Genomic DNA, 288,358 nt, shown 5'->3' on the forward strand with positions numbered 1-288,358 from the left:
CCATGTCTAACCGAAACATTGAAGAGAGTGCAAAAACATTGCTTTGCAATTATCAAGATGACCTAGAAGAATTAGGCTACTGCTTGAAGAGATGATTCATTTTTCTGCACTGCTAAAACAACTCCATTTTAACATTGCAGATGACAACTCCATTTTAACGATGTAGGATAGAAATTCAAATGTTTAGATTTATTAATGAAAATGAGTTGATGTATGCATTTCCTAACGGAAGCCTATCTGTTGTAGCCTACTAAGAATGTATCTTTGTCTGATGATTTCTAATTGCTGAGGTGCTGAGCGCTCATTTTCAGTGCTTAAAAGAGTAAAGAATCAACTGCGTTCATCCATGGGCCAAGAAAGGTTGCATTCCAGAGTTGGTAATAACTTCATCGGTGTATATTTTTTTCCAAAACTTTGTTTTCAATGCAGAGTAGAGCTAAGGAATGTAGGCTAAAGCTCTTTGCTTTGTCTAAATCCAGAAAACATGTCCTTTGAATGTGTTTAATAAGTAAATACTGTAGTTCGGGTATAATTTTTGTTATTTCATTTTAATTGTGATAGGTACAATGAAGGGAATGAAATATAGGCCTCAGATTACCATATAGCCCCAGGTTCATCAAAACCTTAATCCGGCCCTGGTTGTAGCGAAGCATTCAGTTCAATTTCTTTGTATCAAAATTTTTCGATCAGAATATCACGTGTCGAGTCACATGACTGAAATCAGCTGAATCGCGAGTACGCTTTTCGACGAGTGGGTAATGTTAAAGTGCCTACCGTTTTAAAACGAGGCTTGCCAGGTCGGTAACGCCTAGAACATCACACAACTAAGGCGAAAGAGCTATGTCCATTGAGTCCTGTCTTTGTCATGAGTTACCAACAGGGATGGGAGTCGATAGTGAAAAAGTAAAGAATATTCCGATATTCGATAGTGCCAAAAAAAGTAAAGAATTAACCGATTTCGATACTAGAAAATAAAGTAAAGAATAAAGAATGTAGTAGCCTAATCGATATTGTGAAAAAAAAACAATTATTCCACCACTTTTTCTGAATGCTCAAGGCAGTAACAAATTGAAAATAATTCAAAGAAGTAAATAATACTTCCCACTCAAAGGACTAGGAGTAACAAAACATAATTTTAGATGCAGTCATGCAATAATAATCCTTCTGAGAAGAGTCACAAACACAGTTTAAATCGACCAAGCAGGGTTTCCCCGCAAAAAAAATTTGCTTCTCCTTTCAATAGAATTTCAAACTCTGCCTAATAAAATTGTGAAATTCGGTTAATATTTTACGTTGTTTATTTGTAAACTTTACAGAAAACTACCGAATATCGGATTCAACACACAAAAAAGTAAAGAATAGCAGCTAATCGATACTTATTTGAAAAAGAAAAGAAAACACGGATTCGATAGTGACAAAGTAAAGAATAACGCTATCGAATATCGATTCGTAATCGATAGTCCCAACCCTGGTTACCAAGGGGGGTGGGGGGACTTATATACCAGACCCAGGTATACAAGTCCTCTCATTTTCGCAAACCATCATCTTTTCTCGATTAGTTTTCTTTTTTCAATTTCTCTTTCGCCTGAGTTGTGTGGTGTTCTAGGTTTTTCCTGCCAGGTTGGCATTTTTAATGCCAAATTACACAAATTTGGCATTTTTTTATGTTGTTTGGCATGAAAAAATCCTGTTTGGCATTTTTTTCAAAATTTGGCCGTTTTTTGGCCTTTTTTGTTGTTCTTTTGCGGGAAAAATTTTGTTTGGCATTTCTTAATTTGGCCTTTTAAACGTTGTGATTGGCAATTTCAATAAAACCATGGACATTTTTATTTCCCTCCGTTGTCTTCACAAAGTTTTGCGTTAGTGACGTCATACATCCTCGCCAAGTCTTCTTCTCTCGTATTGTCGCTATATGTCAGGGCATCCGTTGGTTAGCCACTGTCTGGTGTCGTCATCGATGGAAATTAGGCCTTCCATACCATGGGGTGGTCTATATAGCCGGCAATCCTTGATAATGTAAGCTTGCCGGCTATATAGACCACCCCATGGTATGGAAGGCTTAATTTCCATCGATGAAGTAATGTAATGAAGATAGCTATGTTGTGCAGTGTGCACTAGCAGTACGTATAGGCTGAGTTTTTTTGTAGTTTTTTCCATTTTTCATCAAATCCATTACTCCTTAATGAAAAAACTTTCGATTTTGCAGCGGTTTGCCTATTTGGCATTTTTTAGGTCAGTTGGCATTTTTTGACCAGTTGTTTGGCATTTTTTCCACAAGTGGACTTGGCAACCCTGTTTAAAACTGGCGTCTGAAAACAGTGCTTCCACTTCTGACAATTGATAAATCCTCTTCAGTTTCCTTTTTTGTCCTGAAAAATCCCTTTTTTCTCAGTCGGAAGTCCTTCAAAATTTCTTTTATAGTCGAGGTTATTTTTGACGTTATTTAAGTTAAAAAAGGTGCTTATACAACTTTAAAGTTATTATAATCTCAATTAAAGCTATTTTAATCTCGATTTTTTTCAGTACAGTAGCACCAGTAGGCTATGTCAAGCAACGTTGTTTTATTAGAACAGTAGGCTGCACAAAAGCAGCACATATTTTACAATAACATGGTTTACTTCCTTTGTTCACTGTCCAGCCAAAAAACTGCTTGTCAGTTGGTCGGTTCTGGTATAGGCTATTTACCACCTGGAGTCCTGGACATCATTTATCAATTACCACTCTCATCTTTCCTACCCGGACTCCTAACCTATCCCTAACACCGAAAATGAACAGGTGGTAAATATCCAGTAACGAATTATTCATTCATTAACAAATTTATTTTTGTGTTTAGTTCAGTTTTCCTTGATGCGCTAACTAATCACAATAGGCTAGGCTATCTATTTTTTCTCTTTGTCAGTAACGTCTTCATAATCATCAGAGAATGAAAAACTTCAGGATACTAGGCCTATTCATGATACTGACTCAGTCTGACTGTGTACACTATGTTGTATTTACATACACATTCTAGCTAGCTCTATTATTATGACACCTTAATAGGTTAGCATAGGCTTTAACTAACTTTTCTAAACCGGAAGGATACCACTAGCCCAAGCTTACCATACCTAACTGTACATCGAAGCTCAGTGAACTTTGTCATTGCTACTCAAGTTCAGCTGTAAATCAACGGATTACCTGATTTTAACTATTGAGAACTAACTCACTCAGTGCACTCACGTCCAATTCCCCAAATGGCGAGAATAGTAATCAAGCGACAGAAAGGCGAGAGTGGGAAAGAGAATGAGAGGGGCTCCGGATGGTGGGTGATGACGGAAACCAGCTGATCACCGTTATTCCAGTCGTTTTTAGAACTTTTGAAAGGGAATATTAATAAAATTTTCTTTAAAATTGCTAAAAACAACAATTCCCTTTTTAAGACAAAATTTCCTTGTAAAATTCCTAAAAATCCTTAAGAAATCCTTCTTATCTTCATTTCCTTTTTTTATCCTTCAAAGCGTTGAAAAATCCCGATTTCGGGATAAAATCCTTCAAAGTGGAAGCACTGTCTGAAAAATACACACATTTTACAATTTACGAATCAGAAGGAAGCAAGGTTTGCAAGCTATGAGTTAGCGTGTGTTAGGTCTGATTTATTATTTAGTGCTATTTTAAGGTTGGTTTGTGTATGTTGCTGATTGTAGACTTAAACTTTTGCGCAAAGGCAATCGTAAGTGGATTCCTAGCATGCTAGCCTGTCTTCATAGAAAAATATTTGCTGGATAAATGTTTTGAAGGTTATTCAATGTTCAACATTGGCATGCTACTTTGCCCAAGCAAGACATGTAAATGATGATAACCTATGCTAGAAGGTGAGTTTGAAAGTTACCGGTACTTTGCAGTGACACAACTGACAGGGCTTACACAAACCTTCTTCGGAATGTAAAAACTAACCCTTCCCTTTTATTCTTGTATTCTGCAACGTAGATATGCTATTTGCAACAAAAGTTATCTGGAAACTAATTTTAATGTTTGCTTTCTGGTCCAACTTTTTGCTATGCTGGCGGTAGGCTAGCCTACTTGTGTTTGTTTTCTAATTCTAGAATAAGTCTTTGTTATCAAATGAGCAGCTGATTCAATGTTTTATAATTTTCCATATCAATCTTTTGAAACTACGCTACAGCAGCTTCTTGTAGCAGTGGCATATTCAATTAGCCTACAATTGCCTAAAGGCTATATTTTTACAAAAGCGACATTTTAACAAGCTAAGTTTTTAGGGAGAATGGATGGTCATTGTATTTTCGTTTGGATGCGAAACGCCGAAAGGTACATAAAACAAAAATGACTAGAATATCGACTAAAAGGGTCCACAAAATCAAAAAAGGTTGTGAACCACTGCTCTAACACAAAGAAACTTTAACATTAAGAAACCATTTTTTCTTTATATGTTTGTTGTGAAAATGTAGCCTTTAGGCAATTGTAGGCTAATTGAATGTGCCACTGCTACAAGAAGCTGCGGTAGCGTAGTTTCAAAAGATTGATATGTAAAATTATAAAACACTGAATCAGGAAAAAATGTTTTACATTACAAGTTTGAGCACTATAATATCTTGATGACATGAAAAACAATTCCTCGCCTAGCATATACTTTGTTTGACTTTTGTTATGACATCACATATGCTTTGTTGACTCTTTTCCTTACCTATTGATACTCTGTGTGAAAACATGTTAATTCAAAAATGATTTTAACACGCATTAAATATTTAGTCTACGCCAACTTACTAGGCTTAAAAAGCTTTACAATCCCAAAACCAAATTCCCTCCTGGTAAGGAACCCCTATGTTAGAGTGAAGGTGGCTTTTTTTGTAGTGTTCAATAGTTTGGCTTACTATGCAGTTAGAATAACTTGTATTTGTTTTTTATTTGCTTCAAAAGATTTGAAATTTATAGTGCTGAAGCAGTCGGCTAGGTTATTAATTTATTCACACTCATGTAAGATAGGCTAATGACTTACTGCATAGTGCATAAAGTAGCTACATTTTAAAGATGGTAGGCTAATTGCAGCTTGCTTCAATGTAACTGAACATTTTAAGTTGACAAAGCAAAGAACCATATGATTTATAATAATATCTGCCTTGAATTTTTTGGCCCTATGCACCAAACAGGTCTGTTTTCTATACAGTTATAACCATCTCAATCGTTTTGCCAAGTTAGCATTTCTTACTACCAGTACTTCATAAATAAATGCATTGGTGTATTGCATTTCATTACACATAGCCTACCTGTATGCCACAGTAGGCTATCTATTTTCTTAACAACGTACTTGGTCAGTATAGATTATATGCAGTTCAGTTATATTTTTTCATCATTTCAGATTATTCTTAAAGCTTACTATCATCAGTTTCTTTTTGGTTTCTAGCTTATTATGGCAAAAATGCATTAAATTTAAGTCTGCCAAAAGGAAAACATTCGTTAGAAGACAAATTTAGCTTCTAAATATATTTTGAAAACTATTTGTTTGAAAACGTGTGGAGATTCTGTCAATCTGTCACTACAAGCGTTATTACATTGTCACAAAAATGTCGAGGATTGGAAACAGGTCACATAGAAACAGCATGCTTGGGTAAGTAATCTTGATTTGTAGGCTATTTGCCGTTACCATATATCATTGCCATATCTTAAAACCCAGATAATTTTAGCAGAAGTTTTATGACTACAAAGGAGGTCAGCTACATACAGAAATTTTTTCATTGATCAACTAAAAGATTTAATATCATGTTCCTTGTCAAACTCAATAATGTCACATCTTCCATTGTATGATATTCCAGACACTATACCTCAATTAGATGTTCATAGTGATTAGGGAAAAAAGAAACAGAAAAATACAAGTGCTTAACATAATGTTTTGTTCAGTTAATTTGTAGTTACCTTTTGTTTGCATGAAGAGATTGTAAGTGATGATGTGTGATTCTTCCTTATCCTAGTGACTGCATTTTTTTTATTCTGTTTTTGTTACATTATTGTTGAAATGTTTGATGTTAAATGGCACTGAAAAGATCGAAATAACTTTTTAAAAATATACTACACAAGCTACAGGTTGTGTGATGGTGTATTTAAAGTATTGTTTTTTAGTATCGAGGCCTAGCCTACATCATGTAGTTTGAGATAATTATATTTAATTCATTAACCCATGCAGTCGAACAGTGGTAAACGTTTTTGTTGACACTTGAAAACGTTTTGAGCGGGGATGTAGTGAGCTGGGGATATGAAGTCACGTGACCTCGCGAGAGCACTTCTGCGCACAGTAGTGTCACTGTTTGGCAAGTATTCAAAGTTTAAACAGGGCTGTTGGTGATTGGGTTGCACGTTGAAGACTAGTTAGTAATGAAGTTTAGTTGTGCAATAGGGACAGAAAGGCTAATGAACGTCTTTTGCATGCTGGTTTTCTGTAGGCTATCTGCAAATACACATCTAAGTACTTTACAAGTGGATTTAGACTAGGTTTATAAAACATTACGGTATTTTGTATTGTCCATTGAAGCAAATTTGTGTGATTAGTGTTGTTTTTTGTGCAAAGTGGAATATATATAAGAAACAAAACAGGCAGACTTTCTGAGATTATTAAGGTTTCTTTTTTGTATTAAAAACATGACTGAGGTCTGAAGATACTTTTTATACAAATGATTAGTTTGTGAGCCTACATTGGATATGTAGCCTTGCCATTGTAGTGAAAGCTTTCAAGAGTTAAATTGTCAGAACAAGAGCTAGTAGTAAGAGTATGGGTTAATTTCAATACATCACACCACCAATACACTGACTAGTATCATTGACTAATTCAATGTAGCTTTGTGCATATTAAATTGTGTTAGGCCATAGGCAGGTGAAGCAGTTGTCCCTCTGTCATCAACAAAGTCATTAATTTAGGCAAAAATGTATGTAATTAAGCAATGTTTAGGAAACTACAAAACTAGCACAATCTGATAAAGTAGACTATGTTAATTTGTTGTTTGTAGGCTATAACTCCATGACAGGATAGCAATATTTGTACCCACAGACATGAAATCATTTGTTAACCTTTGTGCATCTGCCCAAAATAAAAATTGCAAAAAAGCTTTAAACATACTGAATACACTTTTTGCTACTTCAAGTCCACCTGAAAAATTGTTTATTTGATTAAAAATATTAAAAACTTTTAATCAATCCTTTATGAAACAGAAACATTTCTTCAGTTTAGGAATAAGAAATACATATATATACTATATTATGGAAAGACCTGGTTTGAGAGAAAACTGACATGCAGTTCTGCTCATCAGTTTTGAATATATAGTTTGTTAGCTTTATACTAGCTAATACAATATGATACTTTGTTAATATCATACTAACCATAGTTATATTTTTTTATTCTAAAAGGAGGCTTTTTACGAAAGTCTTAGTGGTCTACTGCATAACAGACAGAGTGAACGTAAAGTGCAGAGTTGGCCAGTTTCGCATTAGCCGTAGTTGTAATATTCGCTAGGCCTATATGTTCTTAAACTCAGTCGATGGCTGTTTTGGTATTTGGACACTTTCATTAAAATTGCACACAATTTTCCCCCCTAAAATGGTTCTGTACGGTTATAGCTGTAGGGCTGTAGGCCTAGGCTATAATATGAAGTAAATCAATATATCGCCGCTTGAATTCAAAACTGACTTAAGTCCATTTTTAGCGTTTTGAGATAATTGCAAATAACTGCATTTGCCTGTACAACTGAACAAATTTCTTTGACATGGATGTGCACACAGAGACTTACTATTTACCAGTGATAGGCAATATGTTGGTCCACAAAAATCACCGAAGAATTTGCCACTAGGTGGTACCATCATTTTTTTTTTGTATGTTGTTGGACTTAAGTCTTTCTTGCTCCGAAATATTTTTGATTAATTTTTATGTAAATGGACATAAGTCTTATTTATCCTTAAGGTTAAGATACCTACATGCTGAAAAACACGAATGAATTGTTTAATACCAGTGCAGCATCATTCATTTTCATTTGATGAATCACTTTTAGAGGTAAAGTATCATAGCATACAGCAAAATAACATAATTTTTACTCAAACTTTCATGTTCAAAATTTCTTTATCACAAATTTAATTATTCAATCACACTGACACAAACTCTTCCAAAAAACTCTTCTTCTTCTTCTTAGCAAACTCTCACACTAACTGTGAATTTGCAACATTTTCCCAAAAGAGAGTAAAACTGCTGTGTAGTTGACTAGTTGTGCTGAATTATCTTTCTCTGTTCAATTAACATGTTGCCATTTCATACAGACTACAGTTAGTGCAATTCAACCTGTAGTCACTGTAATTGAATTTAATGTACCGTACTTAAACAACTACCACTGTTAACTCAACTATTGCACATAGTAACTACTGCACTTAATTTGTTTATTAAATCCACTGCACTTCATTAATTACCACTATTGCCAACTCATTACAATTCACCAGCACAATCTCCTTATTAAATTTCCTCAATTTTTTTCATATTTGCTAAATTCAATGCGCTTTCATTCACTTCACTTATTAACTGGCACAACTTATATATACCACCATACTGCATAATGACATTGACAAGTTCACTGGACATAACAGAATGATGCGTTATCAATATGCATAACTTTATGCATAACTTCTTTAATCATCAATATGCATAAAGTCTTTAAATCAAAAGTGTCTGCAAAGAAGCGCTATCACTTATTTCTGAGCCTAGTTTATGAAATTATACTTCAATACTGGCTTTGTTGGGAGTGACCGGAAGATTTCGAAAGAAGTCGTGATGTTGAATTGGAATTAAGCCTCTGAGGCAGAGTTTTTTCAAATCATTCTTCTTATCCATTGAAGTGCCAGGAAAAGATTTATATAACCTTGGCATAGTGGTAGTGCTCAGCTTCGTCTTTCTGGATTTTCGAACAATTAAGTCTAGTTTTCTGAATGTGCTTTCACTGTAGCTGTATTTTATAAAAAATGTTGTTGGCTCTGCTTTGGTGATTTTTAGTTGCATAATTTTGGACCAGTAGATTCTTTCTCCATTGCCATCATTGACATTGGCTTTCATCATTTTCGAAAACTGAGTGAAATCCTTGCTTTTGAAATCAATCACATCACTATGTTGCAGACATTCAACAATTGGTTGATGCTTTTTGAAGGCAGTCATAATCAAAGTTTCCCATTGTGCAGTAATGTAAATGGTCATTTTGCTTGCAGCACGTTCTATGATTGAATGGGCTGTATCATTTTCGTTTTGGCTATGCCCAGATACCAAAAAGTTCAAGGTGATTTCATCAAAGCCATAAATCTCGAGAGCAATAGCCAGCATGATATGAACCATACGGTTACTGTTCTGGCCACAGCATCGATCACAAAACAAGTGAATTTTCTTTGCACCATTGGTGTTTGCTTTTGATAAAAAACTTAGAAGACATGATGCTACTTCACAAGAACCTTTTCTTGCATGACATTCGTTCCACAAAAAGCAAGTAGTTTGCATAGAGTTCAAATTAGTCACAGTAAAGTTGTAATTTTTCAACCTTAAACTGTAATAAAATGAAGATGCTTTTCCATGAGGTGAAAGCAATGTTTTCTGGAAATTGAATCCTGCAGTAAGAACAGATGCATCGTTAGAAGCTTCCTTCTTCATTTTTTCTTTATGCTCTCTTGCAAGTTGCTTTTCAGCAAGGTGTTTTTGTTGATCAGCCTTCATTTGATCGGTAACAAGATGTTCTGGAGTATTATCAAAAGTAACACAGCTATCACATTGATCCTTCTTCGGTTTGTGAAATTTCAGATTGAATTGTTGGGTTAATACTTGGTAATACGTGGAATAGTTTTCTGGTTGAAACTTACGTTCACTGCACCATTCAACATACATTCTATGCATCTCTGCAATATTTAAGTGTTCTGGCAAGTATTCACAATTTGATTCTTTTCTGATGTAATGGGATTCAACAGTTTTGAACATCAGAATATGCTGCTTTATAGTGTTGATTCTGCTTTCTTCTATCTTGTTGTGATCTGATGTTTGACCACGCAAGTCTCCTTCAATAGCTCCACTCTTTGATGTTTTCTGGATAACTGTTCTCACCATCTTTTCTGAAATATCAAGTGTATTAAGAAAGAAACTTTGACATACTGGTACTGATGTACTTGTGCCTGAGCTGTTGGGTTTAATCAAGGAGTAGGTTCTTGTGAACTGTCGGTTACGTCTCTTTCCTTTCGGGTTCTTACGCTTCCTTTCTCTCTTCTTTTTTGACACATTAATTAATTTACTTAAAAATGTGCGTTTTATGCCTATATTAGATAATTCCCAAAATTCGTCATGGATTAGCTTTCTTTCTTCTTCTGTAATGTTTTCTGCACATTTCTTTTTACAGATTCCAGAGCATGGTTGCTTTACTGCTCTAACAGATTTCACGAAATCTTGACCACATTTTGATTTATAAGTGTATTGCTCTCCTGCTTGTCTCTTCTTTTTTAAAACGTTCTTCTCCGACTCTGCTTCATTCCGTTTGCGCTTTCTTTTCTCAACTCCATACTTCAAATCACCCTTTGAAACAGCACTTTCATTCCAAAGTATTGCACTTCCCTTGCAGTGTACATCTTCATCAAAACATTCCCACAAATATGCATCACTTAGCACTTCTGTAATAAAATATCGCCTTTCAAAAGACTGAACTTGTACGCCGTGAACTGTACCACAATCTCTTTCATCTATCATAGCTTTAAATAAATGTTGTCCACTTTCACAAAGAAACACTTCCTCTTCTTCTGTGTTGACATTGGCAGTAACTTCCACATCAGTAACAGCATGATTATGGGGCTTTGAAGGTGGCACAAAAGCAGGATCCATATCTGAATCATCATCAATATCGCTTGTTTTTGGAAGAATAAATTTTTGTTGTTGATCACCAAGTCTTTGTTCTGTTATAGCATTTTCTTTGTTGATGGATGTAACATCATTATCTATCAGAAATTTTACCCTCAGTGTGTTACTATATACACTCAACACAATTCCTTTGAGGAGAGACTTTTCTTTGTACATTAAGCCATCTGTATACTTTGGTCCTACATCACTTTTGTTGAATAAATCAGCTTGAACAAATATGCAATCATTCGCTTTTATTTTATCTGTGCTTGACATCCAACTTCTCGTACCTGCACCTTTTGAGCTTTCTGCTATTTCCATTTTCACTGCCCTAAGTTATTATCTTACCATACTCTAAAATACTACAACCTATTTAAAAACAACACATTATTATATTTGCAATCATCAACATAATTCAGGTATAGGCTGCTGTAAATACCATGACCATAGGTAGGGGTAGGTTATAAGTAGAAATGATTGTCAAAAAATGTTAAAGATGTTACAAACAAATGACTGATTCATTCATGTATCATACTGTCATGAAAGAACGTTTTCCCTGCTAGGAGGTATAGCCAACAACCTTTTCTGATGCTGTATTGGTATAAAATATCTATTACCTAAGAGATCATGGCAAGACTGTGTGGTTTCTGTTCGTATGTTACGTACAGGTGTACAATCTGAAAGTTACTTAAATCCCCGAACGCATAGATACAATGTGCATACGACTGTTCAATTAAACCGTACTTGCCATGCTGCCAGTTGAAGTGCAGGCCAACTGCTGTAGTTTTGTTGCAAGGAAAAGTGATTGTTATTATGATGTTGATACAATGCAAGCTTAACTAGTTGCCAGTAATTGGTAATGGACTTACAACCAAAATTACACTGATAGTTTTTGGACATAAGTCCACAAAAATATCTTAAGTCCAAATGTTTTATAAAAAAATTTATCTTATGTCCATGCATGGACATAAGTCTATAAATTATTAAAACTTGGAAAAATGTGTGGACATAAGCCTACAGTATCTCTGGTTTTAAGGCAGGTACAGCTTAGCAAATTGCTCATAACATGGGCTTATGTCCAATTAGCAAAAAAATGCAAAAAAGTCAAAATCATGAAAAGTGGACTTAAGTCAGTCTTGAATTAAAGCGGCGATATATAGGCTAATCAAAGGGCTAGCTTGTTAGTAATCCAGAAAGTTATTTATAAACAAAAGTATCGTATACTACATAGGTTAAATTTTGGTAGCAATCCAAGGTTTTAAACTGATCTTTCATTTATGTTTTATTGTGATAAACTCAGTGCTTTAATAATCTATATTTGTGAAATGGGGTTTGTGTGTTGTGTAAGAAGCTGTAAAAGTGGGTACAAGTCTTGCAAGACTGTAGTGAAAGTACCAATGTTTTGAGTTCCGAAAGATGAAGAAATGAAAAAAAGATGCTGCTTGTTTCATAAATTTAATTGCAAATGTGTGGAAAATCATGTCTGTTACAACACCTACAAAAGGTAAGAATAAGATCAAAAGAATGGCTTTAGTTTGGTTGTTAAATTTATTTAATTAGGTTAAAATTGTGTAGAGTGACAACAGTACTTATTACGGCCCAGCAAATAAGTTTTTGCTCATTTATTCACCGTCTTCTGACTTTGATTTGAGGCAAAAAAGGTTCGTTCTGGCGAGGATAGTAGGTCTAAATTGTATGTTGTGTACCAATGAGTGTGTACTGTGTAGGTACTACACTACTCAGAAATTGCTAGTGTGCACTGCATTTTTTCAGCTTTTCGAAAAAGAGATGAGATGTGTTCTCCAATTGAAGCTGATGGAATCAAACAACAACCGAGTTTGACCTTCTTGGGAAAAGCTAGAGATCTATTTATACTTTGGAAAAAAAGAAACCTTTCTGGGTTAACTTCACAGACATTTACTGCATGCACTCAGACCATGGGTGCGGTTCCAGAGTTGGCGCAACATTGATAACCAACCATCATTTCATCTATGTTCTTACTGGAAAATTTTTGTCCAATTCAACAGAAGGATGGTTTGGGTGGTATCGGCAAGCCAATGGTGGTAATTTTTTCATGTTTGTAAAACAAGTTCTGAAAGCTGAAAAAAAATTCGCACTCTTAGTTTGTTGCAGCAACATGATTTTCTTGTAGTAGCTAACCTCACAACCCTTGATGCTTTTCCACTCGGTATTGACGTTACGATGTCAATTGTTCCGTCTACAGAAGATGTTTGATGGTTTACTTTTTTTTCTGCGGTTAGTGTGAATGCTCTCCGATGCTGATGCTTATGTGACGTATTTTGTGAGCGGATACATTGGCCGCAGTATCTCTCGACGTAGAAAGTGCAGTGCTTGTAAGATGTTATTGGTAGAAAATGTTGATTGGCCGCAGTATCTCTCGTAGTAGAAAGTGCAGTGCTTGTAAGATGTTATTGGTAGAAAATGTTGATGGGCCGAGTCTCCTTAAGTCCGTACCACATTATCGTGCACATCTTTTTGAAATGGCTGACCGTGGTGGTTTATCCGCTCCCACAGAATACTGCTTTGCAGGGACAGCGCTGGCTGTTCAATATTACACTGCTATATTGTATGGCAGGAAAACTTATATGTTGAAATAATGGATCGCTCCAACTCTCATAAACACCTTAACAGTTTTTTCAAGTTTGCTTGGTATTGTAGCCTACTGTAATGTTTATTGTATGCTTACTTCGCATTTATTTACTACCAATCGTATGAAGTGAGCATTGGTGAAGTTGCTGTTGTATTCTTATTGAATAAGATCAAACGTTCATTGATTAGCAATACCTAAGGTAGATTGTTTAGATTGTGTTAAGGTAGATTTTTTATCAGTGTGTTGTGATTTGACTACATACATAATCTCCTGGTCATTCCGGACTATTTTTGATGGCCATCTCAAAGAAAAATTAGCTTTTTTTTTTAACATGTAATATATTTATTAAATACAAGTCATCTTTACGAAGCAGGCACAAAATGCTGACTTTAATAAGTAATCACTTTTCGTAGATAGCTGTTTGCATGATTAACTGTCTTAGTCTTTTATATTTACGTCTACTTGTCTATATTACAAAACATAGTGTAATCTAAATGGCGATATAAAGTAGACAATAAACATTTACACTATAGAATATTTGACTTGCGTAAATTTGATCAAAGTGTTGGAAGCATTAATTATGTTGTTCAAATTGCTTGTATCATCAATCTTATCATTTAATTGCTTCCTGGATTGTCAAAATTGCATGGTATTTTGCTCTGTCATGTTACACCATCTGATGTATCTTCTTTAAGTAGTCCATTGTATTGATTGACAAAACGTACGAAAATGGATGTTATCGTTTTCATGACTGTGTAGCTGTTAATAGTGTTAGGTAACATGCGTAACTATAATGTGTCAATGACAGTAGTCTATGTACGTGCTTTAGTGCATTCAATGTTGTGCTGGTGCGTGTATAGCCAGAGGTAATGAATACCGTATAATATATGTTTACAAACCTGCAATAAATTTATGTTTTTAACTACAATAGTCATGTATGCTGTTTGCGCATTAAAATGCAGTGGAACGGTTACGAGCAACCTATTTGTGCAAAAATAGTTGTTTGCTACAATCGCTCTTTTCCCAAGAACGCCTGAAATCGCCTTCGCGTCCCCTTACTCACTATGTCCCCGGTTTTGAGCTATGTTTACTTTAATATTGTAAGATGTGAAAACTGCACTCACTACTTAAAGGATTTACAACTTTTTTGTGAACTTGTTAAGGTCGAAAACCGGTCGTGCAATGAGTACATTTGGGAGTCAAAGTCGTGTTGGCAGACGAAGTGTCCTCGGCGCATCACTGAGCAAGCGAAGCATGGGAATGAGCGAGATGCGCTTTGCAGATGGCAAGACCGTTGCAGGGTTACGTCTGGGATTTACGGTAAGCGCACTTATAATCTGTAGGTCGCTGCAGCAGATGAAATGTTTTGACCGATAAACACTTTGAATATAGGACAGTTTTCCTAAGAACCGGTTGACTGCCGTTATTATCATTGTGACCCTTCTAGCACTCTGCCAGAGAGCTGGTTCTTGCTTTGAACTTTGTTTGGTAGCCTAATTAAAGAAGAAAAAGGAGTAATGGCAAGGGTGGGAATGGAACCCACCTAGTCGAAATGACTATCTCCCTAACTCTAAACCGCTAGGCCGCGCTGTCGACGGCGAAACGTTCACTTTAGTTAGTTTCTATCAGAAACATTTCGAGAAGAACGTTCGCAATATCTCGTGCGTGTAACCTAACACTTTATCTGCTGCACCGACATACAGGTTACAAATACGCTAAAACTGGGGTCTGCTACTATTCGGCGAGTCCGATTCGGCGAGAGCCCTTTTTGGCGAGTTCCCTATTCGGCGATTTTTTTGAATTTTTTTTTTAAATTATCGGGTACCGTAGCCTAATTATCATTGCCGTTTTTACATCGTTTTAACGTCGCTAAACGTTGAAATAAGACCCTAACCCCAAACCCTAAAACGGCAATGATAATTAGGCTACGGTACCCGATAATTTAAAAAAAAAATTCAAAAAATCGTTGAATAGGGAACTCGCCGAAAAGGGCTCTCGCCGAATAGGGCACTCGCCGAAACGGGCCATTCCGCTAAAACTAAACAGTGAAACCATTTTTGTAGACCACATTATAGTAATTCTCTGTCAAGTAGGTTAGATGTTGCTTGTTCAAAAAGAAACAAGTTTTTCAATTTCCACTATTCTTTTGTATTCGTGTAAGTTTGTGTTACTATCTCATTAAGTAGCTTAGAAAGAAGGTGAAATGAGCATCGATACCTTGATGGCGGCTTTAGATATACAATACAGAATATAGCAAAGACAATTTTTAACTTTAGTAAGCCACTGGAAATCAGTTGTTCTGTTAAGCAAATTAGGCAATTTTGTATTTTTGAGCTTTCAACTAACTTGAAAAGTTTGCATGCACCCATGCTTATTGTAATAAACCTTTGCAAGGAAAGGCAAAGCAAAATGTGTTACATATTGATTAGTGAAGAAGGTTTAAATAAAATAAGAAGTGTAGGCCTAAAGACGCAAAGTAAACCATACGGTTTGTTACAAATAACGAAAAGAAGGACTTTCAGGCATTTTGGTCTACATGACCTAAGTTAGTATATACCGGTACTCTTTGTCATTTTCTTATTCGTACAGGTATTTGATGAAGACGGATGTGACGTGACACCTAAGCCACTGTGTACTCTTGAGGCGGTGAATCTTAAAAGTCAAATGCTTGGCGGTGAACAGCCAGGTGTTGCTACACCAATGTACGGCACATCACTCACTTCCTTGTACCCGAACCCAACCCCCAGTTACGCTCAGCCGTTTACCAGGTCTCAGCCTTCAGATACAGATTATTTATAACTTTCTTTACCTGAATGTCGCAGAGCAGGCAACTTAATTTTCTGCAGTTGTTTGCAGCTGAAGTTGTGTATGAATTATAACAAAGCTTTAGTAGTCTTGAGAATTCAAAGCCAAAATTTTTGAAATCTGCTGTTTTAAAAGTTCTGAAAAAAGCTGTTCAAGATTAATCTGAAACGACTCCCAATCATCTCATGAATTCGACCTTATTACGTGAAAAGAAATGATAAAACTATCAACTGCTCTATTGGCACTTGACAAATGGTAGCCTATATCTGTCGATGTAGACTTTTGTATTTTTCTAACTTTTCCTGATGCCCAGCGCTTCATGCAATGTTTGATTAAAGTGTATTTTTATGGTGATAGACTTTGTATGTGAATCTACAATGCCCATTACGTGGATAAGTTGAAATAAGTTACACTTGCATGGTTTTGTAAATATATATACGAGCAAGCTTTAGGCGGCCTGTACTTCAATGTACCATTAGCGCAATTCCTTGCAGCCTGCATAAGCAAGACAGACATTGTGTTAGGAATCGAAGGTAGATTGGCCTAACTAAGCGGTGGTATAATGTGTTAACCGGGATTTAGTCGTGAGAAATCTCCATTCCAAGTCACTTGATGAATAATTTAGCCCGTAAATTCAGTTTGCCATATTCGTAAATCTAAGCTAACCAACGGGAAAATTTATTGTCAAAATGAATTTCTTACAGATCTGTTTTCGGCAGCATCTCCACCCGGTCTGTCAAGTCGAGGAAATCATCTATCGAGTCCGCTGTTGACATCACTGACTCAGGGGTAGACGTTATAACTGGATTTGCAGGTAGACTAATAAGCCATTGAATTTATTACTACGTTTTTACGGTTGCATTGCCTACCGAGGCAGAATCAACTCCAAATTTATGGTTTTTAACTTTAAAAACGTAGCCTACTCCATAAACAACACCCATAAAGCACGCGATTACTCATCATACGTTATTTGCAACACTTAGGCTATAACAGCAAAACAAGCGTTTTATAAGTAATGCTATCAGGACTACTTCTACGAATCCCTAAATTCTATAACAAAATAGATTTCATGTGTTGCCAGTTTATTGTTATGTTCACAAGCGCATTGGCATTTCTCGATCCGGTATATATCTTGGGTCGATCGGAAGTAACCAACTACTACTAGATGGGAGGCTTTGAATCCCACCTCTTTGAGACATTATTATTGAATCAATTATTGTGACCTCACTCGTCTTACAAGAGGTTTGTAGTTTACAGCTTCCTTGAAAGGCGGACATCATACTTTGAGAGTAATGCGCTCTCGCTACAAATTGCCAAAAGAGCGGCGTTATTTGAGTCCATGAAAACGAATTTTTCATCACGTTTCACGTTCACGTTTTCACGTTTCACGTTTTCACGTTCACGTTTTCACGTTTCACGTTTCAGTACCACATTCGTTTACGCTGCCATTTTAGCGTGGTTATGGAAAACAAGTTCTAGGTTAAGTGAAACTTTACTTTTATTTAAATTTATGCTACTACTTTTTATTTACTATTTGTACTTTCTACTTTAAATTTGAAAGTAGCGGGTAGCGGAAGTACGACTGATTCAAATGTAGTGCCTCTCCACTACCGCTACATCGAAAAAAAGTAGCGCGCTACTACCCACCTCTGGGTCTCTCGCGTATTATAAAATGCAAATGACCATAATGTTCAGATGTTATTACTGTGAGAAAGGACGAAATTGAAGATCTAACAGAAGATGACCTCAATAGTGTGGTGAACATCGTTTTGGAGGAGACTGAAACTTTGTGGATGTATGAACTTAAAGGAACAACCATTGCGCGCGAGACCGAAGAAGCGAAGATTGTTAAGTAAGTGAAAATAAAAATATCAGTAACCCCTCAAGAACATGTAGCTCCACAAAAAGTGAAAGTTGCATAACTTTAAAGCTCTTTTTATTTTTTCAAAGAAAAGGCCTAAAAAGGCGTGATCATTAATATTTGTTATCATTAGATTTGATGTTTAGTTCAGCAGGCCATAGCCTTAAGAAGGGCCGTAGGGCGTAGGCGTGTCTCCCTGAGCAGCGTACTGTTCATACGTGAGAGAAATCAAGGACTATAGACGAAAGGCGCCACTCCGCAATCGACATTTATTATAATTATATGTTATTATTATTTTTTTACTTTGTAAGTTGTTTTTTTTTGGAAAGATTTTTGTCTAACGGATAGACTACATTCTTAGAAGAAAAAAATCTGTTTGTAGGCTACCCTTTTTAAAACCTGTATAGTTGCATCCCGATTTTGAATAGCTGCTGCATGCACGCAAACAGCTCGAAACAAGTTTTACCAGATTAGGACGTGTTTTGTAGCTAACGGTGTGCACCAATTTAAAGTGCTCCATTGGAGGATTCGGCAAATCGTTATTAGATACAAACAGCTCCTGCTATTGCTATCAATGCATGATTTGTTTTAGACAACTGCATGTCAATTAATTGTAACCCAGACAGCGAAATCCGTCATTTTTACATTGATTCAACGTCTGAAGACGTTGAATCAATGTACGTCTGAAGACGTTAAATCAATGTAAAAATGACGGATTTTGCTGTCTTGGAAAGCATAAAAGAATCAACGTTTTGTATAGGCATAGCGAACCCTTCTCCTCACTTTGTGTATAGAGAGAAGAACAATTTGTACGAGGAATTGTGCAAATCGAGGGAGGGCAATGATAGATTTGCTGAACGAGGAATGCAGACGTTCAATGACGCCCACAAACACAAGGACGTCCAAGCTGAGAAGGTAGTAGATAAACTAATATCCAGATAAACAAATGGAAATGTTGACCAGATCCGCACTGGTAGTACCGTAGTTGGCACCTCATGTCGGTGTTGTGAGATTTTTTTGTTATTGATAAACAAATGCGTTAAGAAAACGTTTTGCATGAGTTGAAGAAATAAAATTAAACATTTCGTGCTTTTTTGCACGCAGTAATGTAAAAAAAAATTACGAATTGCGCAATCCAAACAAGCGTTCATCAAAATGGCCAAAATACTGAAATCTAACTCAATCTCTCTAAACACCAGAATAAAATTTTACATGTGTACATTTGGTCAGTCTTGCTATATGGCTGTGAATCCTGGACTGTGTGCCCGAAGATAGAGAAGAAGATCAACAGTGCTGAAATTTGGTTCATTCGAAGAATGATGGGAATTAACTGGATGGATAAGATCACTAACGAAGAAGTGTGGAGACGCTCTGGGTGCACCCCTGGCGTCCTCATCACAACGATCAAAAAAAGGCAAATGACATTTATAGGGCATGTCTACCGCAAACGCGGAATTGAACACTCGGCAATGATGGGGCGACTTCCTGGTCAGAGGCACCGAGGGCGTTCACGTTTGGAAATCTTCAAAAATCTTACAACATGGACAAACCAAACTTTTGAAAACCTAATTAGAACTATGGACAATCGATCGTTGTGGAGACTCACGGTAGCTGACGTCTTATTCAGGCATGGCCGATGATGATGATGATGAAATGTAAGCGAACACTCTGTTCGACAGTGTAATAAAAATTTAAATGATTCTTCTGTAACTGAACAACGCAACTCAATACTATCTGTATCTCGATTTTCCCATGAGGGGTTCACTAAACCCTTAAAACGCTGGGTTGTTTCTTTGTATTGATTAATTTTATGTTTGAAGTAAAAAATTGTTATATCCTCTAGTACAGGGGTTTTCAATCTTTTTTCCATCGCGACCCCCTCAGAGCAATCAACGTAGCCTTGCAAGTTGCCACCCCCAATAAAAGTATTCAACAAGAGCATATAATGCAAAATTTAACTAAATATGATTCATGTTGACATCCAGTTGTGTTTAGTGTGGCTGTTCCAATGTAAACTTCTAAAACCAAAAACGTCTTTTGCGATGTTATTACGGCTTTTATCACATTTTTTCTAGTACTTCTACTTTTTTCTAGAACTCTGCTGTGTTTGGCACATATTGTTTTTCATTGTGATGGTCAGAAATAAAAACAAACTAAACTGAATAACCCAAGTCGAGGAATGGCCAATTGCAAAAAAACATAGTTTTTAATGTTTTCCGTCAAAAAAGAATTGAAAACAATAGGCTACACTGGATTTTCAGACGCCTCGCGATCCTCCGAAAAACGGTTCAAGGTTGAAAATCCCTTGTGTAGTAGTATGCTAACTTCGTTTTATATAATTACAATACAAAAAAGTAAACTTCACCAAGCGCTATACAAGTAACTCCCCACAACGCAGGTGGGCCTGGTTGATGTTGGTGCTAATGTGACGTCATGGGAGATGTATGACACCTTTGCCAGTGCTCAGGCTCCCGTGGTGACGGCTGGCAGTGACGAATCCTTGGTTGGCAAAGGAAGCTACAGCAGCGGCTCAGGACAAATCGACAGCGAGGAGAGCATGACAACTTCATACTTTGCAGGTCAGTTCAAGCTCCGTCAGGTCACGTGGCATGATTTAATCCGAAGTTAATAAGACGATTTTTGGAGTGATTTGATTCGAATAGTTTTTGCATTTCTGGTTCGACTCCTGCCTTAAGTTGGTTTGTTGATAAACACCGCTCACCTCTACCCAGAGTGTGATAAGTTAGGTTGGCGTGGTTACTGAAGGAGGCCGGAGAATGAAACTGGTCGCTCTATTTTCGTTACTACCGAACCTTATCGTATAATAAAAACTTATCTTATCCCCCGAAGCTTGGATCAAGTATAGGACCACCTTGTTACCGTTATAGACAAAATTGCAGTAAGTAAAGTTGCCTTCGCTTGACATAATAAGCAACTATGCAATGACCTTATTGTCGTCAATAGCGAACGCTACAGTGACCATCAAATCAACACTTCTCAATGCGAATTCCAGCTTGAATATGTGAGGTGATTAGAGAAAAGGTCCATGAAATTTTTGAGATGTATCGAAATATTGATACAGTGTTCTTTTTGCTGTAATCACTTGTTGAAAACACTGCTCAACTCTACCTAGGTCCTAGGGTGTAATAAATCGGATGGGCATAATTGCTGAAGGAAATGCGGCCGAGAGAAAGGAACTGGCCACCCTACTCTTCTAGTGCCGACGGCTTAGTACAGTGAGAACCTTATCTAATTATCTTCTCATACCCGACACTTGACTCAAGTATGGGACCACCTTTACCTTTTTTTTGTAAGCACAAGCTAAAATCTTTAACTAGAGCTCAACCGTAACATAACAGCATTGCCTTATGAGTGGAGCTGTCAAGATAAGAGTGCACAACTGCACATTACAGTATAAATTTTACTGACAAATTACCGTTTGCAAAAATGATGAAACAACTTTACAAATTGGTTAATTAGCAGCTACGTTTTGCATGTTATTCAATCTTTGGCTTTCAATTATTTTGAATACGTGCTAGCCAGTACAACTGCCACGAAGGCGTTGTGATGGAACGCTTGAATTCAATTATTCAAAAATGGAACGCCAGCTACAACTTAACTGAAAAGGCTCAGTCGCTCATGTCAGGCATCAAATCATTTCAACTCCAATGTACGTACCGTGGGTGAGTAACTACCGGTACTTCCAGATATAAACTCACAAACAACCGCCATCTTTGTTAATTAGACAACCACCAAATAAACAAAATTAAAGTGACATTAAGAGCTGTTGGAGTACAACTAAAACTACATCCACTACATAGTGTCGCAAAGGCAATGCATGAGCGATTTTGAGAGACAAAAATCAGTTTCAAAGTGACAATTGTGTTATTTTTGCAGACACTGGCAAGATTTAGAAAAGATAAATATTTTTCCACGACACATTTTTTAGTTTTGCTGGAGTGAGATATTGTAACTGCTTTCTCCGTCATATTTACTGACAAAGGATATAAACATGTTGTGATGGGCGATAAAAATAGTGATTGAATATCTTTTAACACGAAGTGATTGTTGCTCAGCGATTCAGTACTTTTCATTTTTTCTTGGAAAATTAGACCGTTTATGTTACAAGAACCCACAAACATTGGACAGCACATACATTACAATGCCTTTTACACGAGATAACTGCTTGAAAAATAATGTGTTTGCACATTGTACCCAGCTAGCTAAATCCAACCTATTTTAATTGATTAAATGTCTGCACTCTGCAGGCGTTGAATCAATGTAAAAAAGACAGATTTTGCTAGCTTGGTTTTGATTCACTAGCAACATTAGAACTACGTTGAAGACCTAAACGTGCAACGCGTATAAAAGTGAATAGATTAGCAACAATTATTGTGCATGCATGGGATTAGAGCCGCAAGTGGTTTCTATATTTTCGGTGCGCAACTTGTAATGCTGTTCCCTAAATGAACCAAATGTGTAACAGCAACAGACAAATTGACGTTTATGAAGAACCTCGATATCACGGGATTTAAATTAAACTTATTGTTATCAGATTTAACAGCTTAATTTTAAGCAAAGCCTTCTTCTCATGCTTGCACTCTTGTGATCGAAAGCATCAATTGGTCGGAATGGGCTGATACGACCGTTTCGGCGCGAATGTTCTCTAGCACATGGCCACTAACAATTAACAGAGGTTCTGGAACGGTTTGAGATACTTCTGAAAACCAGCACCAACACACTTACCTTGAAAGTGGAAAATAGTAGAAATTTCTCAGTTATATACAAAATAGTTGAACTTAATGAGAAATGAAGGGTTCTTTTTGTTTCTAGTGTTTTATACGTGATGGTGAACAACAGTAGCTATAAGCAATCCGAGCATATAACATGCAGATGTTAGACACTGATGTGCACATTGACTTCACCAAGGTTGGGTGTTGTAAGAATACAGAAATTGCAGGTGGTGACCGTTCTGCTTTGTTGCCATTAAATATCTCGGTACCAACTATAGTTGGGGCAAGATATGTTATTGAACGACTTATCTCCCTCTTTGTACCGTATGACCCAGTTAGTTACATTGATTGACGGATTACGGATTTTGACAATTGAAATGACGGATTTTGCTGTCTGGGGAACTAAAGAACTCTGAATGGCAGTAAGACATGTAAATAGCAAGCGTGACTTAGAAATACAAAGCATACTGTAAGTTCAATTAGTTTTAAAATGGTGTTACGGACAATATCTGTACTAATCAAACGTCACATAAAACCGTTCAGGTCTACTGAATCTTGGCGTCTGACGTAATGGAATATTACTAAAAAATGAGCAGATTTTACCATCGTTTGAAACACCTGTGAAATATTTCATCATTTTGAATCTTGAATTACGACATGTTGCGTAAGCCAAATTTACCTGATGCTGGATTTGCTTCATAATGCATGTCACAATTACGTCACAGTATGAAAGTTATGTGGTTTGAAATATCGCAATCAATTCGTTATTTTAGAATTGTCGTTTAGAAAAGTTGGTCGAATATTTAACTGTTTGCTTGTGCTTACCATCTAGACGAAATTTCCATCTTTTATCCAAGTAAATCTGTATTGTGGTGACAAGTTTTAGTGGCGTACCGTGTTGCGTCGAAATTTTGACAGCCTGTTGGTTATTTTTGCTGAAATACAATTCTTGAAAAAAGACGTTTCCAGAAGAGTATTTTTTCGGTGTTATCACATGCAGACAAAAAGATCCGGGAAATTTATGTTACAACTTTCCCACGAAGATATTATGGTTTACCGCTGTGACCAAATGGGAATGCATGCAATTAAAGCATGCATATTATTATTAATGAGTGTAAGCCTGACGATCTTTGCATGTCATCCTGCTAGAATAAATTTAAGCATAGCCCATGCTGAAATAAATAGTGCTGATGATCTACGGTTAGGGGTGCACTGTGAAGATATCGTGCACTGTTGGGGATGCATCGTTAGGGGTGCACTGTTGATTCTGTCAAGTAAACAACACCAGTGGAAGAGAAACAATACTTCAAATTAATTGATCTACTTATAAAATATACAACACGCCGCAAGATGCTGCGGCTCTGTTCAAGGTTGTGCTTCGTAGTTACCACACACAAACAATTCAATCTGTCGAAGGCTTCTAGTTATTGAATCACGATTGTACTTGAATCCCTTGAATGTACTTGAATTGTATCCAAACCCGCTCCACAAAAAGCCCTTTGCACGGCTGGAATTAATTAACTACGTACGTTCCTATCAATGCGATGTGATCTGAAGTCATGTTGCGGTCCAGCTGGTGACGTACAGGGTCGACATCTTCTGGCTTGCCTTGGGAATTAGGTTCAAAAAGCAGGGTCGCTCGTGCTATCATTCGTACGTTCTTTATGTGTTTGTTGGAGTGCAGCTGGACGTCTAACTTTGACCGTGATAAAGGAAGTCGTCTTTTCTCCTCGTAAATTTTATCAGTCGGCCACGGCGTAAATGATCCGATGTTGCGTTTATCTGTTATGACTTTTGTTGATTTTGGAGAAGAGACCACCAGCTGAGTAGAGAGGGATTCTACCAAGTCATATTTTTCCAATTGTGCTTGGAATTTTTCTTCGTCGTCGTCAAATCGGTTTAAATCTCCAACGACAACAGTGGCAACAGGCGGAATCATTTTGCTATTTCTCTCGTTAATGGTGAAAAGTGCGTTTTGTTGATAGGTTTTTAAATCGCCGAACGGAAAGACGTGGGAATTTAAGACGCAGACCTAGAAAACAAGGAAATATAAAGCACAATGACCCTGCAACGAAGCAGTAACCAACCACAGATGCTGTTCTGTGCCGTGGTAATAAAATACACATATCAACCAAAGCGAAGCATAATTTGAATTAGCCCATTCACAATTACAAAAATTGAAAAGCTACTAATGCATAGTGTATAGTATACCGACGCAGCATAAAATAATTTAGACAAATACTTCGCAAAAGTGAACATTAAAATATTTACAGCTATCATGCCTAGTGTTCAGGTTCAATCTAGCTGGCACAACATAACGACTGTTCGGTAAACGTTTCATGTACAATTCATAAACAACTTCATCTAGTAAAAACTGCTAATTTCAATTCATCACTGTAATTCCGGTTTCTGGTATTTGAACAGCAATCCAATGTTCAACATAAATCTCGGCCTAAGAATTGAATTCGTTATAGTGATAGCATATTTAGCTTATTCAAATAAAAATATTTTTCAGTTAAGCTTTCTACTTCATACCTGTCTATTCGAGCTCTTATGTTTGAGGTACGCGACTGCAGCACATCTCCCGTAGGGATCTCCTTCTATCACACAATGAGATTCTTTCAACTTATCCTTTGCTACCCAAAGGTGCTCCCACCGTTCTAGTGCCCACTAGAAATAATTATATATACAGTATAAGCTTTGGTGTGGTGCTGGGGTTGAGTCAATTTTGGTCTGGCAGGTGGCAGCTCATCTGTAGTCAAATCAAGTATGAGAGTTCCATGACCTTACTTGCCTGACAGATTCCTCGCAAGCCTGCACACGACCACAACGTGTCATCAATGATGGTCACTGTTGCTTCAGATGCTCATAGCACTAAATTCGACCAAAACTGTCAGCAGTGTGCGTTGGTCACAACGCAGTAACCCATCAATGTCACATTGCATCAAGAGCTTGGTGGGTCAACTGTCAATTGAACACAACACTCTTCCATAAGGTTATAGGTGAATTGTTCGTAAATAGTTGTTGGTAAAGTTAATTCTTCGTAAAACAATTCTTCGTAAGTCATTTCTTCGTTTACATCAATTGTTCGTATAGTAAATTGTTCGTAAACAGGTGATAGGTCAATTGTTTGTGAACAAGTTTTCAGTTGTTACTCAGGGGCGCCGGAAGCGGGGGGCATCATGGAGGGACAGGGGGCAATGGTGCCCTTTTAAAGTCATGTAAGCTACTGCACATTTTGCAATATAACAATTTCTGCTATTCGCTTTAAGCCTAATTATAACACAGGCCAACAAAAACTTTTGGCACAAATAAAGGTGACAGTCATTTTAAAGTATTTTAAGGCCTTTGATTCCGAAAATGCACTTAGTTTTTTCGAATTGGCTTTAGTTTTCGAGATATTCGACAATGAAAATATTTTTGAAATCGTTAATCAAAAGCTTAAAATAATATTCAGAGCACAAATTCTGCAACACAGTAGGCATGATGTCCTTCTTTGTATACCGGACACTTGTATCATTACTCGATAGTGAGCTGATAGATGAGCATTATCGCTATATCTTATCTTAAAAGTTTTAAAAAAATTAGCCTTTCAGCAACAAAAGTGCCCTTTTTCATAATCCTGCCCCCCCAGTCAAAAATTGTTTCGGCGCCCCTGTTGCTACTCGTACGGAACATTTCCTTTGAAAATGCTCAAATTTCCAATAAGTAGTGTCTTGCCCTTGTGCGTTAACCGTTAAGTGCACTATAATCTTGGTAATAAAGCTGGCCACCATACAAAAGTTTTGCTTTCCTTTTTCGCTGCCATTCTGAATCAGGGATCTACACTCTGTCTGCTCGTCTACAGCACGTCACATCTCTAGCATATACGCTACCCTAATTAATTGTTCGTAAAGAATTGTAACTGTTTTAAGAACAATTAGTATTACGGTCAATTGCATGCACGAAGAAATGCTTTACGAAGAATTTATTTTACGAACAATTGTTTTACGAACAACTGTTTACGAAAAAACGTCGGACACCCTTCCATAATGTTCTATTGAACGCAAAGGCAATTTATTGCTGGGATGAAATGACAAAATCATGACACAAAATTTAAAATTTAGTGACCGACCATCTAGGACCCTAATGACCAATCTTTTTAGCTATGACGACTAAGTATTTAACTTAAACATATTATAACAGGCAAACGTTGCGAATTCAACAGCTAGAACTCTTCTACACTATGCGCTCTGTACTGATGAGTAACTAGCATCTCAGAAGCAGTTAGATACATTTTAAAAAATTAGCATTGGTTGAGGTTCATGAAACCTGTTGCATGCTGCGGATTTTCACCAAAATAGTGAAGGGTTGCCGTACCGGCCTCCGCATAAGGTCGTTTGAAGCACAATAGTTTGTTCATTGAGAAGTCTAAACAGTTGAGTTGCATGTCTTCGTGTCTTGTGATTCCGATTCTCAGAAGTTCAACTGATTTTTAGTTGCAAAATACAGCTGATCTAGCTAAAGAAAGCTAAAGCACCCCTAAAAAGTTACTGATAAAGTAATACGTAGTTTGCTCTTTTTCGTGAAAGATGCTTTTAATTTCTTACCTGAGATGTTTTATGTATCGCTAGTATGTTGTTAAATGACATCGCATCAGTATTATTGGCGAACGCTTTTGTATTATATCCCTTCTTCTCTAACTGAGTCAAAGTATTTTTAATATTTTCTGCATACCGTATCTGAAAAATAGAACATTATGCGAAATATTATTTTAAACCAAAAAATGTTACATATCACTTGATTAATTTCGAATACTGGAAGTGAAAAAAACATTGTACACTTGGTTCTTGCCTTTATAACTTTCTACAGTGATTAAGAAAATTACTTTCATGAGCTGAAATTACATACTGATTTTACATTTGCACTTAAAAAATGTAAAGTGATCATTTTAACCCAATCAATTCCACATATGACATCAATCGATGGTGAAGTGGGAATGTTTTGTGAATTAACATCAGGGAGATAGTCTGTTGCGCAGACCGTATGCGTGACGAACGTTGGCATTGCCGTTGGCAAGACACTTGTTTCAAGATGGACACAAAGATTGGCTTCCTTGCCTTCCTGTTTACTGACTGTAAATCGTTACCCAGTGGGCTTAAGCCTGGATACGACAATATAGAACGAGAATCAAGATATCTTGACGCGAAGCGATTCCCACAGCTAACTCGTCGCAAGAACATTTCGCCTGCGTCAAGACGTCGTGTACCAGTAGAATTATGATTCAACGACTTGTCTGAAAGGAGAGCAACACGCGTCAAAAAATTGTTTGATATAACTTGATAGCTAAAACCTCAATTGCTAAGGTAACAGGGATCAGTAGTCAGTAGATGTAACAGAAAATATATTTCGCACTTGCTAGTGCATCGTCAGTTCTGATCTAAGAAATCTAGGGGTCAATACATCTACTTACGGTACTACTGATCTCTGTTACCTTAGCAATTGAGGTTTTAGCTTTCGAGATATGGAACAGGGATCGTGTCAGAACAAGACTAGGTCAGAAAGCGAGGCAGACTCCGACTCAGCAGCAGCCTAGAGCAGTTAGCTACATATAACTTGATAGCATAGAATAACGTTTAACAAACGATTACAATAAAGCATGTTTCACCAAGTGAAAATCAAATAGTTTAGATTTTCACAGAATGTTTAAAATACTTTACGGCAATTCTAAAAGCAGTATAATTAAACCATCCCATATATGCGGGCATCCGTTTATACTATACTTACCTCATTAAAAGCCACTACATCATAAGGATCTTTCTCTGAGAGTGCGTTTATAAGTGCTGTAATTCTGTTAGGAAAATTGAAGGCTTCCCCCATCCCTGGTATATCCACGAGCTTTTGACTATGCATGTCGCAACTGACATTTTGTGAATATACTGTAATTGCATCTCCCATCTTCATCTGGTTTGGTTACGTAAAGAAATCTATTTACATATTGACAAAAATTAACCTGAAACAGATTCATATGTAAAATGGGTTTTTGTTTAATTTAAACTCGATAGGTTTACGTTTGAACGAACTCCAATCCGATTTTGTATTCTACTTTGCCATATTAGTACCGCAATTCTACAGTAGGGTTTCTCGGCAGTATGCAACTATACATGTGCTCAGGTTAACAATAACATGCTAACCATCTGCCCCCCAAGACTAAAACCATACTTAAAAAATGTTATTGTATGGTTTGATTTATCCAGAAAATTTAGCTTCAAGATTACATCGGCCTTATAAAATGACCTTACTCTAGTCAAGTCTGGGCCACAAAATAATTGTCACGTTTCCAACTCTGTTTCGATTAATTCATCTTCGAAAAAATGTGTTTTCAAAGTTAATGGTTGTTATAATTTTTTTTCAATTATACCCACTTCCCCTGGACCCCTCCTATTACATATGCACTAGTTCATGACTCATGCCACAGCTCCGATGGTGTGGCCCCTGATGTTCCTTAAATGCAACTGAAATGCTTCTTGTAAACCGAGCATACTTTTTTGCATTTAGAAAGCCGTGCAAGTGTTATGACAATGGCAGATCAGGATGGAGAAACCAATGCAATGGCGATCGGCCAAGATGCATTGATAGGCGAATGTGGTAAGATTGGTACGTTATAATTTGAGTTAGTTTTGGAAAGGTTTTGATTTTACAAAGTCTATTGTATTTTGGTCAGGAGAAAACCCACACTGGGAAGCAATCAGCAAAGAGAACAGTATCAGGCAACATCTGGTAGTGATGGAACGAGTAATAACGGAGAACATATACCAACCAAAGCAAGCAGCGTACAGAGGGATGGAAGTTTTGATTGGTAAGACTATGCTCAACAACTCTAATTAGGCAACTTGGTAAAAAATATGAAATATCTCGGTGTGAATCAGGGATGTGCGGAGTCAGGTTTTCTGGGCTCCTGCTCCACTCCGAAGTCTGCGATTCCACTCCTGCTCCAAATACTTTGGAAATGTTGACTTCAAACTCCAATAGGACAGCAAGCGCAACACATGAACTACAAGTACAATCCAGATTTTTATAGCCTACTATGTATAACACTTGTACTTTTCCTATTCCCTGTCATGCAAAGAAAAGCATGCGAAAAAACCAGACTTCGGTTCCAATCCGGCTCCCGTTCCGTTCAGACTCACTCCGGCTCCACTCTGACCGCAAACCGGGACTCCGGCTTATGTACATTGTACAGTGCACCTCTGGTGTGAATGCGTACTTTATTCATGACATGAAAAAAAACTAGGGTTACAGTTCCTCACCTTATCTTCAGTGCGTGCTCGATAGTCGTAAGCAAGTTGTACACTTCACTTGTGAGTTGTGAATATAATATTTTGCACAGGAACGTGTTTAAAAGTTAGGCCAAATGTTTTATTCGTCAAATAGCTACACATTCGTAATAAAACAACCTTCCCACCCATCCATCTGTACGATTTAACGTCTCTTCACTCTTGTTCCCCGTATTACAAATGTTTGACGTTGAACTTTACAAGTAGAAATCTTTTTTTTTGCAGATCCAGATAAGCACACACCGGAGGCTGGGGAAGAAACGGAAGAGACACCAGTGGCCGCCTTAGCGACACCGATGGGCCCTACTTTAGACCGACTCTGGTCTTACAGTTGCGGCCTAACCAAAGTAAGTATACCTCACTGATTAAACGGGAGAATCGTTGAAAAGATGCAACGTTTTATAAAGCTATGATGAATTAATATAATACATCATCATCATAATACATCCGATTAGCCTGGTCTCAGTGTAGAAATTCAGAAAATACGCCCAGTATGTTTGAATTTACACGAGTGTAATTATTTGACATCAAACACGCAATGGTGTCGCTATCCAATTCACAAAGGCACTTGGTATCAAATATTATAAGCAGCTTGCCAAATCCTAACCACTGGTGTACCGTAAAACGTTATCACTTTATTTCACATACCGTAGTTCAGGGGTCACCAACCTTTTTTGGATGCGGGCCACTTTGGCATTAAGGAGAGCTGTGGCGGGCCGCACTGATAAAATTTTAGGTAGGTTGACTCTTATGTTAGAAAAGAACGCATTTCGTACCCAGTATCCAGCGTTACATGTTGTTCATATGTATGTTAGAATATCGCAGCAACAAAATTAATCGAACAACGCTACTGCCAGGCCAAGCTCCTTTTACAACACTTTTGACTTTTTTAACAATGCCTAATAAACGAGGCCACTTGTTTTGCGCACTTATAGCGAGGCGAGCGGTTTCATCAGCATATGCATCGCCAAGCAAGAGTGGTGTTGTCACTTCGCTTCACAAAAGATATCTTGCAATTAACAATTTCAGTAAACAAGGAAATGTTTTGACACATCGCAATAGAGGCAACAATAGTGACCTGCAAACATATCAGCGAAAAATAGGCTCCAATAACAGGGAGTTATTCACAAAAATAACTCCAATAACACAGCCCTGGGTTCGATTCCAGGTCGGGTCATATCAAAGACTTTAAAAAGCGTACCGATTGTGTTCTTTCTTGCATAACGCAGTGAGGATAAATCGGGTAATAATCTGGTGATATATCACCCTCTTCCAATCTGCCTTGAGCCAGCATGGAAGCAGTACGGCTCATAAAATCACATGGAACCCTGTCAAGTAACCCATGTTGATGCGCAATCTGCTGCAAGCGGAGATAGCGAATGATTATTAACAGGGAGAAAGAAACCAGGCACCATGAAACAAACGCTTGTGGAAATCACCGAAAAATCGTAATTCTATCGTAATTCATGAACAGTCTTCCGTCTAAAAAAGCAATGAGTTGGTTTTTCATACTTTTTGTGAGAGTCTATAAAACCGTCTTTCTTTTATTATAGACAACTGTCACTTGCGGTGCTTATCAGCGTGGTAAGAATTTGTTGATTAACAACATTTTGCAGTACTTGCTTCGGCAGTAGGCTACACGTACTAAAATTGGAACGATACAGAGAAGATTAGCATGGTCCCTGCGCAAGGATGACACGCAAAATCGTGAAGCGTTCCATATTTAAAAAAAAAAAAAAACTTTTTGCAGTACTATGCTAAATATTTTCATAATACAATCAAAAAAAGTTTTTCAAATTATATATAATATTTTGCCGATTTGTTATAAATTGAGTTGGCACACAAACCTATTTGCCAACAAAAACTTGCATAAAGAGAGCACTGCTCGTGTAACACAATAACGGTGAAACGCACACTAATGTTTACATGACATTTACAAACTTAAAATAAACAACCCTATGCTCACAGAAAATCGAAAACAGACGTTTTAATCAACCACTGGGACAGAGTGGCTGGACATCGCATTGGAATAACTTTAAGCAACCCCCACCTATAACTATAATCTGATTGGTCGGTCGGTGGAATCGTATGCAAAGCGAAAATATGCTTCCTTGAAAGTATTTTTTGCCTTCGTGCTCTTTAACTCCTCAAGAAAAGTATTTTTGGATATACTTGTACGCTGATACCTTCCGCGGGCCGCAGCGATATAGCGTGGCGGGCCGCATGCGGCCCGCGGGCCGCCAGTTGGTGACCCCTGCCGTAGTTGAAGATCGACGAATACCAACATAGTTAAACATACAGCCTGAGGTGAGAGTAAGCGATTTAGGCAACGCACTCGTGGAATAGTCATCAACGATTGTGCTGAATTATACATTTCAGGGTAGAAACGTTTCGAGTATGGCTTGGAATAAGCTAAACACAGACCTTCTTGCGGTGGGATACGGGCAGTTTGGATTTAATGAGCAAAGTCGACCCAAGGGTGGTTTGGCCTGTTGCTGGAACTTTAAGAATCCTGAGGTATTTCAGATACAGATACACTTTATAAGCACTTTTAGACGAATGCAATTACTGTAACTATACCCTTTGAAAAAAAAAAACAACCTAAAAAGATGCTTCGGATAAAATCCCTCTCGCTCTGGTAAATAATCTTCCGGTACAATATTGATCGGGCAGATTTATTTGGTGGGGTTGATTAACGACATAACGAGGGTAGATATTTTGTGGGGAGTACCGATTACCTTTTAGATGGACTTGTGGTATAATGATTCTAAATATAAATAAGTACTTAAAGACAGGAGGGATAAGTGCCCTGCAAGATGACCACTGACCAGTCAAGTTGAAAACTCTATTGTGTTTTATAGCATTAATTCTTAAGTAACATTTGACCATGCAATAGATAATATGCTATGGCGATCACTCAGCGTTGTACCAGGACTCCTGGAGCTGTCACGGAACTAGTAGGAACGTCGAGCTACTAGGAACGTTACTTAGTTTTCATGACTACTACTACACCCGTAGTTTGTTTTTATGTAGCCTATAAAGTTGGACCTATAATTGGAAAAAGCAGCGTAGGCCGTGACAACCACCATGAAACTGCTTCTTTTTTTCTTCAGTATCCAGAAAGAGTCTTCCAATGCAAGGCAGGTGTCACTGCAATCGACTTTAGTGCAGCAAACCCAAATCTTCTTGCAGTTGGTCAGTTTGATGGGACTGTTTCCATCTATAACGTCAGAAACACAGGAAATTCCCCTGTGGTCGATAGCTTGTAAGTGATAAACCTTTGAAGTTTTACAATTATTTTTCTGATCAAAAAGTGAGAAAGCAAAATGTAGAAACTAAACTCATGCTCGGAAAAACGTTTTCGTCGTAAGCCCTAGAAATTATCGGAATTCCAAAAACGAGCCAATGAGAGTTCTCGTAAGTAAGCAAACTGACTGTATGGGCAAGGCTACGCTTGATATAATTTAAAGCGATCCGTTGATTGAGGCCAATGCTTCGAACTAAGACGTTTCAACTGCGATATTTCAAGACCCATAGCAAGTCACAATCATTTTTCAGTGATTGTTCTGGAAAACACTGCAGTCCGGTGTGGCAGGTGTGTTGGATTGAGAGGGAGAAGGGAGTAGGCGACGAACGGGGAGAAAGTCTGATATCTATTTCAGCTGATGGTCGTATTGTGCAGTGGTCAATTCGTAAAGGATTTGAATGTACCGGTAAGTGATAGACTGCAGCAAATATTGACCGATGGTGGGTCTAGTGCACACACATTTTGAGTATCATTCTTACAGTTACCATGACCTTATCACTCTTGAAATATTAAAGCTTACAAAAACAAGGGATAACTGTCAAAATTAGACTGCTGCAATCAACTATGATGCTTAGCAAAACTCTGCAATTGTTAAGATTTAATGAAGCTGAAACGGACAACAGGAAGTAAAAATTCCCAAAAGAAGAAGGAAAAAGCGGAGGCATTTATATCCCGGCAAGCTCCCGGCATGTGTTTCGATTTCCATCAAAAAGTGAGAATTATTAGTGAATATCTGTTTCACACTGAAAAAGGCTCTTCTGACTTGACAATCCGCTAGTTTGTTTGCTTCTTCAGAGATGTTGACGCAGGCCGGTTGTCATTGAGGTTAACCGCGTGACATTTCAGCTTGTTGAAAGATGTTTCCAGTGCAGCACACTTCATTTTTACAACGTGTCACTGAATGGATGGCTTTGGAGGGTGCTGGTCAACTGCACACGTCTTAAATCGAACCATCGTTGATTTCTCTGATCCTCTCATCAAGATACAGTTCAGTTGTAACTGGTTTGATTTTTTCACACCGAAACGCACGTTTTTTTAGGAAAAAAAAATCTTGAAATTAATATTAGCGGGACAATTAAACTTCTTCAACAATTTGCAGGAAACCAACATGTATGTGGTAGGCACCGAAGAGGGCCTCATTCATAAATGTTCTTGCTCCTACAATGAACAATTCCTAGACACGTTTTCAGGCCATACTGGTCCAATCTACAAAGTGAAATGGTCACCATATGCATCAGACATCTTCCTATCCTGCAGTGCGGATTGGAGCATCAGGTAAAAGACTTCAATCGCTTCTATACCAAATCAGACCTCTTGTAATCATGTACAATAAAAAATCATGATTCCATCGTTTTGGAGAAAAGCAACCACTTCCAGCTAAATATCAATCTTTCTATACATTGATTTAATGTCTTCTGATATTGAATCAATGTAAAAAGGGGCTTAGCCTTATGGTATTAAAGTGATCCTAAACCGAAAGATGCGATGACGTATTCCAGCGTTTCATTTCATTGAATTGGTCGATTGTGACTGAATCTATTGTTACTGATTCCGTCGATTGATGAAAAACTACCATTCATTACAAGAAATGCCGTGTCAGAGCTGCATCATGTTCCCTCCGTTATCATACTACGGGCTACAGTTTCGCTTTCACGCAGATTGTGGATACAAACGCAGTTGAAGCCAGTGCTAAATTTCTTTTCAACTACAAAAGTTGTTCATGACATTTGCTGGTCGCCGTACTCCCCGTCGGTGTTCTGTGCAGTCAACGAAGGTGCTGTCGAAGTCTGGGATCTCAATTCAAACACGTGAGTAGCCTGTTTCAAAGCTAAACAAATCTTTCACTATCCGCACCAATGCAGTTACAAACTTCCAATATTTTGAACGTTTTTTGTTTTGATGAAAGAATTAACACAGACTTGTTTTGTCTTTGCAACTTTTTAATTCCAGGTTAGATCCATTGATTTTGCATTTGGCGGGACCAGGTATAAAATTAAGTTGCACGATATTTTCAAAAAATTCCAACAGCATCCTAGTGGGAGATAGCGACGGGCAGGTATCGGTGTACCTGCTCAAGAATATGCCTCTAGCAGTGATTAATACGGTAAGTTTGCAGTTTTTCACTAACACTCAGAAAACTTTGTTAATTCTGTAACGAGTAAATCGTGTTCTACCTAACCACTTGAATGCTGATCAAAAGTGCTGCCGGCATGACGAGAGTACGGTATTTAAGAACTGGAGCGTGGTCTGATTCCACTGACAATGCCCCTCTGTGCCACATTGAAGAGAATGCAAAAAACATGGTTTCTTGTAGGTGTAGACTTTTGCTGCGCATGCTTGCATAGCAACACCACAAGACAAAGACCGATAATAATGTCACTCACTGAAACAGTTTCCAAAAAACCCTTAAAACTTACATTTCAAACTTTTCTGCAGAAAACCAACGCATTGGCAAAGATTGTTGCATCCACTATTTCAAACCAAGCCGAGCACAAGAGCGAAGAAGGGAAAGAGCAATAATTTAGAGAAGACTTGCCTATCTTTAAAGCAGAGTTTTATTGGTTTTATTTCTCTGACCATAGCAATATTGTTTAATTGATTTACTGCTGTTAATCTGTTATAATACATAGCCTATTTATTTTATGAGAATTTGTTTTGTGAACAAAACAGTAGGCTACAAAAAATGCTAGACGGAATACTGTCCACTGAGAGTGGTGTGTATTTACAAACAACAGTGTGGCTAAATCTTTTTTGATTTCCGCCCAAAGCTGTTTAAATAGGTTGAAAGTAGTCAAAACTTTGCAAAACCGCGCGAAACTTATCCTAAGCAGTACGTAATAATACAGTAGAATTCGCCTATAACGGCACCTCTAGAGGATTGCAGAAACTGACGTTATAGCCGAATTAACGTTATAGACGAACTACCGCAAACTATTCCAAAACTGTCTTTTGATTAAAGAAAGAGGTGTATGATCCAGTCAGGTTTATTGTGTACCACCAAACTGACAAAAGTCACGCAGAAAATACAGTAAACAAAGAAATTGTTTAAAAAAAAATAATCTATAGCGAAAGGTACAGAAAATTTGCGCAATACAGCTCGTTACATACAGTAGTAGAGAAGTTCATTGTTTATTAGTAAAAAAGACATTGATGTTTCGGTTTTAACACGGATTTCTCTACCACATAGCGTTCAGCTTTTACTAAATAATGTAGGATTTGCTCGCTATCGTCGTGACTTCAAAAGTATCGGTCTAGTTGTCTGATTGACGTCAGGGCTTCTACTGGGGTTGAAAAGAGTTGTTTAAAGGTCAGCTGAAGAGCTGCTTTTTACACATGATACTTTTTCACGCGGGAAAAAAGTTAAAGTCCCTGCTGCGAATGACGTAGCAAAATAAAGGGAAGACATTTTGCAAGCAGCAACAACTGGATTAAAAGACTGTCCGTTCGCGGTGAAGGTGTTTTGTTTTTCTTATCTTTATCCTGCATTGCGGGAAAGCGGACTTGAGCGCTATGCATCGGTGTACGCCTTCCGACGTACACCTGACCCACGCTGCAGCCGACGGCAATGTCTGTTTCCGGTTGTCTACTCTACTTATGACTTAAATTTGGTACTATCCATTACTCGAAATCGATCACTGGGTAGAGGCAATTATCGTAAAGTTTCTTGCCCAGAGAAACAACAGCAAGTGCGGGTGGCTGGAGTCGAACATGCAGGCTCTCGACTGGGAGCCCAATGCGCTAACCACTCGGTCACTGCTGCCGAGTGGTTAGAAGTGGATGAAGGTAATGGCTTCATGTTAGAAGGTGATGGCTTGAAGTGACGTTATAAACCAGCGTTTCTCAAAGTGGGCGAAATCGCCCCCTTGGGGGCGATTTTGAGCGCCAGGGGGGCGATCATGGGGCGAAAACACTCGAAGGGGGCGAATTTATCAAACCACCAATAACAGTCCAACGCGCTAACAAATGTCCAACGCGCAAACCATTTACTGCAAATAGATGATTCCACCTTGACCGACAATGTATCGCTGCTGTTTGGATTTGTGCGTTTTGTTCATAATATGAAAACAAGAAGAAATGATTTTTGCGCTCAGTCTTCTTAGAAGTATTCGAGCATCAAGCATCTTTAATGCAGTGAAAAACTTCTACGAAGAGAAGGGGATTCCACTGAAGAATATTCTACAATGCGCAACTGATGGTACTCCGGCAATGTTTGGAAAGCATCGAGGGTTCATTGCATTGATGAAAAGAGCAATTCCTGGACTTATTGTAATTCATAGTGTAATTCACCGTGAGCATTTGGTTGCCCGTAATCTCAGTCCTGAACTGCATGAATCACTGAATATTGGGATAAAATGCGTCAACAAGATAAAAGCGCAGGTCAAAATGTCTCAGTTTCCCAATTTGAGCGAGAATGTTACTCAGTTTCCCAATTTGAGTGAGAATGTTATTACAGAAGAACAAGGGCAAAAATACTGCTCACATTTAGACATGCTTCATAAAGACATGAAACTTCGCTTTCCAGATGTAGTGGACCTCCATGTTCCAAATTGGGTGGTACAACCATTTTCTACCGAACCTACAGACATAGGCTACTGTAGAAGTGGAACTTCAAGAGCAGTTCATTGATATGCAAACAGATGATGAGTCAAAAGTGAAATTCAAAAATGATCGATACGATTTGTTTTGGTGCCAGGTTGCTGGCAAATATGAGCTTCTCTGGAAAGAAGCTAGACGAATGTGGATTTTGTCGTTTCCTACTTCACATATGGTTGAAAAGGGGTTTTCGGCTGTGGCATTAATGCTTTCAAAGCAAAGACATGCTTGCTAGTTCATAAACGGGATGATTTTCGACTCTATCTTACGAAGATGTCGCCAAACATTTCAAAACTTTGTAAAAGTCGCCAAGCTCATCCATCCCATTGAACATTATCATGTATTTATGTTACTGTCAATTTTGTTGATTAAATTCCTAAAACTAAATTTGTCTATCACTCTATTATCAATTTGTTTATTTTACTTTACAGAATTAGGGGGGCGAAATTTTATTTCAATAACGAAAAGGGGGCGATAGACTAAAAAAGTTTGAGAAACACTGTTATAAACGAACAAAAGACGTCTGGGGACCAATAAAGGGTGCTGTTACATGCGAATCGACGTTATAGGCGATGCTGTTGTAGCCGAACTACAATGTACGTAAAAGATAGGAATTCTGCCGGACCGAGCGAAATGTGACGTAATAGGCGAATTGACGTTATAAACGAAGCCGTTATAGGCGAATTCTACTGTATTTAGAAATTGAGACAGCTTGGCCAATAAACATCAGGTTTCTGAACAAGGGATACAAAGTCTTTAGGCTTAGTGCACAGAGATCACGAAATCAGTATTCCACCAAATTCAAATGACGCATTCCGTAGTACTTCTTACCCGAATGACGCGAGTTTTGGATACTGCCTTGTATGATATTGCGCCAGTACCACTACCCAGACAGCAAAATCCGCTATTTTTACATTGATTTAACGTCTGTAGACGTTGAAAAATGTAAAGATGCATTATTTAATCTTTTACATATAATTTATGCAATTATGCATAGACCAGATTTATAGGACAGACTGATTAACACAGCTTGGGTGAGAGTTAGATACTGTAATAAATTTTGCTATGCTAGTGCTGAAGTATAGGAGCCGACTTCCGGGGGGCGGCGCTCCCCGTAAATTTATCGCTGAGGGCACTGGCGTAGAGTAAGGGGGTGCAGGGGTGCGGCGCACCCCCTGCTCTTGTCGGTATTGACATAGGGTGAGGAGATTCCAAAGCAGAGCGTACAGTACCTTACGCTGCTGGAATAGTCACGTCACACTATTCACGGCAATAATAAGTAAACCCGCTAAATTACACGCACTATTTTTAACAAGGTCTTCCCGCAGTAAGATCAATTATGATTCAACAGAATGCATTGTTTTGTTATCAGAGCACGAGAATCGAAATCCGCTCATTAACACATGGACATTCAACACTGGCAGACATTGAATTAATGTAAAAAATGGGCTAATGTCCGCCAGCAATTGTTTATCTCGAGTGAAAAAGCTTATTCAGTAGTTCAGAGGAAAAACTGTAACTTCTGACCTGAGTGGATGAACTCAAACAAAACTAGGCCAGCCAAATATGCTATTATGACTCCCCACGATGTTCTTGAAGCAAAGATAGTTTGCAATGTGTGAGAATTAAATCGAAAACCGATAAAAGAAAAGGTGTTTAATAGTCTTGGTCGCAGATATTGCCTGCTTACCGCTATTATCACCTAGTCCTAGCCAACCTGACATCGTTGTTTTATGCGGCCGCTAAGGTTTGACATCGACTTCAACGATCATGGAATGTTACGTAATAAGAACGATTATATCCTACACGCAAAAATACAAAATTGATCGGTTAACAAGTGTATAAAGTTTAGAATTGACAAGAAATCATTAAATTTGAATCACTGCAAATAAATGTATTTAAAACTTTTACTTCGGCCGACGCCATTTCACAACCCGTAATCTACGTCGGCAATGATTTTTCAGTAGCAGAAATGCATTAATTTTGAAGGCTGTCGAGCTGGAGACAACAGCTTGTCCCGTGTAGTCTATAAGTCGAACCTGCTTTTTAAGGTGAAAATCACTTGCGAAAAATCTCGACCTATACTCGGGTATATACGGTATTTGACGTTTATGCGTGTGATACAGTATTCTGATATAACTGCACCCCCGGTAATTTCTAAAACTCTACGCTTATGGCTGAGGGGCAACAAAAATGGTTATTACAAGTGGTGTTTCAAAAATAAAATACTTCGCGAAAGAGATTTAGATCATTTAAACAGGCTTTTAAAGAATGCCAAAAGCGAAAAAAGCCTATGTTGCTCTTGCCCGCAAAACAGCAGGTGATAGCATGGCTTCTCTGGAACATGAATTACTTCTGGGATGCGCACGGCACGCACGCTCACAGACTGCTTAGGGGAGAGTGGGGCTAGTCGGAAAGATTTTTTTTTAAAGTGAAATTTAAAACAATTGGTGCATAACCTGGCAACTTGAAGCGGCTTAAGTTATCATCTATGATGTCCTCTATCATACAACCAAAAATAAGTATTGAATCAATTCAGCTTTTAATGAAAATTTAAAATAAACAAACATACAATTGATTTTTCAACTAACCCCATGCCTGGGGTTAGTTGAAAAACGTCAGTTTAATGCCTACTAATGAACTGGATGCTCTTTTTTCAACAAACAAACATTTACATGGGGTTGTAAGCAAATATGTTTACTTGCTTTAAAATTAAAATGCAATGAATTCTACATCTAATCATCGGAAAAACATTTTTTAATAAACGCATTGTTAAAACTTGTGATGCCGCATATATAGCACTTTCCAAGTTATTCAAATTAAAATTTTACAATGTATATCTGCTTAAAACAAGTACATTGGAACTTATACTACTTATTATCATACCACGATGATATACTCGTATCATACTACATAGTTATGCTGTTATTAAAACATTTTCCAACTAACCCCACCCACTATTTTCCAACTAGCCCCCTTAGCATATGACAAACTATTTTCCTAAAATATTCAAGCATGGTGCATTAAACTAAAATTTGTTTATTTTTTAGTGTTGTAGAACACCTACAGCTGACACACACCAAAAAGTTTCTTACTATCTTTAACGATATCGACGCATGAGATGTTTTTAAATACGCTAAAAAATTTACTTCGAAAGTAAGAAAACACAAAATTGTCAGCCAAACAAACATACCTTGACTCAACAAATCGAAACTAACATGGATTGTGTGTTTTTATAAACTACTTCACATGTTTGCAGTATATATTTAAAAAAGTTATGAAGAGTTAAAAAAATGATCATTTTTCAACTAACCCCGCCTTCCAACTAACCCCACTCTCCCCTATCTTCCCGCGCGTGAGGAGCAACTTCAAAGTCAAAACGCGTGGTAGGAAAAAAGCGAATGCGAGGCTCATTTCACCAGTTATCCAAACGTCCGTTGGATTTTTTGTGAATTCAAACATGAAATCGATCTTAGCAAACTTTATCGAGTTGAAACTACGACACAACGAACAATTACGTAAATACAGCCTAAAGAAAAAATGCATTTTTTAAAACTGCCATCCGTGTTTTGCTTCAATAAGCACTGTTTATTGATGTATACTCATCAATATAGCCTACACTTTTCACTTCTGCACTACCGTATATACTCAAGTATAGGTCGATCTCGTGTAGAAGTCAAACCCCTACTACTTTTGAGCTGAAAATCGGTGATATATTCTTCTCCCGTGTATAAGTCGAATAGCTTTATTCCCGGCACTACCATCTACCATTCGATGGTTCATCTAAGTATTGGCATTGACATACGGTATGGAATTTTCAAAGTAGATCGTAGCTTACGCTGCTGGAATAGTCACGTAACTATTCACGGTAATATTAATTATTAAGTACAGGCCTCGAAATTCATGGCGGACAACAGCATGTGATGTCCGCGGGAAGTACCATCTAGATCGGCCATATTTATCCGCCGAGAAATAACACAGGAACTACCTATACAAATCGTCATTGCATAGCACAAACAATTGTTGCGAAAATATAATTACCCGCGCATCTAGAAAATGTGAATAATGTATTTCTTAGCTTCCATTCAAGGAAAACTTTCGATTTTTACGTTGCTTCAGCGATTGATGACATTGAATCAGCGTAACAAAGGCGAATTCTTTGCTAAGAATCGATGGGAATACCAGTACTTCTACAGTAATCACACGCGACGTAGTTCAATTCTACGTCAAAATGTCTGGCTTTGATCTCCGAGTAATATTGATAAGGCAAGGTTGGTTACAAAATTAGATTATGCGAGTAGGCTATATTACAGCAAGATGCAGCAAAATTTGTTAAGTTTTAGTATTACAGTCAGAAAGAAAACGCCCAGGGAAAATTCAGTCAGTTATGCGACGCAGATACACGGCGCTTTGACTCTTCAAGCGCACGTCGTTGGTCTGATGAAAGCCTGTCAGAGTGACTTCGCTGAAATCTTAAAAAGCCTTCTAAACCGTAGCTATAGTTTTCGAATGGCGAAGAATTATCAAGATAAAGTGATTAAACATGACGATTGACGCTAAAACTCGTGTGTCTGCCGTGAGACTTAATTTGTCCGCCGAGATAGCTGCTCAGACCGGACACGTTTGTCCGCCGTCAACAAAAACGAATTTCGAGGCCTGAAGTAAATCAGCAAAATTAGACGCGTTATTTTCAATGAGGTCTTCCCGCTGTGAGATCAATTATGATTCAACAGAACGCACTGTTTTGTTTGCAATGCGTGAGAATTAAATCGAAAACCGATAAAGAGGTTTAATGGTCTTGGTCGCAGATACTGCCTGCATTAACGACGTCTCTTACGCTATTATCACCTAGCCAACCTGACACAATTGTTTTATACGGCCGCTAAGGTTTGACATCGACTTCAACGATCATGGAATATGTAATAAGAACGATTATATCCTATACGCAAAAATAAAAAGATTGATCTCTTAAAACAGCTCTTTCTGCTGTTTAGTTTCGTGAGCTTTGCACATAGCCGTAGGAGATGGGGGAGCAGGGGGGACGATCGCCCCCCCCCCGCTGAAAAAAAAACATCGCTAATTTAGGCAAAAAATGTCCAGTTATTTGGGCAAATCAATCTTTCCATATTTCGACATTTTACAAGTTTAAGAACTTTGCATAATTATTATAATTTATGAGATTGCCAAGTTGATGCCTGTGGAGTTATTAGACTACACTACCTCAGAAATTGAGTAATGTTACTTTTCTGAAAGCATTTTTGCAAAGACAAAATTTGGGCAAATTTTGAAACATTTGGGCAAATTTTGTTTGCCCCCCAAAAAGATTTTACTCTCCTACGGCTATGGCTTTGCATATTGCTCAACAAGTGCATAAAGTTTAGAATTGACAAGATATCATTAAATTTGAAAATTAAGTTTGAATCACTACCATAAACGTATTCAAAACTTTCACTCTCATTTCACACTCCGTAATTTACGTCGGGCGTCGCCAAATGATTTTGCCGCAGCAAAAATGCGTTCATTTTGACAACTCACTGTCGAGCTGGAGACAACAGCTTGTCCCGTGTATAAGTTGAACCTGTCTTTTTGAGGTGAAAATCGCTTGCGAACATCTCGACCTATAGCCTACTCGAGTATATCCGGTACCGTATTCGATAAAAAAACAGAAGAGAAAACACTTCACCGTTGTTAACGCTTTGAAAGTAAGTAATTAGCAAAACGAGGTTAATAAAACTGATAGCGGGTTTCCACTCTCCTTGAGATCATGATTTTTTGAGTTTTATTTCGATAACTTCATTCGCTCGCACGAAAAGGAAATGAATCGGCTTGTTTTCCAACTGTTCCAATTATGAGCTAACAATATCAAAATTTTTACGACTAGGCGTACTGCATGCGTAAAACTAATCGTTTCAAAGAGCGGTTCTAATAAATTCGGTTTGCGACCTAGGTGTCAATATAAACAAGACAGTAAGCTCAACCAATGAATATTTTAATTAAGTAAAAATAGCGTTATGGTTATGATGTCATCAGTTCATCACCTTTCTCGCCCCCAAGGTTTTTTGAAAAGTCGGCGCTTATGTGCTGAAGGATACTTGATTAGCACTACCTCGACATTAGATGCAAACAATAATCAAGATTTGCGTCATTCCAACCTTGTCATAATGACGTGTTACGACATGGAATTCCCTGCAGTGCATCACCTCATCATCGGGATAGCAAGTAGACAAACAAGTGAACACCAGGAAAGAACCGCTTGCAAACAATGTTGTGATAAACTGAAGATAATGTTCTACTTAGAATGCAGTGCTTGTCTCAGACCCTAAACTATTCTGAATGTATCATAATGGTTCTTTTTAAGTCCCCCACTCAAAAAATATGAACATTGCTGCAAAGACTTGCACTAAACAAATAACTAGGCTATACTCAGATTAGCGTCAGTGGTTCAAACCAGCTACAAGTATGCTGAATTGCCAGTAGCCTATTAAGCTCTCAAAAAAGTGTTCTCAGTCCATGAATAAAGATTCACACAATTAGTCTTTACAAGATTGTTTTTCTGATAGAACAAAAACAACCATGGTGCCTGCCAATGAGTTTGCACATAGCGCAGTCTTTTATATACGACTTCAAAGAGCAGCAATTATAGTCGAAGTCAGCAGCCTGTCTTGAAGTGCCATAACTTATGTCTTTGTAGACCATAGTGACCATTCAATCTTTGTAGACCATAGTAAACATAATCTGGTAGTTTAAAGTTGAACTGAACTACAGTATGAACAAAACTTTTACACACAAATGAAAACCAGAAATACACAAGATTTGATGCTATGTTGCTGGAATAATGTCATTTAAAATGTCACACAAAGCATGTTTGTGTAGGCAATCTATATGCACTCAATTCCCTTTGATGTTTGTCACATAGTCAGTCATAATTACAAGTGTAGTTATAATAGCCTGAGGTAGCCCAGTAACGTACAGTGACCATTTTTTGGGTGTTCACTTTTAGCATGCTTTAAACACATGCTACAGTTGGCTTCCAGTTAACTCATTAGCTGTTCAGACCATATCAAAATAAACTGACGTGATATAATATAAAAAATCACTGTGCTGATCAAGCAGGTGTTTGAAATTTTCAAAGAAAAAATACTCAGGGTTCCCACATATTTTTTATAAACAAATTCCCTACTTTTTCAATACTAAATTCTAAAAACTCCCTACTTTTTCAATACTAAATTTAAAAAATTCCCAACCTGTTTTTGATCTAAATTGCGCATTAACAGTGCTTAATCAATGAAAATTTCTGTGCTGACTATTACAGTAGAATTCGCCTATAGTGACACCTGAAGGGACCGCGGAAAAAGTGTCACTATAAGCGAAGTGTCACTATAGACGAAGTCAAGGTAAAATGGCCGCAGATGACTACAGTAGAACTCGCATATAACGGACCAGTCGGGACCAGCAAAATTCGTCTGTTATATATGCGATATCCGTTATGTACGAGGTATTTTACATTGTTTTCCTCAAAGGGACTGGAGAATTAGTCCGTTATATACGGTTATCCGTTATAGGGTGCAACCTAGTTCGTACCGGATAGAACTGAGATCACAACTCACAAGAACGAAAGCCTGGAACCAGCCTAGCAGCCACAGTAGCCACTTTTCCTACGCTTTTATTACATCACAACTATGAAGACTGCTCATAAACCTTTTTTATCATCTTGCGGTTTGAAAATCAGTATGATCATTCAAAATGAAAGCAATGGGACTACGAATCCTCACTAAACCAATCAATCAATGGTCTTGTTGAACCTAAGATGACAACCTTATATTTTACTGATCTCCGGAGCTGATGTAAACCTTATAAGTCAGGGTCTGCTACTATTCGGCGATTCCGATTCGGCGAGTCCGATTCGACTAGTCCGATTCGGCGAGTCCGATTCGACTAGTCCGATTCGGCGAGTGCCCTATTCGGCGAGAGCCCTTTTCGGCGAGTTCCCTATTCGGCGAGAGCCCTTTTCGGCGAGTGCCCTATTCGGCGAGTTTTTGAAATTTTTGAAAGGAAATTATCGGGTACCATAGCCTAATTATAATTGCCGTTTTTACATCGTTTTAACGTCGCTAAACGTTGAAATCGTGCAGAAAGGAATAAAAATAAAATGTTTGAACTATTAAATTAAAATTCGTCATGTCAGTTCAGTTGTTTTTATTTCTGACCATCATATGAAAAACAATACACGTCAACATAGCAGAGGTAGAAGCGACAAAACGCGAACGTTAAAACGTGCTTGTGACCGAAGTAAGTTATTGAGTTGAAAGAAATTTAGCACGGTCGCAACACTTTCAGAAAAATTTAAGATATGAAGGGAAAATAAAACAAAGAAAATGTTACAAAAAAAAAAAATAAAATAGATCATGTTTATGTCTATAAGTTAGTACTTTTGAATAGTTAAAATGATTAGTTTGGACCAACAAATGTGTGGCCTACAGCTTGGATTGAAAGGATATTATCGGGTACCGTAGCCTAGTTATCCCGACCAGCAAAATTTGTTCCAAGAACACAGTTCATTTTTACATTGTAGTAACAGAATAAAAAGGCTAAACAAATGTGTGGCCTATCGTGTTAACGTCGCTAAACGTTGAAATCGTGTAGAAAAGGGAGCTTTTGCTGACTAGGATACTTTGAAACTGAGAAACATTCACAGAAGCCCCACGATTTGTTCCAAGAACCCATTTAGCATAACATTTCATTTGTACATTGATTCAACGTCTGAATACATTATCTTAAAAATGCAACGTATCGTAGGGCTTCTGTGAATGTTTCTCAGTTTCAACGTATCCTAGTCAGCAAAAGCACCCTTTTCTACACGATTTCAACATTTAGCGACGTTAAAACGATAGGCCACACATTTGGTTAGCCTTTTCATTCTGTTATTACAATGTAAAAATGAACTGTTGGGCTAACTGGGTTCTTGGAACAAATTTTTGCTGGTCGGGATAACTAGGCTACGGTAGCCTACCCGATAATTTCCTTTCAATCTAAGCTGTAGGAGTGTAGGTCACACATTTGTTGATCCAAACTAATCATTTTAACCATAGGCGCCTAAGCCGTGGGGGCCAGGCCCCCACGCATATTTCCGTGTGGGAGCAACTTTTTATGCGGCATTGATACATAAAACAATTTAAATGCAAACCGCAACAGCTTCGCAGTAAATAATCACTAGAACGAGTAGCGATGCTACAATCCCACCCCAGACAAAAAAATCTGTCAGTTTTACGTTGATTTAACGTCTGCAGACGTTGAATCAATGTAAAAATGACTGATTTTGCTGCCTGTGACATAGCAAAAATCTACCATTTTGCGTCGATTCAATGTCGTCAGATGTTGAATGCACCCAAAAACAACATAATTCGCTACGTTGACGCAGCGTGCGTTTAGCTTAATGCGCTTGCAAACTGCCTCTCTGTCGCTTTCGAAAGTCGAAACCTCTGCAGAGAATTGTCACGGCAGTGAATCGCTCGCTGTGAAAATGAACTTGAAGTCTCGGCCCGAGGTTACCACTAACCAACGTAACAAGGGCTGGTACAAACCGCACTGCCCACAGTCGCACAAGCGGCATAATCAACACAACAACGGACTCGCGCAAACTGCATGGCGCACACACGTCCGTTGCCATAGAAACCCGATCAAAGGCCGGGAATATGCGCATTGCGCATCTTTTGTTTCATCTGCAACACGAAAACGGGCGTATTACAGCGAATTGAAACTTGAAAGCTGGTCAGCCATAAGTTGCGATATTGTAGTGAAAAGGGAGCAATGTCAAGTCGAAAACTTAATCAAACGTCTCTCTGTAACTATTTTTCAAGGGCTGTTTACGGATGTCAGCAACTTTTAAATTTATTAAAGGTGACGTGCTGTTGAATTGATGTAAACATGAATGATTTTGCTTTCAACAGGTATACAGTATTTTCAAGCATATGATCAAGTTAGTATTTTCATTCCATTTACAGTATACCTTTTAGTAAACCTTTTCGTCTCTTGTTTCATGCTAATAAATCTAGTTCGTTGCTAAACTTTACGTTGCGCTTAGCTTAAAGAGTCGCAGTCCATCAACCGCTAGCCAACGCAGACGCATAGCATGTGTTTTGGTCGAGCTTTGTTTATAATAATTAACGGTAGGTCAAACGTAGCGATAACTCCGAGTGTGGCAATAAAAGCAATCCTAGTGTGACGACATAATTATGTTATCCATCTGCGTGACATTTCGCTGAATTTACGTTGCTGCTGATGAAACACGCTTTCGCCCCCACGGCCAAAAAAATAGTTAGGCGCCTATGATTTTAACTATTCAAAAGTACTAACTTATAGACATAAACATTATTTTTTTTGTAACATTTTCTTTGTTTTATTTTTCCTTCATATCTTAAATTTTTCTGAAGGTGATGCAACCTTGCCAAATTTCTTTCAACTCAATAACTTACTTCGGTCACAAGCACGTTTTAACGTTCGCGTTTTGTCGCTTCTACCTTTTCTACACCTTTGCTATGTTGACGTGAATTGTTTTTGATATCATGATCAGAAATAAAAACAACTGAACTGACATGACGAATTCAAGCACGTTTTAACGTTCGCGTTTTGTCGCTTCTACCTCTGCTATGTTGACGTGTATTGTTTTTGATATGATGGTCAAAAATAAAAATAACTGAACTGACATGACGAATTCAAGCACGTTTTAACGTTCGCATTTTGTCGCTTCTACCTTTGCTATGTTGACGTGTATTGTTTTTGATATGATGGTTAAAAATAACTGAACTGACAAGACGAATTTTAATTTAATAGTTCAAACATTTTATTTTTATTCCTTTCTGCATGATTTCAACGTTTAGCGACGTTAAAACGATGTAAAAACGGCAATTGCAATTAGGCTACGGTACCCGATAATTTCCTTTTAAAAATTTCAAAAACTCGCCGAATAGGGCACTCGCCGAAAAAGGCTCTCGCCGAATAGGGAACTCGCCGAATCGGGAACTCGCCGAATCGGACTAGTCGAATCGGACTAGTCGAAACGGGCCATTCCGATAAGTCATGTCGACTTATTCTTGATACCCCCCTTATCGAGAATTGTTCTTTGTAATACCGCTTTGAAGGTGGATTACGAATATGAACAAAAGAATAAATTTTAAACTTCAATTTGTATTGAAAATACATGACGTAATGGCAACCTTATCACATATTTCTTCATTACGTAATGTCTTATAAGAATGAATTAAATGAGTCTATTCACTAAAAATGAGAGCAACGGGACCACGAATCTTCACTGAACCAATCAGTAAAAGGTCTTGTTGTGCCTACTGATCTCTGACATAAACCTGAAAAAATATGGACTTACTCTTGATATGGAATTTGAGTACATATATTACATATTGATTAATGGATATTTTGTCCCACTGAACTTCAAAGTCAAAGCGTATTTGTTTACCACCACCAAACCACTAGTGACGATCGAATTTGTTAATTCGATAAAATGTTTAGATGATGTCACGTCATTACGCCGATTTGAAATATAATTTCATTCATGACGTCGTATGGGTGAAAAACTTTTACAAGTTTTATACTCTGCTGAGATTAAAAAAGAAACATAAAGGATAAATATTGGAGAAATTGAGTCTCCTTTACAACTTAAGAATCGAACAATGCAAAACTGCTGAAACAAAACGTTTTGTTTGAGTGAAAGAATCACTGCAAGCAACCAATGCCAAAATGCGCGCGCAAGAAGTCATGGGAGTGTGAGATATCAAAAATTTAACAGGTTGTTATTTTTCTACATCAATGTGACGTTAGTTACAACTTTAAAAAATCAATATCTTTGCTTCTGTAGAAAATCCGCAGCAAGCGCCTTTTTCACACGTTTAGTATCGGCCAAATACCGATATTCAAACAATGGCCGATATCACCGATACCGATATATCGGATTTTTTATCTACAATTTAGTCATCAAGGTTTTCCATACTTTTTCAATACCACGAGGAAGGTTTCACAAAATTCCCGACCTTTTCCCGGTCTGGAAAACGGGTTTTCAAATTCTCTACTTTTTCCCTACTTTCCCGACTGCGTGGGAACCCTGAATACTCAAAAAAAAAGGTCATTGTATACCACTGAACAATAGTACGGTAACTTTTATTTTTGACTAAAGTAATTTTAATTTCCTGCATTTGAACTCTTCACAACAGAGGACAGCAGTTCATGCCAAACCCTAAGAAACATATTGATGATGACATGGTGATAATAAAACTCAAGAGGTAGGCAGCAGCATGCTACTTTTATAGCACCACTACTTTTTTCTGATGTAGCAGCTGTGGATAGGGGGTGCAACCCATTTCGTCCCCTTAAAAGATCAAGAAAAAAATACAACAGAGCCGAAGTCGCTGATTGGAGTTGCCGCAAACATTACAAAATTTCTCTCAATCTTTTCAGGGGACAAAATAGGTTGCACCCCTATCCACAGCTGCTACATCAGAAAAAAGTAGTGTAGCTACTAGTTCGATTTTGTTGACAGCGGACAAACGTGTTCAGTCTGAGCAGCTATCTCGGCGGACAAATTAAGTCTCACGGCGGACACCAGTTTTAACGTCGATCATCATGCTTAATTACTTTGTCTTGAACTACTGTATATTAGGGCGATGACTAACAAAAAAATTTTTTGCCTGCTATGGGAATCGATGAACTTTTTTATGTGTACCAAGAATGTAAAATTTTTTTTTGTAAATTTTTCAAAAACCTCCCCCACCAATTGATATTTCTGACGTCACTTGGGTACATTTTTCTCCTTTTTTATTCCTTATGCATTGTTTAAACTTGTTACAGACTCCTTACCATACTAAAAAGGTGGCCCACAGTATGGTGAAAATTTTGAAAAAAAAATTGTCGAAAAAAGTCAAGGGGGTTCTGAGATTTTACCCTTTTTGTCATTAATTTTCGCAACAGCGCCTCTAGCGGAAAATTTTTAATTAGTGTAACTTTAAGAATTCTTAAGCGATTTCGGTAAATTTTTTTGTCAATAAGCTCATTTTAAATGCTGAGGAGGTTTATTGTTACTTTATTTTGATATATTTTTGTCACTAGAGGGCACTAGTGCTTTATATCTGAACTGATAGCCTATAAAGCTAGACCAGACATGAGTTTTTAATAGCATTGGAAGTTGCTAATAATTTAAAAGAATAATTGAAATCATTTGATCTGTTAATTATTAGCAGCTTGTTGCACTGTACATAAAATCTTGAAAGTGTAGCCTAGTCTATTTAATGGGCCTATATCATGCAATTTATTAGCCTAGTTATCGGGTTAGTTTTTTAGCTACCAGTATTGGGTTTTGGAGTTGGGGCTGCTTAACTGGTTGTTTTGGATTGCATATCATGAGTCCAGCAAAGATGGCGATTCTGAAAGTGACAGGGCCTCCAGTTATTTCGAGAGCACAATATCAGAAGAAGAAGAAGATGGGTTTAAAAAGAAGATGAGATCGTCAACATTGCCAGCAACAAAAATGGTGGTTCGCCATTCTTTGTCCACGCACGAAGCATCGGGTGTGTGCTCCACTCTGAATGAAGAAGGGGTTACTCTCCCTACTCCATCGCAGTCTGGCGTGTGACGTAGTGTTATAAGAGCTGGAAACAACGAAAATGATAAAATAAAGTTGCTGTTGAAAGAAGGAAAATATTACTGTGTCCATTTTGATGAAAAAAGGTTGTCTGGGGAGGAGTTTCAGGTGGTTTGCCTCCAAAGAGAAACAAATGAGGTCAAACTTGGAATACTAAAGTGCAAAAGTGGATCTGCTCAAGATATTTATAATGAATTGGAACGAATTTTGAATGAATATGAAACCTGGTCCAGTATCAAAATGATTATTTGTGACACAACCGCTGTGAATACTGGTCGACTAAATGGTATAGTGGTGAAATTACAAACAAAAATGGTCGAGATGGGACTGGATCGACCACAATATATTGGTTGTCAACACCATATACTGAACAGAATTCTGAAGCATGTCTTGGATTTCTTTGTCAGCAAACATTCCACCAAACCAACTCTGAATTACAAGTTTATTGATGATATTTCCGAAAGATATGAAGAATTGCAGAGATATTACAGTGGAGAAGTTTGTGTCAACATCAATGAAAATCCTGGTTGGAGAGATGACTTTAAATTCTTATATGAGCTGCGTCGTTCTTTATAATTGTATAAGGTGAGCTAAAATTTGAACATGCTGTGCTGTAAGATTACTAAAGAATTTCTAATAAATCAATTTAAAATTCATAATTTTACAGTTTCATCATGTTTTTCCTCAAATAAAATGGAGAAAACTATCTTCTTTGCACAATGCTAGATGGAATTCACGAGCAATTTATACTTTAATTGCATACTTCTTGATCCCACAATGGAGAGGAAAATTAGAAATCCCATGTCACTTTATTGCTAATGGATGGCAAGAGCAATGGTTTTCTAACCAAAGATACTCAGAGGAGGCATACCCAAAATTGTTATTGGCTGTTGAAGGAATCAAAGTAGGTAAAACTAGTGTTTAACCTTATTGAACCGTGATATTTTGAAGTAACTTTGTGGTACCGGTACTATTTATATCATAAAAGCATCATCCTCGTCAAATTTGTAGCCTACTCTTGAATAGCCAAAACAATGTTTATGAAATAGTTCAAGGTTATACCAGACTACCAATACCAACAGTAAATTAGGCTTTAACAAATATGTTTTATGTTAAGTGTAACGGTGCACTGAAATGCTTGAAAACACATTGGAACCAGGATTGCTCTGTTCTCGACATCCTTCGCTCGAATATGATTGCTGAAAGAGCTGTTAAGCTGATAGAAGAACTCCATAAGTGCACCAAAGAAAAATATTTGAGTGTGAAATTTGTTGCATGCAACAAATTGTAAAGCTGTTAAGGACAAAGTATTGTGTGTATTAATACTTTGTGCACCTGTACTGCATCTAAATGATTTTGTCACAATAATACAATTTGCCATTCATATTACTAAGTAACTGATTGTGAGTCATGTGTAGTACATTAGGAAAATAAGTAGAGTAATTTTTACTGATTATATTGAAACATTGCAAAAGAACTTGGAAATATACGATAAATTTGGGTATCATGCAGTCGATTTGAGGATTTTGCAAGTTTTACACAAAAAAAAACAAATTACTGCCATCTAGTGATAAAAATGCAACAACTAACAAACTACCAAGTCACCCAGTATCAAAAATAAACCATCTGACAAAAAAATTTGTCGAAATCGCTTAAGAATTCTTGAAGTTACACTAATTAAAAATTTTCCGCTAGAGGCGCTGTTGCGAAAAATAATGACAAAAAGGGTAAAATCTCTGGACCCCCTTGACTTTTTTCGACAATTTTTTTTTTAAATCTGCACCATACTGTGGGCCACCTTTTTAGTATGGTAAGGAGTCTGTAACAAGTTTAAACAATGCATGAGGAGTAAAAAAGGAGAAAAATGTACCCAAGTGACGTCAGAAATATCAATTGGTGGGGGAGGTTTTTGAAAAATTTTCAAAAAAAAATTTCACATTCTTGGTACACATAAAAAAGTTCATCGTTTCCCATAGCAGGCGTTTTCGATTTCCCCAAAAAAAAATTTAGTCATCACCCTACTGTATATCTAAGGTTAAGAAGACTTTTTTAAAATTTCAGCAAAGTCACTCTGAAAGGCTTTCATCAGACCATTGACCTGCCCTTAATGAGTCAAACGTTTCACTAGGCTTTTTTTCTTCGGTTTGTTTTTGTATGTCATGTGAGCGAAAGTGATGAAGAGCAAGTAGGTTCATTGTCCTCAATCTCACTGATAGAATTTTCGGTTCTTCTACTGAATCAGCCGCCATGGTCATTGACATCATCAGACGATGTGACATCACAAAAAAGGCGCAACTACTTTTGGGAAGAAAAAGGGTGAAAAATTGCGAAATGGATATAGATTTTTAAAACTTTCATAGTGCCTCCACCAACTGTGCTAAATTTTTCTCATTTCGGATCGAATTTTAACAATTTTACTATCGTTGGAAAGCACGATACTGCATCTAACCGATTATTATTGGTTGCAAGTTCAGGTTTCCTAGGCCTTGTCTTACTGTACCGTAATACCAAAACTGAGCCTACTCCTAATCTAATTTTGTAACCAACCTTGCCTTATCAATATTACTTGGATACCAAAGCCAGTCATTGTGATGTAAGACTTGAACTAAATTGCGCTGATTAGTGTAGAAGTAGGTACTCACATCCACTCTTAGCAAAGAATTCACCTTTGTTACGCTGATTGAATGTCATCAATCATTGAAGCAATGTAAAAATCCAAAGCTTTTCTGATTAAATGGAAGGTAAGGGATATAGTGTTAACATTTAGACGCACGCTAAAATACACTGGAAATTATATTCTTGCAACAATTGTTTGTGCTATGCAATGATGTCAGGGTTAGAAATGTTTAAACCAAGGATTCAACCTATTTCATCGCCAGAACGACTTTGTAGCCCGATTTCAGGGTACGACATGGGGGTACAAAGAGACAAAATAGGTTGCATCCGTGGATAGGCACTACATTTGCTTTAGTCTTATCGTACTTTTGCTTTCCAATTTAATGTGGAAAAAATGCGTTCTTTTTACAGATCTTTTATAGAACATCCAAGTGTAAGAATAAAAGTTTACTTGTAACATATTTATTGAATGTCGTTATGGTATGGGTAAAGGTGAATGTAGTAGCATATTGAAATGTGATATCATAAATGGGTAAAGGTGAATGTAGTAGCTTATTGAAATGTGATATCATAAATTTTTATTATTATGAAAGTAAATTATTATAAACTTTGTCATTATTATAAAAGTAAATGTCTTCTAAAGAATCATTTTATCGATGGACAACTTAAATTTCAATAGAACATGTTGTTTATCACTGGCACTACACATGAGCCAAAATGTCAAAATATCACGGCTCACTTGAGTGCAATGTTCCAGACTTTGGCAACCATGGGGACTCGGGGAGTAGTCACTAGTCTAGCTAAAATTAACCTCTCACTAATTTTTGATCTGAATCTTTTAACTGGCTAAAAAAATATGACCAACTTTGATATTATTATAAGTTAACCTGGTAGTGGTAAATGTATATTTTAATCTGAAATAGACCTAGAAACTAGTCCTATGTAAACTACTTCAAACAATTTAACAAATTGAAATTACCTCAGCCACATGATGGACTGCATAGTGCATATAAAATTAAATAATTTTACCTAGCAAGAATGATTCATGGCTCATGCTCAGTCATAAGAGCGGCAGAAAAATCTTGAAAATGAAATGCCAAACGATATAGCGTAACAGCGTTGCCAGAATATAATTTTTTTTTATTTTGTTGTTCTTACTCCGTTCTTACTCCACCTGACCCTTCCCAATAGACATTGCAATGGTATGTCATCGTAGTACAGGAGTAGTCTATACTAGAGATGCAGCGAACCCAAAATTTTTATCCGCACACCGCACCGCAACTGACTCATCTATCCGCGCACCGCACCGCACACCGCAATTTATCTGGAACTTTGACACTGCACCGCACCACACACCGCAAATTACAAAATTAAAAAAAAATATTTTAACGAGTTATTGTTTAGAAAGTCAATTGTAGGAAAAAGCATCCATGGCATATAACTGGTAACCTAGTACCAATACAGTTGTGCACTAATTGGCCAGGCTAACCAGATCATATTCTCTTATCAGCAATGCATCTAAGTTCTAAGACATAATACAAACTAAGACAAATAGAATGTTCCTGGATCCAGTATCAGGACTTTTGAACACTTTTTGTAAGCAATAATGCAATTATAATGCCAGTGGCTATATGAACTACACACACAAGAGTAAAACTTATAGCCTGAACTCACTGGGCTAACTGATATAGTAAATAATGCGGTAGTTGCGCTAGGCCTATAGCCTGGTAACTGAGCTTATCAGCTAGGCTACTAACCAAAAACATTCGTACAGCTTCCCTGACAAGCAAGCCCTAAAACCCTGTCAACTGCAAGCCATTTGCAATTTGCATTTGCATAGCTTTCCATCTTAGGGTTTCCGAAGGGAAAAATAACTGATCCGTGTTTCCAATTTAAATTTGAAGTTTCATAGCTGATTCTTGAAAAGTTGAAAGTTTACGTTTACGAAAGTTTAATTTCTTGAAAGTTTACGTTTACGAAAAATTAATTTCTTGAAAGTTTACGCGGCAAGCGGCGCGGCGCGGCTTTGTCATTTCAACCTTCCACGCGGCGCGGCGCGGCACGCGGCGAAAAAGTCAAAAGCGGCCGCGTACGCGGCGCGGCGCGGCGCGGCTTGCATCACTAGTCTATACCCAAAGGCAGTGGTAGGCCAATACGAAAGATTTTCTCAAAGCGGGGGGGAGGGCATTCAATTTTTTTCGTAATTGAAATTACACTTATTTTCCCATAATAACTAGTAAGTCATATTGTGTAAGATTAGCCCTACCATAGGCTACTCAGCTTGCATTGACGATAATTTTTTAGTTTACAGGAACTAGTTTACTCAGTTGGATAGATTTTGTAACTTGTTTTCGTTACTTGGGGCGAGGAGCATCCGATACAACTTGACATTTTTTATTGCTTTGCTTGCTTGCTTGATTGAATCTTTATCCTCGGCAGTTTCCTCGGCAGATTGAATCTTTATCCTGGCAGTTTCGCATACTTGTAGAGGCTTTGAATCACTGACGCAGGCCCGGTCGCCGAGATTGACAGAGTGAAGTTTCCGATTGTTGACGTCTTGTTGCTGAGGAACTATTCCATCCATTAGATGCCGCTGAATGGAGAGCAGTCCTTAACGTGCGTTGCTCAAGCGCACACCCCGAGAGTCGAACCAGCGCAGCTTGATCTTGAAGCTTCTTCGTTCCAGAAGTGACGCGCTAACCAATTGAGCTATCGGGGCGGCTGTATTGAGAGTAGCCTGATGTTATATATACCGGTACTGTACGTTATAGTCTGATCAAGATTTAAGGTACCGTAGCCGAGGTTATTTGTTGGTGAAATATAAGTTCTCACGGTCTTTGCGTACCGTAGCCTATGTCACTGCACTTTTGGATTTAATTATTAAGTATGTAAATATGAAAAGCATAATAGTAGGCTAGGCCTAAAACGTAAAAGCTGTAATAGTTCGATTAAGCAGGCAATATCCTAAGATTAAAGGGTAGGCTACCGGTAGCCTATAAATCGAACCTCTCTGTGAAAGTTTAAACATCGAATGCAATTTATTATAGTACTTAAACAAAAACTATCGCCTTCTGAATAAATATACCGTAGGCCTAGGCTAACCAAAAAGAAAGCCTATAGCTTACCCTACAGGGCCGTGTGATCACCATCTTGCCCCCTTCCCTCCGAAGTTCACTAGTGGGCCTCTACTTTTTAGTAAAGGTGTCTAAAATGTTTTTCTTACCATAGGTTGTGAATTCGGATCAAAAACATTGGACAGACTCCACAATCTGTTGAAACTCCATCTTTGACTAGGCTACATAGGCCTAACAATGCAAAGGGTTATAGAGTTTAACTAAAAGACATTAGGTCTACAGGGCCTTTTTCAGAGGATAATTTGGCAATAAAAAGGCCGTTTCCAAAACATGTCATTTTATCACTCTTGAAATACAAAAACTAAAAAAAAAGAATATTGCATAGTCAGTCTTAAAAAAATTAAAACGCTGGTTGAATGCAAAACAGCCTACTTAAACAAGGTAGGCTAGTTAGCTTACAAAAAGTTTGGCAACGTGAAGTTTCTTTCCGCATGCAAGCCCCCCTCTCCTCCTAAAATGTTTTTGAATTAAGAAAAAGTTATCTCGAATACAAATATTACGCTGGATAACCTTGTCAACGCGTGATGATCAGAAATAAAAAGCAACTGAACTATAATTGAACATCTTCGTCGTTTTATGATCATTTAATTTTGGACGGGTCTACTCAATTGAAATGAGTGAGCCCCTACAAAACCGTGCTCCTCCCCCCCGCGGGGTATTGGTGGCAATCAATACGTCCTAGCTCCTAGGTTACTACCCAAGACCACTTTTGGACAATAATATGTTAGCATTACACAATCACAACAACGCTGAAAAAAAAATCAACATATCATGAAAAGGGGGCATGGCCCCCCCTGCCGAACGCTATCATACAGGAGTATGGCACCTCAATCCATGTGCCGTCGTCGGAGCCCCTCAATGTTTCGGACATTTCTAATGCTGCGTCCATTTTGCTCTTGTCGATTATTTTCCACTTATCTTTTCGCCATTTGCGAAAATGCTCTTTAGCGGTGTCGAATTTGCGCTCTTTAAAGCGAAGAAGTAGTCACTGCACTGTAGGCTATTACTCATGTAGGGACTCATGTTGCCAACCTCCTCGTGGTGAGTCCCGGTAACTGCACAAAACAAGCTAATGACAACAAACAGAGACACATCAGGGCGTCTCTGGGGTGGTAAAAGGATAAACCCTCGGCCTCAGAGTTCGAAGAAAGAAGCCAGAAGTCCCAACATCCTACAGCTTAACGTTGAAGGCCTTACGACTGCTAAAATCGACGTCGTACAAAGAATAGCTCAACGACAAAAGGCCCTTATCATCATCCTCCAGGAGACCCACTGCCACAGCGCAGATAGGCTAGTGATCCCAAAGTACTCACTAGCTGGGTCAATCCTAAACAGGACACACGGCTTAGCCACATTTGTCCACGAGAAGCTGAACTGGAGACTGGTTGAACAATCCCCTTCAGACTCAGAGATTGAATGGCTAAGTGTGGACGTCAACGGCTACAAAATCGTAAACATCTACAAGCCACCTCCCTCGCCATTCACTCCGACGGCCATCCCAATGTATCCCCACCCCTGCCTCTATGCTGGCGATTTTAATTGCCAGCACGTCGACTGGGGATACCGCATCACCAGCCCTTCTGGTGCATGTCTGGCTAACTGGGCATCAAATAACAACTATGCCCCACGGTACAACCCCAAAGACGAAGCCAGCTTTACATCCGGGCGATGGGGCACTGGAACAAACCCAGACATGGCCTTTGCAAGCACTGGCAACGACAATCAGCTTCCGGACAGACGTGTGCTACAGAAGTTCCCTCGGTCCCAACACCGACCTTCTCTCATTACCGCAATACCGCTCAAGACACCAATTCCGAGTGAACCAGTCAAGCGGTGGAACTTCGTAAAGCCGACTGGAATCGCTTTTGACTCCTTACCAACAAGTTCACAAATGAGTTACCTCCACCTAACTGTCACAATGTGGACGAGGCCTACCAGGACTTTTGCAACACCATCTTAACATGTGCCAAACAAGCCATCCCTCGAGGTCGTAGAAGTAACTACACTCCGTGCTGGGATGCAGAGTGCGAGCGCCTCTACCAATCTTTTGTTAGCTCTTCAGATGGTCAAACAACACCCTCAGCCGCCAAGGCTCTTCTGGAAAGACTCGATGCAAAAAGAAAAGAACGCTGGACAGAGACTATCCAATCTATCGATCTCTCGCACTCAAGCCGTACGGCGTGGAGCACACTCAATAACCTTACGGGATGATCAAGAGACAATCACCCCGACAATGTCCCATTCCTGCTAATAAGATCGCATCGCAGGTAATAAAAAATGGGCTATATAAGCCGTGTGATCGTGCCTCCGATCGGTTTGTTACCAAAGAAGTGAAAAAGCTTTGGAAGATCAACACACCCGACCAGGAGAGCATTTCTAGCTCCTTCTCACGGAGCGAATTTAATGCTGCCCTCAAGCACCTAAAACCTGATAAGGCCCCTGGTCCAGATAGGATATGTCCAGAGCTTATCATGCACGCTGGTTATGTTCTAAAGTCCTGGTTATGCGATTTCCTGTCGTCCTGCCTGCGCCGCCTCAAGATTCCTAAAGTATGGAGAAGATCTCTGGTCGTCGCGATCCCTAAGCCAAACAAACCACTAGACGATGCAAAGAGCTATCGCCCCATCTCCTTGCTCTGCATCCCTTTCAAGAACCTTGAGAGACTGATCTACGCTCGTGTCGAACCAATAATTGACCCACTGCTTCCCAAAGAACAAGCTGGATTCCGACACGGGAGGTCAACTGTAGACCAAGTCACACTACTAACTCAGAATATTGAGGAAAGTTTCTCGGCAAAAAAGAAAGCGGGGGCTGTCTTTATCGACCTAACAGCAGCATATGACACTGTTTGGCACCGTGGCCTAGTCTACGAACTACTCCGCCTACTCCCTGATAGGCACATGGTCAAAATGATCATGGAACTCATCCACAACAGGAGTTTTACCCTTACCACCGGAAGCGGAAAGCCAAGTAGACTGCGGCGACTTAAAAACGGTGTCCCACAGGGATCAGTCTTGGCTCCCCTCCTTTTCAATGTCTATATGCATGACCTACCATCAACAACATCTGACAAATATGCATATGCTGATGACTTGGCCATCTTGCACTCTGCGAAAGACTGGCAATCATTAGAAATGACGTTGCGCCAAGACATGACGACCATATCTGGATACCTTCACTAATAGAAACTGAAGCTCAGCGAAAGTAAAACTGTGACGGCAGCCTTCCATCTCAACAACAGGGAGGCAAAACGTGACCTGAAAGTGACCGTTAACGGCAAAATTTTGCCGCCCTGCCCAGAACCTACATACCTTGGGGTAACACTTGACAGTTCACTCACATACCGTCACCATTTACAGTCACTACGCAAAAAGCTGACACCTCGCGTCGCCCTGCTGAAACGTCTGGCAGGCACAACTTGGGGTGCAGGTGCTGACACCTTGCGCACTGCAACCCTGGCTTTGGTCTACTCCACTGCTGAATACTGCGCCCCTGCTTAGTGCCGCAGTGCCCACACCTGCCTCATCGACAGCCCAATCAACGACGCATTGCGAAATGTGACTGGATGCCTGCGCCCAACTCCAACAGAGTATTTACCAATCCTCGCAGGCATCCAACCTGCTGAGCTTCGCCGAAAGCGAGCCCTTATACACCTGGCTCGCCGGGCGGGGGATCCTAACCACTTGCTTCGTGCAAAACTCAACATCCCACCTCAAGAATCTCCCCGGCAATTAAAGTCAAGACACCCCTTTGTGCCAGCTGCTGTTGAGTTGCTACACCCATTCAGCGATCATGGCAGCACACTTCATGGAAGACAATTGGAATGCAGCGTGGTGTGCCACCGACACGAAACTACATGGTTTTATACCTCACCCGATGGCGCGCCCCCCTGGTATGGACCTGCCTCGGCCGACTTGGGTCAAGCTCAACAGAATTCGAACCGGAGTCGGTCGCTTCCATTCCAACATGCACAAGTGGGGTTTGGCTCCCTCACCGGCCTGCGAATGCAGCGCGGAGGAACAAACTGCTGATCATGTCGTTCTCGAATGTCCGATCTAGAAGGCACCAAATGGAACGCATGGTATAGCAACGTTGGACGAGGCTACACTCACCTGGCTCTCCATCACCTGCCCTGAAATTTGATTTGATACATCCGTTGTTAGCTTATCCGCCTCACAAGCAAAAGGGTCACGTTTTTTTTCAAGTTTACAAAATAATGCAGTTTTTATGGTTTGGATGAGAGTAGTAAAATTGATTTTTGGTGCAGTAATTCAGTTGATTTTATCAAAGCGTAAAAAATTGACCTTTCTAATTTCGCCGGAAAAGCGCGTCCCGTGATATACTGTCCCTAGCTATTACTGCACAGTTACTGGTTGAGTTAGGCTAATACGTGGTTTCTCGGTACTGCACAGCTTGGTAGTGTTACTGCACTGTATGTATTTATGCGAGAAAAGCAAAAATATCAGAAGCGACATTGTGGAAAGAAGAATATTGAACAGAAAGTTATGCCACAAATGTCGAAGCAACAATGCCAGATATCAATAGATGAACGTAAAGTGGCTATTTCTCACTAATAAGCGGGCAAAATGCATATCATGTGCGAATAAGCATTGTTCTAAGTGAAATTGTAAAAAAGAAATTGACGTTCGTAACCACAACGCTAGAATTGAAAACAGTTGGCAAAAAAGCGTTGTATTAGCGTTAAATAGACGTACAATACATCGTAACACTTTGCTATTCCAATTCAACGTATGGTAAAATAACTAGTATGTCATCTGGTACCGTCTCTTCGGGTAGAGGCTCAAAGTTTAGATGTTTGATAGGTAAGCACTCGGACCAGGGATAAAATTTTCCGTTGTTTAATCGGTTTCCGTCAACTCCGGTCACTTCGCCGTGTTTTTCCGAAGATGAGGCGCGGTGCAAGATCTCCGTTCCGTACAGTGAATCTACAGGCAAAGTGGTGGAAACTGAATTTGGGGCTACTTTTTTCAGTGATGAGGATGCACCACTCTTTTGCGAAAAATAATCGATTGAAGAGGAAGATGCCGGTCCTGGAACGTGATTTTCAGGAGGAGTTTTTGTGGAATTGGTGGAGCTAGTCCGATAGTGACTTTGTGTTTTAGAAAGATTTAATTCTTGTTGTCTACGCTTATCTTCTACTGTTGTACCCAAAATAGGCTGAGTGGACGTTTTGACTAAGTTTGATTTAGAAGTTCTGGTTGAAGAATTAAACTTTGGGCTCTCTTCCTCCCGTCTCTTCCTTTTCAAGTTAACTCTCTCTTCCGGAACGCTTGAGGAAATACTCTCCCTTGAAGGTGTGGAAGATGGCAGTGTCTAAAAAGAACGTTTGAACGTTGAAGTATAAAAATAGCAAAAAACTGATTAATAAAGACCTAAATTCGAGAACCATTAAAGTCACAAAAAAGTTTTGACAAAGAGCTGTATATTTGATGAGCTACAGAAGAACACTTATTGAGCGATATTTTACGGATAACTGTGGAAAAAATTAATTTGTGGAATAGAAAATTAAACGGAATAAACTTTGTCACGGGAAGCTGCTTGGACCATTAGCCGAAACTAGAGAGTTTTAGCATTAATACAAAACTTCAACTGGGCAGTTCTTAAAGTCAGATATTCAATTGTGATTGGACTCCGCAAATTGTCTTTAATAGCTGTTCATTGTTTTTGGTTACTAAAAGTTTTATTAAAAAGATTTTCAAATGGTAAAATGCTTTTGTATATAACTGTACTTAAATTATTGATTTTTTTTTTTCTTTTAGATTAACACGATGAACACACACGGGTTCAGAACAGTGTGAGTAGTTGTAGCATGTTTAGCATAAGGAAAACGACGATGAAATTCTTTTATACCTTTTTCTTTATCCATACAAGAACACACGTCCAACTGTTAAAAGAAATTGTGTCTTTTTGCTTATCGACCGCAATGAAATAAACGTTTTTACAATGTTAACTAAGGTATCAATAGTTTTCCGCTTTGTTTTGGTACTATATGGGTGCAGCACAATCTGATTGATTGACTCTGCCACAGTGACTATTGCATGTTAACGAAAACTTCACATACAAGTGCAATCTTCACAAAACAGGTTGTTGGTGATACACTGTGCTCGTACTGAAAAGACGATGATCCAGTGTTTCCACTGGAAGATTGGTTTATTCAACACAGCAGTGAGCAAATTCGGCAAAGCAAGTCCGCTTGTGTTGTTGGGGTAAGTCCAGATGGGAGCATAATATTTTTTGGTATCCACTGGATACTATCCAGGCTTATGCCTGGTGGTTGAAGATTTAGATCAAGGAAGCCTATCTTCGTGTCCACCTTCAGGTATGCCAAAGACACAGCCGCATGTTCTTGAGCGGGATCGAACCATCGCCCTTTCGAGCGCCGTACCAGGGTTCTCATCACTCGGCAATGCAGCAGCCTGAGCATAGGGGCATACTGAAAGTAGAGAAGTAGCGCAACATTCGCAACAACTCATCTTATTTGTTTAACTCTGAGACCAAAAGTGCACCGACTGTTCTGCAGTAACTATTTTCGTTTCAAGTAAGTCATAATTGATAGCGGCGATTTCAAGTAAAACCGGTCAACCTCATAGTCCGGTTGCCAAATCCAATTTTTTGGCTGAACCTGGAAATTTTATGCAAAGTTTTTTTTTTATTGATTTTGGAAGCCTAAAGTCTACTCTTTCAGAATCTGCCGGGTGCACTCCGCGCATCCTTGAGCGTTTTGAGAAATTCAAGATGGCGTTCAAAATGGCTGCCGTTTCAGATAACTCCCTATAACTCAGTTAGTATTTGACCTAGGATGATAATTTTGATGTCTAACCATATGTTTTGAGGAACAAGGAACACATTGAAACTATTTATTTGACTGGTTGGGGATTGCATCATGTAGAAATGCAATAATGCCGCCAATAGGGCTGCCATATTACAAAATTCAAACAAGAACAAACAAATTCACTTGTATTTGGTCTAGAATGATAATTTTGGTGTCTATCCATATGTTTCGTTGACAAGGAATCCATTTAAGGGATTAAAACATTTGCATATAAATTTTATCACAGCAAAATCCAAAATGGCTGCTGATATATTTGCCAAATACTTACTGTAAATTTCTTAATCTCGAACTCCCACTATGCTACGTAATCACTTTGCTTTCTGACTGATAAGCGCGAACTTGCGTCTCAGCAGGCTTGTAAGAAATATCGTAAAATAAGTATAAAGAAATAAGTATAAGAAAAGTAAGTAGAGAAGTAAGAAAGTGTTCTTATAACGAGGTATTACGCTTTAAGCGTTCAGCTGTGAAAGCTGCAACAATGGAACGATCCTGTCTTGGCATATCTGATGCATCAGACGGTTTGGTACAAGTAGTTGTCGATAATTTTGATGCTGAAATCTCGTCGCAAAATGGAAAACTTTCCACCCACTCGTTAGCTGTTTTGGTTACACATCCTGAATCACCATCTGATGCTGATCGATACCATAGAGAGACAATCCCACGAATTTCAAAGGAGGAGATGTCGGAGGCAATAGAATATGATGTCACTATACAGAGATACAATGATTCCAAGAAACCAAAAATGCCCGAGAGTGTTGCTGTTAGAATAGTTCTCTCACTCAAGTTACTTGCGCAACAGGCTACTCTAGAACAAAGAGCGGACGAAACTGACTTCGCCTTCTTTCAGGATGTTCAGAAACAGAATTGTCCCGAGTACAATGGCTACAACACAGCTCTTACACGCAATCAAGGCCAAACAGAACAACCTAAGACGGCATATCTGCCTTTGATTGATCCTGTGCCATCCCACCCAGATACAATAATGACAGCAATGGTGGAAGCTCAAAAGGTGACACATAATGCTGACCAAAAGTTTGTGTTATTTACCTGTGACTTACAACTATATAAATTTGCATTACATGTGAAGTGGGCTTACCCAGAAAGACTTTCAGATGTCTTCCCGCGCTTGGGTAGTATGCACTTTTTGATGAGTTTCATAGACTGCATCGGGGCTCTGATGGAAAACAGTGGACTGGAGGAAGTACTGAGTGATGTGTTTGGAGGAGTCGCAAAAATGTTGACTGGAAAAAAATTTCCGCAGAACGTTCGAGCATTGAGAATGCTGGCTGAGGAATTTCTTCGAGGAGTACTTGATTGAAATACACTTGAGTCAAAGGAGGATTTCGTGGAGATCTTGGAGAACATAGCCAAAAGGAATAAGACTGCCAAACTAGGGGTGGACATGTTGATCAAACCAGTGTTCCTTATCATGAGGTTTGTCCGAGCTGAGCGGGAGGCTGATCGGCTGTTGCATCTTCTTGAGGCATGCAAACAAATGCTTCCCTATTTTTTTGCCGCTGGTCATGTGCAATATGCAAGGTATAGGATGTGCTACCTAAAGGCAATGGAAGCCCTCCCAGAAGAGGTACTAGTCCGGTTCATGAAAGGGGAGCATGTGATGAGGCACCTGCGCGGACTATGGAATGGCCTATGGAGTGATATGTTTATAGAAACTACTTTCATGAGATATGGCCATGCCCCAAATGGCATCATAGGAATAACCTTGAAGCCGAATACGCTCAAGATCTGGGCATTGAGTCTTCATACATGTAGTACTGTGGAGGCTGCTCTGGGCGAAATACTTGGAGATTATGGAGACCAGGGAAGTGGGCATAAGGAAGAAAAGAAGGCACGGATAAAGAACGACAACAAGGACCGAGAAGCTATAAGGACGAAGCTTCAAAAATGTATGGATCCACTTGATCCCGAGAAACATACAGAGGATCTAGTGAACATTGCAACTGGTCAACATGGAACTCCAGCAGTGAATGTGCAGGAGGCTGTGCAGAAAGGATTCAAACAGATGTGCGAATTTGGAGAGAATTTACCTGATGGCTTACATGAAACAATTCACAAGACCGTGACTACCATGGTAGCTACAAAGAAACATGTGAATGTGGGAGGTAGTAAAGCGTACGACATGAATGTCATCTACTCCAGGGTCATAGGCCAACAGGCTGGGTCTGCTACTATTCGGTGAGTCCGATTCGGTGAGTCTGATTCGGTGAGTTCCTAACCTCTAACCCCTAACCCTAAAACGGCAATGATAATTAGGCTATGGTACCCGATAATTTAAAAAAAAAATTGAAAAAATCCCCCGTTAAGGGATCGGACTCACCGAATCGGACTCACCGAAACGGGCCATTCCGCAACAGGCTAGTGGGCGTGATGTTGACATAAAAGATGTCCTATCCTACAAAGTGGCCCCAGTACCAATGTCTATGTTTGACCCCACAGAAGAAATGAGAGCTGCAACATCAAAGTCTTCCTTAAAGCGACAGCTTCAGGTTGAGGTATCTGCTCGGACAACAGCAAGTGACACTTCAGTAGTTGATTGATGGTTCAGCCCTACTCTGGGTGATTTATTGGCCTGCAGAGGGCACCACTACAGACTACGCAAACAACTTGAAACACGCCATTGCCAAGAGACTATAAGTAGGGGACGTTCACCTAGTGTTCGATCGGTACTACGATTACAGTACTAAGAGTGTCACCAGAAGTGCTAGGGCCACTGGAGTTAGCCGAGTCCACGAGCTGCAGTTGAACACCAAGTTACCGCCTCAAAAGACTGTATTGACGGTGACCGAAACCAAGAAGCAGTTGATAAACCTGATTGTCAAACTTCTGATTGAAGACGAGTCATTCCCAATACACCCAAACCCATAAGTTGATAGTGATTGTTGAAGACGTTGCCCATTTGAGATCAGCCATGGTGGTGTAGTGATCAGAAGGGCGGACCTTTCAAGTAGCCATGAGGAAGCGGACAATATCATTGTCCAACAGGTGATGCTGTCTGCTCGAAATAATGAAGAGAGTGATATAACTGTGATATCCGATGACACTGACGTTTTCATTCTCTTGCTTCATTATTATCACGTTGGAAGCATGAAAAATCGTATCACCATGGAATCACCAATTAAGGAACAACAGTCATTGACATTGGAAAAACCGTAGAGAAGCATGTGTCTTTTGTGAATGAACTCCTGCCAGCCCATGCTCTTACTGGGTGTGATACGGTAGCATGCTGCTATGGGGTTGGCAAAGGTACTGCATTGAAGGTTCTGAAGGATGGTCACTCACTGTCACTTTTAGGGGTCATTGATTCTCCCATAGAATCAGTGATTGCGCAGGCAACCACATTCATGTCAGCCTGTTACGGTCAATATACTACGAGTAAATCAATGTCCGAAGCACGCTGGAGGGTATGGGCATCCAAAACAGGTCAGGCCTCCGCGGTACCACCAAAAATTTGTTCCCTTCCTCCTACAAGTGAGGCCTTTAAAGAGAATGTAAGAAGGGCCCATCACTAGGCCATTGTGTGGCGTTCACTGGAAGACAGCAATCTGCCTGAACTTGATGCAGAAATGTACGGTTGGGTGAAAGACTCGAAACTTAAAACGCTACAACCGGTCCTCCTTCCCGCAAATGTTGAACTCACCCCAGAAACTGTCATGATCAGATGTGGATGCAAGAGTGACAACCCCTGCAAAACGCTTTCTTGCAGCTGTACAAGGGATGGTTTGAAATGTACAATATTCTGTGCGTGTTATGCTGCAGGTTACAGCCAGACTCTTACTTAGCATTTTAATTCAATTGGACAACATCACAGATTTATGGACTAGGTGACTTAATCACGAGATGATAACCACAACTGACTGTCCTGTGACTGTGTACATTACTAATGGTAACACTTGTGATAACTAATGGTTACATTTGTGAGTGATGTTATATGTTAGATGGTATTTCACAAGCAAAAGTCGCAGAAATAATGATTTTCTATAAGTATTCAGCAAATATATCAGCAGCCATTTTGGATTTTCCTGCGAGGTAATTCATCTGCAAATGTTTTAATCCCTTAAATGGATTCCTTGTCAACGAAACATACGGATAGACACCAAAATTATCATTCTAGACCAAATACAAGTGAATTTGTTTGTTTTTGTTTGAATTTTGTAATATGGCAGCCCTATTGGCGGCATTATTGCATTTCTACATGATGCAATCCCCAACCAGTCAAATAAATAGTTTCAATGTATTCCTTGCCCCTCAAAACATATGGTTAGACACATAGGCGCCGACTCCGGGGGGGCGGGGGGGCGCCGCCCCCCCGTGAATTTAGCTCGGGGTGGCTGCCCCCTCGCAAATTATTTAAAAAAAATCCTAAATCAAATGTTTCGAAGTGCAGATTTGCGTTAGTTTGACCTTCATTGCGGATTTAGTTTGACCTTCAATTAAAATATCTACTTGTTGCAACAACAGCGCTGCTCCTAAGATAACAAAAAAAAAAAAACAGAAGTACGGTTGCTGATAAACGCCAGCATGGTGCCGTTGAAGCATAGTAACAATGATTGAAAAACGTTTTTCTTGATTTCTTCTGCTTTGTTTTTTCTTGGGAGTGTCAATAATGAGGTGCAGTTTGCTGTTTGCTCAGTTTAGTATCTACGTGTAGAAAGAGCTAAAGTTCAGAGTGACCAGCATATAATTCAAAGTAGCCTACAAGCCTCGAAATTCGTTTTTGTTGACGGCGGACAAACGTGTTCGGTCTGAGCAGCTATCTCGGCGGACAAATTAAGTCTCACGGCGGACACACCAGTTTTAGCCGTCGATCGTCATGCTTAATCACTTTTTCTTGATAATAATTCTTCGCCATTTCAGAACTATAACTACGGTTTTAGAAGGCTTTTTAAGAATTCAGTAAAGTCACTCTGAAAGACTCATCAGACCAACGACTTGCGCTTGAAGAATCAAAGCGCCATGTAGCTGGTCAATACGTCACATAACTGATTAACTTCCACCGAACGAGGTCGTGTGGCTTATTGCGTCACAATGCTCTAGGCAGGAGTCGGAAAATTTCTACACTAACGCTACTATTTTCTGCTGTGCAAAGTTTCACAGGCTTTTTTCTTTAAGTTTATTTTTGCGTGTCATGTGATCGAAAGTGAATTTTCCTTGGGTTTTTTCTTTCTTACTGTAATACTAAAACTTAACAAATTTTCTTGCATCTTGCTGTAATAGCCTACTCGTATAATCGAATTTAGTAACCAACCTTGCCGTATCATTATTACTCGGAGATCAAAGCCAGACATTGTGACGTAAAACTTGAACTAAATTGCGCGTGATTAGTGTAGAAGTACTTGTACTCCTATCGATTCTTAGCGAAGAATTCACCTTTGTTACGCTGATTCAATGTCATCAATTGTTGAAGCAATGTAAAAATTGAAAGTTTTCCTCCTTGAATGGAAGCTAAGGGATACAGTATTCACATTTTCTAGATGCGCGCTAGAATGCGCCGGGGATTATATTCTCGCAACAATTGTTCGTGCTATGCAATGACGATTTGTATCGCCAGTTCCTGTGTTATTTCTCGGCGGACAAATATGACCGATCTAGATGGTACTTCCCGCAGACATCACATGCTGTGACGACGGACATGTCCGATGTCCGCCGTGAATTTCGAGGCCTGAGCCTACATTATAAAGCTTGGCGATATACAATGGCAGATAGACGCAAGCAAACATCAATTCTGACAAACAAACATCAGCATTTTGAATGTAAGCAATCAGTCGGCTAGAAAGTTTGCCCCCCCGGCAATTTTCAAAACCCGGCGCCTATGGTTAGACACCAAAATTATCATCCTAGGTCAAATACTAACTGAGTTATAGGGAGTTATCTGAAACGGCAGCCATTTTAGACGCCATCTTGAATTTCTCAAAACGCTCAAGGGTGCGCGGAATGCACCGGCAGATTCTGAAAGAGTAGACCCTAGGCTACCAAAATCAATAAAAAAAAAAACTTTGCATAAAATTTCCAGGTTCAGTCATACTTCTGCCGGACTATCGGTACCATTGGGGATAACAATCGTTAAACGAAAAGATATACACAAGTGAACACAGTTCAGTTTTGGAAATGCTTTTTCGGATCATGAGTTCCTGCATTGAAGACCATACTATTTTTATTGAGACAGAGTGCAACTCTTTCAAAAATAATACTATCAGCCATCGGTGTAAAAACGAAAACGGAATGCTTCAAGCTTCAGCGACATATTTAGCAGCGCTGCAATATTGCGCTCAAGGAATTTGTAAATCCAATTGATCCTTACCAGATGCAAGATACTAATCTACTGTGCTCACTTTAAAAATTACATGAGAAAAGCGAACCATAACATATCAGCTTTTCTCAAATGCTTAGAATTACAATGCTCAAAACTATGTTCCCTTTTTCACTTCAATGGTTATAAGTTTGTTAGAGTAGATACTTACAGTAATTGTTAACTTTAATCCGTTAGTCATGCAAGTAAAAGATTGTTGATTTGTTGCAGATGGTTCTTTAAAAGCACTTTTGGATGTTGCGGTTGCTACCGATGGGGCTAGTGGTGATTTTGAGTCGAGTTTAAGCATCGATTCGCTCCTACTAGTCTTTAGACTGTTTACGTCTCCTTTTCTCTTGGAGCTGTTAGGAATGTTAACAATGTCTCCGTTGGATTTGCTGTTAATTAAAGGTGACGACGACTTGCTGGTCTTTGTGCTAGAGGACGAAAGGGATTGCTTCTTCGAAGTTTTTAAGCTTGCGAGTTGTGGCATGGATTTCGAAGACTGAAAAGTAGAGGAAAAATAAATCAAAAACATCGATTTTAATGGATCTCAAAATAAGAACACACTTCAGGCGCAATCAAAAACTCTGCAAACAATAAAACATATCATTAAGTGGACGGGAAGGCGAGGGAGCCAATCTTCGTGTCCACCTTCAGGCATGCCTTTAAGTGCCCTGCCAAAGACACAGCCGCATGCTCTTGAGCGGTGTCAAACCGGCGCCCTTTCGATTGCTGTTCCAGGGCTCTCACCACTCGGCAATGCAATCGACAAATCAGGTATAATCTTGCCAGTGATGAAACTTTGAGGTTAAGTGTGCGATATCAATAATTCTTTTGTACTTTAAGTAGTCGTTATGTCTTGTTAAATTATGGGTCTCGGGGAACTCCCAGTTTTAATCACTTAAGCTGACACTCTTAATCACGAAGACGACGAGCTGAAGTGGGTCCACGTCCCTCTCACGGGCTACAGCCACGACTGGCTGGCTAGAGCTTGACACTCTGCTGCCTTGCAGGAAATACATTTTTAGGTAAAAACTAGGCCTGTCGCCAATAACTGTGGTTAGCGTCAGGAATGGCATCCGACTGAAAAATTTATAGTCTGCCCAACGAGTGTTTAGAAATAAAACTGATCCACTTTGGGCGCAGCACACAAAATGAATTTCACACGAAATCATAAAAGGTAGCCTGTTTCCGCAATTTCCCACACCGTCAGACAGAATGGACTGAGCAATGTGTTTCTTTGTTTTTCATTGTCAACATACGCATATGACCATGTAGTTGCTCGATGGCACACTCCAGTTCGCAAATCAGTTCTTTTTACATTAATTTAATGCCTGTAAACGTTAAATCACAGAATTCAGAAAGAAAGAACTGATTTGCAAGCTGGAAAGCCATTCAAAACGTAACACAATAGGTATCTTTATGAACGTAATTTTAGGTCAGATTAACCACATCATGATTTAAACACACTAAATCAATGTGATTTAAGCACATACAATAATCTGATATATGTGATATGTGCTGTATCCAAAGGCACTTACTAGTGATGAACCGGAGGCCGGATGTTCCGGCCAGAAAATGTCAACTCTGGCCGGAGCTTCCGGCCTTTGTTAATATCTACCTCATATAATCAAAGCTTTAACCAATCGGTTGTTGGCAGTAGCGTTGGCTGGTCCAGAGGGTATGTTTGGACTGGGAATAATTTTAAGACCTGTAGCCATTTCAAGGGATCTGGGAATTTGAAGAAACCGCCTCGTATTTGTTGGATATGGTGCGTTTTTCTTAGGTTTTTATTTTGTAAGAGTCTAAGCTTGGAGCTTGAAAGTCTCATTGATAATGGACCAAAATATCCTCTCAATGGCCCTGGTTTGTGCTACACCGCCGCAGTGAAACAATAACCAGACACTTTCAAAGAAATTGCTTTATGGAAATGCATACGGTTCTTTCAGAGGTTCATTTAAGAGGAAACATTTGGGTAGGTTTCAAATTTGGCTGTGTTTTCTATCCACCTGATATAGTATTGTTTTTAAGATATTGAAGATTATTACTGACTTTCTTGAACCCATTTTCAATCTTACATGTATATTTAAGACCAATATTACACTTACAGCCAACATACGTAATTCTTGCATTACTACAATGAAACATACAATTACATTTATCCAAGATCATGAACCTGACCAAATTCATGCACCTGTTGGCAGTGGCACACACACCGCTGCGGAAGGGAACCACTATCACATCCGGCCAAGAGCCAGAGTTGAAAGAAGTGGACAAAGTTTGGCTGGAGCTGAAGGTTGTTCCATCACTAGCACTTACCTTAGTTAGATAAACATCTATCCTTTCTAGCATGTGAAGCAAAAGCATATTATGTATTATGTATATAACAGCAAGGACTAATGAAATATAATGCAGAATAAAATCTACCATAGAGGTAAACCGCTATACAATCAAATTTTAACTAATTTTGAACATAAAAAGAGAGAAATTGTTTTTTCAACTGTTAAAATTTTCATGCGAATAATTATTTGCTTCCTCGCAACAGCTTTAAATCTCAGACTCAACAGGTATATCATGTAGTATTTCAACCTGCACAGTAGAATTTTGACCTTTCCATTGCTCCATTTGCCATGTCTGCTGAGTTGGTTTTTTTTTCGCTGAGATCTTTCGGTCATTTGTCCGAAATGACTTGAAAAAATTCGATGATTTTTTCTGATGAAAATATTTCCTTTCAGGTAGCTGATACAAACCAAAATTTGCACTTCCTGACTACTGACTAGCTACAACATTAAGCGTCGCTGAAAAACGTTTTTTATTTTTTTCGGACATGTTGACCGAATTGACTCTATTTTTTTGGACATATTGCTAAAAAATCGATCAATGACCGATAAATGACCGAAAAAAAAACCCAGCATGTCTGCAACTGTCGTCTTTTGCTGAGACATCAGACAAGTCATGAAAGAGAGCCACAACTTTTCAACACCCAAACAGAAGATTATAAGAATGCAATATACACCTAAGCCAAGCAGTACAATGGCAAATGGGTATAGTACAAACCGGTATTGGGCTGGATATAAGTTGCTGCCATGTTTTGATCAATTTCTTTGCTCTTTTTTGCAAAGACGGGTCTTTTGCCGCTCGACGTACATCGTTGATGTATTTTCCAAGACGAGTTGCCTAAAAAGTTACATTTCTGATTTAAGAAAAAAATGAAATGTAGGGTATCTAACAGTTGTAAGTTGAAACAAAAAAAGAAATCATTTCTTTTTTACAAGGATACAAAGTCTGTAGACGTTAAATCAAAGTAAAAAATGAATCAATTTGCTGGCCGGCTATCATCCATTGAACAGCAACTAGTGGTTATAAAATTTTGCCTTTTGACAAACTTGATTGTCACTATTTAAAAATAACACCACATTCATTAAAGTAACTAAACTTGTAACTTTTCAACATTAGCTCATGAACAAGATTACAGTATGGCATAGCATATTATTAATTATTACCAATATCTAATATATTGACTAAATTTATTACCTTTGTTTCAGTACACAAACACACTAATCAAAATGTATTAACATGCAAAAAAATATAACAATCACAGAATTAATTATTCAGAAGCAATTACTACGGTAATATATACCAAAATTTCAGAAGAATGCTATTGCTAAGTATGATATATTAGGCTAATCAATGTGTCTATTTATATATATCATAAAAGCTCATTAATTTTCACAATATTGTGTAACTTGTATAAAATACGCATAAAAAATTTTCTCAGAGAAAAATTCATATTATTGTGCTAGTTTTCAGCAATGTCATTCTCTGCCATAGTAAAAGTTGCACGCATATCTACGATAAGTAAGTTCAAGAAATATCAGGTTATTTTAAAACCTTACTCAAAAATAGATGTTTCAAATTTGTTTAATGTTTATTCGAAATTAACATGGTTAATCATTTAATTTGTAAAATACATGTTAATTTCTATACATCGATAAAGATAAAATGCGTCATTATGTCAAAATCTTCTCTTACGGTACTTACTTCCAACTCATCTTTCGTAACTTTTGTATTCTCAAGCATCACAACGATCTCGAAAGCAGCAGAAGAATTCACAACCTTAAAAGACAAAGCATTAATGACCAGGACATTGATCATGGATATCGTTATGTGGTATAAAAGTTAATGTCTCCAACTGCCGTGGCATGTCATCTTCCAAGTTTCGATATCTCCTTTCCTCTGGAGTTTGTCCAAGTGAATCACTCAATTCGTGCAAATTATACTCAAAATAGATGTTCTGCTATAGTAATAATTATGCTGAAATATGCACTGGATTAATTTAATTTTATCATAATCAATTAATCATTGATTCGTACGTATGCATGCATAAAGCAAATATAGTTGCTACTCTCCTTAAAAACTTAAAGCATGTTTCACCAAGTCATTTGGTAGATTCTCTGGAATGCTTGCATGATTTTATTTAAATAGAATCAATCAAATTTCTATTTGAATAAAAACCTTTTGGGGATCTCAAAAAGACTGAAACAGACTGTTGAAGTTTTAGAAGAGTAGGAACCATAATCAGGGGTCAACCTTAACTTTTTTTCACACTGGCCTACCGAACCAGTGGCTCACCAATTGCACTGGTCCGCACGAGATCGCACTGGTCCGTCCCGTTTACTGATAAATTTTGTAATAAAGAAAACTTTATTGAACAGAACGCGAATTCTTTAAGCAATCTTGCATAAACCTTAAGTACGGTATTCTTATTCAATAGTACCTAATTCAATAATAACAGTCAACATTCAACAATCATTATTAATTTAACCTATTCATTAAGTTAATTTGATGCCTCACCACTCACATGCTCTCTAAACTCTAGCACAATCTTAACATTTTTATGCATCAAATCTCTTGAGAGTACTGTACTAGGCTACCACAGCTCACGCGTTGTTGCGATTCCCCCTTTTCTTTCGATTTAACATCGTCACGTGATGTTGCGATTGCTTTTTTCTTATGATTTAACACGTGATGTTGCTGCCTTTTTCTTATGGTTTAACACGCACGGATCACGTGTTTTCTTGTTTGAATAGAAGCGCAAACGAGAACCACGCACTCTAAACGATAGTCATAATACAATGATATTTTCGCACTGGACAGTCAGACCAGTGCGAAACGATTCGTACTGGTCCGCGGGGAACTCGCACTAGACATTGGCCAGAGGACCAGCGCTAAGATCGAACCCTGATATTGCCTGAATTTGCTGTGCTTGGCTTTTTTGCTTAGCATTACAGTTAGTACTATTTCTCACGTTGGTTGTCTTTATTGTACTATATTACTGATATTGATATATGCTTTTTATCTTAAAAATAAAAAAAATGTTTTAAACGATATATCAGTGCTGAAAAGGCAAAAACTGCCCAGAACGATACTCACTGATCCATTTTTGTCAAAGACTTTTAAAAGACGTTCTTTGATTTGGTGCACAGATGCCATTTTCAAAATCATGCCATCTATAATGTGATGAGAACGTTTTCCAAGTTAAGTAGCACTGTTTTTAACATGTGATCTGAATAATTAGACATAAAACAAAAAAGTAGTTATAAACAAACTAATTTTAATCCACTCATTGTGTTTTAGTTTGTGATTTATTTGACTGTGAAAAAGTCTAAACAAAATATCTGTCATTACATGGTAAGTTAAAATGTCTGGATGTATATACCAACTTCATCAAAAGATAGGTGTGATAGTCAACAAATGATTTTGCAGATTAGTTTTTTAACTACTTTTGTATAAAGTGCATTAACTAAATTATAGATTTTGATGTCACTTTATTCTAAGTCAATTCCAAAATTAATGGAGATTTCTTAAATATATTTTTGTGTATCTTCAACCACTATCTTTTTTTAGTGGAGTAGAACCAGATAGCAAAATTCATCCTGTTTACATTAGGGATGATTACTTAGGATGAAAAACATTTTTTTCAGCCCACTATTTTTTTACAATATTATAATTGCACAATAAAGTGTGCAGACATTTTAATGTAAAAACATTTCAAATTAATTGATTCAACGTAACAAGGACTGAGTTTGTTAGCTGAGGACCAGCCTTGTCGAATAGAGATGCCAAAAAAGGATTAATAAAAAAAATATGGGTATATGATTATTATCAGAGCTGGGTGGCTTTAAAGACCTGCATTTTTTCTGATGTTTTAAGTCAAACAGCATGGTACATACCTACATAATATGTACATGTGCGATAAATAGTTCATCTGTATTTATCAAGCCTTCATCATCATGATTATCATCAGGCTTCGAAATTCCGGCGGTCATGGCGGACATGACCTCCGGAATGACCTCGAATGTCTAACGAAGCCGACTCATCGGTCGGTCATAAATGACCGCTGGAAAATTCTTGACAAAAATAGAGCTAATGCAGCAAAAATATATTTTTAATTTGAATTGTTACAATTGTTTGTTAAACGCGAACAAATACGGAGCTGAAACAATAATAGTACAGGCAATTGCTTTAAAGATCACATTAGAGTGGCGTGGTTAACGAGCTGATGGCAAAAGTAGCCATTTTTACATCATTTCAACACCTTGCAATGTTGCCTTGAAATAAAGTTGTCTGAACTTTTCGGCAGGATATGTATTCTAACTTCACAAGGTAGATTTAAACGATCTGTCTTAGCCTGATGCTGCGAGTTTGCTGTGGCAATAGTAAGTTGCGCAAGCTTTCGGAACACAGTTCCCTAGTCAGGGGACTGTGTTCTGAAAGGGGACTGAAAGTGGAGTGTGACACAATATCACACTTTTTCTGTAGTGTGATATTGTGCAAAATCTACATGCAAAAAATATGTCCGGTTGAGATATTAAATGTCCGCTGAAAGGGCCAGTCCGGTAGGACATGCTTGACCGCCGGAAAAAAGTACAAATTTCGAGGCCTGATCATCATAGATTATCATTATCTTTATCAGTAAAATAAAAAAAATTAGTTTGTTAGATCATTGACTGAATTGTGACTGCCATGATTATTAATGTAGTTTTGCTACTTTATGTACTGTATTACAACTAAAACAAAACTCTAACTTTATGTTATAGAATGGGTTAAGTGTAATTGGTGTCGTAAAGCAGAAAAAAAAACAATTTAACTGTAACCAAAAGGTATTAACAATCGATATAGCTCAATAAATTTTAAAATGGATGCCAGCTCCTCTTGTAGCCTTTATGCTTAAGACTATAAGTAAAGTTCGAGCTATAAATTGGATACGGTAAACTATAATTGTTTTTTTTTTAAGAAACACGTTATCGAACTAGCCCTATCTGTGATATTAAATCCAATTAGGAAAAACGAAATTGTAATGATCACCAATCATCATGTACGCTATAGCTTATAATATAAGTTTCGTTGTGTTAAACCAGTGATTGGTTGTTTTGTTAGCATGTTATCCAGAAGGAACTGTTCAGAAATTTTTTAAAAAACTCTGTTAAAGCTTAAATTTATGACTTTATGTTACATACCTTGGCTTAAGTTTGGAATGTTTACTGCTGCATACAAATCAAACTAGCTTAAAATAGACAGCACCATACGGTTAACATACCGTAGCAGTTCTAAGCAATGTTATGGCTATGAACTTGAATTTTTCAGCATTTGCTAGAAGCTGTGGTTTTATTTCAAACCCATAATTAAATGTGTGGATGGAATCATGTAGCTCAGCCTAAAAAGTTGAAAATCTCATAAAATAAATGAAATTTACGGTTGGGTAACAACTATTAAAAAAAATTGTAATCAAGATATGAAGACCGAAGAAATTCAATAAAGTATGCATTCAAATCTTGAGATTTCAATGCGTAGCAGATGATGCTATGTAAAGTTCGATAACAAACTTAGCCACATTCACTACAACAGCCACCCTCGCCGAAGTGAAGTGTTGACTGAAATCCGAAAATCATTCAATCAAGAATGGCGATGCAAAATATTGTCCCACGTTTCCCTTTTTGTTTTTATCTTTTTATATGACGTCAATATAAATCGTGCAATTCAGTTCAGTTCAGTTGTTTTTATTTCTGACCATCAAATCAATTCAATTTTTTCAATTCAATTTAATTTATTTTTCTTTGTCAGAATGCAAAAAAAATGATATTGTGAAAAAGAAATACAGTAACAAAACTAACAAAAGGAAAAGGTGGCAAAACCTTAATGGTTTAAGACGTGCATGAAAGGATCTAATACAGTATTGCGGTATATGCATGTAGTTAAGCACGGCCACCAAATATAGTTAAGCACGGCCACCAAACCTGATACTTTAAAATAAGTTGATGAATTAGTTAAGAATCAAAACAATACACGTCAACATAGCAAAGGTCGAGAAAAAGGTAGAAGCGACAAAACGCGAACGTTAAAACGTGCTTGAGACCGAAGTAAGTTATTGATTTGAAAGAATTTTGGCACGGTCGCAACACCTTCAGAAAAATTTAAGATATAAAGGGAAAATAATTTATAAGGTTTATTATATTTTTCATCGGTGTGATGTCGTTACATGTTGCATTGACTTGATTGTTCTAATCGAAGATGAATTCAATCCTCAATCACAAAAACGATGACGAAAACTTTTATACATGCTGTAAAAAAACAGCAACATTGAATCAACATTATTTTTCTTGTTATTCCAGAAAAATAACATGCTGACAAAAGATTATCAGACAAATCGAAAAAAGGGCATTATCCATTGTCTCAGTGGCTCAGTCGATAAACATTCAGATTTGCAAACCACGATAGCTCACTTCGTGAACGAAAAAGCTTCAAGATCAAGCGGTGTTGATTCGACTTTCGTAGAGCAACGCATTTTAACTACGTACTGCTCTCCATTCAGCGCCATCTATTGGATGGAATAATTCCCGGCAACAAGACTTCAACAATCGGAAACTTCTCTCTGTCAATTTCGATAACCGGCGCTGCGTCAAAAGCCTTTACAAGTAGGCCTATGCAAAACTACCAGAAATAACCTATCAAGGCTTTGTCAGTCTGAGGATAAAGATTCAAAACCAAACCAAGAAGCGGAAAGAAATGGTGCTTCGATTTTTTAGGTGTAGGCCAGGGATATCTAGAGAAGGGGATATGAAGGCTTTTAATACGTCTGACAATAGAAGGGCTTCTGTTTATTGTAAATAATCTCTGTTTACCGTAAACTGACAATCGGCACTGTTAGTAGTTTAATAACTCTTGTTATGATAACCTGCATTGCGCTATCAGTATCAAGCCTGGATACTCACTGCACGCTCATGGTTACTTGTTAATTCAACTACCCGTTTATTTGCTTTAAATCTGGCCTACTGCAAAGACTTTGTTAAAAAAAGCAGCTAACTTGTAACTTTTCAACTGTCTTTCCAAACAAGTATTCTTTAAATATGCTCTATGTAACATTTACTAACTGTCATCTGTAGCTGACTGTACCAGTTGCACAACAAAACTTTCTGCAATTGTGAAAAGAACTGCATGTTTTACGCACTACAAACTACCGCCCTGGTAGTGTCATAAGAATAAGGCAATCGCTGTGAGCCTTCGCATCCCCTTCTTTAGATATCCCTGGTGTAGGCCTACGCTTTGGCACCGCATTTCAGTGAAAACTCTAGTTTTAGCAGCACTCAGCGCACAGAAAAAATATTTAGCCTACTTGATCATATTTGTTTGTTCAACGCAAACAGAGCAGCAGGGGTGGACGCAGCAAGCAGCCTTAAACAGAGAGGGGGATTTCAACAAAATACAATAATGTGTAGATCTACATTAATCCAACTTTGCAAATATATCTTGATTAAAGTTTTTTTTCTGTGTTGAAGGGGAGGCGGTCGCCCTAAATGCCGTTTCTTGCGTGCCACTAAAACAGAGCAATGGCAACTGACAACTAGATATGTCAGTTTTTTACTTTTTTTATAATTTAATTTAACACATTATTTGATTTACTTCAATCTCAGGTCAAATATGAGCCCCCGATAGCTCAGGTGCCAATTGGTCAAGCGCCGGAATTTGCTCGCAAAAGAAAATGCAAGATCAAGTGGCGCTGGCTCAGCTCTCGGGGTGTGCGCTTGAGAAATGCATTTTTAGGACTAAATTCCATTCAGCAGCACCTAGTAAGTTAGATGGAATAATTCCTAGGCCTAGGCTAAGCACTACATGCGTGAAACTAAAAAAACAACGGTACACATTTGGTTACCAACCAATAGATGGATGATCATTTATTTTTGTTCGGATGCGAAACAAAACGTAGGCTGCACAAGAGATTAAAGATTAACATTTTTTCTGTTGTAAGTAACTTAGATGGTGTGATTTAAAATATCGCTTTGTGTAATAATAAGTTATGACTGATAACTTTAGCTTGAATTTTTTTTAAATCAGAAAAAGCTTTTGAATGTATGAGAACATGACTTGTAGACTGTTAGAGACTACAATACCTGCCAAAAGTTATGAGAAAATCTTGAAGATGTTGAAAAAGTTAAGTCTGATTTGTGCACGGCACTTCTTTATTTCCAAACTTTGAGTTCACAAATCAAAAAAATCTCATCCCTCCTTCGTCAACGTTTTGTCGAAACAGCAGAAAAAATGCAAACGTTTGCACCATGTTTTGACCATTGAAACATCGAAACAAGACCCAATAATTTTGCGTGTCTCACATTTCGTCGTAGAAGCGCAATGCAAAGCATGGCTCTTGAGTCAGAAAAATTTTGGTGTGTTCATAGCAGGAGTAGGCATTTGATGGATTGATTGAAACTTTATCCTAGGACTGACGAAGCCTTGATAGTTTATTCCTAGTAGTTTCGCATACTTGTTGAGGCTCTTGACGCAGGGCCTGTTTCCGAGATTGGCAGAGAGAAGTTTCCGATTGTTGAAGTTTTGTTGCCGGGAATTATTCCATCCATTAGATGCCGCTGAATGGAGAGCAGTCCTTTTCGTAATTGAAATAACACCTATTTTCCCATAATAACTAGTAAGTCATATTGTGTAGGATTAGCCCTACCATAGGCTACTCAGCTTGCATTGACGATAATTTTTTAGTTTACAGCAACTAGTTTACTCAGTTGGATAGATTTTGTAACTTGTTTTCGTTACTTGGGGCGAGGAGCATCCGATACAACTTGACATTTTTTTATTGCTTTGCTTGCTTGCTTGCTAGATTGATTGAATCTTTATCCTCGGACTGGGGAAGCTTCTTGCAGAACTTAATCCTGGCAGTTTCGCATACTTGTAGAGGCTTTGAATCACTGACGCAGGCCGGTCACCGAGATTGACAGAGTGAAGTTTCCGATTGTTGAAGTCTTGTTGCTGAGGAACTTCCATCCATTAGATGCCGTTGAATGGAGAGCAGCCCTTAACGTGCGTTGCTCAAGCGCACACCCTGAGAGTCGAACCAGGGCCGCTTGATCTTGAAGCTTCTTCGTTCCAGAAGTCACGCGCTAACCAATTGAGGTATCGGAGCGGACTTTTCTTTTGAACTTCTTATATAGCCTTTCTTTGCATTGTTATAGTGCCAAAAACAGTGTGGGCTTCTAAAAGGTTATAGGGTCAAATTTCCATATTTTCCATGCGAATTCACACGGACAAGATAAGTGCCATGAATAAGCTAAAGAAACTGAAGCATGATCGCCAAAACAAAACAGGTTATGGATGGCAAGTTGGCAGATATGCTGGCATAGACTTAGCCTATAGTAGGCTATTCTTTTCTGGACAAATGTGAGACAGTTTATTTTTCGCTAAAATGATGGCGTAAAACTTGTACTTTCCCTACTGTTAGCCTACATTGAAAGAGATTACGGCCCTAACCGATTGCTTTCTGGCCCATTTTGAGCCCATAATTTGAGAAACAATATTGCAATACATGTTAAGCGCAGTCAGTGAAAAAAAGTCTAACTAATGAATTTCGTAGGAGAAGTGGGGAACCTCTGTTTTGTTTTTTTATAACCAAAAGATCTACGCTTTATAGAGTCTATAAAACTTGTTTCTAGGTTACTAAGGCTATTTTAATGTAAGAGCTATTTGACTTGGAAAATTATTAACCTGCCGTTTGATATGTTCAATGCTGCGTAACAAAAAGTAAATACTGTGTTACACAGATTTCACCCTTGTCAACAAGAACAAATGCTGAATTTGTCGACGCGATTGGCTAAGATGTGACAATTTCACTTTGGTTTGAAACAGAGATCAGTAGATTTTTTTATTAAAAAAAGAAAACGAAATAACCAAATTATTCGAAAGCTCTTGAGCATTTTTATGGATATCATATCCTACAACAAGCTAAAATGTAGGCTACAGTAGCCTACTAGCCTATATTTTCGAGAGTCTGACATAAAAGGTGACAAAGAGCAGTGGTATAACTAAGAGAGGACAGTTTCCCCATTGTAAAACTGCTTAGGCTACCTCTTTCTTGCCCCACCCCCCTTTAAAAATTACCTAATGAGACGTAAATCAGGAGAACTATTTTCGATTGGAATTTCGTAGCTCATTATGCATAGTAGCTTACATTAGCTCCCCTAATTTAATCAGATTCGGCCAAATAGGCTACATCCGTTTCCTTGATCCAGCTGAAAACAAAATGTCGCAATTAATGATGTTTTATCTTGAATCAGCATATTTGTTTTTTAGAAATAATTGTCATTTGTATCACTTTTCCTACAGTTATAATAAAACCAGATTCCGCAAGTGCAATCTGTATGACCAGTCCAAGCCTTCCCAGGTAGAACTAGAAACAATCTTTCATCGTCAATTTATATTTTACGCAATTCTAGAGCAATTCATATCGCCTTCGTTTATGACGTCACGGAAAATGTTGCCCCTCTTGGAAAAAATTTGCACTTTCCTTGCTCCCCTCATCCCCCTGTAAAATAAATGTGATTACACCACAATAGAATGAACTTATGTTAGTACACGCCAGTATGTTCCTAATGTTTGTTCGCGCCAGCAATGAAAAATTAATTTAATTAAATACCGTACCCTGGAAGCAGTGTGTAACCAATGAAATTCGATTCAGCCATATTAATTCAATGAAATAGGCTACCTTCCTACAACAAATGGCGATGAAAATCAATAGGTCCAAATATCACAGTTATTGCATTTCTTTTCAATTGTGCGCAACTCAGCTGCGTAATTTTAGCAAATGATAGCCAGCCCATCGACACATTTTGTTTTAAATACCCAACATGGTTCAACAAAGCAAACTTTCTACCAAAGCTTTATCATTGTTTTCTTACTATCAACAATTTCGAAAGATTCAACAATATGATAAGCTCTTCTAGTGCAAACAGCTAAACCACCACGAAGTGTTTCAGATAATAACCTGCATTTAATCCGACGTTTTGTCAATCAGACACCATTGACTTCTTCAGGTGCTGAACAGGTAGCATGGCAGAAGATAGGAGCACGTTGCTGTAAAATATTGTTTCAAAATTTGTCAAGACAGTGATGGATGTTTACCAAAGGGCAACTGTCTTGGCTGATCGTCAGTATCAGTAACCGCTTAGGCTGCGACACACGCTTCCTGTCTTTGTTTCATTTTTGTAGCCTATACTCTCGTGCAGCTTCAGCAAAATATTGGAAAAGCAGGAAGTTTGTCTATTTCGAAGCTGGTGATATAGCGCTGTGACATTGGCATGATGCAGCCGAACGTACGCTTAAATAGGTGCGACAGTTTAGCGGCTTATATAGGCCTTATACACGGTAGATCAGACTAGCAGTTGACAAAATGTTCTAAAAGCTGTCAGTTTATTGAATATTGCACGTCTGGAAAGAACCGGGTTGCGATTTGCAAACACATTGTAGCATTTGCAAGCTATTTATCCAAGTATTGTTCTCTTGTCCCTTATCCGTAAAGTCTTTTTGTAAAAGCTTGTTCCTTTAGTTTATTTACAATGAATATAAAAGCAAAACTTCACTACCGACTAAGCCTACAGCTAAAGGCTACGAAATGTAGCCTACCAGGTGTGGGCCAAATGCGAGTGCCATTGTTTAATCTGGTAGGCTCCAAATTTTTCTAGGAGGAGAGGAAGAAATAATTATTTGCCAATCAGATTCTATAATACTACGGTACACAATAAAGTTACCTCACAATACCATACACAATTCGTAAACATAGAAAAACGCATCAGTAGGCAATGCTAAGTGTTGAATAATTCAATCTGTTTTTTTTCCTTTGTTGCTATTCTTAAATTCTAGAAAGTTTGGACAAGTTGATGAAGAGATTTATAGTAGCCTATTCATCATATGAGCCGCTAAGAAAATTCTGTAATATGACCTTGCAAACCAAATGTGTTGCATATGTTCTTTGATGATGGTCAGGAGATCCAGTGCAAGCAAGAACGTAGCTATGGAAATTTAGAAGTTACCCGCTTTTCGAAATTTTACGTTGTTGACCTTAGCATAATACTGTATGATTGCGGGGAATCGTAATTCTCGTACTGCGAAATCATCTTTGAGAGCTCAATCCTGGCAGTTTCGCATACTTGTAGAGGCGTTGAATCACTGACACAGACCTTGTCACTAAATTTGACAGAGTAAAGTTCCCCATTGTTGAAGTGTTGTTGTATGTGAATTATTCCGTCACTGAGTGGAGAGCAGTTCTTAGAATGTGTTGCCCAAGCGCACACCCCAAGAGTCGAACCAGCACCGCCTGGTCTTGCAGTTCCTTTGATCTCAAAGTCAGACTCTTAACCAATTCTGCTATTGGGGTGGACCTTCTTTCAGGCGCGAATCTAAGAGTTTTTTTCGGGGGGGGCCAGAAAATTTGAAAATCAATTAAAAAGAAAGAAAAAGCTAAACAGGTATGAACAATGATACTACGACATATACGATATGCTAGAAAATAGACATTAAAACAACCATTTTCATCAATTGTGATGCCGAGGGACTAATATCAGCTGTTTAGAAGCATATCAAACTATTTGATGCGGAAACATACAATTTTTCACAAAATTTCGGGGGGGGGCCCGGGCCCCCTGGGCCCCCCCCATAAATCCGCGCCTGCCTTCTTTATATATCTTTACACATATCTTCAACAATCAACACTCTACGGCTGTTTTTCAAATGGCAGAGTCTTAACAAATTTATTTAATTTGTTTTTCGTTGATTAGGAAAACATCTGCTCAACAAAGAATTTTTTGTCGCAAGAATTATTTATAATTGTCTTTCTGTTGACATCTCGTGTCGTAGACCAAGCCCACCGCTAGAAATACATTCGTAGGTTAAACGGACCTAATAGTCTAATGCACAAAGTTTAAGTTTGCCAATGGGAATGCTGTAAACGTTACAAATATAGCCTGCCCAAAAATGTCATCTGTTCATATTATTCGATACAACAGATGCAAATGGATGGCAATTGTTTCAGCCGTCTTTGCTGCGATGACAATTGGATTTTTAATACCAGGTAGGCACGTACAGTAGTTTGGAGAGATCTCAAAAATGGCCTATTTCAGCATTTTTAGCTTGGCAAAACGACTTAGAAGCAACGTTTTAAGTTGAAATACTAGGTTAGGGTGTATTTTTGTATCAGGTTGAGGTTAATACTTAAGGTGGAATTTATTGGGTGTAGGGGTAGGGTAAATTCTTGCCGTATAACTTAATTATATATTAGAACTGTTCAACATGAAAACATTTCGTTTTTCACTTAAAGTGTTTTACTCCATAACGTATCAACAGAGTTTAAGTAAATAAAGTCAGAGTTGCAGGCAAAACGATTGGAACGCCTGGTCAATTTAACCAAACAAAAAAGAGCGCAAAAATTTAGACATTGATAAACTAATGTTCAGAAAACGTTTCAAAAACCTAAGTTTATTCATCTTCGGTGATTGAAAGAGATCTAGTTTTCGAAAGTTTAGACATGGCCTACTGAACATGATTTTAGTACCGTATCAACGTTTTAGGATCTTTATCATTCTAAATTTTAGACAAAACTTCTCACCTATTTACATAAATTAGTTAGGCCTATTAGATAACGTATAAACGTAACTCGCGTAACGTAACGTGCGTAGCGTAAACGTAAGCTTTACATAACCTTCACTCAGGGATCCTTCACTTCACAAAAAGAGCTTGGCCTATTCCTTCTTTTTAGGTGCTGTAGGAATTGCTGGAGAAAATCATTACAACGACACACTTCTCTATCTTGCGCTTGTGGATCTTATTTTTGCAGTAATTTTCTTGATCGGGTGGTGGTCCTGCCAAATGGAGGTGGATGATGCTCCAGCTTTAAAATTCAACGCTCCGGTTCGGTAAGCACAGGTTTCATATTTTTGGTAGGGGATTCTTAAAAAGTACAGGGCTAAAAAGAGTAACAAACCCACACCACAAGTCCAGCGTTTGTGTCAGTCTTTATCGTTCTGGCTCTGCTGTGATGCATTGAGCACTTTGTTTGCAACTTTTGCATCATATTTCCGAATAACATTTCCTCGTCTTTGGCCTATGCTTCTTGTCGTCTGTCTGACCGAGTGATGACAGCGTCTTTGTGACGTTTGAAAGGACATCGGTTCGACACCGCTCCAGAGTAGCCTACGATACTATTCTCTGCATGACATTTATAGGCTTATACCTAATGAGATAATGATATCAGCTGGATTGATGACCACTCGTTTCTTCCAGTTGCCTATGGTTTTGCATTTGTGATCGCAGTGGAGACTAAGCTATTAGCTATCCGTGTTATCGAAATTGGCATAAAATAATTATTATTATAACCGATGCGGTATTTAAATAAACAAGATCTGAATTCGTGGGTCTTGTCAGAATTCCTGGTGTCGTGCAATGTCTCAAAGTGTTCTTGGCTGGATATTAGCGATTAAACAGTGGTCCACCCCGTTAGCTAAGTGGTTAAGCGAGCAACTCAAGTTAAAAGACCAAGTGGCGCTGGTTCGACTCTCAGTGTGTACGCTTGAGCAACCCATTTTAGGACTGCTCTTCATTTAGCAGCACCTAGGAGATAGAATAATTCCCATCCACCAACACTTCAACAATCGGAAACTTCACTCTGTCAATTTCGATGATCTCATCTGCGTCAGTATTTCAAAGTCTCTACACGTGTGGCTATGTTTGATTAAAACCTGTACATGTGTCCGAAGCTGGCAGGATAAAGCTCTCAAAGAAGCTTGCTCAGTCCGAGGACAAAGATTCCTACAATCAATCAATCTTGTAGAAAATTTTATGAAATATGTTCTCGGTCTGCAACTGCACACTTCTCAAGGAAGACTCCGCCTTGAGAAATTTAATTAGTTGAACTTTATTTGAACAGCTAAAAGAACTATATTTCTGTTTTTATTTTACAGAATGAAACGCAGCTTATCAGATGCAAGCATCGTCACAGCCACCTCCATTAATTCAGAGACTACTCGCCAGCTACTAACGCTAGGTGGTGCAAGTGCGCTTACACATGAAGCAAAAGCATAGTTTTGACATTTGGTCAAGTCAATTCTGTTACTGAGAACCTAACTCAAGCAAATTGTCTGCTTGAAGCAGTTGACTGTCTCACAATCTAGTAGCGTATAAGATGCCTTGTCAGCAACAGTTTTCATGCCTCATGTAAAATTATTTATGGAAGTTAGCAGAATGTTGTCTGATAAAAAAGGCCTGTTAGGCCTATGCTTTTTTTTACATTGAATCAATGTTGCAAAAGGTTGAATTGACCACTGTTTGTCTTTGAAAGTGGCAAATCGTCGGTTTCTGTGTTATGAAAATTCATCATGTGTCAGTTCAGATTATGATTTGATTATTTCTTTTAGTCGCCAAGTTGATATTTTACACATTTTATTTACTTTGCTGTTGTCAGGGCTGCAAATTAAAAAAATAAAATTTATTTACTTATAAACATAAAAAGGTTGGAGTTCGCCAACCTTGGGAAAAGTTGGAAACGAAAAACTTGGGCTGCAATTTAAAAAAAAAAAATTTCTTCACTTATAAACATAAAAAGGTTGGAATTCGCCAACCTTGGGAAAAGTTGGAAACGAAGAATTTGAACTCGCAAAGCAATCAAGTTTGCAGCCCTGGCTAATTTTCACACAACGTTTACTAGTATATGTCTTCTACGTCCGCAAATCATAAAATAAGATTACACATTTTGTAAAATGGTGGCCACATAGTGCAGTCAGAGTTAAAATTACACGTGTGAACTTTGAATCTTTACCCTATAGCTCACAATTATAATTATTTTATTTTCACTCTATTGTTTAAAATGAAAAAAAATTGGTGCTTTTTTAGCAACAAGTAATAATTCTGTTGAGAATAAAAGTTGTCGAAGATAAAACAGTTTGTTTTAATAGCCTAAAATAAATAATAATTAGTAAAAAAAGACGTCTAATCGACGCAGTTTGAGGTGGTATAAAATAAAAATTACAAAGCCTACCATAGCCGTACGAGCCAGGGGGGCAGGGGGGGCAGCCGCCCCCCCTGTTGTTTCAAAACGTCGCAAATTCGGGCAAAATCTTGCAATTATTAGGGCAAAAATTGCTATATGAAAAGCGACAAAATTGCATGAATTAAGAAAAACTATAAATTAATATCTTTTACCTATCAAACTAAGTACAGCCTCTTATTTGCACAAGAAAGTGCCGCAAAATTTTCATTTGGCACACCCGTATTGATGTATTGTATGGTGATCAAACTGTAGTACGAAATGCATTTAACCAACTGCATCATTCCAATTTGGGCAGCCACCAAAATATGTCTCTAATACTTTTGTGAAACTGCCCAAATCAAAACACAAAATTTGCTATATAGCTAATTTTATTAATGTAATTAATAAAATTAATAATTAATATAATTATTATATTAATTATTAAATAATTAATAATTAATATAATAATAATATTAATTATAGAATAATTTTCACAAATGCATCGTGTTGATTTGGGCTGCTGAAAACATGAAATTATCTGATGAAACTGATTAGGCTAGTCTGTTTATGCAACTGCCCAAATTAGCGTGAGGCAGTTTCCCCAAAATGAACAAATTCATTAATTTTTCCCATTTACACAACTGTATCGTTTAGATTTGGGCAACAAAAAATATGAAATTATCTGATCATAGTCTATTTATAAAACTGCCCAAATTGGCATGATGCAGTTGCCTCGGCATCAAAATTTACAAAGTCTTTAATTTTTTTCATGATGTCCATAAATCACCTCGATTTGGGCAACTACAAAATATGAATTTATATAAATCTGGTGAATACCGGTAGCCTACTTTTATAAAACAATTCGGGTGGAGAGGTTACAGTACTTTTTCAACCATAAACAGACATAGCTAAGCAACACCACAACATTTAACAAAAAATGTTATACCTGTTAAAAGTAATGTTAAGGTGTTGCTTAGCTTTGTTTGGTTACTTTTATAAAAGGTTCTGCTACTATTCGGCGAGAGCCTTTTTCGGCGATTTTTTGAAAAGCCAACGACGCCTTCTGCAAATCCGACGATTGAACATTATTCAATATTCAGACATTGAATCAATGTAAATACAAACTGTTAGGCTAATTGGGTTCTTTAAATCCTATGTCACCGTCTGTCTGTATGCAAACTTAGAATATATTAGTTATTTTTGTCATCAAATTACATAGCCTAACTATATTTTTAGAAGTAGTGCTGCCAGACCTTTTTATTTTTTGTACTAAAATTCGTATCATCAAAACTACTTTATTTGATTGAACAAAGTTTATTTGAACAGAAGTAGTATGTCTGAGTTTTATTACATTTAATTATAATTTCTCTATTGTTATGTACTTTTTCTGAATCCGCATGGTCACCCTGAGCCGGTTTCCTGCAATGTTTATTTTTCTGAGTCTTTTATGACATCACAACTGAATATTTAAGTGGGGTTGTTTCTTATTTGTGGTGTGTAAAACAATATTTGTTACTCCTACCTACCTACCATGCCAAAGTGCAGAAGCATCGCAATGCACAAGCAAGGTATCTTCAAAGATAAATTCAGTTGTTCTATCTTGATTACTTGGTAAGAAATTCTAGCAAGCTGGTGATCAGTGGCGTAGCCAAAGGGGTGCTTTTGGGGGTTGCAAACCCCCCTTTGGCACACGTGTGACGTCACAAAATTGAGAATGATGCTTTCAGTCTATGCCTCTAAAACAAAGTTTGCCTAATTTTAAATAAAACATGAAAAGAGCGAGTTTTGCCATTACCAAACATTCAAATATCTCAGCTATAGGAATTAGCAACAAGGAAACATAGAGACTTGTAGCTTTATTTCCGAAAAATGCCAAAGAAAACATGATCTTATTCTTTTGCTATGCCACCGGACAGCACCATTTTACAGGAATATTCATACCCACATTTTTGTTGAAAATACTCTCAGAATGCACCAAATTCAAAGTAAGTTTTCAAATTTTCTGGGGAGGCCCCCCTGAGCCTCGGCCGCTGGGTGTCGCCATAAGCGTCAAAAAACTCTCCCCCAGTTCAAAATTCCGGGCTACGCCACTGCTGGGGATCTTGTTATGTTAGTTTTTTACTGTTATCATGCACCGCATACATTACATTTGGGCAATTTCTATAAAAGCGTGCAGATTTGGGCAAATTTACGTTTTTCCCCCCCAAAATGGTTTGGTCTCGTACGGCTATGGAGCCTACATAATGTGACTTTACTTGTTCAGATTCGCACAAAATTCAATGTAAAAAAACGATACGAAATATGAAGGTTACTAGTTGAAGAACAATTAACGGTTTGGAGGTCTAACGGCGATTTGAATGACTTCTCAGTCACAAAGCAAACATACTTGAGTTTGTGTCAACAGAAGAGTGGGTCACAAACTTCAAGAATTTAACATATAAAAATGTTACATAGATGAAACAGATCAGACAAAGCTATTTCGAAAGATTTTAAACCTTTTGAGTTCAAAACAGACTACGCAAAGTTTTTTCACATCTATTTAACGTTTAGCGACATTAAACTAAATGAATCGAAGACCATGCAGTTGAACTTACTGTAAAGTAGGCTCCTTTCAAAACGAGATAAAACTATTAGCTAAATGAAAAGCGAAAGTTTAATAGCTGCCAATGACAAGCCAAAGCCAGTTCTGACTTTCAAACCGGTTGTTCTCACAACAATACGCACTGCATAGTTGCTGCCAGTCACAGTAGCGTTGGCAGGGGTGGTTCAGGAAGTACTTTTGGACCGGGAATCTTTTCAAAAAGCCCAAAAACTTGAGAAACCACAGCGTACTCTTTGGATATAATGTGTTTTTCTTGGAAATGTCTTGATTTGGGGCCCTAATCTCTTGTTGGTACCCGTCCCAAAATATCCTCTCAACGGCCCTGGCCACTCATATATAGGCCTACGTAATAAAAAATGGCTTTATGATTTTAACACGCAGTAAATGGCCTCATTCAACCTTAAGGTTTTTCTATCAAATTATTTTGAAAACATAATTTTAGGCCAACCTACAGGAAATGACGTCTACTTTAATATTTCTAGGCCACAAAATGTACATGGTGAAGGTGAACCTGTTATTCAGATGCTTGTCAGGGTCTAGCAGCGTCAGGTAGTAGACTGTAGCGGAAAATGATAACATGCTTTGTTTTTGTTTTTTCTTTTGTATCATTACAAAAGTGGTGATGCCGCTAGGTTTGGTTTTGACAAAGTAACATCTCTATTAAACGGTTCTTTTTCTTGAAATAATATTGTTCTGTATTTTCAAACACCACAATGAAAAAGCATTAACTTAGCTACTTAAAAGAGGATTGCCAGGGCCGTCGAAAGGATAATTTGGGCCCGGTACCAATGAGATCCCAGGGCTCCAAACCAAGACACTTTCCGGTCCCCTTAGAAATTTCACTGCCCCTAAAATCACCCCGGGTCCTAAAGTCCCCCTGTCAAGGCTACTGGTCATTGCTATAAGAAAAGGAACTAGTAGCCTAGAGTGTTAAAGGTTTTATTATCATCAATTGCATTGCTATTATTATTACCGGTACACAAAACAAATGATCCGGAACAAAACAGCACAAATAATAATTCAAACAGCGGAGGCTAAAGCTAAACACTACACTGGAGGATGAAGAAAATGCAAAAGTTTGTTAAAAAATCCATCATCTTAAAATATTATGAACTAATGTTGTAGCAAAACACCTTGAAATATTATATGAAGCTGAAGTTAGAAAAAGTCCAACCTTAGCCAAATATTTGCTGCTCTATAAGTTAAAGTAGTTAATGACGCGCTTAGAAGCTTGCAAAGTTGATTAAGCTAAATCAAATGGGGGCTTTCATAGGTCTCTGGTAAATGTCGTAGTAGTTATATCAAACACTATGAGAAAGGGGCAGCTCGGTATATGTTTGACACGGCCTCTCATGTCGCTTCACTTTCATCCCTGACTAGACCAGAGGTGGTTCACAGGAATTCCTACCCAAAGGAGTAAATGAAGATTAGAATTTTGAGGGTGGTAATAAAAATAAACGACGTATATTTTAAAAATAAAAAGACAGGTTGCCAAGTTGAATAAAACTGATTATACAGACGTGGAGAAAACATACAACGCGCCCTATTTGACGAACAACAACTGTTTCATCAATACATGCCATTGTACTAAAACTGTCACAACTTAATCTTTGACCATCCTACACTATCAAATGATCTACGCGATTTTTTTTGCAAGCCCGGATAAGAGCTACAAACCTGTATTTGATCACTAAGAGTTGTTTCTGACAATATAGTACATGCCTGACTTAATTAACCATAACAATACCAGTTTTTTAATGTATAAAATAGTATTTGTTGTAATTTTTTCTTTAAAAATAGCACTTCAGTTGTGTTATTTCATTAAAACGTGAATAAACAATAAGGAAACAATTCATAGTTTTTATAACTTAGTTTAAATTTTGTATCGTATTTTATTCATACATATATTTTTTTAAATTGGTGAGGGTGCACCATTATTTTAAGAAAGGAATAAAGGGCCTGCCAGCCAGGTAAGTTAGAAAATCACTATGTTAGCTGCTTGTAACGTTATATAAGCGAGAAAAAACGAAACAACACAAAATCTGCTTGTAACGTTATATAAGGGAGAAAAAACGAAACAACACAAAATATTTAAAATTAATGAGATACTATAACAGTAGAAAATAGTCGAGTGCACCACGAGGGTGAGAAAATAGTCCAGTGCACCACGAAGGTGAGTTTATCTATAACACTGCGTGAAACACAATTTAACGAAAAATAACTGTTGAATTACTTCACATTTAAACACAAAATACAAGTGGGAAACTTTCAAATCAGCAAAAGCGACGTTGAAATGATGAAATTTTGCTGGTTTGTTTTTTAAATGAAGAAAACGTTAGCACATGATTAGAACAAGGTGGTGGATTGTAGCCTGATATTAAAGCATATCTTTGCAAATAACAAACTTTCCCACCTCAGTGTGATTTCAAAACTAAAAAGTTAGAAAAAATGTAACATTCTGAAATTAACAAATTAAATTGCTGCAGTTATTCTCTGGTGAAAAAAACTTTTCAATAATTTTTCTTCTTTTGCTAATAATGTAATGACAAAAAGCAAATGATTGTCAAAAATTGTCATCAGGTAGTGCGAGTGTTGAAGCTTGTTTGTTACACAATAAAGAAAACCATAACAAAACTGCAAATGAAAGTCATAATGCAATAAAGCCCTTTGCGGAATGCTTTGTACAAAAACACATTAAAATAATGCAGCCTACTTTGAAGTAAAAGTAATATGAATGCGTCCACTAAGATAAACGCAATTGATATAAGCACAATAAAAAAACACAAAAAAATTTTATTCAATGATTCACAGAAGATTGAAATCGGCTTTTCAGAGGGCAAAAGTTACTTCACATTGTGTGAACGTCAGATGACGCTGAAACGATATGAAAATGGGCACTTTTCATCGATTGAGATCCAATCGCCAACGTTACTGATTCTACCAAAAGCTCAACTTCAAGAAAAAAATGGTTATTTACAAAATTCAAATATGTTGAAAGCAAAAATTACGACCAAGTTTCATTTTTTCAACTGTTTTGGACAAAAAAAAGGAACCATATATATCTATATGCTCTCTTGTAAAGGACACCAAGAAAGTAGTTATTAAAGCAATACGCAGCGGAAGCAATATTTAATTAATTACTGGCTTTTTATCCAAAACTTGTGTATGTCATAAAAGTGATAATAAAATGAAATCATGCTTATCACAAAGTTCAAATTATATAAAAATCACAGAAATACAGCCACACGAAGAAAAAAATTAGCAATCCAAAATGACAATATTCACTTGTGTGTGGATTAAGATACATAATACAAAAGTGCTTATTCCATATAGAATTTCTTAAATGTAGCTTAATGGGTTCTACCAATAAGATTACCTTACACGTAGCGCAATCTGGGTTGTAATTCATAATTAGACCGACTATTTTCGCTTAGAATTAAGTACACACAGCTATATGCAAAGTTCGTGTTAATTTAAAGTATATATCTTAAGCTTACATGATTACTCGCTTACATGATTACAAAAAGTGTAAATTAAATAATTATACGCAACGTCATAGGGTTGTGATTTCAAAGCAAGTAAAAGTGCTGCCAAATCAAGTCTCTCTTGATTTCTTCACAATGTAGATATTAACGGCCTGTTTTATCCTGATGCTGCGAGTTCGCTGTGGTAATAGCGAATTGCACAGCAAACTCGCAGCATCGGGCTAAAACAGGTCGTTAATATCTACATTGTAAAGCAAGCAACGATCGTGCTGCTAAAAGCAAAACTCAATCTATCTATTGATTTAATAGCCTACACAAAGTTACCTCAATGCAAAAACTACAGGTCATTAAACGGTGGACTAGGCCAATTTAAACGTTAAAAAGAATAAGAAAATGTAACAAAAGTGTATATCACATGTATAAAAATGACAGAAATCTTTATATGCATTGGTTATTCGCACTAAATGTTTCATTTTCATTATTTGATCTCAATAATTGACGTATTTATTACAAAACAACCTCAAACATAAAATTTAAGTTAAACTTTAGAAGTTAAAATTTGAAGTTTACTTTTTGTGATCAAATCTCACTTTCTCCACAATCATGTACGCTACACAAAACGAATGCCAAGAAATCAGTTTAGAACTTTAGTTGGCTGTGATTATTCACAACAAGCACTACTAATATTTGTTTTCAGTGAGCAAAGAAATACAAAACTCGGTGACAACTAAAACGCCATCATTACAAACAGCAGGGATTGTAAAGACAAAACAATGCATGCTGGAAACCTGAGGGATTTGGTTTATGCTTCAAATCAATAGTATTCAGGTAAAAACAAAAAATAACAACTTTTCAGAGATTTTGTAAATTGAGCCCAGGCTTATTTCTGGTGGATGAAGATTTTAGACTAAGCGGACAGGAAAGCAAAAAAGCCAAATCTTTGTCTCCCCTTTAAAGCATGTCATTAAGTGTCAGGCCGGGATACAGCAACACACCCTCAGCGGGTATTGAACCATTGTTCGTTTGAGCGTCAGTTAAATGCTTTGACCACTCGGCCACACATTTGTCCTCACAACATGTGCAAACACTTCTATTATTCAGAAGTGGGACAATTTTAAAGAGAAAGTTACAGTAAGGGGTGTGTTTTTAGAACGTAGGCTCATCTATATATTTTTCGAATTACTGCTCACTTTTCTTTTTTGTTGATACTTAAATACAATAAAAAAGGTTAAAATTCAACATTACAATTTGTTGAATATATCAATAACAACTTTTGGATAAGTTAATAAAAATTTGAAGCAGCGACGTAAGTGTGCTCATATCAAACCATACCCAATTGATGAAGGTAGAATCGACACTGAATTTGAAAATTTTCACCTCAGAAGCATGACCATGAGGTGCCCTATTCAAAATACACACCGTATACAGAGGCAACGGCAAACAAGGATTGATTTTTGTATTCATATGAAGCAAACGTGTCAAACTTATCATTCCACAAGCAGCGACTGCTGATTCGAAGACCTTGGCTGTTTATCTCTCCAATATTGACCAGGCAGATTATCTTGTATCTTGATACTTCCAGCTGTTTCACTCTTGCTCGAATATCCTGTCAACAAAAACAATAAAAGATTTTCATAATGTAATTCATCAATAGAAACTTTTCTTTGAGTTGAAACAACCCAAAAGTAATGCTACTAAAAAAATATCACGTAGTTAACAGTTTACATATCATCTACGGTTACTGCAATCTGCAAAAGATTGTTGATTTGAGACGGCTACATAAGACAAAAAATACAAAAATATAATCATGAAGCTAGTTTTGAAATAAAATTTACAGCATTTGAAAGGTCAAAATCGAAATGAAACCAAAGCTAGATGAACACAGGTACAGTATACAACTGCTTTCATGAAATGAGAAGCTAAGAGATTTAATACAAATTTTTTTAGTAAAACTGTTTTAAACAGTAAGCCAACTCTTACACTTGAAATTATTTTATAACAGATAAAATAATATTGTAGAGACAAGTAAAAAAGAGATAACTTCTTTAACAGTATCTGTTGTTTTTGTTATTTCTACAAAAAAAAGAAGTTTTGCTCTTACATCAGAAAGAGTCTTGGCCATAGTTTTACACACATCAGGATCGTAAGATTGTCCATCCAAGCAAGACAACACATCTTGCAATACAGAGTGAATAGAAGCTACTGGAAATCGAGTCTGCGGTTCAAGTCGATATGAATTTTCATATTGCAAAGCCTGTCGCAGATAATCTTCATCATGAGGGTGGTCCAAGTATGACACGGTACTTATTGACCTAAAATATCAACTTTTTATAAACACATAACAATTCTAGCGTGAACAGGGTAGGGTGTGCATTTTACCAAAACGCACTTTTGTGTTGTGTCAAGACATATGTCATTCAAACTATGCAGAAAACTGTATTATTGCAAGATATGACAAAAGTCAATGAGATATTGTGATAGTTAGCAAGGAGCCTGGGTAAAACAATGATTACCGTACTCAGTACTCATTCAACACGCTGGAGAGACAAAATGGGGCTAACTAAAAAAGAACAAGTAAGCAAGCGCATTAACCAACCTCGCTGATACATCTGAAATGAAAAAATTGCGGCCATCCAAAAAATTGCTTAACTTTTATAATTTTGTAAAACTATTCACTTCATTTCTTTTTAATATCATAATCTTAATTAATAACTTAAATACCACTTTGGAATTTTGCTTCAGTTTCATTAAAGCTCCTTAACGAAGATTTGAGTTAATTTCATGAGTGGGGACGTTTTCCTTGAATATAAATGATATAAAGAACATGGTCAAGATCGTCGTCGTCTGAGCTTCTGGGGCCGAGGGTCTATCCTTTTACCACCCCAGATTCACGATGTTCCCGGACTACACTGGAAGGCTGCTAGAGAGCAGCCAGTCTTTGGTTTCATCATCCATGACGTGCAGACCTTCCACTCCGTTAGGTGGCTTGAAGATGATACAGTCATTGATGATGTGGTCTGCGGTCTGTTTCTCGGCACCACATTCACAGGAGGAGGAAGAATCCATTCCCTATTGGTGCATGGTTGAGCGGAAAAGCCCGACGCCCGTACGGAGACGGTTGAGGTGCACCCATGCCTGTCTCTGTAGTGTCAGGCCGATGAGGCGTGTGTCGGCGTCGGGGTTGAATGAATGGAAGAATTATGGTCAAGATAATTTATGATTTTACATGATTCATGATGAAACAAATATGTCAACAAAAGTGCTTTTATCAGGACTCACATGTTGTTTCTGTCATCGCATTATATACCGCACATTTTTTATGGATTATTTTATTAGACGGATCGCGCATAATTAATATGTTGGTATGTTTCGACGGTGTTTTAACGCATTTTGGAGATAAACAGCAATTACAAAATGCGCTATTGTAATCTAAACACAAACAACAATACTACTAAATTGTTCTTCTTCGTTTGAACCTTCTTTGCCACTTCAAGGGTCGAGGGTATCTGCCTTTTACCACCCTTGGGCAGTGGCAGCAACGCAGTCTAGATATTTGGGCAGGTGTCGAGCAGCCAAATTGTTACATGCTTAAGAGTAGAAAAAGTTCTCTCTAATAAAAAAAAGAGTAACTGTTTAAGTTAACAAATTTATACAATCTTCAGAGGTCCTTGAAAACAAATGGTTGCAAATACGCATAGTCGCACATAGACTATAAATATTTTTTGATTAACAATCTTAATAATAATTTAACTAATAAACTCACGGAGCATAGCTTTTGTGCTTTCTAGATCCATTGCTCATAGCAGATGATACACTTCCAGCTCGTTTTCTCAGCAGTTTGGCAGCTTTAACCTTAGCTAAATCACTTGATGGATCTTCAGACATTTTTACACTCATTTTGAAGAAATACTTTATCTAAACCATAAAAAATTAACATATACTTTTTGTTACTGACAAATAAATAATTTTAAAAATAAATTATGATATAGAAATGGATGGAGTGCTTTATTAATCTAAATCAAAAATACAGAGCCAGGCATACAAACTTGTGTAAACCAACATTTTGAAAACTGCACTGTTTCCATCTTCATTGCTGTGAATTGATTGATTGAATTTTTATCCTTGGACTGGAAAAGCTTCTTGCAAAGCTAAATTCTGGCAGTTTTGCATACTTGTAGAGGCTTTGAATCACTGACACAGGCTCGGTCACCGAGATTGATAGAATGAAGTTTCCGATTGTTGAAGTCTTGTTGCCGAGGAATTATTCCATCCATTAGATGCCGCTGAATAGAGAGCAGTCCTTAACATGTGTTACTCAAACGCACACTCCGAGAGTCGAACCAGCGTCACTTGATCTTGAAGCTTCTTTGTTCCAGAAGTCACGCACTAATCAACTGAGCTATCGGGGCGGACTAAATGTATATTTAGTCCGCCCAAATTAAAACTAGCTAAATCATTTACAAAAAAGAACATTCTTCTAAATCACACTTGAAGGTACTACCAGGTGGAATTTTAACACTGCTCCAACAAACTTGGAAAAGTTTTGGCATAATATGAATGACCTGTCTGGCTTTCTCACAACCTTCCTAGAGACGAGTTTCTATGAATGGCAGTTGGTCACAACATTAAACCATAATCTCCTTTGATTTGTACAGAGATTGTTTGTAACGGCGGTAAGGGAGCAATAGTGTAGCCCACTTGAGCTATCCGTAACCGTATGTTTCGTAAATGTTTATTCTTTCTATGCGATTTCGGTTGGCAACTTAGTTACCACAATAAACTGAGGTACCAGTAGTTCAAAACAATCAAACCAAAACAAACATGAAAGTGTTTTGTCAATTTAACCTGATCAGTGATCAGTGATCAGTTTAGCAGTTTCCATGGATCTATTTCAAACGCTTGGTGACAGCCTTTGCAAAGTAATACAAAATCGGTAAAGGACTGATTTGAAGAGGTTTGGTTTTGAATCTTTATTCTCGGACAAGGTTTCGAATTTTTATCCTCGGACTGAAAAAGCCTTGATAGGTTATTCCTGGTAGTTTCGCATACTTGTAGAGGCTTTTGACGCAGGGTCAGTTACGCAGATTGGCGGAATGAAGTTATCCGATTGTTGAAATGTTGTTGCCTTGAAATTATTCCATCCATTAGGTTTCGCTGAATGGAGAGCTGTCCTTAGAATGCGTTGCTCAAGCGCACACCCCGAGAGTCGAATCAGCGCCGCTTGATCTTGGAGCTTCTTCATGAAGTCATGTGCTAACCAACCAGAGATGTACGTATACGCAGCAAATTCTACGCCACAGACTTGCGGCCAGTGTTGGGTGCGATAACTCATTTTTCAGTTAAGCGATAGCGATAATCGATAAACGAAAAATGCCTAAAGCGATAACGATAAACGATAAATCAAAAAAAAGTTAAGCGATAACGATAAACGATAAATTATCGCCGATAATGTCCGATAACGATAATTTTTTTTTCTTGATTAGCGCTGCCCCATCCCATGCAGCACGAACTGTTTTCATCAACATGACGAAAAATCGAACATAATATACTGTAAAGAGACAAAACTTTTTGTAAGTTATGCATGAATAGAATCGCAACAGCGGCAGTATAGGTATCAATCTTCAACCTCTTGATCCAGAATCAAACCAATGAGGTAACTGCCGTGCTTATAATTATACCTTCAGATACAGTTGGATGCTTTTATCAATTGAGTTAGGCTACACTGCCGCTTACGTGCAGTAGGCAAAATAGTTAAATCAAATAAAAATACCATAAAAAATTCCAAACTTTGTATTTTTCTTTCTACGGGCTGTTTACAGCAAAGTCAGCAATAATTGAAAAAATTCCGAAAAACGCAAAATGCTTGAAAATTTATCAGTAATCTTAAGCGTTAATGGTAGTAAAAATATGCATAGGCCTACTGTGAAATCCATCAAGCTTGTCAAATTAGTCGTGTTTGTTCAAGAACAATAACATAATTATCGTAATTTACTGATAATTTCAAATAAATTTTTCTGTTTTCTTTGTGAACACCATCAAGCAATGGCAGAACGCTGAGTTGTTGAAATAAGAATTACAATATAGGCCTAGGCACTGTATTATTAGTGGGAATAAAAATATTTGATTGAGCGTTGGCTATGTCGCATAGGTAAATCATCGTCGTATTCAGGCTTACGCCCGGTGGTTGAAGATTTAGATTAAGTGGACGGGAAAGCAAGGAAGCCAATCTTCATGTCCACCTTCAGGCATGCCTTTAAGTGTCCTGCCCTTTCGATTGCCGTTCCAGCGCTCTCACTACTCGGCTATGCAGCATAGGTAAATGAGAAAGGTTATACTGTATAGGTAAATGAGATATACTAAATGAGTTATACTAGCATAGGTAAATGAGAAAGGTATACTGTATTTAGCATAATTTTACCACGCAACTCGATACGCAACTGTATGCTCATGAGCGGTGTCGAACCGGCGCCCTTTCGATTGCCGTTCCAGCGCTCTCACCACTCGTCTATGCAGCATAGGTAAATGAGAAAGGTTATACTGTATTTAGCATAATTTTACCACGCAACTCGATACGCCTATTGTCATGCAAAAACTACTACAAGATGCAAAAAGTGTGATGTCGGTCTGCATGTCAAATGCTTCAAGCAATATCATATTCTGCAATGACTTGTTTCAGTGATGGTGGCGCGAAAGACCATGTTTCCGATGTAAAAGCGGCCTCGTATTGCGACACTTTCATAAACCACTTGCCAATTTTTTTCGCTTTGCTTCAAAGGAATCTGTACCGCCTGTGCGCTTACATTTTAATTGTAAAATTCACTCGCTATTGCCGATTGCAGCAAAACAACAAGAGACTTGTTGCATGCATTTCATTGCATTGCAATTTGCAACTCTAAAAATTATTGTGTTGTCAGGGCCGTCGCTGCAGGGGGCGTGCCCCTTCCATGACAACGACCTGTGCACACACACTTCAGGCATTGAAGAAGAACTGGTTTTAATTTTAGTTTCATGAACTAGGTGGCTAGTAAAAATATTACTTTTCATTGTCTTTCCACTTGTGTGTTGATCCGAAATAAAATTTATCGGCGATAATCAAATATTGCCTTTGGCGATAACGATAAACGATAACTGAAAAAATAATTAAGCGATAACGATAAGCGATAAAAATTTATCGCCGATAATTATCGCCGATAAATTATCGCCGATAAATTATCGCCGATAATGCCCATCACTGCTTGCGGCGTAGACTTTTTGTTTGCGCTAACGCTTACGACCACATTTTTTGGGTAGTTTGCGCTTGAGGTTACGCCGTAAAGTTTTCGCGGTTTTTTAGCGCATAGCGTCAACGCATACTTTTTAATGCATTTTTTTCGCTACAACACGCCAATACCTTCCAGCGCTCGCTGCAGTTGAAAGAATGTTTTCAATGGGCATAGACATATTGGAACCAAAACACAGCAAAATGTCAGATGAACACTTTCAGATGCTTGTGTTTCTTCGTGAAAATTCAAAATAAAACTTGTTTGTTTCGAGTGGTTTATACCGTGTGAATGTTTGGCACCTAGCAAACAAAATGAGTTTACGCTAGTGTATGCACTGACGCTGATGCCGCCAACTTTTTTTACAAGTTACGTTGACGCATACGCAGTGATGTACGCGCATACAAAAAATATTGACGCCGTCATCGTTAACGCAAACGTTCGAAAAACCATACGCCGTATGCGTCAACGTAGCTTGTAAAAAAAGTTGGCAGCGTCAGGCCGTCAGCGCATACACTAGCGTAAACTCATTTTGTTTGCTAGGTGAGAAATATTCACACGGTATAAACCACTCGAAACAAACAAATTTTATTTTGAATTTCCATGAAGAAACACAAGCATCTGAAAGTGTTCATCTGACATTTTGCTGTGTTTTGGTTCCAATAAAGTTCGCCCCGATAGCTCAATTGGTTAGCGCGTCACTTCTGCAACGAAGAAACTTCACCATCAATAGCGGCGCTGGTTCGACTCTCGGAGTGTGCGCTTGAGCAACGCACGTTAAGGACTGCTCTCCATTCAGCGGCATCTAATGGATGGAATAATTCCCCAGCAACAAGACTTCAACAATCGGAAACTTCACTCTGTCAATCTCGGTGACCGGGCCTGCGTCAGTGATTCAAAGCCTCTACAAGTATGCAAAACTGCCAGGATTAAGCTCTGCAAGAAGCTTTCCCAGTCCGAGGATAAAGATTCAATCAATCAATCAATATGTCTTTGCCCATTGAAAACATTCTTTCAACTGCAGCGCTGGAAGGTATTGGCGTGTTGTAGCGAAAAAAAGACATTAAAAAATATGCGTTGACGCTATGCGCTAGAAAACCGCGAAAACGTTACGGCGTAGTTTCAAGCGACAAGTATCCAAAAAATGTGGTCGTAAGCGTAAACAAAAAGTCTACGCCGCTAGTCTACGGCGTAGAATTTGCTGCGTATACGTACATCTCTGTACGGTACGTTAGTAATTCAAATCCTCTGAATACAAGTATGCAAAACCTATTAGAGGCTTTGTCAGTCCTATGATAAAGACTCAAAACTAACCAACCAACTATAAGATGCTGATTTGGTTAGTGAAAGTGTTCTCTCTCTTTTTTGTTGAGTAAGAACGAAGTCCTTGTGTTGAAGAAAGTGCAACGGTGCGTGACTGGAAACAGGACTTTCTGTCACTGATTTCTGAACTGAAGCGAAAGGACAAACAAACTGTTTCAGCTTTATCAGGGGCGGCCAACTTCTACAGTTGGCGGGCCTGATATGGGAAAATGAGGTACTTGGTGGGCCGGATTCATGAATCGCTACATTAATCGCGTATTTATTTACCTAGACAAGGAATAAATGGCAAATTCAATCCACAACACTTTTCATTAGGCTGTCATTCAATACTACATGTGTGCTTCTCTGTTTTTGTTTTATTTTTTGCTATTTGTTTTTTTTTGGGTTTTGTGGCCGTGCTAACTACTGATATATAGCCTACTAAATAATTTTTCATTCAGGCACGTTTTAAACCTTTCAAGGTTTTGCCATCTTTTCCCGTTCGTTTACGTGCTGATAGGTTTATATCGATTTTTGTAGTTAGTATCTTTTTCGTCCCGGACGCGTTAATGACGAAAAATAAAATGATTGATTGATGATATTTAATATAATGTAAACTTCAAGTTTGAAGCATAGAGATCAAAAACAGTAGCTTATTTAATAAATTTATGGAGCTGGTATATCTTCCCCCCCCCCCCCCCCCTTGGTAACTCATGGCAAAGAGGAATTGACTAAAACATGTGGATTGAAGTGTGTGAGCAGTAAAACAAAGGTAAAGTAGTTTCACCCTGTATGTTTGGTGGAGTCCTGTCTTTGTCATGAGTTACCAGGGGGGGGGGGAACTTGTATACCAGCTCCGAATTTATTAACAATTAACGTAATTTACTTCAATAGCTGCTGAAGTCAATGCCACAATGTGGTCTATGAAAGTTGTCAACAAGTTCTTTGAATTCTGGCGGCATGTCGGACGTAGAAACCTTCAGTAAAGACCGCACATGAACATCAGTGAGATTGGATCGCAGCTTTGTCTTGGTAATGTTCATGGTCGAAAATGTCTGCTCGCAAATGTATGTAGACCCGAACAGAACAAGTAGTTTCATGGCCATCTTTCTCATGTTGGCAAACTTGGACTCATTCAGTGACGAATAAAATTTGTCAATTCTGATTGGAATATCTCTTTCAGGGTAGAGTCACACTGCAAATCAATCAATTCCAGCTGTAGAGCTTGAGACTGAAGGCGATTCTTACAAGAGACAAAGAAAAAGGATAGATGGGCACGTTTATGACGAAACATAACATGCTTGTCACTTGACTAAAACCGAAAACAAAGAACTCAAGAGTAACTATCAGTCACTATTACCTTATTTGACGTAGAAGCAAGTAGTGGGGGATTGCGGCAGAGTGTGGCCGCGGGCCACATTTATTATGTAAAGACCGGAAACCGTCTACTGGTCGCTCAAAATCCCGTCGTGGGCCGGGTCTAGCCCATGGCCGTATGTTGCCCGCCCCTTGAGCTATATGATAATGAGTCCCAAGGCTGAGTGAAAGGCAGGCTCGCAAGCAAATCTAGATGAGAACGAGGCCAAGGTTAAGGTAAAAAAATTGTGAAATTGTCTTGTTTTAAATTCTATTTGTATCAGAGAACTTTGCAATACTTCGTTCAATTGTTTTGCAATGGATACTCCAGTCTAGTTTTAGCTCGTCTGATTTTTCTGGTTATCCTAAAATGATATTCTGTACAAGTTGTGCAAAAAATAAGAAGCTATTTAAGCAAAGCTTAGTGCAGAGAATTTGGAGTAACACGCTCAATCGCTCATCCTTCTATTGAGCCTGCATCAAAGAATATTGTCAAATTTTGGTTTGGTTTTTGAATGTTTATCCTCGGATTTACAAAGCCTTGATTGTTTTTTTCTGGTAGTTCCGCATACTTGTAGAGGCTCTTGACGCAGGGCCGGTTACCCAGATATGAGCAGAGTGAAGTTTTTCGATTGTTGAAGTGTTGTTGCTGGGAAATTATTTCATTCACTAGGTGCCGCTGAATGGAGAGCAGTCCTAAAATGCGTTGCTCAAGAGTTGAACCTGAGCCGGGCGCATAACCACTGAGCTAATGATTTTCATTTGTTTTACTGCATTATGGGCTATACTTGTATCTGAAAATCATTCACTTTAATAGTATATATTCTGACTATTTTTCAACTAGTTTGTACAAATTTGCACTAAAACGCTTTGCTGTTATTTCAATTTATATATCTATATAGTCATTTTTTTTCCATGTTCCAAAGCTTTTTTTTAAAGATTTGACGTTTTTTGAACTTCTGGCCAAATATCTCAATACCGGTGCCTACCAATATTAGCTAGGTATTGTAGGCCTATCATATGAAGCATCCAGTTACATAGTCTAACTTGCGCTTTGTTTATTTCTAATCTGCAGAACACCATATTCCTAGTTTTAAATTTGTTCTTCCATTCAACAGCATCAGGAGAAGAAAAAACAAATATGTATATCTTGTTCCTGTTGAATAGAAGGGAAAATCAAAAAGATCATGAGATCAAGGCGGACCATGCTGCTTAGTCTTAATGTCATTGTATTTTCATTCATCCCCGACGCCGACACACGCCCCATCGGCCTGACACTACAGAGACAGGCATGGGTGCGCCTCAACCGTCTCCGTACGGGCGTCGGGCTTTTCCGCTCAACCATGCACCAATGGGGAATGGCTTCTTCCTCCTCCTGTGAATGTGGTGCCGAGGAACAGACCGCAGACCACATCATCAATGACTGTACCATTTTCAAGCCACCTAACGGAGTGGAAGGTCTGCGCGTCATGGATGATGAAACTAAAGACTGGCTGCTCTCTAGCAGCCTTCCAGTGTAGTCCGGGAACATCGTGAATCTGGGCTGGTAAAAGGATAGACCCTCGGCCCCAGAAGCTCAGACGACGACGAGTCTTAATGTTTATAGATGTTTTGTCCCACTTTATCTGCTTTTCTAATTATTATTGTAACTGTCTCCGCCGCCAGTGTAGCCAAATCGTTTGGCATCCGCTGGCTTCGATCAGTCTTTCAACAAGGTTGATAGGATCTCCATTCTGTTTTGTCCTTTGCGATATTTTGCAATCGATGAAGATGTGGTGTGCTGAGCAGGGATCCCAGGCCAGCTTTTCTGATGTCAGATCTCAACAGTTGTAATAAGTTGGTACGGTGCTTTTCTAATGCCACTCAAAAATTGCACTGCTATAGCTACCGGGGCCACAGACAGTCGAAGCATGCGCTTAGAATTGTACATCATAATATGTTCTTCCTTGGATGCAAGATGTTGAATAAAATAATATAAGAACAAAATTAGTTTAAGAAAACAGAAACTTCTTGTCACAGTTTGTGATAAAAAGTGTTTTGATCACAAAAATTACTTGAAATTAATCAATAGTACTGTACACTGCAAATTGTCATATCAAAAATATGATGGTTATGCGTTGTACAGTATATAATATATAAAATTCATGTTAACTGGTGTTAAAAAAATAAATATTGCTCTTAGATCTTGCCAAAGCAGACAGTGTCATTGCAGTCGTATTGTATAGCACAGTCAAATGTATAATTATTCTGAATACATTTTTTTGCTGAGTAGCTTAGCCTACCAAGCAGTTCAATTTATTTTGTTCTGTTGTCAAATAAAAAAATATACAACACACAATAAACACAAATAATCACAAACAAGGATGGCAGTGAAAAATCAAGAAGTTTTCAGGAATAAGATTGTGTCCCACTTTTAAAATTATTGGTATGACCCCCAGCTGCTGATTGAGAACCAGTTGAGAACAGATGAAAATATTCGTCATGGGATGCACTGAAAGTGCTAGAATATTTTTGGTATGACAAGTGAGAGTAGTAAATTAAAAAATTTGGTATTTTCAAATAATGATTTCAAGCTTGAACATTAAATAATTGTAGAAGTAATTGTATCAAGAGTCAGTGATTTTGTTTTCATGGCATAATAAACTACCGGTCTGTGTAGTTGAGAGTATGAGCCAGACTTGTTATTATTGTGAATATTCTGTTTTTCAGATTCAAATCGTGTGTTAGTATGTGGTAAATGTTTGTTGCAAGAAACTTTTGTATCTAAAAATGTCTGTAACGGTTCTGAGGAGGTCAATGTATCCGATGCAGAAATTGATACGCTTTTTCATTTTTGTATTTCTGATGAACTCTGTTTATAATGTTGCTTTCGTATCGTCCAATACCAGCTTGTTCAAGCAGTTGGAAAGCGCAGAAAATGCGGGAAGAAAATATTTCACTATCAACAAAGATTTAAGTCATGTTTTTTCATTGGGAAAGAAAAATTTTCACAAGTAAGAAAATTGTTTTATTAATGCGTGCAACTAATGTTGACACTCGACAGTCTTTACCTTTTTTCGTTGTAATGTCAATTGTCCATATATGTGTGTAGTATTAAAAGTGTAACACTGTATTACAATCTTTTTACTTGAAAATATGGAAAGCAACCAATATTCTTACCAAAGTTGTCATGAAGTGCATTGGTAATCTATAGAAGGCTCCATAGTATTATTATTGTTGGGCTTCTTCATGGTTAGTTGAAAAAAGTTACTGTAACTTTTGGTTTGTGCATACTGCATAGGTGGCCTGAAAGTTATGCCAGATCAAAAGCTACTCTATGTCTATTCTAAAAGAGTTTGTAAATGTAGGTGAACAACTTGTAGCCTAATAGATTTAAGCAATTCAAGAGTTGTTCATTATTGAAGCAATACCGTACACGCTTTTTTGTTGTAAAGTACAGTAATATATATATACATATACATAAAATAATTGCCAACATTGCATTTAAGTATATATCTTTAAAGAATTCTGTTTCATGGAATTTGCTAAAACATTTGGCAATTCTGATATTTCATTTGCAATTGTGTTTTTTTTTAAAGAATCCTTTCTGAAGCCAAACAGACTTTACCACACAAGAAGGGAAGAAACCTTAATTCAGCGTTTGGAGATCCTTTTGTTCCAAATGTTGAACTTCGCACCAAAAGGAGCGTACAGCAGCAATCCGTAATCAACAAAACTGTTGCGGAATTGCACGATTCAAACACGTAAATCATCTTTCTGCAAACGTTTGTAGAAATAAACTGTTTTAACATGCATGCATTTTAAAAGCCCTGATAGCTTTATCAATAATGTGAGTACAAAATGACAAACCTGCGGTAAAACTACTTAGAAACCACTTTGTGTACAACATAGCTTGACCTAAAAGTAAGCATTATTCTATCAGACACCTGATTGTACATTGGGCTGGATTTGGAAGCCCTGACTTGGTTGTATTAACAAAGAATCTCAATCGATTGGGAGTGGTTGCAACATCAAATGTTTATGTTTCTCATGATTACGGAAGAAACTTCCAGGTATGTACTTTATTTATTTACCATGTCACTAAAATTGCTTTATTTAATGTTGATTCAACCTGTTCAAGTGTTGAATTAATGTATTGAGAAGGGACAACTTTGCTGACTGTGTTCTAAATATTTCCTGGGTATACATTGCTAGTTACGGTAATTCAGGTCTATGAGAGTAGAATACATGGGCCACCCACCCCAATAATCTGCATGACTATCCAAGAATTTTTATTAAATCTTCAACAACAAAAAATCTATTTAGCTGTCAAAAGCACCTTTGGACATTGCATGACAAAGGGAATTCTGGCAACATTTACAAGCTCAGTATCTGGTTCAGTAAGGGTCGCATCGACTATGACTATAAATTTGAGTGCATGGACTGACTGACTGAATAGTAGCTACTCTTAGTAATTTCATTTTCAATGGGACTAAATATAAACTTTAAGATTAGGTTTATGGTCAACTGAAGAACTACATTGGTTTGTGAATGACAAATTTGCATTGCCATGTCGTCTTCCAAAAATAATTTTGTGTTGCTTCAAAGTGACTCGCATAATATTTTTTTTCTGCATTTCAGAAAATTATTGCTAGCCACCCCGACGGTTCAAAGCCAAAGCAAGCAACGATAACGAATTTCTACTCATCGAAAAGTAACATCGAGCAGTACATATTCGCTCAAACATCACCGACTTCTAGACTCTACCTTACCTCCAATGCTGGGAAAACTCTTGACCTGATCGACAATTTGCCGTTTAAACCTGATCAGATTTCTATTCATCCTTCAAGAGGCTCGATTGTGCTTGGGCACGACAAGACAACCAAACGCTTGTACAAATCGGATGATTCAGGAAGATCATGGATACAGATACAAAGCAGAGTGAAAGATGTACAATGGGGTGTCAATGGAGGTAGTGTAGAAAAGCTGTTAAAATTATTTTTCTTTTTTTTCTTGCTTTTTATTTGTTACTTGACTCATAAATATTTATTAAAGCTGTAGGGCTTTATCTCACTGGTATGAGCTAGGAAACAGATACATGTCATTTTGCGGTGAATGTGAAGTGAACAAAACCATCCAATACTGAAATCATTAGTTTGTGTAGTTGTAAGTAGTGGCGGTCGACGCCCTTTGTGGAGTCTGAGTGTGGTGCTGACGAAACTCAACAGGTCGATACAATTGTCCACTGGTCACTACAGCCACTGCTGCTATATATACATTGCGTGTTTACCGCTTTTTTATTACCGAGCGCCACTGATGTTTTCAGGCAGAGCAAGCACTTTTTACCGTATGGTGTGTCCAGTGTATAAAATATGAAAATAGAACAAAAGATTATTACCGAATGGTTTAAAAAAATAAATAAAAAATTAACTATCAAATCTTTAAACTTTTAATTTTATCCACAAAGATTATTACTACTTTCTTCACCCTGTCAGTATTTTTACTTTCGAGCTTTAAAGTCAACTTTGCTTCCGATCGGATTCATTGCACCCGTGACCCTAATTGTTTCATTTGTTTACGGAACTAACTTTTACAATGTGAATACACAGGGCAAGAGCAGTTTGACAAACCAGACGCCTTGTACGTTCAACGAGAGGAGCTGGATGGATCCCTTACCATCCTGCGCTCAGAGACTTACTTCCAACATGATAGTGTTGATGAGGTCCTCATTTCCAACGTTGAAGACTTTGTTGTGATGAATTCGTCCATGTTTGCCACAAGAAGGCCGTTGTCGGGCACAGGTAATTGATGGAAAAGTTGCACCCTTTCTCTCAAATGAAATTGTCTGAAATTCTGTTGACTTTGAGCAGAGGCACATGGAAATGCGCAGAAGTGCACGTAGACACCCTCTACTCCACCAAACCGTATACTAGCTACGACCACCTACATTCACAATTTCACCGCTTTCACTACGCGAACAGATTTTTGTAATTTGTGGTATAATAGGTTGATTTCTTATGCATTAAAAAAGCTAATGAGTCAAGTCTTAGTCTTGACAACTCAAATTTTTGATAGGGTTATGCTTGTCTTCCACTAACTTGGGAAAGTTAGGTTAGAGTTTTCATGCTCTCAATGTATGCCACATACTCAGCTTAAAAATACCTCAAGACTATCTGTTTGTCTGAGTTCAGAGGGACAAGGACGATGTAACAACCGTGAAATTACTCGGTTTCTCTGTTGACTAATTTTTCAGCAACAGCTTGGGTAACCATTGCCAGTTTTTAGTTTCGCATCATGATTTGTGATTATTGATCACTGGGGCCGTTCAAAACGATATTTTTAAGTTGATATGACTCTCAATTTAAAGAAATCCTGGGCAAAAAATTTAGTGTATTGAAAACCTTTTGTTACCAACTCTGGTAATTTTGAATGTGACAGATGGTTTCTTTTTTTAATTCACAACGAAACGAAACCACCGTCACCGTCGAAAATGTTACGTTGAAAGGAAATAGTTTTGCAGCAGTCAGCACTACTGATCAATGATCAATTGATCATGCCCACAGTATTCGCTTATTAGTACATCGACTTCCATTCACTGCTTTATGCAAGAAAAACCCCTGCATCTTGTGGAAAGTCTTCTGTATGACTTGACTGGGAGTCGAATCCTAATCTGTCACACGCAGTGGTTCAAAAGAGGTGCATTCACTAAGTTACCAAATTAGTCATTTTTACATTGATTTACAGTAAATGTGGAAAAGTATCCAATTTGTTAGCGTCGTTTGAGCGGTTGAATCAAGCGCCTGAAACATTGTATCAATGTAAAAAAAAAACTAATTTCCCAGCTGGGAGCATTCCCAAACAGCAATTTAGTCTTTTTTTTACTTTGATTCAACGCCAGAAGACATTGAATCGTTGTAAAAAAGACTGACTTGCTGACAATAAAAGCTTCGTGTCGTTTCACAATTTTGAACACAATTGTTGTGTCGTTTATTCAGGCAGCGGAAGAGAGCTGTGGGTCGCCGTCACACGTCGTTCCCGTTTCACACAAGCTAACTTTTACACTTCCAAAACCAAACGGGAATTTTTCATTGTTGACGCCTCGGATTCCCAGGTAACTTATCGCATCATAGTAATTATAAAGTGAAGTCGCTTGTACGAAATGCTGCAGGCCAGTTTTGTTTGTCACACGATTCTTTCCGTCGCTGATAGATTGCATCAAGTGACGGTCGTCAAGCGTCAGAAACACGTCTTTTCTCTCGATGGTTGTCGCTTGAGATTTTTCTCTATTTATGGCTCTTCGATGTGACAACTCTCATTAAATGTAGATTTCTTTTCATGCATTAATGACTTTATTAGCTTACGTTAAGTTCATTCAAAGAGCTGCACTTAAAGTGATAACAGAATTCGAAGGATTCCTATTTTTGTGGACTTCTGATTGATTTCAAACCAAAACTATCACAACATAAAATTTTGCCCTTACTTCTCAGTGCCATGGCTGCAACTTGGGCGTTAACGTTTAAAGCACGCAACTATTTGTCAGCGTGTAGTTTGTAAAAAATTACACAGCTTGACATTTCCTTGTTTGTGATAATATACATTAGAAGTTGGATGATTATGTGCCAAAAAGCATGTTTAATGGTATTTAGATTATGGTGTGTGTTAACCATGGTCCGGGTGTCACACATCTGTACATATCCGAGCCAAACAAAGTGGATTTTTCCTTGTCATTGGAAAACATAACCTACTATAACCCAAAAGGACCTTTCATAACTTTCAGGTTAGTGACAAGACTTTGATTTCACTTGATCATAATCATCATGTGCCGTCTCCGTGCCTAAGTTTGGCTGTCAATTACTTCCACACGTCACGTTCTTCCTCTACGTTTTTTTGCTTCACCGATCGTTGCAAGTCAGCCCACTGTTTTACATCATCTCCCCAAGTTTGTCTCCTTCCCATGCACCTCACTTTCTCCTGCATGAGATTAATGCTGTCAGTTTTAATTCATTCTCTAGCCTATGCAAGATACTGCTTCTCGGACAGCAAATTAGTTTTTTTTCATTGATTCAACGTCTGCAGACGTTGAATTAACGTGAAAATGACTGATTAGCTGTCTGGGTTGTTGCTTTTTTTTACAGCAAATTTGACTTTTCTAGTCTCAATTTTTTTTTTTAATGATGCCATCTTTTATTAATGTAGAGTTGTCTTGCATCGCTTGTCTCAGAGTCAAGATTGATTTTTGCGTGCTAAATAATGCATGATCCAATTTACACCGGCATTTGAGTTTGTGCGTCTGTTGACAGGAGACTTGCAAATTTATTTTGTCAACTTTAATTCGCATTTGATTGTGTGATGCTTCATTTTCCCATTGCATTTCTTGATTACGTTGAATTCATGTAAAAATACGGTTTTTGTTGGTTGGTTAACCACGATCGATATTGTTCGGTCTTCATTGAAGTTCGACCTTGTAAGAAATGAAGTTACCCAAAAAATGAAGTTATTTACTTCAGTTTGTACCCTGATCCTGATGATTGATTGAACAACGTTACGTAACTACTGTCACTGTTACTTCCTGTACGCAATCTTCTTCTGTCATGTCATTAAGTGTGAAGCTAGCGTTTGTTTTCGTGACTTTTTTTTTATTGCTACTCTGCGCACATTTAGTCCTTCTTTTTGTTGTCTCTGTAGCTTGTGTCGTGGACGTTGCTATAATAGCATCGCTTGTGTTTAGTGTAATTTTCAAACTACGTTGGTAAGAATATCATAAGTTTTCTTCCCTGGTCTGACTGTGATGCCACTATGGTTTGGCTGCAATTTGACTGTAAAATAGTGGCTGGAAATTTCTTATCAAAGGCTGAATGTTCTTCACTACATGAATGCACATGCAAGACCCTTTTGGTGCCGTTGAATTTTTACCGAAAAGTTTCCAAATTTCGCTGGCGGCACTAAGCAAAACAGGACCTGCTAATCATATAATTGCCTGTAATGTGCATCATACTCACGATGCTTTTCTGTCAAAATGTTGACGAATCCACTTCTTGCAAAGCCAACAATTAGTTCGTGAACCTCAAGAAAGAGTGATGTAAAATGCATTGTTTTTAATGTCCCAATATTTTGAAGTGAAATTTTCTAGGATTGCTTGTAGAAAAGTTTTTTTCTTTTAATACAGGAAAGCCTTATGTTTTGTGATTCAAGCATCTCAAGTGCAGTCTCCCAGCATAAACATGATTTTCTTTTTTGATCTGTTTTAACTTCGAAAGTTATTTCTTGCCGCTTCCACCTTTTCAAAGTCCAGTTTTTTTTAGTGCGCCTTCATATACAGCTCCTCTGTGCAAAAGTCTAAAAATAAGGTTTGTAAACGCGGTTTTCCAAAAGCTGCCGCTATCCGCGCATTGCCTGTCATGCACTTTTACCCAGTTCTACTGCACCTGCGCAAGAACAACATGTATTAGCAATATGATGAATTTCAACTGTTGAAAATCATTGTTTTGTTTGCAGCATTTACGCAACGGAGAGGTTTGCTGACATCCATAAAGTAAGCGGCTTGCGGAGTATCTACATTGCCAACATTATGACCAAACGAAACTCTATTGACATCTACGATGCTTCTTCTATGGAATCCGTAATAACATTCAACAAAGGAGGAATGTGGGAAAAGATTCCCGTTCCGCACGGCGTCAATTGTTCTGTAAGGTACGCTAAATTGATCAACAAATGCATGCTTTCGATCAAGCTGATACACTTCCCAGTCAGCAAATCAGCGTCTGAAGACGATGAGAAAATGTAAAAAAGACTGGTGTGCTGGCTGAGTTGGCAGCCGACCGTGAAAAGAATGAAACCATAGAAGGCAAAAGTGCCGCAGACAACATGACTAGAATAAGTTTGGTACTGACCAGGCCCATGGTGCTGACGAGAATGAGCATGGTGCTGATGAGTCCCATGATACTTACAAGAATCAATATGGTGCTGATGAGTCCCGTGATACTTACAAGAATCAATATGGTGCTGATGAGTCCCATGATACTTACAAGAATCAATATGGTGCTGATGAGTACCATACCTCAAAGCAGCATTGTACCAGAGCACTGTCATTCTTTTCTCTGTCGACTACCGGTATGAAAACAACGTAAAGACTTTTCAAAAAAGCTTGGTTTGAAGTCGCTTATGATTTTGCTAATTATCTTTGTCTAAAACTCTTTTACCTACTGTATAACCTATCAAATGTAGTTCTACATGTCTTTGATGTTTAAACAAATAGTTTCAACAGCTCTCCTTAACAAAATTTTAATTACAAAGTGGATAACGGGGTAGCACAAGTTCCCATTTTAACATCGGTTTAGCCTTGCTAAAAGTTAAAACTATGTAACAACAACAATTTTTACTACCAAATAAGGTTGAAAGTGGCTGACTATTTCCATGCGTTGAAGTCTGACCTTTCAAAACGCTTGTGGCACATGCGATTGTTTGCTACTTGATTCAATGTCATATCTTGATTCAAAAGTTTTTCTATTCATTCGAAACAGCACTCTAACTTGATAAAATGTTTCCATCGATTAATTTATCAGGTTGGGCTGCTCTCTCCATCTCACACAAGCTTTCCACGAAGCCTATCCAGGGACAAGGGCCTCTCCTATCTTTTCTCAGCCTTCAGCTCCCGGATATGTCCTGGCGCAAGGAAACGTTGGAAAAAATTTGAAGACGGAACCGGATCTTTTCTTCTCGTCTTCTGGAGGCAAAGACTGGACGGAGGTAAAATTTCAACGCTTTTTTTGTCTTTGCAATGATTCAATGTCGCGACATAGATGATCCACAATTAAGTCAACGCTTTACTCCAGTATTGGGTTTTATTTATGGTCTGTGTGGCACTTGTTGCCCAGACAGCAAATCAATCGGTTTTTACATTGTGGTGCAGAAACTGACTTGCTTTGCTTGTTCGGGCTCTTCCCCCGAATGCAAAATGCTACCCAGACAGCAAATCAACTGTTATTTACATTGGTTCAACGTCTGCAGACGTTGAATCAATGTAAAAAACGGTTGATTTGCTGTCCAGGTATAACTTGCGAGATTTCGGTGTATTTGGTTTTTTCAACTGGTATAGTTTTATGATCTTATTGCTTTGAATGTTGTAATTAAACCAATGCTCATAGATTAGAGAATTATGCTCTATGCAGTCCGTTTTATTGACAGAAAAGTAAGTGAAATTGCGATCTGTCATTTTACGTTTTATTGCCCTATTTTTAATATAAGTTCATGTGAAGGAAGCTCCACTATGCTTTGCCTCAGAAAGATAAAGTATTTTTAATGCGCTTCTTGAAGTTTGTAAACAGAGAACAGTTTGCACAACCAAAAACAAATACTTAATAGTTACCGACCTAGTAAACTTGTTTTTTGTTTGTGAAATACATACGGTATGTAAACAGCTTTACATAATTTTGAGATTAAAGCCACTTGGAAGCTGGAGTTGATATGCTGGAAACCCCATGCTTGGGCAGTTCTGGGTCATATCACTCTGTTTTGTTAGTTATGAAAACGTGGTTAAAACGTTTTCCGTGTTTTTTTTTCGTACTGTACAACAACTCTTCTCATCGGTCATTCCGTCCACTAGATTATCTTTTAAGTTTAACAAAGTTTGAGAAGCGCTCCAAATTGTTCATGGCGTCAAAACATCACGTGCCAACTGGAAGCAGAAACTGTTACGGGAATTTCGACTACTCACTTCTTTTAGTACACAACAGCTTTCCTAAAATCTAATTCCATTGCTAGTGGAACATTTTGTTGATGGCTCTACGTCACCATTTTGGCTTACAGTGCTAAAGTACTATGGATATTGGAAGCTTCTGGTTGTGAAAAGATGACTTTGGTTATGTGGTTGACTGATTGTAAGATGTAAAACATATTGGATATTTTGTTAGCGCAGTCACTTTGTTTCACCATAAATATCATAAGTAGCTTTGATGCATTCAAATAATAGACTTTTTGTTGTTGTTGTTATGACTGCATACATGCAACTTGTCTTGGTGGTAGATTTTTATCTTTAGCAACTGCTGGTTTTAGCTCTTCACGCCTGATTACAGAAAGTTCTGCTTTGAAACGTTCTTGCTCAGCGACGCATGATTACGCTTTCATGAAGCATCACGAAAGCGGTCTACTGCGCCATGTAAACAGGCCAAGTTGTTCACTCTGACAATAAGTTTTGATTCTATCAGGCCAAAACGATATTGTAACTCAGCCTCAAATAACAGGTCGAACAAACTGTGAATCCGTGACCTCACAGGTGGTACTTCAACCTTGTCCTGCAAAATAATCGCCCTAAATTTGGGTCCACCTCTGCAGACGTTGAACCAATGTCAAACGACTGATTTACTGAGTTGGTTGTGTGTCAAAATGTAACTCCATGTGCTCTTAATAAGTCTAAAGCATATTGTTGCAATAAACCGATGATCACTGTATGCATTTTTGGCAATCTAGTACAGTATCTTTGATTTGGCTGCTAATTCGAATTGTATGGTTCCAACTGAGGCAATCTGCGTGATTCAAGTGGTTTGATTATGAGCAGGAAAAGTCCTCACACACTATACAAGCATGAAAGTTGAACTCAAAACCAAACAGTGTGAAATTTCAACTGCCTGTCAGCCGCGACATTTTCACGTTTGATTGAGTTAAAATACTTCACAATTCCGGTTCCTGATTGCCAGAGCGTTGACTTCACGAGCGCGTGACAATTATCTCTCCATATCCTTTTTGTTTTCATATAACTGTCCGAAAATCAACTTTGATTTGTGATGTATCACGTTACTTCACTGCTTTGTCACGATTCATTGTGTCATGTCTGAAGACTGAACCAGCGTTTTGTGCTGTACCAAGTTATTTAAATTTGTCCTTGTTATATAAATCCAACCTTTGTAAGCGTGGACTAAAATTTGGGCCGATTATTTTGCATGACAGGGTTATTTTCGTTGATCTGCTGTCTGTAAGCGAATCCCATTTATTTTGGCTTCACAAGTACAATCTGCTGTAATTTCAGTTCGAGCAAGATTTAATGAAAAAAATGGTTTGTTTTCATATTAATTATTGTTTTCATATTAATATTAATTAATCATTATCAATTATTGATAAATGACTTTCCTTAGCTTTTTATTGGGAGCGTTTATACAAATAATTTTTTTGTCACTTTTCGTCTCATCGATCTTAAAATACCAAAAATACTAAATAAGCAAAAATTATCTTGTATCATTAACAGTTTAACAACGTCACTGACTCAATTTTGTGTACTTTTGTTTCGAAGCATGCCTGATCGATTTAGTCAATTGAAAGATTTCCACCCTTGGTTTTCGAGCAGCCGTCAAATGCTTTCGCTCACTGCTTTTTTACCAAAGTAAATCCAAAAATAACTTTCGTTCTTTGTCTCTAACCATGAGTATCATCAAGAAATCGTTGAAAGCGTGTATTCACGAAGTGTACCGTACTGGGTGTATAACTTCGGAGGCAACATTGTGGTTTTACTGCAGGTGTTACGTTGGCGCTTAATGACATCCAAGTTAGGTTTGTTTTGCTTCTGCTTGGTGACAATTATCATCATTGGTGACAATCACTGCATGTTTCGTTCATCCAAGGTTACAATTCGAAGACCAAGCCGTTACGTCACACTTTGGCAACACTGTCGTTTTGTTAGGATTGATGCCTATAGTTAGAAAAATTTGCCTAGACGTTGAATCACTGTAAAAAGGACCGATTTTGCTCACTGGGTAAGAAAGTGACACCAAATGAGCATTCACAAGCCGTATGAGCATTTAATGATTTTTTTGTATAATACACCCTACTTCAAAAACCATTATGTAAATTCCTCTCATTTTACAAGAAGCTTTCGCGTTTTGGATGACTGGAAGTTTAATATGGATAAGATTAAGTGCTTTTTTCAAATTCAAATTTTCAGATTTTTTAAAATTTTCAAAAGGGGCCACAGTGTAAAAAAAGGTTGGGAACCCCTGGATAAGATTACGTGCTTTGTGTTTAAAGTCAGGTTCGCATGTCAACAGAACAACGCTTTACAGTTTGATATCATGTGATTTCAAGTGTTAAAAGCTGTGGGATTGTGGTTGTGATAGAAGAACAATCAATGCTTGCAGGCCAACTACGAATCTCGTGTAATGTTTTCCAGCTCTTTTGCCAGGTTTCGACAGAAACCTCACCATATTGTTGTGTTCCTTTCGTGACTAGCATAATGCACTTTTCAGCATGTCGCACTTTACTAAAGAAAGTCACCGGAAGTAGTCTATTCAGCAGCATGTTACCACTACTCTTAAGGGTGTAGTTTAATAGTATAGAGCAAATTTACTCTATTCAGTTAACCAAAAGACTGCTTTTAGTCTTGAAAATTTTCTTCAGCTAATTAAGTACAGCTCCAGGCTATTCTTGTCTACCTGAATCATCGTTCTGTTATTGGTTTTGACTTAAAAGAAATCTTCTTTTTGCTCGGCACTACATTGCATTGATTTTTTGTCGCTTAATCCAATATAACCAAACAATAAATAAACTGGTTTAAGTTGCTGTTTTGGCTCAAGTATCACGTCTAAACCTTAGATGGCCTCGTTGTGTCTTTCCCAAACTTCACATTGGCGTTGATTTTAGTTGATTTGATAGGTAGGCAATTGGTGAAGTACAGATGCAACTTGGCATGTGTGATTATTTCAAATAAAGTTTTGTATATGACATGTATATGACATGTATGACACGTATGACATATATGACACGTATGACATGTATATGACATGTATATTTGTATATGACACTAAAAGATCACAATTCGGAATCAGCAAAGTTTGCACAGAAGGCAAAGTAGAAGGAAAAAGAAAACGTGGCAGACAACCAAAACGATGGCAAGATAACATTCAATCATGGACCGGACTCCACTTGACGACACTGGGCGAGTTGGCTCAAAATCGCCACTCTTGGAAGCAAATAAGCCATGTTGATGCGCAATCTGCCGCAGGCGGAGATAACGACTGATGATGATATGACATGAGTGAAGTTCATTTATTACTTTTACAGTCTCATTTGGCAAAGCCTGATTTCTATAACTATAAATCAATGTAAAAACGCTAGCTTTGCCTGCGGTTGTTCGAGCGAAAACTGAACTGAACTGCCACTTTGACCTTGTAATTTCTTAAAAGCTACAAACAAAAAGTTGGCCATTTTAATGACACTGATGTGATGTCAAACGACACACCGGTATGGTTAGTAAAACACAATGCTCGCTGTTCTATAGTGAGTAGTCATGTGGATTTGATCTATTGTCAGCAGAGGTTGAGAAAAACCCGGGTTGTTTTGGGTTTTATTGGGTTCTATTTAAAAAAAATGGATTCGTGCTTATTTCACCTCAAATACTACTTTTTACCAATGAAGTGCCTCTCACTCACAGTACATGCTGGTATAACTCAATCAAATAATGCACTAGGGCTGTTTAACTATGAGGCCTTCTTGCATAAATGAGTTTTAGTGTAGTACAAAGTGGCATTACTTGATTTTTGTGTACAGAAATATCCACTGTGTTTTCAATTTATCCTTGGAAATTTCCTTCACAATCACATCCTTAAGTCCTAATTTGAACTTTGTTTTAAGTACCTTGTAGTACTTTGGTTCATTTTTTCAATTTTCTGATAAAAATTGGACAAATATGATGCTTTGGGTTTTTTATGTTTTTTTTGGGTGTTTTAAGTGGGTTTTTAAAAAAAAAACACCCGGGTTTTTTGGGGTTGGGTAAAGTATTGACAACCCTGATTGTCAGCCTATCATTCTAAAAATGACAATGTTTCTACAATCAACTTTTACATAATAATCTTTTACAATTACAGTGTACAAAACTCCATTAGCTATCGATCGGGAAAAGATAGAAAAAGCGTATTGACCGTAGAAAGGATCAAAAATTGTACGGATGTATGAACTTGTGATCATACACCCATTCTTTTGACAGTCGCTATCCGTATAACATTTTCCAATCTCCATTCTTTCTATCAAATACAAAACCAAAAAATCAACTTGCTGCATATTTACAGGTCTTAGCCGGCACGTGGCTGTACACCTGGGCAGACCACGGTGGAATCATCGTTGCCCTTCCGAAGTTCAACAAGACCGACACGCTGTGGTATACTGCGAACCAAGGTAAGTGGTCAGGATGATGGTAACTCTGCTAATAAAAGTTGTAAAAGCTTTGACACTACACATATGCCTTATCTATTGGTGCTACATAAACATCCTAGACAGCAAATCAACCGTGTTTTTACATTGATTCATCATCTGCATACGTTGCACAATCAATGTAAAAACCAGTTTATTTTCCATCGGGAATGTTGCAACTCCTTTGTATATATTTCACCTAGCAGAAGTTGTTTTTTCTACATTGATTCATTGTCTGCATACATTCAATCAATGTAAAAATGACGGATTCTGCTAGCTGGGTTAGTATGGTTCTCAAATCCGCGTTTTTTTTTCGAAAAATGACCACGCATTTATCCTTCCTGTGACATTTACAATGGTCAACATTGCTCATGATTTCATGTATATTCAACGAAAAGTGACACCAAATCATCAAAACAAACGTTTCAGCTACATGGCTTCTCAAACTATGTATATGTGACAAATTGAACACAAATGTGACTAATTTGACAAGTTGTCGCATGACTGTAAACAAGTGTCTTTTTGTACATCCATAATTTTGCAACGCAAAACGTTACTCGGTGAAGAATAGACCTGTAATGACTTACAGCCGATTGAAAGATGTTGTCTTTCCCAGAGAACAAAATCCACCATTTTTACATTGATTCAACGTCCCCAGACTTTGTTTCACGTCTCACAGATGTTGTTTCCACGTCTCCAGACGTTGAATCAATGTAAAATTGACGGATTTTTCTGTCTGTGTTAAAGTATCTTAACGATTGTTGTCCCTGATTGAATTTTAAACTATTTTTGCTAAGGCCTTTCAGGCTTTCACAAAGCCAAGAGCAAAAGCTTTGCCAATCTGAAAATAACCTTTTAAACCAATACCATGTTTAGTTTACAGTAAACTTAAAACGGTTTCGATGTGTCTTCATTTGAAAACTAAAAAGCTATCTGAAAAGGGTCGCTTTAGCTCCTTGCTATAAATAGATAACACTGGTCTACACAAAATTTCAGGTTTGGGTTTTGACAACCCATTTTAGCTAATTTTGGGGCGATGAATCCGAAAATGAACTCAGATTTTCTCTATCACATCACGTTTTTGAGATATGAAATATCCCTAATTTTTGAAAAAAGTCAATTTTTGCCCCCCCTCTGTTGTCAAAACAAGGAATTCTGATGCAATAAACACTGTTTTACCTGCAATAATCTAGCTTTAATGAACAAACAAGCATTATATATTATGTTCACACAAATTTGCGTTGTCTTTATTAAAATTTCATGCCTTGGAATAAAAAATAGGCATGCAAAAGAGCAACCATAATAACATCAAACGCTACATTATGCTGACGAACATGTCGATAGGACAGTGACAAGGCATTTTCTGAATTATAGCCTACAGTTCACACAATATGCACAAAGACATTCCAATGGAGTGCAGAAATTCTGAAGACACACACAGAAATAGCAAAGTGCCAAAATAAAGATTGACTCAAAAGGACTTGGGCAGGGCGAGTTCAGAAACAGTCAAAAAAAGAGCTTTCATAAATATGAACTCTTCACTTATAAGCTTAAAAAGCTCTTTTGAGGGACTTTCTTTTATGAGCAGCATCTATAATTTCTCTTTTAAAACTACAACAATAGTCGGCCATCATGACAATCCCACCGACCTTGATAACGTTCCTGCATAGTTTTAATATCCTGGTGGAAACGTTCACCCTGTTCTTCACTAACTTTCTCAAGGCTTTCTGGAAACTCATCCGCATGGCTTTTCAAATAGTGAACTTTGATGCTCATCCTGCATCCCAAATCTTCAAAACTAAGCAGTAGCTCCCTTAAAAGATCTTTATAATTTTCTGCTTTTCTGTTTCCCAAAAAATTTCTCACAACAGCACCGAAAGCATTCCAAGCTCTAGCCTCGAATGGCAACATTGATTTTACAAAATTTTCATCCTTTAACAATTGCCTGATTTGTGGTCCATTGAAAATCCCAGCTCTTTTTTTCTCTTCACTGAGACCAGGAAAAGCATAACATATATACTTAAAACACTCTCCTTCATGATCCAAAGCTTTTACATATTGTTTCATGAGACCAAATTTGATGTGAAGAGGAGGCAAGAGGATCTTTTTGATATCAACTAACTGATCACGTATGATATTTTTGTTTCCAGGTGTCAAGGTGAGCCTTGGAGGCCACTCTTCTTTGTTCCAGTGCTGATCCTTGGCCCTGCTGTCCCAGTAGCATAGGAAACATGGGTATTTGGTGTAGCCACTTTGTTGCCCCAGCAAAAATTCACCATTTTTAAATCTACACAGATGAGCCAACCATGCTTATGGTACTTTAACTTTTCAAGAAAGGTTTTGATGTCCTGATACTCTTTCATTGTCACCGAATGTCCTATCGGAATAGAATCGCACACGTTACCATTGTGAAGTAGAACACACTTCAAACTTCGTTTGGAGCTACCAATGAAAAGTCTTCATTCGTCTGCATCATACTGTGGTAATCCCATTTCTAGAAGAAGCCCTCCTATATTGTTGCAATAAACGAAATTGGGTCCTTGTTTAAAAAGTTGGCTCTTTTTTGGCCCTTTTTGAACGTGCAGTTGGCTCCTTGCCAAATTTACATCTGGTAACCCTGCTGCACAGAGATAGCAGCTGACCCACAGATAACGCCTGAGAAGCCAAGACAGGGAGTTCAAGCCAGCATGGAAAAACTCAACGCTACCAATCTCCACTATGTCCTATTACGATTATTATCATAACAGGAATTTTTTTTATTTTAAAGGAAATCTGAACCAATTTATAAATTTAGTGTAAAAATATCTCTATGTTTGAAAGTTTATAGCTGTCAGAAAATAATTATATTTGACATTTTACTGCACTAAAAAGGGTAAAAATTGGTCAATTTCATTAATGATGGCAACGATAGAAAGAAAACTTGATGTGATAGAGAAAATCTGAGTTCATTTTCAGATTCAGCGCCCCAAAGTTAGCCAAAATCAGTTGTCAAAACCCAAACCTGAAAAAAAAAGTTGAAATTTGTAGACCAGTGTAATGAAACTTTCTTCCTGGCCAGATTTTTTAAATATATTTTTTTATATGAAAAGGCATTTTTTTGATAATCATGTGAGTATTTTCTCCTTCCCTTTCCACCTTCTTACATTTTTCAGACCTTTTCAAATTATTTTTTTTATGTTTCTTTGATTTTACCAGTGATGTTTTGTCGGGGGTATTGAACCATTTTCGCGGTTGTTGCAAGGTATAGAAGACAATTGATCTCAACAACTTTTTCTCGTTTTTAGGAGAACTCTGGACAACCTACAAGTTTTTTGACGAACCAATCAGAGTCTACGGCTTGATGACGGAGCCGGGGGAAGCCACTACCGTCTTCACCCTGTTTGGGTCCACTAATCAAGGCGGCCACTCCTGGGTGATCATACAGGTTAGTCGATGTGGCTGATATTCTTTGCTTTGTCGAAATTGGCTGAGTGGGGTCTGCTGATGATTTATCAGTCGCTGCTTGTGTTTACATGTGGAGGCTTTTAACTTGGTTTAATTTTTTAACCTAAAACTACCATAGAAGTAAAGTGTGCAATTTTTTATTTTTTTATTTTGAAAGCATTGAAACTCATTCTCTTTCCCTCCGTTTTGCTTCAAAGAAGCCTGGTCTTCATCCCGAAACATCAGGGTCGACCAGTCGTTTGCAGCAATTTCTTTCTGTCGTCGGCACCTTCAATTTGTGACTTCCTTTTTGTCAGATCATCCTTCACAGTGTTTTTCCATGTGTCTTTGTCTTTCTTTTCTATTTTTACGCGAAGCACCGAAACTGTTCGAGTTATTTACATTTTCTTCTGTGCTCGAATTTCTTGGTGCAAAAGTTCATAATCACCAACTTTTTGTTGTCGGAAAGTCGTGTTGTTTCAGCCTCTGTTGATGTTGAATATACGCAATGAAAACATGATGCCTTTGCTCTTACGTATTACTTCCTGGCGTATCTGCTGTAGACGAATTTTCTTTTTTAAGCGAGCGAACAAAAAGTGAGTTCTTCTCACACCAGCTGTTCCCGTGAATATGTCTAAGAAAAGTAAAAAGAAAGACTGTTGGCAGTGTGTAAGGCTGATTGCGGCGCGTAGAGGTGGATCCGGCCACTCTCGGTAACTGGGACCTCACCGGATTGAAACTGGACTATTACTGCTACTACTATTGTAGCTGATAAGCCGTTTTATTTTTTATTGAGTGTTATATTTGTTGATGTATACTGATACACTTTTTGTTGCAGCACTCATTTACCTACGAATCAGTAGATTTTGCCGTATTCTGTCCTTTAAAAAGCCATCGTCTTCTAAAAAGAATATGTTCTTTGATGCAATCGTTTCTTGAAGCTATTTAACTGCTAACGTTAAACCGCAATTCACCTTATGCCTTGTATCACAGCTTTATGCCATGTGGTAAAAAGTTTTGATTCAGTGATCTGGAGGGCAACTTTACATTTCTTTTTACCTAAAGGTTTTAACGTGTGCTACATCAAACGACCACTTTCACAAGTTTTACACTTTGACTCTCTGACAAAGCTTTTTGATCTCAGGTGGATTTGAAGCGCATTTTCAGCGGCAATTGCGAGCAGAGTGACTACAAATTGTGGTCTCCGGCTGATGAGAGGGGCATATCATGCTTGATGGGGAGTCAGACGAAGTTCGAACGAAGAAACAAAGTCAGTATGCAACTTCACAATCGTTGGTTGATAAATTTTTAATAGAAATGTTGATCCAAGTACAATACTGCTGATATTGTTTATAGTTCGGTTTGTGAAACTGCATTTTCAAAAGCCATTGGCTTAAAGATCGTTTAAGTTGAAAGAGTTTTTGGTACCTTAAAATGCATTAACATTTTAGGTGTAGATAGTATTTTTAAACGGAAGACCCGTTTTCTTACAAAAAAGTATATTTTTTATTCCATCAGTTGCAATTATTTCAATTTCGTTTCTATGCCCACTAAGTTTCAAAATCGTCAAGTGATTCATGATGTATGTTTGACAACTGTTCAAACATTCTAATCTAACTTAAGCAGTCATAAAATTCCTATAAAAGCCTTGTCTTCAGACTTGGAGCTCCAGAAAAGCTTCTTATATATTGTCACAGCGTATTGTTGCAATGTTATGGCCTTGAGGTAAACATATTGACCGACGTCATTCCTTGCAGGGCTGTGAATGTTCTTTCACCTATGTGTACCTCGTATGCGTATTTCGTGATATTTTTCAAGGCACGCATTCATTCTATTGCTGTGTGACTTGCTGCAAATCAGAGATCGGCAAACTTTTCCAGTCACCAGCCAGAATCAAAGATTCTATTCTTGTGTATTTAAAAAAAAAATTAGAGTGTGCAGAACACCGGAAATTTTGCGTTTTTGCTTTTTGCAGGTTCTGGATGAGTTATCGCATGCGGTTGTCTGCGCAGGTTGAGGCAGCAGCCGTATGCTTGCATTACTCAAGCAAACAAAAACGCACGATCAAAGTTAAGGCTAAGTTTTCATGAAATTGGCAAACTTGTCACTTAAAGATGATGAACAAACGTCGTTTTACAAACCAAAACTGTTCGTGTATACAAAAACAAAGGTTTAAATAATTTCCATTAAATAACATAGTGGCATTTCACAACGAGCCTATATGAAAATGAATTCTTCAGGCATTGCGTTGTATTTGATTAAATTAGAAATAAACAAAACAATTGATTCTATTTGAATAAGATTAATGTACTCATGAGAACATTTATGTGGCGAAACACAACAACAAATTTGATTCTACCAATTTAGTGTAGCTCTTTCTGCTACTTTGCATGTTATCACTGTTTTTCAATTGTTGCAAGTCTCTAGGCTATACTGTTTGAATTGAATCTTACCACAACACTTACTTTGCCACAGGGCATTCAAACGCACGCTTGGCAACAACATCGTAAGCTTTTTTGTGAGATAGAGATCATGTTGATTTTTTGACGTTAAATCGAACTTCCGGTTTCACTTTTCTAATTTTTCTGGTTTTTCTTTCTTGCAAAGCCCTTTTTTAGAGCGATGCATCCATAGCTTTCATACATCGCCGCATCCATAGCAAATTCTATGTTTCTCAGTGCTGTACAATGTAGGCCTACATGACAATGGACGCTGTCAAGCAGAACTATGAGTGTGCAATTATTTCCTATTCTGTTCAGCTTAATTGACAAAATAATTATTTAGAATATTAGAACCTGCATGTGGTGTAATAAACTTTACACTTACAGGTATGAATAATTGATCGGTTGATATATTGCCGACTGTGCAGCGGTTACCTTCAAAAGCAGACATTTTGGAACCTATTTTAGACTCAGGCGTTCCTGCTGCCACGCTAGCTACAAATTAGCTGCAGCAAGCACCACTTTGAATTAGAAAATGAATTATTTTTTAGTTCTCTGAATGTGCAAACGACAATTTTAAGTGTTTCATAATCTTATCCATCCAGAGCAGGGGTCACCAAACTACGGCCCGCAGCTGTTAATCTCGCAGCAATTCGGCCCTCAGAGAAAAAAGTTTGGTGACCCCTGATCCAGAGCATATCATTCGCTGAAAGGTTTGGGAACTTTTCGTTTTTAAGATTTAAATCAGGGATGCCCAACCTTTTATTATAGTGGACCATATTGTTACTTGAAATAATTCAATGGGCCGCACAACCTATTTAATTTCAACAAAAATAGGTACTACATAAAAAACATTTAAAAATCGTTAATTTCATCTTTGAAAATAGGAACAAATAACACACACAGAGCTGCACAGTGCACACACCCACTCACTAACGACTCTCGCTTAACACTGGCGCAATCGTGCCATACTTGTAAGTTGCACTGGTGGCGTATCGTGTACGAAGGCTGTTGAGGTGCGACATCAATCTCAGAAAATATATGAGATGAAGAAAAATATTTTTGAATGTTAGTATTGTTCAATGTTTAGCAATTTTGCTAAAAATACTACTAGGAGCGAAAATGACTAGCCGCCCAAAAATCTCAGGTGGGCCGCAAGTTGGACATCCCAGATTTAAATCCATCTATCCATGCTTTTGCGTTGCAGCGACTTTTCTCTTGTTCAAAACCTTTTAGTGTTGAACGTAGGCATTGTCAAGCATGGTTGATGCTGTGACAGACCCAACTAACGACCACATTACCTCGGCAGCATTCCATCTGCTACAATGGGAAGGATTACGATCGGCCGACATCGGTTACTCCCTGCCAGTGCACACGGGACGACTTCGAATGCGATGTTGGTTACGACATCCCAGACTTCTTTGGCTACTATTGCTTACCCATATCCAACACATCTGCTGACATTTATGGGGTGAGTAACATCTTTTTTACGTTGATACAACCGCCCGTATGCCGCAATGCAACGTAGTTTTTCATTGAAGAACGTCTAATTTCCCACTTTGTACTTGCTCGTGTTTCAAAAGATAGTTTCGGTTCTTCTAAGATGTTTTTATCTGGCTCGAGAATCTTGAAAAGAAATTTTTACGTTTTGCGTTGGCTGTGCGTATGTTCATCAACGCAAAGCAATGAAAAATATGGATTATTATTTACCGGCAACAACCCAGACAGCAAATCAACTGTTTTTTTTTACATTGATTCAACGGTTGATTTGCTGTCTGGGCGCTTCTCAATGTAAGCTTGCTAGTCTTTCAACTGTAGCGGTTGGAGATGGTAAATATCCAGACAGCAAAATCCGTCATTTTTGCATTGATTCAACGTTGAATCAATGCAAAAATGACGAATTTTGTTGTCCGGGTTTGTCTTAAAGGTCAATATTTATCATTTTAATGGTTTCAAGATTCTTTACGGTCGTATTATGGTGAATTGTGTTTTTTGATGTTTGGAAATTACACAACTACAATTTGTGTAGTTACCTTCTTTGGTGCTCGCAATGGTTGACGTCATAAACGTTTTGTTTGTTAGCATCTTTCCAATGAAAGAAACCAGCTTGCCAAGTTGTTCTTTTTTGTATGGATTTAACGTCTGACGAACGTCCCTTCTATTTTCTCAAGGCCAGTGTGTTTATCCACCACAACACAATGTCTCTGAGCTTTGTGTATGGAAGAAAACAAGTTTTAGTTACTTGACGCTTAATTCACGTTCCTAGACGTCGGTTTGATGCAAATGTCAACTGATCATGTCCTCAATGAGTCACATGACTGTCTGTGACGTCAAAACATACATTACAGCGATGTCTTGAGCAATTCTTGGAATTGAAAGATTGGTTCCAGGTTTGAAACAGCGCATTTTGTAGCACTGCGCAGTGAATAACATGCACTGCTCTCCAAGAAAGCTGATAAAGCTCACATCCGGCCAAAAGTTAACCATCTTTTGCAATGGTTTAACGTTTGCAGACGTTGAATCACTGCAAAAACAACAGATTTGGTTGCCTGAGTTGCGCAGCTTGCTTATTTTCGTTACTTTGTCAGCCACTGATACTTTCGATTCTAAATTTGTTTTTTTTCCATATAAATGACTCTTTACACCTTCAGACGTGGAATCAATGTAAAAAGCGACTGATTTGCTGTCTTGGTTGTTGTTTGCTGATGCTGAGCATGATCCAGTTAACAAAATCCACTCTTTTTACACTGATTCAACGTTTGCAGACGTTGTTTTCGACAAAAATGCAAACATCTGTCATTAGTCCAGTTATTGAACATAGCTGGGTTGTCTTTTAGGTGCCTCCGTCATGTTTTAATGGTGGCTTCTACAACCGCACCAAAGGCTACAGGAAGTTAGCTGGCGACAAGTGTTCTGGAGGCGAAGCGGAGTCCCATTTTGCTCCGGATGTTGTTCCATGTCCTGTGCTCGAGGAAAACGCGTTCATGTTTGTGTCCGACAGAAATGGTTCGTGTCTTGCGTTGCCAACTTATTGCATTGAACGTTAAAGCCGATTAAAGATTATGTGCAGTTTTGGACTTTCCACTGCGGCTTCCTCTAATTAAGTGGCGTTGCTTCTCTGCAGTCGAATATAGTGAGAATTGACAGCGATATGCACGTGTTTCGCCCATTAGGCTGGGCTCATCAATATCGCATCACTAATTCATGGCACAGAGCTGTCAGTCCTTGGTACACTGAAAAATGTTTGTTTTTTGAAAAGTCTTGATGGCTAGCATCGAGGATGTAACGGTAGGATTAGTGAAATGCAGTGCTTCCTGTTCTACAGTGAATACTCAGCCTTTGTAACTTCTTTTGCACACTCTGTTGCATTGACTGCTTCTATTACATTTATGGTTGATTTGCTGGCAGCTGCTGAGGCTTGTTGTCGATTTCGGTCTAACTTTGTTTTGTAGAATAGAACCAAGAGTCGCGTAAGCGAACACTGAGGCTGAGCTAGTGAGCTAGCTTACGAACACTTTAGTTAAAGAATGAATAACGTTTTGATCAAGACGTTCGCACAAAGCGAGACGTTTTTATATTTCTAGTTGACCTTGTTCTGAAGCCTTTGATTTGCTATTGTGTTAAAATCTACAATGTAAGTCAGCTATGTAGCTGAATTGATAACTTTGTTCCAATGACAGGCCTACATCAAGTCGATCTGGATACCAACGCCTCACCGATAGTGAACACAGACATCAAATCAACCGTCGACCTGGACTTCGATTACAAAAGCAACAATGTGTTCTGGCTTAACGGAAGTGCCATCATGCGGACAAATTTAAACACATCGCAATCCTCAAGTATGAAACTGTTTCGCGTTGAAGCTGAAATGAACGTTAGAACTTAATCTTTACAATCTTTACAAGTCTGAACAATCAATTAATTTTACCTCTGAAATACTTGACCCGTTGTGCTGTGTAATTCTCAGTTATCATTTTGTGTGAGCGAGGCAGTTTCTCAAATGTTTAGATTTGACCATATTTTTGCTGTGATACTATATGATTCTTTAGCATTTCTTTTAATAATGTATTTTTTCTTATAGGCTTGAAAAGGGCTATATGACTAGCCGAAAACGTTCGCTTTTTGTTTTTTGTTTTTATAATGTTAAATGTAGTGTTGTTGCTGAGTTATGTCTGTTTATGGTTTAAAAGAGTTCCCTCTCTACCCAAATTGTACCATAAAAAATCTTCTATGTTAAAACTTCGGAAGAACAAAGAAAAAACGCAAATCGTAGCTAAATTAAGTCATCGGTTTGGCATCGGTTGACTTGGCGCAGAGGGTTAGGGCTATAGTAGTCATTTCATTGATGTGGGTTTGATTCTCACCACTGCTATTGCTGTTGTATCTTCTGTAATTAACAAACAAAGTTCAAAGTAATAAATGTTAAAGTACCTACTCTACTGATCAGCGCGACTTTGATTGGTCAAATTTCAAAGTAGGGAATTTTTTTATGCTACATTTTGGAAAGTTGAAAGTTTTTGGTAAGACGACGTTTCGAGTGCCACCACTACTCGCCAGTCGCCACCTACCAAGGCCACCACCACTTGCCATGCATTCGGCAGACAGGCAATATTCCCTTTGAATTACAGCCTCATTTTAAATCTTTTTTTTCACCGCAGTGATTTTTAGTCACGAATCGACTGTCTGGCACCTCTCCTATGATTGGCTGGCGGGCAACTTGTATTGGAGTGACGACAGCCGTTTATACATCACCAGCCCTGAAGGTAGCACGAGGCAGCTTCCATCCAATGCTTGCAACAAGATCCTCGGCTTAACCTTGGTTCCCAATCGTGCCCTTGTGTACTACACATGTAAGTGGAGTTCGACTTCTTATATTTTTTTCAATTGAGGCTAATTGTAATTGATTCGTATTAAACAGCCGAGATGCAAAGTGTTGGAAACATGGAATTAACTTTAAAAAAAAGGAAAAAAAAAACCATATTTAAGAAAATGTGAAATCCGTTTTCAAACCAAAGTTTTTTCATTTGTGAAAAGTTTGAATTTAGCTTCAGGAAAAGACCTAATCTATACTTGATACATTCCAGTTCTAAGCATGGGTGTTGGCCTTGCACCTGACCCAGTAGAATCTTTGTTGCAGGTTTGGCAACAAATGTCACCGTATTCGAGATGGGCATGGAAGGCTCAAACAGCAAACCTGTTGCCTCACCCTACGTTCGTAAGTGTTTGGTCTTTTTCCAGCCGGAAAATCAGTCCTTTTTTACTTTGATTCAACGTCTGCATACGTTTAATCAAAGTAAAAAAGGACTGATTTTCTAGCTCTGCCGTCTCTTGCATTTGTGAATTGGTCTTCACTAATATTTCAAAAAGGTGCTGCTTGGCGATTGCCAATGCTCAGTATTAGCGCAAACTGTTGAAGCAAATGGTCCTTCGCTGCTCCTGGCTAATCTGATTGAATTGTTCAACATTGAGCGTACTTATGCTTTCCTCTATGTTTGTGCATTGTATGTTATTGTGAAGTAAGCTTATTGTGTACTACGTGGTCTACTATTTTAGAATGTGTTCGGCAAATAGAGTTATCTCTCTCTCACACTCTCTCTCTCTTTCTCTCTAATAAGGCTGTAGAGGTTTTAGAAAGTAATGTTTTGGAAACAACCATATTCAATGTTTTTTATGTATTTGTATAAAATTGATGCATACGTTTTGTAGTGCTAAACCAGATAAAAAGAATCTGAATCTGTGCAGACGTTGAATCAATGTAAAAAGGGCCTGTATCACTAGCTGGGATGGCATCAATATGTTGACCCACTTCGTTAAAGAAGAATTCTTAGACAGAAAATCACCCGTCATTTACATCGATTCAACGTCTGTAGACGGTTGATTTGTTGTCTGGGTAACTAACATAAAACGTTATGACGTTTTCTCGGGTTGATTGGCACAAAATTGAAGCAACCTTCCCGACACCAGATCAATCTTTTTACATTGATGCAACGTCTGCAAACGCTGACAATCGTGCTTTTCCTTGCAGCAAGACAACCTGCCAATCCCGAAGACAACTTTGCGAGGAAGTCAAGCTTGACCTATGACGTCACGACCGACCGTCTATATTGGATAGTTTTCGGTTATTTCGGAACCTCGTTTCGTTCTGGCAGCGGATACAGATACTTACACACTGGTATAACATCTTGAAGATATGCTTTGAAAGTTAATGTCTGTATTATTTCAAAGACGAATTATTTTAAAGGTTCTTTGCTGATTAACTTAATAGTAATGATTTTTAAAAATTTTCCTAGGAGTGTCTAAACAAAAAGTAACTCGCACGTTATGTCAAGAAGAACAAACCAAATCGTGTTTAACTTCCGAAATTTTTAATTTTAAGATAGTTGAATTGTTAACCCTTCTCAGCCGAAGAGGGTATGATTTGTGCTTACATGTGCAATCATTTCAGCATCCCGCTATTCCTCCGCTCACCACATCAGCGTCTTCAAAAACAAAGCTTACTGGGTGGAAACAGGCTACAGTAGCAACGGGCGCGTCAAGTCATCAGATAAATACGATTTTGCCCTTCCGCAAAACTTTGGACCTTACTCTGGGTGGTCCTACTATGTCACTGCGATGAAGGTGAAATCACGTTCAGACGAGTAACTCATTGAAACATATTCCGTTTGATTGCGAACGCTTAAGTTGTGTTTGAGCTTAAGTAGCTTCTTTTGAAACACACCTTTTCACTTTTTCTTTATCTGGTATACTGCAGAGATTGCTGACTCATTCTTTTGAGGTGGTCGAGTATTGTGAAAGCTTTGCCATGTCTGTTTTGCGCATTTCGATACGTGCAGTGGTTCAGTCGTTTGGATTTTGGAAGAGTTGTTTTTCTGCTTAAACTGAGGATTTGACTTGATCGAAATATTACTAAATCGGTATTAAAGCTAATTTTTAAATTCTTGAAAAATAATTCCAATCTGTACTTTCCCAGACAGCAAATCAGCCGTTTTTACATTGATTCAACGTCTGCAGACGTCGAAACAATGTAAAAAGCGACTGATTTGCTGTCTGATAACTTCCAGTCCAGTTAAACCTTTTTTTTTGGTTTTTGTAACGTGGATTCAATGTTTCTTTGCAGACTTTCACTCGTCATTCACAGACCAGTACCGTGGTCAACCCTTGCTCGCAGAAATGCTCTTCCATTTGTACTCCTGTACCGACACCCCAGTCGCATGTATTGGTAAGTAACTTACAATCATATTGTGAACATCAATTATTATCAGCATATCAACACTAGGTCTTATGCTGTGGACTATCTCAACTTTAAAGCAACAAGGCGCTTGTCTTAGCATGTAACGATTACTCTCAATGTGCTTTCTATGCTGAAGGCGTTAGTTAAAAATGACACCTTTGATTACTTTGTAATATTAATAACTGAGATAGAATTCGAACCTGCGTTTATGGAATGTGAAGGCAAGAGTTTCACCTTCTTAACCATGAACGAATGGGTCTATACTCGTCTGACTTAAGAAGAGGTACAAGTGGCCCCATACTCAGTTACTGAACATAAAAGGTTTTGTTTCACTCGGCTATCGGCACTAATGAGATTAGGGTTGCCAGTTCCTTTCTCTCGGTATTCCGTCCTGGGTAGAGGTAAGCGGTGTTGTTCAACAATTAGCTTAGGCGGGGGTCGAACCAGGACTGTATGATTAGAAAGCGAGCGCTTTATCCGCTGCGCCATCCCATTTCTCAAAATACTGTAGTTTAACTGAAGCGTTTTACCTCACTGAAGTATCGACCATGGTCTATGCAGGGTAAGAAATGCTTATGCGGTAACGCTAAGGACCTGATCATAACATTGGATTCAACCGGAAACGAACACTGCTCCTGCCCTCAAGGCGAGATCTATAATGTCACAACCAAGTACTGCCAGGTATCGTTTGTCTTATTTCGATTCCATGAACTAATACTGTAGTTGAAATGCTTTTAGTGATAGCTGCATTACGCATTCAGAGTTTCATCCACCAATATGAAATCATTATGTTATTGATGTTTAACTATATTGATGTTACACGACACCGTACTACCCAGACAGCAAAATCCGTCATTTTTACATTGATCTAATGTCTGCCGACGTTGCATCAATGTATAAATGACGGATTTTGATATCTGGGATACCTGCAATTTTTTTTTTTTTTTTTTACAAATTCTTTTTACAAAATCTAAAATTCAACGACATTTTTGCAATAAAAAAGTAGCTTCTTCGAGTCAGGAAAGTTTTGTTTTTCCGTCACCAGGCCACCAACCAAACTTGCCACACTCACGAGTTTCTGTGCGGGAACTCCAGGTGCATCCTCTCGCTGTGGAAATGCGATGGCGAGAACGACTGTGGAGACCATTCAGATGAATTCGATTGCCCGCGCAAGACTTGCACTAGTAAGCTGTCAATCAAAACATCACCGCATACTACACACTGAAGGGTTTTTAAAGTGCAATTGTTAATGCTAGCTTTCAGTGATCGCTGATCACTGGTTCGATTCCTACTGAAGCATCTTTTTTACAAATTTACTGCCATCCTTGTATAGTTGTATACGTTGCATTACATATACCAAGATTAACCCAGACAGAAAAACAGATTTTGCTGTCTTGGAACTGTAGTTGGTGTTGCCTTGATGACGGAAGGCACAGCAAAGTAAAACTGATAAGTAGTACAGAATCTCTAGCAACCCAGACGGCAAATCAACCGTTGTTTTACGTTGATTCAGCGTTTGCCGACGTTGAATCAATGTAAAAAAACTGTTGATTTGCTATCTGGGAGCACATGCAGAAGTGTTCATCTTCATTTCAGGGTCGCAGTTCTATTGCAACTCGACAGAACGTTGCATTCCGAACATGTGGAAATGCGACCATGAAGATGACTGCGGCGATGGTACCGATGAGCAGAATTGCAAGTTCCAGCCTTGCAGCGCCAAGCAATTTACTTGCGACAACGGGAGATGCAAAAACCAAGAGTAATACCTAGTCTGCAAATCAGTCATTTTTTACATTGATATCAACGTCGGCAGACTTTAAATCAATGTAAAAATGAACTGATTTCCTGGCCGAGAGATGCGGTTTTTGTGAGAAGTTTTCTTGACTTCTTCTGTGATCATTTTAAAACCGGTCTTGTGCTGCAGTCACATTCGCGCGATTGAACATCGCGAAACCGTTGCGCTTTACCAACTTCTTAAAACAGTTGTAAAAGATCTTCTTGTAGTCCAGAGAAGCTTATGCTAATTTTCAACTTAAAGATGTATCTTTTCGTATTCTAACGTTTTGAGAAGTGACGATACAAAACAAGTCAAATGGTAGAAAAGATTTAAACCGCTTAAAATCAGATAATAGAATTTGTTATAATATCTGCATCTGTTTGCTTCTTGTTTTTTTTTTTTAATTTAAATTGCGTAATGACATTAGTTCATAAAATAGCTTCATCTTCCAGCTGACAAACACGGCGATGGAACAATGTAAAACGTATCATTCGTCCGTTCAGTGTATTGGAAGTAAGTTCACCGTAAAGTGTTAGATACAAAAAGATCACAAGGCGATTCACTTCAGCTATGTTTCCCGTTGAATCATAATCGGCAAAAACTTTTGGATTTCGTTTTTTTTTTTTTACTCCTTCATCCTTCTCTGATTTTGATCCTCTTGCTCCCAGCTGGGTGTGTGACGGAGACAACGACTGTGGAGACTGGTCGGATGAGAAACATTGCAACAGTTCCGGCGGTGGAAACAAATGCGATCTGGAGTATCAATTTCCTTGTTCTCAGCCAATAGGGTGAGGCTTGACGAAAATCAATTTACTTTTTTTAGTAGACGTTTATGTCACACAGGTGATTTTGCTTTAGAAATGTCTTAGTTTTCACAAACCAAATATCACCGTAGCAAGCGCTTCTTTGCAATAGATTGAGTTTCGCTTTTAGCAGCCTGATTGTTGCTTACTGCACAATGTAAACTTTAACAACCTTTTAGCCTGATTCTGCGTGTTCGCTGTGGTAATAGCGAATTGCACTAGCTTTCGGAACACAGCTCCCATATAATCATGTGCTATGACAAACTATTCGTCATAGCACATGATTATAAAGAAACTGTGTTCCATAAGCTACTGCAATCCGCTATTACCACAGAGAACACGCAGAATCAGGCTAAAAGGTTATTAATATCTACATTGTGAAGTGTCTCTTTGTTCTTTGTAGTGAAAATAATCGCATTTTTTAAGATCCAAATGGTGCACTTGGTTGCGCCTCCATTCTGCCTGTCTGCTTTGTGCAGTGCAGAGAGCGACGCATATCTGCTATGGATACAGCGGCAGTATGTTTGCTTCAAAGTGGCACATAGATCATTATTGTCACTCAATGAGATCTTTACGTGCCGCTAAAATTTGTTTGCGTCGAATTCACACCTTTTATGATACAAATAACGTAAAATAAATTGAGACTAGAATAGTGTGCAAAGTTTTCCTCGTACAAAAAGCTGCACGTGGTATTGGTGTTAGGCAAATCAAATAGAGGATAGCCTTAGCCTCTAAAAGAGCACAGTTGCATGAAAGCATTGCACCCCAACGTAAATACAACCCCTGGCACTCCTCCGTAAGTGCAATCCCTGGTACCCCCGTAAGTGCAACCCCTGCTTTTTATTTGAAGTTTCAATATAACCTATTTCATCACAAAATCTCACCGACTGATTCATCTTCGATCAGTTCCTGGGTTGGCAACTGCATGCCACGTTCCTGGCTTTGCGACAACGACTTCGACTGCGCCGACCACTCTGACGAGGCCAATTGTACCACCAGCAACCACACATGCGAGCAATACAAGAAGCCCTGCTCCAACGGACAGTGCATCTACTCCTGGTGGTTCTGTGACGGCAATCCAGACTGCCGGGACGGTTCTGACGAGTTCAATTGCACAACAAGAAGTTAGTATCCGACTCTGTGTCACTTTTTATGTTTTTTCGATGCTTTTAGACATTGAAAAGGATTGCACCACGACTTGTTTCTTCATCAAAATCAATGGTAAATAAAAATTGACTCATCCGTTCTTAGGTAGCAAAAGCTATTTTTGTTTCATCTTTTCAACGTTTGGCGATGTTGAAAGGATGCAAAAATGGAAGCTGTTGTTACCTGATTGCTGCTGGACAGACTCCGTCGTTCAACTTATCTCATAAAAGTCAGAATTTGTGTGTTGCGTACATGCCGCTGGTCAGAGATCTTGAGTAAAAAATAAAAAAGTTGGCAATTTATTTATAGTTCAAAATTTCAAGTTTAAGATTTTTCAGAAGTTTTAACAGCGTGACTGCGTATAACAATATGTTTTAACCCAAAGCTGTAGGGGAGGATTTGTTTTAGTCCGCATTCTGGAATTTCCAGAAACCTTCCGATATGTGACTCTCTCCAGTTTTTACACAGCACTGTGCATTTCACACTTTCACCATGTAAACTTTTTCAGCAACATCTGCAACTCCTGTGACCACCCCTCTTCCTAGCAACCACACTTGCACAGGGACGGATCTGAAATGCCATTCGTCGGGGGCCTGCTACCCTTTGTCTTGGCACTGTGATAGTGTCAACGATTGTGGGGACAACTCCGACGAATACGGCTGCCCCGGCGATACAGGCTCCTCAACCCCCTCCATCCCATGCTTCAGCGCTTTATTCCAATTTAGGTATGGACAATGGACATATGTGACGTGTATGATTGTTTTACTGTGTCAAAACAACTATTACAGTTTTAAGATGTCTTTTTGTCGCTGTAAGCTAAATTTCTCTTGTTGAATGATTAACGTCACAGCAACACAATACAAAAAATTGTTTTTGGTTGAGTAAATACTTGTCGTCGGACTGAAAAAGCACCTTCTGAAGCTTAGTCTTGGCAGTTGCGCATGTTTACATGGGCTTTGAACGCTGCTAACCAAACCCTATCACTGAGATTGTGTCAGAATGGATCTGTTGTTTTGTAGATGAAGTGTAGTTGCCGACAAATAAATGTATCCAATAAATGCACTTAATGGGTAGCTTGTTTTGTTGAGAGCTGAATCCCCTCTTGCTTAAATGATCACAAACTGTTTTGTTCCTTACAGTTGCAAGAACGGTCGGTGCGTCTTCTCCTTCTACAAATGCGACGGTGACAATGACTGCGGGGACTGGTCGGATGAAGAGGGATGTCCTGGCTTCGTCAACCACACAAACACTCCCGGATGTGTGGAAGGACACGGGGAGGACTACCAAGGTATGAACGTGGGGCATCATCATCCATTGGGACACTAGGATCCATCACCCCCACCCCCTGACCAAAACAAATTGTCGTGGCAATGGCCATTAGGTCCGAGTGGTTACCCCTTCAACTCACTACGTAAAATAATATAATTTTTAATAAGAACCTTCTAAAGATCTTACGGGTGAAACAGCCTGTAAATTAATTTTTTGGCGAAGAGCAACTAGGGTATATTAATATTTATTTTGTTGTTTGTTTATTTATTTTTTTGTTTCGCTCTCATCTGCTGCTGATTCATATTTCTTGTCTTTGTTGCGTTTCCAGGACAGCGGAGTTACACCAAGTCCAACATCCAATGCCAACGTTGGGACGCCACCACGCCCCATGACCCCCACTATCGCCCACAAAACCCACATCACAACTATTGCCGAAACCCGGATTATGACCCCCGAGGTGTCTGGTGTTACACCGTGGACCCAGATAAGAGGTTTGACCAAACAAACCTTTAACGTCTTTATCTCTGTATCGTTAGTAACGATTTAATTTTTATGTGAATTTATTTTTGAGACGTTTTGTAACATTTCTGAAATAACTGAAATTTTATCACCGATTTTTGTTTTAACTTTTTCCTGACAACTTTTCCAGATGGGATTATTGTGGCGTACCCCATTGTTCAACCCACAGTTCAAGCCCCCCTCCTCCAACGGCCGCCCCTAAACCCTGCTCGGACGGTTACTTCTATTGTGGGGTCGGGTCATCCACTAAGTGTGTATTCGAGCGTTATGTGTGTGACAGCGAGGACGACTGCGGAAATGGTGCGGACGAACAGGATTGTGGAAATGATTGCAGAACGAGTAAGTTAAAAAAAAATATTTCACAATTCTTTGCATTGATTCAACCTCCGATAACGTAGGAAACTGGTCAGGCAAGCAATGGCTTTAAATTTCATGTTGCATTTTTGATTGCTTGTAATCGGAACCAATCCAAGGCCATTCTACGTCTTTTTCTGCTATACAGATGGTTATTAAGGTTTAATTTAACGTCAAATTTAATGCCACTCTAACCAGTTTCTCTCAAAAACTTTCTACAAAGAAAAAATCGAAGAATAATAAATGTTTCATCCTGGCTGCGTTTCCTCAGACAGCAAAATCCGTCGTTTTTTATCGATTCAACGTCTGCAGACGTTTATACAATTCGATTATTAATTGATTAATTTTTTTTTTCAGATGAATTCAAATGCAACAACAGCCGATGCATTGCGCAAACTCTCCGGTGCAATTACCGTGACGATTGCCTTGACAACAGTGACGAGACCAATTGTACGTCACACCACGTGCAGTGTGATTCGTCTACGTTCAGGTGAGGCTCTGGCATTGCAAACATCATTGAATGATGCATGTCCAGATCATAATTTTCATCTTTCTAGCCGTGGTTGCACTTTTCATCACCAGATAGTTGCAGTTCTCATCAGATAGTTGCAGTTATCATCAGATAGTTGCAGTTATCATCAGATAGTTGCAGTTATCATCAGATAGTTGCAGTTATCATCAGATGGTTGCAGTTATCATCAGATGGTTGCAGATATCATCAGATGGTTGCAGTTATCATCAGATGGTTGCAGTTATCATCAGATGGTTGCAGTTATCATCAGATGGTTGCGGTTATCATCAGATAGTTGCAGTTATCATCAGATAGTTGCAGTTATCATCAGATGGTTGCAGTTATCATCAGATCGTTGCAGTTATCATCAGATAGTTGCAGTTATCATCAGATAGTTGCAGTTATCATCAGATGGTTGCAGTTATCATCAGATAGTTGCAGTTATCATCAGATGGTTGCAGTTATCATCAGATGGTTGCAGTTATCATCAGATAGTTGCAGTTATCATCAGATAGTTGCAGTTATCATCAGATAGTTGCAGTTATCATCAGATAGTTGCAGTTATCATCAGATAGTTGCAGTTCTCATCAGATAGTTGCAGTTATCATCAGATAGTTGCAGTTATCATCAGATGGTTGCAGTTATCATCAGATGGTTGCAGTTATCATCAGATAGTTGCAGTTATCATCAGATGGTTGCAGTTATCATCAGATGGTTGCAGTTATCATCAGATGGTTGCGGTTATCATCAGATGGTTGCAGTTATCATCAGATGGTTGCAGTTATCATCAGATAGTTGCAGTTATCATCAGATAGTTGCAGTTATCATCAGATAGTTGCAGTTATCATCAGATAGTTGCAGTTATCATCAGATGGTTGCAGTTATCATCAGATCGTTGCAGTTATCATCAGATGGTTGCAGTTATCATCAGATGGTTGCAGTTATCATCAGATGGTTGCAGTTATCATCAGATCGTTGCAGTTATCATCAGATAGTTGCAGTTATCATCAGATGGTTGCAGTTATCATCAGATAGTTGCAGTTATCATCAGATAGTTGCAGTTATCATCAGATGGTTGCAGTTATCATCAGATCGTTGCAGTTATCATCAGATGGTTGCAGTTATCATCAGATGGTTGCAGTTATCATCAGATGGTTGCAGTTATCATCAGATCGTTGCAGTTATCATCAGATAGTTGCAGTTATCATCAGATGGTTGCAGTTATCATCAGATAGTTGCAGTTATCATCAGATGGTTGCAGTTATCATCAGATGGTTGCAGTTATCATCAGATAGTTGCAGTTATCATCAGATGGCTGCAGTTATCATCAGATGGTTGCGGTTATCATCAGATGGTTGCAGTTATCATCAGATGGTTGCGGTTATCATCAGATGGTTGCAGTTATCATCAGATGGTTGCAGTTATCATCAGATGGTTGCGGTTATCATCAGATGGTTGCAGTTATCATCAGATGGTTGCGGTTATCATCAGATGGTTGCGGTTATCATCAGATGGTTGCAGTTATCATCAGATAGTTGCGGTTATCATCAGATGGTTGCAGTTATCATCAGATCGTTGCAGTTATCATCAGATGGTTGCAGTTATCATCAGATCGTTGCAGTTATCATCAGATGGTTGCAGTTATCATCAGATGGTTGCAGTTATCATCAGATGGTTGCAGTTATCATCAGATCGTTGCAGTTATCATCAGATAGTTGCAGTTATCATCAGATGGTTGCAGTTATCATCAGATAGTTGCAGTTATCATCAGATGGTTGCAGTTATCATCAGATGGTTGCAGTTATCATCAGATAGTTGCAGTTATCATCAGATGGCTGCAGTTATCATCAGATGGTTGCGGTTATCATCAGATGGTTGCAGTTATCATCAGATGGTTGCGGTTATCATCAGATGGTTGCAGTTATCATCAGATGGTTGCAGTTATCATCAGATGGTTGCGGTTATCATCAGATGGTTGCAGTTATCATCAGATGGTTGCGGTTATCATCAGATGGTTGCGGTTATCATCAGATGGTTGCAGTTATCATCAGATGGTTGCGGTTATCATCAGATGGTAGCAGTTATCATCAGATGGTTGCAGTTATCATCAGATGGTTGCAGTTATCATCAGATGGTTGCGGTTATCATCAGATGGTTGCAGTTATCATCAGATGGTTGCAGTTATCATCAGATGGTTGCGGTTATCATCAGATGGTTGCAGTTATCATCAGATGGTTGCGGTTATCATCAGATAGTTGCAGTTATCATCAGATGGTTGCAGTTATCATCAGATGGTTGCAGTTATCATCAGATGGTTGCGGTTATCATCAGATGGTTGCAGTTATCATCAGATAGTTGCAGTTATCATCAGATGGTTGCGGTTATCATCAGATGGTTGCAGTTATCATCAGATGGTTGCGGTTATCATCAGATCGTTGCAGTTATCATCAGATGGTTTCAGTTATCATCAGATGGTTGCAGTTATCATCAGATCGTTGCAGTTATCATCAGATGGTTTCAGTTATCATCAGATGGTTTCAGTTATCATCAGATGGTTTCAGTTATCATCAGATGGTTGCAGTTATCATCAGATCGTTGCAAATATCATCAGATGGTTGCAGTTCCCACCAGATGGTTGCAGTTCCCATCAGATGGTTGCAGTTTTCATCAGATAAACAAATGAAAATTAATATAATTTGTGCTAATGCTTTATCAACGTTTCTCCGACAATGGTGCCTTAAGCAAAAACAACAGTTCGTTCAGGTCATTTTTTTTTTATCTTGGAATATCATCTCAACGTGATAAAAATGCTTAAATAACGCAATGAATTTCTAAACACCGTTGGATCGACTTCAGATGCCAATCCTCCACGATGTGCATCCCTTCCTGGAGGAGATGCAACAACCAGAACGATTGTGATGACGGGTCAGACGAACAGGGATGCTTCTCCACCACAGGAGTGCCTCTGGTTGGTTTTGTTTCCTTTCCAAAACAACAAATCAATCGTTTTTTTTACATTGATTCAACGTCTGCAGACGTTGAATCAATGTAACAAAGTGACTGATTTGCTGTTTGGCCTGTGTCATGTTAATGTTAGGTTAAAAGAGATTCGGAGGATTCGATTCGTCAATCTTCGAAGACCTACTTCGAAAACATTAATAATCTCTAAGAACTTCAAGATCCTCCGGAACCACCAACATCACTCAGCAATTTGATCAATTCTAAACCACTTCATTTTTTTATTACTTAAAATAACCACAACAACAGCTTACCAGTGAGATGACATTCGATTTGTGTCGCTTTCAGTTGTTCCAATGTACCAATGGGGTATCCCTTCCAGCGGATGTGCGTTGTGATTACAAAGTCGATTGTACGGACGACCAGAAAGATGAGCTGAATTGTGACGTAAGACTTCCTTATTTTCTGTCCTCTCGTTTTTGCTAAATTGTGATTCTGTCCTCTCGTTTTTGCTAAATTGTGACGTAAGACTTCCTTATTTTCTGTCCTCTCGTTTTTGCTAAATTGTGACGTAAGACTTCCTTATTTTCTGTCCTCTCGTTTTTGCTAAATTGTGACGTAAGACTTCTTTATTTTCTGTCCTCTCGTTTTTGCTAGTTGGTGTTTTTTAAAAGAATTTGCATCAGGAAAAGAAGCACGACCTAGCTCGGAATGCGGTGCTGAACGACAAACTGCTGACCAAGTGACCATGTCAACTGGCATTAAAATGAAGCTTTCTTGGTTTAGTTTGCCACCGCCCACCGCCACTTTGGAAGTTTGCAAAATCCATTTTGAAAGAACAAAAAGAAGCCTATACCCTCTCATGCAGTTTTCTTTACTGAAATTTATTGTAACTTTTTTTTTCCAGTACCTGAACTACGTTGTGCGGCACGCGTGTCCCACAATCGTTTCAGCTGCATACGCGTGCGAACAGTTTGAGATTCCCTTCTTCCGGAATCCTGTCCCTCCTTCCCTAGGATCATACTCCTATGTCATCCACTACATGGCTTCAGACGGCAGCTCACAATTCGATATTACAAAAGCTAGCACCCGGATAAAAAAGACTCGGAAGTTCTCTGTGCAAAGTAAGACTATCTTCGCCTTTGATTTTGAATCTAAAATAAACATGTCAATCCCAAATAGAAAAATCCGTCATTTTGACATTGGTTCAAACTACTTCAAAGCCCCCAGAGAGGCTTTGTCCGATCACAAACAATTATCCAACCTTTCAACAAGTGGTTGTATTGCCCTATTCGCTAAAACAGTATGACTGGATCTACTTTTCAAGTTCCGACCCATTTTTAAAACTCTATTTTTTAGATTTGCTCTTCAACCAGCTCTATCAATTTGCTGTGGCCCTCAAATTTCCTACCTATACTCTCCCCCTAAGTGCGGTCCGGTCCTTCAAGACCATCGAGGGCCCCCCAGGCGCCCCCACGATCGTGGAAGTCAAGGCGATGTTAGGAGGGGGCATATACGTCTCGTGGATATCAGCAATCCACGTGAATTCGTACGTGACAGGTCAGCAGTGAATTTAATTTCGGACAAGTTTTTTTTAATGTTTTTGTTTATTCGTTGCCATATTGCGGACGAAACAAGTACAACTCCCTAGACAGCAAATTCTTCATTTTTGCGTTGATTGAACTTTTGCAAGGGGTCTGCTCGCCTACAGACGTTGAATTACTGTAAAAAATGCTGGGTTTTGCTATCTGGATAACTATATATCTGCGTCACACAGGTTTCAAGGTGGTGGCCAATTCCACCCAACACCGGGTCGTCACAAAAGACCAGGGTCGTTACCAACGGTCAACTGTGATCTGGGTTGGCTCAACGGGCACCTGGCGAATCTACGTTTTTGCTATATCGTCCAAGGGGAGCGGTGCACATTCTGCAATAAAGTCAATCACTCTGGGTGAGTTTAAGCCACATCTTTGTAGTAGTTCTTGCTATCCGTGTCAATCCATTCAGTTTTGTCTATGTTAAGTGTAGTTGTGTTAATCAGGTGGACTTGATATTTACACAAACTATGCAGTTATTGACCACGTATTAGAGAATGCACTCTCCGATAGCTTAATCCATATTCACCTGGTTTTACAAACGAAGAAACAACAAAATCAGACAAAGATGGTTCAATTCTCCGCCTGTGCAGTTTTGCAACGTATTTCGAAGACAGGTCTCATTCTGTGGAACACAGCAGGTGGAAAGGCATGTAATGCATTGCAACAACAAGACGTGCAGACGGTCAATTCCCACAATTACCAGGACTGGCTTCAGATGAGGCTTTCTCAGTTTGAGGATGGTGATTTTACGATGAAAAGTGGTCTTCGGTTTCATGAAGTTTTCTCGCCCTCGAAGAGTTTGTTTTCTGATTTGTCGTTTAACAAACTCATATGACCTTTAATAACCTTTGACGTCATGGCATGTTTGATTGTTGTGACCCCTTTAACAACCTTTGACGCCATTGCATGTTAATTGTTGTGTTTAGTTCCACACACATCGACCCCTCCCGGCAACTTAACCGCGAGTAACCAGACAAGAACCTCTGTTGGTTTAACCTGGACCTCTCCTAAGGCCGTCAGTTATAGGCAAGTTGATTTTAAGGCTTTCGGTTTGGTTGAATTTTCCCAGTGACACCAAAAGGTTAAATGTTACTTTGTTTTACATTGATTGTATCTGTAGACGTTGAACAAATGTAAAAAAAAATTACGTTTCTACCCTATGCTTCACAAAAGGATTTCCTATTTTTAAACGCAAACTCATCATAATTTGACGTCTTTTTGGCGTTGTTTCAGTCTTGAAATCAGAAGCACTCCCAACGAGTTCTACAAGCATGAGCACTTTGTCAATGGGGACACCAGAACGTTTGTGTTCGACCAATTAGCTCCTGGTCAAGCCTTTGAGGCCAGGGTTAAGGCTGGCTATACAGGTAAGTTTGAAGGGGAGCATGGAAGTTCTATTTTGATGTTTTAATCTATTTTTTTTCTGTGCCAAGAAGAAAAACAATGAATGCATGATTGTATATTGCATGCAAAACAGCGACATTTTTCGTTACTGAGAAAGTTGAGCTTTCGAATTGCAGTTGAAGGCTTGGGTTTCAGAATTACTGAAGTCACAAACAATTTTTTTGAGATTATATAGTTCAATTATGCATTTGTACATTTAAATGTACAGTATCATGGGGAAAAAAAAGCTTTTGCACAGTTATGGTTAACTACGCGTCAAAAGGTATTGTACTGTACAGTTGATGTGAAAAAATCAAATTGCATAATAAAGAAAGCACTTCTACACAGACCATTACTTCTGTTAAACTACATAATTTAACATTCACCCAGATTTTTGCCAGCGCGGTATTCATGTTTATTGGATGCAAGTTGATGTTACTTTTATGTTTTAATTTCAAGCCAACGGCACCAGTGGCTTCTCTGACTGGGCTCTCTTTTCCACAAATTCACCTCAAGCGCCTGTTCCGAAAATTAAGGAAAACCTGTCCAAAGGGGTTTCTACCGGTTCAATCCGGTTGGTATGGTCAGCTGTTACAGACCCGCTCACAGAAAATGGCGTCTCTTATCAGGTTTAATTTTCATTGTTTGTCGTCGTTGTTGTTGTTACATAAGTTTTTGATGATCCGACATCACAATAGCGAAGTTTTTCAAACAATAATTTCTTCTTATTTCGAAAAGCTCAAAGACTCTGAAGTTAATTTTCTGTCGTGTACTCAACATTTTTTGATTTAAGATTTAGACTAAGTTGACGGGAAGACATGGGACCTCATCTTCATGCCACATTCAAGCATGTGCTGAGTGTCCTGCTAAGATACAGTCGCATGCTTTTGACGGGCGTTTCACCAAGGTCCTTTCCTTACCAGTCCTCCAGTCCCAAGCTAATGCCTTCCCAGAGAGCAAATAAGTGTTTTTTTACATTGATTCAACGTTTGCAGACGTTTTGTTCAAATGTGGTTCTTCCAGGTGCAATATGGCGAAAACGAAATCAACCTCGAAACGCCGAAACTGGTTCGAAACGTGACGTCAACAACGATCGACGGCCTCGTCCATAACGAAGTTACTCTCTTCAGGGTGAGCGCTGGTGCAGGGAGGGTAACTGTCCGCCCCTGTTTTTTAAGTTTTCATGTTTTTTGGCATAAAACAACCCAGACAGTAAATTAATTATACAGTTATCAACTTATTCTAACGATTTTGGCTGCTAACAGATTGGCCTTCAGTCAAATTTAAGCTGCCCGTTGTCATGGCCCGTGTATAAAGGTCGTCATGGTTTAGAATAACTTGTCGTTTGATTGGATGACTATAAGTTTTAAGTTGTTCTTTGGAAGACCCTTGACTGAAAACAATGAGGAAGTCAATTTGTTTTCACGCGAAGCGTTGGTTTACAGGTCGCGGTTCGGCAGCCGTACTTTGGTCGCTGGAGCGCGTTTGTCCCCATCAAACCGGTAACAGATTACGCCGTGCCCCCCCGAAACTTGAAAGTGATAACCTCAAGCCCCTGGAAGACTGCTGTCTTGACGTGGGATTCCCCTTTTGCTGAGTACGGGGTTTACGGGGTGAGACTGCTTTTGTATTATTTTAAAAGCTCATTTATCGCTTTATAAAACACAACATCGCCACTTGACTCGATGGATTTGACACGATTTCTTGTGCAATGCAATTTACCAATATAGAGAACACTAAGAAGAGCTGGCACGGAGGCACTTCCTCAAAATGGGCGATCACGTCATTGCCAGCTATTACCATTAAACGAAAGAGATGCTTCCTTCAATGCAAACTAGCTTTTCAATACGTTTTGTATCTGTAAGTAAACCGGCCGCTTTATTCCCAGACCTACCAGATAAATTTGACCGACGTAATGACCAATTCAACCCAAAGCTTCCTGTCCCACGGAACCAGACAAACATTACCCGTGAATCCATTCCATGTGTATATCATCACCATCAGAGAAGTTACCAACGGTGAGTCATGTCCAACCGGTGTTGCCAGATACTCGAAATCGACAACTTACCAACAGATCTTACCATGGTTATTGTGTTTCACAATCATCAACAGCAACAACTGTATTGTATATAACCTAGGGTGTCCCACTTTTAGGCGACTTTTCAGGAAAATTAGGTTCGGGTCAAATTCTGAATGGATTTTCGTCACTGATTTCAAAAATGACGTTATTTTTTCATTATGACGTCATCTTGATGTGCCAGCTAGCGGATTTTTTCTATTTTGGCCTTATCACGAATATGGTAAGAGCTAGAGAGTTGGAACTTGCGCCAAAATGACCGGAAGGGACGATTTCCTATTTGTTGTCAATACAATATGAAACGCTAACTGCAACAGAAAAGGAGTTATTTTGAAAAAACATGTTTTTGCTCAATTTTGGACAAAAAATAAGAAACACGGCAATTTTGCTTTAGTTTTGCTACAGTGATGCTTTTATTTCGATTGTTAAGTTGCTCCACCTTGTTTAGCAATTAAGTACAGTGGTAGTAGTAGTGGTACACACTCTTGAATGTCTCTTCCATGTAAATGAGATTTATTTTACACACGCAAAAAGCTTTTTGGAAGGCAAAGTGAAAGGCCCTAATGCATACGAAGATGGTGGTTTGATGAACATAATTAAGAAAATACCAAAACTTAAGCCCCAACATCTGAAAATCCGACAATATTGTAAAGTTTGATCACAGCTATAGCCGCTAATCATTCAAAAGCCAAGATCTTATGGTTTTCTGAGTACAAGAAAGAAGCTAAGATTCATCTTTTCGGAGCGACCATATGTGTCTTCTTGCTATGGCAGTTCATTTAGTGATGGATGTTCCAGGAAATTTGAAACTCCTACTTTTTTATCGTCAAGAAAGCGTGTCCCATGCGCGTTGAATAACAGCGAGTGGTTACTTAAGATTGCTGATATTTGGGTATTGTGTTGGGCCTCAGGATATCCCTAAACTTCAACGTATGGTTTCTGTTATTGTTTGTGTTTATTTGCCAGCATTTTTAGTCATCCATCTTAAACCTTCCGCTTCTGAAGGTTCCTCAATTGGTACTGCTTACAAGAGATTTATTACTTGCATATAAATCTGTGGATGAACCAGTATTCAACGCTGTTCTGAAACATTTCGTTAAGCATGCACCCCAATGGTTGAGCACTAAAAACGTTGCTTTAAGTTCTCCACGCTGAAGCTCCGCCTTTTGCTGCTGATGCGGCAAGACAGAAAAGTTTTCCAAGGAACGTTGATATCGAGCAGACGCTTTTGAAGCGTGATTTTTTCTCCGAAGAAAGTAAGATGGCTTCACGCATTGCATGTTTTTCATCTCCATCAGTGTTTTTGCGTATGATCAACGACAACAATCGAGAAACAGAGCGCTTTATTGGCAGACTGAAACGCGTTGTGAACGGCTTGATTCGAGATGACCAAGATGATTTGGCCAAAACAGACTTGCGCATTTGTGCTGCTTTGCACAGTATGGTGTGATAAATAATCCCATTGAACTGTGTTGTGTTGTTGAATGGTGGTTTTGTTTGATAGATCTTTGAACGAAATGATCAAGGGTTTAAAGTTAGCTGGTATTAGTAACTGTAATATGCATGTAAAAATTAATGCTGAGTTATATAATCAATTGTAAATACAATATGCTAGACTACTACCACTGTACTTAATCATTAAACAATGTGGCGCAACACAGCAACTTAACAAGCGAAATAAAAGCGTCACTGTAGCAAAATTGCCGTGTTTCTCATATTTTTGTCCAAAAATGAGCAAAAACATGTTTTTTCAAAATAACTCCTTTTCTGTTGCAGTTAGCGTTTCATATTGTATTGACAACAAATAGGAAATCGTCCCTTCCAGTCATTTTGGTGCAAGTTCCAAGTCTCTAGCTCTTACCATATTCGTGATAAGGCCAAAATAGAAAAAATCCGCTAGCTGGCACATCAAGATGACGTCATAATGAAAAAATAACGTCATTTTTGAAATCAGTGACGAAAATCCATTCAGAATTTGACCCGAACCTAATTTTACTGAAAAGTCGCCTAAAAGTGGGACACCCTAATATAACCACTAATTTCATTTATCTTAAATTTGTGTCATTTTTGTTTGTTTGATGAATTAATTATTACACCCAGAAACTGATTGCATTACAAACAAGCAATATGACTCTAATTGCACTCAGGTATTCAAGGGGACCCGCTTCTTGACATCTTTTACAACGGCAAGGAAATCCCTGTTCCTTCGAATTTCAAAGTCGTTCGTATCCTAGGCGAGCATGATTATGAGGTAATCATTTTGTTTTTTCTTACTATGTAGAAAAATTGAACTAGCGAAAAAATACTGTTTATTTTCTACGTGTTTTTAAAGACAAATTTCTGGATTTGCACTGCCGTTGGTTCTCAAGCTCGTCCAAAGCTTCAAGTCGTCGTCTTTTGCTCAAGAGTTAACCCAGTCAGCGAAACTTTCTGTCGATACAGCACTTCTGTCTTGAAACAAATTGTAGATATAGGTCGTATTTGAATTCACAGAACGTTATTTTCTTTGTTTTTGCTCTCTAGCTTCCAAGTAAATCCACTCCGAACAAGAACTGATTCTTCCATAGTGTCCAAACCGTTGCATAAATATTTAAACTTACTTTTATAAATTGGTTCTTGCAGACTAAAATTACAAAATCTGAGTGTTATTAGTAAGCAAGTTCGCCATCAAACCAGAAAAAGTTTCTCAAATCCATCACAAAAATATCTTCCGTCGCAGTTGAGTTTCTCCGTAGACGACCAGTTCAATCCTTACTACAAGACTGTGCTTCGTGGAATTGAGATAACCCAATGCGAAGGGAGAGATGTGCCCTTCCCTACCGACCCCCGCTGTCACCCCTACCACGAGGTCAAAAGCACGGAGCGAAGGGCCCTGATTGAAAATCTGCCTCCGGGAAAATGGTAAGCAAGATAAACTTTCGTTTGGTTTTCTACAAAAGAGAATTTTCCACTACAGTTCATGCTTTGAAATAAGAATGTAATTCTTTTGTTGGTCTTAATTCCAAAATGTGGGTAAAAAAGAATGGAAAAACTAATCCTTCTTTATAGCTTTCACTAATTTGTTTGTCCAATTTTTAGTATAAAAACTTTTTTGCGTTTAAACCACCAAATTTAGCATCGCATTTTCATCAGGTATACAATCTTTCTCACCCTGCGATGTGCCAGAAAGCGTGAATGCACCACTAAGCCTGCTTCCGTCAGTTTCCAGACGAGCGACACGACCATGATGTCCCACTCGACAGGGGGAGTGGTGCTGTCGAAAACGAACATCATAGCGATTGCTGTCTCTATCCTTGTTGTTGTCGTCTGTCTTGTCGCCGGTATCGCGTTCATGGTAAGTGTTGACGTTTCTCAGACGGCAAATTTCAGCGTCTGCAGTCGTTGAATCAATGTAAAAACGACCGATTTGCTGTCTGGGCTGTTACTTTTGTCAAGTTGTGTTGGTCAAACGCAATTTGTCAACTTTACCTGATCAAAATTACAAATTCCACTTTTGGTAACTTTAAGTTACCAAAAATTTTGGCAACTGTAATCAATTTATTTCACGTTGAATAGATGATAAATAGATGTGAGCGTTTTATTTTAACGTCAAACTTAGGCGGAGTTAAACCAGAGTCCTAATGGTTAAAAACCAAGGTACGTTTCCACTTGAACATTCCATACAGGAACAGTCGCCAACAAAAACGTCCCTTTACGTTTATTTTACTAACGACCACTGATTGGACCGCAAACATCACCACGTGGTTTACAACGACCAATCATTGGGTTGGAGCCTTTATCACGTGGTTTACAACGACGAATCATTGCGTGGTGTTTAAGGTCCGACGAAACCGTAAACTGAGCCAATCCTACCAATCGTTTGTATCTTCTCACTACGACCCACAAAGAGGGGAGGCCTTCTTTGTTAACGACGCGGATGAATACGACAACGGATTGGACGACGACGCGGAAACGCCAATGATTTCCGGTTTTGCAGACGACGAACCTCTCATTGTGCCGTAGGTTCGTCACGTGACACCAGAACTCGATACTGTTCAGATGTTGGGGCATCAAATGCCCCATTTTGTCTCATAACATGCAGCTGTCATTTCTTTTGCTTCTCTTGTGTTTTCCAGCGGCATCGTAATGTTTTTCTCCATTTATCCGCGTGATGGCAGCGCACGGTGGGACAACGCTAAAAGACTTTTTTGAATCATCGCACAGTAAGCTTGAAATTTTAAAAGAACCTTCCCCTTAGATCGGACGATCGCGGTGTTTGTGGTGTATTTGAAAATAAACTTGTTTCTCAGTTTCAACTCAAAGCTTTAGAACGTCATTTTATAGTTAACGTTTAACCGCATTACACAATATGGTATACTCTTCTAAGCACAGCCAACTTTTTTGTGTTGAAAAAGGAGCCTTGCCGAGTCATTTGGCACTGAACGGTATTATCTCAATCGCTCACTCTATCGGGTGTTGTTTTTGTTTCTGGTAACCTACTGTCTATGCATCTTGTTTAGCTATATCTCAGGACAGCAAATCAATCTTTATTTTACATTGATTCAACGTTTGCAGACATTGAATCAATATAAAAAAAGGATTGATTTGCTGTCTGGAGTCACATCTTGGTTCATTTACCACTGACGGAATTCAGCGAAGTCTTTTTCTCTGATAGCATCGATACCGTTTTTTCACTTGCACGATTTGTTTCCATGATTATACGGTATTTGAAGGTTTTAAGGTAACGACTTGCGAAGTATGTTTTGTACGAAACCATAGAAAGCGAATACCCAGACAGCAATATAGTCGTTTTTTACATTGATTCAACGTCTGCAGACGTTAAATAAAACGACTATATTGCTGTCTGGGTAGGTAGATTCTTTTTGTGATGAAATTTTAGTGTTACAAGAAAAGGTTTAATTCTATTCATGTTCTTGTATATTTTGTGTTTTGTTTCTGTATGACAGTCCAGACAGCTTGTAAAGATGAGGTAAGAAAGCTCCTGTTGTGTACGATACTTGCCTGTAAATTGTTATGTCGTTCAATTTGCCTAAAACCGGTTTCAGCCGGATTTAGCTGAAAGTCTCAAAATGCGCTTAGCTTTGTGTGTGCCTCGTTTTAACCGAAGCTTTCTCTGCCATCTCGTATGAATATTTTCCCCCGTTGTTGAAGGAAGGGATCTTGAAAAAATTGCTTGTGTCGTACATCTGTTGCTACGAAAGGCGCATCGTGCCATCTGTGTCTTGTCTAACATCAGACATGCATTTCAAGTGAAGCAACTGTGCAAACTCAGCTTTTTCTTACAATCTAGTTTTTTAAAATCAAAGACAATAATGAAATAGTTGCTCATGCTGTGTACTTATGACGTATTTTATCCATCTTCTTTTTGTTCAGTAGTTATTGAATTGCTCAGTTTGGAGTTTGTAGAATTCGTATCAGTAAATAACCTACATTCACACGTGTCACTGTCTCGTATTCTGGATACAATATTAGATCAAAGAGGAAATCACTGGTGTGTGTAAAGATTACGATCACAGAGTCAATCTATTCACAAGGCGAGTTTTCTCATCTGGAGACTAGAGTTTGATTCCCTGCCTGGCTGCAACCTATCCAGCTAACATTGTTGGGCTTTTTACGATGATTAACGTCTGCAGACACTGAATCAACGTAAAAATTGTCGCTTTTTTCTCGCACGGTTGCCTTGCTAAATTTGTTTCAAAGAAATAAATTTTTCGAATGTAAAAATAACGCAATTTTATTTTAGAAAAAAGCTGGTGACTGCCCAGCTAACAAAATCAGCCCTTTTTACATTGATTCAACGTCTGCAGATGTTGAATCATTGTAAAAAAGGCAGATTTGCTTGATGGGGCAACACTCGCTGATCAAGTAGCCGTCAGGTATGACGTTTAATAAACGCAAATTGTAGAAACCTTTACAGCGTAAAAAACAACAATAAAAACACATTCCAACCCAATTTGAAAAGTCTAAATGGCATGAAAATTAAACATCATATTCTACGAGCTCGTACAAAGTTCATTTGTTAAAAAGCAGCAACTTTATAAATATTATACTATATCACAAGCTCAATGACTGAAATTGCCAAAGCAATAGACTCCAACAACACTCTACAAAAAACAGAAAATCTGTTCTCCGCGTTCTGAGGATATGAGAAAGACCCAGACAGCAAGTTAGTAGTGAATCAATGTAAAAAACGACTGATTGGCTGTTTGGAACCATGGTTCCGCTACAGCAGCGGCCAGCATCAAAACAAGCTATAAGTTTTGGGTTTCATCTCTCGAAACTAATTTTGTAACTTTGGGTTAACCAACAGTTGATAGAGATAATACCAGATAATAAAGAAACAGCGGTGTGTAAAGAAGGCATGCCTATCAATCACTGCGGGTTGTCGGTTGAATTGCCGAGTGGTGAGAGCCCTGGAACGGCAATCGAAAGGTCGCCGGTTCGACACCGCTCAAGAGCATGCGGCTGTGTCTTTGACAGGACACCTAAAAGACATGCCTGAAGGTGGACACGAAGGTTGGCTTCCTTGCCTTCCCGTCCACTTAACCTAAATCTTCAACTACCGGGTGTAAGCCTGGATACGACAAACAAAACAAACTGCGGGTGCCACAAATTTATAAATGCCGCTGGAATTGGGCATTTGAAAATTCCACTATGGGTGAAAGTTGTAGCCTAGGTTGGGACATGCAGAAAGCAGCCACGGTTGAAGATGACACACAAAGGCAAAAACGTAAGCGCATTAAGTTAGTTTACACTGTATTTCATACAAAAACGCAACAAAACCTGGCTTGACAGTCAAAATTAAATATCCAGCTAGTCCACTGCCTGCGTTGGAACAAAAATACTTTCCACCAAAAAGCCTTGTGGTGAAGCTGATAGGGCCGAATTGGCTTTGCTGCATTAGCGGGAAATCGAGCAGCCGTTTCCCGCAGAACTCGGATTTAAGAGTCGGGCCACGTTGCAGTTTTTCAGGTACACCTTTGTACATTTGTCCTTTGGCAACCACATCGTTTTATCTTTTGGATGACTTGAGTCCTTTCTGTACCATCGTCACAAATCAGACGGATGCGCTTTGTCGTTGAGATCAGGGGTTTGCAGCAAGACGAACGGGAGCCAGCAGAGCGTCCAAAAATGTTCACCCGGCTACCTTTTTTCTTTCGCATGGGGCACGACCCGCTGCAAACCATGTACGTGTATCGTCGTTTACTTCGACATTTTGTTGTGCCGCCAGATGTCGCTTTAGAGCTCCGTCTGCTTTCGTGATAAAATTGTCGCATCTTCTTTCCAGGGCATCGCCGGATGCTGCCTAAAAAGTTGAAACAAAGTCAAATATTGATCTAAAACTCGTAAAAATCCGATCTTAAAAACAACAAAAAAGTTAGTAACGGACAAGTACACCGTAAATATTTTTAAAATATTTACGTTTTTCGCAATGACGACCAGTGTAATGTTTTTTGCACTTGCATTGGTATCCGTTGGGGGTGTTGACACAAGAACCTCGACCACAATTGACGCCTTGGCATGGATCTCGCCTTTCACAATGTTGCCCGACAAATCCTAAAAATCGGCAATAAAATAAAAAGTTAGTTGAATTGGACTGCATTTTTTTTTTTTTTTTTTTATTTCTGACCATCACAACAAACAACAAATAACTCAAACGTACATAGCAGAAATCTGGAAAAGGTAGGAGCAACAAACCGCGAACGTTATACATGCAGTAACGTGCTTGATATGGAAATATCAAATCAGTTTAAAATATGGCACGGTCGCAACATCTCAAGATTAAGTTAGACGTTTGGAGAGTTTGGTCAATCTAAGTAAAATACAGATGCCCAAACATAAAACGTTACGCTGCTGTTCAGCAAACGTGTCGAAAACCACTTTGTTTCAAACGCAGTTTTGCATATCAAATTCGTAATGATTGTGAACTTGTTTGGAAATAAATTGAATCAATTCTAATATCGAAGCAGGTAGGCTAAGTCTTTAGGAAAACATTGATTCTCACCTGAGTTGCATTTGCATGTATATGTGTCTCCTTTTACTGCGCATGCGCCGTGCTGACATGGACTGGGTTGGCATGGCGACAACGAAGCTGTCTTTTGATTACATCGTTCTCCTGAAGAAGAAACAAACGCGTTAGGACACTGTTTGAATTGTTTCTCTACATTTGTGGACGAAAATATGGTTTTACCCTGCTTAGAATAACGTGAAAACTTAATAAACTAACTTTCCTTTACAAAGAAAATCCAATTCAAAAAGGTCACAACACTGATAACTTTCATTGGTGCATTTGCAGAAGAATTTACGTTGAAAACACGTTTTTAAAACGTCAAAATTCGAACCTGAATAACCATCGTCGCATCTACAAGTGATTCCTCTGCCACTGACAAAGACGCATTGGCCATGATCACATCGTGCGGTTGAACATGACCCAGAGTGACCCTGACGCACGCAACCGGGACGCACATCACGTGATGCGTCGTTTGCATCAGGCAAAAGATTTGAAAAGTCGATTTGTGATTGGTTGATGTATAATGCGTGAATGCAACCTAAAAAGCAAAGTTTTGGTTACAAACATTTAGATCCTTTTTTTAAAACTTGTAAATAAGTAATCAGCAAATAACTTAACAATGTAAGATTATTTTTTTGTTACCTTTGAAACTGGTAGCGTTTCGAATATGCCACATTCGCCTTGCAGCTGCAAGGATTTCGTTTTCCAAACCACCAACAAAAAGAGAAGATTTGACATCCAGGACCCCGAGAGATCCCGTCCCTGTCTTTCCTTCCAGAACAGAATTATCATTGACCGTTAAAGAGATTTTCTGATTACGGATCAAGACTTGAATCTAAAGAAAAGGAAATCGTCCACAAATGCATACTGCTTGAAGAAATGAACAAGTCTACTGCAATGATAGACTACTGTACGCAACTGATCAAAAATTACAAAAAGGAAGTTGTCTGACGTATAGCATTGTGTTTTTTTTTTACCTTGTGTGTCTCTCCATCGTTTATAGGAACTTGGCTGTACATTGTAGACCCTGGAAAACGACCAAGATCGTAGCTCAGCCGGACATGTCCGGAGTAGAACTCAATGGCGATGTGTTCCCGGGTTTCGGCCGTCTCTCCATTGTACAAAACAACGCCGTTTGTCTATTGCACGAAAACATTATTAGTCAGACTGTTTTTCTATTTGCTATTCCAGAACATGAATATAGATCTTAAATAAACTACCGGTAATATAGTATTGAATTTCAATGCAGTAGGCTTCATGCAGAATATGATGAAATTCATCTTATCGAACACTATGTATAATGGAGATAGCAAGAAGTCAGTTTGGACTTACACTACAGTCGGTACAAGCACGGTGAGTAACTAAAGATATGGTCTAACTTGCCACATTGTACTCATTTTTGCTGATGCTGAACGTATATGGAAATAAAGTTTTTAAATTTTGGTAAAACAGTCCACCACAGCCTTTTCAACGCAACGCACTAATTGACATATTTGTCAATCTGACATTTCATTGCATCAATTTTCCTTTTTTTTTTTTTTTTTTTTTTATAAAAATTGATAATAAATTAATTGGTAACTTTTAAACTGCTATATCGGCCTAATGAATAACATCAGGGTCACTTACATTGGATGTTGATAACAGCAGGGTAATGTTGGTCTCTTGCGTGCCACCTAGTGACGAAGGCATCTCGACATAGCTGCCGTTGCCATGGAAACTCAAACCGAGCAGCTGAAAAAAATTATAACAGACCTTTATTGACACACCGGTTCAATAATAATTTTAGAATTTTAACACTCCATTTTCACGCGGCAGTAGTTGTTAATATAAAATAGACTTACAGTAGCCTGCAAATTGTACTCCGTTAAAAATAATTGGAAGGTGCAGGGACAAAAGGTATATAAAAATTAACAATGGAATAAACGAATTCAAAGTACAGTGTATATTAACATCTGTGCTTTAATAACATCAACATCAAATATCTAAGCTTCAAAACAAAAATACAAAGACAAGGCTCACTTCTTCGCATTTAGCTCCAGAATAACCTGCCAGACAACGGCATTCGAATCCTGAGATACCCGATCTGATGAAACACTCTGCCCCGTTTCGGCAATCATGCTGAGAGCAAGGGTCGTCTTGAAGCACGTTTACAGACGCCCCCGGCGAAAATGAGCAGTACAAACCACTGAAATGAAATTAGTATTGTTCTTAGTCTGAGCGGCGCTGCGACAACTGAACAGTATGAACTGAATTGAAACGCTACATAAACGAGTTAGGCTAGAGCATATTTTTTTCCGACTGCTCGTTCCTGATTTGATGCCAGAACTGCGACCACATCCACATACGAAGTGCATTTTCATGATCCAGTGCTATCTTTACGACTGCACACAAGTTGGGTCCGGTATCTAGTGAATATGCGGGCCCTTTTGGAATATGGCGTTTATTGTAAACCACCAAAACCTCGCATCTCGCCAAAGGTCAACATCAGGTAAATTTGAATTTTTATTGCATCTAGATTCTAGAACCCCTAAAACGATCCCGGTCTTGAATCTACAAGTACCCGGTAAATGTTTTGTCAACTCTACTGAAAAAAACATAAGACGAAAAAACTAACCTGTATTCCCCTTGGCAATTGCATTGGTAGCCAATTGACGCATCACTATTGACCTCACATAATCCTCCATTTTCGCACTTGTGGTTCAAACAAGGGTCAAAACGTTCACTGCAGTTCACGCCACGAAAGCCTGATGCGCATGTGCATCTGAAAAGATTATTATCGGTCAACGACTCCTCAGCCACATCAAACACTTGGTTCAAGTTCTTAAGAATGAAAAAACAACCTACCTGTACGAAATGGAATCAATATCCGAAATTGGAGTGCAAGTACCTCCGTGCAAACAGGGGTGGTGAAGTGAGCAAGGGTCTGGTATCTTTTGATTGCAATGTTCGCCCTCCCTAAAAACATTTGCTTAAAACTTCCGCAAAACATGAAATTAAGCATACTTATACAACCAACTTACACATACGCTAAACGAGCATGAAATCTGCGATTTATCATAAAAAATACATTCATTTGTTATTAATTACCATCCATATGGACATTGGCAAGAAAATTGGTTGATTCCGTCTATGCAAGTTGCATTGCGCAACTGGCATGGATTGTTTTCGCAATCGTCCATGTTCACTTCACAATTGATGCCAGTAACTCCAGGGGGACACTCGCAACTGAAAACAAGAAAATTTCTGCAGATGAGAAACTGTGACTGAGCGAAAAACACGCATTACTAACCAAACGCATCCCTTTTAATTTATTGAAAAATATTAAGTTAAAAGACCTTTGTTAGTATTGTTCCTATACTTACGAATAAACAACTTCATCTCTTGATCGACAACCGCCTCCATTCAGGCAAGGTTGCAATATGCAAGGATCAATGGCCATTTCGCAATGTTTGCCTTTAAACCCTAAATAACAAACGTTAAACCAATAAATAACATTTGTTGACGTCGTTTTAAAGTAAATATCGAACGCTTCATATTGTTCACATTGGCTGCTTAGTGGTATGAAAATACACCGGCTCGTTGGCTCAACGCTTCCAAGTGCCTGTAGATGTGGGTTGGATACAATGTCCGTCCAATCTCAACAGATTTTTTAAAAGTGGAACTGGATCTCAATCCCGTTTGGCACTCAATCAAGCATATAGGAACGGATTTAGTGTAGTAGTGAAGGCTTACTAAATCACATTTTTATAAGACAGAAATACCGCAACGTTTTATGTTGAAAAAACATAAAAAAAAAACTTTGATAACACTTCATAATATTGTACCTGGTTGACAATGGCATTGGTAATAATCCGTAGCATGGATATTGCAGGTTGAGTTGTGCACGCATGGGGACATTATACAAGGGTTGCATTTGACAGCGATTGCGATATCGAGAGGTCCTAGAGTAAAAAACGACTTTGTATGTCCACTTGAAAATGATTTGTGAAGCAAATGAATTACAGTTTTCGGTTATTTACTGTACTGTAAAAAAGAAATACATGGAAATTATTAAAGAACAGCTTAAGTAAGGAGATTTAAGAATAATCGTAAAAGTGTTCAGTAATCAATAGCGTAAAATCGATAATGGTTATTCGAATGAAATACATTGCCAATCACAAGCTGCTTGGCAAGTGCAAGGCATGCTGTATTTGCTGTAACTTCAAAATTTGAAGAAGCATTGGGGGGGGGGGCTGCAGCACCAAAGCAGGTACACAGTATGATCTCATAGTAACGAAAACAGACGTTTTGAAAAGACAAGACACACAAAAGATTTCCACAAAATAATATGCTGTTGAAACAGGACAGCTCAAGACATAAGTTAAGAACTTCGTATGAAGGATGTTTCATTTCTGATGCACGGTAATTGATATTAGTAAAATGTTCAGCAAAAGCAAAATTATGGTGTAAGCAACTATGATTTTGTTATTCTCAATACAAAAAGAAACTTTTCAATTTTTTTACCTCTTCGCCGTGTATAACGTCGAAGGCACTTTTGCAATCGATCTATTGTAACAAGTGCAATGTCAGTACCAAAGATATCACCTTTACCAGTTTGAACCAGAAATAACCGGTTTCAAACCATTCAGGAGACTGAATAATTTTTTTTAATTCTATGAGGTTTTTCGAAAAGTCTGCGTCAGCTAATGAAGCATTATTACAATTGATTTAACGTCTGGCGACGTTAAACTGACGTAAAGAAACAAAATTTTGTCAAAAATAAAGACAAACCTCAAGCAAGCAGGTGCAGAAGACACAATTAATCATGCATGCAAACTTTTGTTTCTATCGGCTGGTCGCTTAAACACCACGTTAAAAAACTGCATGGCTGAAGATTTTTTTCCCATTGATTGTTTGTCATCTGACAGTAATCAACATAGAAAAAAATCACATCACCAGCTTTCCTTTTGTCCATGAAGCTTACATACCTCGACAAACAAAGCTACGTCGGGAAGAAGAAAGAATTAGGCGGCCTCTCATGCGCTCCGGTCCTGTGCAGCGAGCTATCCCAGCCTCGAGGTTGCCAGATTTGACCCAGCTGGCAAACCAACGCAAATTGCAGTCACAGTACCAAGGATTGGCCCCAAAGCCCCTGTTAAAAATGTCAACATTCTTATCAAGGTTCGTTCAATGGGAGAGTTGTATCTGTAATGCTAAGGTTTGTGGGTTCAATCCCAGAACAGGTTCCTGTATCTTTTTATTTGTAAGTTTAATTCTTTCTGTTTGAAATGAAATATGATATTATACAAGCAGTAAGTAAGCATGAATTTTCTAACAGCCTGTAGTTTAGGCCTTTTTCCCACCCATTTTGCAATTGACGTGTATTGAAAGTAGGCTATTGACAACAATTAACTTGTTAAAGTTTTGGTAGAGAGTTTGCTTTGTTACAGTAAAAACAACTGCTTAACTTGCTAACATGATCCATTTTCCTCACACGTTGTTGGTCAAGTGATGTGGAACATAACAGTAACATCAAAAAGACGGGTGCACAAATAATAGCCACTTACACATTTGCAAGGGAGATCAAATCATCAAATGCTCCTTCTGGAAGAGTTGACAAGTCATTACTATGGAGGGATCTGAGCAAAAATTGTCACTTTAAAAAATACTGTCAAGTGTAAAAACAAGATGCACACTGTTATTTCTTCAAATGCGTCACAGAGAAAAAAGTCAAACTATAACATGCAGGGAAAAATACAGTGTCCTCTACCATTCACGATATTACACAAAAAAAATCAATTTTTTGAAGAGTAAACGTATTGTTATGACAAGTTTTTATCAACCATAAATGAAAATCCGTCTCATAAATCAGTTACAGACTGCTTTTTCCTGGGATAAATGGTGTATGTTTGAATAGGATTGGATAAAGTACCGCTAGACTTTAAAAAGAACTTTTTGCTTTGCAATTTCAATTGCATTTTAATCAACCGGAGTAAAAACTAAACATGTCTGTCACATACAAACCATGTGAACCCGAAGAAACTTACAAGATCTTAAGGGAACGGAGGCCGGCAAAAGTCTTTGGAGGAATACATCGGAGGCGATTGTAGGATAAGATGAGGGTTGAGAGATGCGTGAGGTTGGAAAACATCCAGTCGTTCACCGAAGTGATGTGATTGTTACTCAGGTCTCTGAGAAGATTAAAGACACAATGATCAAATTAGGTTTAATCTTGCGCCAAGTGCCTAAAATTTGGATACCTTACTGTCCAAAACTAAGACACTGCTAAGATTATGAAATAAAAGTATAATTCTTCTTCGTTTGATCCTTTCTTTTTCGCTACTTCAAGGGTCGAAGAGCTTTGCCTTTTACCACCCTTGAGCGGTGGCAGTTACATTATAACTGGATACAGAAGTGCGTGACATTACATCATGTTATGAGTTACCAGTAACATTATCTGATACACATATACGTACGGTTATCAGTAACATTTCCGTAAGTTTCTAACCTGTTAGGAATGGCCTAAAACTATGGAAGAGAATAAACTTTCTGGAAGTGTCGTTACTAGTGTGAAATTTCGTTAACACACTTACAGCGTGGTCAAATAGACAAACTTCTTTATTTCGGTTGGAATAACCCGGATCACATTCATCTCCAAGTACAGCTCGGTGACGTCATGCGGTATGTCATTGATAGGCAATGACGTCAAAGCTTGATTGCCACATCGGACGATGGTTCCTGAGTGATGTGTATTTGTTTTTATTAGAAGTGCAAACCAAATACTGTACTGCAATCTGGAGTTTGAAGCAACTTAAAGCCACATGAAATACTACTACAGGCTGGCGGTCCGCAACAAAAAAGTTGTTAGGAAAAACGTTCAACTGCTACAGCCTACTTTAAATTTAAAAAACACATTATGCTAGTATTATATTTGTTTCAGTTGGCTGGTGCTAGTGTAGAAGATGAGGAACCTAAAAACAGTTTGAAACCGATGAAAACCATGCGGCTATGTCTTTGATAGAACACTCGAAAGCAAGTCTGAAAGTGGACATGAAAATCGGTTTTCCTGCCTTCCCATAACTTAATCCAAATCTTAAACCATTGCATTTGATAGTTCGATGAATTTCGACCTTTTCTCTTCCTTATTTATAACCTAACGTTTGACATGGCTATAGAATTCAACTCACCTTCGCAGGTGCACCTCTTAGGGCACTTTTTAATGGGCAAACAGGTGGGGGCAGGTTGGGACATTTCTTTTGAGTTGCAAACAAAGTCCTGGGTGACAATATCCGCCACGGGGAGTCCCCGGAGAATGCTTGGTTGGGAGCATCGGGGGTTCCCGGAGGCGACGGACCTACGTCGGAGCCATGTGGACATCCACGCTAAGCGGCAGTTGCAGTTGAAGCGATTCGACAAAAGATTCCTGAAAAAAAGATGACCTTTAATGATGACATTGACCTGGAAGATTATAAATCTAAACACAACTTTACATCATCCGCGATCATTAATCTATTCATCATCGTCAACCGAGGTCAATCATAGCGAACCAATGATGGATCATAAGGTCTGTGGTGCTTTGTCAATGACACACTTATATCTTGCACACGCTGCAATAAAAACAGATTTTATAGAATTATAATATCACATTTCATATGTCGCTGCGTGACCGAATGGTTAGAGCGTCTACGTGACGTTCGAAAGGACGACACCGCTCCAGAGCAGGTGGGTGCATAAAATTTCCGAAGACTTACAGTGTGTTCAATGATGTCATTGTTTTGAAAGCTCCGCCCAATACTGTTGAGATTTGATTGGCGTAAAGCGACAGGTGATTGACAGTTGACAAACCGGCAAAAGTGTGGTTGCCAACGCAGGTGAGCTTATTGTTTCTCAGCATTCTGTAACGACAATGTTATATAAAAATCTTTTTTTCTCAATTCTTTTTTTAATTTTTAAAGTTTCAACAGTGATAAACATTAATGTTGTCTCGCAATGAAGTTATACTTCTTACAAAAGTGGTACAAAGGACTTGATTCATAATCACTTACAAAGTCCTCAAGTTATTCAACCCGGAAAACATGGAGCCTCTGATGTCAGATAGCAAATTGTTGTTGAGCCACCTGCGGTAGAAATGAAGTTGATTCAATGTAATTTAATGCAAATAAACAAAAATTGGAGCTTAGTATATATTGCCTTGAAATAAGGACCGTTCGAAATGAAATATTCGAAACAATAATAACAAACGCAATGAAAAAAAAAAAAAAAGTTAAAACGCTCACTTATCAATGAAAATTACATGAAAATACATGAAAATCATGTAAAATCTTCAGCTAGCAATGCAGTGGACGAATTCAGATAAGCTTGCAGAATGTACTTTAACTTTTCAAACTGATATCTTGTAATGTGTTTCGATAAGAGATAAAATAGACCGGTGTCTACCACAACATTTGTCCCTGCTCGATAAAACCAGAAGGGTTTTCTGGTAATGGTTTGAATACGTCATAATGTATCCATTCAACCGTGACGATAAGCAGGTTGAGTAAAAATAAAGTATTTCGCAAAGAGTTTTAGCGTTTCAGAAATTTACAGTCCAATATAAATTAACTGAAAATTGATGTAAAATTAATGTGCTACCAACAACTTGAACTTACAAAGTGACGACACTGTTTGCCCCAGAAAAAGCTCCGTCCTCGATTTTCGTCAACTGGTTGTTTGAAAGGTCAATTTTCTTGAGGTTATGCAATTTTTTGAAGGCTCCAGAGCGGCTTACGATTTCTATTTGGTTGTTGCTTAAAATCCTGTCAAGAAATCCAGCACTTCAGTCAAGTAAAGCAATAAAATGCCAATATCGGCGATTTAAGCGCTTAGTGCAGTTAATGGGCCATCCCGTACGTGAGAAGAATGCTTTCCAGATAAAGAGATAATCACTTAAATGCATTGGCAAATAGACTCATCACTTAAAAAACACATCGGTAAAAAACTCACAATTCTGCGGCATATGGAGGAATATTATCCGGTATCGAGGTTAAACTTTGACCCGAGCAATCAACGGTCGTTCCTTCACATCTGCAATTACTTGGGCACTCAGCTTCAGGCGTACATTCCCCGGATAGAATAACATTGCCAGCACCTGCGTAAGGCAAATAATTATAATTCGTTAATTTTACAAGTTAAACAAAGAGGTACTTGCCTGCTGAAAAACAAAACTCACTTTTGTTTACATGTGTTCATAAAACTACGTAGAAGCATGGTAGAATCAACGTAAGTTATTTGTGATGCACTGTCTATACAAATAATTGTCTTAATTCACAATCATGGTCAAAGATATAGCTTAGAGAAAGACAGGGATAGTATAACGTTATGAGTCTCCAGGTGCGGTGTCAGGGGGTGCTAACTTGATTTTGCATTTTACGTCGCAATCTAGGCTACAAGACATACAATGATAACTCAAACGTTGTCATTCAGGGGTACGAAAAGGGCCGTTTTTTCCGAGCATTCGAAACCGTCAATACGCCGCTAATGTCAACGTCATCAAATATTACATCAGTTCCGCTTATATTATATCCTTAACGTATAAACATTCGAAAATAGGAAATCAAAAAACATTCTTTTTGAAAATACACTGCAGAGTTCAAGTTGAGGTTTATAAATTAGCAAGAAATTTGTCATTGAACAAAAAGCAGGCACGGCAAGTGCTGCATTCGCAGATTTATTAGTACCTCTTCACAAGTGATCAAGTGTGCAAAAAATTAGCAAAGCGCCCAAGAAAACTTGTAGCAAATTATTAACCTTGTGTTCTGCAAGCAAAATCTTATCGAAGAAAACTTCGGCTTATGATCAGAGCAATCACTTGAACGGAGCTGAAACGATTATTGCGATAATACAACAATGAACAATTGTCTGATTTGATGTGGTCTCCTTTTTTAAAGTGCAGATTTCTACGTCGTAATAACGATCATACACCGAGTCAACCAACAGTCAAGAGCAAACAAGTACATTTTACGATGCTGAATCACCGTTTAGCGATGCTGTTGAAATATTTTCAATTACATGTGAATTTGAACGACATTGTAACTTTAGATCGAACATGGCGAAATGAATAAAGTGAATTAGACAGTGCAAAGGTGAAGTCATGCTTTGACGTAAGATGCTTAAAAACAACACAAATGTCGTTAATAGGATATTTCAACTAAAAATCGGATATCTCGACATTTAAAAAACAAAAAGCAAAAAAAAATTGAGAACGTCCACTCAACCCTCTTCTTGGGAGGCACGCTCGAATGACATAATATGACAAGTAGGTATTTTTCACGACTTGTTAAGGGAATTTAGAGCTTTAAAAGCCCAGTGGAATCAGTGATTCGACAATTGCTGTCGATGGGCCATGACACAAATAGCTGATTCACTTACTCAAGAGTTGCTTATCAACATACTTCACATGTGTTTTTCATCTGTGACAAACTGTCAAGACATAGTTGTGGCTTTATGGCGACGTTCATAAAACAAGCGCCAGAATGCGACTATAACTTAATTTAGTTGCGATGAAGCTTTAATCTAGGTCGGTCACGCGAGATATGACATTCATCTTTGATCAAAATTTGATTAATAAATTCAAACTTAATCTGCTGGATTTTAAGATTACTTGAAGAGATTGAGAGATGACTTATCAAATCCACACTTTAAGACAACTATTAAAAAATTAAAACTGATGCGAAACTTTTAATATCGCAATGTTTCCATGTGTTTTCAGTCGAATGAATCTCTAACTTATTAAACATAAAGCGAATGCCTGAAAAAGCCTAAAAATGCAACTTAATTGCAAAATTAAGGACAACAAAAAGCACCTTGACTATGAAGTTGGTTGCGACAACTCGATGACGCTTGAAACGTCATCACTGCCGGTCCCAGGGCAATTGTGACCTCTTATTTAAAATAAACCAGACAGGAGAACTTTATAAAGAATCTTATTGAAAGCACGACTTAGGATCAAAGCAGGCCACTAATTAAATCATGCTGCTGCATATTCTGCATCGGATTAAAGACCTCGGTGTCATAGTTCGGTTTCCCGGGAAATCGTGCGTTTGATGACGGACCAATTGCGTTTGAAATGCCGATTGATAAATTAAGCCCCTAATCGGCAGAGCACTCCTGACCTGCTAGTCAATGCAGGTTGAAATCAAAAGTTCTCCATGAGGAATAGTCAACAGTGACTAAAGCTACAAAGATAAACTCAATTTTGAAACAAAGTAAAGTGAAAAAATAAGAGAACTTTAAGGTTTCCCACTCCAATTTTAATATTAGTCTTCGTGATACAAAACTAAATTCTTGATCGACACGGCACTTTTGAAAGAAAAGCTTTTGGATGTTGCCGTGGCAGAATAATTGCTTGGATACCAATTTCGTATCTAGCTTGTGTGTCTATAGAATTCCAGCCGTAAAAATAATTTCATAAATTTAACAACTGGTTGACGTTGTTTCAAGACAAAACACACCACTTACCGGGCGAACACTTGTATCTCTTGCTTCTAATGAGGGCGATCTTTTTGTTGGCAACTCTGTGAGGTCCGGCACATTTAGCCCCAGAGGTTTCCACGGGATATTTCTTGAGATACTTTGCCAACCACTTAAGATTGCAATCGCAAATGAAAGGATTCTGCGCCAAATGCCTGAACAATGATCTCAAATTAAAAAAGAAAAGCACAGCATTAAAAAGTTGAAGTAGAAAAGTTTTCTCGAATCATAACTGATTGGAATATCACAACATGGCACCATAGCACGCAAAACGATTTTCTACTTTTTAGAGTTGCCTAAAAAATCTAATCTTGGTAAAATCTTTCACTAAACTGAACTCAGCAGCCAATTATTTTTCTATTTAGTTTAGTAAAATTCGTGCAAAAACTAAACAACTCACAAGGTTTCAATGGACCGTAGAGGGTCAAACACTCCTCTGGAAAGCGATTGCAGCTTATTGTCGTAAAGTGACCTGTCAAAGAAAGCAAAAACGATTAAAACACACACAAACGATACGTTGTTTCAACATAAAAATCCACGTAAGCTGATCTTGAAATTCAATGAATTGTGAAGGGACCAATCAAAGCTAAGTCCTTTTTATTTTCAAAATATTTTCTTAAAGGAAACTGGACACCAGGTGGTGGAGTGAGTCATGGTAATAAATCGCTTGGAAAATATGGTTGTTTGAGCTGTTTCTTGAGAGGTTGTTTGTTTAATCTGAACTAAACAGGTGGTCCGTTAACAAGGACTTCAACCATTGCTTCAACCCTAAGATAGCGATGACTTTAGATTCAGGCAAAGTTTAGTTGAGACAAGGGGCGAAGTAGCCGTAGGGGGAGCGGTTTCAACAAAACGCAATGATATTTAGGTATAATCCGACGTTGCAAATACACAATGAATAAAGTTACTTTTCTGTGTTCTAGAGGGGCAATCGCCACCCCTGGATCTGCCACTGGATAAGATGTCAACTCCTGACAAGAATTTTCAGTTGCAACCCAATCAGTAAAAAATCGAAACACGGGAGTCGTTGGTTTTAACGAAACACGACGTTGTTTCAATGAAAGTTTAAAATGAAGGTATTATTTTCATCAAGGGATAACAGTAGGAAGGAAGAGTAAACGTGAAGTGTTATGAAATTTCAAGAAGCAAAGGCTTCTTAATTTTGTAATACAAACTGTGAAACCAAACAGTTTCTTCCTACATGAGCACGATAAAGTTATTTTCTTCCCTTTACAGCAGCAAACACTCGATTTAAATGTTACTTCAACGCGTCCAGACAGCAAAATAACACAAATAAATTGATAACTCGGATTAAAAATGTAGTACCGTTTACACTCACCTTCTACGATATTAACAGTAGTGTAAACAGGGCTTAATCATTCAAACAATCGATAAAAGAATCGTAGGTGAAAATATGTTTGCCACTTGAACAATTCTAATCAGTGAGAAACGGTCGATCAATCTACTTCGTGAAGGTTTTGGCCTAGATAGGTTAGTTAGTGTGTTTGTTAAACATATCTCAAACTTTAACATGAACTGTCTATCTAACCACATCCGTTCTGTTCCTGCGAGTATATACGTGAACTTGGAGTGAATCATCCATTGTTTTGTGGTGTTTTCATGTTGAAAATACTGTAGAGAAAATTTGACAAGCGCAATAATATTGACACTGTCAAGATAAGCAGTTTGTGACAGTCAAATACAAAAATGTTAAGCCAAAGTTAACTTTTGATGTTTTTAGTCGATCACTGTTTGTCTGGGTTTTTTGACGGTTGAGGTGCGACACAGACTAAATATCCTTATTTTAAACACCAGAATCTTCATTGAATACAAGATTTCCTTCCACCACCTTATAATTTCGACCGCGCCACACCAAGTATATTAATTACTGATCACTAAAATACTTGAATCTACAAATAAAAAAAACGAAAACGGTTTTCCGGCCAGAAACGCAATCTTTTTTACGTATACGCAATGTCAGCAGACGATGATTCAATGTAAAAAAGGACATAAAATTAAAGTTTTTGTTTTATAAGTGTAATTTTCTTTATCAAGTGTGTGTGGTCTGCATCAGATGTCACGTGATCCATCGTCACGAGCTTAAATCGCAAGTTGTACGAGCTATCGGGTATGAAAGTGATACAGCCGTTAAGAGCGAACGTGTTGAAAACCCGACCACCACTGGAATGTGACAGTCACAGATTTGCATTGTGGGAAAAATGATGTTTGCATGCAAACGTGATTAAACGGGATTGGATGGACTATTGGGTCTTTGTTTGCAAATTTCTTTTTCGTGTTTTAAACACTCAGGAAGGAAGAACCCGATAAAATAAAAGTTTGTTTACAAAACCGGTTATTAGTTAAACAATTTTAGCAGAATGAGTAAAATTTGCAGACCTGCAAAGCGTACATACGTATCACATTCACAAGGTAAACATCCACCAGCGACGTAGACAATTTATCTTCATTAATGGGAGAGTTTTCAAAACTATTACTGCAAGCAGAAAAATTCTAGATAGCACTAAACTGGCTAGAATGCCAAAAACTTTAATTTATTTTGTGCACTATGTGGCCCATTGAAAACACTGAGTCACAACAAATAAATGTGTTAGTATCGCACAACGAGTGCTAAGGTACAAGCAATGCTCCAAATACAATCGTCAATATAGCGAAACGCTGTCTAAATAGTTTAAAAAATTACTAAAAGAAACAATGGAATTGATATGTTTCAAAAGTAACAGGTAGGCTACAAAGCCTTTTCTCTGTGACAATCTGTTTTTGGTAACATTTTGAGCGCTTTTACTTATTCAGCTTGTAAGGCTTTAAGTTAAATAACGACAGGCAACTCACAGGAGAGTCAGGGATGTAAGGCCCTGGAAAGCATCTTGTCGGAGGCAGGTGATCTTGTTGGCGTTCAAAAGTCTGCAAGCAAACAACACAATACTAGAAAATTAATACAAGAAACTTGCTTCATTAATTACAAAATTTAGTAGTTTTATTCTCTTTCCCAGATTTATGGCTGGTTTTTGAAGGTTTGGATTAATAGACCGAGGAGGCAACAAAGACACTATTCATAGCATAGCTCAAGGGGACTCCATTGCGTCTTTTCAATCAAACGTCCGCTTTTCAGAATCGAACTAAGAAACAGATGAGTTTATGTTTAGCCAGTCAGGGCCAAAAATCTTTTTGACTTTTTGTGTGGGCTTTGTCTCTGGTTTTATAGAATACAGTTTTTGAAATTGATGTTTGATCAACCCTCTACCGCATTAAATAATATAAATATAGCCTCAAAGCAGCAAAAAAGATAAGTGAACAATAAACTTACAAAAGTTGAAGTCTTCTTAAGCCTTGGAAGATTCCTTGTGGTAAAGATTCTATTTTGTTGCCATAGATAACCCTAGAGAAAATACACACAGTTAAAATTTTCCTGCATTAATTAATGACGAATTACACATGACGTAGCATACCATGACGTAATCACAAATCGTGTCATCAACTCACAGTGACATGAGTCTTGATAATCCTTGAAAAGCATCGGCTTGAATTTCTCGAATTTCGTTGTTGCTTAAATCTCTGCAGAAAACATTGTCGAATGACGTCATGTGATAGAAGATGGCATCAGTGCGAAAATATTTAATCAGTGTTAACGAAAGATTAGTTTAAATATTTAGACAAGTCGAATTTTGTAAAAGAACATGAGAACAAACAAAACAAAGAGATCAAATTAAACTTGATATCGCTCAAGGGGAAATGATTGGCACAAAACAATTTGGAAACCTGCAGAACTCATAATTTACTCGTCGCAATTGCCTTCTACTACTTTGTTATGGAGTGAAATCTGATCTAGTTTGGTCATTTGCGTAATTTTGTATGTTTGTGTGAACTATTTGCAGCAAAATAAGATTTTTTACTGTAGTTTTAAGATAGGGGCAGATAGATGAAAGGTGAGTCTCATACTTGATCCAAGCATCGGGGGATGAGAAGATAAGATTCTCATAGTACTAAACCATCGAAAATAACGAGAGTATAGTGGCCAGTTCCTTTCTCTTGGCCGCCTTGCCTTCAGGAACTACACCCCATCCAATTTATTACACCCTGGGTATAGGTGAAGGGCCGACAAATACGAAAAATCCAATGAAACATTTCAGCATTTCGCTCGCACTTTTCCTTCAGTAAAATGTCATACAAATTTGACCTTTGAACTCTTCGGGGATGGATGAATTACTGACAAACAGGATTTAAAAAGCTTATGGCATTACTCAAACCAGGGTGGCCTTGCTTTTATGTTAAACAAGGGAAAGATGTGAACTTTGAGAATCGAAACATTAAAGGCTTTACGCAGCGACTGGTTTTAATCGGCAATTATGATGTAGCAAAAAGATTATACATTAGTTACAAAAAAGTGACGCCAGTTTTTGTTAGTAATCTTGTCTAAAAATAAACTCACATGCGTTCTAGGTTGGAATATGACGAAAAAGCGTATGCTGGGATCACTTCAATCCTGTTTTGCTCCAATCTCCTGCAAAGAAAAAAGAAATGAAAGTAATTTACACCTTTTCTCCGTAATACATTCACTTCTTTTGTTGTCGGGTCCTGGAAATTCCGTATCAGGATATTTGCACGCTTAAGGCAATTTTACGGAGATACAAAACGCTATACATCAAGTGACGAAAAGTCTGAAAACCGTGTTTTGATGATGTAACACTATAACATTCTGACATCACCATCCGAAATTATTTGGCGTTACCATTATTTGCAAAGACATTGATGACGTCTTTGAAAATCTTCAATTTTTTTTAAACATAAACACTTACAATTCAGTGACGTCAGAAGGAAAGTTGACCGGGAGCATGGTCAGACCCCGGTCCCGGCAATCCACTACCCCGTCACTGCAGCTACACTGGGAAGGGCAGGACACCTCCTCACAGGATGGTTGGCTTCTGGTGTCGAAAACTGTCAAAGAAACTTATCAATTACAAAAGGTAGTGTCCATACTGAGTAGATAGTGTTAATTAAAAAATTTCTGATAATGCTCGTCGAAGAGCATATAAAGTTAAAGCAAAAAAAGCCTTTTATGAAAGCAAAACTAATACTTCGCCAATAACTTTAGTGAATGTAAAACCCTGCGTGGCTTGGCGGCAAATGTGGATGCCTCAAACAACTTTGAAAGACATAGCAATTCTCAGAGCGTTTTCGTATTGTAACCACTATCACAAACGAATCATAAATTCATGAATATGTGGCCATAAAGTTGTCATAGTTTGTTTAAAATACCTGTCCCCGAACAATATTGCCTTTAGCAAGTCATGCGTGACCAAGGTTGCTTATTTAAGCGAAGCGACGAAAGGCGAGATTAAGTCCTTCATTATTTCCGCAAAAGCATATTACTGAACGGTATTAGGGAAGACAGTTTGTGGTTCCGGTTGGTATACAGCTCGGTCATTCAATAAGACGCTAAACCACTAATTTACACAACAAAAGTCACAAACCGTGTACTTACTGACATAATAGACTAAACAATGACTTTTGATACTTATTGGCATGGTGGGAACAGAAATTGTTTCTTTTTATGTTGAGTCAACGTTGTTATACTTTGCAAGAGCAATAATAATTTACTTACCGTTGCAAGTGAAGTCGGAAAGGTGGGCCACGGCCAAGTTAACCCCTCGAAGTCGAGGGGGCTCATAACATCTTGTGAACACAGCCATTTTGTTACGATCTTGCAGCCATTCGGCCAGCCAAGCCAAGTGGCAGTCACAATGCAATGGGTTAGTATGCATGCGGCTGAAAAAAAGAAGACAATTGCTAAAACGTGATGGAAACACTGCTAACAAAACACAGTTTGTCCAGATATGATCAATGATTTGAATTCTTACGCTCCTTTAATCCTAATGAACCTTGAAATAATTTTTCGATAACCTCAATTTACTACATAAACGTCAGTTCTTTTAAACGTTGCCCCCAGTAAAAAAGAGCAATAAAAACAGTTTAAATTCATACAAGGTTCGAAGAGATTCTTTTCCTTGGAGGACTCCAGGAGAGATTCCAGTGATGTTGTTGTTATTCAGGGTTAGAACCTCCAACTTCCTCAAGGATTTGAAAGTCCGATCTTTGATGCAAGAGATCCGATTGTTATCCAGTAGTCTGCGGAAATGTAAGATGCACGTGTGAGCTTGTGTCCAGTCGTTACTTAATTAGTGGAAGTGCTTTTCTAACAACTATCATTGGACTTGGGGGGGGGGGACAAGCTCTCTGGTATCTTAACCAAAGGAGCAATCAGAAACATTCTGTACAAACACTCAACGAGCATGTCTGGACTGAGTATTGAACCATGGAGCTTTCGACTGGAAGCCGGACACAATCCCTGTGCCCAAGATCTTTAATTATCTTGGTATCTTCCAAATATATTTTTGAAAATTTACTACCACGAGAATATGAGCTAAACATTCATGATAGATAAAACTGTTAATATCTTGCTAATTACTGCAGGAGTTCCCATACGCAACAGTGTGCAAACCGTAAAAACACGAAAATGAGCACAAGCTACAAGCAAATGCCTCATATATGACCAGTGTTGTGTTTATCTGTGCTGTATTTTGTGTTCAATATGCCATCAATCTATTTTTACAAGCTGCTCTAATACGTTATATATGGTTTACGCAGGTAACATGCTTCGCAGGGTAACTGGAAGCCATTAAAATTCTTTCCTTAAAATACCAAACAAAATCGACTTTTTGTTCTCCGTTTGGCGCCTCGTGATTTCAAGGTGTATGACTTTCACCACATACGTAAAGATTTAAAAGATTTTCGAAGAGACAAGGTTTGTGACTCGCATAACTTCGGAATTATTCGTCAAAAATCGGAAATTCTTATCATATGACACATCATATAAAAGGAGTTTTTGTCCGAAAGTGTTCTGATGAGCACAGAAATTTATACAAGAAAACTCGATCATAAATAAAACACAGCTAAAGTACACAAATGCTCCATAACATGTTCTTCAAAGCTGATAATGACAGGTTGTAATATGTTATCGTTGACCTATTTACTTTATGGCAATCAGCTGCTGCAAAACATCAAACAAAATCTTAACTGCTATCATAATCAAAAGATGAAGTAAGAATATCTCTAAAATTAGCCATGTGTAAAATTTAATTTTGGTTAAGAAAAATCGTCGAGAAACGTTGTATAAACGGAGCAAAAACGTCGTTTTTCTGTAGGTGAGATGAGATGATGAAAATGCAAGTTGTAGCTTTTTGAACGGAGATTAAAATAAGTTCTTCTCAAGTTAGCATGAAAACTAAAACAAACTTAAAACAGGATTGGAAAACGATAAGAACGCAATTAATTGTTACACAGGATTGCCACAGTCCTTCCCAGACTGCAAAATTTGTTATTTTTACATTGATTTAACGTCTGCAGACGTCGTAAAAATACCAGATTTTGCAGTGTGAGTTTTCACAAAAGCACTAGTGAAGACACATGATTTGCGAGGAAAAATTAGACATTTTTTTGTTCTATTCAATATATTGTTGTAGTTTATTTAGCTCAAAAAACGCCATTGTCCTGTACAACGATAAAAAACAGCGTGGGGTGAGACTGTTGACTAGAGATTGTATCTCTCACAGCAACGCCAGTGGCCTTGCTTTAGGTTAGCTTCTCACGAAATAAATGAGTTAAACTGTGATTTAGCTGCAAATTCAGAAAGAGATTAGGTTAAGGATGACTTGAATTCATAAAAAAGTCCTATAAAATGAGTTATTTGAGTTATGCTGGCATGCTTTGGCAAAAAATTTTACAATGAGAACTTGTCTTTTAACTTCAATCCAACGTCAGGTTGAAATAAATTATTGAAAAAAATCTCAAAAGTTTTAATGGTCTGTTTTTCCAAAGTTATCACAAGGAGAGCACTTAATGGCAATAACAAATAGAGCATGATTGTTGGCTTAGCGGGTAAAGTAAGCAATAGATAAAGCAAATATATACTTCGCTTATAAAAACGTCATGCAAGACCATAATTTACCCAGTTTTATCTTCTTTTCCACGCTGTGCGATAAATTTTAATCAAACTAAACCTGAAGAACTTTTGCAAACGTTTCTTGGACATGAAGCAAACACTTAACAGCTTTTTTTTCGGTTGCCGTATGTCAACGTTGAATCACGTTAGACTTGCAAGCATGCTTTAAAAATATGTTGGATGGATGTAAGAAAACGAGTTGGATGTGGTTTCAGTGATTAAAAGAGTTAGTTTTGAAAGCGTTAGCATAGCCCAAGCTAATGTAAACAGTCTTGTCAGGTGCCAAGGTACCTGAAAACGTCCTTTATTACATTGATTGCACGTCTGCAAACATTAAATCAAGGTAAAACTGCAGGATTTTTTTATATTACTGAAGCACTTCAAAAGCAAACTGCACGGTATCTATACGAATGTGTACGGAAATCAATCATAGGAATCAATTTTCATTAATAATGTTTCACCCTGTGCTGGATTAACTACAAGTTTGCCAATGCCAAGTCAGAGTAAGATATTGCGTTTGACCCAAGGCATATTGCTGTTGTGTTAATGAAATGTCATAGCAACACAGCAAAGTAAACGAAAGATAAATTTACAATACTTGATTACAAGAAAATGCTTCAGGGTTGCCAGAGCAATGCAATGGAGCTGTTAAAAAAGAGACAATTTTGTGTCGTCTACAAGATGTGACAAACAGAAGCTGAAAATTGCCATAAAGAAATCTACAATATTCCAAAAATTTACCGGTTTCAAATCTATGCTTAAATTTCAAAAAAACTTTTACGCGTTACGTAGGCAAAGATTACAACATTTCATCAAAAACGCGTCTCGGTTTTTATACATGAAATAGCAGAGTATCCAATAAGCAAATCAGTCATTTTTTACATTGATTCAACGGCTGTAGACCTTCAAACGAACGTGAAAATGGAATTATTTGCTAGCTCGATAGATATCCGTTTGCCCAATACTTCAGACGTGGTGCTAAGTTATGTTCCGGGAGCTTGCCTACCTATTTCAAACATCTACATATACGGATTTTTCAATAATTATCTCAAGATTTTTTAGCCCTAATGTCGACGGGTATCGTCGAGGAATGTAGCGTGACAAATTTGAAATGCCACAAGCATGTCAAAAATAAGCTGCTTGCCACAGAGATTGCGTTTGGGTTTCACAACAACTTATGTTTTGTTTTAAGAATAAAAAAGAAAAAGGCATATGTCAAGGGCTAGTTGGCAGGTATGGGGTGAAGTGTGGTTAAGGGCCATTGAAGTCAAGAAAAATTTCATAATTTACTTTCCGGCTAAACGCTTTTACCCTGACAAACAAAAACTGCGCTGGTAGTCAAAATCGGGCTCTGCTGCACCATTATCAGAGCAACAAGCAAAGGTTATCGCACTATAACCAGGCCCGGATTTAGGGGGGGGCAGAGGGGGCAGTTGCTCCGGGCCCCCCGACTTTTGAAGGGCCCCCCTATGTGGAAAAAATGCGATTTTGTGTTATTTTTTTCCTTTTGGCCTTTAAAGTTTCTTCAAAATGCTGTGCAGTACTGGACTGATGCTACTGTAGACGTAGAGATGGTTTTTCGCGCCGTAGGCGCAAAAAATTTTTTTGCACGGGGGCCCCCCGATCTAAAAGTGCCCCGGGCCCCCCATCAGCTAAATCCGGCCCTGACTATAACGTACCTTATTTCATTCTATCAGTTAATTGTTCGGAATGAACCAAAAATATTTTCCATAGAAACTTAGTACAAAACAAAACAATTTTGAACCAACGAAGACCAAGAAATTTTCCGCAGAAACGAAAAAAAAAATGATCAGAAATATTTCTATCTTGAATAGCCTTAAAGTAAACTAACTGCTTATTGTATTGACATTAGAAGGAGATGACATAAACACAATGCGGTATTAAGAAGACTTTCGTAAACACATCCAGTTAAAACCTATCAAACCTGATACTATCTTCTGGCACAAATGACCTTTTTAGCAAAAACTTATGTTTGGACAAAAATAATCTTTCGCAGCTTTCAGAGCACTGAGTCAATGCCGCTGACACATCAACAGTGCCGTTAAAGATTTATATTTGGTTTGTGAACGTTCTTTCAACCCCAAACTGATGCTCAGTGATGAAATAAAAACGACAATGAATAAAAATAAGATCAAGTTAAATATTAGTAACATTATGGCAAAGGCAGACACCGATTTGTCTTTAAATATAATAGAAAGATTATTATCATATTGCTTCCTCAAAACTCCAATATTCAACAACAAGCCGGTCAGCAATAATTACATTTTAAACCTTAAAGTTAGTTTTCTTGCAAAGCAGTGCTTTTTAATGTTGCCAAGCGTGAACTAACGCGAAAAACGGAAGTTTTGTTGCTTTGCCTGACAACAGACGTTTAAGTTGCAGTCTAGGAGTGCCACTTTTGCTAGCTGGAATGCAACTAGTGTTATCAATTCTTCTTTTCCTTGATTCAACGTTAATTAACATAAAAAGGATGTATTTTACCAGTTAGGTCCACAAATATGGTGAGCAGCATCAGCTACCACCACACAACAACAACAACTAATGCAACTTTTGCGTTAAATTTTACGTTTCGTTGGCAGTATCATTAAAAGGTAACCGCAAGCATGTTAGTTGGGCTAAAATCAAGGCAAGTGTGAAATCATAATATCGTAAAAGGCATCAGCAAATATTCTCACAGGAAAACATGCTTTGATGTGGTACAAGGAGGGTTTTTCTCTGATTCTCAGCAGAAAGAGTTCAATTATGCGAAATTAATGCGAAAATCATGACAAAAAATACCAAAGTTTATGCGCCAGATATAACAGATTTAAAAATAGGCTACCAGTATTTGAAGTCAACCACTGGAATGTACGTACGTCTTAGCAAAGTTTCAGAAGTGATTTCGTCCAACTGGTATTAACACCAAACCGCTTAAAATCAAAGCAATAGTTATAATACTATGGGTAGAGAGTAGGAAGTAATGCCTATTTTGGAGAAAGAATACTCCATTGGTATAATTCGAAAGACGTATTTTTCAGTGACAAGCATCCAAACAGAAATCTATCGTATAAGACTTTTAGTTCAGCAAACGTGTAAACTGAAAGTAAAAAATAACTTGTCGTGTAAAAGTCAAACATTTGATGAATATGTTTAAACTTTGACCTCTCTTGAGAAGTCAATCACTTTCGCTTCGACCCTGCATAGCTTGACAACTCACTTTGTAGCCTGAGGGGGGTTTTGAACTCGCCTTAACATCCTCTGAGATTTACTGTTGCCTTGCCGAAAGTCGTTGGACACAAGGCAAGAATGACACAGACAACACATCAACCGTTTTTTGTATTGATTCAACCGAATCAATGTAAAAAAAAACGGTTGATTTGCTGTCTGGGAAGCTACTTGCGAAATCAATTACTTGTTTGTTGTATCAACGTCGCTTTATGTCACTTTAGATTGATAAATAAGTCTGCCATAAGTCTTGTTTTGATTAACCCTTTAAGAGAAACGTCACTTTTAATCCAAATGGCAACACTGTTTGCATCAATGTAGTTATTATCCACTGAAGCTTTGTCTTAAACATTCGTGTTTTCCTACCCCTGCTATTATTCAAATAGGTTTTTATAACCATCCAAGCTAAATATAAGAATCATATTAACCAAACAGTCGTGCATGTCTTAGTGAAGCCCTTGAAAGATTTTGCCGCCTTCTCCAGCTCGTTAGAGTGCCGGGGTATATCACAAAATAACGTCGAAAAGTAGTAATTACAATAAAGTTGATTTCAAATACATCAAAAATTTATGGTTTGTTACTGAATGTAAGATTTCTTTAATGTTCATCAAGCATACTCTACCGTTGAAACTAAGTTACAAGATATTTTGACGCTGTTGGACTGCATGAGACAACAAATGACTGGGCAATATTAATTTCATCTGGTCAACATCTGAAGACAAAGAATCAACTAAGGCGCAATTTTCAAGGCATATCTTCGACAACTTTTCATACAAAAGGGCAGTGGGTGCTTGAAATCAAGTCTGACAGTGGACGAATGTTAGCAAGGTGATAAAGAAATGAATTGGTAAAATATTCAATGCTGCTTATAAAAAGAAATTATTAATGAGAAAAAGGGTACATCAAAAAAACGGCTATGATCAAAAATTCCTTAATGCTGATTTTTAAATCCATAGCCTAAAATACAAAGGGGTAATAAAAACTGTAAAAAATACTACGTGGTAGTTGCAATGATTTTTATGCCAATCTTTGGAGAAATGCTTTGAGTTTATAGCTCAAATTTCTATTTTCGAAGACTTTATCAAACAAAGCTTCAAGAAGATCCCAAAGCACTTTCCAAATATGATCAACAAGTTACAAAAGGTTGTGTGACGTGATATGACACCATACTCAAGTTAACAATTCTAGTGGCCACTCAAAATGAAGATTCATTTGCACAGCCGCGTCTCGAAAAGTAGGGACACTCAAATCAATGCCAAGCAAACTATTGTGTGGCTAAAAATTTACAAAAACTAGACACTTAAAAACCCTACGCCATTTCACAACGATTAAAATTGACTTTTTCAAAAACCGAAACAAGAAATAAACACTACAGCTTTAAGGCTTGAAGTTCCGGTGAGACTTGGCTGTACTCTATTTTAGGGTAAGATTAGAAAAATATTTTGAGTTTCTAAGCCTTTGTACCAAGAGAGTTAATCTTCTATCAGCGGCTTAGGCATGTATCTAATCCACCATCATTCAGTTGAAAGAACCCTGAGACCAATAACAACGCAACAAACTTTCTTTGAAGATCACAAGCAAAAAAATTCAAGTTTAAACAAATTTACTGTGTGATTTTCGTGTGGAACTCCAAAAGAAATAAAGCGCAGCATTTAACGACCAATATGTTCTAATGTTCTATAAATTCAAAAACATAAAATAGGTTTAAAAAACACTAAAAATTATGAACAGATTTTTTCGTGATCTGAAAACATGCCATCATATTTTTCCAGTTTAGAAATTCTTAAAATACATGAACTTTGTTGGATTTATTGTTCATTTACTGCAACTATTAGATGACTATTATAATATTGTAACTATTGTATCACAGGCTTGCCAGATTGGCCCTTTTGGGGCCAAATTTGTGAAATTTGGCCCTTTTTAGAGATAGTTGGCCCCAAAAAAAATTGTTTGGCCCCTTGGCCCTTTGTTTTCAATATTTGGCTCTTTTTGGAAACAGTTGGCACATACTATCAAACTAGCTATTCAAACAAATGTATTTCGGAAATTGAGACTGAAAAGTGTTATTACGATTTTTTAGACAGTGTTTAGCTGACAATGTTTATGCCAATGCCAAAGATTCGAGTGGAAACACTGTAGAAGATGAAGATTTGGAATTGTTCTTGTGGAATGTAGACTGTGTTGTTGTAATGTTTGTCTTTGTTTGTCATATTTTTATCCTGCATTGCGAGAAAGCGGACTTGAGCGCTATGCATCGGTGTACCCCTTCCGACGTACACCTGACCCACGCTGCAGCCGACGGCAATGTCTGTTTCCGGTTGTCTACTCTATTTATGACTTAAATTTAGTACTTCTACCCATTACTCAAAACCGATCACTGGGTAGAGGCAATTATCGTAAAGTTTCTTGCCCAGAGAAACAACAGCAAGTGTGGGTGGCTGGAGTCGAACATGCAGGGTTTCGACTGCGAGCCCAACGCTCTAACCACTCGACCACTGCTGTCATCAAAAATATTGTTTTTCTATTTGCATTGTAACCGTTATTGACGTTGTTAACGTTATTATGTTTTATTAGCAACGTTGTTAACATTATTGAACAATTTGGCTCTTTTTTACCCAGTTTGGCCCTTTTTTCGACATTGTTTGGCTCTTTTTCTCAAAAGCTGTCTGACAACCCTGTTGTATCAAGCAAATGTAGAAGACAGCTTTTACATATCAGCGCTAAGAATTATATGGGTGGATGTCATAAAATACCCTGTTTCTAACGTTAAACTTTTGAATAATTTCATAAGTTGTTTAAATGCAAATAGTGCCTACTTTCCGCATGTATGCCCGTTGAACACCAAACACCGGAGATAGCTGAGATATCAAACATGCTCATGTTACAAACATTAATATAACATCCACAAACGCTATTTTAATAGAAATTTAAGGGCAAAAGCAAGTTGCTATCTTGCTAGGAATTGTCAGCATTTTTGTGACAACAAAGACAACAGAATTCTTCTGATCTCTTTTCTCAGGCTAAGCTTTTGTACAAGCGCAGAAAAACAACGTCAATTTAGAATGTAGACCCTTTGGAATTCAAAACACATTGTTGGACCAATGTGAAAATTCTTCCTTTAACAGATATTGCTAACCGTTGTGGCACAGCTTCAAGCTTCTTTGGTGTCTGGTTGCAGAGTTTTTTTGAGACCACTTTCAATATCTGTCCACATGACAATTGCTAACGCACTTTGTCAAGTGAAAATGAAAGCAATCAAAGTCTTTCTGCGACTTGAGCAAAACAAAACCGAAACGTGATTCAGTCAAGAAATGGACGAGTCATAATGTAACATAGGCCAGGTGCCGCTGTTTAAAACAAAGCCTGCAGAGACAGGTGTAAGGCTAGAAGACTTGTTGAAGTTTTGAAGAAAAACGTTTGAAATGGCACCTTTTGGAATTTAGACTAAAGAATGTGAATCGATATGCTGCAAAATGCTCTCTCTGCAGCAGCACACGAGGAAGGCTGATCAGAAAACAACTCAAAACATTAGTGGAAACTTTACAAAATAGACTTGATTCTAAGCACTTCGTTGAGCACGCTTGTGATCAGAAGTTAATAAGACATGCCAAAGAGATGGCACATTGTTTCTCACAAACTCTTTAGATTAAGGTTGGCAAAATTGTAACAAAACAACTTCTTTTAATAAATCGATTCATTAAGAAAAGTATTAGGGAGGTACGTACCAATAAATTATATTTATGTATCTTATACACTGCAAAAACCATAAAAACTGATATACTGGTGAGAAAGAGAGTTTGGAATGAAACTCATTTTCAAAAATTGAAAGTTACTGGGTAATAATACTAGCGAAGACCAATGACTGTGCTTTATCATTACTTATTTTAACAAAATATTTCAATATTATTTTATATTTTATGACTCCTTAAAGTATCAATATTTTTACAACCATCTCTGTTGGATTAATATAAATTAAAATGAACTTTTCACTTGGTCGTAATGTACATAACGCATTGAAGCAGTAAACCTCTCTCTCTTTAACTTACCGTTTCGTTTCGATAACATAGCAAAACAAAATTGACTTATGTTGAAATGTAGTTTCGTTTTCAAATAATTTTGTTGACAGCCATAACCCTCGTAATCGCGAAACCTTCAAACAATAGGCTTAAGCGCAAAGCTACATATTTGGAAATTTATGGCACTTTCTACGTTCTGATGGGTTTTGTTTCGAGCGCATAAAGACGTATAATTGCTTGAGTATTAAAGTTAAACAAAAGTAAAGTAATTTTGTGTCAAAATTATTATTTTTAATAAAAAAAACAACAACTTCAAAATAGTGTTTGATAGCTCATTTTATTTCAAACATTTCTATAATTCTTCAGCTGTGTTTCAACCGTCCACCCATATCCTACAAATTCACACTGTTCATCCACCTGTGTCACATGTCGCGAAAGAAAACTATTCAAATGTTCGAATAAAATTTTGATCATAAGCTTCATGTTGATTCAGACCGTACAACGTTTGATGATTCATCTTATGCAAGCATCGGAGCAAATTCAATAACGTGTGTGGAAGATATTTGTTCATCTATTCAATGAGCTGTTTTGATTCATAACTCTCTGACAAACTTCTCATGTTTTGGAGTGTGGATTGATTGTGCCATATGAAAAGGTTATTGTAATCAATTAATTATTAAAAAAGTCCCATCTTCAAACTGCGTCGTAGAACCGTTTTCATTTGACAAGAGTTGCCATTTTCAAAACACTTTAACGTCTGTCGGCGTTGGAACTTGGTAAAAATGCACCATTTGTTGGTTGCGCTGTTGTAAGAACTTATTAATTGCGGCTGACTTGCGGTGTGGGAATTGATGCAGCCTTAAAGTTACTTTATGAGCGAGTAAAAATGAATGACAAAAACAAACCACAAAAACTGAGCCAGCTAAGAACTTGCTAAAAGCTTCGACAATCAAAGAAAATAATAACTTTTAAAGTACTTGTCAAAACGTCTAATTTTGAAATTACTCATCCGTTGATAACATAGATGGCATAATTAACGCAAATCTGTTAATATCTATAATTTTAACCCATGTCGTGAAACAAAAGCCCTCTTCTTCTCACTCATGGAGACAGAGTATCTAAGATTCTACATCAAAGCAAAGTCTGGATTACAAATTAAACCAAATCGTTCGGATCATAGCAATTTCAATATCTTTCATTTCCGCAATTCCGTGAAAACAAAAAAAATAAGCTTCGTAATTTTATTAAACCTTTTTTTTAATGTGATGCAGTTACCTTAAAGAATATTAAATCGTGATTTTCTAGATTTATCGACGCTTACGTTTTTATTCTATTACGCTGCATTACATTTGGTTCTCTACAAGCTACTTTAGATACTATTTGAAAAAATTTTCTTCACAATTTTACACAAGCAATTAATTGTTTGTTTTTAGAAAACGAAAATACAATTTCGTCTGTTGGGTTTTTGTTTGCAATAAGATGGGCGGCCAGCTTGGCCGACATGAAACTGTAATGTAATACAACGTTTAAGTCCTCTTAAAACTACAGTCCAAACTTTTGACCCCAATGACACAGACAGCATAACATAAACAATAAACAACTAATTGAGTTTAAGAATATAGACAAACGACCCAAGTCATATGCTGGCGACAGAATTCTGTTAGACCTGCAGCTACAAGCAGTGATCGAGAAAGATCAAACCTCATCAACAACCGGACAGCAAATCAACCCTTTTTACATTAATTCAACGTATGCAGAAGTTGAATCAATGTAAAAAAATAGTGATTTGCTATCTAGGAAGAAACACTTTCATCAGTTACCATATCCCGTCTTTGTGCTGCGTTTGCGTTGATTAAACGTAAAGAATCAAAGAAGAAACGAAATACATACGACCACAAATCTGCTTTGTGTCACTACATCACCACAGAGCAGGGTTGCCTGATAGCAAGACAGACATTTTGTGAAAATGCTTAACCACAACGTGTGAAAACATAAGACCATGTGCTTTGAAAATAAGTTTCCATTTGATTGACTTGTAAAAAGGCTAACTCCACTTGACTTGATGAGAATACTTATTAAAACTGCAATCTAGCAATAATGCACAATTCGACAATAAATTCATCACAAACTGTCGGTTAGACTTATCTGACAACACCCGTGTAGCAATAGCAGTTGGCTTTGATTTTGTGTCTGAAGTCTGCTAAGGTTAGGTGTCGGAATTATATTTAAAATCGAAATCGAAGAAAAACAAATTAAAAAAATTTCTATGAAACGTTTGAAAATATCACCCTCGCGGGTGGCCGGGAAATACTTCGACAGGCCCTTCCAAGCCAAGTTCAAGCAGTTGGCGGTTCTTCCAGATTTGTTGTTAGAAATGACAGACTGTTGTGATTTCAAAAGCACCAACATGTGTGTCTAAACTTCGAAGAGATTGTGCAAATTTAACATCTGCACACATTGCATTTACCAAAAACAATCAACAACACCGCAGATGTTGTGATAGAAGCAGCAAGCTGTCAGTTTCACTTTGATTTTTAGCCTAAAATAAAACTAAACCGAAAAAGCTGTACTGTACAGTCAACATATCTTTGAGGGCTTGTTCCCTAAAACAAAGAAGTCGTGTAGCAGCACTTAGCCCTTTGACCTTGCTCCAGGTGCACGTTTGACGCTGGCTAAGCAAGGTAAACAGAGATGTGTAAAGCTAATGAAGACTGACTTGATTAATCGAATCAAACCTTCTTGGGTAAAAAGTTTAATGACAAAACATGGCACACAACTTTGCAAAGCTGGTGTTCAATCGGCCACAAAATGATGCAGAGAAAGACAAAATGTAAACTTATTCTTCTTGTAAAAAGTAGGCAATAACATATGACTCTTCCCGTAAACAATTTAAAGTCATTGCAACAAAAAGCATCAAATACTTTGCGTTAGGTAGGCTACGATGTCTAAACACATACCGTAAGCTGTTATACTGGGATACATCAATTTGTTTTTACGCATCATAAGTCATACGCTGTACGACAGATATTAAGACGGAAATAAGTTACTCTTCTTTTAAAAGAACAAAAATTAATCGTTACCGAAACATTTTCAGTCTGAAAATTTGTTACAAGCATGTAGGCTGCCAAGAAGGACGAAATTTCAAAACTTAAGCGCACAAAAATTACTTGAGCTAGATTAAACCACCAAGTTGTGTAATTTTGCATCACATTGATATACACAAACAGTTGAGGTTTACAGAGAAATCAGTGGCAGCTTATTTCTCAAATTAATCTGAACGTTTCAAGCTTATATGGAAAGCTGCTTTGTGTAAGTATCTTAAACAAGAGATTACAACTAAAATCAAATGTAATCATCTGTTCAGTTTATTAACCAATCCACCGTTCCTGCTTGTTTCGAATTAACAACTCCGCAGGGGAAAATGAGCATATCTCAAAAGCCATTTATAAGCCAAGGATAAAGAATAGTGAGGAATTTCGAAAAGGAAGTGATCGCTTGTGCTACCCCTTTGCATGATTATATCAACCTGGTCATCAACACATAATAACATCAAAACACGTGTTTTCAACCGTCAATCTTGCTATACTGGCCTGCGAACATGTCATTCTTTAATAAATATCTTTTGCCAATGTTAAGCAAAAACGGTTTTCGTGCCAAAATTCAACATATGCTCGTTGCGTTTTACAAGGCATCAAAAGTCAATGCAAAATAGATTTTGTAACATTATAACAGCCGTCTAAATGACTTTCAAGGGCAGGTTAGAAAGTCACATCGACCGCACAAGTAACATTTTTAATTTGAAAGTAAGTTTCAGGAAGATACAAATCTTGTAGATTAGTTAGAAATGAGAAAAGAAGGACTTTTTATCAAAATTCTTATGACACGGATGAAAAGTATATCAGGAACCGGATTTATTACTTGCAGGTGTTGAAGTTGTGCTGTAGTCTAATCTATGATGGACTAAAGTTTCTAAGGTTTGCTAAAGATCAAGCGATACTACAGTTAAGACGTTTTGCAACAGTATAGTGCTTCAAAGCAAGAAGTTCTGGAAGATTTGACAGCCAACCGATAATATCACAATCTCAATCTGTAAAGAATTTGTTTTCGGCAGGTTTTTCATAAAAAAAAAGAAAGATTTTCACAACGATGTGGAAGGTCTGATACAGTTAAAAACCTTGTTCTTGAAAAAAAAAAAACTCATTAAAGTTTTCAAACAACAGGGCTTTGATTTGAACGATTATTTTTAAAAATATCGTTTTAATCTGAAGGGATAGTATGATTTAAATATAGTAACATCTCGCTTATATGGACTGCCGATATACACAGTGACTAAGCGTTGGACAATGTTAGGTAGCAGCGAAAACAATGCAAAGACAAGCAAAACATAAATTCTTCAAACAAGACATGAAACATCACAATTGATTAACTTATCAGATTAAAACACCTTTATTTGCAGAGGCACTCCTAGCCCAACCTAACTTTAATTGGAGCGGGAAACTCATAAATGAGTTAAACAGCTTGCAAATCAATTTTTTTTAGTCTTGTAGACATTGAATCAACGTAAAAAACTGATTTGCAAAAATGAGCAGTGACCGGCTCGAAAATATGTCTCACGTACAGTAAATTAAATTGCTACAGACAGCGTATAAACGTAAAAAAGTTAAAGAATTCTTTGTCTATCTGGGAGCAAAAAACGTATGCGAGGTGGGGTCTTCAAAAGATTTTTCTCTAAAGATAACATCATCACAAGATGCAGTTTGTTGGTTGGTTTTTCAATGATGCACGCCTTTGAAACACACCCTAATTATGCATGTGAGTTAGTGAGTTTCTCATACAAATTGAGGGCAGAGTTTAAGCAGATTGCTAAAATCAATTGGTCTAAATTTAGAAAAACCAGGCTCATGCAACAAAACGCGGTCTATCAAAAGCAGGTGCAATGCAAACAGAGGGGCTTCACACCCTAAACAGCTAGAAGCAAAACTGTCTACCAGGACTAAATATAGGACCACGGTATATGAAAGTCCTTGGTCCTAGAACTTCCTTAAGTTGGTTTCATCCTTCACCAACGAGCGATGTAGGCTACTACTTATAATACAGTAGTTATACTTTATTATTATTAGCAACTTAACAACAGCTAAAGCTTTTTAGAGGCTGTACTATTTATTTTTGCTATCAATGTGTGATGGGATTATATTTTTACGCCGGCTTTTCTTCGCTGCTTTGGGCAAACTAGAACATAATCGGCACTAATTTTAAAATCTGTGGTACAACCCGACCTGAAATCGAACTAAAGTCTAGGTCTTGAGGTGTTGACACCAGCCAGACACTCAATGCCAAGGTGGATGAAGAACTATGGTTTTGAGAGAAAAACGACGAAAGTTCTCAGCAGTTGCAACGTCGGTGCAACGTCTATGAACGTTAATGCAACTATGTCGGAAGAATTCAGAGCACGTGTTTTTGTGACACGAAAGCACGGACTGAAGTAAATCTACACTTGAGGTCAAGTTGGTTAAAAGTTAAAATCGGTTGTTTTGTTTAATTATACACATTTCGATATTGAGCTTAGCTTTGACGTCATTATGTCGTGTACATGACGTAATGTATCAATGTTGTTTCAGATTGAGAAGAAAAATCTGAAAACTTTGAACAACTGTGTTTGAATTTGAACTTGTAATCTGAAACTTGATTCAAGTGCATCTTTTGACCCCAGAATGCCGCCATAAGTAACCAGACAAGAGATTTAACAAAAATCAGCACAAATGCATCAAAGTTTTCAACTCGAAATACCAGTTTGAGACTGTGGGAACGGAAAATTGATACAATGAAACCTAGGGGGTAGCGTGAGGGTCCATTGGAAGAAGCCGCGTCTACTTGAAACCGATAGTCGACAAACAGGTAGATTTAAGCTTCAGTATCAACAACACAACGACCAACATATGGCGAGGATTTTGTGAGCGGAATTAAGTTACCGAGATATGATTTGCTAAAGCAATATTGACGTAAGACTTATGCGAACATTTTAGCTTCATTTTCGAGTTAAGGCTGTGGGTTTGCCAGCATGAAAAATAACGTAACTCTTCCAAATACTTGTTATTTTCATCTAACATCGCTAAACTGTAAGAAAACATGCTCTGCATTTGATGTAGCATAAAAGATACTTGCAGTGAAAAGACAAGATTCTGTGGAAATTTTAAATCCACAATCACTTTAATGAAGTCGCAATTACAACAGCAAACCGACTAAACACAAACCTTTTGTAACCAAATAAAGTAATTCAACATCAACAATAAATTCATGCAAAGCGAAGAAAATGTTGATTATTGCTGGAACAATAACATCAATGACTTCAAAACCGGATTTAAGTTAACAGAATTCAATCTTTTTTAGAATTGCATAATAGAATGCTGAATGCTACAGCTTGAAAGGGACATTTAGTTGATTGGTCGAATGAAAGCAAGGTCATGTAGGTAAAGCCAACATCAAAAAGTTGGACTATTTTAACCTTCTAATAGCGTAGAAAACGCCAGCAAATTCACATATGGCCTTGTCTAAAAAAACAGCTCGCTTGCAATGGCAGTATCCCTCGATCTGTGATCTTATTTTCATGACGCAGACTGAAACGCCGCTGTACTAAAAGGAGCTAGAAGCAATCCTTGAAACGTTAAAGTTCAAAATATTCAACGATACTTTGCGTAATAAAACTAATCTAATGATTTCGTTATCATTCGTTTTAGTTTTTTAACGATGCGAAGCTAATTCGTCGTCATTTAGACAAGAAAACATCAGATTAACATTAGTTCTAGATCGTCGTATCAAATTAGATCATCGTTCTTTGTATAGTACAGAACTTAGACAATAAGACGCCATAAACACAATACACTAATCGGGTCCAACTCGCAAGAGTGTGACACACACGATAGATTAATGGCTTAACCAGGTCTAATTAACCCTTGCTGGCAACTAATGACAGCATTGTAATACCATTGACAAAATACATATGTCGATTTTACTAACAATTCATGTAAAAAAAGTTTAAAAAAACTTATGGATATTTTTGTAGAATGTTCTGGAAAGTTGAACAGTGTTGTTCTGACATTGTGCCACTGTTGGGGTAAAAGTGAAATTATTTTGATATTTGCATCTGAATAAATCTCAGTATCGTCAATCAAGCGATAATACACGTTGATATACTTTATATCAAACTGCTGTTTGAAAAACTTTCAATTTTTTAACAAATAATGGAAAAGGCAGATATTTGTTAAAAAATCAACTTCTTCTCGCATGTAATTTAGAGGCAAATCAACAATTTTTACATTGATTCAACGTCTACAGAGTTGATTTGCTGTCTGGAATAAGCAATCTGCCAACGCTTAAGGTATCAGAAAAAAAATTTAATTCCAAGCTGGTCAGGTGCAACCTTCACATAACTCTTCGTTTACACGCACAGTTCAACAGTTTTTTTCACGCTTCTTAGTAAAATTTAACACGATTTGTCATGTCAGGTTTAAGATTACAACGTACCGAAGAAGATATACTGTACAGAATTTGGATATGAGGTTTTTCTAAGTCTCATCTTAAATTTACTTAGCTTGTCAGTACATGTAAACTATCGTCAAAAAAGCAGGTCAGAAGCGTGTTACAGCAAGAATACTTACAAAGATCTCAAAGAAGTCAATTCATCAAAAGCTCGATCGTGGATGGACGAAATTTCATTTTCGTGTAGCTGTCTGATAGGGAGTAGTAGTGTCAGTGCTTCGTCAGCGCGTACATTTGACCATGATCAGCAACTTACACTTAGTTCATTTAGATTAGCTTTATCATTTAGATTGCAGCCCAACCAGAAAATGAGACTTTTAACATTGATTCAATGTCTATAGACGTTGACGTTGAATCTACAAACGCTGAATCAATGATATGTCTGCAGACATTGAATCAATGTAAAAAGGCTGATTTGCTTGAAGGGAGAATGACTGCTCTACCAATATAAGAAAAGACTTCACAAAAATTTTTCTTCGTTATGTTATTAAAACCTTGGGGCTTCTCAAACAATAAAAATGGTCTTTACAGCAATACAAATGTACCAGTTATACTGATATATGCATTTCCGTATCGCAAGAATCAACTTAGCCTGGCATTTTAGACACTATAGAAGTAAAATCCGTACTTGCAGCTATGATATGTGGTGAGTTTTCTATGCCTATTCTACTCAATGCTTTCATTGATATAGTGTGTCAATGCGAGTAAGAGTTAGAGTGCGCATTAGTTATAATTTTGTGGTATGCTGCACGTTAAATATAAGGAACCACTCACTCTTCAATAAATCAACAACAACATTATCTCATTGCTTTCACACAGCAAATCAGACATTTTTCACATTGATTTAAGGTCTACAGACGTTATATCAATGTAAAATTTCACTAAATTCAAGGCTAGATATGGTTGAGGTATGGAATCATGAAAAGAACGTTGGTTAATGACAAATGGCGGCATTCTTTCTACATTGATAAGTGACACCTCAAGAAAGAGTTTGGCAAAGTTAGAAAATACACAACTACAAACTTCAAGTCTGGTCTGAGTCAAAAAGCAAAATAAACAAAGCAGCACTGTGCCGTCTACCTCAGTAGGGCGTGTCAATTTACTCAAAAATTTTTAATTCAAAATGACGGGTGTTAAAAACTTGTAGTTGGACTAGAAACTTCGCTAAATATATTTTTTTTCAAAAATAAATGACGTCTTGCTTGGTAAATCGTTCCCTAAAAATTCAAATATTTGACAATTTTTCAAATTTTACCGACCTCTAAAAATTTTCATTTACAACTTGTAGGTTCTGTGACGTCATAGTTTGCTTCCTTTTGAAGCTTGCTAAGGAGGTGTGAGATGTCAAATGAAGTACTATGATATCATAAAGTGCAGAAATGCTAGCAAAAAAACTCTTATTAACCAGCAACTTTTGCCTGCTGCGATGACTGCAATTAAAGTAGGTTAATTCGATTTAATTCAATTACTGGTAAGTAAACTAAACTTAGAATCAATTAAACTTAGTATCGGTAGTTGTTAATCAACTAACTTTTGTAACAGTAAATACTATTGCTGTATGACAATTTTTATTTCAACGCATGCCAAACTATCAGTTAACAGTAGATGTTAATCAGAAAATATATTTTGCACTTGCTAGTGCATCTTCAGATCAGAACTGAAGATGCACTAGCAAGTGCGAAATATATTTTCTGATTAACATCTACTGTTAACTGATCCCTGGTGCTTTAGCAATTAAGGTTTTAGCTTTGAGATATGGACCAGGGATCGTTGCAGAACAAGACTAGGTCAGAAAGTGAGGCAGACTCCGACTCAGCATTGCTGATCTGCTTCATCGTGAGTCACACGGCCGTAGCCCAGAGCATCACGCAGGCTCTTGCTCTATCGTTGAACTCGGCCAAATCCTGAGCAGAGTACCTTGCTTTTTGGTCAGGGCATTCAAGTAGAATCAGTAGATGTTGCATCGTTTGCTCCTGTCCGCATTTGCAGCTTGTGCTCCCCATGGAATACCCCCAGTGTCTCATCAAGGTTTTACACCTGCCAATACCAGTTCTTAAGCGGTTGAGTTCCACGGTTCACATTTTCCGGGAGGAAGGCTCTCCATGGGTGAGAGCTCCATATTGGCCAATGTCGGTCCGGCTGCCAGTCCCTCCTGCCATAGTTGAACCCGCACATTGGCGGTGACATCGTCTTGACCTAATGGGACAACTGAAGCTAGGAAACTTTTTCTTGACTTCAGACGCCTGTGTGCTGGAGTTTAGCCATACAGTGGGTTTCTCAAATCTATGTCCTGACAAGATCTTTCCTTTCTGCTGGTCACGCTTCTTCTGATGTTGGGGGGAGCAATTCCAGACAGAATGTGCAGCGACGTGATGTTGGTTGGTTTGAGACAACCTGTAATTGCTGATCATCTGGTTAATTTTTTGAAGGAGACTGGAAGTGACAAAACCCTGCAAGCAGTTGGTGGTGACTCTACAAATGTCAATACTGGTTGGGAGGGGGGTTCAATGCACTGGGTTGAAGTTAAGTTTGGTCGAAAACTAAACTGGTTAGTTTGTGCACTTCACACAAACGAATTGCCACTCCGGCATTTAATAACCTGCTTGGATGGAAAAACTTTATCTAACAACAAATGGGCTGGAAACCTTGGGAAAATGCTAGATAACGCAACTGACTTGGAAATACATCAATTCTTTTCCAAGATATCTATTGGAGAAGCACTTATTCAACTTGAAGATAGTGTTGTAGATAATCTTTTGACTGACCAAGCATATGGTTACAGGATGACACAGGCAATCAAAACTGGAAATCTTCCCTCGGATTTGGCTCTCTTACACATTGGCCCTGTCAATCATGCTAGATGGTTGACCACAGCAAACAGATTTTGTCGAATATGGGTTACGAAGCACAATCTAAAAGGAAAAAATCTCAAAAAATTTGAAATTGATTGAATATATTGTTGGTGTCTATTACCCTTGTTGGTTTCAAATTAAAGTCAAGCACAATTGGATTGAAGGACCACGGCATATTTTGTTTCAGCTTCGTCTACTTCAACAGCAAAACAAATCTGTCATACAAGCAGTTTTGCCGACAATCAAATGATCAGCGTGGTATGCATTTAGCGAGATGATAATTCAAACTATGTTGTGCTCAGAAGATATGGAAGAAAGGAAAAAAGGTCTGGAAAAAATAACAGCAATAAGAGGCGGTGACAGAGTATCCAGTTTAGGTGATGACTCTGTTCGTCCTAGAAAGACTCCCACAATTAACATTAATGCAACTTCTTTGATTGAATTGATCGATTGGTCAACAGAAGTCTATGAGCCTCCTTTAACTGCTATGCTACCATTGGAAGAAATCAAAAAGTTTGTTGATACGCCAATGAAAGTCCCTGCCACGGCCGCTGTAGAAAGATGTGTAAAGATGGTGACAGAAGCTGCAAGCCGAGTTTATACCCACGAAAAGAGAGATAGCTTTGTAAGAGTTCAACAAGCGAGTCGACAAATTATGAGTAAAATTGAATCGAAACAGGATTTAGCTTAAATGACAATGCCTGCAACTTTTTAAAACTATTTTTGTATTTGTGAACAGCATTTCAGACAATTTTGCAAAGTGTTGTTTCCTCTTATGTGCAAAGTTTGAAAAATATACACAATTTGGGCAAATATAAGTGGGCATTTTAGGCATTTTTCACTAAATTTTCAAGATTTCTTCTAAGCAAACTTGTTTTTCTTACTTGAAAGAACAAAAATTGAACGAATAATTGTTGCTTATGTCAAAAAATATAATACAGAATAAAGTGACGAAGAATATTTTAAACTGGGAAAGAATCAACTTAAAATAAATTGAAAAAAAATGTTTTTTTTGAGAATATTTTAATTTTTTGTTAATTTACCAAGCTAAACAACAAAAATTTATTGAAAAAATTGCATATTCTATCTTACTACAAGCATACACAAGTTTTTAGACCCCATCATCTTAAAAAAAATACAATAAAAAATTTATTGCTATAATTGACACGCCCTACTACCTCAGCATAGTAATGGTTTGAAGTTTGCCTTTCTGTTGATAAGCAAAACAGTGACAAGTCATATACAATTTCCAAGTACAACTCAAAACTGTAGAGATGACCACATCACCTGAACGGTTGTTTGTAATACTAAATGAAGTTTGTTAAAATATCCGGTTCAACCCGGTCAAAACACAACTCGTCATACACATTTTTTCAAAAGCAAATGCAAAGATGTTTGCTAGTATTTGTACCTTTGTGGTATCATATGTCTAAAAACAGTTTTCGGTTGGCTAAAGAGGCAAAAAATAATTTATTTTTTTTATTCAAAACTTAAGCAACTATAAAGAGGAATTTGCTCAAAGAATGTCTTCTTGAAGATCCTGTTTTGGCCGGATGCGATTATTCCGGTTCGTGTCCTTTTCTAAGGAACAAACTTTTAGCCATTTTCATTGTTTCATTACTCAGTGTTTTTTGGATGGTGTAGGTACTGTGTATACTGTACCAACAAAAATGTATGCGAGATGATCCGAATTTTAAAAGGACGGGAGCGCAAGAAAGCCAATCTTCCTTTCCACTTTAATATGCACATGGCCGGCTAGTAGAATATGGCCAGACATGTCACATATGCACTTATGCAGGCCTTTTTATAGTGGGCCGATGAAAAAACACTAGAAATTTGCACTAGCAATGAAACTGCTTTTACTGGCTAGAGCGTGACTTCGTGAACGAAAAAGCTTCAATATCAAGCAGCGCTGGTTCGACCCTCGGGGTGTGCGCTTGAGCGACGCACGTAAAGGACTGCTCTTCATTCAGCGGCATCTAATGGATGGAATAGTTCCTCAGCAACAATACTTCAACAATCGGAAACTTCACTCTGTCAATCTCGGTAACCCGGCCCTGCGTCAGGAGCCTCTACAAGCATGTGAAACTACCAGGAATAACCTATCAAGGCTTTGTCAGTCCGAGGATAAAGATTTAAAAACCAACCAGAGTACAACCACGCAGGGGTTTTTCAGCTGCTTCCTACAAAATGGAATATTTTAAGTATTCAGTTTGAAGGAGAGTCGAAAAGCTGGCTTCTGCTCTTATGGTAGAGCTTCTATTCTGTTAGTAAAGGCAGTTTTCAGTTTCATTTTTTCGAAAACCAATATAACGCCACAATGTCTAAGTGGTTGCGGATAATTATCTTGTCATCTGCAATAATGATGTATGGAAACTAAACTGCCTTCTAAATTCTGCTTTATTGTATGTATCATTCTTCATGGCACCGAGACGAAAGACGAACGCCTCGAAAAAGCAATTCGTTTCTAACACTTCAGAAAAGCCAAAGAGTGGAGGAAAAGATTCTTTGAAGGCAGCAGTTCATTAGAGATTAGACTGTCAGAAAACAACTCAACACTACTGATTTTAACGCCTTGAAATAGCAAACGTTTCCGGAAATATTACAAGAGAGTAAAAAGTGTGTTTTACACATGCTCTCTGATTCTGTAAAATTCTTCGAAATTCCAGAACAAGTTACAAGCCACCTCAGATCAGTGTTTCGTCAAATGCAATACAGAACAACAAATATTGTCATTTAACTGAAATTTGCAATTGAACTATTTACTTGTATAAAACAAGTAATTTTGTTTTCACCAAATCAAATCCACACAGAAAACCGCAGGGATAAACAATACAAAAAAACCCTGATCTTTTCAAGTTTACAAGCAAGAAAGTATTTTCTGTGAAGAAGAGGGTTTAAAATACATGTGGGAAGAAAAGGGTACGAAGAACATCAAGAAATTAACTAAAGCCGATCATCATTGGCAAACTTGAATAAACTGCAGCAACTTCATTTACCTCACTAGTTAAACTAATGATTCATTTGTTGTTAGATTATACAAAAACTGTTTGAAAATTAGTGGGAAAATTCGCGTAGCGTTTGTCATTCGTTTACAGCTATGTGATCACTCTGGAAGGTTTCGCAATCAAAAAATTACAGAACTTTTTTCGTTGGTACAACGTGTTAAAATATCATAATGAAACCAATAATGTGTTTTCACCCACAGATTAAACCTCCTTTGCGCAGTGTGCTGTGAAAACACATTAAACAAGGTATGTTTTTCCCACTTTGAAAGCAATTTGCAAATTAAACTTTTAAGTTTGAAACAAATCATCAGTAACTTAGAGAATGCTTTTTATTGGTATTTGAAAGTTGGGCACAATGTGACACATAGATTGCTATTGTGGGTACTTACAATTTTCTAAGTCTTGTGAGGCCGGCAAAATCCATACGATTAATCTGAGAGATGTTGTTGTGTTGTAAATCTCTGTCAAAAAGAAAACAAAAATTTCACATTCCATAGTATAATATAGAACAATGTTTTTCAACCTTTTTCAGCCACGGAACATTCCATGCATTAAAGTAATCCTGCGGAACACCAAACGAAATGTTATAACGATGCAATAAAATAAACAACACAACAATAATTTTCTCAATGCGATATCTGGGCCTGTTTGGAAGAGAACAAAGTTGATATTAGAGCAGGAATACAAATCAATTAATAAACTTCTTGCGGAACGCCTGACAATCTTTCACGGAACACTATTGTTTCGCGAAACACCGGTTGACAATCACTGATATAGGATGCCAAACTTGCAGTAAACATATGACCATCTTGATAAAAACAACGACAAAAACAATATTTTTCTTAGCTACAGTTTTTCAGTGAAGCATAAAATTTATTTGGTGACTACTGGAATATATTTTACGAGGTCAGTTAATCTTATAAACCAAATTAGATATTTTACTCACAATCGTTCCGTGGCTTCTGGAATATTTCTCGGAACGAAACTTAATCCTCTGGAAATACAAGAAACTGTTTTTCCAACGCATTGGCACTCGCGTGGGCAGGCCGACGCAACATCGATGCTTGAAAAGAAAAAGCCCGGGAAAACAATGCTCAATATCAGGCCAAATACAATGTTCCCACTCCGATGTGGTGAATAATTCCAATGCGTTGACATGATTTCAAACAAATTGAAAGAAAATTCAAAACTGTATATTAAAACACGCTTGCAATCTACAGTATTTCTACGAATTAAGCCACTTTCATCGACTGCTTTAAAGGATTGCCACAGCTTTTGCACCTATATATAAAACCAGAAGCACTTAAGGAATTAATCAAAGACTGCTGGTTTTTATGAACGCTTAATCCTCTTAAAGCTTAATGTTCACAGCTGATCAAAAGGTTATTCAAGTTTTTTTTGTCCTTGACCTATCACCTGCTCTAAGTTCAAAGATTTTAATTGCAAGCATTTATTAAAACTAATCAACAAATTTACTCCCTTTATTTGATCAAGCTTAATTTGCTCTAGCAAGCTGTTATCATACCAAATTTAATATTTCCTCGACTGATGTGTACTTGAACAAATTTACTCTTAATTAGTCTTGCAGAATATATTATGCCTCTTTTCCAAACAGAAGAGCTAAATACAAACACAGAGCCAGTTGCGACTGCATCTGAGTCACAGTTTGAATAATACGCTCATCTCATCTCATCTCTCAATTGCCTGCAACAATCGACGCTTCACTCGGGCAATCAAGAATAAGAAAAAGGGAAAGACAGTGGCCAGAAAACCTCGAGAGATTGAGCTTGGCAACATGGAATTCAGAGATTACATTTCTTATTGCGACTTGAATTGTGACGAAACAAATCTAAGAAGTATGAAAGTGGAAGATTTATTTTAATGAATAATATGTTTTCAGATGATTAAACCAAGGGATGGAAAAATATGAACAACAGTTCAATAACAAAAACCCTAAAAATTGTAGACAAGCGTTAATCAACCGTGACAAGAAGGTTAGGCGTCATCATTATGTGTCTCAATTAAACTTTTCATTAAACTCAATTCGATTAAGTTGCACTGCAATAAGAATTTTTAACTACAGTACTCTTGAGTCTGAAGACGTTGAATCAATGTAAAAATAACGGGTTTAAGTACAAAGTTAAATAAACTCATTCAAAAACAACAAAACTATATTGAACGCAGTTGGTAATGCAGTTTTAATTTTGTTTTGCTTTTAGTTGTTCGAAAACGTGTAATTTCAATTCACTGTACAAAAGTTTATTTGTGTGGCTTTGAAATATAGTGCTACAGATTTTCGGCTTTCGTAGCCTAACCATTGCTACTGGGTGTATGGGTGTGCCTGGTCTCAATTGTAGCAAAACGTTGAGTTTTATGAATTGATGATCAGTTTGAACATGACTTAAGAGTTGTGTAAAAAATTTTAAACGGAAACTGGACAAATTAAAAAGCATTCATTATTATACTGCAATAGATTGAGTTTAGCTGTTCAGGGAATTTTCGGGAATTAATTACAATGTAAAAAACAAAACATTGTAATGCAGGTTCCTGCATATGCTATTACAAAAAAGACAAGAAATAAACTCGGCAACATATAGATAATGTTGAATAGTTTTATTATGACTCTTTCGTAAGTTATTGAGGTTTTGTAAAACAAGTTTGTTTCTTGCATATAAATGAAACTAAAAACATCGACAAGCTTGGGATATTTAATCTGATTTTTCAACTTTATTCCATTTCGTGTAGGCTAATTCAACCCAGCTTTTCACTTGTGGAGTGAACGATGACCAACACCTGTCTCTTTCACAATAATTATTTTATCATAATAACATTGAAACAAAGCAGAAATAATAACATCAATATCTGTGTTACATCATCCCATGCCTTCACTTTTACTTCGTTCAGGTTAATTTGTCCAAGTTTTTCTACTTTTTTGCGCATTAGTGTTATTGCTTACGTCTCTTACATAAAGTTGGCTACCTGATAAATGCTAAAATCTGAGCACATTCCCAGACAACAAAATTCGTCATTTTTACATTGTTTCAACGTCTGCAGATGTTAAATCAATGTAAAAATGACAAATTTTGCTGCAACTCTTGAACAGCAAGTTAAAAAGTCAATAACTTCTAATAAGATATTGAAAGAACATTATCTTTCAAATTCCTAGTTTGACCGGAATAGCAAAATCCAAACATGAATAATTTGCTTTATGAAAAGATTTGCCGCGTTTTTTTCAAGACAAAGTTTACACCATAAACTAGACATATTTGAGTCGGTCTAAATAAAAGTGACCATGGCGATGGTATCTTGCTTCTTTCTAGGAAATCACGCCTCTTCATCCGGCTCGGTTGTTCGATCTATTAGCTAAAATTAAACACAAATAAAATGACTATATGGTACTTTGTTAGGGGAAAGAAATCGTTTTGTGCTGATATTCTTTTACCAAGAAAATGAAATATCTTCTGACAGGTGTCAAACCCACAGCAATGCTTGATATGAACGACTCGAGTGCTCGGTTACAGGTCTTGTAATGCAAAGAGATTTATTCTCACACGAGTCACTTCAACCTGATTTAACTGATTCGTGTGAGAATAAATTTCTTTGCATATTCTTTTTCCATTGTTTCATGGCGGTTATTAATATAGTTTTCTTAGTATTGTCGTTAAGTTGTTTTTGATAACGCATCATAACAGACCAACATAGTAATTGTCTATTAACTATTTATTGTTCTGCTTTTTTATACAGTATATAGTTTCTGGAGAGAGTTTGCTTTCTTGTATCAAAGACAGGCAAGACACAACAATACAACAGGGTTGAACACTATAACAATATATTTTACATATTTACAAATAGTGTTAACTGTCGAACATTTTCGGCTTAACTTAAGCCCTCATCAGGAATCTGAAAAATATTTATAAAATAATTTAATTATTTTTTTATATACATTTTTCTTTCCCTGGACACCCGTTTTTGTGATTTATTTTGCGTTTACTTGATAGTCTTCTACTTTCTGAATTTCTCATGTTGTTGCAACCGTTTCAAATCCTTGTAGCCTACTGGATCATTTCGGTCGTGCACACTTTCTTGTTTGCGTTTGTCGCTTCTACCTTTTTCTACACCTCTACTACGTCAAGGCTGCGTAATAATTTTTGCTTTCATGATCGGAAATAAAACTGAAGCGCCAAGGAAGCTCAATATTGCCACCACGTGTTCAATTAGTTAGCAATCAGCGATTGATATAAATCAGATTGATGCGGTTTGTGGCAGTATCTTCAGCTGCAAGAAGACTAACAGAAGAACCTATTTAGTTTTTTTTCCTGACCATCAAAGCAAAAATCGCATTTCTTGTCAAAACATAGCATAGGTCTAGAAAAGATTAGCTATGACAATAATAGAATCACCAACTTAACTGAATGTATTCTGGTGATTTTAATGCAGGTGTGTCTCAAGCAAACAATAGTTCGAAAAAAAAATTAACTTAGTTTCTAACATTTTGCTCTTTCAAGAAAGTTTTGTCTCTTTGATCGGCTTGGTAGGGCAATCTACAGACCAACGCTTCTCGAGAGCATTATCTGTGTCGTGGCTAGATATTTGCTCGAAGGTGATCGGCTCAGTGGTTATCTTAGATCGACGATCTTTATTTTAGATCGATGATGTTATGATCTTAGATCGATTCCAGGTCGAGTCAAACCGAGTGCTTTAAAAAACGGTACCGACTGTGTTCTTCCTTGCATAATGCAGTGAGAATAAGTCGAGTAATAATGTGATGACATCGTAAACTTGATATAAATTTAAAAAAAGTGAGCCCAGTCGTAGAGCGACAATCAATAAACCGTGACATTATTATTACAGAAAGATCAGTTTTCTTGCCTTGCCGTTCTCTTCATTCAGTTGATTAATCACAAAGCATAACCCTGACACGATAAAATCGACATGACGTCATTTGAATGGTAGTCACTTGCAGGCGCGGATCTAGGATTTGTTTTTGGGGGAGGCCAGAAAATTGAATTAAAAAGAAAGAAAAAGATAAAACAGATATGAACAATCAGTGGCGTAGCCAGGAATTTTGGGGTTTTGACGGCGTGTTTGCCAAAGGCGACACCCAGCGGGGGGGGGGGGGGTCTGGGGAGCCTCCCCCAGAAAATTTTGAAAATTTACTTTGAATTTGGTGCATTCTGAGAGCATTTTCAACAAAAATATGGGTATAAATATTCTTGTAAAATGGTGCTGTCCGCTGGCATAGCAAAAGGATAAGATCATGTTTTCTTCGGCATTTTTTCGGTAATAAAGCTAAGTCTCTATGTTTTCTTTTTGCTAATTCCTGGCTGAGATGGTTGAATGTTTGGTATTGGCAAAACTTGCTCTTTTAATGCAGTTTCGCTTAAAATTAAGCAAACTTTGTTCTAGAGACTGAAAGCATCATTCTCAATATCGTGACGTCACACGCGTGCCAAAGGGGGGTTGTAATCCTGTGGGAGTAATATCAGCTTTTTAGAAGCATATCAAACCATTCAACAATTTCTCACAAAATTTTGGGTGGGGGCCCCCCCATAGATCCGCGCCTGGTCACTTGTGCCATAACCACTAAAATCTCGAAACCAATCATAAGCTACGTTTTCCGTGACGTAAAAAAGTGGGAAAAGCAGATGATACAAAGCAAATCAAGTGGTGGTTTCGCAGTGATTAGGCTTAGTGGTGAGGGCTAGGGCAGTGACGATCGGTGAGGGAAAGCAGTGCTTATTTGAGCGAAAACTATGCAAAATATAATGACTGAGTTCTAGGTTTAACTTCTTATTATTTTTATCACGTCTATTTTAACTTGAAAATTACTGTATTCGTGACTAGAATTACTCGTAACGCTTGTGAGTAGTCTAAGTCCTCACCAAACTGCATGTCTTGCCTATAAATGCCAATTAACGCAAACGCTGCTGTCAGAAACAATCACTGGGGCTCCAGGTAAGCAACTATCAAACTTGCTTTCCCAGATTCAAAAATGTCAAAAAACGCCTTCGTTTTATCCAATCCTCACTCGTTTTGCAAAACGTCACCAGCTGCTTAGCCAATCAGATGTGTTATGGTATGGTTAGTTTTGCTTTCCCAGTGACGTCAATGCGAACATTCGCTAGAGCGGCTAGACTAACTCGTCAGAATGGTCTCTCGTCACGGTACAGAGCACAGCATCATAATGCCAAAATAATTGTTGCTGTTTTTTGATGTCTCCTCGCCATGTACTTTAGCCTACTAGCTTTCATAGTCATGCCCTTGCCCTTTTTACAGCGTTGATATAACGTTACTTCGCCAATGAACGTTCAGGTGCGGATGCAATATTTAGTTCGTTAAGCTTCTATACGCAGGAGGCAAACTTATCCAGCTTTTTGTACAAATTGCTTGCGGTTGTAATGTTTAGGCCTAAGTGTTAGTTTTTGTAGTGTAGGCCTAACTGAATATCTGAGAATGAACATTCATGACGAATTAAATATTTAGACAACTATTATTCCATGTCTAACACTGGATTTTGGTCCTGCAACGTTAAAATTAAGATTGTTCATGACTTCTAAACATTAAATGGATGTATGATCACGACATAGGCGAAGCACAATTTGACAGATTTTTATTTTTGATTTGTTTTGGAAATGCTCTCAGAGCGCACCAAATCGGAAGTGTTTATCAAAAATTTCTGGGGGAGGCCCCCCCGCTGGAAGTGTTGCCTTCGGCAACACACCTTCGGGCTTCGCCCGACGGTTACGCCCTTCGTGCCTACTACCTTGATGCAGCATATTTCCAAGTTGCTTTCCCAACGGTTTAAGCCACCGAACGTCATTGGGGAATAGTCATTTCGTTGACTTGGGTTTGATTCAACGTCTGCAAAGCAGCCTCAATAGAACCCGACGTCTATAGACGTTGATTCAATGTAAATGACGAACAACTTTGCTGTCTGGGCACTTGACAAAAAGGGTCAAATCAACTCTTTTACTTGGCTCGCGAGTTTGCCTCTGAATCGGTAGGCACGAGTTCGATACCCTGTCGGTCATACCAAAGACTTTTTAAAAATGGTACTGAATCTTATTCCTGCTTGGCGCTGAGCAATGGAATGGATTCGGGTAATAACGTACTCAGTTACGCTTCTATACGGCTGCATGGACACTGTCTGTTTTGTAAAGCGCTGAGGAGCAACACATTACTATTATTCAGATGGTTTGTTTTGGAGTGTCATTACCTCAATACCATCATCATCCAAATTTGGTTGTGTCCCCACTATTGGAGGTGGCCGATTCTTTCCTTGCAGCGATTGCCTTCACTCCTATTCTCCATCTCATTTTCTTCCTTCAGTCCGACTTTGTCTGCCTCATTTTTCACCTGTTCTTTTTGGACGGCCCCGTTTCCTCTTCCCATCCATCTTCAAAAAAAAAACTTCCTTCTTCCCTTCTTAGTAGGCTACATGTCCATACCATCTTACTCCGTTTTCTCTGGTAAGTTGTTCAATCGTCTCCCCCATCTCAGTTTTTCAGTCTCTTTCTTCCTCCTCGTTTTTACTCCATATGTTACTCTCACCATTGCGCCCTTTCCGTTCTTCTCCGAACTGCAAGTTCTCTCTCTCTTAGTCTTAGCACCCATGTTTCGCTGACATGTGTCGTCACGTGACAATGTGCTGGCTTGAAAGAGCACGTCTTCCGTCATCACGCAATGTTACGTTGTTTGTTTTAATTAAGTGAAAGTGAATGATAGAAAGATGTTAAAATAAGTCGTGCACGGAAGTTTCTCTTGCGACCCCAGCAACAAGGCAATAATACGACAATCATTATGTTTCAGGTTTTCTGAAAAAAAAGTTCTTTTTACATTGATTCAACGCCTGTAAACGTTGCATCAACGTAGATAAGAGCTGTTTTTCTGGGCGAAAGCACTGTGTTTTGACAAATGGACGGACGTTGTGCGATTGGGGTGAACACAGCAGCCCCAATAGAACCCGACGGGAAGGAAATCATCGAAGATTCGTGATTTGCATCAGCGGTTCATTTGTGATCGTGATTATCATGTGAAAAAACGAGGGAAACGACTGCAATGAAATATTTATTGAAGAAAACTTGATTTGATCGATTAGCTTCATCTTCAATTAGATTAGCTTCATCTTCAAAGTGTCAATTCGGACAACTTCGATGGAAATTAATTGTTTGTAAACAAAAAAACAAACAAAACTGCTAGAGACTTCAACACTACGACCTCTAAAGAGAGGGCACATGTCTCGGGGGGTTAGTTCTTTTTTAAGTATATCTCAATATCATATATACCAATATAATCTATATATCGTATATACCAATATCAATACCTTTTTAATTGATCACCATTTAATGGTAATGTTCCAAAAACAACTTGACAAACAGTCACCTGCTTTTTGGCCAGCCCCTGATTCTAATCATACCCCCCCCCCTTTGTAGTCATGGCCCCCTCCAGTTTAAACCGTAGTGCGCCACTGTACATTGATTCATCGTCAAAATAAACAAAGCAACTAAAAATACTGATTCGCTTGCAAAATGATGTTTAACACTACTCCACAGCTGGCAAACCAATCTTTTTACATTGATTCAACGTCTGTAAACGTTGAATCAATGTAAAAAAGGATTGATATGTAGACCGGGTCACAATGCAATCAAGATTCAAGAGTATTTGTATATATATCATCAACATCGATTCAATGAAAATCAATAGAAATAGCACAACAAAATCTTCTGGCACCTTTAGGCACAACCCCGACGGCAAATAAATCGTTTTTACATTGATTTAACGTTTTAAGACGTTGATTCAATGTAAAAACGGTTGAGTTGTCGTCGGGTCGCTCCGGCTAGCAAAATCCGTCATTTTTACGTTGATTCAAACGTTGAATCAACGTAAAAAACAGTTGATTTGCTGTCTGGAAATGAGGCAGTGAATACTGCAATGTCATGGTTCAAAAAGCACCAATGGTCCGGTTAAAAATGTCAATTAACGCAGAAACAACGTTAGTCAGCGACGAAAGAATATATGAATATGTACCGTAATTTCTTTACAAATCTTCTGCAGCAACAATTCTTTCCCAGACAGCAAAATTCGTCATTTTTACATTGATTCAACATCTGAAGACGTTGAATCAATGTAAAAGTAACAGGTTTTGCTAGCTGGGTTTATGTGTGATACAAAAACACATTTTCCTTTTTGCTGAGTCATCCGCTTTGGGGGTGTGTGTCATCAGACGGTGACTCAGCAAAAAAAATTACAGTTTTCAAAAACTTGAAGCAGCCAGTAAAAAGGAACAGCACAAAAGAAATTATTATTTTTTTACAATATCAACAAGTTTAAGCTGGGATGACGCGCAAAACTATTACGTTGGCACGCCGCTTCAGAGCCTCCGCAGCCTCTTCGTGTGTGTAGCCGTCTAGCTTCTCCCCTGCATAAAGTGTGTTAGTGTTGGAGATACAATGGGTGATTTATCACAAAACAAAAACGTTTTATCTGTTAAATTAATGTGACAAACAATTGCACGAAGACACATAGAATAAACATAAAGTTTAAGACTGGCGAGCAATGCAGATGGAAAGACAAAAAATGGGACGTGATACAAATTGTCCCGTTGGTAAAATGAAATCACTGTAGCCTATGTGGTTGATTCACTCTGCAATTCTGCACACACCAGAGTGAACAACACTGACTTGGTGGAAATTCAGCCATTTTCTGTTGTTGATTCCAACTTAGATAATAGATATATCACAAGAGAACGTTTTGTGGTACAAACAAGTTTCCTTTAAACTGAATATGAAATATTTATTTTCGGAGTGAAAAAAAAGTTAAAAAACCAAAACAAATGAACAGGAGGGGGTTCGAACTCGAAACCATAGATCTCTGCCACAGCATTCACCCACGTACCATTGACTTCCAACAGTCGGTCTCCTCGTTTCAGTCTTCCGTCGGCGGCTGCAGCTCCTACAGAGAAGATGCTTTTCACGAAGATGGGAAGGTTACCATGGGGTGATCCGTAGCCCCCTACGATGCTGAAACCTAATCCTTCGGGACCCCGATGGAGCTCTATGGTGATTTCCGGTTTCTCAGAAGAGCTTAAACAACATAAAAGCATCAAAGTTACATAATTGACTTGTTTTGTCGTATCCAGGCTTACGTCTGGGTGGTTGAAGATTTAGATTAAGTGGAGGGGAAGGCAAGGAAGTCAATCTTCGTGTCTACCTTCAGGCATGCCTTTAAGTGTCTTGCCAAAGACATAACCACATCCCCTTGAGGAGTGTGGAAGCGGCGTCCTTTGGAGTATTATACCAGGGCTCTCACTACTCGGCTACACAGCTGACAGTTACATTGCAAAACATGAGTTTCGATAGATAAAGTAACAAAAAGCATTGTTGTTATGTTCGCGATTCAGTTATTGCTCTCTTCAGATCTAATTTCATCAAACTTCAAATTTAAAAATGATTTATCAGAAACTTGTGATTAGAATTGTTTTTCGTGAAGTCAAGCAACGTCATCACAAACCCGGCCGGATGTTGCGAAGGTGACTCCACAAGAGGAGATGAAGATTTTCGGAGATCGTTTGCGCTGTTCGCTGCTTGGCGGAGATACTCGCTCAACTTTTGGATCTGGCTCCCTCCATCTTGGACCTGGTGGATGATGGAGAGTGGTGTGGAAAAGTTTCAAGAAGATTTTTTAGATTATTTTGAATGTAAAAGAACAAACGTTTGACGCAAAAACGTGATAAACGCTTAACGCAAAAACGTGATAAACGTTTAACGCAAAAACGTGATAAGCGTTTGACGCAAAAACGTAATAAGAGTTTGACGCAAAAACGAGATAAGCGTTTGACGCAAAAACGTGATAAACGTTTAACGCAAAAACGTGATAAATCCATTTACAGATAGATGACATCATTAGAAATTATAGACAACGGTTTTGCTAATTTTAAGGAGAGCTTCTTCACAAGCAGGAAAAAATATGAACTAAAATAATGTGTCAAACGACAAAAAAAAATGTGTCAACTGAACTAAGATTTCAAAATCGTTTTAAAAACTGATTAATGGAGCCTCTTCAATCTCAAAGCTTCCATAAGCACAATTTGGACCCCTTTACTCGAGATACCTGCATCAAGACGATCTTATCATCCGTCCTCTTCATCATCTCTACCACCTCATCATGGGTCTTCCCGTCTGTGCTCTGTCCATTCACGCTCAGAACTTTATCTCCAGGCTGGAAGAAAAAAAAAAGATATTGAAGGATATAATTTAAAAATAAAATATAAATAACCGCTAGATGGTGTAATTGAGTCCAAAATGAACTCCCCATTAATTACTGAACACTCGAGAAAAAATTGGAAAAAATATATCTGAGCACTAGCAGCTAATAAAACACTGTTTTAAAAGACAAAATTATAGGTTTTATTTGTAAAAATAATGGTTGAAACATTAAGTTGAAATAATGATAAAGCGGTTTCCAAACGAGAAAGCAGAATTTGAACAATATGAAACGCTATGGTACCATTGATGCAATCGTTTTGTAATCGTAAACAGATAAATTTGATCTCCGGAGTCGATTCCGTTCCTACCTTCAACTTTTCGGCAGCTGCTCCGTCTTCGTGAACCAAAGCTACGAAAATAGGGACATCCCCCAAAGGCGAACCGACCCCGCCCGCTATGCTGATGCCGAGTGGCGTGGAAGGTTTCTTGTGACAACACGAAGACAAAGTTCTTAAATATGACTTCAGGCAATACACAAACGACTATTATTTAAATTTTGCAAACAAAAGCAAACCCACACAAATTTTGACGCTATTTCAACCTTTTGTTACGTTAAAACGATGCAAAAAGTCATCGTTTTAATGGATGAAATCAAGAACAAGTCGAGCTCGTTACCTTTTCGATCTCTACAAATCTTGCATTGTGCTCCTCTCGTTCTACGGTGGTGATGGAAGGAAGACCTGCTCCTTCTGGACTGAAAGTGGTGGCAGGGACCTTTGGAAGGGTGTTCAGATCAGCAGGCGCACCAGATTTTAGTCTTCCAATCTTCAAGTTCACTTTCCCTCCACGAGCATTCTGTCGCAACATCACGAGAACAAGATGTTAATCTTGGAGGAGAGAATGGGAAGTTTTTTGATCTTTTAAGAGTGGGAAACCCATAAAAAAGAAAAATATTAAATTTAAACCTTATACAGCTAGCTTTGCTTGTCCGTGGCGCAAGATATTAAAGTGCCCCTGACAGGTTGGACCCAAGTATAGTAACTTTTCTAAGCATTTTCTAGCGCAGAATTATGCTTAGCGAACTTTTTAATCTCAATCTCGAAACTCGACTGGTTAGGACAAAATTTATACAAAACGACAGTTCTGCAGCGCCACCACAGGCGAAACTCCATATTTCACTGCTCTGGGACGACTTTGGTGGTGTTACGTCATCGTGGGTGGGCGTCGTTAGCGACGGATAAAACAAATGCTTTCTAGATGTAATTGGTGGATAACAGTTTGGTCGGAGTTGGTACAAGCGGTTGCATTTTTCGAAGATTTATTGTTTTTTGCAGTATAATAAAACTATACTGGATATGTTCCTACAAAACCTAAAATATACTTAAAGTGAAAAATGGAGAAATCGTACGAATCATCATTCATATTTATTTCATCATCATTCATCACTATTCATAAATAAATAAAAGTTCTCTCTCTCTCTCTCATAATGTTCCTTCAGTTGGCCATTGAAATCCGGTGTAGGCCTAACGGCCATCTGGACTTGGAAATTGTTTCGGATTCGCCAAACAATGCATGACGGCAGCACAATGCATGACGGCAGCACAATCCGATTGTTGCTTCCGAGAGCACCACCTTGTAGTATCCACTCCAATACATGCCTGTAAGCGACTAATTACCGATACTGCCTGCAAGGAAATAAAATCACTTCGTTTAGTGTGCATTCTTAGCGTTTAGAGTATTTTTAGCCTAATGTAGCATCCTTAATCTTTTGATAGGTTTCCGTTTTCTCCTTTCGTTTTATTGCTTTTTCTCCAGTTCTTCCTGCTCCTCATAAAAAAAAGTCCTCAGAACTGCAGGATGTAAGTGTGCCTCAAAATCGGTCAAATTGGTAACACAGCTAGATGCGTCTTTCTTCAAAAGTTCTTTCGTCTGTGGCACTTCATGGCAACATACACATTCATTGGGGTGGGACATAGACTCGCACTTGTGGCAAACGCACCACCTACAGTTCCCAGCACGCCAGCACATTGCTGAGAAGATCCAAATCGGGTTGGTGGTGTTAACAAAATCATCTCCATTGAAGTGAAGAGAACATATACTAGTTTTGTATGGTCCATCCTACTTTCGAACACTTGAAGAAAACTTTGACTATTTTCTTCTCAGCACCTTGTTTTGTGTGAAAGCATGAAAAGATAGCACACGTCTTAGTCATTGACTCTGTCACATAAACAGCAATTTCCAGGCATTACCTCAACCATAAATTAAGGGTACTGTCTGTGCGATACTGCTGTTACACTGCAAATGGATATAGCCAGATTAGGACAAATAAAAAATTACCCAAATTGTAGCCCTACAAGAGTTTAGAAAAACTGCAATTTCAATTGAATTGAGATGCTGTTCGATAAAAATAAACTCAATCTATTTGATCTAAACCTGATAGTAGTAATAAGTTGACTTTTTCATTTCGGTATTTATCATTTTGCACATGCTTTAGACCAATAGATCCCCACACATTGACGTTTTGGAGCAGTCGTACCATACCTTACCAACTCACCACAGAGAAAGAATGTATTCTTCCCACCCATGGTGACGTCACAGCGAGGTTGCCGTTTTTATTTTCGCAATTGAATGAGTGCCAGATTCGCCGGAAGTGAACGAAAGTTTGCAAGCGTGTAACTTAGTAGCCTGTTGATAGTTTTTACGATATGTTGGTCAGGAAAGTTTGTTAGTGTCATCTCTTTGGTATCTTAGGTAAATTTAGCAAATTTATTTTCCTGTCAGAGGCACTTTAATTCAAAAACAACATTCATCTACAAACTCTCACTCAGATAAGAACCTTTTGTGCAACGAAGAGGAAAATTATTCACTTTGCAAAAAAACAAAACAAAAACATTTTGAGCCAACAAGATCGAGTTTCCTGCAGTTAGACGAAGAAAAGGTTGGTTGAACGAATTATTATAGCTATACTATTGAAATCTTTTGAACCCCCAAAAAATTAAAAGATTATTATCAAAATATTAAAGCAAAGTTTACTTCAAAATGGTTATTTTTTACGTTAACCTAATCATAAAAAGGGTAGAAATAATGTAGTTTTTTTAGTTGCACCTTTATTGTGCAGTTATGCTGCATGAAATACAAAAAAATTAATTACAAGGCCGAGTTGTAGCCATCACAAACAACATTTGTCATCATATTAGAACATATTTACTCCAACATGGTTATTTTTCCATCAGTACAACGTTAACCGATCGCAAACAAACATCGAAATCAGGTAACTTTTGCAACATCAATTTAACCTTGAGAAGTTGGGCGGCCACTTCCTGGTTGGCCATCTTGATGTCGACCCCGTTGACGGCCAAGATCTGGTCCCCCTTGCGTAATGATCCCTCCCTCTCTGCGGGCCCACCGGCCACCAGGTCGCTCACGAACACCCCTGGATCATTTCTGAAAAGAAATAATGGAAACCCTGTTTAAATAGTATTACAATTTCACTTTAACGTTGGAACATGAAACGTGATTCCAGGCAGAAGTCAATGTAAAAAAGAATTTATTTCTCACTTTCTTCCAACGATGCTCAGTCCAAAACTTCTCCCGTTTTTCTTGGTCAGTTCAACATGATGGACGTCATAGAAGTCAGCGTCGTTGTCAGAGTTGACCGTCTCCCTGTAGAGCACTATGGTGTTAAGGCGGGTCTTGTTTTGGGTTTTAACTTAGTTTCGTTGATTGTTTTCTTGCATTGAATCAAGTAGTTACTTATAGATTTTGTTTTAATAATAAAAAAAACTTATAATGATTTAATACATTTCCAGATTTTACTAACTTTTAGTAACTGTCTGAATAAAAATTTCCAAAAATTAGCTTTTCTCGAATTTTTTCTGCTGTAACAGCACCACTACGTAACACCATGGGCTTTAATGTCACCAGGCTTTGAACAGTTAAGACAGTTTGATTTCGAAAGTTTCAGTCACACTGATAGCCACTTGTTGGTAGACCACTTGAAACTAAAACTTTTAAATTATACACATTTCCCATGTTTTATTGCGTCTACAAAGCAACATAAGCTGGTGTATTAGCAGTAGGTAAAAAATGAGAAAAAAATCTGATGTTTAGAAAATTTCCAGACAGCAACAGTCGTAAAAATGTGAAAACTGTGACAGATCAGGCCGCATGCCCAGGAAGTTGTGGTTCAAAAACAAACTGCGATTGATGAAATGTTTGGCATGGAATCACTGATCTAACTAGCTATTACAATTTTGTTTCTTTTGAGGTACAAAATGTAAAACATTAACAAAATCAGCAAAACAATGTATGCTCGGTAGCCCATTACACTTGGGGCTCTAGCACCACATAGAGGTTCTTGCAATGTAATAAATTTGCATTATTTCACAGTTAAACCATTTGTTAACTTATCGAGTTACAGCATAGGCGTCATCAATATCAAACAGAGCAGGCTGAAATCAAGCATGCAGAATGTGTGTAATCACACCATAGTGGGAAAGTAGTAAAACCATAGATCTTGTAAAGCTAATTGATCAACACCCGACCTCGAGCATGTTTTAGCATAAGATGACAAAAATCATATCTCTCTCTTTAAATATGAGAACTACTTTCTTTTTAACTCATTAGTAAACTAAATATATTGGCTTCATACTGGAAAAAGATAGGAAAGATTCTGACCATTATCAATCGTCAAACTACTCTATTTTTTTGAAGATGCATGTTATAATACTGTATGAAACGTAACTAAAAAATGTTAAATTTCTAGATCATTAAATGTTTAACAGCATGCCACGTTTCAAGGAAAATCTCTAAAAAAATTGAATACCAAAAAACTATTCCTGGCAATTTATGGCGCAATGACAAAAGTGCATTCATTTTCATTAGCTGGCAACTAGCCTATTTGACAATCCGAAATCGAAAACTGATACGACAAAGCAAGAGTTGCATTTATCAGATACTTGCTGTATCAGATAAGGTGAGATGAACAAAAGCAGATGGATTTTTATGTCACTCCCGTTTTGAACTTGGCATTTGTGGAAATCCATGTGCACCACTATACTATATAAAGTATTGAACAATGCACAAAAACACATCATCAGTAGAGCTGAAATTCCAGCATCAACTAAACTACAGTCTAGCCAACCAACAAGAAAAGTTGTCCTTTTTTACATTGGAACAACGTCTCATGACGTTGAAAAAACTTAAAAATAGCAGCTTTTGCTAAGAGTTACAGACTATAAAATAGAAATTTATTCACAAACATTAAATCTACCATAACCTTCTGAAAATTGTATCGGAGATGCATGCAACAACCAATGGAGTGTTTTTCGATTTTTTAACGTTGGTTTTACGTGATGGTGCTTTAATTTTATCCTGGTTATGGTAAATCAACTTTCAACCAACCTTAGACCACATAGAGTCTATCATTGCAAAATATCAAAGTTAGAAAGAAAGCTGTGCTCCAAACAGCAAAACAACCGTTTTTTTACATTGATTCAACGTCAGCAGACGTTGAATCAATGCAAAAAAAGGTTGTTTTGCTGTATGGAGCTGACCGCATAAGTAACATCACTTGAAAACACATTTCTCCTTGCTTGACTGCATGTGACTACAAATGAAGCAAGAATTTCTTTCAACCATGCAAATTTCAAGTGGCTAGAAAGTGAAAAGAAATGTAAAAAGAATCGACAATGCGAGGTTATTAACGAGCAAGTTATAGGCATGCAGTTCTACAATACGTGGGTCACCAATAGGAAAGTAAGGGAATTTTTATCTTTCTCAAATATCTATGAAACCGCTTTGACCTGTGGAATACATGGAAATATCTGGTCAGGCGAAACATGTACGCAAATACGTGGCATTTTTTTAACAGATTACAAAACAAGATTACATCATAGTGTACTGAGGTGGGTACTTAGATGTGATAGTTTGAACGTTGCGTATGTTAATATGACTATTGACTAATTTTGCAAAGTGATTTGTATTTATAAGCCTTCAATAATAATTTACACTTTACTTCATGATAAAAATCACAATGCTGACAAAAAAATCATATTTCTCTTAAAATCAACTCTCTCGACAAACTTTAAAAAAAATTTGACCCCTCTACCTGTTCTCATCCCGCAGAACAAGCAAATGGACCTTTCCCGGTGTGTTACGCAACACCTCGATTGCGTCATCATGCGTGGCATGACGTAAGTCTCGGTTATTGACCGACAAGATCCTGTCGCCCGGCCACAGGCGCCCGTCCTTGGCGGCCGCGCCTTCGTCATAGACCGTGTGTACAAGAATGGAATTCTGCAGAAGAATATAAGTGCATATGCGCGGAAGGCTACAAATATATGAAAAAACAAGCAAAACGGTTTCAAAATGTATTTTTTTTAGTCACTTACAATGATAATTGCTTAAGTGGGCGGGGAATTACAGTACAGTGATTACACATTTATTGATAAGGGAGAACGCCATACAACAAGACACGCTCTGCTGTACTTTCATCACACCTTGGACAAAACACTACTTCAAAGAAATGAACAGTGTTGCTTGGATGATTCACACACAACTTACCAGTAGGCTATCCGACCCTCCCACGATGCTCACTCCCAATCCAGACCTCCCCTTGTTTATTTCAATCAACGTCTCCTGGCCCGGGATGATGGGGCAGGTAAGAGGATCAGTATTCTCTTGCGCGGCCATCATGGACAGAGGACTCAACGTTCTGTGAGGTCCGGAGGATCCAACGGACACATCTGAGGAGGAAGACAAACGATCTTCATCCTCATCATTTTGGGTCTTCTCAACTAACTTAAATCTTTCCTCAGGAGAGTTTTGATTTTTTGCCATTTTCGATGGAGGCTCAGAAGTGGGTTTTGGAACGGGTAGGAATAAAGGTTCACTGCTTGAAATCGGCATAACTTTAAGCATTTTTTGACTCGTGCTGGGGTGGACAGTTTTCTGAACTTTAATCGAGGAGGAAGTGACTACGTCACTGATTCGTGTTTCCGATTTCGATTCCAAAATTTCACGCTTTCGCTGTAGCGAAGTCGATGTTTCGATCGCAGAAAGCGGTCGAAGTTGCAAGTTATTGTTAGCTGTGACCCAGGCGTCAGTCTTGAATGTGTGAGTTGTGTCTTTGCTTGAGTATTGGGAGCGAGAAGTCATTGACATTGATTTTGGTCGGAAGCCTACATTTTCTTTTGTGTTGTCACTGTTGCGTCTACGCAGAATGGGTTGAGTGGTCGTGTTCGCAAGCGACAGGCGTATGGTTTCTCTTTCAATCAACGGGTCGAATTCCGACATGTTATTAGCTTTTCAGGTACGTTAAGGCGACAGATCTTAATACAAAGATATCAAAATTTAATGAATTATGAAGCGTTATTTCTACCGCCCAAGGATAAGTTGTCATGACTGGAGTAAATGCTGTTGAAGTCCTGAGGCTGAAATAGCTGCCACTTCTCATTTTTTTTACACAGCTGACTGTCGTCATGCATACCTTTCCGTTTATGATCATAATAATGCCAGCTTGTCATAGCGCTATAATCGATCATTCATCTCAAATATGCAGTGCTCTCAGCGCTTTACTGAGCAGACAGTGTCAGCGCGGCGAAAGATCCTAATATGAGTTTGCAATAACAAAATTGCAACTTTTAACAAATTCGCATTATCTTAACTCCATTCCTTCAATGCTGAGCGCTAAGGAACGTGATTTAATCTTCTTCTTTTATAAAGGTCTTAGATGCGACTCAACAAGGTATCGAACCTGTTCCTGCTGACTCGGAGGGTGGTTTTCTATCCACTGAGCTAGTTATGAGAAATAAATGTCTGATAAATGAGAAACTAAGTGGTCCGACTATCACTGAAGTGCTAACTAATTTGGTACACTGACGTCTTCTTGCCTTGATAATATTGACGATAGTAATCTTTGTAGTGATCAATTAATACTAAAACACGCGTTTATTATGCATTACCATTTACCAACACCGCCTGCACAGTGCTGTTGCAAGGCAGCCTTACCTACTTCGCCGTATAAAAGTTCCAACCTAATTAAAACTGAGTATGTCAAGTGTTGTGTACAGTCTTTCCAGCGCAACTGGAGTGGAACTTGTTCGCTTTAAACCTGAACACTGTTGTTGTTTTTACTTTAAACTTCAAGTTCTACCTGCAACAGTACCTGCCAAGAATGACAACAATTTCTATCCTTGCCTAAGACATGGTTCGGCGATTATGATTAGACGTTTATTTTTAAAAGTTTGCTGTCACCAAGAAGAGCTATTGCTCCGAGCAGAAGGTCTGTAAATTTACAAACGAAATATTTCTGTATTCGGTTGGGTGCTGAGCTTTCGTAAAAAGCGTTAGTATCGTTGAGACAATACCACGGCAAGACGCACCTATGTATGCTTAGTATGTTTAACAATAGGCCCATGTGTTCTTGTGGCCAAGTGCTGTTGAATTGAACGAGAAAGCTTTAACGACGTTGAATCAATGTAAAATAGCGAGATTTTTGGCATGTAAAATATTCAGCCCGACTGCGAACTGAGTTTGGATACAGTGTTGGTTGACTGGTTGGTTAATTTCTCAGTTCATTAAGTGCGGAAAAATCTTGCTTTTGAGTTTAAACTTTACAATTAAAAGCACAACTGTACCCAGCCTGAAAAAAGTTTTAGAATTCAGACAATTGGTACGAAAACACCAACACATGTCATCCCAAACATTGATAGAAACAAACTACTGTACTATGTGAAGTAAGTGATACACAAGAGGTTTAAAAAAAGTGGATTTTAAAATAGGGGGAGGGAGAAATAATCTTATTCCAGGGAAAAATGGGTCGCCTCACAATACATCAGGATGTGGGCATTTCTTACTTTTGGAACGCTCACCAATACAAAATAAATCTTCAATAGACATGACTCACAATCACTGATAAACATGCGAAACATTTTCAAAACCATTTAGTTTTTTTTGTTAATAACAAAGATGATAGCTGATTACCTGAGGGGGTAGGGGAGGAGAGGGGTCCAGAGGCCACGGTCAGCTTAACAGTCCCCCTTACTTGCTTCAAAATGGAGATGGCCTGCGACGGAAATGGTGAAACTTTAATCTATGCAGACTGACACATTTTCTTATCGACGTAAAAATGAATAATTTTGACGTAAAAATTTTTGTTTAAAAACACGATTTTTTTATAGGAACTACTGTAACTTGGCAAACGGTTAAAATTAACAATATAAAGTCGTGATGGTGTTTCTTGACAACGTACTGTTTCGTAAGACACCCCTGTGACAGATTTATCGTCGACAGCAAGAATGTGATCTCCCTTGAGCAGTCGCCCGTCTCTGTCAGCCGTCCCACCCCTGGCTATGGATTGCACAACAATCCCGGTGGCAGTCTCCGCTATTGCGAAACCAAGCCCTGAACAACAAAAACATTCTGTTTTTTTCACGATTTATCTCAGGATTGAAAAAAGTAAAATTTGGCAGTTCCATTTTTCAGTAAAGACCTACAACTACAGTATATCCTTGCTTTGAGATTCTGATAGATAGACAACCGTTTCCTTATCAATAATCCATTATTAAGTCGTTTCATAGAGTCAGCTTCTGGTGATACCACGAAGTGGGGAATCAATGTGTACCTTGTCCATTGCCCAAGCATAACTGTACGAGCTAAAGGAACATTTGCACCTCCTGTTGTTAATTTTTTTTTGCAAATTTGGGCAAAAATCTACCATTATGATGGCAAAGGTTGCCAATAAAACCGGGTTTATGGCATCTATCTGAAAGGAGTTTTCTTGAAAGGTCCTACCTACCACATAAAAGACAGAGTCAACGTAAAGTGCAGAATTTCTATTGCTGGAGAATAATGGCCAGGTGTACAGTTACAAGATGTTTGTTCTGAGTCCAGTAAATAACCGTTTCGGCTATGTCGGAAATTTCAATAAAATTGCGCATATTTGGACAAATTTTAGTTTCGCCGGCCACAATGTTTTTGTTCCCGCAAGGCTGTGTGTCCAAGCAAGGTTAGTGCCTGAGAAAGTGCAATATGTTCCAACCATGTTTTATGCATAGCTCCTTCCAGTACCTTGGAAGTCTTTCACCAGCTTGATGACTCGGACATCTGAGTAGGGACTCTGTCTACCGTCGCTTCCGGACTTTCTTGATGGAGGAGGAGGAGCAGAAAATCCGTGGCCTTCCAAAGATTCCTGATGTTTGTGCGTCTTAGGAGGAGCAGATGGTTTGATGCGATCCACTTTTGCCTCCACGTGGTTCCTGCAAACCAGGAGGAGACAAGATCAAGATCCCTCCAATCAAGGATCAATGCAATAGGAGGATAATTTGTGATACAAAGGCTTCTTATGAGCCGCATCACAATATCTCACCCACCAGGGAGTGAGCATGTAGAAGTTAAGTTTCAAAACACAATGACGAGCAACGAAGCAACAACAAAGGTGAATTAAGCAAAATTAAACCGCTACTAATTTTAGCCAGTCACAGATAGCAATCACTTTCGGCATACTGTCAGCTAAATTTCAAAAACTTTACTACAGTTTTCTTTGTGGCCTCAAGTGATTAACTGTCAAGCGATTAAATGTCGATCACCAGCTATCTTGTAAATAAACATTTCACTATTTTCAGGCCTCACCTGTGTACCACGAACACCAGCATGGATTCGGCGCTTCTGATGGCCCGGGAGGCCAACTGGTGATTATTGGGTTCGTTTAGAGGGGTCCCGTTGATCTCCAGTAACTCGTCACCTACTTTTAGGCGGCCGTCTAATCCCGCTGCCCCAGTTGGGTTGACCCCAACAACAAATATGCTTTGTTGCGACCTAAAGTGAAAGGGATTAGGCATTTGGCAGCAGGTACCGTAGTTTTAATTGAAGAAAATAAAGCGCAATCAGATACAAAGCAAAGCTTTGCTTTAAAGGTTTCAATTCTTGTTAATTTTAGACAAACAAACCACACTTTTTGTTTGATGTAATAAAATCGTAAAAGCTTAAAAAATTTGGTATGCTAACAAAAGCATTGCAACTCTAATACAATAACATTAACCACACATAGCACATTGGACTGGGCAAAGAAATCAAAATTGCGTTCATGTTCGTTCTCTAACATCAGCTGTAATGATCTTTCCTTTGATGATTCGATACAAGCAACCAGTAGATCAGGTTTTTAAGTTTTTACATTGAAAAGAACACACAACAAAAAGAAGTGATAACTGATAATCTGGTTGTATAAAAACCCTACACTTCTATTCCCACCTCTCTTTCTTCCCAGCAAGACTCAAACCGACTCCTCCGCTTCCCTTGACCAGTTCAATGACGTAGATGTCTCCGGGGAGGTGGCCGTATTTCCTCTTTGCCGCTTCTACTGGTAAAGTAAACTTGTCGATTGTTTTGATTTGAGTAGAAACATTATGACGTTTGCACGTGAGGCCAAAAAGTCCGTTCGCTGTCTCTTTAACGTTGCATGCTAATTTATCATGTTACGCGTTATTACTGTATGGAATGATGAATAGACTGTTTCTTGCGACAAAAAGGTTGTTTGCACTGAGGAATAAAGTGCGGTTTGCACCTTCGCGCAACAACTTGTTTATACCAGCGACAAAAAAGTTTACAGGTGACTGGAGGCGATATTTTCAAGTGTCATTTGAAGATCGACTGCAGTTTGGAGATTTGCACAGGTGACTAAGAAACAATGACACCAGTCATTAAAAGGTTGTTTTCTCTTTACAAAAGAGATTAAAACCATGTCTTTAAACTATAAATAATCTTGTCGTATCTCACTCCATGCGGGTCGCCAATCCCTTGCAGCACATATTGAAACTTGATGTTTGCCATCCCTGATTTGACCACTAAGTTTCATAACAAGTGAGCCTCTTCTCCACCGTTTTTTTTTTTACATTGATTCAACGTCTAGACGTTGAATCAATGTAAAAAAACGGTTGCTTCGCTGTCTGGCTCAGTAATGTGATGAGTTAACTCACTGACATGATATAAACTACAACTCACCTAGTTTAGACTCTTCATGGACTTCGACAGGCTTTGGGGGGTTATTCTGCAATAAAAATCTTTGCTAGTACAAATACAAAGTGGCTTGAGAGAACAACTCTAAACTACAATCCTAAGTAGAAAACACAGCATCATTACCTTAAGAGAGATAAGAATTAAGCCAAAGTTAGCACCGCAAAACAAGTGTTTGTTAGTAAAATCATCAAAAAAATCAAAATAACCTAAACACTTTTTAGTGTGATGCAACACAACAATACCCAGTGAAAGTTAAACTTAGTTTTAAGCGTGTTTGCGGATGGGTGTGCGATTGCGATTTTATTCGAAGTGACTTGAAAATGAATTAACAAGTAAGCTAGCGCACATGGCAATGAAATATACAAGCGACATGGAAAGGCTGATTATTATTGTAGCAGGACTTTTTCGTTGCACAGCAACCACCACATGCAAGTAACATGCACAAGGGGGGTTGGAAAGGAAAGCCGTTTCAACATTGCTTGATGGAATACTGGCCAACAGTTAATGCATGAACTTATTGCAGAAAACTTAAATGCATGCCCCAGACAGCTAAATCCGTCATTTCGACATTGATTCAACGTCTGCAGACGTTGAATCAATGTCGAAATGACGGATTTTGCTGTCTGGGGCAGTGGGAAGGTCTTGCAAAGTAATACCAGCTCTAGAATTAGAGCACACGGGTTGGAGACAAGACTCATAAACTATTGAACACTCTTACATAAGAATACTGTAATAAAGCTCGAAACTAAAGAGCAGAAAGTAATATTCTGTTGTAATTCACATGAAGCAAGGTCTATAAATCAAAGATGAAGGGCACCTCATTCAAATAACAAAAATCAATAAAAATGCGTCCAGCTTTTAAAAGTATACAAAAAAATGAAAATCACAACTTGTTACAGGGTTAATCGTGTGGTGTGCGTACAAGATAGGAATGCGTTGCAAAGCCGAAACAAACGCAGCAAGTGAATGGGGGTGTGATGGTTTTTAGCAGAAAAGAATTTCCTGATGGTTGGTTTAGTGCAATTGGTCTTAACACAGTATTAGTAAGTCATTGAATGCGCACACAAAACGAAACAGTGATCACACAGCACTTAAAACAAAAGTTGGTGAAAAATTTAAAAGAGAACTGATTTGAGATCCCAAATAGCAAATCAATCGTTTTTTACATTGATTGCAGACTTAAAATGTAAAAAACGACTGATTTGCTGTCTGAGTAAGCATTGGAAACACTTTTATGAGCTTCAAGAGTTAAGGAAAAGCAAAACACAATCTGCAAGCTTGAAGACATGGTGAGAGGCAAATGACATGCTAAAAGTCCAGCAAGGCTGAAGTATCGTTTTGCATTAATTCCATGTTAATAAACGTGAAACCAAAGCAATATAACACGACCGACTAACTGGTACACCAAGCCTTACCATACGGTTGCCCCCAGTAAAATTTGTAGAAGGTAAATTGTTAAAATAAATCTAGTAAAGTTAAAAATAGCGTTAAGATAAATATCCCGAAAAAATCAATCGTTTTTTTACATTGATTCAACGTCTGCAGACGTTGAATCAATGTAAAACACGGTTGATTTGTTAGCTGGGTAGCAACAGCCAGTCACAGTCGAAGAACAAGTCAGTCCAGAAAATACACAATAAGCTTGAACACGTTGTAGTTGTAAATAATACACCGTGTTTTCCATAGACTTTTAACCAGCATAAAGATGCAAATGACAAACCTACAATAGAACAAACTAAAACATTTTCGGCGCAACACTGTGTCGCAGTCAGATAAAAGCATTTATTTTGACTTGAGGAAAAATATAAAAGTACTGATTCACAGATATATTTTTACTCTTATTCTCAGGTGTAATTTCTTATTTTACTGACCAGAGCAGTGTGGCAACGAAAACATTTAAATGTGTTCTGTTGTTAGTTTTACCATTTGCATAACGATGTTATTCAATCCAATTATTGTGTAATTTATCATCTGTTAATTAAGGTATTGCAAAACCGCTTCCCAAAGTTGTAAAGTTATTGGATAACGACAAAACATACTATTAAGTATACATGGCCGTGCTTTCACGAGGTAAGTTGCAGTAATTTCTTATTATTGGCTGATAAAATGCGTGTAGTTCATTAAGCTAAACAAAAACGTAGGCCATTTTGATGTAAAGTCGTTTCTACAAATCGCAGTTAGCTAAAAGGAGTTGAATAAAACCATCAGCTGAATACGTTCAACAAGTAAGTGAAGCTTCACTGCCAACAAAATCAGTCCTTTTCAGACGTCCGCCGACGTTGAATCAATGTAAAAAGGACCGGTTTTGTCAGGTAGCTCAAGAAACAACCCAGATGCGAAACAACAACACAAAAAGCGCTTTCTATGAAAATATAATGATGACAGTAAATATATTAACATTTGAATCAGAAAGTAATGAGTGAAGTAACTACAAAACAATAAGAAAAAAAAACTTCAGCCCGACTATACCGCATCGAAGTGAGTATTTTCCAACAAGGTCAAACTAATGGTCAAGTTCAAACTAATGTGTATGAACAGATAAAAAATATACGATCTACTGTAAAAGCATCTCCAAAATTGTATTGAAACATAACCTTCCCTGCTTCTTTTTTAAAACGATTACTTGCATACAATCTTTATTTCCAGACGACAAGTCAATGTAAAAAACTGATTTGCTGTCTGGGTTTACCACAAAACAAGGAAGTAGTCTTTTAATGGCTAGGCTACTGAAAACTGACCTTAGGCTGTCCGACAAAGCTCTGTATCACGAAAGTCACCCTGGCGCCTGCCTTCCTGACAGCCTCGACTGCCTGGTGGTGTGTGGCGTTACTGAGATCAGTGGAATCAACCTGCAATGTTATTAATAAGTTATGAGGCTGGGAGACATTAATGCTGTTTGTTAGTGCTAGGAATTGCAGGCTCAAGAAAGAATACGAGGATTTAGTTGCGTGGTTTCAAGCTTTTTTGCACTGATTTAATTGAAAAAGGATGCAATTTCAAAACTGTAAAGGCGTTACATTCATGTAAAAACATTGATTTTATCACTTGGAATGCTTTGCACAAATTTTGAGGCAAGCAATACACTTTCAAAAATATTAGGTTGAATTAAAATAAGCGAAGTTGAGAACTCGTTGTCTTCAACATCCACTCTTGCTCGTTATCGTAGATATAAAAAATCAATATGAAAGTTGGCAGACTTAAAATGCATGTGATTCAATCGTGCTATTCACTTTTGTAACAAAGCCCCTTCAGTAACAGACGAGATATTTGCCAAGCTGACTGCAATCTATTACTCGTCCTAAACTGGTCTTAAGTTTTCCAAATCATCAACATTATAAACGCATGCAGTTGTTACCTTGAGAATTCTATCTCCCGCTTTAATACGGCCATCCACGCCTACAGGACTATCAGGCACGACTTGCTTGATGAAGATGCCCTGAAATACATTGAATTGTGATATAACAAGCAGTTTTGAAATTGAAAATCACGGCTATTCGAAAGATAGCAGACACTCGTATTTCAGCTGGCAATCGTCGAGTTTTGGAGTTGATTTAAACGTCCGGCGACGTTGAATCAATGTAAAAAAGTCGGCTATTGCTACCTAGATGATAAGCGCACATTTGGAACGAAATGTCACTCAATTGTAGGTTGTTCCGGTCAGTAAGTCAGTCCTTTTTCGCATTGATTTAACGTCTGCGGATGTTGAAACAATGTAAAAAAGGACTGATTCGTTGAGTGGGAGCTCACTACATGAAGGTAACGGTTATGTAAGAAAGACATTTTTTGAAGCACTTTTTGCACTAAATCCCAGACAGCAAATCAAACGATTTTTACATTGATTCAACGTCTGCAGACGTTGAATCAATGTAAAATTCGGTTGATTTGTTGTTTGGGATTGAGCAGTCAACCACAAAAGGTTGAGTTTTTGGAGAATAAAAACATATTGTCTTATTTCTGACATGAAACAATCATGAAAACGTTAGCGTCCGAACATTATGCAGCAATGTGTGAACATTACTTGAAACTCTAGCATTGCAAGCCAAATCAGTTTAAAAAAAAAAAAAATCTGCGACCGGTAGTTGACTTGGGAGGGGATAACTTATTGTAATCCGACCCTTGTAACCGTGATAAGTGGAGACCCCGATGTAATATCTGCCATGGGTGCAGCTAACCGGTCATCTGGAGAGGGGCCTACGAGTGTAGAAATGCTTGGAAAACTTGCAAGTTAATAAACAAAAATCGATAAAGTGGTACAGATATCATACCTGTACGACGTCTCCGTTTTCCATAAGAATCTGATTACTGGCGTCGTTCTGGCCACCGACAATGCTGATTCCAAGGGATTCGCCCGGTGTTCGTATCACATCGACTCTATACGGGAAAACAACGTTACATCAAGATCATGTTTCGTTGAAACAAGCACAGAGACAATTTTTGATAGACACTGTCTATTAGACAGGTTTACTGAACGTTCATTTTCTCACTGCAAGTGAAAATATATAACGCAGCCAGCAAAACCAGTTGTATTTACATTGATTCAACGTCTTCTAACGTTGAACCGACGTAAATACAACGGTTTTTGTTGGCTGGAGACCGGTTGCTACTTTTGGATAGATTTTCGGCGCAGAATAGTCTGACATTGTAGAGTGGAGTAATATGGAAGGGTGAAACCCCATACCTCCATTTTCGACCAGGTGTTATGGGTCCGGCCCAGCACATATTCAATTTAACCGATAACAGTAGAATAAAACTTCCGAAACACATCCATTCAAAGCTTGTATGCGTACTCATAATAAAAAGCACCACGTTTTCTTGTAATTTATCCCAGAGCCCGTTTCCGCAGTATTCGAAATAAATGTTACGATATTGCAACCTGAATTAAATTGAAGTTTAGTTTACAAAAAGAAAACAACACACCTTTGTATGGGACCCCATAAGCTCGCTTTGATAGGAGTTGGTTGATGGGAGTCCGTCTCATCTGCAGTAGGAGGTAAAAATGTAAAATTATAGACTCACACTCTGACCTAAGTCGTTAATTAGTTCACAGAAGCATTAACAATGGACAGTCTTCCACGGAAGACAGCCTTGACGCGATCGTTGTAAATTAAACACAGATTCTACTCAAAGACTCAAAAACTGACTTGAAGGCTGATTTTCACCTTAATCAAAACTAAGCTGAAAAGTGATCGCGGTTTGCGTTGATTCAACGTCTGCAGATTTAGAAATTTAATGAGCTGAAAAGGACTTCAAGTTCATCGAACTGCTACAAACTGTTTGAATTTTGTTCAACTGCATACCTTGGCTTTCAAATCTTGATTTCAAAGCAGCAAAATTCCCGACCCTGTTCGGAGTTTTAGGGGTGACGGGAGCACTTGATGTGTCGTCAGCGTCATCTGGGACCGGTAGCCCCTGCTTGAACGCATCTATGTACCTCTTTGGGATGTATGATATCCTGAAGAGAATGATGGAGATAAAAAAAGATCGTTGAATATAAGAATTACTGATAATGATACATCACTAACACCTGATGCCGTTGCGTTTTGAAATGGCTTTGCCCGTGGCAGAGTTTCTTTCTGGGGTTTTCTTTGCCTACCTTGCTCTTTATGATGAGCTTAACGCACCAAGAGTGTTCCCTTTAAGACCATCAGCACTTCTGACAACGCACCAACCCATACAGCAAAATCCGTCATTTTTACATTAGACAGGTTTGAAATGACGGTTTTTGCTGTATGGGAAGGCCGATCAACATAGCAACTGTCCCTTTTCTTTGCCTTGTTTTATTTTTTTTAGTAATAAAAATTTGAAAAAATTCACTTGCTATTTTTTTCTCTCTTCGTTTTTTCTTCTAAATTTTAAAATTCTACTGAGGTGTTGCGACCGTGCCATATTTAAACCCGATTGTCTTGCTTGGTATCAAGCACGTTATAAAGTTCGCGTTTTGTCGCTTCTACGTTTTTCTAGACCTCTGCCATTTTTGACATATACTGTTTTTCGTTGTGATGGTCAGAAATAAAAACAAACTGAACTGATCTGAAAAACCAAGAGATAAAGATCACGAGCGTGATTTTGGTATGGTTGGCACCGCAGAGTCACTATCATCACATCAACATCACTAAAGAACACACCATCAGGATGTACGAGTTGTAGTTATTATTGCAGTGGATCAAATGACATAAAAAAATCTCGGCTAACAAAGCTTCAATTTTTACATCGTTTCAACATCCAAACGACATGAAAATGACACATTTTGAAACCTACTTGACATCATTGCTGTACATCGAGTGGTTCCGTATAAGAGCCCGGGCCTGGGCCGCACCCAAGCCAACAGCTGAGTCAGTGTTGACGTGGCGGATCATGTCCCCAATTTGTGGCTCGCCCGCCCGAGCAACAGCGCCTCCAGTGATCACAGAGCGGACAACGAGTCCGTCCCCTTCCTTGTCTGGGGTGACGGTGATACCTGTTTTTTTTGCGGTTTAACACAGTTTGTTTGCGGAGAGTTTGCAACAACCAAAACTAGCAGTTAAACAATACAAGTGGAGGTCTGTGGAGCGGCCGTGATTCCCGTAGATGATACTAATGCAGTTTAAATTAAAGAAAAACAAAGTTGTCTCTGCAAGAGCACAGCTTTTTTCATTGTATTTCTTAACGTCAAAGAAAGTGAAAGCTGCAACTTTAGCTAACTGGGAATCACCAAGCATGGTGCTCTTGCCAGGTACATACGGCAAGGACAAAGAAAATCACATGACTAATTACGACCATTCAGCACTTACCAAGCCCGGATGATCCTTTGCTCATCTGGACAATCCTTTCAAAGCCATCGATGGGAGGTTTGGGACGGGGGACGGCCGGGTCAGCACTTTGCCATGAAGGGGCGGAGTACCCTACTGGTTTTGGAGGCACAGAAGGCATTGACATGGTGGTGACTGGTTCTGAAACAAAAAGGTTTTCAACGAGAGGTACCTTAATACAGGACAAGAAAACGAATCTTATGGAAAGCTAAACAAACCAAAAACGGATACTTACTCCTTCTATTTTGAGTTACCAATATGGCATTTCAATCAAAGACGTAGCCAGAGATATCTTGTAAAAATCTAAATTACCAACAACTGTTTTCGCGAAGTTTTTGACGATTACATACAGTACGGTAGCAATGAAGATGCAGAAACAGCATTCACAATCATCAACATACCTTGATGAACAACCGGTGTAGGTCGTGCCACTTCAACCGGTTTATTTCGGATCTTTCCAGTATTGCCAGTCAGCGCAATGGCGGTCATGCCAGCCATGCTTATTTGCTTCACTTCCATGTGTTGGCTGAAAAATTTCAGTTAAATTACGCCAATTATTTAGGTAGCTATGCATGCGACAGGCACAGTACAGAATTATTGGCTAAAAACAAACCGATTAAAATTTGACGGGATATAACCGTACATGTGACAGTACGAAGTTCAAAGTATGACCAGCTAGTGTTGCCGGATCGCTGTAGTAAGTTCAGCTGTTTCTACTGGGTCATTAGTGGAAAAAATGGTAAAAACGATTACATTTTCCCAAAAAATAGTAGTTCTCAAAACAGAGCGATAGATGTCACCACTTCTACATGATGTTAATGTGTTTTATTTAAGTAGAATATTCTATAGTAGCTGTTTTAATCGCATTAAAAACAACTCATACACCACAAAAACGCACTTTAAATTTAGACGTAGAGCAACAAGGCTGAAAGAATGTCAAAGCAGCTCCAGCAGGCTACACCAACAAAACGAATTTACTTCTCTAGTTTTGACTCACTCAACAAATTTACTCTGACTAGTGATTAGTTGGACTAACGCAACAAAGTCGGTAAAATGTCATGGAGACTGATAAAATTAACTACACACTGGTTAAATTCAAAGTGAAGGTGGTTTATTATGTAAATCACGCAATGATTAAGCTACCACGCTCAACTCGTTAAATAAAAATCACATCTAATATTTAAAGACATGTTATTACAAACTGCAACAGTAAAAGTAACTACTTTCTAACACACTGGAAACTGGTATTTATAACAGCACATATGAATAATTAGTGAATGATGTACGGAACATGTACCACACGTTCTATTGTACCTCGATTGAGCGGGGTTCTTTAATGAAGCAGATGGTTTGGCAACAAAAGGTCTGTATTTGTGAAGGACAACGAGGAGTTTTATTTCAATGTTTTTTCGGCTGGCAATCACCCGATAACTTTACCTCGGTTCATAATAATCAGAACAATGTTGAGTTGAAATCACAATTGTCGCTTAATTCCCAGTTGGATTAATTTTAGCATGAGGAAAGGTTCCTTGAAGCCAATACCCAGACAGAAAATCAGTAGTTTTTTTTTACATTGTAAAATGTAAAAATCGATCCAGACAGCAACATACGCCATTTTTACAATGACTGATTTTGCTGTCTGGGAATGGAGTCCACCATTGATTTTCTAATTAGCAAACCAGTTCTTCTTAACATTGATTCAACGTCTGCAGACGTTGAATCAATGTAAAAAAGAACTGATTTGCTGACTGGGTTTAGAAACAATAAAACAATGAGAAATAACGTCAAGGTGACAATGTTAAACCCAGTAACACACCTTGAGGCTTCTGAATCGGATGACATCAATGGACCTCTGGACACAGGATCGGGAGGAGCTGGAGGATACAAAGGAGATTATCTACAACGGTTTTAATTCGCCGGAATGGGAAAGAAGATCCAATTTTTGATCTTCCCCCAGATTTGTGGAAATAAATTGACAAACTCAACAGAAATTGTAAACAATTATAATCAAGATTTTTGAAGCCTTTAATTTTAGACTTAATTAAATCGATTGAATGTAAGTCTTGCAAATCAATGGTTGAAACAGAAGTTGTTTTTAAATGAAAATGAAACTAAAATTGAAAATGGCATATTAGATGTTGTAGCGCTGAATAATCGCAAATTATCGAGCGTTATGTAAGCGAGTAAGCAGTGAAGATTGTACAGCACAGAATGGCCCGTTTCGGTGTGTCCGATTCGGTGAGTCCGATTCGGTGAGTTCGATCCCTTAACGGGGGATTTTTTCAATTTTTTTTTTAAATTATTGGATATTGTAGCCTAATTATCATTGCCGTTTTAGGTTTAAGGGTTAGAGGGTAGGGTTAGGGGTTAGAGGTTAGGAACTCACCGAATCGGACTCACCGAATAGTAGCAGACCCGTACAGCAACCGGACAAAAAGCAACCAGTTGAGAATCGAACTAGAATCAACGGATTGAAAGGAAAAATGAACTGATATTTCATGAGAAATATTCCTGCATTTTTTTGTTTGGTCACAAGACATACCCGTGTGCTGCTCCGTTGGATGCTTCTCTTCCAGGAACATTCTTCTTTCTCTTGCTTGTGGAGGATGCTCCACCACATCTGGAGCCTGTAGAAGAAAGATGAGGATGAAAAAACTAACAAAAGTAATCGACACGAAAAACGAACTAATAACTTACCGGAAGATAGACGGAAGGTTCGCTGTGTTCCGAAGACTGCTCTTCCTGGAAAAAATGGAACAAACAGAGGTAAGACAAAAATCTTAAAGAGCTGTTGTTATCTTGTCGAGAAATGTTTTATAACACATGTCCACAGTAGGTCCACGTTTCTCTCTTTGATTCAATGTTGCAACAACGCAATATCAATCATTTTTAATGATGTATTACAAGAAAACAAAACAAACGATATCACAGTTGCATTAAAATGATCCCAATACCTCTGATGAGGATGATGATGACTCCGAAGGTGGAGGAGTGGGAAGATATATCGGGATGTCCTCAGGTTGCTCTTCATGGGCTGAAAAGTTGTCAAATTAATGTAGTTAACGTAAACGTTATATCAAACACATGAAGTCTTTTAACCCATGTACGAGCATCATAATTTTTCACTGTATTCAATAACGTGTGACGTCAGAAAGGAGTTTTTAAATTTTCTTTGTACATTTCATTGCCTGTAGTCAATGCGTTTTCTCTATAAGAATGCTTCTTGAATAGTGAACCTATGGTAATCATTTTGCATTGATTTAACGTTACGGAATATTTTGTAAATATGTAAAAAATATATACTGTTGTAATGCTCAACCCTGTGGTATTGTTGTGTCTTGCCTGTCTTTGGTATAAAAAAGCAAACTCTCTCCCGAAACTATATTATTTTCAATCAATATTATAACATGGTGGTTATGAGGAAAATCACTGCAATTTACTATTGCATGCTACACTACATACCCAGGGATGGCATGCCGTCTTCTTCAGTGGCGGAAGGGGCACGGAACATGGGTCTTGGTTTGGTCACTCCTATGGTTACAACCCCCTTCGGCACAGCCTGGTCAAAACAAGAATGGTTTTCACTTCAAATCGAAAAAAGATCAGATAAAATCATTTCGAAAAAACAGGTGTTTTGCTTTTTTTTGCTAAAAAAGTTTCTTTTCAAAACATAAAACAGCAAGTGACGTTTTCCGTTTTTGGAACAATTCCAGGTGCGAGATTGACTTCCAACCCCTGGAACACATAGAACCCTTAAAACTAACGTCGCGACAAGAACATGGCTGGCATCGTATTGCTGCATGCCACAGATGAAAGCGTTAGGTAAAGTTAAAGGGTACCCGGTCAATTGGTCGAAACTCGAAAGACATTTGGTCGACAGTCATTTGGTCGACAGGATGTTTGGTCGACAAGACATTTGGTCGACAGGACATTTGGTCGACAGACATTTGGTCGACAGGACGTTTGGTCGACAGACATTTGGTCGACAGGACATTTGGTCGACAAGACATTTGGTCGACAGAACGATTCATTTTAGGGTTAACTAACCCTAACCTAACCCTAAACAAACCCTAACTCTAACCCAAATGTCCTGTCGACCAAATGTCTTGTCGACCAAATGTCTTGTCGACCAAATGTCTTGTCGACCAAATGTCCTGTCGACCAAATGTCTGTCGACCAAATGTCTGTCGACCAATTGTCTGTCGACCAAACGTCCTGTCGACCAAATGTCTGTCGACCAATTGACTGTCGACCAAATGTCTTTCGACCAATCGACCGGCCACCAAGTTAAAGGCCTCAAGTTTCAACGTAACCTGAGAAACTTTATGTTGAAAATTAGCCTAATAAACGTAAAAAACACGTATTGGAGTGATTACAAAAAGAAAGCAACGCCTATGAAGCGTTGGTACTGAAGTTACTATTTATGACAGGCGTTTTATAATGGCAAACATCAAACTAACGAAAACGATCGTAATAATTTGTCACCAGTGGCATATTCATCACATACCTTAAGGACGCTGACAGCCATTTCGAGATCCGCCATCTCAAGCGAAACGTCATTGACGAATATAAGCCGGTCGCCTGGTTCGAGTCTACCGTCGTTTTCAGCCACCCCGCCTTCCACTAAGGAGCGCACAAGAACAGCCGTCCGATCTTCATGTAGGGGGTCCTGCGAAGCGCCATTGTATATCCAAATAACCGGACGGAAAATCAACCGTTTTTTACATTGCGCAGACGTTAAATCAATGTAAAAAACGGTTGACTAGCTGTCTGGATAGCGACAACGATAACTTTGCTTTGCAGCTACACAAATATTTTGTTTGTCAATCTGGGTGATCGTCGTTGTGGTCCAAATCTCTTACAAGAATGCGAAGCCACCACGGTTCGACTTTCGAAGAGTTTTCTCAGTCGGGGTATAAAGATTCTTACAGCTATTCTTAAGACACGGAAACTGCCTTCCAGTTAATCTGAATCTTCATCTACCAGGCAGAAAACACGGATGCGAGAACTAACCTGGAAATCCAGGATGCTGAATCCAAGTCCCCTGTCTCCTTTCTCCAACTTGATGACAGTCACAGCATCTTCCCAAGCACTCATCACCTCCCGATCCTCCTCATCATTTTGAGAAACATCTGTGATTGAACACAATATTACAACCTTCTTTAAAGATGTGGAACGGGAGGTGTTTTCTGGCACTTTCGGTGTAGGTAATTGAAAATTTGCAGAACCGAGTGTTTTTTGTTGACTCCGACACGGAGCCTTTAAAAAAGCCGGAAAAAGTTTCACAGTTGACGTTAAGTGGCACGAAAACTCTTTCATCGCGTGTTTTTTCTTTGTTGTTTATTGAAAGTTGGGGAAAGGATTCTACTTTTAAAAGCTCTCAATGGGTCAGTGGGTGACAAGTTGGGATAAACCCTTTTTCGCAAAACAATATCAATGTTTTTACAAAAACTTCACACAACCGACTTACTTTGAAGCACAGGCAAAGCAGCTATTTCTGATTCCACGCTGGAATCACTATCAGTTTCTGGGTAGGAGGTTGGAGCTGGTTCCACTCGACTCGCCACAAATGGTTGGTCCATCGGCATCTTTGGAAGATGCTGTTCAAATTAAACAAAAGAAGGAATAAGAAAACGACATTGCTGGTGTAAATTACCGGTAAAAATAATCAAACTAGTTATAAATTTGTAAAAATGACTAGTGCAAAATTGCTATGCTACAAAACACTGATGCCATAAAATTTAAAATAAACAGCTGGAAGAGCTCAATAGACTGATCAAGGAAAAACACACGATTTTTCACCAAATTCAACCATAAAAGAATAAACTTATTTGACTGATTAATGACGAACTAAACCAAACGTATTCTTCGCCCGTGTGGTACCTTCTGGATCTGTGATATGGAATCTTCAGAAGATGATGTGGAGGAGTCGGATTCTGGAGGAGCTTCCTCGTGCACATCTGTCAATCATTTTATTAGTTTTACTGAAGGTATCCAAAATAAAAGATCTGTTTGGGTAAAAAAGATGCTAATTGCTGACAACTATAAGCTGCTCAGCAATCAGACTAGAACTCTGCGTTCATCTTCAGCAAACTTCGACGATAGTTTTCTACAAACATATGAAAAGTTTTCGTCCGGAAAATATACTGACTTTATCAAGTAAGGCATGACAGAGTCAATTTTGCGAAACCAAAGACTTTTTTATACCATGAATTGCAACGTTTTCTCTGTGCAGGACTAAAAATGACAGTTTCACAGCATGATCAGATCTAGCACTTAGTTTAATACTACCTTCAACTTTTGGTTGCTTCAATTCCAAGAAATCGCCATCTTCTTCAACGATCACAACCGAATTGCGGTTGGTGTTCATCAAGGGTCTGTCACGGGTCCTAGCGCAAACCATCTGAACGTGAAGAGGCAGCTCTTTGAGCCTCACCACAACTTCGACGTGGTTCAAACCGTGAAGGTTGTTCCCATTCACCTCAAGCAGCTCGTCTCCAGGTTTCAAACTGTTGTTCTTGCCGACAGGGCCCTCGGGTAGAATGGACCTACAGGAAAGCAAAAAGTTGTTCGTTGTCCAAGGTAACGTAAAAACAACGAGATAAATCCGCTGCGAGCAGGTTCAACAGCGGAAAACATACGCCGGGTGAATAAGTTCCAAGGAAAGAAGACTTGCAATTCTTGAACTTGGCTTTGCCACGTTAATGGCTTACGATAGTCAGGAATTTTCATGAATTTTAGAAATGTTTTCATGCTTTTCAGCTTTTGCAGAGACTGAGAGGTTGTCTCGTTGAACCCTAGGACAGGTGTATGAAGCCAAGTAACGTAATCAAATTTAACATATTTAAGTTCATTAGTAACATTCACAGAACACAAAAAACTACATTGAAACAAGTTTTAAATCGAACGATTTCGACATCGTATGATATTAGTACAATAGACTTAATATTTAAATACATTAAATCAGATTACGTAACTCAGCTTCGTATGCCTATGGTTCAATTCAGGTTTACAAACACCAATCTCGTGGTTGCATGCTTAAGCTACGTTTTACGTTTCATAATATGCGCTTTGAATCGAAGCCATGGTCAAGCGCGTTTTTTCGTTAATGGACAAGAAAACGCCACTCTTCTTGATACTTTGAGACAGGCAAGCTAAATAAATCCTTAAAATAGTTCGCAAATTACAGGAAAAACACATTCTCTGCATTTGTTGACACAACAATATGGCGTTGCAAACAAGAACAATTTCAGTGGTATCTGATAACCTATCTTAAATATTATAATTCGTGCAACACGCATTGCGATTCCTAACCTGATATAGTGATGTGGTCGATCATTGTGATCAATGGTTCCTTCAAGACTGATACCCAGGCCGCTTGTGAGGGTGTATTTCTTCAACTGTGCCACCTAGTAAGCACAAATGACGTCAGTCAAATGAATGCTGGATTGATGGTCAAGTTGTTATCTATCGATTAAAAACCAATGTGTGAAACTGGATTATCTGGCCGGTTTACACTTCTGTAGAGGCTTTGCCTTCTACACAGCAACATTAGCACTAAAGTCGAGTTAGTTCATAAGAGTTTTGAAACCGTTGCATACGGCAGTCAGCTTTGAAATAAAAACATTTACATTTAACAATGCAGTACATTTAATTTTAAAGGTGTAATTGGACGCAAATATCGGGCAAGCTTGCAAAGAACCACCTTAGCTGAGAAGACAATTTTAAAGGAAATCGTTTCAAAAAGCGGAAGTAATAGACAATGAAGGAAGTAATAAAGCATACCACAATATCATAACCGGATCCCATCACCAGCCGCCATCTTTGCTTAATGCGTTGCTCTTCTTCTGAAGACAGTGGCTTGCCTTGAAAACAGACAATTTAACACTTTTTTGAAACTTTAATTTGTTTTGCTACAAATACCCAACAAGCAAAACCAATCGTTGTACGTTGATTAAACGTGCGAGTTAACATAAAAAAAGACTGATATTTCTACTGAGGAAAAACATTCAATAATGTTTTTTTTTTAAATAATTTGACTTCAATGAACCAAAAAAATACGTGGTATCGCGTCGATGAAAGTTAAAGATTTTCGTTTTTTGCCACTTGACTACTAAAACGTGTACCACGCTCCTTGTGGTACAAATCCACCAAAATAAATTTACACTTTTACCACAGTGTAAGCATAAAACGTTACTCACTGTAGGGGGACTCTTCTGGGGTTTGTGGTTGCTCATAAAGGGAAAATGGCCTGGAGTTGCTAGCCTGTAAAAAACAAGGTTAAATTTTTGATCTGTTACGGCTGGGTAAGGTTATTAAGATAACTTACTGGTATGGTAGCTTATGTACTTTCACAATACCAAGCAAAACTGCCACAGCTGTTGTCACCTCAACTACGCAAAAAGTGCCTAACTGGGGTTCCAAATCCATGTCATGGTGGCTACCACGGACAAGGGTGTCGACACAGCAGTAATTGATAAGTCAAGTAAAATGCCTTTTAATTTGCATTACCGAAAAAAAGTGGAAACTTATCACCCAGTCATAAAAATTGCACAAACAATCGTTTTAATACGCGCATCAGTAGAGTGTACAATTACAAGGCAATCAAAAGCAAACAGACGATTAGTTTGTGTCAAAAGTATAACCATTCTGGATCATTGAGCAATGCTGGACTGAAGTACCAGTGTTCAGAAAATACAAACTTGCTTCGTGTCCACAACAACTCCATAGGTATAAAATCTTTTAAAAACTACACCACTCATGAACGAACACTTGTAGTGTAAAAGAAATACAGTACGGTACCTTGTTATTGAGTCGAGCCATCGTGAGACGGACCACTACCCCCGTGTAGCGGAGGGCGTTTATCGCTTCTTCATTTGTCACATTTTTAGTGTCCAACCTTTTCCCTTCAACCTGTAAGCGGCATTACGAATAACCTGGTGATTGAAGGAAGAGCAGAACCATCATCCACATCAGCTTAGAAGCAATTTTACTCACAGGCGACAGGCATATACGAAAACACAGCCTGGCGAAGGTGGTTGGAGACGAGATTGGTGAAAGTTATTCCAGAAAGGAAAATATACTTTTTTACATAAATTTATCGTCCATAGATGTTACATCAATACAATAAAAATTGATTTTCTAGCTGAGATGTAAAAGCTAAAATAACCACTGGACTTCACAAGATAACTGAGGAGTCGAACCAAAGTGTTCGGTTCTTCAAGAGAACGCAAATACATTGCAAAACCAGGCAATGATGGATAAAGTTTAAAACTTACTGCAAGGATTTGATCCCCGACTGCGATCCGTCGGTCTACATCAGCTGCTGATCCTGGTGCTATCCCGGTGATGTAGATTCCTGTACCCTCTTTAGTGTCCTGGTCGTCTGGAGAAGATGATTTATAACAAATTGGAACAAATGTTAACGAGTGGGAAGTTCTCCTTGATGTTTTCGAGTTTTTTTTTGTTTTTTTTTTTTATAGAAAGAGCAAATAAATACACAAGTTTCATAACACAACGTGACACATAGCGGCACTGCGAGGCCAAGCACAAAAAACCCTTTGAAAAGGCTGTTGTTTAAAAAATGGGGCAAAAAAACATTAAACGATTTCTTTGCTATGCAGGCACGGCAGCAAAACACATTTCCGAAAAAAGCTTATGTTTCAAACCAACCTGAGTCGGGCAAAAATCCAGAAATTGTAATCCCGAGACCTTTTGCATCCTTGACCAACTCGACTTCATATATCTGGCTGTCCGATCGAATGGATGGTGGTGTGTTGCTTTCATTGCTACTGCTACTGCCTGCAAGTTCACAGTGAAATTTTTCGGTGACAGACAGTGGATCTAATCAAGTTAATTCGAAGCCTGGTGAAGGCAAGCGTTCGTAAGCTTGATTTATAACCGAAGCATGTCATGATAAGTAGAGTCAAAAACCAACAAAAAGTGAACACAATGGTAAATAGTCTTTTTTGCCCTGATTTATCGTGCAACGACGTTGAATCGATGTAAATAAGACATAGGCTGACTGGCCAAGCACTACGAGATCCTGCTTTTTCTAAATCTTCAATGAGAGGACTGTTTTGCTTGACATTAATGGCTCAATACTGAGCAGTTAGTTTTGTAAAAATTTGAGGTTTTTTTGACATTATTAGAGTAGCTTCTACGCTAATCCGATTGCTAGGTATCAAGTAATATATAATATGCAACACTCATAACAGTTTGTCAAAACAAAAAACAGTTGTCTGCCACTGTTAATTCTTTTAGTCAATTGCTGAAATAAAACGTATGTTTCAAAGTTAATCACGGTTGGGGCATGGGCATGAGATAGATCAACAACTACTGACTCTCTGAATCCGATTCTTGCTCTTCGGAAGACATGGACGTCTGGGAGTGTGCATCTTCATCATGGTTTCCGTCCTCCTGGTACGATTCTTCATCCCCTTCATCCAAAGCACCTCTCGCGACGATCAATCTGGAAGGGAAGCATCAGATTTGCCGTGAGTGTTATTGATAGGCTGTAGAAAGGAAACTGGGAAAAATTTGCGTCATGACCAGAAAAAAAATGGGTTTGATTAAAAATACATAACGAACAACCAAAGTAAATTACAATCCAAAAGTTAGCACATAAGCTTGTACATCAAAAGCTTCTCAACCAAGATTTCTGCTTGTATCAACAGAAGATTGTTTCCAATTACAATACGTGACACGCAACATGGCGGCTTCAGCATTGCATGAGCGACAGTCTAAACCAGTTCAATTTGTATGGCTAGGGATCAATGACCTGGGCCAGATTAGTGTTAATTCATAGGATTAAGTTGTTTTTCAAACATTGATTAACTGGTCGTTGAAATTACGTTTAGATACTGGTTTATGCACTAGTCCTCTAGAAGTGAATATAATGTGACCAACAAAGTGACATATGATTATTATTTGTAGCGACGCTTGGCTAATTTTAACAACACTGTGTCAGCATCACAATCCCGGCATGTTTTCATATGCCGCATTCGTTACAATGCAAACAACCCAGACAGCAAATCAGTCGTTTTATACATTGATTCAACGTCTGCAGAATGTAAAAAAGACTGATTTGCTGTCTGGAAAGGACAAATTAGTGAAATACCTTACTATAGGCCCGCATTGTCTCAACACTATAGCAGCTTCTTCTGAGCCCATCGTTGTGACGTCAGTGTCTCCGATTCTCAGGATGTGATCTCCGGACTGTAGCCGGCCATCGAGGTCAGCGACCCCCCCGGCCACTATAGTCTTAACAACCACCCCTCCAGTCGCTCTGCCCCCTACAATACCAAAACCAAGGCCCCGTCCGTCACTCTTTAGTTCAATCGTTTCAACGTCAGACCACTTGGTGTCTTGAGGCTGCAGAGAGAAACAGTTTACTAGAGTACTGTTCACAGAGAGAAGCACAGCTTTAACAAGTACACAGTCTCCTCTTCCGACTTTTACGGGGCTGACACTGAGAGCACATATTTTGTTGTCAGTCCGATGGCGTTTATTTGTAATACAGAAAACTAATTTTCGTTTTCACATAGACTTGTACAATCAGCGCTTAACAAAGCAGACAGTATCAGTGCGGCCGAGTACATTATTATCTTGCATATCTATTCCTTTGCTGACTGCCAAGCATAACATTCAATACCATACTTCTTTGGTTTTATTGGTGCGTAACGACAAGAGGTCAATTTCTTAAGTTATTTCAAAAAGTAGTAGCCAAAACTTGTTTTAGTATGCATAAACAGATATAGTGTTGGGCGATATATCGAATTTTCGATACGATACGATATCTTTTCAATATCGATATTTATTTCAATATCGTTCGATATTTTGACTATTACAGCCCTAACTCGTAACTGCAAACTCCTACAAAAACATTGCCAAGGCCAAACGGCAAAAGTTGAAATTGCCTCGGCAATAGCTGTGAACGTTTATTACGAAAAAAAACTGTACCAAAACATGTAAAACGAGAAGCGAAAAATATACTAGAGTAGTCTATCACGACCGCACTGTTGGATTTGTTGTGATGTAATAATACCAAAAGTAGCGATAAAGCGAACAACGCGATACGCACGCTGTTACGGTAATTCACGTTGAATAACTCACGGGGGGGGGGGGGAGTATGTTAATTTTGGGTTGATTCAACGTTCGAGTCAGCACAAATCGATTTAATTTTCCCGGCGGCTTATATTGGTTATATTGCGTAACAACAATGCCCAATGAGAAATTTACGTTTGTTTTACATTAATTCGACATCTAGCGACGTTGAATTATCATAAAATAACGTTAATTGCTCAACCACGTACCGGTAACAAATTAATAGCTCCCTGCGAGAAGATTGCCTCGATTTACGTATGCACTAACACTGGTTTTTTTTTCGGTCATTTATCGGTCATTGATCGATTATTTAGCAAAATGTCCGAAAAAAATAGTCAATTCGGTCAAAATGTCCGAAAAAAAGTTTGGTTGAAGTTTCGCTGATGAACGTTGAAGAAACGTTTGTCTGTTCCAACTTTTGTCAGATAAAACACGACAACGTTTCTTAGCGAAACTTAATGTTGTAGCTAGTCAGGAAGTGCAAATTTTGGTTTGTATCAGCTACTTGAAAGGAAATATTTTCATCAGAAAAAATGACCGAAATAAATAAAAAATGACCGAATTTTTTCAAGTCATTTCGGACAAATGACCGAAAAGTCTCGACGAAAAAAAACCCCAGCACTAACATAATTTCGGCACAATTGGGATACTGCGAGCAACACAAAGTCTGTTTGATGAAGAACTAGTCAGAATCGGAAGCATCAGATGCTGTATCGGAGGATGAGGTTGTCGCGTCATCACTGGAATCGGACACATCAAGAGGCTCATCGCTTGGCTGTAAATCTACACTGTCTTCGCAATGAAGCGCCCACGTTTTGCTGCTTTCGTTCTTTGATACCCATCCACACGCCTCTTTCGCAGAGCTCCATCAGGGTGTTGACTAAGGAGCAAATCTATGGCTGTGGCATAACGACCGGGAGGAATGTCTAACCCTAACCTTACAAATGCTCATTTGGCCTCGGCATTTTCATTGCCGACGCTAATGCGCCATTCATGCATCTGCGTCGGCAATCACCTCGGCAATTGCCGGCACTAATTTCGAAGACTGAGAAACTCTTTTCTTAATTAGAACAAAAATATCGAAAAGTATCGAAATATCGAGTATTTTTTCAAATATCGTATCGTTTTGTTTTTTTCAATATCGCCCAACACTAAACAGATAGACCACCCCAGAAAACATGGGGGTAGAGCTAAAAATCACCTAAATATGTTGAGCGGTTCTTCAAATATTGCCGTTTTTCCATTGCTCCTTATCTATGAAGCCAGGTCCAGGGTTATTTCACTTATAACTCGAAAACCACTTGTCTGATTTTCATCAAATTTGCACCATTCTTCTCAGAAAAGTGAGAAGCATGTTTTAAGCCAATAAAAAAAAAATTAGGTGGTGCCAAAATTTGAAAACTTTGTTGGTATTATAATGAAATGACTCGCCACGCAATGACCCAACAGGCGTATTAAACTAATGCTTATAGATTCAGAGGCGAACACTCTCTGTACAAACCATAATGTGTGTGGAAATTATGACACAATCCAAAAACACCTCTAAGACTATATCTGGTTTTGAAGGGGCTACAAGGTCTCACCACTTCCAAGCCCTCAACTTGATTTCTAACAGTTAATAAATGAAATAAAAAATAAACATTTTAACTCACTATCCCGGATGCTTGTGATAAAGAGCTGACCATGGAGGAAGATCGGGAGAGATTCGATCCCTCTAGAGGAGCACTACCAGCGGATGGTATTCCACCTCTTGCCACAACAAGCTTAACTTGTCCTGCAAATAACAGAACATGGAACTGACCTAGCTACATCCATGAGAAATGCACAGCCTAATATCATTTAATTATTAATTAAAAGAGCAAAATGAATCGTTCAGGATGTGCTATTGTATCATATGTAGCATTTGCGATAGTGTTCCAAATGTTAACGCTTTTATTTTTCAAATTACAAAAAATTGGTGGAAAAATTAAACGGTTCAACAAACTGTTTCTTCATACCCAAATATGAAGTAAACAACTTTAGTTAAGACGGTCAAAAATTTCATTTAACTCCTCTTACAGCAAATTACAAAAGCACTGGTATTGTATCCAGCAAAATCTGCGATTTTCATATTAATTCATCGTCTGTAGAACATTGCAATAAGGGGGGATTTTCGCGGCTCTATAATACTATAATGATAATTACCTTGGACTTTTTGCAAAATTCCAATAGCTTGCTCATGTGAGATAGTTGGCACCAACGGCAAGCTATTAATCACTAGAATTTGGTCGCTCTCCTTTAATCGACCGTCCCGGTCAGCCACACCTCCCAGCTTTATGTCCTAATGCATGCTCAAATGTTATGATTAATAGATTACCACTCAGTATTACTACAAAGTGTTCTGTCCTTTGCTCCCTGTATTGAGAAGACCAGGCATCGGCTAGCATCAACCAGGCTTTATAGTGGCTCTCAGCCTACTCCGAGACATGCATGATTAGGATAGATCTATTCTATACTAAGAAAACAAATAGATATAAATAATAATGCTATATCTTCTGTTCTGACAGATGCCAAACCCACAACAATTCTTGATATGACCGACTCAGTTGCATGCCTTGTAAAACAAACAGATTTATTTTCACATGAGTCAGTTAAAGTGAAAACAGCCATTAAAACAACTAAAATATCGATTTCAATTTGAGAGATTATTTTCAGCTGAGTTTATTTAAATTACGACAGTTATTCATTCAAATTCTACCTGAATAGGCATAACTGAGGTAAATCTAGCTGTTAGCAGATCCGAAAAGATATTTAGCTGTGTATGATTGAACTGACTTGTGTGAAAATAAATTTGATTGCAATGTTTATACACAGGTAGCCTACTAACAATGCATGTTAATCAATTATTTGTCAACAGACGCTGATCAGTGATCATGGCTTCCATTAAAACGGATTTAAATTAAAAGTTTCAAGCTAAATCGATGCTTTAAATAGAACAGCAACTGATGTGATCTTCTTGAGATGGCAAACTTTGCATTTGGGTTTGAAAAACATCTCTACCAACACAGACAATCATGCTAAAAGATACTATTTCAGACAAGAGGTGGGCAATGTCACCAGCAGTGAAAAAATGATCTTTGGCTTGAGAAAAAACTGAGATCTTTGAACTAAACGACTTTGCTTCACAAAAAACTCCTACCTGAACGAATATCCCAAGATCTCCTCGATGCTCGGATCGCAACCCAACAACACTGAAGCCTAGACCTTCAGACTGTGACTTGTAGATGTCAATGTGATCGACCTCACGACCTTGGGCTGCCTTTTCAATAAATTCTTCAAGATCCAGTGCTTCTAATCAAAAAAAGATGCAAGTGTTTATGATGAGATATGTTTGTGCAATTTCTTTGTCTCTCAAGACCAACATTTCACCAATGTATCCACACAATATACACAGCTAAAAAATACATTGTTAAAACTAAAATGCAAAATCACATTGAACTAAAATTACAATGACAAAAAGTTGCTGCATTTTCAAAAGGTGCACTACAATTTCACCTTACCACATAACCAAATAATAAATTTTTTAAATCATTAAAAATGCAATGAAATTACACTTATGTTTACATAATGTAACTTTCAAACCTGGATGATCATCTAACGAATCGTCTGTAGGAACTTCCTCCCCATTAATTACAAGAGCACCTGAGCCTGGAGCAAAATCTATTTTGCTTGAATCAAAGTCATCTTTTTTCACCTGCAAATAAAATTACATAACAGCAAAGTAAATATGTTTGCTTGGATTTCAAATCACAACGCTTCCCTTTTATTAAAATTGAGAAGACAAGGTTTCAACAGCCGAACCGGGTATCAACAATTCTACACATGTTATTTTATAACCTAGACAACTTAGTTGTCTACAATGTCTATGTCAACTATATTTTATTTGTGACATTAGCTACCTCTTCTTTTAGCTTCCTGATCGATGCTTGCAGTTGGACCATTTGGCGAAAAACAGGACTTTCCATTAATGACATCATTGCTTGTAATTCTGCATCATGACAAGCATCGCCTTTCTTTTTCAGTTCAGATTGCACTTTTTGTAAAATTGCAGAAGCCTTGCTTAAATCATCCCGAGAAGGCATCTTACTTAAAGTTTCTTTTGCTTGGTCTACTAATTTAATCTTAGTTAAGTATTTAAGTTCATCTACAAGAGCATTGATAATTTGATAGTTTTGTGCCACAATATACCCCACCGACAAAGATGGAGTGCTCTAGGTTGCTCTGAACATCGGAGGTCACCACTGCAGGAAAGGGTGACTAATCATCACCTGTTACATGTGAGAGCTCCCAATTTTTGTTGCACAACAAGGTAAGTCGACCCTTGTATTTAGGGGGCGCAACCTAATTCGTAACATGAACAATTCGTACCGCTAGTTCGTACCTTGAAAAGATCAAGAGAAAAAATTAAAAAAAGCTGAAGTCGCTGATCGCAGTTTCCGCAAACATTTTAAAAGAGTTAGGGTATCGAAGTATCGGTTAGGTAAGATCGAGAGAAAAAAATAGAACATCACTGATCGCAGTTTCCGTTTTTCCGCAGTTTCCGCAAACATTTTAAAATTTCCGGTAATGATCCTAAGGGATTGCCGAAGTCGCTGATCGCAGATTCAACAAACATTTCAAAAGGGTTAGGGTGTTTCCGCAAACAAACAAACTGAAAAGATCATGAAAAAAATAGAACAAAGCCGAAGTAGCTGATCGCAGTTTCCGTTTTTCCGCTGTTTCAGCAAACATTTTAAAATTTCCGGTAATGATCCTAAGAGTTTTTATTTGTTTGCGGAAAATTTGAGTTAAAAAAAGAGTTTGCCGAAGTCGCTGATCGCAGTTTCCGCAAACATTTTAAAAGGGTTAGGGTTGATCGGAGTTTCCGCAAATTTTAAAATTTCTGGTAATCATCCTAAGAGTTTGTGTTTGTTTGCGGCAAATTTTAAAATGTTTGCGGAAACTGCAATCATAACTTTTTTTATTTTTCTCTCTCGATCTTTTCAAGGTACGAACTGACGGTACAAATTGCTCAATGTTCATGGTACGAATTAGGTTGCATCCGTATTTAGGTGAGTGATGCCTAAATAAAGCAAAGTCCCAAAAACATATTTTACTGTTTTGTGCCACAGTACCTCTACCTGGATGCAACCTAATTGGTACCCTGAACCATTCATACCCTCATTTCGTAACCTGAACCATTTATCTCTCATTTCGTAACCTGAAAAAATCAAGAAAAAATTTAAAAAAAAACCAAAATGGCACACGAATTGGAGTTTCCGCTTAACCCTAACTTTAAAATTTTTGCGGAAACTCCGATCAGCGACTTCTGCTTTGTGCTATTTTTTCTGTCGATCTTTTCAGGGTACCGTACGAAATGAGGGTAGCCTACAAATGGTTCAGGGTACGGTACAAATTAGGTTGCACCCCCTCTACCTTACCATTAGCTACGGTACCATAAAAGGGGGTGAGATTGGGCCAGTTTTGACCTTTGTATTGTTGTAAAAAAAATTGCAATGCCTCTGAAAGTGAAATTTTTGCTCAGAATGAGCACTCTTGGTCTCCTTTACATGTCTTATCAATTTCAGGTGTGAAGGATATCATTAAGCTATATTTTTTTTGATCAAAGTGTGGCCAATCTCACCCCTGGAAATGGGGTGAGATTTGCCAAAACTGAAAATGTCCTTTAAACGATGTGAAATGAAGTTGATGGCTAATGAAACATCCCTAAACCAGTGAGATTGGCCACATTGTGGATTTAAAACAAATAGCAGACATAATACTAGACATACTGTACGGTACTGTATTATACAAACTTTACAAAGCATCAAAAATTTGACACGAACTGTAAGCTATAAGGCAGTGGTTCCCAAACTTTTTTGAGCGCGACCCAAATACGAGTTTGGTGAACATCTCGCGACCCAAGACGCAGACAATTTGTATAAACAATTTCAACAGTCTATACTGTTTTTGCAATGTTTGCCTGCTATAAACAAGACACAGACAACCAGTTGTAGAGTGGTGTACTGTAGCTCGTCTTGCTCAGAGGCTAAGTAAAAGTGCTGGATTCGTTGGAGAGTCAAACCGGCTTGGCTTCAGTGCCTCTTCTTGGTGCTTAAAAATAGCTTACGCTCATTTTTTTGCACATGTCGGATGTCTCTTCTTGTTCTTCTTTAAGTATTCGTTTGACAACATTTTATAACACAGCCTACGTAGCGGCTTCCCTGCAACCAGGGTCGCAGATAAAAATTAACTTCAAATTAAAAAAATAGTTCAGAAATCTTAAATTGTCAACTTAAAGAATAATCTACGTTTAACGTGATTTGTTGAAGGAAGTGACTTGAATGCCGGTAAAACTCTAGGCCATAATTGATTTTGATAGAAGAGAAGCCAAATAAAACTGTAAGATGCAATAATACTGTCGATGTTGGGATTAAAACAACTCAATAGAAGAAAAAAAAAGTTTCTTTATAAATTAATTTAAAACAGTCCCATTTTGGCAGATTTAGATCATCTTTGCACGACCCATTTACTGACCCTTCGCGACCCATGTTTGGGTCGCGACCCATACTTTGGGAACCACTGCTATAAGGTGATACAGGTTGCATTTTATTAATTAGCAGGGAGAATGGTCCTCAAGGAATTACTAACATGACCACTTGACCATATGAGTGTCCTGTCTTGAAAAAACACATAGGCTACATTTATATACAAAAAATTTTTGCACAATTCTTGTGTGTGAGATTGGCCACCACAACTATATACTTTTAAATATGACTTTCTCCTGTATAAACAATACAAATCCCACAAAAACACTTAATATTATACAATATGAAACTATATAGCATAAGTGCTCACACAAGCTACATATAAAGTCACATATAAAATACAAATAAAGTCACACGAGCTACACCGTCACAATTTTCAGAAATTTCAAATCAAATTTTAAAATTTTCTTGATTTTTTTTTAAAGTTTTGTTTTTTCATGATTTTTCTCAGCAACATTGCACAAATTTGTTTTTGAAGGTATCATGTAAGCAGGTTAGCAGTGAAATATACTCAAGCCTAAATTTTAATTAGAAATCTTCATTAACCTTAAAGTTATTTATGTTTTAAAAAACTGGACCAATCTCACCCCTAAGGACAATCTCACCCCACTTTACGGTAGTTAAAAAGCCATTTTATTTCAAAAGCATAACTTTTAAAAAACGGGTAGGCATACCTACTTTTCAATAGCATAGGGTACAGGTAGTTTTTCCAGTAAAAAAATTTGCAACATCTTAGTATGTATGATACCGTACCGGTACACTACTAACTTCAGGTGAATCAGCCCAGTGTTTGCACACATCTCTCTGTTTGTAGTAGGGTAGTTTTGTACTACTTAATGTTAATTCACACAAAGGTACACCATACAGTAGGTCTAAGTGTTGTCTAAAAGCCCACAAACTACTTGGGTGTAACTTTCATGTCAGACTGCTTGTAGCATGTTTATCTTCACTCAGTTCAGTTTATTGTTTTGCTGCATTGAGCAAAAGCAATAGGCTAGAGAAATGACCACGGTATCAGTTCAACATTCTTCGATATTAAACATAAACTGCACAATTTTCCTATGATCTTTTCTTGTCAAGTTTCTGTCGACCCAGCCCAAATTTCGAACAATTAAATTTCCGAAGTCATTCGCACTTCCCAAATCCCAATCTCTGTCTTGTTTGCTTTTCAATTTTTACTCATTCTTTACATTCCTAAAAGGGATGTTCATTTTCATCACAAGATGTCTCAAACTACTTTCATGGAATTCAGCCTCCTTGAATATTTCAACAAACAATATTCCTAGTCAATTATTTTCTGCCCGGCAGTAGAAATAACGAAATTATTATTATTATATTGTATTCTGGTTCAGTACACATGGTACTACAGAGAAAAACATTAACATACTCGCAAATAACAACTGATAAGAAAACAAAAATAAATAAAAATAAGAAATTTTTAGATAAAAAAAAAAAAAAAATCACAACGAGCAGAAAATATAAGACACAATCATAAATAGTTTTCGACACGTCGCTTAAATATCGCAATAGACATAGGCCTACTATTGACTACAGCATATGGTACAATTTAAAATTATGACTTCTGGTTGAATTATAGTTACAGAGGAATATTTGGAAGATGGTGATACCGAAACATTGTGCACTAATTTAAAAACTTCTGTCAAGTCAAAAATTAATCTACGTTTTGCCAACGAGAGAAGGTCTAGTTCAAACAGTCTTTGTTCATAAGTTAGGTTTTTCAGTTCAATTATGAGCATGTGGAAAGAAACAACCAATAATTTCCACAAAATGAATTTGCTAACAGCTGCAAGAGGTGGTAGGCTACGCTTGGCAGTAGGCTACAGAGCGTCTAAGTGGTACGAGATCGTAAAAAAGGTTGGGGCCTCTGGCTTAATGACCACAAAAGGTCATTAAGCGAGCCGCCACTATCAATAGCCTACCCGCCACGTTCTTTACATATTTGTGCCAGCAATGAAAAATAAAATTGAAATCAATAAACAAAACAAAAACGTTAAAGGGGTATTAAAGGAAAAACCTGACTTGGCGATTTTCCACGTTCTTTGTGTTTAACATGCTACCATAAAACGATTTTCAATAAAATTTTGCCCCATTGCGGTCTGACCACCATTGTGCGCGTGCTTTTGTCAGAGCTTTCAAAACGAGATTGGCCTGAGCAACGAAGCGTGCGACTGTAAAGAACGTCATAAAGTCTACGTCATAAAGTCTAGCAATCAACCGATCACGCAATAATTGTTACTGCGGGCGATTTGACTGTAGGCTATGTATGTATTTACATCAAAACAGCACATTTTAACATCAAAACAGCAGACAGTTTGCTCAAAACATCATATTGGTAACGTGGCTTTTGTTATTGCTGGACTTTATGACGTATTCTTGAGCTGTGTTTGCACGTTTTGGTCATTTTGAAAAAAATGAAAATAAATGAAACACTGGACTTTGGGCCTTGCCAGCGCCATTGAAAACAAATTTTTTTGGGTAATTGTTTTTCAAATGTATTCTTGAATGTTCAGTTTAGGCTACTCATTTTAATGCTTAATTCCGGTTTGAAATTTTCCTTTAGTATGCCTTTAAGAGCACTCAAAAACTAAATGAAAAAGTGTTAACAATAACAAAACTGAAAAAAAGGACAACAAAAACATGCTAATGCAGTGTCAACAGCAGTACCGAATTTAGCACTAGACTCGAAAGATTGAAGCCTATAGGGCCTCAAGATTTTTGAGCCTTTCAATTTAACATGTAGGCTACCGCTTATATTTAAAAACGTTTAAACACATATTAAACATAGCCTATATATTATATTTTAGGCTAAACATATATTAAACACCATTTTAGGAATTGGACGGGAGTACAGTGAGTGAGTTTGTTCTCAATTCTTGTAGTTAAAATTAGGTAATCCGTTGATTTACGGTTGAACTTGAGTAGCAATGAAAAAGTTCACTGAGATTCGACGTACAGTTTGCAGTGATGTACGCGCATACAAAAAATATTGACGCCGTCAGCGTAAACGCAAACGTTCGAAAAACCATACGCCGTAGGCCTATGCGTCAACGTAACTTGTAAAAAAAGCTGGCGGCGTCAGCGTCAGCGCATACACTAGCGCCCAGGTAGCAACAGTCGTCGTGCAGCTGGCGTCATCAGGGCTACGCCGCATACATGCGGCGTAGACTTTTTGTTTACGCTAACGCTTGCTGCCACATTTTTTTGGATAGTTTGCGCTTGAGGCTACGCCGTAAAGTTTTCGCGGTTTTTTAGCGCATAGCGTCAACGCATACTTTTTAATGTCTTTTTTCGCTACAACACGCCAATGCCTTCCAGCGCTGCAGTTGAAAGAATGTTTTCAATGGGCAAAGACATATTGAAACCAAAACGAAGCAAAATGTCAGATGAACACTTTCAGATGCTTGTGCTTCTTCGTGGAAATTCAAAATGAAACTTGTTTGTTTCGAGTGGTTTATACCGTGTGAATGTTTGGCACCTAGCAAACAAAATGAGTTTAGTAGTGAGTGTTGAAAGTCAGTGAATAGGCCTAGTGATATACGCGCATACAAAAATATTGACGCCGTCAGCGTAAACGCAAACGTTCGAAACACCATACGCCGTATGCGTCAACGTAACTTGTAAAAAAAGTTGGCGGCGTCAGCGTCAGCGCATACACCAGCGTAAACTCATTTTGTTTGCTAGGTGCCAAACATTTACACGGTATAAACCACTCGAAACAAACTAGTTTTATTTTGAATTTCCACGAAACACAAGCATCTGAAACTAAAGTGTTCATCTGACATTTTGCTACGTTTTGGTTTCAATATGTCTTTGCCCATTGAAAACATTCTTTCAACTGCAGCGCTGGAAGGTATTGGCGTGTTGTAGCTAAAAAAATACATTAAAAAGTATGCGTTGACGCTATGAGCTAAAAAACGCGAAAACTTTACGGCGTAGCCTCAAGCAACAACTATCCAAAAAAATGTGGCCGCAAGCGTTACCGCAGACAAAAAGTCTACGCCGCAAACCTACGGGTAAAATTTGCGGCGTATACGTACATCTCTGGCCACTGTTAATATGACTCATGCGTCTAATAAAAATCGATTTGAAGACTCAATCGAGTTTGGCTAGTGTTGCCATTTCAAAATTGAAAAAGCTTTCTGTGGAAACCTAGCCTACGACTGTGTATCAAAGAATGACAAAAAATGACTAAAATTTGTTTACATTTTTGTTTTATGAATTCAAAAAATTTGTTTGCTTTCGTTGATTCAATCTTAGATGTTTGAAAAGTTAGGTTTGCGATGCTAAAAAACGAACTCTAGTCGACTTTGGTCACGTAAAGTGGATTATTGCACACTGCAGTGCACCAACCAGACTGAGAATTGTTTAGGATAATATAGGTTAAGAATAAAAAATAGTACATAAAATTTGTAAATAAATGCTATCCCTTTTTAAGTTATTATAGTTTTTGATTTTGTTTGAAACGGTTTATCTGACCTCAGATCTCTAAACTTTATTGTTAGCAGACAACCAGACACAGCAGTACCAATTATGCCAGATGGGTAATTAGAGCGTTTATAATCCAATTAAAATTTGCGACAACTACTTTGCAATACGAATAAAAGCTTTAAATATTAACCAGACAATAGTTTGACGAAAAATGGTGTAGTTCAAAAATGTTCTTCCGATTATTCCCCTTTGAGATTATTCCATCTTTGAGAGCTTGATCCTGGCAGTTTCGCAGACTTGTTGAGGTTTTAAATCACTGATGCATGCCCGGTTACTGAGGTAGGCTGAACAAAGTTTCTGATTGTTGGTGTTGTTGGCTGTTAATCATTCCATTCACTAGGTGCCGCTGATTAGAGAGCTGTCTTTTAAATGCGTAGTTAAGCACATACCCCGAGAGCCGAACCAGCGCCGTTCGATCTTAAGGTTTGTTTGTCAAGTGATCTACCCTTTTCTCGACCTTTGCTATGTTGACGTGTATTGTTTTGATATGATGGTCAGAAATAAAAACAACTGAACTAGTGTACACAGTCAGACTGAGTCAGTATCATGAATAGGCCTAGTATCCTGAAGTTTTTCATCAGTCTCAGATGATTGTGAAGACGTTACTGACAAGGAGAAAGAGATAGCCTAGGCCTTATATTGTTGAACAAGTTAGCATATCAAGGAAAACTAAACTAAACACAAAAATAAATTCGTTCATGGATGGATAATTCGTTACTGGACATTTACCACCTGTACATGTTCGGTGTTAGGTTATATGAGTCCGGTGGAAAAGATGAGAGTGGTAATTAACTAATTGGTACGGTAAATGATGTCCAGGACTCCAGGTGGTAAATGTCCAAGAACCGACAAGCAGTTTTTTGGCTGGCTTGACAGAGAACAAAATAATATTAATCGTGTTTTTATTTGCGCCTATTGCGATAGCTACTTAAAAAAAAAATCGAGATTAAAATAACTTTAACTGAGATTATAATAACTTTGAAGTTGTATTGGTACCTTTTTAACTTGAATAACGTCAAAAACAACCTCGCCTATGAAGAAAATGTTGAAGGATTTCCGACTGAAAAAAAAAAGGATTTTTCAGGACAAAAAAGGAAACCGATGAGGATTGATCAATTGCCAGAAGAGAAAGCACTGCCCAGCAAGGTCTCAGGTTGGTAGGCACTTTGACATAGGACAGTTTTCCTTGCGACTCAGCACGTGATATTTTGACCGATCTACTCGAAAGATTTTTGATACAAAGAAAATTAGATGAATTTTTCTGCGTCCAACACCATTGGACAATCTTCCCATTCCTGCTGGCATCCAACCCGCTATGCGTCGCGAAGAAGCCGCTCTGTCGACCGGCATTGGAGCCCAACCATTTTCTCCGCTCCAAGATCTCTGCTCCCCCAAGAGAGCAACCCGGTCGACTGGAATCAAAGAACGCTGGACAAAACAAAATATGGACGTAGCCTACTATTGACAGTGACCTACATAGGCCACAGCACAACTGCTGCAAGAGATATTTTAAAGCTTTTTCGTGCGGCAGCCCAGTAACATATATTATACTGTATTTTACAATTTTACAACCAACATGTTACATCAATAAGCACAAAAACAACTGAAAAGACTTTTTGCTCGTTTGCATCAATTCAATTAACTGTACTGTAAGTTATCGTTGAAGTGCTGCATTCTGCTAGCTCATTTCGACCGCCGGCAATCCAATCTTGAACATTATGATGTTTGATTAGCGCATCACGTGACTGATGTCAAACACAGGCTAACGAAATTTGTCTCCACCACAATGCAAACGCCTGGCATCCTCAAACACTTCTCTTAAAATCGGCATTTTCGAACAAACGAAAACCAGTTTGTACCAGTTTCTAGCATTTTTTTCCTTTTGTTCAACGTACCAATTGAACTTGTACATTGTAAACCTCAAACCAAATACGATAGAACGTTTAATTTACACCAAGTATAAACAATGAACAACCGCCATTGCAGTTCAGTGATGAACAGCGTCAGTTTTACGTACTTTCTGCACATTTTGCAGTGTAGGAAAGTGCGTTTTACATTTCTTGTACCAAAATAAAAAATATATTTAATAAAAGCTCTTTTTCCAATGGCCCAGTTCACCACGTACGCGATAAGCGATATAATGATCTATAAGCAAAAGCAAACTGTTACAAGTTGTCATCAAAGGTTGCGCTAATTTTATACAAACATCCCTTAAAAACCAAGTTTGAAGCAGCGGTATAGACATCGATTCATTGGAAGTATATGCTACCAAGGTAGTGAGTGGGTAGTGAGTACAACACCCATCATTGACAAAGAAATCTTTTCAATGTCATTTCAACCCCCAATGCTGGCCAGGGTCTTCTCCAGCTTCTCTAACACAACATCAGCATGGTGAGATTTGAAGAGGAGACAAGGCCGCATCCGAATGGTTCGTGTTCCACAGAAGCCAACCAGAACACCTAAACAAAATGTAAAATCATGACGCGTGTGTTTTTTTTTCATAAAAAAAAAAAGGTCTCCCAACATGCAGGCACAGTGCCTTTGAGAGGATAATTTGGGTCGGATACGTATATCAATCCCTTCCTTTCCAAAACAAAAACCTTTAAAAACGTAAAACTTCAAAGAGTTCGAAGTGTTTTACTCATTCTTATACAGCCTAAAAAATTTCGGGCTCCTAATTTAATTTCTGCCCGGGGCCAAAGGTACCTCCCCTGTCAACACTTCTGTGCAGGCAACACATTGCACATTACACATCTCTTAGCTGAATGGCTGTAATGATGGTCCAAATCTTGGGCCACAACTTCTCGAAGTATCAATGGATTTGCAGCAAGCAGCAAAAACTCAATTTTTGTTAGTGCAAGCAAACTTTATTGCTTATCAGTACCATTTTGAGCAAGGCGACGGTATAATCGGTCCCTGGTGTCCACATTCTTCACATCAAACGAGATTAAAGTTCCTCTTCCTCTTGAAGATTCCATTAGATGAGGGTAGAGGGTCTCTAACTTCTTCAGGCCTCCAAGCAAGTAGTTTCCCGCTTCAGCAGCATGACTGATCAAGTTTTCTTCTTGGACGACTTGGATCGTCTTGCCTAGGATGAGGAGACGAGCCGGTTCTCCCATCCAGGTGTTGCAAATCCGATAAGCCTGAGGAAAACAGAATCTTAATGCCTAGCACGTAAAAATGTAATGAAACGGAAAGCAATGACTGTTTAATTAAATAATATGATATGCGTTCTTCTACGGTAGTGCAAGCAAACTAAGCTCTGAACTATCACAAGATAGGTGATGGTCTGCTTTTATCTGCTTTTATCTGCTAACTAGGTCCTTTAGTAGAGAACGTGACATTCTAACTGCACACGCAATGAACCGGACTGTCGTCCTTTGATTAACATTTCAAGGCCTGCTTTGCATAGCTAGCAGGTCTCAGTGCTGCTCACATCGCGTTCACATTAATGATGTGGCCCAGTTGGAAAGAAAATTTTAAGGGGGCAAAAACTACTGTTGAAAGGAGGAAAACGTCATTCAACATGAATTACAATGGAATCACAACATTTTTATTGGGGGGGGGGGGCAAGATTTAATTTTGGAGATGATTCCCTCCAAAGCATTTCAGTGGCTACGCCCTTGGCTCACATGACAACACGATCTACTTACGTGTTTCCAACGAAGTTTATCTGAATAATAATATCCTCCGCTTGACATCTTTTTGGCAAATGTCACAATGTCGGGGGCCTCGCATCCCCAGTGCTCGTGCGCCCACCAGCGCCCACTGACACCAACCCCTGTTTGCACTTCGTCACAGATAAACGCGATGTCATGCTGGCAAAACAATGACGTTCAGTTAAACGTAAAAATGAAACCAGAACTTCGTGCAAGTGATGATGAGTGCTTCTTCCAAAAAAAAAAAAACAACTCAACTTTAATATGCTGTGTTGTAGTCCAATGTAAGAAGGATAAGTTTCAATCACAATGTTATTGGAAGACAATGAGCAACAAAAATGAAAGTTTCAACTAAGAGAAAAGTTTGCTTTGATCACTGTGAATATTGAACTGTGAACTATAAGCTTTGAACTGTGAACATAGTAATTTTAACCAAATCTTGAACCAAACCTTGGCGGCAATTTGTCGGAGTTTCCGAAAGAATTCATCTGAGGCATGTCGGTCGCCCCCTTCGGCCTGAATCGGTTCGATGATGAGCCCAGCCACTGGTGACTTTGTACGCCACTGCTGGATGACATCTTCAACTATTTCCAAACAGCGCGCCTAAAAAAAAAACTGCAGACTAAGAGAGGCGTTGCCAACAGATCAAATTCTCTATCCCACACAAGGTTAGAAAAAATAAATAAACTAATATCGCACTTTTTTAGTCTGCATTGTGCGTCTGTATGTTAACTTTCGGAGACGTTCTTTCAAAATCTGCGTATTTGGTAGTGCTGTTTCAGCGTTTATAGGCTTTGCGTTTTGTAGCAGATATTGCATGCTTAATTCACAGTAAGGCACATAACCACTTCTTCATCAAAACAAAGCTTACTTCTTCTTTCGCATTCTCTTCCTTATGCTCTTCGAGTGGATATTTCAAAACCGGAAATGGCGACACTGGCCAGTCAAAGGCGGGAACGTCGAGCTTATGCATGGCTTTAGAGTGTGTAGCAGATAATGTACCAATTGTGCGACCGTGGAAACCACCCTCAAACGACAAGATCGATAAGTTGGCCGCCCCAGGAGCCTTGACAAAGAGAAAATCGATATTAATTTAGTTTTTGAGAAACCTGTCATGGATTACTTAAAAGTGTACTGAGACGTACACACTACACATAGCAAATTGGACAAAAATCTTAAGTATAACGTTTCCCAGGTTACATACAAGTTGCCTATTTTAATTAACTTCTCTGATCTATTTCCAAATTTGAAAACTTGCATCCTTGAAATGTGTTTGTAGTTGAAGGTTACAAGGAAGACAACCAATTGCTTGTCTCAAGTTCAAGCTCAAAATACGATTCTGCTTTCCTAGAATATTTACAGTGTATGATATGCAACAGAATCATCTATCTGAGAATAGAATTAAGGCAATCCATATCAACTTACTTGGTTCTGCATCACTGAAGCATAGGCCTCATCACCTTCAGGGGGAACTTCGAGGCCTCTTTGCTTGCGCATATGCCACATAAAGACATTTTTAAATGCGTTTTCATTCGCACAGCTTCCACATCCCATGGTTACGACCTGGCTGATGCCCTTTGGGGCCACTTGAAGCAGCGTGTTTTTGAGAAGCTTCGGGAAGTCTTGTGAGGGAAACATCCAAGGGACGGAACGGTTGACAAATGTCATCTGTTGAAGCAAGAAATGATTCAACTCTGTTGCTTACACGAATCTTGACATGACGGAAAGCCGACATATCGATATCAAAGCACTCTGAGGAAAGCAGTTGCAAGCAGGAAGGATCCAGCGAGTAGCCTTAGGGTGGGGGATTTCAACAAACACAATAATGTGTAAGGCTATAATAATCCAACCTTGCAAATACACCACGAATAAAGTTACTTTTTTGTGTTTAGGAGAGGGCGATCACCGCAAACGCTCCCCTGGATCCGCCACTGGTTGTAAGAGAGTTGCAACGTTGATCGTTACGTTACATTTCACGTCACGTCACGTTCCACGCAACGTGACTACAATTTAAAACTAATGCAATACGTTCGCCAGCTGATGATGGAACTTACCATTGTGTAAGGATTGTTGCAGACCTGAAGTATTCCTGAATGATTGTAGCCTGAAATAGTGAATGTAACTGAAGTTGGGCTGCCTAGCCACACAGATTAAACCTAAATTGTTTGATAAATGTGGTCTTACTAGGGATTGTAGATCATAATGTACTGTCCGTAAACCCTAATTAATGGTGTGCAAGATTTATAAACCGTAATGAGAAAAACGATATGAAAAATCGAAGATGAGCTCTAATTAGCTATGGCTCCTAGTCTACTAGTCCAGTCCAAAGGCTACTAGTCCAAAAGCGGGGTTTGGGGAGACTTTAAAGAACACAACCGTAACAAATGACAAAACTACTCTACTTACCTAAAGGCAATGACGCAATCTGCTGAAAGCAGTCAAGCAGAACGTTCCCATCAGCGTCAACCAGATAGTTTCCTCTGCTTTTTTCGAAATCACAAAAGAGAGAAACACCGGCTGTGTTCTGCATGATGGGATTGTTGATTTTAGTTTATTTGTTGATACACAATTGTCATTATGTATAAACAAAGTTTCTTACCATTGATCGTCGAAAAAGAAACGTGGAAATTCAAAAATGGATGAATCCTACACACCACTCTGTGCGTTGTGAAGAAAACATGGAGCAAATGGACTTCATTGTTTCTTTTCACAACGATAGTGATATAATGGGCAGTAGGTGGTAATAATATGATCAGTGACAAACCTTTAACGAACTGGCAGGGCCGCCGCAGTTCGTTTCTAAAGTGTTGAAAAGACAAAATTTCCAGGGTGCAAAATGTGGCTTCAAAAAGGCTCGGGGTTGGCTTAGGGGGGTGGGGGCCTAGCCATTAGATAAATTTTGACAATTCTTTTTTGTTTTGTTGCAAACGTTGCATTTGTATTAATTTTACGTGGCATGCGACGTGGTGCAGCATCTTCCACTTAGGCTACGCCACAATATTCATTCGCTAAAGTTTGTGGCTTTATTATCACGTTTGGTAACAAAAACTAACGAAGCAAATGATTTTAAAACTCTTTTTTCCGTAATCGTTTGTTCTTTTTATATTGTTGTAAGTAGATATAGCGTACGCGTCTTTCTCCACAGCTGATCAAAGGAGTAAGAAGTTGAGGTTTAACTTTTAATTTTCATGCCTTTCATCTATAGCTCAGCTTGCAGAATGGGTCCTGCAGTGTCCACAAACGTTGAATCAATGCAGAAAGAGAGATTTTTCCAGTTAGGAAAGCTTCCCTAGCCTAAAATTCATCCTTTTAATGCAACGTCTGCTGACAGTGATTCGATGTTGAAAAGGAACGGTTTGCTACTTCTGAGAGTATCTCTTATCTTATCCAAGCTAGCAAATCGTCCTTTTTACGTTGATTCAATGTGTAGAGACGCTAGCTTGGATATGACTTCCCACTTTAGAATGAGTCAGGTAATTGACACGTTGTTTTTTCTAGCTGCTGATGAAACAACGGGCAAAGTCAAACCTATCACGTTGATCTTACGTTTGTAGAGATTAAAAACACATAAGAATATACGGAATCTTTCAAATCGGATCAGTCCACATCCTATCTCATTGTGGCCTTTGTTAACTAAGTGTTTGGAACTCTCAAGTTACCATTGATAGGACAATAAACCTATCAACATTAATTTCCATTGAGGCTTTTCCAACTTATCCGAGGCTAACGTCAAATTCTATTTGAATAAGCTGAAGATAGTGATTCTTTAATTAAAATAAGAAATTGGACTGTTATGCAAACACCAACATTCGATGAATGCAAATTTGCAGCTAACTTCGACTGTGATACTGTACAGACAAGGTTAAAATTGAAATTTTTTTGACAGACCTTCAAGTAAACGTGGCAAATTTAAGGTTAAATGTTACAAAAATATTTTAACAGAAGTAAAAACTGCTCTGGAAAATGTTCTCAGAGTAACAACTAAGAAAAACTTCAATGTCAGAACTTTGTGAAGACACCGCTTAAAGATAAATTGACTAATAACTCACTTGAATCTGGTCAGTCTCTGCAAGAAGAGCCTGAAACAAAAGCGGTACTTCAAACTTATGTAGTTTTTAAGGTTTCTGCCTACCGGATGGCCTGTTTCTTCACTAAGTCACATGGAACGAATAAAAATACAAGAAAGACAGAAAATAACGTCAAATGCAGTTACTATTGTGCAAATAAATGAACCTTTTAATTATTCAATATTATAGATTTTTCTTTGCTTAGCTATCCTCTCATACAACCTTGTATCTAAGAACAGGATGTGGAGAAATGATAAAATTTATTCGACTTTACAGTGAAACTACATCAAGTTGAAAGGGGCATCGTTTTATTTTTCCCTTCTTTTGTGACAATGAAGAAATTGAACTGAACATAAAAACGGTTTTACAGAAGGTTTTAAACAGTTAAAGTGGGTTTTGTAATACATTAGATGACGTTTAAAGGTAGATATCAAATACATTTTTGGCATTTAATACATTTTATAAAATTAAACATCTGCAGAAACTTTATGCGCAGTGATATAAGTTGTGAGTAAAATTTATGTTTCTCAAATAAAACGATAAAAGTCGGGTCCATGCACCAGGCGATGACGACAGTCTACAAGTAAATATATATTTTATGCATAACAAGATTTTTAGCAAGTATAAACAAAAAACAAAAGAAATAAATACAGAAGATTAACAAGGCTGTCACTCTTGACCAATGGGGTCCGGTGCGGAGCGACAATTTGCGAAATGGTTCTTCTTTGCTGAGACCCAAGTAAGCGAGTGAGCATATTAGTCGTTAGGCCGCTACCGCTGCAAAGAAAGTCTTTAAGATTGACCTATTCTAAGATAACTAAAAAACAACAACAACACAAAAATATACATATTTTTAAACGATACAAGTGTATAGATTTAGATAGTACGTATAGGCGTGGTTTCCAAATTGCTGTAGATTAAGAAAACATTTCCTTTGTCAGAAAAGCAGAAGTTAACTGCTACACTTTAAAATTTAACAAGCTGCTCAATTCCATTATACACAAACACTACTGTATAGTGTATTCCCCATACAGCTATAAAATTTTAGCCCTTTAAAGTGTGGTAGTGTAGGTAATTGAAGAAAAAGAAGTGTAGGTATAGACAAGAAGAAAAGAAAGTCATATGCATTTACACATGCCTTTTATCAGTATTCTTGGTCAAGAAACAAAAATGTTCCTTCATCGAGCATCGATCTTGCGACCTTCTGAGCAGCAGAGGTATGATGGCACCAAGACACAGTGACAAGGCAGACATTTTGAGCACAATATTTGCAAAGCCAGGTGTAGTTACAAACGCTAACCAATTCTTGTCATAACTATAGTCCTAATTTGTTTTGACATGCTTTTGGTTCAAAAGCTCTGATACCTTGACCCAAACTTGAAAGTTGTTGTCTGTAGTTAAAGTTAGAACAGCGCTATGGCGTCGGAATCAAATATCGGACACAGGAAGTTATTGACCCCGTCTGCGTAGCCCTGTCCTAGGGTATGACGTTGGACCCAAAGTATCCGAGCGAACAATGAGGAGTCAAGCTTGAGGAGTGACGTTACATCAGGGTCCGCCCAAATCCTTCCTGCTTCACAGGCCTGGGTTTTATAGTTTTTCAAATCACTCCCTTACAGGCTACCTAATTCCAACTCTTTCTCAAAAGACAACTTTATTTTACAAACGTAGCAGTCGACAGTTGAGAAACGCACATGTTACTTCACAGAAGAGTAAATGATATACGTTGTAACAGCGTTGACAATGTTGTCAAGATGTATACAATGAAAATTTGACGATTGCTGAAAAACGAGCAGAAATTGAAAACACAAGGAGACTTCAGAAATAAAAAATACCGAGCAACATTTTATGTTTATAATATAAAACGTCTTTATATACATATTTTTGTATCTTACTTACTACAAAATGTTAACTATCTCTCACCTTGAAGATACAAGTACAAAAGTACAATTCATTAAATTTTGAATAGAAAGAAACTAATAAACATTTTACCTTGCTCTTTGGCCCAGGCAAATCCGTGTGAACTGCTGGGCCCATTTTTGTATCTTCGCTTTTGCTCAATGGGCTAGTTTGCTGGGATCTTTGGCCTAAAAAGAGATACAAGTTTTAGAAGAAATTGAAAAGTTAGTTTTAGTTTTAAAAATTGGACGACTTAAAGCTGCAAATGGATTTATTGTCAAAACTCATCATTTCTAATGAATAGTGGAATATTTCAGTGCCTTTCTTTGACCTCTTCCAACCAAACAAATCAGTGTATTCTTACATCAATACATCGTCTGCAGAAGTTTATTCAATGAAAAAAAGGACCATATGGACGACAACCTGACAGTTTTCTGGTGTAATGTGTCAAGGCAAAATAAACAAATGTGAAATTAGTGACTGACAGAAAAAAATGTTTTGTTGTTGTAGAGACAAAAATGTTTCATTTTGAAATAATTTTCTAAGTGAAGAATTTCGTTTTGATCAAAAAGTACCTTTTACAGGATGAGTTTTCGTTTCGACTAAGAAAATTCCTATGGTACCGTTGCAGGCAAAATCAATTTCCAGATAGCTGGGAATTTCAAGCATTTTCTTATCACAGTCTCAGCAGCCCTTATCTGTTTGAAGCAATCTTCCATCTATGGCAGGCATGTGCAACCTTTTTTACTCGCGGGCCAAATATGAAACTTTGCATGATATTTAGAAGAAAATTTGTTATCATTTTCTAATGAAAGTAAGTTATTGCGTAAAAACAAGACCGAAATGCGCAAGTCAACAGAGATTGATGGTGTTGCGCAACGTCAAAAGTGAAACTTTTATGTGTATAACGTTGTAAGGTAATTTACACTAATGAAAGAGGTGTAGGGTTTCACCGTCAGAGAAGGTTTTCTGTACACCGTGCCTTGTCATTACAATTTTTGTTTCCAGAGACCTAAAAACTTTCCCAAAATGGTGGTGGCATACTTTCTGTACTACAAGAGCAATACTGTGGCGAAGTTTTACCGGGAATTTAGTAAGCTTACTTACTCATTATGTCTCCGGTTTTCACGCAACCATTATCTTGAAGGCAAAAAAAAAAAGAAATTGGGAATAACGGAATATTGACTACAGCAAAACATCCTAAATATCATGCCCAAAAGCTAGTTGAAAAAAAAGCAATGTAGCCTACACTTGCTTTGATGTTATGATAAGGTGCTATTCACAAAGTTTTTACGATTCATTCCGCGCTTCCCTCAGCCTGATTCTACCGCCAATGCTGGAAGCAATGAGATATAGTTTGAGATGGCTGGTAGGCCTATACGCAGGGGTGTGCAACCTTTGTTACAGGAGGGCCAGATATAAATAATTGGGTGAAACCGCGGGCCGCACGTTTATTTAACATATGATTTCTAGTAGTTGCAGGCACAAAAGAGTATATAGTCTTTTTGTCATTCATGTTATTCTTATATTAGGGGTTATCTCCTTCCAGAAATAATAAGTTAGGACGCATAAATTTCTGAAGAAAACTGCTATTCAAATTTATTGTCACACTGTCTTTAAACGAGCTCAGTGAGAAGTTTGCAGCTGGCTTCTTTTCCTGACGGCTTTTTCCAAATTTACTTTAATGGAAGTGATCGCAATTCGAAGTCCATTTTTCAAGTGTTGGTCTGTCAGAACCGATCAATAGGGAGATTTCATGACGCCCGTTTTAGAAAAAAATGTTCGCACAAATACGTTGAGCCAAAAAGTGCCATTTTTGAAGCCATGGATTTTTGAAATGTGGAAAGTCATCTTAGTTGAAATGTTTTCGGTAAAAATCGCCAAGATTCATTTTTAAATACTTTGCTTTCAAATCCTTTTTCTCTTGAAGATCAATCAGTTCAAGTTGGATATCAGCTGGTGCTTTGTCAATGTCCGTGTTTAATGGCGAAGAGAATATATCAAACAAATGTTCATGAGATTTGAAGTCCTTGAAACGAGCCAAAAATTCATACAACAATTTTTCAAATTTAGTTTTCTTCTCTGGATGCATTCCATAGTCTCTCAAAGTTGGAAAGTGGAAAAGACGTCCTGTCTGTATGTGAGCTTTCCAAAGTCGTACTTTGTTCATAATGGCTTTTATGTGACCATACATTTTTAGAAATAATTGATTAAACTACCATTCAACGTTTTATAGGCAGAGAAAACTTTTTCTCGAACCGTAGAAAATTTCATGATCAGATCACCGCTTCAATGCGTGATGGAAAGCTACAGATAAATCTGCATCTGGCATTACAGAGTGCAAAAAACAGTGTTGCAGAACGCGTTTTCGAATATTAAATTCTCATCAGTGCAACTACGTTTATGAACGCAATAACAACGGTTAACTTTAAACTCAATACAATACATTACAAACATTATAAGGACATATTCTCAGTGTTCAATTGAATATTAATAAATCCAGAGACATCAGAATAGAAAATTAAATACAATGGATTGGCGGTGGCCGGTGGGAGACTTCTAAAATGGTTAACAGAAGGTGCGAAATCTACAATATTCCACTCCACAATGAATTGTTCAAACGTACCAGACTAAACTAAATTACCGTATAAACATGTTTCGCGGGCCGCACACAATTCAAAATTGGCACATCTTCGCGGGCCACATAATTTTTCTTCGCGGGCCACATTTGGCCCGCGGGCCGCACGTTGCACACCCATGATCTATAGAATAATCGTTGTGCCACCAATACTTTGCTATATCCCACTATTCCTTAGTTAGGCAACCGGCTAGGAAATAGCCTACATCGCAACGTTTGAAGACATTGAATCAATGCAAAATAACAAATTTTTGCTTGCTGAAAAACGCACTTAAAGTTGAGGTTCCCACAGAAAAACGGACGTTTATTTCAGAATTGTTTGTTGGATGGATGTACGAGTATGCAACATATACCATGTTTTTAACTAACAAATATAAATTTATGAGAACATTTTGCAGAAACCCATGAGAACTAAAATTTGAAAATGCGCGTCAACTGTGAAAATTCAAAACCCAAATTCTGCTCTTACGGAATCTAGGTCACGCTTCCCCACAAATGCCATTCTCACAGAATTTAGCTCACCACATTCGTATTTCTGAAGCGATATAACTGTGTAACGTAACCGGTTTCGCTTTCATAACTCTCATGATAGGCTATTACTGATAAAAAGGTTCCCGAATAAGAACTTGTAAAATTGATTAATAATAAATATATTTAATATTATATTTAACTTGTTTAATTTTTGTAGGTAGCCTAATCAAACCCCAAAACAGACTAAATTATACTTTTAACAACTAAAAGACAGCTTCAGATAGCCAAAACCCTACAAGTACACGAACATAGAGCTATACATTACATAGTTACATACCGTACTGCTCATAAATTTGTCTAACATGACTTTTAAAACAGAAGAAAGCTTTGTAGAAGTTGTTCAATACCAAAGATTGCTGTGAAATAATTTACATTTTACCAGGGTTCATCTACCTTTCGCAATGTAAAATACGTTTTTAAAACAAAAACTGCTTTGTAACAATGCTAGTGTTTGGGAGAATGTGCAGCTGCTAAGACTGGAAATAAAGTACGGCATGGCCTTTTAAAGCAACGGAACTGAAAAATATTTATATTGCTGCAAAATTTTATTTTGGACAAATGAAACTCATTTCGAAGCTCTAAAAGCCATTGGAAACAAAATATCTGAAAATTCCGGTTTGTTTCCAAACAGAATTAGGTTCCGTTTCGAAAAACCTAGCAAAAATCTCACTAAAACAACATTTAACACTTACCAGCAATGCATAACCGATTGAAATTTTTTCCCAACAAAGTAGAGAAACGAACCTTTGCGAACATTTTCGACGACGGAAATTCCAAAGAAAGTTTACGAACTCTTGTGAAACACAACTCACTGTATACTACAACCACACGTTTTCCAAACTGTGGATTTGAGAACTGCGGTTTGTTTATGGCAAGCAGGTTCTTTTTTCTTTTTTCCCTCTTCTGCTGACGTCGTCGTTTTTGTTAAATCCCAAACATACAGATCGCCAACTTCTCACAACACACTGTAGTTTTGCCACGACGTAAGCTAAGTTTTTGTGAGGTGTTCCACAAATTATCTTCAATAAAAAGTTTTTCTTGGCATTAAAAAATTGAAAAACGACTGAATGTAGGCCTAATCTTATCGCGAATGTAGTGTTTGAATGAAAAGTTTCTAAACAGACAACTGGATTAGTCAGATTCTTGAAGACACCTTATCTTGGGGACAACATGGTTGGAACGCTTGGTGAATCTAATCAAAAATAAAGAGCCCAGAATGGAGATACTAAACTCATTTTGAAAACTAACTGTTTAACGTTAATAACGGCAAATACTTTAACTGCACGTTTAATAGCACTGAAGAAGAAAATAGGGTGGCGATTGACAAGTAGAACGTATGGTCGTCTCGTTGTCTCCCTGTCGGTATGGGAACTTGTGTAACTTTTGTACTGTGTATATTGCATATTTCAAACATGTACCTATGTTCCTGTTACTGACAAATAAAACATTAATTGATTGATTGAAAATAGTTTAGTTTTTGAAACGTTTGCTGAATGAAACATTTTCTTTCACAACGTCGCTTATACCGTCCACAATAGTTAAATCAATGTAAAACGAGTCATTTCACAAGATGGGAGAACTAGAGACCCAGACGACTCCAGACGCTGAGTTGAATCAAGTGAAAAGGCTGATTTCCTGTTTAGGGTCCTTTCTCAAACCAGGTTCAATCCGCTTTGGAATATCTTATGCCTTTGAAAGTTGAAACCACATTTTTGCGCTGAGATTTTTTAAAAGCCTAGCAGTCATCAAACGCCAGCCTAGCAGTCATCAAACGCCAGCCTAGCAGTCATCAAACACCAGCCACTTCACTCGTGGAGTCGTGGTCTTCAAAATGTAGCTGTTTTATTGATAGATATTTCATGTTTTTTAGGCAGTGATGCAGCGAATTGTTGCACGATCTGCAGCATTGAGCAGCAGCAGTTGGTATAAACCAGTTCGATCTGGTTTTGAAAACAGTAGAGTAATGAGATGATCGCTATTTTGATTTTATTTTGTCCCATTTGACTTTTTAAGTAGGACAGAGTAGAAACTCCTACATTTGCCACCATACAATGCTGAAACGTGTATTTTTTTTGTGTTTTAACATTGATTTGATGTGTGGTGGATGAGATTTCAGTAGTTGCCACGCAAATCCACCTCACAAACAAACCAGAAAAGTTGTGTTGTAACATCGAAATTCGTTTCTCAGCAGAAAACCCACAGTTATGTAAACACTATAGGCCTACATTGGAACAAAACAGGTTCTCTTAAATACTGTAGATCTCTTAAATCATATTGGTTTTGAGCCATAATGTTTTTCAGTGAAATGGGAGGTTAGCCAAACAGCTTCTCTTTTGGTCCATGCATCTCTTAAATCTCTCTTAAAAGTATGTTTTGCGATGAAATATGTGTTCTTTTTGGATACAGTAGATTTTAATATTTAACTCAACTAGACAAACAAAAGTCAGTGTGAAACGAGTGCAGAAAGGTAATCCCATTCACAAATGACGTGTCTGTACAAAATTTTAAAAGTCAAGGATGGCATTTAGACTATTGGTGTTTGCTCGTTCCAAGCGCATAAGTTGATTTCAACAAAAAAGCCCATGTTCTTGTTTCATTTTGCTTTCACACCCCTTGTTTCAAACACCCGTTTCTAGCAATAGTTAAAATGCAAAAGCAAAAAAAATAACAATATTGTTCTTATTGCTTCATTGGAGTTTCGGACGTTCAGAGAACGCGCATTGTTATGATGCGCAAAACGTCAGTGAAGAAATAAACCAACTCACAAGTTTCTGTTTTCACTTTCTCATTTATCAGATGATCTTTGCCATTATTTCTAAAGTCTGCAAGATCGAGTAGAAAAGGATCGGGATGGATGTTTAAACCACAGACTGTCAGTCTTTTGTAATATTCCATACCTACACTCAACGATAATTTTTATAGTCTTGGTTTGGTTTTGAATCTTTATCCTCGGACTGACAAAGCCTGATAGATTTTCGTGGTAGTTTCGCATACTTGTAGAGGCTTTCGACACAGGGCCGGTTACCGAGATCGGCAGAGTAAAGTTTTCGATTGTTGAAGTCTTGTTGCCGGGGAATTATTCCATCCATTAGATGCCGCTGAATGGAGAGCAGTCCTTAGAATGCGCTGCTCAAGCGCACATCACGAGAGTCGAACCAGCGCCGCTTGATCATGAAGCTTGTTGTTGAATACAAAATATAATAGAACAGACAATGACCATTCGGTCAGTGTCATTGCCACTGTTTGTGGAAGGTCGTGGTTCGATTTCAGGTCAGGTCATAATACCTCAGGTAGGCGTTGAAGCAGCACTGAACACAGGGTGACAATAGCTAGTACCCCTGTAACTGTAAAATCCGTGAATTTTCAGAATAGCACTGTTGGTGGCGTGTGTCTCCTGTAGAAGAATAGCCGTTACTTGGTTGGCCTTCACTATTTGTTCTAAGATGTCGATTTTAGACTTGTTCAGGCCTTCCACATTCAACTGCAGTAAGGTGATGCCTTCCCATACGACAACTGAAGTTGCCCGCCCTGAACAGCATTTGACATGAAGGGCGCATGCTCTGGGTCGCATCACTCTGTACAGGACGGAGTTGCATGGAGCTCTGTAAGCTACAATTGCTGTCTCGATTTGTTGTCATTCGCTTGATTGCAAGAATCAATTACCAGGGCTCACAACTAGGAGGCTGACTACTTGCATACTAAAAGAAGCGTAGTAACGCCCAATAAGTTTGATTTGTTTGAAGTCACTAAAGAGCTTGTTTGTGAGAGTTTCTTTGGGTTGCAAATACTGTACATGTCAAATCTTAATCCCAACTGGCAGCTATTGATCCACAAAAAGTGTTGCATTGATAAATTTGTGGAACACCTCAAAGCGTTGGCAGGTGTGGAAACGCCCAACACACACCCCCTTAGGTTCAGTTTGAGATCAGTGAGAGAAAAAGAGAATTCTCTACTTTTGATTGACTTGTGATACCAAATCAAATAGTTTCAATGTTAACTAAACGTTTTGCAAAACGATGATTCAACAATTATGCAGCCTGAAATATGTTTGTGGGTGACTAAGCAAACCGAAACTGGATTTATCCAGTTCAAGCTCATTTTAAAGCGGCACAAAAATTTTTCTTCGCAAATTTGATACATTCAACGTATAATGACGATGCTGTTCAACGCTTTCTGATACAGAGGCAGAGCCATTGTCCTTTCGCTCACTGTCGAAAACAAGTAGCACTGGTTTTCGTTCTCTGTGAATGCTAAATTGTATTCTAAGGACATAAAACTTCGCATATCTGCATAGATACACTAAAAGGTTCAGTGAAACACTAATAATAGTAATACACTAAAAGGATACACTAAAGGGTTCAGACGTGTTCTCATTGCTTTAAGAATTGGCGCTCCAGTTGTTTCAGGAACGAGGAGGCGACTGATTCTTAACTAATTCATCTACTTGTTTTAAAGTGTCAGGTTTGGTGGCCGTGCTTAACTATATTTATCGATGCATATACCGTAATATTAGATCCTTTTATGCACGTCTTAAACCATTACGGTATGGTTTTGCCACCTTTTTCTTTTGTTGGTCTTGTTCTGTATTTCCTTTTCACAATATCATTTCTTTAGCATTCTGACAAAGAAAAATAAAATTGAATTGAGTTGAAAAGGAGCCAAATTTGATTCATTTTTACACCTTACGGAAAGCTTGCCCTACCAAAAAAAAAGAACAAACCTTTTCAAAAGTTCCTTTCACAATTCCTGCATGGTTAAAAAAGGTGCAACACTTCTGCAAACCAGTAAAAAAGTTATCTTTCTTTCGCGGCCGATGAAGAATAAACAGTAGTTGGGTTATTGACTCGAATTCCAAAGTGCATGTTTATTATTATTGATCGCAAGCTAGCATACGACACTAAGATATTTTTGCATAATTCATAGAAAAAATAACAATAATAAAAATCAATGCATTAAATGTGGTTCGTACAAAAAGTAAAATAAAGTACGTTGATACAAAGTATGATGTTTAGTATCGCTACAACACATCGGCGATTCAGTAAAAACGAAGCAACTCAGCAACTTTGTTCAGAATGGATTCAAAACGCGGCAAAATTCTTATGACTTTACAACTCTGCAAACGATACGGAGTAAATTATGTTCAACCAGCAAAGCGGTACTTTTACATTGATTTAACGTCTGCAGAAGTTGAATCCATATAAAAAAGCACTGATTTTTTGGCTGTGCAGACAACGTTGTTTAGAATTCCAAAGGCTGGAACAAACAATCAGTCAAAATCGGAAGTACATTCTACTCAGAACAAACACACTAAAACGTCATTCCAACCGATTCTTTTCTTAATTCTATAAAGCAATACTTTGACAATCGTTTGATTGCATCCTAAATTAAGGATTCTTTTGTAACTTTTCATCTGCAATAACATCTGCGAACCGGAGCAGAACTCAGAAGACATCAACATCTACTTAATCACTTAAACATTTCTATGGCCGAATCATTAAACAATTTTTACAGCATTGTTCATGCATGCATTATAAGATTGGTGAGCAGGGAAGCATCAGCAAAACAAATCAGCCGTGTATTAATTTAGTAGACAAAAAGTTCAGTTCAGTTGTTTTTATTTCTGACCATCATATCAAAACAATACACGCCAACATAGCAAAGGTCGAGAAAAAGGTAGAAGCGACAAAACGCGAACGTTAAAAACGTGCTTGTGACCGAAGTAAGTTATTGAGTTGAAAAAAAAATTTGGCACGGTCGCAACACCTTCAGAAAAATTTAAGATATAAGAAAATAAAAAAAAGAAAATGTTAATAAACAAAAAAAAACAAATAAATTTAGGCTATAGCTTTATTAGCCCACATAGCTTTAGCTGATATATTTAAGATTTGTATGGACAGTTGCTATGAAGATCGGCCATGGTGCGTTATCAAGAGTGCTGATGGTCTTAAGGGGAACACGTCTTGATGCGTTTAGCTCATAGCAAGAAGAGCAAGGCAGGCAAAGAAAACCCCACAAAGAAATCCTACCACGGGCAAAGCCATTTCAAGCGCAACGCACCATAGGCCTTGCACGACTCACAAAATAGATAGGCTATAACTTGACGTTTTTAGTTTTGACGTTTTGACGTAACTTGACGTTCTTAGTTTTATCAAGCAAGGCCTTGTATACAAAGGCATTCGTTTTCAGAAGTTAGTCACTTGATCGGCCTTCAGTCTAGCAGACCAGTGGAACATTTTTTAAGTTCCAAGCTGGTTGATATGTTTCATAAAACTTTTCAGTTTTGGCGACATGCAAATGCTCTTCGGCAAAAACAGTTTGAACAACAGCTTAAAAAGTAGTCATGATTTGATCACAGAATTTACGAAGTACCACAGCTTGTAAGCAACATCTTGCGGTTAATTAAGTTAGAAATTATTACGGCCAGATGTCGCTTTAAAGAGTATGCTCTTCAAAGCGATTTATCGAAGCGTTTGTTGTTGCTGAGTCATTATCTAGTTCAGAAGATTCTTCTGATGACATCAAAATTTGCTTGGAAAATTTAACAGGCGTTCTTTTCACAGGAAATTGACAAACAACACAGGCTTCCTTGTTGCTATCGGTAAACATGGCTGAAAAATAAACAAACATTAAACTGCAGACAGCCAGCAGAGTAACACATCTGGTCGTGCTACGTTTTACCACGGTTCAACCAAAATAGATTAGCAGTAAGCTAAACGGAAATTAAGATGAAACACTACGCATTTTTCGATCTAACACTACAGTATCTGCAATAGAAGTTGATAAGTTGGTTTTTCAATCTGTATCCTCGGACTGACAAAGCCTTGATAGGTTATTCCTTGTAGTTTCGCATACTTGTAGAGGCTTTTCACGCACGGCCGGTCACCGAGATTGACAGAGTGATGTTTCCGATTGTTGAAATGTTGTTGCCGGGGAACTACTCTATTCACTAAGTCTACCAAGACAGCAAAATTTTTCATTTTCACGTTGACGTTGGGTTTGGTACTTATTAATAAGATTGTAGTAACCTTGAGTGAACCAATAAACAGTATTCGTTCCAGACATATTGATTTGCATGCTACCCAGTTTACACATGAAAAGTTATCTAAACATAACAGGCTTGCATGACAGTGGAATATGGAATTCTGGAACTTTGTCAGGCGACACTATATAGGCAGTAGAGTTGACAGGGGTCCAGGAGGTGATTTTTCTCCTGGATCTGAGGTGATTTTAGGGGCCCATAACCTTTCCAAGAAGCCAAGGAAATTGAGGAAACCCCCTCATATGCTTTGGATATGGTGCAGTTTTCTCAAAAATGTCTTGAATTTGAAGCTGAGGATCTCATTAGTACCGGGCCCAAAGCTCCGCAGCAATTCAAACAACACCTCCAAACTGCTGCAACCAGTGCAATGTCTTCATATCAGGGTCTATGAGATCCACATGCTCTGCAGGTCGAAAGACTGGACTATATATTGTGTGCTGTGCTCTTTGAGGTTCGCCGCAAACACAAGCTGGTGAATCACACAAACCCAAGGAAAACATCTTGTGTTGAAGCGACACCAGCACGAAAGCGATTCAAAATCACCCATTCTTTTCTCGGCAGGTCTGAACCAGGTGGTACTTTAGTGTTTGATGTGGTGTGACTTGGAGTTGATAGAGCCGTGAGATGTTTTCCGACAGTCTCTCCATGACTTCATAAGGTCGAAGTGATCTTCATGAAGCACCACAATGTGTCTGGAAAAAGGGTGTCTGGAAGGCAGGCGTTGACGTGTAAACTGTTGTGCGTCAAGGACTGCAGTGTGGAGCAGATGGCGGATCATAGATCTGCCTTTAATGCGAGCCGTATGGTGAAGTTCTCGCTGCGTAGCTTTGGAGGGGCGATGCCTGAAAGCACTGGGACTGGTATGCAACGAAAGAGTTAAACTAACAAACGCCTTGCAGGCTAAGTTGAGAGTCGTTTACTAGTATATTATGATGATTAGTATTTGTGTTAGATTTTTCCATTTTCAATACAAATGCAAAATAACGAAAACACACCAAACAACTCAACCTGCTGAGACATTAACTTTTGTTGTAGCCTACATTTTTACTAAAATTATTATTTTTCCGTTTACTTTTTTCTGTTCCTGCTTTAAACTCCTCGTTCCGTGCTTTCCTGTAAAAAACAAGAATTTCAAGCAAAACATGAAAAGAAAAAGTATTAAGAAAACAATACGAGACAAACTGTTTAAAGACTAGGGGCTGTAGATTTGTTCCACTGTCCAAACTGGGCCCCATTTTTAAATATAACCGGGATCAAAAACGCTACATTTTAAATCAAATTTATGGCCTGTAGCTGTAGGTATATTTTATTAGCAGTTTCCATATCGTTATTCAATTGTCAACACAGACATGACTACGCTGCAGGTTATGCTTACTTAAAAATTGAAGCATGGACACAAACAATCTCTACTTTGTATAGTCGCTCCATTTTGAGTAAACTTGTATTGTCATACCTGCATGACTCACAATCATCAGGTCCATGATAAACAATCGACGTGATCGCTCGATGAGTAGTTCGATCGTATGGAAAATCTTCCAACCCTTTATGGTAAACCTTGCAAGCCTGAAACAGATTCGAAACAATATTGTAGCGATCCATTATTTCAACATATAAGTTTTCCTGCCTTTTACTAAAGTTTCTGTAATTTTCCATGCAACTGCTCCCAAAGAAAATAGAAAAAAGGGCGCACACAATAAAATGGTTTGTTCGTCCTTTGACGAGAGCTCTATCACATCAAACCAGCTCAATTAGACAAAGAGCTCTGTCAAATCGGACTAGCTCACATCAAACCAGCCCAGTTAGACCAGTTCAGTTCTCAGAAAACATTAAATTGATTGTTTAGTTAAAAATGTAATGATTTGTAATAATGTTTCCCTGTTCCGTAATTTCAATAATGTTTCCCTGTTCTATAATTTCATTATTCTGTAATGTATAAATTCAAATTGTGTTAGAGACCTACAATATTATATGAACACCTTCTGATAACTTAAAATTATAATTCGAATAACAATTGTGTGGAAATTATTTCATGGAGTCAGATAGCTAAATTAGATAAATAGAACTTTCATCAGGTAGTTAGACACTAGACAGCCTTAATATTAATTCAAAATATAAACAAACCATTCTCATACTTAAACTCATACTTAAATATAAACTATATCCTCATGCTTAAATAACCTAAATAAATGTAACCACAATATTATGAGACTAAAATTGAATGCCAATAAGGCTAACAAAGTGAGACTATTAACAATGGCACTATTAATACTATAACGAATAACCTACTTGTATAGCTTATAAGATGATTTGTCGTAAGTTAATATCATATTCAGAAATTCAAAACCTCAACAAAATAGTTAAAAGGAACTCGAAATAATTAAAGCTTCAGGAAAATGTGTTTGGGCAAAAGTAGGTTTCAGACGTCATACTAGGCTCCGAAAGCTTCAGAAAGTCTCCTTACTCCTTCTCTGCGGCTCTGGGCCTCGCAGAGATATCAAGTCCGATCAAAAATACCAGAATCCGGTATTGTAATCGAAAGATAGACTCCGACTCTGGACACCAAAATATATTCGATTCTACGCCCTTGGTTTAAGCGAGTAACAAAAAAGCATAACAAATAGTTCTCACCTCAAATTTTCGCTTCTTACATTCCCTGTGAGTACTGGCCCAGATTTTCCAAAGTAAAAGAAAAATGCTTAAAGCAAACAGAACTAGGATTCCACTTCCAAAAACAACCCAACCAGCTATTTTGGAAATTCTCTCAAATATCAATAACCCAGAAATAACGAGTAAACAAGAACTGAGAAGACCAATTCCTGTACCAACCCAAGCCCAGTTTGTGTCACGACGTGGTTCTAGATTTCGAAAGCTGTTTGCTTTCTTTCTGTGGTGCAGTGTTTTTCTTTGCAAAAGCAACTCTTTATGCTGATTTTGAATTTTCATGTGCTCCTTAAAACAATGAAAAGTAAATTTGATTAGCCTAATCGATTGTAAATTAAAGATGATACCGTATAGTATTTGATTGTAGGAATCTATAGCCTCGGATTGAAAAATCTGATTTGTGAGTTCCATCTGCTGAGTGCCGCTGAATGGAGAGCAGCTCATGAAATGCATTGGTCAAGCGCGCACCCCGAGAGTCGAACCAGCATTGCTTAATCTTGTTTTTTTTTTTCGTTCATAAAGTCAGGATGAGGCGGACAGTCAGGATGAGGCGGACTGAGCTAATGAGGCGGACAGTGTACTCGGTCTTTGTTGTTGACTAAACTAGAGTTGCCAATTCCTTTTTTAAGACGCCTTTCTTTTTAGAATTACGCCCGCTCAATTACGCTATACTTTGGGTAGAGATGGTAGTGCATGAAAAGTGAGCGTCTTATTTGCTGCATTTGCACCATCGCTTCTAATTGATTTTCTTCCTTCTTTTGTGTGCATGAGGCCCGCGGGCCGCCAGTTGGTGACCCCTGCTTCATAGTAACTAGAACCTGTATTGCATCCAGAATTATATTCTTTGCTAGTTTTAAATTTTAAACGGAAGCTCATACCCTGATATGCGCAAGTAATCCTATGCAATGCGTGTGATGCTGTTGTGCTTTATCATGGCCACACTGGGGGATCATTCCTTCAAATCCTCTTCTTATATGTAATCCTGTGTTTAATCCGCTTTTTCCAGAACGCTTCATTGAAAGGTTTTTGATAAAGCGAAACAACCCAAACCTCTTTTTCAAAGCAACCTTTCAGACAATCTGTATTTACATTAGCCCATCAATGAACCCACATACGGTACTCACTGTAGCAGAAACATAGCATTACGGTTTGGAAAGCCAACATTAGGGTTTCAAAGGTTAAGTTACAAATTCAAACAGAGTACGTTTAGTGAAGAGCCAAGTAGCAAACTGGCTATCGGTATATACTGAAGCTTCAAAGGGTAGGCTACCATTGTTTCATAATATTCGTTTGGTTTTTAAATCTTTATCCTCAGACTGACAAAGCCTTGATAGGTTATTCCTGGTAGTTTCGCATACTAATTGTAGTAGAGGCTCTTGACGCAGGGCCGGTTACCGAGATTGGTGGAGTGAAGTTTTCCGATTGTTGAAATGTTGTTGCCGGGGAATTATTCCATTCACTAAGTGCAGCTGAAAGGAGAGCAGTCCTGAAATGCGTTGCTCAAGCCCACACCCCGAGAGCCGAACCAGCGCCGTGAGATCTTGAGCCGGGCGCTTAACCACTGAACAAACAGGGCGGACAATTCGTCGTGGAAACATCAGTTGCTGTAATAGCGAGGTTTATATGTGGATGGCCTCACAGTCCCTATCTGTCTCCTCGCGGAAGTGAAATAAACTGAAAAGTGAAAACTAACCTAAACTTGACTACCAAAGCTAAATTGACTGAACTTAGCTTACGAGTTACAGCCGACCAGAGATGTACATATACCGTACGCCACAAATTCTACGCCGTAGGCTTGCGGCGTAGACTTTTTGTTTACGCTAACGCTTGCGGCCCCATTTTTTTTGGATAGTTGTCGCTTGAGGCTACGCCGTAAAGTTTTTGTGTTTTTTTAGCGCATAGCGTCAACGCATACTTTTTAATGTCTTAGCTGTTGTTTGCATTTTTTTATCAAACTTTCGAAATTTTGAATAAGTTGAAAGAATGTTTTCAATTGGCAAAGACATATTGGAACCAAAACACAGCAAATTGTCAGATGAACACTTTCAGATGCTTGTGTTTCTTCGTGGAAATTCAAAATAAAACTTGTTTGTTTTGAGTGGCTTATACCGTGTGAATGTTTGGCACTTAGCAAACAAAATAAGTTTACGCTAGTGTATGCGCTGACGCTGACAACTTTTTTTTACAAGTTACGTTGACGCATACGGCGTATGGTTTTTCGAACGTTTGCGTTTACGCCGACGGCGTCAATATTTTTGTATGCGCGTGCATCACTGCAGCCGACATTCTATTATGACTTCAACAGCATGAGTATCATTATACCTTCAAAAAATACCACATGATGAGGCACAATCTAAAAAAGTTGCAAATTAGTTTATAGGCATAACTTGTGTAATTTTTTGGCTTCACTTAGGTCAGTGTTAAGTTAGGTCGTTTAAATCTGAGTCTCTCTGAGAATAAATTAATGTGACTGTCTTTGATCGTTTAAAACGTTATCACATTTTGCCACCCTCCTGCAACGTACCGCCCCTGGATTTATCCACAAGATCCAATGGGTAGCTACGCCAGTACGCCACTGCTTCTGCGCTGTCCGATCGTTAACTTTACATGAACGTTGAGCTTTTCCTTTGGGATGTTTGAGTAGCCACTTTAACAAGTCGAAATTCTGCCACTGCGAATGACTACAATGCAACCACCAACCAATCAGAACATGTTATAAGAAGCTTATACCGTCCAATTGTGACCGTTCTAGCACTCAGCCAGAGAGTTAATCCTTGTTTTAAACTTTATTTGGTACTTACAGAAGAAAAAGAGCAATAGCAGTACAGTATAGGCAAGAAAAGAGACTCGCGATTAGAAGTGCTAATTAGAACACTCCTACTTGCTTATGTACTAGTTTACTTAACATAACCTTTTCATGCGACTGTGCTGCCTTTAATAAAGGTTTGTTTGCAGAAATTTGTTCTTTAAATTCTAAGCAGCTAAAAGGTATGTTGAAGAATACACACAATTCACTATTAACAGAGTAAACAGCTAAACGGTTTCGCTCATCTGTCCATATGTTAACCATAACACTGAAAGTTCTCTCAACATTGGCTTTAGAAACAGGGATAGACATTGCATACTGTGGACAACTATTAACAAGTTAGGCGCTGTTTCTTTCTGAAAGAAGTTAGTCCACTTTTCAAGCGATGATCTTCCACTTAGAGTGGGAAAAGCAGTTTAAAGTAAACACACTTCAACATGTAATGCATCAGGAGGAAATTCTTGCCTGAAACATGAAGAATTTTAACGATTTCATCGAGTGATGGTGAATTTTGGATATTGCTAAGCCCCAACAGCCAACACTCTAAGCCTGTACAGTGGAGATTTTTCAAATTTGAACCATTTTTCCAAGTACTTAATAGCATTTTTGTAAGCTTGTGATGCTTCTGCCGCAAACGCTTTTACTGAATATTCAGAGAGGTAGCCTACCTCTGTTGAATTGCAAGTTTTACTCTCATGCCAAAAAATTGATCGTTTTGAATTTTTCCGTTATATAATAAAGATCACCAGAAGTGGTTGTCTTGCTAACTAGTTTTGATAACGTTTGTTAAAGATATTCATGAAGTAATGAGTAAAATTTCATAGAGTAATATGAAATTCATTATTAGTGGGTGTATCCTTGTTAGACAACTCCTTTTGTTGGTCAGCGAGCATTTTCCACACAGCTTCAGGGGACTTATCTGGCCCAAGACTTCAAAAATACGACTTCAGAGGTTGCCAGCTTGAAACTAACCGATCCACTGCCCTAAGCAAGCTAGACAATCTTGTTGGTAGCCTACATGTCGTATCACATCTTGAAATTCAGCTTCACAAAATGAGAAACTTTCTTTCAGTTCTTCTCTCTTTTTGGAAGAATTAGAAAATTCACCTTTAACACAAGATTTTCTATGTCAAGGGACAAGACCTTCAGAGCAGTTTTGGCACAGTTGTGCAATATATGGTTGCTACAGTGAGCAGAAACAATGTTTCCATTTTCTTCTTGGACTAGCTTCTGAAAGACAGAGCTATTTACTCCATAGTTTACAGAAGCATTGTCTGCACCATAGGCAGAAACATTTGCCCGTGTTAAACAATTTTCTTCAACTACACGGCAGAGCTGTTGCTTAATAGAGCGGGGAGCGGAAGTCTTCAAAGGGGTCTTCATAAAAGTCCAAAATTGTAAAACATAGTCCTTCCTCTAGGCTACTGTGTAGTATTGCGCAGCCACGGGAAACATTTTTCTATTTTTTGTTTGTTTGAGGCATCCGTAGATATAGAAAAAGAAATTCCTGTTTTAAGTCATTTACTGCAAGCTGCATAGAAAATGGGCACAGTACATTATTTACAATAGCAGAAGTTTTCGTTCGTCCAGCAGTCATTTTCTTGGCAAATCCTTCATCTCCAAAAATCTGTTTAATTACTTTTATTCCACAGTCTTGTGCATGAAAGGAAATGTTGTGTTTGAGACTATGAAAAATATAAGTCAATTCAGCAGCTGCCACTTTTTCCTCTTCCAAAGTATTAACCTTCACACAATACAACTTCATCCGTTGGGATGCAGGTGCAGCAGCAGATTTTACAATATTTGTGTGATTATACATGCTTGACTATGTTGTAATAAGGCATTTACACCATTGCATTAAATGCTGAAAGTCACATTATAGGCCTATAGCTTGCACAGGGATATCTAGAGAAGGGGATATGAAGGCTTTTATTACGTCTGACAATAGAAGGGCTTCTATTTATCTTAAATAATCTCTGTTTATGGTAAAATTGCAATTGGCACATATAGTAATTTAATAAACTTTGTTATGACAACCTGCATTGCACTATTACAACCAGGTATGGATATTCAATGAATGCTCATAATCACTTGTTAATTCAACTACCCGTATACTTGCTTTACACCTAGCAAACTGCAAAAGTTTTGTCAAAAAACCCCCAGCTAACTGGCAGTGTTGTACGCGTCATTGAAATAAATTGACGGCGTCAGCGTCAGCGCGAATTGCCTAAAAACTTTATGGCGTAAAGTATTGCGCAAGCTCTTAAAGAAATTGACGGCGTCAGCGTCAGCGCTAATTTCTAGCGCTATTTTTTGCCAGCGTCTCATAAAGCGGAAATATTTCAACCAAGTTTAGGCTAACAATAGCTATAAATAAAGAGCAGGTATTATGTTTTGAGACTGTATTGTAATTAGCTGCTTAGCCTATTAGTTATTTCCTTGCAGAAAAACAAGCATTTTAAAACATTTGTCTGACAATCTGCTGCGTTTGGGACGCATATTGTCCTTTCCAAGTGAAAACATGCGCTCCACAGCAGTGCTGGTTGGTATTGGTGTGTTGTATTTCAAAAACAAGTTGAAAACGTTTAGCCTACTCGGAAAGGTATCACTGTTCCAAGCGTGCTGTAATAGTTTAGCATGTATAAATCTTTTAACGAGGTCCACTGCACCAACATCGCTCTTTTCAGGGGCATAGAGCTCTTGAAACAAAGTATCTTCAACGTTCGCGATGCCATTCAAGGATTTTTCTCTTTCTGTCTCTGATCCCTCGTTCTCAATACATGGGTGATCAGTCTAGGGCAAGTTTTTGCAACTTTTTTTTACAGCTTCCGGCAGCTTCCTAAATACTTAGAATTTATATAGTATGATGTTTTAAGCTGTTTTGTAGGAATTTTATATTGCAACTTTTTGCAACTTTTTTCTATTTTTCATGCAACTTTTTACTGCAACTTTTATCAAGTATTGCGCAAAATGTAAAGGAGTGATTTAAAAAACATGCTATAAAACTATTTCTAGTATGGTTCTATTCTCTTTGATTTGCATAACAAAGAGCTATGTTATGGATTAGCTGCATCTCAATGTTATCTATGACGCAACAGTTGGCTTGCAAGCTAGATGTTCAACAACCCCAGCCAAGCACGACAGTGCCCAAACTAAATTAGTAGGGCAAGTTTTTGCAACTTTTTTTACAGCTTCCTAAATACTCAGAATTTATGTAGTATGATGTTTTAAGCTGTTTGTAGGAATTTTATATTGCAACTTTTTTTCTGTTTTTCATGCAGCTTTTTACTGCAACTTTTGTTAAAATTAAGTGCAACTTTCTCACGTTTTTAGTGCAACAAAAACTTGCCCACTGATCACCATTTGGCTTGATCACTGATCACCATTTGGCGAACTTCTTCCGCGTGTATTCCAGGGAAGGGAGCCATTCCAACCAACGCAAAAGCCGGTAATTCGGATGAGTTGCGCTGGCCAGAATACATTGTGAAACTCTTATTGTGAAACGAGATTTTCTATGAAAAAAAATGACCCATAGCGCTTGACGCTTAAAATCGGCAAAATAGTTGACGGCGCTATCACTTCCGTCAACTGAAAAATAAATTGACGGCACTAGCCTCAGCGTCAACAAAAAGTTGACGCCGTCAAATGACGCCGTCAAATTGACGGCGTCAACATACAACACTGCTAACTGGTAACCTTTCAACTGTCTTTTCAAACAAGTATTCTTTAAGTATGTTCTACATAACAATTGCTAACTGTCTTGTGTAGCTGAGTGTACCAGCTGCACTACAAAACTTTCTGCAATTTAAAAAAGAACCGCATATTTAACGCGGTACAAACTACCGCCCTTCTAGTGTCATGAGAATCAGCAATCGCTCTGAGCCTTCGTATCCCCTTCTTTAGATATCCCTGAGCTTGCACCCTGCTTTCTGTGAATCACTATCGTATTTTCTGAACCAAGATGAAAATCTCGAATCCTTTTCCCAATCTAACTTATACACATAGTTTCGTCTTTTCTTCTTTGCTTGTGTGGGAGTATTTGGGAATAATACAATAGGTCTAGTTTAATTTGCACTCTCTTCATCCATTGAAATGTTAAATCATCATCAGTATTTGCATAAGCCCTGTATAGCTAAGTGTATAGCCTAGAATACTAACAGTTAAATAGTGAAACTTCTATAGGCTGTTAGTTGCTCGGGCTAGTGGCTTTCAGTTTGTCAGCTACCTAGGCTGTACACTCCACTGTTGGACTTCGTGCTGATGCTGGCCAAGCCTGGTTTTGGCAAAATTACACGGAGGTAGCATAGTAGGGGTTTTTCCCAAAACCACCAGACTCATGTGCTTTTAGTCTCTAAGCAGCAGAAGTGTATGGTTACTGATTAATCCATGGTTATTGGCTAAAATATATTGACAGAATTGTTGACAGAAATTAATTGTTGATAGAATTGTTAAGAATAGCAAAATAGTGAACATGTTCACTAACACTAGGCTATATTAGCAACATTATTTACAGTGAACATTTTTTTAAAATAGTGATTTGTTTCCTAAAATGGTGAACATCTGACAACCCTAGCCTCAGCAAATCGTACCTTGTACAAAGATGTTTAAATTTAAATTTAAAACTAAAACTGAATCTTTCTCAACAAGCCTGCACTCCTTTAGTCAGGTCAGCAAAATTTCAAACCGAGTAAAGTTTAAAACAGATGCAGAATAAAATATTAGTATAATCACTTTAGTAGCTGCAGTTTTATAGGGCATATTTGTGCACCACAAACTGCTTGAATGCCTCATCCTTTTGTTACAATGGATTGTGAATACTGCCTTTTGCTTCTGCTGGTAGGCTACAGTGCAGCATTTATGCTGCACCATACCTCAATGTTTGGAAAACAAAACATTACAAAGCAGCTGACAGCCTGTGTTGCTCATAAGCCTGCAATCAGCCAACAAGCTGGTTTTCTGCTCCAAAAAGTTAAACCGGAAATAGGCTACTCATAAAAATTTTATCACGTTTCATAATAACACATTGAACCTTATGCAGAAAGGAGCGTTCTTCCTGGCAGTCAGCATAAGACTGTACTAGTGTACTCGCTACAACAGCGAACACTTGCGACTTTCTAACCATAACGGTGTAGCCTCCACACTAGCGACTAAAAGGCTATTCAATCAACTACGGTTTATGTTTCTAGGCAAACGATTGTAGTAACCTCATGGACAAAACAAGTGTCTATCGTCATCATCTCATGCTACAATCTACTACCAAGAATCACGTTGACTAATGTTTCTATCTTCTAAGCCAGGGCTTCCCAAATTATGGGTGGCGACTTTAAACAGGGTAGTAAATCGTAATTTTAGGATCGCCAAACAAATTAAAAATGGACCTACAATACAAATGCCTACTGCCTACCAAGAAGTAGCAAAGAAAATTATTTTCTGACATGGGGTCACACAATAAAAAATTCAAGAAGCCCTGTTCTACGCTACTTCAGGGTCACACATATTTTTATTGCTAAGTTTGTCTTTAAAGCAGTGGTTTCCAACCTTTTTGTCTTGGTGACCCCTTTTAAAAATTTTTGTAGATACCGCGACCCCCACTTATATTCTTTCCTAAATGCAAGTTCAAGTATACTATTATCAAATAATACAACAAAAGGCAGCACTAAAAATGTTTTTCTTGCATTTATTGACAAATCAATGCGATGGTTGATCTTGTAGGTCTGCAGCTAACCGTGAAATTCGAGGTTGAGTGCTAGACAGAGCCAGTCTCATCGTCTTCCACATCCATTCTATTTCTTTCCTTCGTTTTCATATGAAAAACCACTCTCACTTAGATACGTCGCAGCGAAGGGCTGTAATACTTGAAAAGCCAGCTTAAAAATCTGTGGCTATGAATCATACATTTCACACCAAAATTGGGAGAGTGACTTTGTATTGCTGCTTCGCAATTACTAATTGCTTACTTAAATTAAACAACCAGCATTCCAGTCCTAGTTGAAAATGTCTATCGTTATGATTTCAAAAACACAAAGTTATTGCCCTGATGTAATGTTCAAGTTCTCTCTTCCTCCTATCTTCCTCCTACACTACAAATAAATCCTTAAACAGACCACAAACTACTAGCACGGGCTAATCTCGTTGCTAGGATCTCATTGCGGTGTGTTTACATCACCCGCAACCTCTTCATTTCGGTTTCATTTCTGTTGAAACTACCGACATGAAATCCTGACCGCCACGAATCTCATTTCGGTCATCGCATGCAAACAGACTACGAGTCCGGCAGACGAACCGAAACGGAAAATTTTTATTTTGGGCGCAATGAAACGTCATGTAAACGTAGCCTGGCACATACTACTAGTGGACCGGTACCTCGTCCTACTTACATTAACTTTTGTTGTTGCATGAGCAACAGCTTCGCGACCCTCTATAAAATGCTCTGCGACCCCTTGGGGGTCGCGACCCCCAGGTTGGGAACCACTGCTTTAAAGTCAAATCTTACACACCTTGCTTTCTACAATGGGAGAGGACATGTGCACCTCAAGCACGCACTATGACCTCTAAGGCAAAGCCAACATAAAAATATCTAACATTTTCAACGCTGAAAGTAATGTGTCGAAAAACAAAACGATATCAATTAATTTCAGCAACAGGTTATCAGCTCAGTGCGTTGTTACAACAAAAAGTTACAAAATGATAACAATCTATAAGCTGATGCTTATGATGTTAATATTACTGGGATTTCTCTTTGTTAGTTTACGTAAGAAAAAACATATTCGCTACCGTTCGCAAAGATGTTGGTAACCTAGCCTAGAATCGAACCAAGGGATACCAGAGCCGAAGAGACCAGTTCTATACTGAGCTGGTTAGTTACGGGAAACCAAGATGTAGGCTGTATTCTAAATTTAGAGGCCAAAAAAGAACTTTGAAAAGAACAAATTAGTGCAATTGAATTCAAAGACTGTTTTGCTGAACAAAAAAAACTAAATTAAAAATAGCCTTAAGCAATAATTAGTTGAATCACTGTTTCTTCTTCCATTGGATTTCTTAAATAGGAAGTCGAACTTGTTAATCACAGTAACAACGGAAATCAAGGGCCAAACTCTGAACTGTTTTATATGTAGATTTCACTAGCTTTTTATGTACGTTCCATCGATATGTTAACTTTTTTTTTTTTATATATATAGACCGTCTTAAATATTTCATTCCACATCGGTAGTTTTTTTAATGCAAGACTTTTCTCTTCAATATTTCGGTTTATATGTGAAAGTGTTTGCTAGCATAGCCTTTTACAACAGTAACTTCTTCAAATCGGCAATATTTCACAACACTGTGGGCTACCGCTGCATCTGAAATCTAAATAATAACAATTACAAGTATCTCGATGTATACGACTGAACGCACACGACTGAATAGTATTACACAGGCATTGGGATATAGTCGACTTACAATTAATGTCTAAAGCTTGCCATCGCACCGACATACTGAAACGATGACGCGTTATGTCACGATTTCTAACTGAGAATATGGTAATCATCTGTAACCAATAAAAGCAGTAGCCTATGGAGTCGAGTTACACTCCTTTTTGACCAATCTAATACGGTGTGGTTTTGATGGCACAAGACGCCCGTCGTTACCAAACAAGAAAATCATCACATTTTTACATTTATTTAACCTCCACACTCTTGAGGGGATGAGTTGGCATGAGTGCGAGAGGAACATATTTTTAATAACGTAAGATCAGTGATTTGAACCCTCGTTCTATCGATCGTGAGCCAAATGCGACACTGTTAAAACCTCAAACTATTCATAAACAGGTAATCAAATTCGCCTTTTGCATTGATTTGAACGCCTTCAGACATTGTATCAATGTAATCATGATCAATGTGCTAGCGTAGGCTACTTGACAACTGGCCTTGAACTTACCAAGGAGTGATAGAAAAACTCTTGAAACTGACAAAAAACAACTGAATTAGTGTCTTGCTACGTGATGACGCGACAATGGCGTGCTATTTTACGGGAAATTTTGGTAGGCATATTAACGTATTCCACTTCCCGAAACAATAACGCAATCATGAGTGACATAGTCTTCGATTCCTCGCGAATCAGCTGATTGCAGTCATGCGACTCAGCACGTGATATTGTGAGCGTTATTGCTTGGGTTCGATTCCCACCTCCTGTCTTTACTCTTTTTTTCTTCTGTAACTGAACTGAGTGCAAAAATAATTTTTGGCTGCAATCAGGTGGTTTCAAACATCAGTGATGTCATATGTCACGCATGATTGCGTTACAGCTTTGGGAAAGTGGAATACGTAAAAGTGTTTATCGGGATTTTCTTGTAGTAGAATGAATTCTAGTCGTGCAAGCCCTTTAGCAGTTTACAAATAATGCATTTTAAGTCGTTAGAATAAAGACGAGAGAGGACCAGCTGTTTCTAAAAACAAGTAGTGGCTTTGTAGGAAGTTTATGAATTTTTTTTTAATTTTCATAAAAATTTGAAATTGTTTAAGCACAAAATTATAAAACACACATAAGAAATATTTCGACAACATAACATCTTTGATAAATAGTGCGGTATTGCAAGCCAGTCATTTCCCAATGGAAAGTACCAGTCCAATAAAATAGATCATTTCGACAAAACGATATCTTTCGAACAATACACATCTCATCATTCGTTTAGAAAAAAGGATATTGTCAGATTGCTTCAAATAAGCTACGAAAAGACCATTTGGCTCAAAAGAAAGTTTTATAGACACTTGGAATACAATCTGGCTACAAGCCTGGACGTTTAATGGACGTCTAAATGAACGTCAAAGCAAAGTGATCACCATAAAAATGTTAAAATTCAATTCAAGTATTTATGCGTTTTGCTTTGAAATTTATACCCAGGCATAAAATAAGTTCTTGGTTACATGAATTAGACGTTTGGAAACTTTGAATCAATGTAAAAAGTTACTAATGTTATCGTTGGAAACAAACACTAAAAGGGAAAATAAACGCCGATCTGATGCAAAAATTATGTTTACATAAAAGTATTAAAAACAGGGCAAGAGTAAAGTAATGTACTTCAAGTTACTAACAATTCATTAAGCAACTTGAATTGTGAATGAAATAAAAGCGTAAAATAATATTGTAAGTACGATAGAACAATAATACAAAGTGTTTACATGTACTGGAGCACAGTTACGTAATCATGTGGCATTTAACTCAGCAACGGAGTCAATTTTGAAGTATTTATGAGATAAAAGAAACCGATGAGACACATTTAACTTCATATGAATCTAAATCAAACCTTGCTGGTACATATTGGTGATATGTTACAGTTTCTAATATTTCAAAATTGTCTGAGCCCGATGACGTGTCATATGTGCACAAAAAGAAAAACCTATTACGATTATTTACGATTGTACGAATAAAGCCGGCACAAAGGTACTCCCATGGTTTGGTAATTTACCGGGTATGAATGCTATATGTGGTTTAACAAAGTATTGAAATACTTTTTTATCATTTTATAATGATTCAATAACTATTAGTTTTTGTAGGTTTTAATTAAAAAAGAATAAATAAATAGTTGCTCTTTTTTTCAAAAATGGCTAATAATTTATCCGGTACTGCACTATCATTTATCTCCCAACTTCTGTGTTTCTTTCACCTTCCTTGACAGTAGCCTGTATCTGGATGTAAATGACAATGTAATGACAAGAATCTTGTCGGGTCTTTTCTCCGTAGTTTGTTCCAGCTTTGAATCTTTATCACGTTGCTTTTGGTAATGTTTTTATTATTTAACTGATAACTCAACGAAACCTGCAAAAATGCAATAAACAAACATCATTCTGATGAAAGTGGAAACGTATGTGTGACGTTTACATTAATACATCATGCTTTCAAAGTCATCCACAACGTTTATACAACCATTAGGTTATATTGCAACTGCAAGCTATTTTATGTTCTTGAAAACGCCGCAATGAAGCTAGCAAAGCCTTCATCACTTTAATTATGCTGGTTTGTCGTATCCAGGCTTACACCTTACACCCGGTTGTTGAAGATTTAGATTAAGTGGACGGGAAGGCAAGGAAGTCAATCTTTATGTCCGCCTTCAGGCATGCCTATAAGTGTCCTGCCAAAAACACAGCCGCATGCTCTAAAGCGGCGTCGAACCGGCGCCCTTTCGATTGTTGTTCCAGGTTTCTTTTATAAAATGTCACTAATTTTTCATAAACATTTGTCAACTTTTCATCAAAAATTACGGCAGACAGCGAAAGTTGGGCTTTATTTGTCCTTTACAGCTCGGTTGTAGAGAACCAGTGATCTATAAACTCACCCAGCTGTTGTCTAAAATATTGACGACTGATGCCTGACAATCTGAATATTATCCCCTATATTGTATCAGTGATCACCCTCAACACACAAAAATTCTTTGGCAAAAGCAGTATTTCAAAGGCATTTTAATTAAAATTCACTATTGGAAAAAAACACATTTTAAGCGCTAAACTGCGGTAAACTTCACCGCTAGATGTCAGGCAAGTGTTAATCTTTCAACACAAACGTTGTCACGGTGATGTTAATGTGTTATGCGAAGAAAGAACGGCATAAACTTCACTTTGCACAAAAAATAAAAATTCTCTTTAAATGATTAAGATTGGAGAAAAATTCCAAATGCAAACCTGGTAATTTTTTTTCAATTGTTACAAAATACAAGTCGTCCTCTTTCTGAAAAAATAAGACCCATGCAGTTTGGCAAACAAAAACCAGAATTATGGTGATTGCAAATAGTGTGTATTTTTTAGGGGTTGGGCCCTTTAAAGAATCCGTGGCAGTTAAAGGGTTAACGCAGTTTTAATCAAAATTAAATGCAAGCAGAAATAACAGAAACTTTTTGTTCAAGTAGCTCGACTGTTTTTAGCCGTCGTTTAAAAGCAACCAGACAACAAAGATACTCACTTGTTTTAGGATACTCGTGGAATTGAGATTGGACAGACCTTCCAGGTGTGAATGCAAAAGATCGGATTTATTTAAGTTAACCCCGAGTCTATTTTCAATCACGTACCCCAGCGTGACGTCGTCTGGTATTTTCAAGTTGTCTGACGTTCTTGCCATTTTGCCCTTACTGCGAATTAAGAAAATGGTGAAAAGGTAAAATGAAACATTTGTAAAGTCAAACTATCACTTAGCGTGGCAAAGTGAGTATTAAAGTAAGTTATTTTTATGTGTTTTAATCCTTTGTGGTGCTGTATGCCACAAAGGTGTGCACTGTGCAGTGATTGTTAGTGCGTTACTACTGTAACTCAATAGCTGCAACGACCACTACACCTAAAAGTGCTGCGTTATTGAGCTTTTTAAATTTCTTCACCATACATTCATCCTTTAAACGGCAAAATGTTCGTAGGCCTTCTCCCTATGAATATGCTTAACGCATGTTTAAGAAGCACCGACAGTTCGCACTGATTACTTTTTTGTAACTTACCATAGGCAGGCAAGGTATAACAACATAACAAAGTTGAGCATTATAAGAACACATTTCAACTATTTAGAAAAAAGATCATCAATTGAACGTTTTCGCCTTAACCTAACCTAAACATATTGTTATAATGCTTTACCCGGTTGTTGTGCCTTGCCTGCTTGTGGTACAAACAAGCAAACTCTCTCACGAAACTATTTCATTTTACTGCCCAGGTATCTTCAGAAACACAATTCAACTTGATACGACTCAAATCGCTTTTATCAAATTGCATATTATCTACAAATTTGACAGAAGTGAACTGTAAATTCTAAAAACCACCAATTTGTTTTGTAGTACCTGCACCATGGAGCCATCTTGTTTGCTAAACTCCTGGAAATACACACTCCAGCGCCTCCTGTACCAAACCAAAATGCCAACCGCTTTTTTTGGTGGTTAAGCTGGAATTGTAATTAAAATTATCAAAACTTGCTTCAAAGAATTACAGTATATTGTAAATGCAGTAAAACCATTGACCAGTATCTCCTATACTCATTTAAGCAAAACCTTTTTGTGTGGTTGATTAAATAAATTTGGTTATAACTGGCACTTTTTCTATATCCCAACTGCATACCGCAAGTGAATAAAAAAATATCAGTATCCCGTCAGGTAGCCTACATGTAACTTCGTACAAGTGAAAATTACATGACTTTTGACTCTTTTATTTTTTTAAATTAATGTCTAATGAAACATTTAGGTACAGACCAATGTTTTGATTGGGTTCTCTTCAGGCAGTGAAATGAAAGTACAAAGTTGTTTTGAAGTTTTGCATGAAATGATGGTTTTCAAGAGTGATGATTAATCAGATCAGACCAATGACAATTGACAAGTGATTTAATTTTTAATTTCGGACTTTAGCGAAACATAATTTAACATAAGACAAGTTTAAAAAAACAAAAAAAACAGAGACTTGTCTTCCGGGCTACCTTACTTCATGTCAACTTACGTGAAACGGCTGTTTAAGACTAGGTTTTCCGAGATATACGTCATCGTCCCATCTGTAACGTCGCAACAACGTCACCAGCTCTTTGACGTTGACGTAATTATCGTCATCAAAATGACACCAGAATCTGTAAAACGGGATTTCGGTTAATGATGTCATTCGAAACGTTCTAAAATCTTTGTTCGATAACCGCGGTGTAGTAATGGTGTCACAATTATATAATTTACACACAGATAAAAGAGATGAAGGCGCTGTAGCAAGAAAAGTGGGTTGTATTTTGATTTAATTCGTTAACTTATTAATGTGAACAGCTGTTGGGTATGATGTTATCTTTGAAGTGTTAGAAAAGGGTAAACCAAAGCAAAAAGTCGACAAACCTCAAACTTATATTGACGTTTTTCATTGGAGATGTTAAGATTTTTCTTTAAAAACAAATTCTCAAAAGAACAAAAGAAAAAAACTTTCAAAAACGAATAAGGTTTGCTTCTAATTTTGATAAGCATTATTTTATAAGAAATTTTCATAAGAATGAGAACTTTGGCAAGCGCTGTGTTGGCAGCCACACAATCACGTAATCGTCATTGATTTAATATCAAACTATAGACACAGTCTATGGACTTGTTTATGGTT

General features: G+C 38.0%; 10 protein-coding genes and 1 non-coding gene across 12 annotated transcripts in view; 4 read left to right on the plus strand and 7 right to left on the minus strand.

The window, feature by feature from the left end:
• Positions 1-5,400: 5,400 nt before the first annotated feature.
• Positions 5,401-36,152, plus strand: LOC145770055 (dynein axonemal intermediate chain 4-like). The gene is made up of 18 exons (XM_082581643.1): positions 5,401-5,599; positions 14,651-14,807; positions 16,077-16,255; positions 16,997-17,106; positions 17,988-18,144; positions 18,948-19,068; positions 20,552-20,732; positions 29,424-29,513; positions 29,590-29,724; positions 30,428-30,549; positions 32,582-32,719; positions 33,316-33,467; positions 33,761-33,915; positions 34,106-34,221; positions 34,609-34,784; positions 35,168-35,317; positions 35,460-35,613; positions 35,946-36,152. The coding sequence occupies exons 1-18, from the start codon at positions 5,556-5,558 to the stop codon at positions 36,027-36,029; spliced, it is 2,421 nt and encodes an 806-aa protein (XP_082437769.1). The 5' UTR covers positions 5,401-5,555; the 3' UTR covers positions 36,030-36,152.
• Positions 21,567-28,868, minus strand: LOC145770057 (uncharacterized). Its single transcript, XM_082581644.1, has 4 exons — positions 28,653-28,868; positions 27,476-27,607; positions 25,422-25,556; positions 21,567-24,918 (listed from the first exon to the last, which is right to left on the minus strand). The coding sequence occupies exons 1-4, from the start codon at positions 28,827-28,829 to the stop codon at positions 24,400-24,402; spliced, it is 963 nt and encodes a 320-aa protein (XP_082437770.1). The 5' UTR covers positions 28,830-28,868; the 3' UTR covers positions 21,567-24,399.
• On the plus strand, positions 31,818-31,929 carry LOC145771430 (U6 spliceosomal RNA). The gene has a single exon (XR_014289220.1). It is a non-coding gene; the product is annotated as a U6 spliceosomal RNA (small nuclear RNA).
• Positions 36,153-61,914: 25,762 nt separating the features above from the next.
• Positions 61,915-76,228, minus strand: LOC145770570 (uncharacterized). The gene is made up of 5 exons (XM_082582256.1): positions 76,094-76,228; positions 74,702-74,776; positions 73,718-73,837; positions 70,830-71,162; positions 61,915-62,831 (listed from the first exon to the last, which is right to left on the minus strand). Exons 1-5 carry the CDS (start codon positions 76,163-76,165, stop codon positions 62,232-62,234), a joined length of 1,200 nt encoding a protein of 399 aa, XP_082438382.1. The 5' UTR covers positions 76,166-76,228; the 3' UTR covers positions 61,915-62,231.
• A 9,550-nt stretch (positions 76,229-85,778) lies between these two features.
• On the plus strand, positions 85,779-88,925 carry LOC145770751 (uncharacterized). Its single transcript, XM_082582457.1, has 3 exons — positions 85,779-86,066; positions 86,751-86,907; positions 87,952-88,925. Exons 1-3 carry the CDS (start codon positions 85,970-85,972, stop codon positions 88,070-88,072), a joined length of 375 nt encoding a protein of 124 aa, XP_082438583.1. The 5' UTR covers positions 85,779-85,969; the 3' UTR covers positions 88,073-88,925.
• Positions 88,926-96,504: 7,579 nt separating this feature from the next.
• LOC145771361 (dynein light chain Tctex-type 5-B-like) lies at positions 96,505-98,999 on the minus strand. Its single transcript, XM_082583114.1, has 3 exons — positions 98,866-98,999; positions 97,204-97,414; positions 96,505-96,708 (listed from the first exon to the last, which is right to left on the minus strand). Exons 1-3 carry the CDS (start codon positions 98,997-98,999, stop codon positions 96,505-96,507), a joined length of 549 nt encoding a protein of 182 aa, XP_082439240.1.
• Positions 99,000-107,734: 8,735 nt separating this feature from the next.
• LOC145771366 (uncharacterized) lies at positions 107,735-154,098 on the plus strand. Of its 2 annotated transcripts, none has more exons than XM_082583119.1 (45): positions 107,735-108,012; positions 108,598-108,762; positions 108,942-109,071; positions 109,640-109,970; positions 110,608-110,799; positions 111,994-112,109; positions 112,645-112,775; positions 114,494-114,688; positions 115,561-115,744; positions 121,048-121,153; positions 124,453-124,592; positions 125,736-125,861; positions 128,342-128,503; positions 129,870-130,038; positions 130,713-130,871; positions 131,691-131,882; positions 132,170-132,247; positions 133,058-133,204; positions 133,478-133,650; positions 134,150-134,251; positions 134,825-134,944; positions 135,309-135,447; positions 135,860-136,022; positions 136,709-136,828; positions 137,750-137,967; positions 138,498-138,714; positions 139,129-139,277; positions 139,587-139,749; positions 139,908-140,116; positions 140,489-140,621; positions 143,499-143,610; positions 143,949-144,047; positions 144,508-144,724; positions 144,960-145,160; positions 145,378-145,551; positions 146,125-146,224; positions 146,432-146,565; positions 147,041-147,210; positions 147,605-147,712; positions 148,027-148,194; positions 148,470-148,599; positions 150,806-150,909; positions 151,378-151,559; positions 151,791-151,992; positions 152,478-154,098. In XM_082583119.1, exons 1-45 carry the CDS (start codon positions 107,789-107,791, stop codon positions 152,658-152,660), a joined length of 7,137 nt encoding a protein of 2,378 aa, XP_082439245.1. In that variant the 5' UTR covers positions 107,735-107,788; the 3' UTR covers positions 152,661-154,098. The 2 variants fall into 2 exon arrangements, with proteins under 2 accessions (XP_082439245.1, XP_082439247.1); XM_082583121.1 differs by having other exon boundaries at positions 152,774-154,098.
• A 278-nt stretch (positions 154,099-154,376) lies between these two features.
• LOC145771367 (slit homolog 2 protein-like) lies at positions 154,377-198,079 on the minus strand. Its single transcript, XM_082583122.1, has 34 exons — positions 197,757-198,079; positions 197,200-197,271; positions 191,070-191,141; positions 174,157-174,300; positions 173,777-173,940; positions 172,971-173,109; positions 172,604-172,675; positions 171,658-171,729; positions 171,482-171,553; positions 171,007-171,078; positions 168,557-168,628; positions 168,145-168,311; positions 165,631-165,775; positions 165,297-165,443; positions 164,694-164,765; positions 164,400-164,543; positions 163,836-164,071; positions 163,242-163,386; positions 162,696-162,839; positions 162,216-162,287; positions 161,637-161,800; positions 160,494-160,610; positions 160,032-160,131; positions 159,757-159,894; positions 159,514-159,624; positions 159,284-159,430; positions 158,689-158,854; positions 158,296-158,400; positions 157,647-157,808; positions 157,312-157,504; positions 157,001-157,207; positions 156,664-156,774; positions 156,081-156,215; positions 154,377-155,964 (listed from the first exon to the last, which is right to left on the minus strand). The coding sequence occupies exons 1-34, from the start codon at positions 197,966-197,968 to the stop codon at positions 155,627-155,629; spliced, it is 4,629 nt and encodes a 1,542-aa protein (XP_082439248.1). The 5' UTR covers positions 197,969-198,079; the 3' UTR covers positions 154,377-155,626.
• Positions 198,080-204,496: 6,417 nt separating this feature from the next.
• Positions 204,497-243,052, minus strand: LOC145770826 (multiple PDZ domain protein-like). Its single transcript, XM_082582556.1, has 49 exons — positions 242,861-243,052; positions 242,544-242,655; positions 242,101-242,252; positions 241,107-241,242; positions 240,575-240,696; positions 237,937-238,190; positions 237,154-237,288; positions 236,490-236,614; positions 236,096-236,202; positions 235,620-235,730; positions 235,019-235,082; positions 234,603-234,682; positions 234,132-234,226; positions 233,109-233,365; positions 232,701-232,777; positions 232,288-232,417; positions 231,831-231,949; positions 231,325-231,486; positions 230,280-230,376; positions 229,772-229,851; positions 229,515-229,559; positions 229,360-229,444; positions 228,634-228,691; positions 227,219-227,343; positions 226,800-226,958; positions 226,288-226,486; positions 225,327-225,481; positions 224,947-225,007; positions 224,295-224,400; positions 223,385-223,465; positions 222,768-222,878; positions 221,445-221,495; positions 220,015-220,060; positions 219,265-219,373; positions 218,647-218,832; positions 218,086-218,273; positions 217,268-217,419; positions 217,000-217,081; positions 214,579-214,760; positions 214,124-214,311; positions 213,762-213,818; positions 211,573-211,677; positions 211,311-211,458; positions 208,690-208,869; positions 208,383-208,499; positions 207,920-208,027; positions 207,320-207,444; positions 206,705-206,892; positions 204,497-206,228 (listed from the first exon to the last, which is right to left on the minus strand). Exons 1-49 carry the CDS (start codon positions 243,041-243,043, stop codon positions 206,137-206,139), a joined length of 6,087 nt encoding a protein of 2,028 aa, XP_082438682.1. The 5' UTR covers positions 243,044-243,052; the 3' UTR covers positions 204,497-206,136.
• An 8,481-nt stretch (positions 243,053-251,533) lies between these two features.
• On the minus strand, positions 251,534-263,622 carry LOC145770224 (4-aminobutyrate aminotransferase, mitochondrial-like). The gene is made up of 11 exons (XM_082581818.1): positions 263,484-263,622; positions 259,716-259,810; positions 257,706-257,735; positions 256,063-256,180; positions 255,711-255,760; positions 255,082-255,324; positions 254,528-254,722; positions 254,107-254,259; positions 253,651-253,815; positions 252,882-253,140; positions 251,534-252,456 (listed from the first exon to the last, which is right to left on the minus strand). The coding sequence occupies exons 1-11, from the start codon at positions 263,545-263,547 to the stop codon at positions 252,332-252,334; spliced, it is 1,497 nt and encodes a 498-aa protein (XP_082437944.1). The 5' UTR covers positions 263,548-263,622; the 3' UTR covers positions 251,534-252,331.
• Positions 263,623-282,629: 19,007 nt separating this feature from the next.
• LOC145770310 (beta-1,3-N-acetylglucosaminyltransferase manic fringe-like) overlaps positions 282,630-288,358 on the minus strand; it is a 16,816-nt gene continuing 11,087 nt past the window's right edge. Inside the window, exons 5-8 of the mRNA XM_082581911.1 lie at positions 287,732-287,855; positions 287,086-287,186; positions 286,230-286,395; positions 282,630-285,092 (exon numbers count right to left, since the gene is read on the minus strand). Of these exons, the coding sequence (XP_082438037.1) occupies positions 284,937-285,092; positions 286,230-286,395; positions 287,086-287,186; positions 287,732-287,855 (547 nt within the window). The 3' untranslated portion in view covers positions 282,630-284,936. The remainder of the gene's footprint in view (positions 285,093-286,229; positions 286,396-287,085; positions 287,187-287,731; positions 287,856-288,358) is intronic.

This window comes from Aplidium turbinatum, chromosome 5, assembly GCF_918807975.1.
Source record: "Aplidium turbinatum chromosome 5, kaAplTurb1.1, whole genome shotgun sequence".
In the NCBI taxonomy this organism is placed as follows: Eukaryota; Metazoa; Chordata; class Ascidiacea; order Aplousobranchia; family Polyclinidae; genus Aplidium; species Aplidium turbinatum.

Coding starts and splice junctions, on each gene's coding strand:
- LOC145770055 (XM_082581643.1), top strand. CDS start 5,556: ATGTCGAGGATTGGAAACAGGTCACATAGAAACAGCATGCTTGG. Junction 14,808..16,076: donor GGTTACGTCTGGGATTTACG/GTAAGCGCACTT, acceptor TTATTCGTACAG/GTATTTGATGAAGACGGATG. Junction 18,145..18,947: donor GAAGAAGCGAAGATTGTTAA/GTAAGTGAAAAT, acceptor CTTTGTGTATAG/AGAGAAGAACAATTTGTACG.
- LOC145770057 (XM_082581644.1), bottom strand. CDS start 28,829: ATGAAGATGGGAGATGCAATTACAGTATATTCACAAAATGTCAGTTGC. Junction 27,608..28,652: donor ATGTAGTGGCTTTTAATGAG/GTAAGTATAGTA, acceptor TCTATTTTTCAG/ATACGGTATGCAGAAAATAT. Junction 25,557..27,475: donor CGATACATAAAACATCTCAG/GTAAGAAATTAA, acceptor AATTATTTCTAG/TGGGCACTAGAACGGTGGGA.
- LOC145770570 (XM_082582256.1), bottom strand. CDS start 76,165: ATGATTTTGAAAATGGCATCTGTGCACCAAATCAAAGAACGTCTTTTA. Junction 73,838..74,701: donor TTACGAAAGATGAGTTGGAA/GTAAGTACCGTA, acceptor GTAACTTTTTAG/GCAACTCGTCTTGGAAAATA. Junction 62,832..70,829: donor GATTAAAGTTAACAATTACT/GTAAGTATCTAC, acceptor CGTTCTTTTTAG/ACACTGCCATCTTCCACACC.
- LOC145770751 (XM_082582457.1), top strand. CDS start 85,970: ATGTCATCTGTTCATATTATTCGATACAACAGATGCAAATGGATGGCA. Junction 86,067..86,750: donor AATTGGATTTTTAATACCAG/GTAGGCACGTAC, acceptor CCTTCTTTTTAG/GTGCTGTAGGAATTGCTGGA. Junction 86,908..87,951: donor AAATTCAACGCTCCGGTTCG/GTAAGCACAGGT, acceptor TTTATTTTACAG/AATGAAACGCAGCTTATCAG.
- LOC145771361 (XM_082583114.1), bottom strand. CDS start 98,999: ATGAGTGTAAAAATGTCTGAAGATCCATCAAGTGATTTAGCTAAGGTT. Junction 97,415..98,865: donor AAGCACAAAAGCTATGCTCC/GTGAGTTTATTA, acceptor TTGATATTTTAG/GTCAATAAGTACCGTGTCAT. Junction 96,709..97,203: donor TGGCCAAGACTCTTTCTGAT/GTAAGAGCAAAA, acceptor TTTTGTTGACAG/GATATTCGAGCAAGAGTGAA.
- LOC145771366 (XM_082583119.1), top strand. CDS start 107,789: ATGTCTGTAACGGTTCTGAGGAGGTCAATGTATCCGATGCAGAAATTG. Junction 146,225..146,431: donor CCTAAGGCCGTCAGTTATAG/GCAAGTTGATTT, acceptor GCGTTGTTTCAG/TCTTGAAATCAGAAGCACTC. Junction 148,195..148,469: donor CTGAGTACGGGGTTTACGGG/GTGAGACTGCTT, acceptor CTTTATTCCCAG/ACCTACCAGATAAATTTGAC.
- LOC145771367 (XM_082583122.1), bottom strand. CDS start 197,968: ATGTCAACGCATTGGAATTATTCACCACATCGGAGTGGGAACATTGTA. Junction 171,730..172,603: donor TATTCCAACCTAGAACGCAT/GTGAGTTTATTT, acceptor TGTTTTCTGCAG/AGATTTAAGCAACAACGAAA. Junction 158,401..158,688: donor CTGGAGCTAAATGCGAAGAA/GTGAGCCTTGTC, acceptor AATTTTTTTCAG/CTGCTCGGTTTGAGTTTCCA.
- LOC145770826 (XM_082582556.1), bottom strand. CDS start 243,043: ATGCCTTCTCGGGATGATTTAAGCAAGGCTTCTGCAATTTTACAAAAA. Junction 234,683..235,018: donor CCCAGAAGAGTCCCCCTACA/GTGAGTAACGTT, acceptor TCTGTTTTCAAG/GCAAGCCACTGTCTTCAGAA. Junction 222,879..223,384: donor CGGGAGATAGAATTCTCAAG/GTAACAACTGCA, acceptor ATAACATTGCAG/GTTGATTCCACTGATCTCAG.
- LOC145770224 (XM_082581818.1), bottom strand. CDS start 263,547: ATGTTCGCAAAGGTTCGTTTCTCTACTTTGTTGGGAAAAAATTTCAAT. Junction 253,816..254,106: donor TCCGACAAATTGCCGCCAAG/GTTTGGTTCAAG, acceptor TTGTTTTGCCAG/CATGACATCGCGTTTATCTG. Junction 252,457..252,881: donor CCGTCGCCTTGCTCAAAATG/GTACTGATAAGC, acceptor CATTTTGTTTAG/GTGTTCTGGTTGGCTTCTGT.